Source organism: Balaenoptera acutorostrata, chromosome 14 (assembly GCF_949987535.1).
Source record: "Balaenoptera acutorostrata chromosome 14, mBalAcu1.1, whole genome shotgun sequence".
Lineage (NCBI taxonomy): Eukaryota > Metazoa > Chordata > Mammalia > Artiodactyla > Balaenopteridae > Balaenoptera > Balaenoptera acutorostrata.
Window position 1 is genome coordinate 60,553,950 of NC_080077.1, and position 288,358 is coordinate 60,842,307.

General features: G+C 42.5%; 1 protein-coding gene, 1 long non-coding RNA gene and 1 pseudogene across 3 annotated transcripts; 2 read left to right on the forward strand and 1 right to left on the reverse strand.

The window, feature by feature from the left end:
* Positions 1-11,476: 11,476 nt before the first annotated feature.
* On the forward strand, positions 11,477-129,825 carry FAXC (failed axon connections homolog, metaxin like GST domain containing). Of its 2 annotated transcripts, XR_009005186.1 has the most exons (8): positions 11,477-12,063; positions 14,254-14,424; positions 17,336-17,471; positions 33,504-33,700; positions 42,638-42,861; positions 77,075-77,191; positions 87,026-88,950; positions 129,472-129,825. XR_009005186.1 is itself a non-coding variant. In XM_007169659.2 (7 exons), the coding sequence occupies exons 1-7, from the start codon at positions 11,798-11,800 to the stop codon at positions 87,313-87,315; spliced, it is 1,401 nt and encodes a 466-aa protein (XP_007169721.1). In that variant the 5' UTR covers positions 11,477-11,797; the 3' UTR covers positions 87,316-93,260. The 2 variants fall into 2 exon arrangements, 1 of the variants encoding a protein (XP_007169721.1); XM_007169659.2 differs by lacking the exon at positions 129,472-129,825 and having other exon boundaries at positions 87,026-93,260.
* On the reverse strand, positions 61,119-61,531 carry LOC114236257 (40S ribosomal protein S12-like; annotated as a pseudogene).
* A 14,458-nt stretch (positions 129,826-144,283) lies between the features above and the next one.
* LOC103008104 (uncharacterized) lies at positions 144,284-195,546 on the forward strand. Its single transcript, XR_449949.2, has 4 exons — positions 144,284-144,361; positions 188,551-188,658; positions 191,284-191,419; positions 194,549-195,546. It is a non-coding gene; the product is annotated as an uncharacterized LOC103008104 (long non-coding RNA).
* The last annotated feature ends 92,812 nt before the right edge of the window (positions 195,547-288,358 follow it).

The following is a 288,358-nucleotide window of genomic DNA, read 5'->3' on the forward strand; positions in this document are numbered from 1 at the left end:
TGGATTGGGCTCACCAGGCAAACAATTCCCAACCATCTTAGCTTATCATTTGCTTGTTCTCAGTGGCATTCCAGGGAGGAAACTGAAATTTAAAGGGTTAAAAGAAATTTTAACTTCAGTTGCTAATGTCTAATTAGGACACTAAAAATCAGGAGTTCCCACTGGGTTTCATTTAAAAGTTTTATTCTTAGTCTGAATTCTAGTAGTTTTGTTACCAAAGCAAAGCTTCTTCATTCTATCTGTTGGAAAAAAAAAAAAAGTGTTGGTATTAGAAATTAATCTAAATGGAAAACCAGAAACCATAAAACTCTTAGAAGAAAACATAGGTGGAATACTCTTTGACATAAATTGTAGCAATGTTTTTTTTTTTTTTTTTTGGTCTCCTAAAGCAAAGGAAACAAAAGCAAAAATAAATGAATGGAACCCAATTAAACTTAAAAACTTTTGCACAGCAAAGAAAACCAACAACAAAACAAAAAGACAACCTACTGAATGGGAAAAAGTATTTGCAAATGATATGATTGATAAGGGGTTAATATCCAAAATATATAAACAGCTCATACAACTCAACATCAAAAAAACAACCAGATTAAAAGATAGACAGATGACCTGAATAGACATTTTTCCAAAGAAGATATACAGATGGCCAATAGGCACATGAAAAGATGCTCAACATCACTAACCATCAGGGAAATGCAAATCAAAACCACAATGAGGTATCAACTCCCATCTGTCAGAATGGCTATCATCAAAAAGTCTACAAATAACAAGTGTTGGCAAGGATGTGGACAAAAGAGAACCCTTGTACACTGTTGGTGGGAATGTGAATTGGTGCAGCCACTACAAAAAACAGTATGGAGATTCCTCAAAAAACTAAAAATAGAACTACCACATGACCCAGCAATTCCACTCCTGAGTATTTATCCAAAAAAAACAAAAACAAAAACACTAATTCAAAAAGATACGTGCACCACAATTTTACAATTGCCAAGATATGGAAGCAACCTAACTGTCCATCAACAGATGAATGGATAAAGAAGATGTTATTTATATATATATATTGGGTTGGGCAAAAAGTTCGTTCAGGTTTTTCCACCCGAACAGTTTTTTTTTTTGCCACCCTAACACACACACACACACACACACACACAATGGAATACTACTCAGCCATAAAAAAGAATGAAATTTTGCCACAATGAAAATTTGCAACAACATGGATATTGTTGGAGGATCTTAGATGCTAAGTGAAATAAGACAGAAAGATAAGGTGAAGGGGCAAGATACAAGAGATACAAACTACTATGAATAACATAAGCTACAAGGATATATTGTACAGGGACTTTCCTGGTGGCACAGTGGTTAAGAATCCTCCTGCCAATGCAGGGGAGGTGGGTTCGATCCCTGGTCCAGAAAGATCCCACAGGCCGTGGAACAACTAAGCCCGTGCGCCACAACTACTGAGCCTGCGCTCTAGAGCCCGTGCACCACAACTACAAAAGCCGGCAAACCTAGAGCCTGTGCTCCGCAACAAGAGAAGCCATTGAAATGAGAAGTTCTTCCCCAAAACGAAGAGTAGCCCCTGCTCACCGCAACTAGAGAAAGCCCGTGCGCAGCAACGAAAACCCAATGCAGCCAAAAATAAATTAAAAAGTTAAAAAAAAACGATTAATCTAAGGACTGTGTAATGAAATTGATTAAAAAGCAGCCCCCAAACAAAGGGCATTTATTTTAGAAAGAACACCCTAACTTTCAGTTATTAAAAATATACATTGTTAAGTGATAGAAATTCAGTATGATTCAGTAATAGCCCCATGAGGTAGGGACTACCGTCTACTCCATTTCACAGAGATGTTAAATGTATTCAGCCTCACACAAGTAGTAAGATGCAGACCCAGGCAGTCTGATTGCTGAGCTTGTGCACATCACCACTTTGATACTTGTACCTAGTATCTTTGCCATCATATGGTCATCGTGGTAGCATAACCACACACAACTGGATTATTATCACTTATTTGAATTGTCTGTATGCAAGGTAGCACCTTCAAAAGCATTTAAATCAAACAGCATCACAAAATCTAGAGTCTGGGCTATTTGCCTCAGTTCTCTTAGGGCTTCATTGCCTTTCTATGACTAAAACAATTACATGCTACTGATGGCAACTTAATAAAATGCTTTAAAGACCCCAAATAAAATTATAGCCTTACTTTCTATTATAGTTACAGGTTTTACTACTGTATTAATTATAAATTGAAGAGAAGTATTGAATTCAAGTACTACACTACAAAAGTATCTCAGTCAAGCAAAAAAGTAAAAAATTTTGACATCATTTGAAATGTCTTTTTGATGTATGCTAGGGACACTCACAAGGGCTTCTGTGCTACCGTTGACCTGGAATACACAATATTGAGAGGCATCAAGTAAAGATTTAGAGAGACTGCTCGGTAACGAGGCATAGGAGTAAGTCACGCTTACTGGAAATATTTTTTAAACCTGGATTGGCAAGGTCCCTGCAATTCTGTAAAACATATTTGTATAATTACAGGCTTACAGACATTGATCCAAAAGTCTACGAATCCTAAGAAAATGTCAATGGAGAAATAAAATCGGAAACGAAACCAAATGAAAGTGTTAGAACAGTCAACACATAATTGTTTTTATTAACTTACAATGTGACTCTATTAGAAGGGAGATTCTTACTTGACTATTACTAATGAGATGCAAAAGACATGCAAGTCTTCTCTGTATCAAAAAAAAAAGCCAAAAATCCTGACACTGATGGTTTGCATGAAAATCAAGCAAAAGAATTTATTGTGAGATCAATAAACCTCTTGTATCCCAGCAAGAAAAGGATGCAGCACATATAAATGAGCCACTGTCTAGGAACTAAAAGGCACCAGTTGGAGCCACAGGAAGAAAATATGTTCTCAAGATGATGTGAACAGAACTGAGAATGGGGTTGGAGAGTTACAAAGTAAATATGGACATGAGATGTTTCCACTCTGATAGATTTGAATCTTTGTTTCCTGTTGACAGGTGGGACCCAACGGACATAAAGTCACTGACATCATGTAAGATCTGCACTTGTCTTTCCGACTCTAAAACAGGCTCTGTATCTGGGGTCCTGATACAGGCTTCTGAGGTTCTAGGAGCCCCCTGAAATAGGGAACAAAATTTTGCGTGTGTGTGTATTTTTCTGCCGAGAATGTCCCATAGCTTTCCTCAGAGTCTCAAAAGTTTCATGACCCCCAAAAAAGGTTAAAGGTGACTATAGTTAAAATACTGCAGTAGGGAAATATAGTCTTTACTTGACAGAATATGTCAGGAAAAGAAAAATGTGGTCACTCTGTCTTCTGCTTATACTTTGTAAAAGTGAACATGAAGGCTGTCAATAGCTGTGAAAGGTGAAAACTGGATCATGATTTAAATTGCCTCTTTTTGGTCATTCTTTTGATATTAAATTGAAGAGACATTCTGGGATTCTGTTTTTAGACTTAGTTTTGTCAGGATGGGATGGTAGAAGGCCAGTCTAGATTAATTAACAATCAGATTTATGCAACGTTTAAAGAATTTCAACTCCTTAAAAAAAAAGGATTGATTTTATTATTTATGTATTTATTTATTTTTTGGTCACGCCCTTGGCAGTGAAAGCACAGAGTCCTAACCACTGGACCGCCAGGGAATTCCCAAAAGATTGATCTTAAATAGAGATAAACAGTTGGATTAGCCACCTAGGTAGCTGGCTAGGTGGATGGATGAATGAGAAATACGCAACCCAATGTTATCAAAGAGCCTAAGGGAGCTGCCTTATGCAGTGGGATATCCCAGCAGCTCTCCTCCTCATCCCCATCTGCCCCCATCCTCACACACACCACCAGGTAGCACCCAGACTCACCACATAGTAACGAGGGCTTTGCGCTCTCAGGCCTCTGCTTGTTTACCTGAGCACCCACAGACCTGGGAGTTTTGCTCTTGTTTTTCCCTGAGAACCAATCAAAGGATGCTGAACCTTAATTCTTCCAGAGGCAAATCTCTCTGTGCTCTTGAGATGACATCTTCCTCTGAGATCAATCAGTTCAGGCCCAGGTGACTGGTACTCCACAGACCTGCTGGGGCCAAATGTTTTTGACACTCTTGTAGCCTGATAAGGATCCCTGCAATCCCTAGTCGCTGCCCAAGATTCAGACACCCACACTGATTCTTTTCTATAATCTCTCCCTAAGACTGTTTCTTGAATTTGTCTTTCTTGACTCAACCTCCCACTTCTCACTTCTACACTTTTTCTGCTGTGACCTCTATAAGCACCAGTTCATGATTTATCAACTACCCTACTTCTCAAGTCTGCATTGAAGTTTCCTTTACTTTCTACCTTAACTGAAACCTGGCTTTCCTCTGAGGATATGGTTTCACCTGCAGCCATTCTGAGAGGAAGTTTCATATTGTCTATGAACCTCAGAGTTGCGAGATGGGATTTGAGTCCTTTTCGCTCACTGCCATTATTCTTTTTTTTTTTTTTTCTGCTTTTTAAAAATTCTTTTACAGAGGTGGACTCATACTACATATGAGGTTTTATAAATGTACTGTTTCAAATTTATTTATTTATTTTAGGCCCCGCCATGTGGCATGTGGCACCTGGTTCCCTGACCAGGGATTAAACCCGCACACCCTGCATTGGGAGTGCAGAGTCTTAACCACTGGACCACCAGGGAAGTCCCACTGCCACTACTCTTTTTTTTTTTTTTAATATTTATTCATTTATTTGGCTGTGCCAGGTCTTAGTTGCGGCATGTGGGATCTTTAGTTGCAGCATGCGAACTCTCAGTTGTGCATGTGGGGGTGTAGTTCCTTGACCAGGGATCGAACGTGGGCCCCCTGCATTGGGAGCGAGGAGTCTTAGCCACTGGACCACTGCCATTACTGCCATTCCTCTTGAATAAAAGCCCTCATGTCTCCAAGCCTCAAGTCTAGCTCTCCTATCCTCTACTCCCCGTTTATTGCCAAACTCCACTTCTGGCCACTCCCCTCAATCACAGTGTCTTTGTTCTTACCTAAGTCCTCCCAGCTTCCTGAGTAACTCCGACGTCTATGTGGATGGTTTGTGCACTACCTCATCAGCAACAGAACCTTGTCTCTAGAGGCTTCTACCGTACCTTTATGGTCAGCACTTGAGGTTACCTAAGAACATCTGAAGCCATAGATTGGAACATCCCACTCAGAGGAGAAGGCCTCCTTGAAACTATGATAGAAAACCAAGACGCCATAGAAGAAAAAATTGAAAAATAGCAAGCTGGGGAAAATATTTGCAAACTAATTTACAGAAAAAGAATTCTCTTTCTCAATTAGGACCTCATAAATCAATGAAAAATACTAATAACCCAGTGAAAAAAATGAACAGCTCATAGAAAAGTCAATACAAATGCATCTTTCAAAAAAATGTACTCAACCTCACATGTAATAAGAAACACAAATTTAAAACTACAATGAGATACTGCTTTCTCATTGACAATTAGGAAGGATCAAAATACTTAAGAATATGTGTGTAGGCTACGTATGAGAAAAGAGACACTTTCAAAACTACGGAGAGTGTATTGCTCTTTATGGAGAGCAATATGGCAACATCTATCACAATTACAATGCATGGCTCTTTTGACCCAGAAATTCCACTTCTATATATATATATGTATCTGTGGTATTCTATGAAGAAAGAAAGAAAGAAGGAAAAAAAAGAATCAAGAAGCTTGGAAGTTCTATGTTTAAGATAAAAAAGAAAGTAAGGTGCAGGACAGGCAGTTAAATGATATAATTTGTGTAAAAATAAATAGAAAATGCTTTTATAATGCATAGACTATCTCTGGGAATAAACACAGAAGCTGATGGTTGTATTTGTCTCTGGGGAGGGGTCTGGGGAACAGTTAGGAGGAGACTGTATCCTTTAGCGTCCCAGCAGGAAACTGAAGGCACATGCAAACTGGATATTTTGAGGACCATTTAATAAAAGGGCTGTTTACAAAAATGCAGAACCCCAGGCCTAGCAACAGCAGGAAGCCATTACCAGCCCTCCGGCTGAAGGAGAAACGAGTGGACTTAGTTCCTGAAACCCACAGAGGGAGCCACGTGAAGAGAGACACAGCATGGGGCAACTCTGCAGGAAAAGATACTAAGGGTTTGTCATCCCTTCCTTACTCCCCTCCGGTCCTCCGATCTCCATCACAGGCAAGCTCCACGACGGCAGCTTGGGTACCCACAACCACTGCTGTCCTTCATGAAGGTCAGCATCTGGGGCAAGGAGCAGGGTGCATCCGGAGGTGACATTGGTGTGTATGGGGGGATATCTGGGTAGAAATTGACTTTTCATTGTATTCTTCTCTGTAGCTTTTGAATTTTGTACTGTGTTTATGTATTAATATTAAAAATAATGCATGTGATCCCTTTTTAAAAAGAATGGAGAAATATTTATTCCCCTCTCTGACGATCAACCTTTGCTTCCTCCTTTCACAGCCGAATTCATTGTGGGTGTTTTCTGCACTTACTATCCCACCTTCATTTTTCAAGCCTGGCTTCTGACCCCCTGACACTTGAAAGTGCTCACCTGCCAAGGTCAGTAATGTCTACGCTGCTGGGCTAAATTTATTTTACTTGACTTGTTAGGAGCATATGATGCGATTGATCCCATCTCACACTTTCTTGAGACACCCTCTTCCCTTGGCTTCTGCGGCCCTACACCTGTCCGGCTTCCCTCCTGGCCTCTCTTTCCTTCTCAGTTTCCTGGATGGTCCTCTCTTCCTCTGGTCATCCTCTAACTGTGGTGTTCTCAGGGCTCTGTCCTTGGCCCCTGTCTCTTCTCACTTAGCATTCACCCTCACATTCTCATGTCTACCCTTTAATGACCCCCACCTATCTCATTCCCAGGCCCAAAGCTCTTTTCTAAACCCACACATTCTGTTGCCATTGGGCATCTCCACTTAGGCATTCAATAGGCTGTTAGGGGCTGAACTGTGTCTCCCTAAAATCCATATGTTGAAGTCCTAATGGTCCAGTACCTAAAAATGTGACTGTATTTGGAGGTAGTGCCTTCAAAGGGATAATTAAGGTAAAATGAGGTCATTAGGGTGGTTGTAATCCAATATGACTGATGCCCTTAGATAAAGAGGAGATTAGGACACAAACGTACAGAGCAAAGACCATATAAAGACACAGGGAGAAGATGGCCATTAACAACCTAAGGAGAGAGGCCTTAGAAGAAATCAACCCTGACAACAGCTTGATCTCAGACACCTAGCCTCCAGAACTGTGAGGAAATAAATTTCTGTTATTTAAGCCACCCAGTCTGTGGTAATTTGTTACAGCAGCCCTAGCACACTAATGCACTGCCCAAGCTAAAAATCTTCCAAACCCTTTCATGACCCACCTTCTTAATTGCCCCTCACTTATCTGAGCCTGGTTATTATTTGAATATCTTTTCTCAGCATCAAGTCAATCTTCAGGAAATGTTTTCTGAGTGTTGCATACTGATTAATAAAATGCCCAAGTCCAGTGGATCAGAAAGTAGATAGGCAAAGTCACCTTATGATGACAACAAGCTTCCAGCTATAATGTTGGATATCTGGGTAGGGGAGTATTAGATCTCTTCTCCACAAGTCAAGCCAAGAAAGCAGAAGCTTTACAGTAAAATTCAGGGTAACATTATCAAGTAAACTGTTTATTTTTTGAATGATACAGAGAAATTTTAATAAAATAACATTAAATTTCATTATATAAAACCAGCAATAATGCTAACATCACATCCACCTTTTTTATTTTTTTATAGTATTTATTTGTTTATTTGGTTGCTCTGGGTCTCAGTTATGGGAGGCAGGCTCCTTAGTTGCGGCAGGCAGGCTCCTTAGTTGCGGCTCCAGGGCTCCTTAGTTGCAGCACGTGGGCTCCTTAGTTGTGGCATGTATGTGGGATCTAGTTCCCTGACCAGGGATCGAACCCAGGCCCTCTGCATGGGGAGCGCAGAGTCTTATCCACTGTGCTACCAGTGAACCCCACATCCACTTATTACTACAAGAGCAGGATCTTAAATCTCTTAAGCTATATTTTGAAGCATGAAGTATAACATTCTTGTGAAAATGTTTTCCAGGATAAAAGAAACTTATAAAATATTTTATTCACTTGTTTATGCTCTTTGTGTTGGTTCGTGAAAAAAGGTGCCATGATATCACTACTCCCCCAGGACACTGTCTTCTCCCTCTTCTCCGTCTAACGCCCTACCCCCACCTCTCCTGCCCCGTGGCTTCCGCCCTCAGCTCCTATCACTTGAGCATCAGATCAACTTCTCATAAGGCATATGCATTATTCTCTGTTCTAATTGCTTTTCTTGAGTCTTGATTCATTTTCTTTCCATTTCTGATTCTACTGCTGCTCCAACCCTTTTATCTGTGTGTCTAGTGTCCAGACTCAGCAAGAATGGTGACTTAATTGGGTTGGTTAGGAACCATCCCACATGGGGTTCTGTCTCTTTGGGGCAGAGTTTTTGTTTTTATTTTCTTTTTTTTTTGTGCTTCATTTTTTTTTTTTCTCTTTTAAACATCTTTATTGGAGTATAATTGCTTTACAATAGTGTGTTAGTTTTTGCTTTATAACAAAGTGAATCAGCTATATGTATACATTTATCTCCTTCCTCCTGCATCTCCCTCCCACCCTCCCTATCCCACCCCTCTGGGTGGACACAGAGCACCGAGCTGAACTTCCTGTGCTATGCGGATGCTTCCCACTAACTAGCTATTTTACACTGGGTAGTGTATATATGTACATGCCACTCTGGGGCAGAGTTTTTGATACCCCTCATAAGCTAGTGTTCTAGACCACTGATAATCAAAGTGTGGTCTGGCTTCACCTGGAAGCTTGTTAGAAATGCAGAATCTCAGACCTCACCCCAGAACTCCTGAGTCAGAATTTGCATGTGAACAAGATCCCCAGTGATTCGCATACACAGTAATGTTTGAGAAACACTGATCTAATTGTCCCTTTTGATCATTGTGGCAGATTCCCAGATGATACGTATACAGTGTTTGGGAAGCACTGATTTATTTGTCCCTTGTCATATCATTATGGCCAGGCTGCAGAGTGACATGACACAGGCATAGCAATATCTGAGTAAGGAACGGTCTAAATCTACCTTTCTCAAAAGGTGATAGCATAACAGGCAGGCGTTTGAGGCTTTGTAGTCATTGGATTTAGACGTGGTTCAGAAGACTGAGCCACAGACTGATGGCCTAAAGAAGAAATACCATGAACAGCACTCCAGCACTGGTACCTGGGATGAGAGCCATTGTAGGTGGTGGAAAGCCCAAAGGGCTGCTGGTGTGGGACACATGGGGTTTGAATCCTGGCTCTATCATTACCTAGCTCTGGGACTTGAGCTTGTTAACTTACCTCTCTGAGCCTCAGTTTTCTCATTTGTGAAATAGGGATGCCAATAGTTATTTAACACAGATTGTTTTGGCGAGTTACTGAAAAATGTATCATCACTAGACAAACAAGTGTTCAATAAATATTAGCCCCTTCCTTTTTTTTTTTTCTCTTGTAATACCTCAATAGTTAGTAAAACAAGGTTCTTGAAAAAAAAAAATAACAAGATGCCTCTAGCTTGGAGCTAATGTCATGGTTATGACGCCGAGGCTCTCAGAATTGGTGGTGGTGGTGGCAGGGGTGGAGTAAAGATGCTCACTCTGGCTCCCCAGGTCTTTCATACCATCTCACTAGGTCCTCATGGCTGGACCTAGACACTCAGGCCAATAATTAGGTACAAACGGATATATTTTTTTTAATTATTAGCACCTTTAATTATTATTTATTTATTTGGCTGTGTTGGGTCTTCGTTTCTGTGCGAGGGCTTTCTCCAGTTGCGGCGAGTGGGGGCCGCTCTTCATCGCGGTGTGCGGGCCTCTCACTATCGCGGCCTCTCCCGTTGCGGAGCACAGGCTTCCAGACGCGCAGGCTCAGTAGTTGTGGCTCACGGGCCCAGTTGCTCCGCGGCATGCGGGATCCTCCCAGACCAGGGCTCGAACCCGTGTTCCCCGCATTGGCAGGCAGACTCTCAACCACTGCGCCACCAGGGAAGCCCCAAACGGATATTCTTTGAATACTGGCTTAACATTTAAAGAGAGCATAGGCTGATGCCATGGGGGAAGAACAATGGAGAATCCCTGGTGCCCTTTCTCCTTATCCCCTCTCTGCACAGGGCCTTTAGTTCTGATCCCAAACCTGTCCACTCCGCTTCCTGTGCGGCCTCCTGCTCCCTCTGTGTCTCCAGCAGGCCCTTGGGTTCCACTCCTTGCAACCTGCTCGTGGAAGGTTCACTTCCAACCGCACACTCTGCTTCTTGCTGAGAGGTCCCATAAACGTCTGCAGGGGTGTTTGAGACCCCGCACGTGCTGGTGCTTGGGCGCCAGCCTGGCTGGCCCCTGCCCTTATCTGGTGTGGGGCTGGCACCACGCCCCACATTATTAGCTGTAGGACCGCCCTCACTGCCTGTTCTAAGGGGCTGGGGCGGCAGGGGAAGTGGAAGGGCGTGACCCCCTTCACTCCAATGTCGGCTCTCTCACGCAAAAGCGTGGAGGCTTCTTATATCCATCCTTTCACCTTAAGAGTGATAACCGCCCCCCCCCCGCCACTTGAATGTTTTTTCAATTCCTTCAAACGATTTTAAACTATCCATGCTCTTGCTAAAATGTGTGTGTACATCATACACTTGTATGAAGCACAGCCCTATTCTTTGTACGTAGGAACTTTTAAAAATGAAGTTAAAGAGAAGAAAATTGATCACATACACACACACACATCCACGTTTGACAGATTTTCTGCACCGAAAAGGAAAGGAAAAACAACAACACCCCACATTCCCTGAGTTCCCTGATAATGATTTCCAAGGGGAAAGACTAGGACTTGGGCTGCGTCTGTCGGAGGGGCAATCGCTCTAGAGTATATTTTTGTTGTTATTTATCAAACCAGACATCTCTCCGTGGGCACACTGCCGAGACTTAGGTAACTGTGTAATGTGATAAGTGTTTTTATGAGTTATGCAAAGACACAGCGCTTTCCTGACGGCCGGAGCAACGTAATTCGCGACCTTGTCCGGGCCCCGATTCCCGGCTCGCGCGGGGCGGTGTCTCTGCCCGAGCTCCGCGCGGCCGCAGGTGAGTCCTGCGCGCGCCCCGCTCTCGCGCCTGCGGGAGGGGCTGGAGCGGAGGCGGAGGACGGGCCGGGGGTGGCGGTGGGGGACGGAGATCCGGGCCCGACTGCAGCTTCCTCCGGGGGGAGCCGCATTTCCAGCCACGTCCGCAGCCCTGCCCTCGCGCGCCGAGCCGTTCCCGGCCGTGCCGCCTGGAGGCGCGGAGCCCGCCCGGCTCGCCCAGCCCTGCAGCTCCGGCCGGGGCGGAGGCCGCCGGACCGCGGAGATGCGGGGCGGGGGCAGGGCGCGGGGTAGGTGACTTTATCCCGCCTCTGTTTCCCTGCCCCAGGGAGCAATGACATCACGCGGCCTTCTCCCGGCGCCGACACAAAGAGCGGCGCGGAGAGGCCGCTGCGGGGGGAGCCGGCGGCCGCCGCTGCCGCCCCGGGCCCCGGGGCCCCGCCGGCCAGGCCCGCCGCCCGCGGCCCGCGCCCTCCGTCTTCCTCCGCCGCCGCCTCGGTCGCCGCCGCCCGCGCCGCCCGCACCGCCAGCGCGCCGCTGAGCCCGCGCCCGGCCGCGCCAGCCCCTTCCCATGCGGGCGGCGCGGGCCCTGGGAGGGGCGCCCGCAGCCAGCCGCGCAGCATGCACTGGGGGGTTGGCTTTGCCTCGTCCAGGCCGTGCGTGGTGGATCTGAGCTGGAACCAGAGCGTCTCCTTCTTCGGCTGGTGGGCCGGGTCCGAGGAGCCCTTCTCCTTTTATGGGGACATCATCGCTTTCCCTTTGCAGGATTACGGTGGGATCATGGCAGGGCTGGGCTCCGATCCCTGGTGGAAGAAAACCCTTTACTTGACCGGGGGAGCTTTGCTGGCCGCAGCTGCGTATCTGCTCCACGAACTCCTGGTCATTAGGTGAGCCGGAGAGAGGGCCCCGCGCAGGGGCGCAGAGAGGGACACCTGGCCAGGGCAGGGTTGGCGCGAGGGGGGACCCGTGCCAGCCCCTCGGTCACAACGCCCAAACGCCCGAGTCCTGTCCTTCCCTTTCGCCAGAGGCAGTCCGTGGTCACCTGGCCGTGAGGGGCAGTTTGGAGTTGACAGGAGAATTAAACTGGTACTGGGAGGGAAAACACTTGTCTCCCTATCATTCGGTGCTAAAAGCAAAAATTCTCTGGGCTGTTATGGAGCATAATAGTCTGTTATGAAGATCTTAACTGCAGTGTGTTTGCAACAATAGAATTAGGTCCTGCAGAAATACTAAGTTACATTTTTATGCAATGCCCTATTTGTTTATAGATGATAATGCTGGGATATTAACCACTAACCTCATCTTTTACTTAAAGGTTAGTTCTCCACTGTCCATCCCCAAATGTCAACATCATCAAAAGGCTGAAATTGCAAAAGCTCCAGAGACCTCTGGGTCCCTGTTAGGGATGCACAGCGGCGTGTGCAATTTTGATGCAGCCTTAACCCGGTTATGTGCTAATCTGGTATCTAAAGCTAAGCACAAGCTTCAGGTTTAAATGCCATTGTTGTGCTAACAGGAGGAGATCCGAGGACTGAACTAGCACATGGGCCTGCATGGGAGTTGCCCCAGGCCCTAAACAGTTGCCTCTGCTGCCTGCCGCAGAATGTTTACAGGATTGACTTGGGAATACCAGAAAATGGAGGCCCCTGCTGTTGGTACATCCAGCCGGACATGAGATCTTTGTTTGAGTAGAATAATGCCATAGGCTGCCGGGACCAGTGGTTTGGCTAATTGATACGTCAATTTACGGTTAAAATTTCCATGCGTTTGAGCCCTCTGTCACTGGGGGGAGGACCAGGAAAGAGCAGTTTTCAATAGCTCAGAATGTCCCTCTTGGCCAATATTTTCTAAAGAGTGAGAAAATGTGTCTTCCTGTCTTCTTCCCGTGGGGGAATCCTACACAATAGGTTTATAAACAAAGACAGTGATAGGTGACCTTTAACAGGCCTGCAGGGATTCCAAGAGGACAGTGTAGCAGCCTAACAGGTATTTTGAATATTTTTAGTCTCAGAGAGTGGAAATCATTTAGGTCTGGGGAAATGTCTTTCATAATTGGAAAGTTTTATTTTAAGCTTATCATTGAATTCTCTCACTTAGCACAGTGTCTTGAATCTAGTTGAACCAAATTAAAAAAATTAAGTGAATTATTTCTTTAGATTATTTTATATATTTTCCAGTTTTAGAACTCTACTTCAAGCTAGGTTTCAAGCCATATGGAAAACGAAAACATTTGTGCAGTGCTTGAAATGGTAACCCAGTTGTTCTGAAATTCATATTCCAGTCCAAAGCCTTTGGAGGATTCTGAACCCATGTGGCTTCTCACCGGTCTTCCACTTTGAGGAGGGAGTGAGGCACAGCTTCACAGGACTGAGTCTCAAACTTGCTTAAATGACCTTGCAGAAATGGGGAGGCGGGTGGGGGAGCTCAGAGTTGACCTTGGGAGCAGGCCACGCCCTGGTAGGTGTGGTCTCTGCGCCCAGAATAGCCCGCTGCCCACTTGGACACTTATTTGAAAAAGTGTTTTTAATCCTTGGTTTATTCACTTTTGTTTCTTGACAGATGTTTACATTGAGTTGGGAAACCGTGTTGTAATGCAAATAATAAACAAATGGCTGCCTGTTTTTGAGCCCTTAATAGGGGGCTCTGCTTAGAAGTGCTTTACCTATGTGATTGCATTTAACCTTCGCAACTGCCAACTGCTGTTGAATGCTTGATCTCCATTTCTTAGATGAGGAAATTTAGGCTGATAGAGGTTAAGCAATTCACCCAAGATCCCGTAATAAGAGTAGTAGGATCCAGATTCAAATCTGAGAATGTGTGTCTGCGGAGCCCGCACTTCTACTACTTTCTCCTAACAAGTACCAATTCTGGAATAAGTTTTGATGGCGGAGAGGAAGAGAACTGGGGCATTGCTCAGGGAAGACAAGTCTGTGGCACAGACCTGAGTTTTTGACAACCGCTAGGGGCACAGAGGGAATAGGGGAAGAAGACCAAGGAAAATGCGGCACTGGGATTTGGAGGTTACGCGATAGAGACCTTCACTTGACGGGAAGTCTAAGTTTCAGTTGTCTGTGTAGTTTAGGCAAAACACAAAACAATCTGAAATATGTGGGATGGAAAATCCATCTTGAAATGGCTACGCTGTCTGAGTTCACTGGCAATCATATTCTTCACCACGGTACTTGGATTTCCTGCTGCGTAGACTTAATCTATGGGTACATCTCCAGAGTGGAAAGTAAAGTTGACAGGTAAGAATTATTTAGGAAGTTTAATTAATGAGTATAATAACCAAAGTAGGTATTTTGGATTTTACTCATATTTTTCCCATCACAGTATTTTTAAAGAAATGGAGTCCCAGCCCTTTACTTTATCCTCCCCTAGTGGAGAGAGCCTTGCAGCTCTCTTAAATTCAGTCCAGCATTTGGCAATGTGTTGTTTGTAAATTGAATGACCCAGGAATGGCTTGTTACCCATAGCTTGTTTGTACTTTAGGCACGTGGGCTCAGCCTGCCCTAGAAAACTTAGGGAATCAGAGCAGCCCATGGGTCATGTGATCTCTATAAACTAACAGCCCATCAGCCGTACACAGAGGCATGGTCATCTGTGATATCCTTCCTCATGGGAGTAGGGGCTAGTCTTGCTGCTTGACAGGTGTTCTCTTAGACAGTCCTCACTATAAGGGCACTTTATAAAATATAGCTGTCCAGATTACCTGCTCCTCTGGTCCTAAATTACAGAGAGAGCTTCCTGACCTGGAGTGAGGGCTCTGGAGCCAGATTGGGTTCAAATTCACTCTGCCTTTAACCAACCATGTAACCTTGGACCTGAGAGTAAGCTTGGTTACTCAGTTTTCTCATCTGTGAAATGGAAATAATAATAGTAGCCTTCCTCACAGAGGTGATTACATGAATTAACACATGTGAAATGCTTAGCCAGAGTTCGACGTTATAGTGAGCATTCAATAAAAGTTGGCCATCATTAATTATTACAGACTTTCATCAGAAAGTTCCAGGCTTGCGTGGTCTGAGTCAAACCAGCTACTTTAATAAAATTAACTGAGGTATTGCCCATTTTTGGCGTAGTCGAAGTGCTTAAGAGCTTGGGAACTAGCGTTATTAACGACTTGATCTTAAATTGGTATTCCTTGGGCAAGTTATTTAACCTCTCTGAGCTTCAGTTTCCTTGTCTACTGTAAAATATAAGTATGATATAATATTCTAAATTTAAACTATAGCAATATCCACTCTGTAGTGGTACTATCAGAATGAAATAATTTAATATGTATGATGTACACAAAGTCATTGGCATATGCTGGTCACATCCATTCTTATTATGACATGGCCCAAGTTAACCATCAGAATTAGATTGTTCTGGCCAGTGGAGCAGGGGATTTTACATTTATCTCCTCTCTTTCAGTTCTTAAATTTTTTGCCTGGCTAATTTACATGAAATTACCACTCTGAGTTGAATTACTTGACTGGACAAAGTCAGTTAATTGTCAAGTGTACAGTTTGCACTTTTTAGAAACATAGTCTAAGTGGCTTCTTAATTTTAGTATCTGACCTCCCAAACATTTCATCTAAGTGAAAACCTTTGTTTCATAGCACGTATTGTCAGAAGGCAGCAAATATTTTTATTCTTTTGACTAGTATTTTCAAAATTAGTCATTCTTAACTCTTTAAGTGGAAAGGGCGCTCCGGTGGTAAACTTCTCCAAGAGAGTTTGTTTAACTGAACGGGGTTTCTGCAGGAAGTGGGCATCGTTGTGATGATGATATGAAGAGCTTGCCCTTGCTTGCTTGGGTACAAGGAAGTACACGAGGATTACACGAGGAACAGTGTGAGGGAACCAGAGACTTAGGGAAGGCCAAGGGGGAAGAGGGAGGTTTATCTGACTGGGAAATGGTTGGGTAGAGTGAAAGATGGAAGTTGCAAAAGGTTCCCGAATGTGGTGTATGAGTGCCACTGTTTGGAATGAGATTTTGTAGTTTAAGGGGATAAGACCATGTCTCTTTGAATGAGAATAAAGTCCACCACTTAGTGCTTGATAGCTCACCAAATGTTTACAGATATTATCTTATTTAGTTCTCGAGATAACTGACGCAGAATTGGTACTGTCCTCACTTTCCAAATGAGAGAGGAGGAGAGGTCTTGGGTGATGTGGCCAATAGGAAGTAGGGCTTGCACTTGACCCCAGGTATCCAGAAGTGGAATCCAGCGTTTGATCTCCTACATGGTGGCTATTGAAAAACTCTACCAGGGAAGTCCTCACCACCCAGAAAAGTAGCCAAAGGAAAAGATAGATGTGTGGCTGAGACAGAAGAAAGGGAAAAGGCAGGGGTACTGGGATATATGCTGTGTGGTGAAAGTGGGGAACCTGTGAAGGTAGAGAGGAGGAGAGAGCACCAGAAGCCAGGTTCCTCGGCACCACAGGTGAAAGGTCAGGTGAGGGCATGGATAGTTTGGAAGAGGGACCAGAATATTCAGAGTCTCAGATTCCCTGCAGACTTGAGTCGTGGCAGAGCAAATCTGCACTGTTATTCCAAGGTCCTGTGGATGAATAGACTGTTTCATGGTACAGTCTCGTGGTCAAGAACATAGGCTCTGACTACATGGTTTAGTCCAAGTTCTGCCATTTACTAGTAATGGGACTTTGGGCAAGTTTATTCTCTGTGCCTCGGTTTCCTCATCTACAAAACATGGATAACGGTAGTACCTACCTCAAAAGGTTATTGTGAAGATTAAATGAGATAATACCTGTGAAGCCCTCAGAACAATGCCTGATGCACAGTAAGCACAGAATATCTTTTTTTATCCATCCAACTTGTCCCTGGCAGGTAGACATAGCCAGCTGGAGAAGAGGTGGACCTATACCAGAAAGAACACATCCTGCCCATAGGCCACAGGTACCAGAAAGAGGTTGACATGTAGTTACTCTCCTGAGCCCTTGCAGTTATGGTAATAGCAGAGTTTGTGAGGTTCTCTCGTGTTTTGACCAAGCTTTCCCCCTCTAAGTGCTTGTTGGTGAGGTAAGCCCCTGTGACAAACAGACCTGCTTGTTCATTGAGGAGCTACAGCCCAGCAGGGGCCTCTAAGGAACTAAGGGAACTGCATGTGTAACACGTGGATTGTTCTTTTTTTTCTGTTTTGGTTTTGACAGGAAACAGCAAGAGATTGACTCCAAAGATGCTATTATTTTGCATCAGTTTGCAAGACCTAACAATGGTGTCCCCAGTTTATCTCCTTTCTGTTTGAAAATGGAAACTTATTTAAGGATGGCTGACTTACCCTATCAGGTACTTTTGTGCAAATATGTTTTATCCTCGTGGCAGCAATATTGGCTAGGGGGGAAGTACTTAATCTCACAGGGTGGGAAGGGCTCGCTCTTGGTGCCAGAGGGGTGGGTATGAAAGCAGCAGTGCCCAGTCCTTAGTAGATACTTAGGAGACTTGATTCCAATCTGTTGATTTTTACATCCAATTTAACGAGTGATCACAAGGGTCTGGACTTTCGTAGCATTCAGGGCCATGTTATTTTTTCCTGACATAGAGTATTCTTTGGTTAATAGTTTGGCCTACTGGGAACCTATAAATAAAGGTGAGCCTGATGTGGTTCTTTCCTTTAGGTTTCTATTTGTTGGAAGCATTATATTTATCTCTTATGAATCCTGGGGACAAACGTCCAGCAGGCCACCAAAGAGATGTTTGTAGATTTTGTGAGAGTTTTTCCTACTGCTTCGTTCTGTTTGGGTGACTTTCAGGGAAGCACTTGCTCATTTCAGCCTGAGAGAGGGAACAGAGGAATGAATGTGTTTAAAATATAAATTTTTCTCTGAGTAGTGCTTGAGCTTTGTCTCACAAATTTGACAGGTTGCGTTTTCATTGTCATTCAATTATATTTTTTTAAAAAATTCCCTTATGTTTTTCTTTTCACCTACGTTCTAGTCATAGGCATTAAAAAAAACTTTGATTTTTGTTATTGTTTTTTAATTTTATGGTCAAAGCAGGTAGTCTTTGTGATATTAATTCCTTGGAATTTACTGACATTTTAGCCTTGTGTATGGCTACTTGTTTATAAATGTTGAAAATAGAGACATATTCCCTGGGAGTAGAGCTCTCGCTTTATCTACTTGTTTGAGCATGTTTATTGTATCGTTTAGACCTGTTATATCTCTGTTTTTTTAAATTTAGTTTTTTAAATTAAAAAAATTATTTTATTTTATTTATTTATTTTTGGCTGCATTGGGTCTTTGTTGCTGCACGCGGGCTTTCTCTAGTTGTGGCGAGCGGGGGCTACTCTTTGTTGTGGTGCGCGGGCTTCTCATTGCGGTTGGCTTCTCTTATTGCGGAGCACGGGCTCTAGGCACGCAGGCTCAGTAGTTGCGGCTTGCGGGCTCCAGAGTGCAGGCTCAGTTGTTGTGGTGCACGGGCTTAGCTGCTCCGCAGCATGGCATCTTCCTGAACCAGGGCTTGAACCCGTGTCCCCTGCATTGGCAGGCGGATTCTTAACCACTGCGCCACCAGGGAATCGCCTCTCTTTATTTTTTGTCTGCCTCTTCTAGCAGTTTCTGGAAGGATTGGGTTAAAATATTCAAGTGTATTTGTTGATTTCTCTCTTTTCCTGTCATTCTGTCAGTTCTTGGTTTAGGTAAGAGTATGTATCTATTCGAGGTTATATTGTTAGGTCCATATAATATGAAAGATCACATCTTTTACTGTTTTATTTCTTTTTCTGGTATATAGTACCCATCTTTGTCCCTTATGATTTTTTTAACCTTGAATTCTATATTATCAGATATTCAGATCGATTCTCCAGCTTTCTTTTGTTTCTTATTTGTTTGGGATATCTTTCTTCATCCTCTTTCTCTATTATTATTACTTTTTTTTGGTATTCGTCTCTTGTAGGCAATGTATTAGTTATAGCCAATCGGAGAGTCCTTAATTGGTGAGTTTAATCCATTTCACTTGCAATGATTATTTTATTCGGACATATTTCTAATGTGTTATTTAATATTTTTCTCCTTACTATACTTTCTTTTTATTTTTTCTCATTTCCTGCTTTCTGATAGGTAAAAATATTTTTCTTGTCATTTAAAAACAAATTCTATTTTTGTTGTTATGGCGGTTGCTCTTAAGATCCAAATTTGTGTTTATTTATCCCCACTCACTTCTTATATAGGTCAAAATCTGTGCTTTCCCTCTAATACTACAAGTCTGTTAGTAGGTTTGCGTGAACCTTGGGTCTCTTTCTTCCCAGGGCTTATCCCAGGTGTGCTGCTGTTATCTAATACTTTAATTCTGGAATTTTGGAAATCCTTTCTCTTTTTATGGTCCTTTTTTAGGCCAGAAAACTTACTAAGTTATTTGACTAACTTTATTTCCCATATATCTTATCCTACAGGATTTATTTATCTTTTTATATGAGTACATCCTTGATGAATATTTTGAATGACCCTTTATGGGGCAAACTTTCAGTGGCTTTGCATGCCCAAGAACATCTTTATTATGCCGCACATTTGATACTTCTATGTCCAAAGTTTGTTTCCTTCAGTGCTTTGAAAATATTACTCCATTGTCTTTTTGGTTTGCTGTTGCTATTGAAAAGTCTGATGTTAATCTGGCTCTTTTTCTTTCTCTCTGGAAGCTTTTAGAATTCACATTGAATCTCAACATTCTTTTTTTTTTTTTTTTTTAATCTCAACATTCTTAAATGTCATCATAACTGGCTTGGTGTGTGTCTTCATGTATCTTGTCTGGTCCTTTATAAACTCTTTTCACCTGAAGTCTTTAATCTCTTTTTAATTCTAAGAAATTATCAATGTTCTTCACATGTTTCCTTTTTTTAAAAAAAAATTTATTTCTTATTTATTTATTTTTGGCTGCATTGGGTCTTCATTGCTGCTCACGCGCTTTCTCTAGTTGCAGTGAGCAGGGGCTGCTCTTCGTCACGACAGGCAGGCTTCTCATTGCGGTGGCTTCTCTTGTTGCGGAGCACAGGCTCTAGGCATGCGGGCTTCAGTAGTTGTGGCATGCGGGCTCAGTAGTTGTGGCACACGGGCTCTAGAGCGCAGGCTCAGTAGTTGTGGCGCACGGGCTTAGTTGCTCCTCGGCATGTGGGATCTTCCCGGACCAGGGCTTGAACCCGTGTCCCCTGCATTGGCAGGTGGATTCTTAACCACTGCACCACCAGGGAAGCCCTCCTTTTCTTTTTTGTTTGTTTGTTTCCCCTTCTTCTTTTCTATTCCTGATTATCTGGATCCTGGAATCTCTGCTATTATTTTCTGTGTTTCTGAACCTATCTCTTTATTCTTTTCTTCTTCCTTCTTGGAGAATTCGTCTCTCTGAGCTTCCATTGCATCCCTCTGTTCTCTTCTTGTATCCATCCTATTATTTATCTCATCCATTGTGTTTAACTTCTACATTTTTCTTCTTAATATTTTCCCTTGGTTTGTATTACAATCTCTTTCTTTATCCCTTGGAGGATATTTCTTATGCTAATTAAATTTTTCGGTCTGTCCCAATCATTCTGCCTCATGTTGTATATATTATCTGTTGCCCTTCTCTTACAGTAACTGTACCCCTCAGGTGTCTAGTTATTTTGGTTTGAGGTCTCCTTTTACCAGGGGTGTCAGCTTCCCTGCCCAGGAGTTTGCACGGGGCAAAGGCTAAAGCTTAGGACACAGGTTGTGTACCTCTGAAGGAGTTTAAGAAAAGTAAGGAGGTGAGCCCCAGGCATCCCCACAGCACCGTGGTTCCTCCAGTTTGCTGCCACTCCTCCAAATGGCCCCCACTGGTCAGGGGTTCACCTTTAAGCTCTTACAAAGAAGCAGCATAGGGAGGGGGTGGTCTTCTTAGCAGGAAACAGTGCAGCTGGGAGGTTTGAGGGGGAAGGTTCCTCACCCAGCCAGGGTTTTGGCACCCTGCTAATGATATTACCCCCCAAGTCCCACCTCCCCATGGTCTGTGCTTTCTGAGCTGGTTTCTGTACAGAAGAGGGCATGGGGGTGGCAGTGAGGCTCCTAAGGCAGTGCTGGGACAGTTGAATGACATGCTTAGCTTGGTAAGTGGTCCTCTGGGAATATGGCACTGAATCTGGACTTCAGTTAGGGGATCTGACAGGCATGAGGTGTTTGGGGAACAGAAAAAGGGTCTTTATGATGGGGAACTGGAATGCAAGGGGTCAGTCTGGACAGAGAAGCAGGGAGATTATTCAGGACTTTCTAAGCCAGCAATGGAGGAGAAAGTAGCAAAAGACCAGACAAGGCTTGAATCATCTACATACACTGGATCGGATTTGAGAGATCCTTGTTCAGCTCGGCATTGGCTGTCAGCACTTGAAGGTGTGTGTCACTGAGGGACTCACATTGAAGGAAGAGACTGCTCCCTGCGGCTGCCTGCCTCTGGGCCGTTGTCACTCCCCACCAGATTGCTGCATTTAGCCAGGACAGCTTTGGGGCAATTAGGGCCCCAAACCTGAGTTTTGTGCGCTGCAGCCTCTGGTGGCTTTCTGGATCTCCTGTGCCCCCCACCCTTGATGAAGTCCTCTTGCCGTTGGCAACGGCTGCAACAGCTGCCAGGCTGTGCTGCCCTTTCCTTTCTTGCCTTCAAGCCATCAAGCACTGATTGCCCCAGCCTTGTCTCTGCCAGCAGCCTAACACCTCTGGTCATGTTTCAGAGCATGTTGCTGCACTGTTACGCAGTAACAGTGCATATACTGCTTTTAGTTAGTGTAACTGGAACAACTGGATACACGCCTTGCTATGAAGCCTGGAGAGGCTTTTGAGAAGGGGACTGCTTACCCCCTTCCAAAATTAGTATTGCTTGTTAAGTATATTTTTTAGGAAAGGAGTGTTTTTTCTTCTGTGAGGTCTCTATGGAAAAGAGATGAAGGGAGCATTCAGCAGGGTAGGTAACAGGAAAATGGTCCTATGGTTTAGAAAGGGATGCCCTGAGCCCCCGGGGAGGGGAGCGGGGGGTGGGTGGCGTTGGGGTGGGAGGAGGGACGGTGCCTTGAGACCCGTGTGCCGTCAGCGAGGGTTCGTGTGCATGCAGGTGGTTCCTGGGGAGTGCTGGTGGGGCTCATCGCTTGGAGGATCAGTAGAGAGGTATTCTGTCATAGACCCAGGGAGCTCTACCCTCTGCCCCTTCTGTGCCCTGTACCTTTTAAAAAAAAATTAAAATGTCATCCTCCTAAGAGCACGACTTTATATTTGAAGCTTTTTCATTTTTTAACAAAAATGAGACGGGGTAAGTATTTGATGACCATTAGTAGGAACTCACAAGGGTTTTCTTAAAAAGCCTGATGTGTTGGTTAAAATCAGAATATAAATATTGGTGGGTCAATTTTTAAAACTTTTCATTTTGTTATAATTATAGATTCATAGGAAGTTGCAAAAAAGAAGTCCTGCAGGAGTCCTGCAGATATGGCTAATTTTTTTTCAGACCAAAAACGGATTTACCGTTTTTTTGTTTTTTGTTTTTTCCTGATTACATATAGATGACATAAGGTCCTTATAAGAATTTCAAACACTACAGAAAAGTGTAAGGGGAAAATGAAAATCGCCTGACATCCTACTCGCTGGAGATTATCATCACTAATTCTTCCGACCATCTTTCCATACTTGTCTTTAGACATACATACATAAAGACATCGTTTGCCATAATTGGTTGTATAAGAAGCATGTATTTGACACAATCATTCTTTTTAAATATGAGAAAGAAAAAAGAAGGAAAATGGCTCCTTTGGAGCTCTCTGCTTTGGCTCTTAGCCCTAACTTCTTTTTTTAAAAATTTATTTATTTTATTTATGTATTTAATTTTTGAATTTTATTTTATTAATTTTGTTATACAGCAGGTTCTTATTAGTCATCCATTTTATACACATCAGTGTATACATGTCAATCCCAATCGCCCAATTCAGCACATCACCACCCCACCCCACCGCGGTTTTCCCCCCTTGGTGTCCATACGTTTGTTCTTTACATCTGTGTCTCAATTTCTGCCCTGCAAACCGGTTCATCTGTACCATTTTTCTAGGTTCCACATACATGCGTTAATATACGATATTTGTTTTCCTCTTCCTGACTTACTTCACTCTGTATGACAGTCTCTAGATCCATCCACGTCTCAATAAATGACCCAGTATTGTTCCTTCTTAGGGCTGAGTAGCATTCCATTGTATATATGTACCACAACTTCTTTATCCATTCGTCTGTCGATGGGCATTTAGGTTGCTTCCATGACCTGGCTATTGTAAATAGTGCTGCAATAAACATTGGGGTGCATGTGTATTTTTGAATTATGGTTTTCTCTGGGTATATGCCCAGTAGTGGGATTGCTGGATCATATGGTAATTCTATTTTTAGTTTTTTAAGGAACCTCCATACTGTTCTCCATAGTGGCTGTATCAGTTTACATTCCCACCAACAGTGCAAGAGGGTTCCCTTTTCTCCACACCCTCTCCAGCATTTGTTGTTTGTAGATTTTCTGATGATGCCCGTTCTAAATGGTGTGAGGTGATACCTCATTGTAGTTTTGATTTGCATTTCTCTAATAATGAGTGATGTTGAGCATCTTTTCATGTGCTTCTTGGCCATCTGTATGTCTTCTTTGGAGAAATGTCTATTTAGGTATTCTGCCCATTTTTGGATTGGGTTGTTTGTTTTTTTAATATTGAGCTGCACAAGCTGTTTATATATTTTGGAGATTAATCCTTTGTCCATTGATTCGTTTGCAAATATTTTCTCCCATTCTGAGGGTTGTCTTTTCGTCTTGTTTATGGTTTCCTTTGCTGTGCAAAAGCTTTGAAGTTTCATTAGGTCCCATTTGTTTATTTTTGTTTTTATTTCCATTACTCTAGGAGGTGGATCAAAAAAGATCTTGCTGTGGTTTATGTCAAAGAGTGTTCTTCCTATGTTTTCCTCTAAGAGTTTTATAGTGTCCAGTCTTCCATTTAGGTCTCTAATCCATTTTGAGTTTATTTTTGTGTATGGTGTTAGGGAGCATTCCAATTTCATTCTTTTACATGTAGCTGTCCAATTTTCCCAGCACCACTTATTGAAGAGACTGTCTTTTCTCCATTGTATATCCTTGCCTCCTTTGTCATAGATTAGTTGACCATAGGTGCGTGGGTTTATCTCTGGGCTTTCTATCTTGTTCCATTGATCTATGTTTCTGTTTTTGTGCCAGTACCATATTGTCTTGATTACTCTAGCTTTATAGTATAGTCTGAAGTCAGGGAGTCTGATTCCTCCAGCTCCGTTTTTTTCTCTCAAGACTGCTTTGGCTATTCGGGGTCTTTTGTGTCTCCATACAAATTTTAAGATTTTTTGTTCTAGTTCCATAAAAAATGCCATTGGTAATTTGATAAGGATTGCACTGAATCTGTAGATTGCTTTGGGTAGTATAGTCATTTTCACAATATTGATTCTTCCAATCCGGGAACATGGTATATCTCTCCATCTGTTGGTATCATCTTTAATTTCTTTCATCAGTGTCTTATAGTTTTCTGCATACAGGTCTTTTGTCTCCCTAGGTAGGTTTATTCCTAGGTATTTTATTCTTTTTGTTGCAGTGGTCAATGGGAGTGTTTCCTTAATTTCTCTTTCAGATTTTTCATCATTAGTGTATAGGAATGTAAGAGATTTCTGTGCATTAATTTTGTATCCTACAACGTTACCAGATTCATTGATTAGCTCTAGTAGTTTTCTGATGGCATCTTTAGGATGCTCTATGTATAGTATCATGTCATCTGCAAACAGTGACAGTTTTACTACTTCTTCTCCAATTTGTATTCCTTTTATTTCTTTTTCTTCTCTGATTGCCGTGGCTAGGACTTCCAAAACTATGTTGAATGATAGTGGCGAGAGTGGACATCCTTGTCTTGTTCCTGATCTTAGAGGAAATGCTTTCAGCTTTTCACCATTGAGAATGATGTTTGCTGTGGGTTTGTCATATATGGCCTTTATTATGTTGAGGTAGCTTCCCTCTATGCCCACTTTCTGGAGAGTTTTTATCATAAATGGGTGTTGAATTTTGTCAAAAACTTTTTCTGCATCTATTGAGATGATCGTGTGTTTTTTCTCCTTCAGTTTGTTAATATGGTATATCACATTGATTGATTTGAGTATATTGAAGAATCCTTGCATTGCTGGGATAAATCCCACTTGATCATGGTGTATGATCCTTTTAATGTGTTGTTGGATTCTGTTTGCTAGTATTTTGTTGAGGATTTTTGCATCTATATTCATCAGTGATATTGGTCTGTAGTTTTCTTTTTTTGTAGTATCTTTGTCTGGTTTTGATATCAGGGTGATGGTGGCCTCATAGAATGAGTTTGGGAGTGTGCCTTCCTCTGCAATTTTTTGGAAGAGTTTGAGAAGGATGGGTGTTATAGCTCTTCTCTAAATGTTTGATAGAATTCACCTGTGAAGCCATCTGGTCCTGGACTTTTGTTTGTTGGAAGAGTTTTAATCACAGTTTCAATTTCATTACTTGTGATTGGTCTGTTCATATTTTCTATTTCTTCCTGCTTCAGTCTTGGAAGGTTATACCTTTCTAAGAATTTGTCCATTTTTCCAGGTTGTCCATTTTATTGGCATAGAGTTGCTTGTAGTAGTCTCTTAGGATGCTTTGTATTTCTGCCGTGTCTGTTGTAACTTCTCCTTTTTCATTTCTCATTTTATTGATTTGAGTCCTCTCCCTCTTTTTCTTGATGAGTCTGGCTAATGGTTTATCAATTTTGTTTATCTTCTCAAAGAACCAGCTTTTAGTTTTATTGATCTTTGCTATTGTTTTCTTTGTTTCTATTTCGTTTATTTCTGCTCTGATCTTTATGATTTCTTTCCTTCTGCTAACTTTGGGTTTTGTTTGTTCTTCTTTTTCTAGTTCCTTTAGGTGTAAGGTTAGATTGATTATTTGAGATTTTTCTTGTTTCTTGAGGTAGGCTTGTATAGCTATAAACTTCCCTCTTAGAACTGCTTTTGCTGCATCCCATAGGTTTTGGATCGTCGTGTTTTCATTGTCATTTGTCTCTAGGTATTTTTTGGTTTCCTCTTTGATCTCTTCAGTGATCTCTTGGTTATTTAGCAATGTATTGTTTAGCCTCCATGTGTTTGTGTGTTTTATGTTATTTTCCCTGTAATTCATTTCTAATCTCATAGCATTGTGATCAGAAAAGATGCTTGATATTATTTCAATTTTCTTAAATTTACTGAGGCTTGATTTGTGACCCAGTATGTGATCTATCCTGGAGAATGTTCCGTGCGCACTTGAGAAGAAAGTGTAACCTTTTTTTGGATGGAATGTCCTATAGATATCAATTAAATCTATCTGGTCTATTGTGTCATTTAAAGCTTCTGTTTCCTTATTTATTTTCATTTTGGATGATCTGTCCATTGGTGTAAGTGAGGTGTTAACGTCCCCCACTATTATTGTGTTACTGTCAATTTCCTCTTTCACAGCTGTTAGCAGTTGCCTTATGTATTGAAGTGTTCCTATGTTGGGTGCATATATATTTACAGTTGTTATGTGTTCTTCTTGGGTTGATCCCTTGATCATTATGTAGTGTCCTTCCTTGTCTCTTGTAACATTCTTTATTTTAAAGTCTGTTTTATCTGATATGAGTATTGCTACTCCAGCTTTCTTTTGATTTCCATTTGCATGGAATATCTTTTTCCATCCCGTCACTTTCAGTCGTATGTGTCCCTAGGTCTGAAGTGGGTCTCTTGTAGACAGCATATATATGCGTCTTGTTTTTGTATCCATTCAGCAAGCCTGTGTTTTTTGGTTGGAGCATTTAATCCATTCACGTTTAAGGTAATTATTGATATTTATGTTCCTATGACCATTTTCTGAATTGTTTTGGGTTTCTTTTTGTACGTCCTTTTCTTCTCTTGTGTTTCCCACTTAGAGAAGTTCCTTTAGCATTTGTTGTAGAGCTGGTTTGGTGGTGCTGAATTCTCTTAGCTTTTGCTTGTCTGTACAGCTTTTGATTTCTCCATCGAATCTGAATGAGATCCTTGCTGGGTAGAGTAATCTTGGTTGTAGGTTCTTCCCTTTCATCACTTTAAGTATATCATGCCACTCCCTTCTAGCTTGTAGAGTTTCTGCTGAGAAATCAGCTGTTAACCTTATGGGAGTTCCCTTGTATGTTATTTGTCATTTTTCCCTTTCTGCTTTCAATAATTTTTCTTTGTCTTTAATTTTTGCCACTTTGATTACTATGTGTCTTGGTGTGTTTCTCTTTGGGTTTATCCTGTATGGGACTCGCTGCACTTCCTGGACTTGGGTGGCTATTTCGTTTCCCATGTTAGGGAAGTTTTCGACTATAATCTTTTCAAATATTTTCTCGGGTCCTTTCTCTCTTCTCCTTCTGGGACCCCTATAATGTGAATGTTGTTGTGTTTAATGTTGTCCCAGAGGTCTCTTAGGCTGTCTTCGTTTCTTTTCATTCTTTTTTCTTTATTCTGTTCCACAGCAGTGAATTCCACCATTGTGTCTTCCAGGTCACTTATCTGTTCTTCTGCCTCAGTTATTCTGCTGTTGATTCCTTCTAGTGTAGTTTTCATTTCAGTTATTGTATTGTTCATCTCTGTTTGTTTGTTCTTTAATTCTTCTAGTTCTTTGTTAAACATTTCTTGCATCTTCTCTATCTTTGCCTCCATTGTTTTTCCGAGGTCCTGGATCATCCTCTCTATCATTATTCTGAATTCTTTTTCTGGAAGGTTACCTATCTCCACTTCATTTAGTTGTTTTTCTGGGGTTTTATCTTGTTCCTTCATCTGGTACATAGCCCTCTGCCTTTTCATTTGTCTGTCTTTCTGTGAATGTGGTTTTTGTTTCACAGGCTGCAGGATTGTAGTTCTTCTTGCTTCTGCTGTCTGCCCTCTGGTGGATGAGGCTATCTAAGAGGCTTATGCAAGTTTGCTGATGGGAGGGACTGGTGGTGGGTAGAGCTCGTGTTGCTCTGGTGGGCAGAGCTCAGTAAAACTTTAATCCACTTGACTGCTGATGGGTGTGGTGGGTTCCCTCCCTGTTGGTTGTTTGGCCTGAGGCAACCCAACACTGCAGCCTACCTGGGCTCTTTGGTGGGGCTAATGGCAGACTCTGGGAGGGCTTACGCCAAGGAATACTTCCCAGAACTTCTGCTGCCAATATCCTTGTCCTCAGGGTGAGAAACAGCCACTCCCTGCCTCTGCAGGAGACCCTCCAACACTAGCAGGTAGGTCTGGTTCAGTCTCCTATGGGGTCACTGCTCCTTCCCCTGGGTCCCGATGCACACAGTACTTTGTGTGTGCACTCCAAGAGGGGAGTCTCTGTTTCCCCCAGTTCTGTCGAAGTCCTGCAACAAATCCCAGTAGCCTTCAACGTCTGATTCTCTAGGAATTCCTCCTCCCGTTGCCAGACCCCCAGGTTGGGAAGGCTGACGTGGGGCTCAGACCCTTCACTCCAGTGGGTGGGCTTCTGTGGTATAAGTGTTCTCCAGTTTGTGAGTCACCCACCCAGCGGTTATGGGATTTGATTTTACTGTGATTGTGCCCGTCCTACCATCTCATTGTGGCTTCTCCTTTGTCTTTGGATGTGGGGTATCTTTTTTGGTGAGTTCCAGTGTCTTCCTGTCGATGATTGTCCAGCAGCTAGTTGTGATTCTGGTGTTCTTGCAAGAGGGAGTGAGAGCACGTCCTTCTACTCTACCATCTTGCTTCCAATCTCGCAATCCTCCCTTTCTTGAGCAAGGATTAAATTAGGCTTTTACATGTTAAGACTGAACAATCGTGATTTATTTAACATTTTGAATATAGAAGCTAAAAATAGGTATTGTGAGGTTACGAGGTTAGGAAACAGAAGCTGGCCTTTCCCCTAACTTCTGATGTTCTATTTATTTGCTGTTTTTGTCTGTACACCACCCTCCCACACCACCTCCACCATCTTTTTGTTTCGGAATTTTTCTAAGCTACAGACAAGTTAAAAGAATAATACAACGAACATCCATATGCCCTTCACCTTGTTTCACCAATTGTTAACATGTTGCCTTCTTTCCTTCATTTCTCTTTATATATACTTTTATGAACAATTTTTTTGATGCAACATTTGAACATAAGCTGTAAGAATCATGACGCTTCACCCCTCAATTCTTCAGTGTGCATCTTCAAAAAAGAAGGACATTCTTCTACAAAACTACTTGTAAAGGGAAATACTCGGATTTTTCCTCCCTGTGTAGGGAAAACCAGTTCCTTCCTACTGCGTGTTTCTCCCCATGAGTATCCTTTACTACTCACATGAAACACTTCATTTCTGACACTTTCGGTCAGATGTGTGGAGGCTTTTCCCCGCACCAAGTGATTCACTGACACCAGCTGGACATCCTACAGTTTAATTCAATTCTGACGCTACCCAGAGATAGTGTCAGATCCCACAGCTTAAGGACTCAGTCCCACAAGACTGCCCCCCCAGACCCCCAGATGCTAGTTGCAAGCCCAGATTGTCACCTGTGCTTCTGACCAACCGACTGTAGATCAGAGGTTCTAAGACCCCTCCTTAGGTCTGATTAATTTGCTAGAGCAGCTCACAGAACTCAGGGAAACGATTACTTACATTTACCAGTTTATTAGAGGATATGATAAAAGATACAGATGAACAGCCAGATGAAGAGTGAGGTTTGGGAGGGTCCTGAGTGTAGGAGCTTCTGTCCCCGTGGAGTTGAGGGTGTCACCCTCCCAGTGTGAATGTGTTCACCAACCTGGAAGCTCTCCAAACCCGATACTTTGGGGGTTTTGTGGAGGCTTCCTCATGTAGACATGATCAGTTAATAACTCCATGTCCAACCCCTCTCTCCTCTCTGGAGGATGGGGGAGGGGTTTGAAAATGCTAAGCTTCTAATTGTGACTTGGTCTTTCTGGTGACCGGCTCATCCGGGAGCCCACTCAGAGTCACCTCCTTAGAGCAAAAGGCGCTCCTAGTGCTCTTGGCACTTAGGAATTTATAAGGGCTTTAGGAGCTCTGTGCTGGGAACCAGGGGCAGAGACTAATGCCTGTATTTCTTATTCACAATAGCGGTTGCATGAATTTTTTCAACGTGTTATAATCCACAAAAGTTGCTCAAATTATCTCAAATTTAGCCAGTGGGAGGCCTTTCAAGATGGTTCCAGAGGTGCAGTGAATGTAATGGATATAAATTTAGCTGAAAAGTTGGGGGCACTGTGGCCAGTGTAGCATGTCAGTTTCCCAAGACTCTGGGATTTCTTTTAAGGCCTCAAGTTCTCCATTTTGAAATGGTGATGGTGATGTTAATACTTCTGATGAAGGCACTCTGTCAAACACTTGGTGTGCATTTCCTCATTTAATTCAAGCAACTGTTATTATCCCCATTATATAGATGAGCCCAGGGGGGATTAAGGGAGACCAGGGAGGTCCAAGGTCACAGAGTGACTAAATGAGGGAGCCAGATTTTTAAACCCAAAGCCTATTGCTTTCACTGCTGTGCTAATAATGTAGTGTAAGTGTAGATGCATTCAACTCATCTAGGACACACTTGCAGGGGGAAGCATCAGCTTGGTAGAGAGATAAAGAGGATTTACCTCCTCATCTTTCTTCTCCAAATTACTTTCAGAAACTACTCTTGGTGGGCCAGACTCCAATTGCTTAGATAAAAATAGACCAGGAGTTCTTTAGTATATTTAAGGAAGTTAAGGAAAATTAAGTATTATTTTAAAATTATATATATTTATTTTAAAAGTAATATAACCACATTCAGAAAAATTGAAATTCATGGAAAAAGATCACCTGCCTCTCACACATAGTTTTGACAATTACTTTGGACATTATTGTGTTTCTTTTTAAAAATATTTTTTGAATTCATCTAATTTTTAGATATACTCATAGTATCTCTAAAATGTTGTCTCCTGCTTTTTTTATCCAGTAAACAAAAAAAAAATTTTGATGATGAAAACCTACTAGAACTTTCATTCCCATAAGAGTTCATCATTGATTTTTATTACCCCAATTAAAAAAAATGGTCTAGATAAAAATGTACCAAGTTCTCAGGGAAGGAATGGACTAGAGGGAAGGGCAGATGTATGAACAGTAATTCTGAAAGGGGAGGGGAATATACACTGCACCGTGGAAGCATGGAGGAACGGCAGATAATGGTTGTGCCTTGAGGAAATGGTTCACCAACAAGGTGAAATTTGAACTGAATTTTTTAGGATGGATAGGACTTGCAGAGGATGGGCAAAGGGATTCCTGTACAAGGTACAGGAGTGTACAAAGTCAGAGAGATGGCAGGACTTTGATTTGGTTAGGGGTGGGCAGTTGGAATTCAGGAAATCAGAGGCACTGGCAGCAGGGAGGCTGGGCAGGTGGGTGGCGACTATATGGTATGGGCCTAGACCACTTTGTGAAGGGGGTTAGACTAGACCTATTAAAGCCGTTGGGTAATTTTGAGCAGCAGAGGTCCTGCATCTCATTTGCACTACAGACAGTTCCCTCTGATGTCAGTGTGCAGGATGGAATCCATCTGTGAACGACAAGAGTCTAGAAGGGGATGTGGAAGGAGGATATGGGTGGTATCAAGAGCAATCTGAAGCAGATACTATGTTATATGGTAAATTCACATCTTTAGTGTACAAATTATAAAAATGTCAGATGTACTAGCAACTTTTAAAACTTGACATTTCTCAACATCAGGAGTAATGTCTAGGGCTGCCATGTATAGTTGTGCAGGTTGTTCACTGCACAACAGTGCCTGGACAAGGAGTGGGGGCAAAATCTGGACCCACCTCTTGCCAAGCTGTGAATCCTGGCATGGACTGTATCCACCCAGAGGAGGCTCTATTTTCCAAATTGCACAAAAACAATATGGCTAGCAGCAGCCCCAATAACTCCCTTTTCCAGGCTTAGGCCTAGAATGAATTTCTTTAGAATAATCAATGAGATAAGAGATCAAGACACCAAGAGTCAGAGAACAGTTAAAGTCCCCATTGTTCTCTACCAAATTCATTGTGTGTATCAATAGTTCATTCCTTTTTATGAACTATTGCTGAGTAGTATTCCATGGTAAGGTTATACCAGAATTTGTTTATTCATTTACCTCTTGATGAGCATTTGATTTTTTTTTCCTGTTTTTGACAATTGCAAATAAAGCTTCTGTGAACATTTGTGTACAAGTCTTTGCATGGACATATGCTTTCTTTTCTCTTGGGTAAATACCTAGGAGTGAAATGGCTGGATTGAGTGGCAGGTGTGTACTTCACTTTTTAAGAAACTGTCACATGGTTTCAAAGTGGCTGTGCCGTTTTACTTTCCCACCAGCAATATTTGAGAGTTCAGTTTCCTCCATGGGAACCAACACTTGCTATTAGCCCACAGTATCTGAACTATCGACTTGTATGAAGTATGAGGAAGAGTTGGTAATAATCTGATTAATTTAGTCTGTGTAGACCACCCAAAAATGGATTCAGATTTAAAAATCAACTTTGGGTTCTATACAATCCAAATTTACTGAGAAAAGGGATTGAGTAAATGCAAGCATTACCACAGAATCCCCTCCGTCAGTGTGGTTAAGATCTTTTAATATAGTGAGAAGATGTTACTCTGTCATTCTCAGTGTCCATGAAGTGTGTGACTCCACCTCCACCTCCCCACCCAACCCCATTCTGGGATCAGAATCCCCTCTGAGACACTGTGAGCTTCTAGTGTGGGTGTGAATCAAAGGGAGCTTGTCAAAAACACAGATTTCTGGGCACTTTTCCCTGGATTCTGACCCAGTGATCTGGGCGGGGGCCCAGCAATCTGCATTTTCACAGGCACTGGAGTTGAGTCTGTTGGACACACTTTGTTACACCTAACTTATAATTTCTGGGACCACTTGTTTGCAGTGTAATGGTATTAAGCATTTTCAAGTGTAAGCTACTGGGTTTCAAGTGAGGTTTTTGATCAGTAGCCTGGTCAGTACAAGCCTCCTCATGGCTTATTTTTACTTTTTGCATTTTTGGGTTGTTCACATATTATAACTAGACTGACTCTTACCAGGATCAGGGTCATTTCAACACTTCCCTTCCTCCCTGCTGTTTTTTTTTGTTTGTTTGTTTTTTAAACAGTAAGCCAGAACCCATGATAAAATCTATGGGAGTAAAGTAATATTTTCATGTGAGACAAATCTTTTTTTTTAAGAGTAACTACTTATTCCCTTAAGAGTTTATATGCTGAGTTCATTGACTTGAATAGTGCAGTCACTATCAAATATGCCATTGGAATATTTGTTTCTGTTAATCATACAGTGAAATTTAAATAAAACATTGCTTTTCTCTTTTTAAAATTTACTTTGCTTAGAACTATTTTGGTGGAAAGCTCTCTGCTCAAGGGAAAATGCCTTGGATTGAATATAATCATGAAAAAGTTTCTGGGACAGAATTCATAATTGACTTTCTGGAAGAGAAACTTGGAGTGAATTTAAACAAAAACCTTGGTCCTCATGAAAGAGCCATCTCCAGGGCAGTGACTAAGATGGTGGAGGAGCATTTCTATTGGTGAGTCCCCGCGGGCACCTGGGTGGGTGTCCAGGGCCTGTCCTTATCATTTGGAGTAAGCTAAGTTGTTTCACTTTTCAGACACTCCCCCACCGCCTTTTCCAAAGTGTTCTACATTCTGACTGACTTAGGGGTCAAAGTTACGACTGTTAAGTTTCTAGGTATCTAGAGCAGGGTTGACATTTTCTGTGGAGGCCCAGCTAGTGCATATTTTAGGCTTTTTGAGCCATATGTGTCTGTGGCAGCTACTTAACTCTGCAGTTTTAGTGCAAAAGCAGCCACAGATTGTACACACATGAATAAGTGTGACTGTGTTTCAGTAAAACAACAAAAGCACTGAAATTTGAATTTCATTTAATACGAAATCCTATTCTTTTGATTTTTTTTTTCCTCAACCATTTACAAATATGAAAACTTCTTAGCCCATGGGCTATATAGTTGGCTGACCCCTGATCTAAGTCACTGAGGTGAGGGAGATATTTCAGTAGACTGGGCTTTTTACCAGTACAAACTGCTGAATTAAAGTGATAGTACATCAGATACCCAGAGGAGGGAACAGAAGACTAAGGCAGGACAGAAGTCTCAGGTGACATAAATTAAGCAAGCTTTGGCAGGGTATTGTCAGTTTTCCTTGGATGACAAGAGCTTCTCTATGATCCAGAAGTAAAGCATACTACTATTTTCTGAGCAACCTTGCCTTGATTGGCTGACTGCTAGCCTGTACTTTGCTCTGATTGGCTGACTCCTATCCTGTGCCTTGCCTTGATTGGCTGACTCCTAGCCCGTATTCCCTGAGTCCGAAGCATAACACACACTGTGTGGATGAGGTAGGTGCCCCTGTGCTGCACCTGGCGTGCTGGCTGTGACATCGCCTGAGTTAAACAGACTTGGTTCTTCTTGCTTTACAAGCTCATTGATATGTGGGTTTTTTCTTTTTCTTTCATCCGTCTTCTGGAGTTTTAGCATCTTTCTATACACTCCAATAGATAAGAGATGTTTTCTCCCTGATTTCTGCACTTTATCTTGTTCCAAAGATTTAATAAATAATTGCTGAGCCTACTTTTTTTGGCATTAATTGTTACTCCTGGGTTATTGCTCACCAAGTAGCTTTTACCTCTTCCACCAAGAGATTCACTCACTGTGGGGTTGATTGTAGAAGGTTCTTTGCCATCACATTCCTATTTCATCCATTCAGCTCTCTTTCTAAATGGAAAACTTGTCTCTTGGATTTTGTGACCGTCTGTTTTTCTTTTTCTTTTTCTTTTTCCACTTTCAGTTCTTGCTCACTTTATTCCAGGGCTGACCTGAAGCACCACTTTCTTCCCCTTCTCACTGCAGAGGGTGGGAGGAAGGAGGGAACCAGACAGAGAGTGGAGTCAGGGGTGCAGATCAGCCTGGGAGTGATCACAGACTCCGTGTGCCCAGAATGAACTTGGGTCTGTTCCTTATAATACCTGTGGAGAACTGCTGACCCTTCCCTCTCAAAGAGTGCAGGGGTTGCAGTGTGGACCAAAATGCATGAGTACAGGTGACATGCTTAGTCTCAGGGAAAAGCCTTTGAGGAACAGAGTCGTCTCACCTGCTTGCCAGGTTCGAGTCCCCGCTTTGCAGCGATCAGGGAAATGAAGAACCAGCACAGGCACCCAAACCCTCGGTGCCTTCCCTTGCTGAGGCCCCCGTCAAAGTGCTGCATCATTTAATGGATGGGCCCATTAATGTGGAGAGCTAGCCCTTTGTCAGCTGCCTGAAAAGCTGAAAACCTTACATTTAAGTTGATATTTTTCTACACTCTTTGTTTTCTGTAGTAGTTCATAAAATTTATATTCCAGTTAGAAAGACTTTGATCCAGCTAGATTCCCAAGTACCACCCATCACTGCTTCTTGCTCTGGGTTTTAGTGACGTTTTATATATGTTTACTGTCTGGTAGAAGTTCATCTCCTGCTCTTCCCTTCCCTTCTCTTCCTAATGAGAGGATCCCTGCTAATGAAATGGGGTGTGGTGGGGAGGGGTGGGAGGGAGAGTTGGGAGGTGGTACCCTGGTGGGGAAGAATCTTAATTTTACAGACTACAAACCCCCAAGTGCTTGGGAAGTTGCTTAGGTCGTTTGTAGTTTCTTCTCTTTTTTTAATTAAAAAAATACTTTTTTTGGGTTAGCTACTGTTTCTCATTTGTGTCTCAAGGGTCAATTTGAGGAACAGATAGTGAAGGTGGGAGGTCAGGTCTTGACTGAGATATAAATATCCAGTGAACTTTCAAAAAAAAAAAATCCGAATTCCTCCAATTTCTTTAGTCTCTAGTAGCGGAAGGAAAAACAAACTTTCTCTGTTTCATAAACTTTCCAAACCTTTAGCCAACACCTTGCTTTGGGGAGATCCTGAACAGGCTTTCCTGAGAGCTCTAAATCCCAGGGGAGAAAAGACACTACCCCCACCCCCCCAGCCCCACACTGCCCATGCAACCCATGGTAAGAAAATGTGTACCTGTGGAAACCGGGGGCCAGCATAGGGAACTGACCACAATATGTAGGGAAACATTACAAGTATGAGCTTTCCATGAGAGCTTGTTAAATTCTGACCATCAGTGTGCTCTAAGGTTGTGTTTGTACTTACAGAAGTGGAAGAGATGGAATCAATTGACTCAGTTGATTCAATTATCTGGAGTTTTCAGATATGTTTATTTTGGTCTGAAACCTTAAAAATACTCCACTTCACATATGATTTTCTGAAAAGCAAAGACATTGGAAGGCTGTCATTATATAACATCACAGAATTCTGAAGCTCTGTTAGGTCTGTTCAAATAAGCACACTCAGCTATAAAGTGGTTTTTCCTGAACTTGAAATCCATACGCTTGCATTATACAGCTATTATTGAAGATGAGGGAGATGGGTTTTCATTCCCTTTGTTCCACTGGATGCTCAAGTTAGATCTAATGCAGGGAAGCCGGTGTAAAGCGAAGTCTGATTACTGGAACGAAATTGAGTTTTGGTAACAGAAGCTATAGCTGCTTCTGTGTGACATACTGCCCCCTTGTGGACACTACTGAGTGTCTTGAGCGTCTTCCAACCCCATAGGGAAGTGTGCAGAGCACCGTTGTCAAACTATCTATAGCCATAACAGTTTTACCCGTAAAAATATAGGGGTTAGAATAGAGGATTCAAATTCATTTTTAGGTTGGCCATAATTTTTAAATTTTGATTTTGGCTTTTGGTGAATGGGAGAGATGGGATGCTTTAATAAAATGACTTACCCAAGATCTCCTTCTCTAAAAGCCAAGGAGACACTCTCTCCCTGATTACAGCTCGATTGATGTGGTCCCTTCTCCTTTCTTTTTTTGTCCCCCTCCACCCCTACTTTCAGATGTAGTGAGGACCCCTGTTTGGAGAGGCTAATCTAATGCCTGTGAAACGTGGTGAAATTACAGAAGCATATCATATGCTCTCGCACCCTTGAGCATTTAGAGTACAAGTGAAAGATGGCAAGGATGTAGCATCACCCAGAAAAGGGCATTCTCATGGTTGGGAAGGCAATATGCTAAGACTCATTCGTCAAACAGTAGTTTGCCATGGTTTGCAGTTTCTCACATGTGTACTAGTAGTCATTTCTGCTATGGGCCAGGCCTCATGTTAGGTTATAATGAGGGATGTCTTCATTAAAACATCAGAGGTCTGCTTTTCTTTCCTGCCTTCCTAATCTGCTTTAAAAATGTTTGAGCAGGGTTTACTCTTCTGTTCTAAGATAATCAATATTGAAAAAGGAAAAAGCCTCTTTGACCTCATTTTGTAGGAGAGACCAGATACATCAGTTGCGATAACGAAAATGAGTATCAGCTTCCTGAGAGAGGCTCTCAGAATGAGAAATTATTTTAATTGCTCAGCCTGGTCTAGTTTCCAAATTGGCCTTCCCCGTCCTCTCCAGTTAATAATTCATGATTCCGTGTGCAGTGGGCCTCTTCCCAGTGGAGAGTGAAGAGGCAGATCCCAGAAGAGAATGGTGGCAGCCCCTTCTTCTTCATTCTCCATAGGCATCTCTCTTAACATTTCTCTGTGTAAATATTGTCAGCCCTTAGAAACACTAACTTAGCAGAGGCTGGCTCAGAAGTGAAGGCTTTTCATTCAACTGATAATTCATTCTTTCAGCAGACTTAGTGAATGGATGACTACCCGTAGCTGGCACTGTGCTGGATGGGGGCGGGGAAGCAAGGTGACGAGGTGCTGTCCCTGTCCTCAGATGGCTCACAGGGCAGGGAGGCGCCCAGCTTGCACAGTGGCCAGCGCCGGGGGAGCGTTTGAAGAACCAAGGCCAGGCAACCAGCACCTGCTGGAGCGATGCGGGGAAAGCTTCCTGAGGAGATGGTGGTACAGCAGAATCTAGGGCCAATCAGGGTGGCAGGCGAAGGGGCCAGGTGGGAGGGGAAGATGAGGATGTCCAGGCAGAGGGGCAGCAATCTGCCAAAGTTTAGAGGCAAGAAAGTGGTGTCCGGGGGGGGGGCATGTGTAATTCTGTGTGGCGGGTGCACGGGAGGTGATGCAGGTGTTGGGGTCAGGCTGTGGGGAGGGATGGGAAGCTGGCGTGCCAAGCTAAGCAGCTATGGGGAGTTAATGAATGACTCTGAGAAGCAGCGAGGTACCATTCGATTTGTGTTTTAGGAGGCTTCTTGTGGCTGCCTCGGGGGAAATGGATTTCCGGAGGGCCTTGAGGGGCTGTCAGGAGCCCTGCAAGGAGGCCACTGTCCTCAGGGTTGAGCAGTGATGCAGCCTGCACTGCAGTGTCAACTGAGTTGGAGAAAAGGGCAAAGCCACAGGGTGACGGGCTGTCAGGAGTGAGGCGTGGGGAGCAGTGAACAGGAACTCCTGGGGTTCTTTCTGGTTTGGGTGAAGAGTAGCAGAATTGAAGGGAAGGAAGAGGATGAATCCAACTTTGGAAATGTTGGTCTGAGCTCCCGAAGCTCCTTCACATGGATCCGTGGACCTCAGGGCAGAGGTCTCATGGGCAGTCCTCACTTTGAAATCATGGGTGTGAAAATTAGATCACCCCATGAGTGACGTGTAAGAAGGTGGAAGGAATAAAGAGAAAAATCTTGGCAACGTGGAAGAGGTGAGAGGAGAAGCAGTAGAGACGTAAGCTAAGGGAGAATCCTAAGAGGATGATAGTGTTGGCTGCTGCCGAGAGTTCAAGAAAGGTAAAGATGGAAAGAAAATGTATTTGAGCTTTGCAATAAGAAGGGATTGTTGACTCGGACGAGAGTGGTTTCGGTGGAGTGGTGGGGATGGAAGACCCACCACGTGGAGAGTTTTCAGGAAGCTTGGGTGTGGGAGGACGTGGATTAGTGGTTGTTATGATATGGAAGCATGCATGAGTGATGTCTTTGACCTGTAGAAATTGACTGGACCTTGTCGTTTATACACACCTTATGGGGCTTGACCCTGGAAGAGCCTGCCTGGCCCTCATTTGCTTCTCTTCCCTGATACTGGCCTGTAATTTGGGGCACAGGGAGTGAAAGAGAGGAAAGAAATAGAGAGCAGGGTGGGAAAGAGAAGGGAAGAAGGCCAGACAGTTTCTGAGGTTACTTTTAGCTGCAAAATTCTGAATCTACCCAGTGTTTCTTCTGTGCCCTGCATCCGACCTGCTAACGCAGGTGGAGAACCTTACACCATTGCATTGGGGCCGGGAGGTGTTTCTCTTCCCTGTTCAGCTGTGTGGCCCAGACAACAGCTGCCTCTTCCCTCCCCACCTGCTCCTCTAACCCGTCAGTCTTCTCAGACTCTCTTGCCAGTGCTGCGTCCTCGTCTTCTGCCTTTGCCCTCATTTCCTGCTCTCAGAGGAGACCAAGTTCATCAGACGGGAACCTGGAACCTCTCTGCAGCCCCTCACATCTCCATCTCACAGAGAGCGGTGTCCCTACTTCTCTCCAAGCTGGCCCTTCCAGCCTGGCCTTCTAGTCTTCTCACTTACCCTTGAACTAGGTTTCTCCCAAACCACTCCTTACCCTAGAGACTTTCTTAGGCGACCTCAGCTCCCCTCACAGCTTTGAAACTGCCACCGCCATGCCCCTGCCCGTAAATTCTTTATCTTGAGTCTAAACCTATCTTGTGAATTCTCAACCCTCGGGACATCCTCCCTTGGAGGTTCCATGGAACCTTCAAATGCAACAGGTTAATTCATCTTTCACCACCTAAATCTGTCCCGCCTCGTGTATGCTGGTACTGGCTACCATCCACTCCAGCCATCAGCCTGGGAGATGGCTTCTTCTGTGGTTTCTCCACCTCCAGGCCTTTCCTCACCTTGCCACACATCTGAGTATGTTTCTCGTCTGCTTAAAACCTTTTGGTGGTTAAACTCTGCTTTCTGAATAAATCTTAGCACCCTTTGCGTCAGACCCCTCCTGACCCAATCCTTGCCCACCCTTCTAGCTTCAACTCTTACAAGCTCCCTCAGGCATCCCGGACCCCACCCGCCCGTCCTGAAGTTCTTGCAGTTCATAGAGCAGCCAGGGCTCTTCATGCACATGCCTTCTGCCTCTGCTTCATGCCTGGTGAACTCCTGCTCATTCTTCAAGATCAGCTGTGCTTGTGATAAAGCCCGTGCAATTTGTCTACAAAGAATGTATTCTTTTTCACATCAACCTGTCCGTTTACAGCCACCATATTCCTCATTTTTATGCCTTAGATGCTTCCTGGATGCTATTATTACCTGGTCATACTTAACTTAGGATAATTTAGTTTTATTCTCAGATCACTGACTTCCAAAATAATCAAGGATGGTATAGGCCTTTTATTGTGAATTTAGATCTAGTACAGTTAGAATCAAAGTGCTGATTATTCTAAAGAAATGTGAAAATTGACACCCTCATTACTGCAGGTATAAAAAGAAGAGCAAATAGAAAAGCATTTTGTTTGCATGTTTATAAAGAATCTATTAGAATAAATGAAATCTTTTATATCAAAAGTGTTATTGACTCTCTACATATTAATTAGTCACCATTGCAATGTACTTTTTCCTCTTTTCAGTCAAAATTTCTTGCTTCCTCAATACTTTATTTTGAGATCCTTACAAAAAGAGGTACACAAATATTTCTAACAAGATTTGTAAGCATCTTTTAAAAAGCTAATAAAGAAGAGTTGTGGTTGTAGTACAGAGTATGTTGAAATTGGTTGTGGGACTTTTCAGTAAAAATCAGGAAGGCTTAAAAAAATGAGAGAAATCTTTTTTTTTTCTTCTTATTTTCATACTCAGGAAAGAGCACTGAAAAGAATCGAACTATATAAAATGATCAAAATTTCAGGGCCTTCTTTTCCGCTTTTGTTTCTTTTTCTTGAGGTGGAAAGTAGCTACAGTTGGCTATCAACCCTTGCATTCTCTCTGTAAAAAATATTTTCATTCCTCTGATGTTTTCCAAGTGACCATTACTGCTGTATCAACCAACAGTGGGAGTAGGGATGACTCCAGTACAGCTTTTATTGCTCACTGTGAGGAAAAGCTAAAACATCTTCTGCCTGTACGCCTACAGCTACGTTTTTCTTAGCCTTCAGTAGGAAAACCTTTTAATTTCTATCTACCAACACTATGAACCATAAAAACATTCCTGCGATTGCCCAGGTTCAGAGAACAAACTCAGCAAAGGCCTGGGTGTTGCAACCAGCATAGCACACGAGCAGGGAATAGCTGCTGAGCTGTCCACACATATACGCAGGAGCCCCTGGAGGGGTGGGTGTTTGCCACGAGCACCACTCAGATGGGAAGACTGATCCAACCACGTTCCTTTGGTGTTCATGCTCGCTCCAGGGTCCTGGAGAACAAACCGAAGCAGAGAGCTGCCTTTCTGGAGAATGAATCATTTATGTACTACTTATAATTTATATGGTTTATAGTAAACATAGACAGCTGTACCTATTCCCTGATCCTGTCAAAAAGGCAAAAAGATTTCTTTTTAAAAACTCCTTTTATATCAGGAAATATAAAGTGCATACACAAAGTGTACAAGACAAAAATGTGCAGCTTAATTAATTAACACAGAGCATAAAAAAGAATAATGCCATCTGCAGTAACATGGATGGACCTAGAGATTATCCCACCAAGTGAACTAAGCCAGACAGAGAAAGACAAGTATCATATGATATCGCTTATATGTGAAATCTAAAAAAAATGATACAAATGAACTTTTTACAAAACAGAAATAGACTCACGGACATAGAAAACAAACTTATGATTATCAAAGGGGAGGAGGGATAAATTAGGAGTTTGGGATTAAAATCACGCACTACTATATATAAAATAGATAACCAACAAGGACCTACTATATAGCACAGGGAACTATATTCAATATCTTGTAATAACCTATAATGGAAGAGAATGTAGAAAAAGAATATATGTATATAAGTATATATATATTTATAAAACTGAATCACTTTGCTGTACACCTGAAACTAACACAACATTGTAAATCAACTATATTTCAATAAAAATTAAACAAAAAACCCCACAGAGCGCAGACCTTTGTAACCGTTACTTTGATCAAGAAAGAATGAAGCCAGCACCCCAGTCCTTGCCGCCTCCTTCCCGATGCCCCCCACCCCGCCACGTAGGTACTCGCTGTCTAAAAGCCTTTTAAAGTAGGTTTCTACTTGTTTTCTGTGGGGCTGCCTGAGAGAAAGCAGAAGCATGGCCTTGTGGGCTGGGGGATCTGCAGGCAGCTGCAGTTTGGTGGGATGGTAGCATGGCAAGCTCTCTGCATTTGTCACTGTTTCTCCCTCAGGCCCTAAATCCAGGCATGGACTAGAGTCTGTTGTAATATCTGCCGTGCAGACTGCTCTTTGGAAAATCTGCAATGATTCAGTCCTCCAGAGTGTGCTAAATTCCCAACCCCTCACTGGAAATTGACTCTGTGGACCTGCTATGTATCTAACGCACAGTAGTAACTTGTTTCCACGCAATTGCAGGACCTTAGCTTATTGCCAGTGGGTGGACAATCTCAATGAGACCCGGAAGATGCTCTCTCTTAGTGGTGGCGGTCCCTTCAGTAACCTGCTGAGGTGGGTCGTGTGCCACATAACGAAAGGAATCGTGAAACGCGAGATGCACGGCCACGGCATTGGCCGCTTCTCAGAGGAAGAGATTTACATGCTGATGGAGAAGGACATGCGGTCTTTAGCAGGGCTTCTGGGTAACGTACCATGTCTTCTATTCTATATTTTCTATCCTTACTTTTTGCATGATTAGTAAAGCACTGTTAGTTTACTGACTTAAAGTTTTATTTTTGTTCATTTCTTTGCTTCCACATGTAGGCTGCAGTTGCACCATTTAACCAAGTCCCCTAATTTTCAGGAGCACATGTCTCTCTTTTTAATCACTAGAGCATGACTGTTTCTAGTGTGGCGAGGCCTCGTGTAAAGAGAACGTGGAACATGGTGTAGCATTACTAACTGGCTGTAAGTGATGCTGGCGTTTCTGAATGTGTTGTGAGCCAAGGGGGATTTTGAGCAAGGAAGCTCTTCTATTTATGAACAGGTCAGGGTAAAAGGCTGTTTATAAACACATCTGCTCAGAAGATTCGACTGGGTACTGTCAACATCAAGCTAAGAGAGATGCTGACCCAGCCCGAGTACACGTGCGACATTTGACATTTTCTCACCTCTTTCATTTCCCTTTGTAATCCGAGTCCTCCTCTTATTAGCATGTCTTAACTCTTCTGGTTTTGTATTTACTGCACCCAGTGGGTTTAGCTGTATTGGGAAGCCTCTCAAAGAGAAGCGCAGAGCGGCATCTGTTCATGGGTGGGTGAGGACGCTGAGCCGGGTGACACGCGCTTGCTCACCTGGTCGGCTGGAGGTGGCTGGGCTGATGTGACTTTGTACTGGACAGAGTTTGCGTCTCAGCTCTGACAGATCACAAGCAGATCATTTGAATTCAGGAGCTTCAGTGTGTGGAAGGACGGCCTCTCCTGGGAACAACTAACGTATACGGAGCCAAGGTCATAGGACCTAGTCCTTCGGGGCTGCTGATTTTGTCTGGGCACAGTGGGTTTTCACCGACCCGCTCTCAGTACCTTCATATCTATTCTGGAGCACACTAGGTACTTCACCTCCTCCAGGAAGTGGGGTTTGGGATTTGTTTTGTTGAAACCTACCTGGTGCCGAGGAACCTGGGGGCTGTGCTGGGTGTAACCACCCCTGTGCAGGGTGACCCACTCTGATGGGCTCCTTCATGCTCTTCGCTCCACCTACTGGACCTGGAGTCCTCCCCTGAGCCTGGCCTGCGGGGGGAGAGCCCAACAGGGCATGCAGCTCTTGGCCAGCTTTGTCATGTGGGGGGTTTGATGCCGCTGGGCTCCTGCTCTAAATAGACACTCAGGAGCCCTGCCTGGCTTGGAGGTTGACGCTGTCTGGACCTCCTGGTGCTTTGCGTCCCTGGGCCCAGGTGGGCCTGCCGGATGTAGGTATGAATGGAATTTGCCTTGAGTTTGCCTCGTTCCTTTGGAAACTCTCAGCCTCACACAGAGCAGGTGCACAGAGGGCCATTTCCTCCTAGCAGTGGCTCTGCCTGCTCCTGGCTTCCTTCCCAGCTCACGCTGTTGGGAGCCCCAGAAAGCCAGGAGTGGAGACCCTGAAGTGATGACAGCTCATTTCTAACAACAGTGCTCGTTCCTTAACCAGAGCGGGCTGATCCTCTCCCTTCTAGAGCATTTTTGGTTGGGAGAACCTGGGGGCAGGGTGGTAGCAATAATAACGATAACGCCAGTGTCTCTGTGGTATTTAATGACTCAGAAAAATGCTTCCACCCCAGTGATGGTGAGATGGGAGACAAATGAATCACTGGTAGCTAGGCTGTCAGTGGCAAGTATTCACAACAGCATCCCAAGTCCAGGTGGTTTTCTAGGATGAGAAACTGGGTGGGTTACTTGCAAAGCTGGATTTTACTAGAGTTATATTCTGTATGGGGGCCCAGGGAGCAGTCTAGCTTTGAACTCTATCACAGGAGAAGCACTTCTTCTGCATTTGGGGAGGGAGAGGCTCTGGGGCCGAACATCATAGTTTTTCTTACTAAATGAGGCAGAAAGCAGCTATTTCTCCCTTCACCCAGGGTTATAGCTTACTTTTAATGTCCAGCTGCCTAAGAGACTCAAAATGCAAAATGACTTTTTATTGAGCTATTTCAAGATTTGGGGAAATTGTCCAGGGATGTATTTGACTCATTAGGATAAATTAGTTATTGCTGTTTCAGTTCAACTGACTTCAGTGATTTGACACCTTCTATGTGCCAGGAGCTGGGAGATTGAGTACAAAGATGAGTTAGAGCTTGTTCCCGCTCTCAGGTGCCTATAGTCGAGTGGGAGGGATGAACCTATAAGCCAGGAGCACGCAAATTACAGCCCATAGCTGGTGGCCTATTGTTGTTGTTGTTTTGTTTTTTTAAATGGCCTGTGAGCTAAGAATCATTTTTGTTTTTTAAAGTGCTTCTATAGCACCTTGGTTTTTGGGGGTTTTTTTGTAATTTTATTTTATTTATTTATTTATTGCTGTGTTGGGTCTTCGTTTCTGTGCGAGGGCTTTCTCTAGTTGCGGCAAGTGGGGGCCACTCCTCATCGTGGTGCGCGGGCCTCTCACTATCGCGGCCTCTCTTGTTGTGGAGCACAGGCTCCAGACGTGCAGGCTCAGCAATTGTGGGTCACGGGCCCAGTTGCTCCGCGGCATGTGGGATCTTCCCAGACCAGGGCTTGAACCCGTGTCCCCTGCATTGGCAGGCAGATTCTCAACCACTGCACCACCAGGGAAGCCCCAAGAATCATTTTTACATTATTAAAATGTAAGGAAAAAATCCAACAGAGATCAAATGTGGCCTGGAAAACCTACAGTTTTTACCATCCGACCCTCCATTGAAGAAGTGGTTACCACGCACAAGTGCACAAGTCAGGCTGCGGTAGGGCCCGTGATAGAGGTCTGTGCTCCCAGAGGCAAAGAGGCAGGAGAACCGTGCAGGGCTGTAGGAGAGGTGGCAGCTGTGTTGGCTCAAGAAAGTAAACAGTTGTCCCCATGCAGAAAATAAGGAAGGATCTCCCAGGCAAATCATGAGAAAAGGAGTCCTGGGTGAGGGGCATTTTGGGATCATGGTTGAAATGAAGATCAAAAGGTAGTTGTGGCCATATTATAAAGGGTAATAATTATCATGCTCAGAGATGTATACTTTATCATACAGGAAACATGGAGGTGTTGCAGATTTCTGAGTATAAGAGAGAAAGAGCCATGTTTGTGATTTTAAAAAGTGGCTCTGTTGGTGTCTTAGAGGAGGGATTGGTCCAGAGGTGTAGCTGGTAAAGAGAGACTGAAGACAGGCAGCGAATATCTATGGATATAGTTTAAAAAATTCTAATTAAATTCAAATAAAATAAAAAATTAAATTTAAACTAAATAGAAATCAGTTAAACAAAATTAGTGAATTTTAATTTTAGTGTATTAAAAAAACTCTACAGCCAGATCAAGTAGAAACTGAATAGAAAATATGATTTGATGATATAAAATATATTAACAACATTAATTATGAATGGCTAGGAGGAAAATCATAATTTCTCAGTACTGAAATGGCATTTGAAAATGAAACTCAGGATCCATTCCCCATAAAAACTCTTAGTAAAAGACTAGTTCCCTAACTTGAAAAAAGAGTGTCAAGCCAATAGCAAATGTCATATTTAATGTTGAGCCACTAGGAGCATCTCCAGTAAAATAAAATACAGAACAAGGCTGCCCGCTTTCATGTTATTTAATGTACTTTTGGGAGAGCCTGACAACATAGTTGGACAACATGAAAAAATGATATCTTCATGTCGGAAAGGAGGAATCAAAATTATTATTTACTGAAATTAAGAGATTAAGTAGCTAAAATAATGTAGAATCAACTAAAGTTATAACAGATAATGGGAGTGTCCAGTAAGTTTGCAAAGGTTACTTACAAGTATGCAGACATCTATAGTTTTCTTGAGTATCGGAAATAAGCAATTAGAAAATATAATTTAAAAAATCCACTCACAATAGCAATAAAAATTAAAAATATTAGAAATAGAATTTGTCAGAAATATTTAGTACCTAGAGAAATAAAAAAAACAATCCTAATAAGAGAGAGAAGGATTTTTAGAAAATGGAGGGTGTACCTTGATTGATTGATTGATTGACTCATTCGAGAGTGATGACCCGAGAGCCAGAGGCAAACCCCAGCTTCCTCACTAACTAGCTCTGAGACCCTGGGCACATTTCTTAACTTCTCTAGGCCTCAGTTTCCTTATGTTTGAAATGGGGACAATCAACACGAGAAGACAAGTAATACATGTAAAGTGCTCAGAACGGTGCCTGGCATGTTGGAAGCAATCAAACAACAAGCAAATTAAAGTACAAGGAGAAGAGGAAATTCAGGAAGGAGAGGTTCAAGGTGCTGTGAGAGCTGATAAGGGGAGTCGCCTAGTGGTCAGTGCTAGTCCCTGTTTAGTTCTGCGTGGTCCCCTGACCCCTCTTTTTTTTTTTTAAATAAATTTATTTATTTATTTATTTATGGCTGAGTTGGATCTTTGTTGCTGTGTGTGGGCTTTCTCTAGTTGTGGTGAGCGCGGGCTACTCTTCGTTGCGGTGCGCAGGCTTCTCATTGCGGTGGCTTCTCTTGATTCAGAGCACGGGCTCTAGGCATGCGGGCTTCAGTAGTTGTGGCATGTGGGCTCAGTAGTTGTGGCTCATGGGCTCTGGAGCGCAGGCTCAGTAGTTGTGGCACACGGGCTTAGTTGCTCCGCAGCATGTGGGATCTTCCTGGACCAGGGCTCGAACCCGTGTCCCCCGCATTGGCAGGCAGATTCTTAACCACTGCACCACCAGGGAAGCCCGACCCCTCTGTTTAAAGAAGAGATACCCTCCATGTAGAAAGTGCTTGATTGTCACCTCAGGCAAGAAGGGCACACGTTGTCTATTTCCATCCTCCTCCCCAAAGGGTAAGAGTCCGAAGAGCATGAAAGATGTAAAAATTAAAAACAAATGGTTAGGTTTTGGGAAGCAGTGTGGGTGGAGGCAGGCAGCCTCGTGGCCGCACAGGAGGGAGTTCTGGAGTCAGATCCCTGGGCTCAGACCTTGGGCTCCACCACTTGCCAGCTGTGCAACTTCACATGAATAACTTAAGTTTTTTTCACCTGCAAAATGGGGGTCGGAACCTAGAGAGTGTGAGGACTAAAGGTGATAATTTATGCAATATACTTACTACGGTGTCTGGCACATAATAAATGCCAAATAAGTATTAGCTATGACCATTATCACTTTTACAGATTTTGTATGTAATACAAGTTCACTAGGAACATTGTTTTCTGGGGAAAAAATGTTTGTGAAGAAAACCTTTTTTCTGATTTTTAAATTTATTAGTAAATTATAGAAATTTGAGGGACTTCCCTGGTGGTGCAGTGGTTAAGAATCTGCCTGCCAATGCAGGGGACACAGGTTCGAGCCCTGGTCCAGGAAGATCCCACATGCCGCAGAGCAACTAAGTCTGTGCGCCACAACTACTGAGCCTGTGCTCTGGAGCCCACGAGCCACAACTACTGAAGCCCACGTGCTACAACTACTGAAGCCCACATGCCTAGAGCCTGTGCTCCACAGAAGAAGCCACCGCAATGAGAAGCCTGCGCACCGCAACGAAGAGTAGCCCACGTTCACAGCAACTAGAGAAAGCCCGTGCGTAGCAACGAAGACCCAATGCAGCCAAAAATAAATAAATAATAAATTTATAACAAAAAAATTAAAAAAATAAAAATATCAGAAAAGTATTTTAAGAAAAAGAAATTTGGTAAGGTTCAGAAAAGCATAGAGAAGGAAGATTAAGTCCTTAATCTTATAAAGTACTGCTAACCACAGTTACCATTTTGGTGTGTATCTTTCCAATATTTTTATGCATAATTTTGAATCTTATATATGATTACCTGTATTATATATGTATGTGTATTTGTGTACACACACATATATAATTTTCCAACCTGTCTTTTCCCTGTTTAATATATTGCACATATTTTCCTCTATTATTAAGTATTCTATACCATGCAATTCTGTGTGCCTGGTATCACATTTGATGCCATAAAAGCTGACTAAGATTCATCAGTAAAACTCTGTTTTGCCCTCTGCCTCGCTCATATTTCTGTCCTATTATTATTAATCCTGAGTCTATAGGTATGCACATGAAGTGGAAGGAAAATAAGACAGAATGAACATAAGAAATATGTAGCTGTATCCCTCATTAGCATAGAGATCCCCAGCTGTGGCCATTAGAGATGAGATTAAAGTAAGAATAGAGGATGGAATCTGGTATAAAGTAACAGCACCCATTTGGCTGATGAGGAAACCGAGGCACAGGAAGGTTGAGTGACTTGTCCACAGCCGCACCAGTCGTAAAAAGTAGAGGCAGGAATCAAATCCAGGCTGTCTGACTCTAATCCCCTGCTATTTTCTGGCCCAACAGCTACCCTGCAGTTCCTTGGGAGCTGAGACTTAAAGTGGAGTGTGTGTTATGTTATGTCAGGATGACTCCTTTAGAGCGTTGTCTGAAGTTGCCAGAACTTTAACTGGCAAGTTAAAATGTAATCTCCAAGGTAATTTTACAAGCTGTTTTATGGTGCTGATCTTGGAGGCTGAGAGCAGCACAAACTGTGGAGTCTCATCATTGATGTCGTTTCCTGGGCTTTGTGAGTTGAAGTCACCCCCATCCTGAGGATGCTGGCTCCCAACAGAGATGTGTTAAAACTCCAGGCTGAAGTGTACAAGTACTTGAGGAGAAAAGGTCTCTTTTTTAGGAGCTGTTATTGAAAGAGCCAAGTAATAAAGTGGAATTTGTAAATGAAAGTGAGAAAAACAAGCTGATTTCCAGCAAACTATACTTGACTAATATAAAGTGAAATGCACTTTCCCCTCCTGGTCTGAAGCCTTTTGTTGAGCCATGAAAATGGCTTGGGGAGTCTTTATTTTTCAGAGTCCTTGTTGCCATTGGGTTGGCACATGTCAAAGAGCCAAATCTATTGGTTATTTTAATAAACACCAATGTGTGATCTTGGCTATTTAATAAAGAGGAAAGGGATGCAAAGTAGTGCTTCCTTTCAAAGGCAGCAAAGTGAGTCACTTGCCACATGTGCTTCATGTCACCCTTTTCAGCACGTATAGTTATAGTGTGGTATAATTTTTCAGAATGACTGTATTTTGCTATTGAACTGAAAAATAAAATCATTTAAAATTTATTTATTTATTTGTTTATATTTCAGGTTGTAAATAATTTTATTTTTTAAATACATAGATATTCAACTGATCACTTAGTTCTTTAGTTAAATAATATATAGAAGATTAAAACTGGCTTTGTGATTAGTAATAGAAAATCTCTAGCCCATTTTTAATCAGAAATGCCTCTGGGGTTCCAACCCTCCAGACTGAAAAACCTTGCTATGGAGCAGAAGTGGTGATGTGGTATATTAATTTTGTATCCTGCAACTTTACCGAATTCACTGGTGAACTCTCGTGGTTTTCTGGTGGCATCTTTAGGATTTTCCATGTATAGTATCATGTCATCTGCAAACAGTGACAGTTTTACTTCTTCCTTTCCAATTTGGATTTCTTTTATTTCTTTTTCTTCTCTGATTGCCGTGGCTAGGACTTCCAAAACTATGTTGAATAATAGTGGTAAGAGTGGTCATCGTTGCCTTGTTCCTGATCTTAGGGGAAATGCTTTCAGCTTTTCACTGTTGAGTATGATGTTAGCAGTGGGTTTGTCATATATGGACTTTATTATAAGAGAGCTGGTCTCAGAGAGCTGGGACTCCAGAGCAGGAAGCCGGGCTCGGTAAGAAATAGATTGGGGGTCTTGTAGCTGCAGCACGGGAGCTGCTGTCTTTGGGGAGTGTGGCTTAGGTTGTTGCCAAACTTTTTCTGCATTTTTAAAAAATTTATTTATTTATTTATTTACTTTTGGCTGTGTTGGGTCTTCGTTGCTGCGCGCGGGCTTTCTCTAGTTGTGGCGAGCAGGGGCTACTCTTTGTTGCGGTGCATGGGCTTCTCGTTGTGGTGGCTTCTCTTGTTGCGGAGCACGGGCTTTAGGCACGCGGGCTTCAGCAGTTGTGGCATGCGGGCTCAGTAGTTGTGGCTCGCAGGCTCTAGAGTGCAGGCTCAGTAGTTGCGGCACACGGGCTTAGTTGCTCCACGGTATGTGGGATCTTCCGGGACCAGGGCTTGAACCCGTGTCCCCTGCGTTGGCAGGTGGATTCTTAACCACTGTGCCACCAGGGAAGTCCTTTTTCTGCAGTTTTATGCTCCATGTCTTGTGGTTCTCAAGCTTCTCCTAGTCACAATGCAAGATTGCAATATGATTATTTTGGAAAGCAGCTTTTGTCAGGTGGACCGGAACTAAGGGTTATTAAGGAAGGTTGAGGTGGCAGCTCCTTGTGTGTGGGCATTGGGGGTGGGTTGAGGCTGGACCTGAATTTCTTCTCGTCTCTAGCTCACCCTCGGGTTCAGGCTGGGGAAACAGGCTGCAGGATGGGGGTGTCGGTGGTATTGATAGTTCAGACTGTTACAAAGGGGTCTTAAAGAAGCCGTCCATTTACCTGATTGTGATGAAGCAGCACAGAGGACTGAACTCTAATGTTTGTTTGCTTTTGACTGGACTTTTATAGACCCTGCATGGTGACACAGCACTTATGTCATGGGAAAAGCAAATGAATAATTGGCAGCTAGAGTTGGTTTGGGAGACGTAATCATATGGGGGAGAATAATAAAGGTACAGTTTCAGTTATGAGGCTCAGCTGGGCACTGTTGGTGGGCAATAAATAACTGCTGGACAAATGAAGGAAAGAATGAATGAATGTCAGGACACGTTTAGCAGGTGGCCAATGTGGCAGTCCAGGATCTGTGGATCTGAGAGTACTTTCTGAGCAAAAAACTGAAATTTGTGAATGCTTTTAAGAGGTAGGATCAGAAATAGTGCTGGGCTCTCTAGGTGGAAACTGCAATTTCCTATCAAAGAATGTTCTTTTTAGCCATGGCTAGAGACCCTAGGAAGGAGAGTATACTTGTAATAATTAGAATGCAGACGGAAAGATAATGCCTTTGACTTAGGACTGTATGAGTCTGACTGTATGGGCACACACGCCTTCAGCTCTTTGAGAGGGGCTGTGAGCAAGTTGGGGACAGCCCTGGCTGCTAGAACTGCCGCCTGAGGGAGATCTTGTAATATTTATAATAGCAACACTTGTGAGAAGTGCCACCCTGGAGAAGTACCAGGTGCAATGAGGACGTTTTTTGCAGGGGAAACTGACATGGTCAAGGCTACTTTGAGGGGATGACATTTAAGCTGGGCTCTGAAGATAAACGGGGGTTAGGCAGGCATGTGTGTGGGGAAGAGGAATCGGATGTGGCAGGGAGGAGATGAGCATGGAACATGGAAGGAACTTTGCCCGTGAAGGCTCTGAGTGGAAGAGCAGCTGGGGGCCTTCAAGGAATGAGAAGATGGCCAGTGTGTCTGGAAACTGTGTGAGAGCAGAGGTGTGGCATGAGGTGGAGGTAGGCAGGGGCTAGATCATACAGGCCTTCCACGTCACGTAAAGAACGCAGGCTTTGTTCGAAGAGCAGTGAAAGCCATAGGAGGTTGAAAGTAGGGAAGAGGCGGGACCTTATTTACGCGTAACGCGCTGGAGGGGCCGAGGGTGGATTCGGGGCCCAGTGAGGAGGCTGGTGCAGTCCAGGAAAGGTAAGATGGCGTTTGGACTACGACCATGGCCATAGAGTTGGGCATAAAATTTAGTGATTTTAAATGTGTGTGTGGGCGTGGGAGGTGGTGATGGAGAGGGCAGGGGTGAGGAATAACCAAGTTCTCAACACAAAAATTGAGTAATAAGCAAAGTAGCCATTCCCAGAGCTGGGGATCACTGGAGAGAAGGGGAGGATCACGAATTTCACTTGTGGATATGCCGAGTTTCAGATCCTGGGAGACAGGTGCCTGAGTGGAGAGGAAGTATATGAAAAAGGCAGCCTTTTGAGTTAGTGGAGAAAAGATAAATTAATTCAGTAAAATGGTGTTGGGACAGCTGGCTAACCATCTGGAACAAAATAAGTATAATCCAGACTTTGTCATATACCTGAATAAATTCCAAATGGATTAAGCACTTCAGTGTAAAAAATAAAACCCTATAGATGCCAGGATAAAATACGGGAAACATTTATATAATGTTAACTTGGGAATATTTTTCTAATAATGGCACCAAAGGGAGAAACTATAAAAAGAAAGGTTGAATTGGTGGATTACGTGAGAAAAGGAAAACAAAAATCGCCATAAATAAAGTTAAAATTGAAATGGTAGGTTGAAAAATGTTTGTGACATGTGACAAAACAGTATTACTGAACTTGTGAAGAACTTCCGCAAGTCAGTAAGAAAAGTGAGTGCCTGAAAGGGAAAATTGGGCAAAAGACATAAAAAGGTAATTTGCAAAAATAATACGAATAATAAACACATGAAAAGTGTTCAACTTCTTTAGTGATCAAAGCAGTGCAAGTTAAAAAATCAGGCACCACTCTGTCAATCAAACTGGAAAAACCTTTTTTATTTTTTTAATAGTGTGAAGTAGCTGCAGGGGTGTGGAAGAGGCACTAACCTCTGTTGGTAGGAATAAAAACTAATACTTTCTGAAGTTGAGTTTCACAGTTTCAAAAGTCATAAAATTGTACATATTTATCAATACAGCCGGCTGTTTTTATCCGCCTGGGTTCCGCATCTGCAACTCAACCTAAGCGTGGATCCTGTACTATGTTTAGGATCCGAGATTGGCTGAATCTGCGGATGCGGAACCTGCGGATATGGAGCGTTGAGTAATGGACTTGAGCATCCGCGGATTTTGATATCTGCGGGAGTCCTGGAACCGATACCCCGAGGTACGACTATTTACTAGATAATTAAGCCTGTTGGGGTTTTTCCTAAGAAAAATATTACGAAGATTTTTATCTATAAAGAAGATTATAATACTGAAACATTGAAATCTTATGGTTGTTAATAGTATGGATTTTTTTTTTTTTTTTGTCCAGAGTGCTTGGTTTTTGTTTGAGATGGTAACAGGAAACTTAAGTTACTAGGCACTCACAACTCTCTCTTTCCCCACCCTCCTCTGCCCCCCTTATATTGTCAACTTTCCCTTCTTTTAGAGCAGCTCAAGGTTTAACCATGGCAGAACACATAAAAATTGGTATATCCTTAGGTGCCCACTTGTGGATCGTTTGTGAGTAATTTGCATTTTTCTCTAGAAAGAGTGATGCATTTCATCAGTTCTCTCTGGTCACAGGCATACCCAAAGAAATTATTATTACTGCCAAGGGTGCTCTATAGAGCTGAGCAGAAAGCTGTAATGTCAGGAGATTGAGGTTTGTGGTTTGTAAGAGAGCTCAGGACATTTAAAGGTTTTTTAAGGATACGAAGTTAAGTGACAGCAAGGATAAGGTCTTAACACTCAACTCATAATTTGCTTCTATATAGAAAGTTGAATTGAAATCTAAACTAGGTGAGAAGGTCGAAAGAGAGCATTTCAATATTTTTTAACAACTAAAGACTAACAAGCAAACTATTTGAACATGATTTTTGTATCGGTTATGCACCGGGTGCTATGTTAGTCTCTTGGGAAAAAAAGACGAATAAAAATGGTGTTTACTTTTAGGAAGCTTATAATATAGCAGAGCTCACGTTTCTAGGCTCAGACAATATCCTTGGATGTGAAGAATTTCCCATGTGATCTTGGAACTCTGATTGTAATCTTTCAGAAATGAGGAGGCCAGGAAAAATGTCAGAAGATAGAGATAGGAAATCATCCCTGTTTCCAAAAGGGGATGGAGAAAGTAGATTCTCATAATTAAATAAAACACTAGAATGAATTATTGAATAGATGGCTGGTTTTCTTGAAGGACTATTTTTGGTTCATTGTGAATAAATCATACCAAAAAGGACTGTAGTCCTCCCTCGGTATCCACTGGGAATTGGTTCCAGGACCTGCCGCTGATACCAAAATGCTCAGATGCTCAAGTCCCATGGTTGACCCTTTGTATCTGCGGGTTCCACATCACTGAATTCAACCAACCTCGGATCACATATGTATATAGTGTATTTATTGAAAAAAATCCGCGTATAAGTGGACCTGCAGCAGTTAAAACTCATGTTGTTCAAGGATCAACTGTACTGTGTTTTCGTGACTTGCTGGACCTACCAATTGGATAGACGATCCCTTGATTTCTTCAGATCACTGGAGACCGCCTCTCATGATATGCTTGTGCAAGATGGCTGGGTTTTGCAGGGGGCTTCGTGGATACATGTGGTGCCACCAAGGTTTCTTGAGAGGTCTGGTTGGGGGGTGGAGAGAGGGAGTCCTTGATGGCTGGATCTTTCCACCCTTTCTTCACCTAGAGCAGCTCCTGTGTTATCTGTTTATGTTTGGGGAATCTCTTTCATTTTGTTTGATAGAGAACTTCTACCAAAGAAAAAAGTTTGAAAGCCCCTGGAGTAATTGGTGGTGGGTGCATGCTTGGTTGAGTATCTGTAACCGCCACGGTACCCATTAATGGACTGATATCACCTGAATCTCCAGGGACGCTGCTCTTGACTTTTCTCCAAGACCTGTTGACAACTTCAAAGACAAGCTTAATGGTTTTTGAATGACTCCAGGGGGAAGGATAGCTAAAAGTTGGACAGAAAAATCAGGAATCAAAGCTGTCAGCCTTAACAAGAAGAAACCTAATAGGGATAAATGTCAAATTCTGTACTTAGGTCCCCAAATTGAATTGCACAGGGTGGGGAGAGGCATATGAAAAAAGATTTAAGGATTTTAGTTGATTTCGATCTCAGTGTGTCACCAGCATGATGGGCTTCCAGAGGTGCTAATAAAAACCTAGCCTGTTTAAACAAAGCATAATGTCTCGGCTTAAAAGTTGTTTCCTCAAGGAAGCCTTTCTGGAACTTTCTCCCAGAGTGTGTCAGGCAAACCTGTTCCATGCTCCCAGGCCCCTGGTACTTTCTTCCCCAGAGCACTCCCTGTACCTTCTCTGCATGGTAGGCTTGACTGTCTCCTCAGCTGGACGGGGCACCAGGCCTGGTGGGTTGGTTTCTGTCTCTAGGGCCTGAACAAACGCCTGGCACACGTTAGGCTTTCAGCAAGTGTTTGTTGAACAAAGGATGCAATTTTCAGTTCTGGGAGCCATCTTTTAAAAGGAATGTGGCCAAACCAGGGTATATTCAGAGAAGGGTAGTTAAGAAGGTGGTTAGTCTCAAAAAATTTTCCTATGAGGAATTTGAATATACTGGGCATGGATAATGTGGAAAAGTGCAGATATAAGGGTCATAAACTAGCTTTTTTCAAGTGTTGAAAGCGGGTCGTGACTTAGGCGTTGTTGCAGGTGTTGGGCATGTTTGGGCAGAGGAAAGGACAGAGGGGGACTGGGGTGTGTATGAGGTAAAATAACAGATTGCAACTCAGGGTGAGACCGCACTGTAGAGCAGACCCATCTAGAGTTGGGAGGGCTTGTCCTATGATGTGGTCAGAGCTGCCGGTTTTTGGAGTCACCCCCTGAGGGTGAGGATCACCATCAGGATAGCTGAGGAGTCTTTTTTACAGGCAATACAATGTTTAAGTAGAAATGGTCTCTGGGGGTCCTTTCAGTTCTGATGATTTGGTGATTTTATGTTCATTCTCTAGAGAGAAGAGCAGAGACAGTTTTCCAAGTTATAAAACGAGGCAGATTTATTCACTCGTGTTCTGGTTGATCTCTTGGATTGTGATTTATGTTTGGGCTGCCACTCATGCCTTCTGAAGGCACGGTGCTTTAAATGATCTATGTTTACTGTATGTCCCTTGTTGTTAAATCTACTTTTTGAACAATGGTTGATTTCCAATAAACCTCTCTTCTAATCTTCTACTTATTTTTTTTTTTTTTTAATTTATTTATTTATTTTTGGCTGTGTTGGGTCTTCGTTTCTGTGCGAGGGCTTTCTCTAGTTGCGGCAAGCGGGGGCCACTCTTCATCGCGGTGCGCGGGCCTCTCACTATCGCGGCCTCTCTTGTTGGGAGCACAGGCTCCAGACACGCAGGCTCAGTAGTTGTGGCTCACGGGCCCAGTTGCTCCGCGGCATGTGGGATCTTCCCAGACCAGGGCTCGAACCCGTGTCCCCTGCATTGGCAGGCAGATTCTCAACCACTGCGCCACCAGGGAAGCCCTTCTACTTCTTTTAAAGTGAGTTTTACTCAAAGGCTTTTGGACAGTAGGAAAAATTGTTTTTTATTTTTTAAGAGAGCTTGGGAATAGGCTATTTTAATAGCTGCTCTTCCTACCCTGTTTAATTACATCACGCAAACAGCACTGCATTCACATGAGGCATTCAGGCCGAGGCTGGGAGCCACCTGGCACGCAGTAGCCATGCCCCAGGCCTCCCAGTGTGAATGGCGGGGGGGGGGGGGGTAAGTCTTCAGAACTAGAAAAGGCTGAGAAACATTAGGTTATATCTATGTACATATTAGCACATTTAGCATATGTTGAGTAACTGAACAGAGGGCAGAGGAGGAGAATAAAGATAGGAGTAATTAAGCCTGTCAGTCTAACTAGAAAGAGAAAACCCACAGATAAAGAAGAAAATAATAGACACTAAAAGGAATGTTCTGGAACTGCAAAGCAGTGTTTCCTAACGCAGGTTCTAAGTCCTTTCCAAATTACAGGGGCCTGTCTAGCACAGTGGTTCTCAGCCCTGGTTGCTCGTTAGGATCAGGTCTGGGAAAGGTATTTTTAAAACCCAGGAGGTGGTTGGAACATGTTTGTCATTTACTATAGGGCAGACAGAAGGGCTGGTGTGGGTGCTGGAAGGAGGACAGGTGGGTAGAGAGCTATGGAAGGGGCCACATGAGGGGACTGTCCTGGTTAGGGTGACCCTGGGTGGGTCTGTCTTCATGGTTCTTTCCGTGTCACAGACCTATTACGCAGACTGCAGGGGTTTTCTTTTGTGTGTGGATAAATTTTAGACCCTGTTTTTAACAGCATCCTGAAGATGTTGTAGTCTTACAGCACCCCTGAGAGCTAGTTATTTCACAGAAGGGAAAGCCAAACGAGGGTCAGAGAGACGAGGGAACCGGTCTCGGGCTGTGCAGCTAATCACAACGCATTTCTTTTGCTGCAGGACAACTTCTGTATATTTGCATTGGTGGTTTGCTAAAACCACCTGCAAGAAGAGTAATAATTTGACCTGGAAACCATAAATTCTATTTTTACCTGTATTGATTGGGTCCCCGTGAGTGCTTAAGCTTTTTTTTACAACTTCATATCGGAATCCGATACTAACTGAAGTGAACTGATCTACTGTGAAAGATCCTTACATATTTATTCAATAACTCTAAATTGCTTGCAGTTGCTAATGGAGAGGACCATTAGATCAGATGCTCAGAGAGCAGCAACTCTTCTCTTCAGGCATCGCATCCATTCCAGACTTCCAGAAAGAGGGAGCAATGGAGGCCTGGGGGCCTGGCCATCTTAAAGAACCAGGGATTGGGGGGGCCAAGCCCTGCTCATCCCAAAGTGTTTGCAGGACTTCCCTGGAGGTCCAGTAGTTATGGCTCCGCGCTTCCACTGCAGGGGGCACGGGTTCCATCCCTGGTCTGGGAGCTAAGATCCCACATGCCGTGCGGTGCAGCCAAAATAAATAAATAAATAAATAAATAAATAAATAAATAAATAAATAAATAAATAAATAAATAAATAAATAAAGGGTTTGCATCCTTATGGGGACGAGGCAGTTGTGGCTCATTTCTTTTCCAGGTTCATTGTTGCTATCTCAGTTGGTAAAAATATGTTGATTATTCACGAAAACAAAAAAAAATTACTTTTAGCAGATCAAAATGAAATGCTAATCAGTGCTGAGTTCTTGGAAATCTTTGTGGATTATTTAGCAACACAAATTGGTTGATGTAATTCTGACAGAAGCAGTCTGGTTTTTGCTTTATCCTGGGGGTGTTCTAGCTGTTTCTTCCCTGAGAAAAGTGACTTTGTGTTTAAATTTTCAGGGTTCCAATTCCTGAATGATTAAAATAAAAGAAAAAAAAGAGGAAAAAGGTTCACAAGATAGTGCCATGTAGACAATAGATTTTTTTTTTTAATTTTATTTATTTATTTATTTATTTATGGCTGTGTTGTGTCTTCGTTTCTGTGCGAGGGCTTTCTCTAGTTGCGGCGAGCGGGGGCCACTCTTCATCGCGGTGCGCGGGCCTCTCACTATCGTGGCCTCTTTTTTTTTTTTTTTAAATTTTTTTTCTTTTAATTAATTAATTAATTAATTATTTTATTTTTGGCTGCATTGGGTCTTCGTTTCCGTGCGAGGGCTTCCTCCAGCTGCGGCGTGCGGGGGGCCACTCTTCATCGCGGTGTGCGGGTCTCTCAGTGTTGCGGCCTCTCTCGTTGCGGAGCACAAGCTTCAGACGCGCAGGCTCCAGACGCGCAGGCTCAGCAATTGTGGCTCACGGGCCTAGTTGCTTCACGGCATGTGGGATCTTCCCAGACCAGGGCTCAAACCCGTGTCCCCTGCACTGGCAGGCAGACTCCCAACCACTGCGCCACCAGGGAAGCCCTCGTGGCCTCTTTTGTTGCGGAGCACAGGCTCCAGACGCGCAGGCTCAGCAGTTGTGCCTCACGGGCCTAGTTGCTCCGTGGCACGTGGGATCTTCCCGGACCAGGGCATGAACCCGTGTCCCCTGCATTGGCAGGCAGACTCCCAACCACTGTGCCACCAGGGAAGCCCAGACAATAGATTCTTAAATCTTATGTAGGTATGTATGTGTTAGAGATGAGCACAGAATGAGAAGGCTCAGTGCTTTTCCTGTGTCACCAGATATGGAAACCCTCCCCATTTGTGTTGTGGGGTTGGGGAACCTTCCCTTTCCACTCCTCTCTAGTTCTTGTGGCTGGACTAACACACAAGACAGATTAACAGGAGAAAAAGAAATTTTCATTTGCGAACATGCAGGTCTCATAGAAATGGTACCTAAGAAGTGGCCAAGGAAGGGAGCTTTTATATTTTTTAGGCAAAGAAACAATATGCGAGGAATTGACAAGACAAAGAAACTTGGGTTTTGGGTGCTCAATTAGTGAAGAATCTAAACAGGGTTTGGGCTTGGGGTAGTCAATTAAAGACGTAAGGAGGTTTGTTTATACAGGCTTCTCAGCCCCGAATTCCCTGTCTCCGGGTGGTAAGGGTGTCCTTCTACTTCCAGAGGCAGGGAGTGCACCTTCCACGTTGGAGACTGACTGATTTCCTGTTTTCAGGGAGACAGAGAAGAGGGTCAGAGTGTCCTTTTTGCATTGGCCATTTCTTAAGTGACTTTAATTCAAAATAATCAATATGCCACTGTGACATATTTTGGGTGGCCTGCCCTGAGTCCCAACAGTGTTCTTTTGGGCTGATTTGACTGGATAAAATTCATTGACTAGACTGCCTAACTCCGAAGGAATTATAATTAAATGGTGACTCGATGTATCCTAGTACATTAAGTCAGTTGCTTGGTCCTTGGTGAACCAATCAACATATCTTAGCCCACCTCGCTCCCACACTTGAGCATTGATGCCTCCGGACCTCAGGCTTCTTCCTTCTTCCCCTTCCACCCACCCTATTATTTTATTTGCTCCTTCCCAAATTTACTTCCCTCCCACTCAGCCCAGCCTGAGATCCATCAGGGAAGCTACTATCTCCCCAGGGTCCTCCATCCCTCAGCCCAGCCCTCGTGGTCTGCACCCAGCAGCGCTCCGGGCAGCTGGGAGGCCTCCCTCTCCTCACTGCACTCAGTTCCACCCCCTCCACCCCTTCCCCTCGAATTCTTTCTTCCCTCTTTCAACCCTTATTTCTTTACAGCCTCTTTCTACTTACCATATAAGTCTTTCCTGTCTAAAAAAGATACCACTCCATACCTCATTATTTTGTAAAAACCTATAAGGGAAAAGAATCTGAAAAAGAATATATATATATATATATATATATATATATAAAACTGAATCACTTTGCTGTACACCTGAAACTAACACAACATTGTAAATCCATTATACTTCAATTTAAAAAAAGTTTAAAAAAAATACCACTCCACTTCTGTCCTGTCTCTTGCCTTCCCTTCACACAGAAGCTTTTTATGAAATGAATCAATAGTCATTCTCTTCACTTGTCTCCCATTTACATCATGAATCACTGTATCCTGACCCCTGGCCCCCAACCGACCTGTCTGCAGAGTGCTCTTGAAAGGGTAAATAACACCCTGCCTTATTGCCAGATCTTATTAAAGCCAGGTCTTATTGCCTGCCTTATTACAAGACTTATTTTTATTTTGGCCTTTTAGTTATTAATTATTATTATTTTTCAAGAGCCAAGTTTTTTATTTGTTCATTTCTTGCATTTGAAGTAGTCCTCAGTGACATCCTTGGCCTGACTGAGACTCTTTGCCTTAGTCCTTGGCCACCACGCAACTGCAGCGACCACTTTGCAGAGCTCCCCTCTCTTGTCAGCTTTACAGAGGCCCACTCATTCCCCTAGTTTCTTGTTGGCATCAACTTGAATTAGGTTGATTTGGTGCTCAGCACAAACGTCCTCCACCAGCTTGATCCACACAGGCTTGTCACACAAAGATGGCTGCAAGCACACAAAGGTGGGCTTGGCGCTGGTCTAAGGCTTTGGCAGCTTCCCGAATTCCACGTGCGAGGCCATTGGTGGATGAGGGTGGTCTTCGGTACCTCCGGTAAAGTGTTGTTAACGTCCACTACACCTTCCAGCAGCAAATCAATGCCTTCCTCAGCCATGGCTGTGGGTTACAGGTGGAGCCGAAACTGGAATACACCCTCCAGCTTGGTGGCAGCAGGGAAGGAGAACCTTTTATTTATTTTAGGTTTTTTTTTTTTTTTTAATTTTTTAAATTTATTATTTATTTATTATGTTTATTTACGGCTGTGTTGGGTCTTCGTTTCTGTGCGAGGGCTTTCTCTTGTTGCGGCAAGAGGGGGCCACTCTTCATCGCGGTGCGCGGGCCTCTCACTATCGCGGCCTCTCTTGTTGCGGAGCACAGGCTCCAGACGCGCAGGTAATTGTGGCTCACGGGCCCAGTTGCTCCGCGGCATGTGGGATCTTCCCAGACCGGGGCTCGAACCCGTGTCCCCTGCATTGGCAGGCAGACTCCCAACCACTGCGCCACCAGGGAAGCCCTATTTTAGTTTTTAATTTTGGATTTTTAGAAGTAGGAAACTTTTGCCTGAAGGAGAGACCTTGAGGCGTCTCTTCCCTGCTGTAAGGCTGATGGGAACGACATTTCTTGGGTGTGTTGAAGTACAGAGGATTCAGGCTTCCTCTTCCCCCGGAGGCTCCATCCTCCATTTCAACTCTACGGATTTCCGGGCACGAGGTGAGGAGGCATTCGTCTCCTGCTGTTTCAGGTGTCGCCCGATTGTTGGCTGGGGGGTGCAACCTTCTAACACACGCAGGTGCATACTTTTCACGTATTAAGTCATTTACTGCTCACAATGATCCTGTCCATGGGGAGATTTAGGCACAAAGAGCTAACTTGTCTGGGAACACCCAGCTATCATGGATTTGAACTGAAGTAGTCTAGGAGAAGCCAGAAATCATTGCCGAACACTTTTTAGCCTTTATCTTACTCATTGGCTCTCTCTGACCCTCTTTCCCTGCTCTCCTTTTTAGGTTCCTTAAATGTTGATTGGTCTCAGAAGTCAAGTCCCCCACCCTCTATTCATCTCCTGAATCCAGCTGTTTTCTGTATCTTCACTTAGATGTCCCACAACCATGTGAGATTCAGCACATTCCCAAACAGAACTCCTCACCCTCCCGCCAAACCAGCATCCCCTCCTGTGGCCTCTCTGTGAGTGACACCATCCTCCATTCAGTTATTCAAGTTGGGTGCCAAAAGTCGTTCTAGATTGCTCCTTCTCTGTTATCTTCCACCTGGCTTTCAAAGCCCTAGACTGCCCGGGCCCTGCCTTCGTTCCAATCTCATTTCTTAACCCTCACCCCTGTGCCAGCCATCCTTGTCTTCTGTCCACTTCACAAACACACCAAGCTTATCCTGACCCTGGGGCACTTGTCTTAGCTGTTTCCCTTGCCTGGAATTCCCAGTCTCCAGATCTGTGCATCGGTAGATCCTTCTCGACATTCATGTCTCTGGGTAAATATCAGCTCCACAGAGAGGCCTTCCCTGACCACCCAGTCTAACATAGCTGTCAGTCACCCTCTATCACATCACCTTACTTTAATTCTCTGCATTGCATTTATCACTGGCTGATGCTTTCTTATTTATTGATTGATTTGTTTATCATCTCTCCATGGGATGTAAACTCCATGAGAGCAGTGACCTTGTCTGTTCTGTTAGTCCCAGGATCCCAGCACCCAGAGCTGTGTCTTGCATATAGTCAAAATAATATTGATAAGAGCTGACATTTGTGGAGCATTTCCAGTGTGCTTAGGCAAATAGTAGTACAATATATAATACCCTCATGTGGTAATATGTACTTTCTTAATAATATACATAGTGTGTATTATATATTAATTATATAACATACAATATAATACATATAATATACATATGATATATGTATACTATGTAATATAAAATAACTACTATATACAATATATATCATATGTACATATATATGTGTGTGTGTATATATATCCTCATGGTAATATAATAACAATACCTATTCTCATATGGTTTGGTGAGAATTAAATGAGGCAGTATTAGTAACATCTTATTATGATTATGATTATCATTAGTATTATTATGCCTGGTTTGTAAATGAGGAAACTGCGGTACATAGTGGTTAACTAACTTCACAAGATCACGTGGCTGAGACGTGGTGGGGTCAGGCTTGGACCCAGGAGTCTGGCTGTAGAGCCAGATGCTCAGTAAGCTCACTGGGAGCTCACCGAACACCTTAACCTCTTAGCTCCTTTCTGCCCCACGGCCATAGGAGGAGTGCCCAATGTCTGTTGCCTGGATTTTGCCACAGATTTTTAGCTGATGTCCCAACCTCCAGGTCTGCTTTTGAATTCTACTAGCGTGGTCAATCTAAAATGTAAATCAGAACTGTTAGGCTCCCAGTTCTCTTAGACTAAGATCCAAACTCCTTTTCTTCATAAGCTGAATTCTCTTCACATCTCTGCCCATATTTCCTACTTCTTCCCCATGTGCACCTTTATTCCTAACGCAACAAATTACCCTTGGGTCCCTGAACACACTGTGCTGTTTTGCAGCTTCATGCAAAACAGAGGCTGTTTCCCTTGCCTTGCTTAATTTGACAGATTCTTAAAATTTGTTTCTATTACTTAGAAACTTTCTTAGTGTTCTCCCTAACCTACTCCAACCCCATGGGGCCGCCTACATTGGGTGTTCTCTTCTCTCCTGTTTCACTTTGTGCTCAGTTCGATCATGGAAGTACTGTGTTGTACTCTTCTGGGCTCCTCCTATGCTCCCCTACCTCCCAACCTCCAGCCTTCCCTCAGCCTTTCCTGTGGACGTTATCATTTTGACTGGCTTCCCTCCAACCCTGGTACCTAAGAGAAGGCCTGGTAAATATTAGGCACTCAGTAACTATTTGCTGAATGAATACTAACTTCCAAAAGGAATTTGAGGCAATCATATATAAGACAGAGCATTATAATATATTCAATATTAATACAAACATTTCAGAAACCAACTAGAAAAAAATTACGTTCTTGGAATGAGTTTATTCCTGGAATTGGGCACAATTTAACTTTGAGTTTTTTGGCTACCAAGATAAAAAGGGAGATGTGTGGGGGCAGTTTTATCTTTATTTTCTAGGAAAAGGAAAAGGTTCTTCAATTGAGACAAGTTTTTTCGTGGTCCTGAATTCTAGGAAGAGATTCTGCCATGGAAGGGAGATTGGATTTCCTTAAGGACAGTGTTTTTGAATGTAAACGTTTGTAAAAAATTTTTCTTAATAAAAGCTCAAGGTTTAACGTTGAATTGCAGCTCCAAAGGCATTTGTTTGGGGTCCTACTTTAATACAGTGCCTGTATTTTTTATTTGGATTTATTTATTATAGGGGTGGAGCTTAGGGAGCCTAGAGATTTTGATAACTTACCCAACAACCATAGCCCAGGCACCTCTTATCAATAGATCCACTTTCCAATGTAAGTTATTTTTGGGGAGGGGAAGTGTGTGGGTTTAGGGCAAGCTTTGGCAAGTCCTGAGTCAGCTATTTTACATTTGGGTCTTTGGTGACTACCAGGGGTTTAGCTTTTCCATGTTGTTCATTGAAGAGATTTTTTGCATTAGACACCAGGTGGTCCGTCCACCTTTGGAGGATCTCTCATCAGAACTTAAGGGCCTGCACAACTACTGAGCCCGCGTGCCACAACTACTGAAACCCACGCGCCTAGGACCTGTGCTCCACAAGAGTAGCCACTGCAATGAGAAGCCCATGCACCACAATGAAGAGTAGCCCCTGCTCGCCGCAACTAGAGAAAGCCCGCATGCAGCAACGAAGATGCAACACAGCCAAAAAAAAAAAGAAAAAAAAAAGAACTTACGGGCCTGACTTGTGCTGCCTGGTTCGAAGGCCATCTTGCCTTCATGAAACAGTGAGCTCCAGCAGTGTGGGGCAGGGCCACTGTGGTTCTTCACAGACTATTAGCTCAAGCACCTATATAAGCCCTGGCTGAGCCTCAGAGTTGTACATCCTAGAGTTCTGTGCCATCAAGTATTGGGAGGGATAATTTTGGTCTAAAAGATTTAAGGACAAAGTATTATAAAATAGTCTGCATTCACTGAAAAATATATTTACTGAGCACCTGTTGGGCGCCGGGCACTGGTGGGTACCGGGGGATACAGTCTTAGTGCCCAGGTAGAGCTCACCATCTAGTATGATTTCTGTCTTCACTGATTTTACAATTTAGACAGAATCATAAGAGAACATTCTGATGAGACTGTCAGGGCATCCATGTACCAAATAAACTCCTAGGTAGCTGAGTTCGTTCACCTATTAGATGAGGATGATTTAGGATTGTCCATTTAAACATTGGGGGGTGTCTGCCAAATGTTATCATATGAGATTTAGCATAGTCGATACAGTCTCTTCCCTTGGCCCCTTGTCAGTGAACAAGATCAGGTGTTTTATTTTGTTTTTTCATTTTGAAAATTTTCAAACACACAGAAAAGTAGAATAGTAGTCCAATGAACAGCTTTATAACCATCACCTCTATTCAATAGTTGTTAACATTTTGTCATATTTGCCTCAACTATGTTTTTTTCTTGATGTGGACGTATTTTAAAATTAGTTACAGATATCGTGACATTTAACCTCCAAACACTTTTGAATGCAGTGCTGATATTTTCCTCATGTGGTCAGCAGCCTCCAAGGTGGCCCCCAGTGATCCCTGCCTCCCGGGATTCACCCTCTTGGGTAATCCCCTCCCATTGAGTGTAGGCTGGACTTATTGATTTGCTTCTCAGACATAGAATATGGCAGAAGCAATGGGATGTCCCTTCCAAGATTAGGTTATGGAAAGATTGTAGCTTCTGTCTTGGGCATCCTCTCTCTCCTGTCCTTGATCTTTCACTTGCTCTGATGCAAGCCAGCACGGTTGTGAGCTGCTCTATGGAGAGGTTCACGTGGCAAGGAACTCATCTCTGGCCAGGAGCCAGCAAGGACCTGAGGCATGTTAACCATGTGAATGAGTTTGGAAACATCCTCCCCTAGTCAAGGCTTGAGATAACTGCAACCTGGCTGACATCTTTTTTTTTTTTTTTTTTTTTTTTTTTTTAATATTTGGGATTTTATTTTATTTTTTTAATTTTTAAAAATTGAAGTATAGTTTATTTACAGTGTTGTGTTAATTTCTGCTGTACAGCAAAGTGACTCAGTTATACACATATACAAATTCTTTTTTATATTCTTTTCCATTATAATTTATCCCAGGATATTAAATATAATTCCCTGTACTATATAGTAGGACCTTGTTGTTTATCCATTCTATATGTAATAGCTTGCATCTACTAACCCCAAACTCCCAGTCTATCCCTCTCCCTCCCCCCTCCCCCTTGGCAACCACAAGTCTGTTCTCTATGTGTGTGAGTCTGTTTCTGTTTCATAGATAGGTTCATTTGTGTCATATTTTAGATTCCACATGTAAGTGATATCATATGGTAGTTGTCTTTCTCTTTCTGACTTACTTCACTTAGTATGATAATCTCTAGTTGCATCCCTGGCTGACATCTTAATTACAGCCTGTGAGAGACCCTGAGCCAGAGGCACCCAGCTAAAGCTGCCTGGATTCTTGACTCACAGAAACTGTGAGGTAATAAATATTTGGCCTTTTTAAGCTGCTAAATTTTTGAGGACATTTATTATGCAGCTATCAATAACAAACACACCCACATAGCTCCAATCCCATTAATCCTAGTAGGAGCCTCTTTGAGCAGCTGCTGAGCTGTGAAGGGTACAGCCAGGTTGTCAAGAGGGAAGAGTGCTTATCCTGCTATGATGGGCGGCAGGCATCGAATTTCAGTTGCCTCAAGTTACATAGATAAAAGGTTTTACATCTTTTAGAAGTAGAATCTTATCTTTTAGTCTCTCACGAGACTGTTATTACTACCCATTCTGATTTTAGCAGTGTTCTTGTCTTGGCTGTGAAGAAACCTGGATCTATTCCAAGACTGTAGGGCTTGGCACACAGGAGGTTTCTGTCTCTGGATTCAATGATCTTTGAGAAAGTAGTGTGCATTGGGGAGAGAGTTATGTGGGGCATTCTTTTTTTTAAAAATTAATTTATTTATTTTTATTTATGGCTGTGTTGGGTCTTCGTTTCTGTGCGAGGGCTTTCTCTAGTTGTGGCAATCAGGAGCCATTCTTCATCGCGGTGCGCGGGCCTCTCACTGTCTTGGCCTCTCTTGTTGTGGAGCACAGGCTCCAGACGCGCAGGCTCAGTAATTGTGGCTCACGGGCCCAGTTGCTCTGTGGCATGTGGGATCTTCCCAGACCAGGGCTCGAACCCGTGTCCCCTGCATTGGCAGGCAGATTCTCAACCACTGCGCCACCAGGGAAGCCCCCTGTGGGACATTCTTAACCATCTAATGGCCAGGATACATGGACAAGAATGTTCAGTAGGGGAGTAATAAGGCCTCCCACAGAGCAGGAGCTAAAGACTCAGTCCTACACTCGGAAAGAAGCATCACACAGAATTCTGTGTGATATCCAGCATACGCATGGGTATATCATTTGAGAAGGTATCAGATTCCCAATTTTTTTTTTTTTTTTTGGCCATTCTCAGACCAGGGATCGAACCCAGGGCCCAGAAGTGAAAGCACTGAGTCCTAACCACTGGACCACCAGGGAATTCCCCAGATTCGCATTTTTAAAGATGAGGTCAATAGCAGTTTGATTTCCTCCAAAGGGATCTATGCCTATTGTGTGAATCTGAGTAAGATCCACCACTCTGGGCAGGTGCTAAACAGTTCTGGTGGTTAAAGGTTTGCACCAGTTTTTGGTGATTGCTCAGATGTTTGAAAATGGTTGAAGATCCTGGATTCCAGCTAAGGTGAAACCTGGGGTCCATAAAATGATGACAGATCCTCCAGAAATGTGGAGTCTGCTTGCAGGGCCCTGATGGCCAGACACAAAACCTGCCATTAGAATCTGCTACTATTCAACTTTCTTAAAAGAAGGATAAGTTCCTTATAAAAGGATTTGAATATAAATTTCAGCATGACATTGAATTCAGTCTGATGTGTTGTTTCATTAACTAAACCATATTTGGAGGCTACCAGATAGTCTTTATTGAATAAAGAGACAGAACAGCTGGTTCCTCTGATTGCCCAAATACAGAATAGCCAGGACAGAAATGAAATGAAGTGGAAAGCCTCTCTTGGGATGTAGTTTGAGTTGGGTGCTGTATATTCTTTACCCTCAGAAGGTGTACTTGGGAAAGTGAAACAGGGGAGACCCATAGAACTTTTATACCCCTCAAATCTCACTGTTTCAGTTGAATGTCTAGTCAGACTCAAAAGCAGCAATATTTCAGCAACTTCAAGAAGAGAGAGAAATAAGAAGGCCGATCATGAGTGAGTCAGTAATGCTGCGTCATCGTTAGAGATGTTAGCTATGGTTCTTGAAGACTTCCAGAAGCTGCTGTTTAATGTTATTAAATTATAATGCTAAGTGAGTCTGAGCAGGCATTTGCCTCCTCCTGAGAAATATTTTCCTAAACCGGATTTCCTGTGTGTGAAATTTTTCCACAACTGGTACAAATCCTTTATCCAAATTTCCTAAAATTACAGTGTATGTGCATGAATGCTTTGAGCGCATGGAGTTCAGAAGGTGCTCAGAAACATTAATAGGAGGACTGAAGTACAGAAGAGCAAGTGCAATCCCATCCTTATAGTGGGGAACGTATGTTCATCCTTGTCTCATCCATAGGGAGTTTTAAGAGCTGGGACATCAACAAAGAGAAGATTGGGAGGAAGAGGCGAGATGATTGGTACTGGTGGTCATTGGGGAAGGGGTCAAGATAGTTCATACTCTCTGGAAAAAATTTTCTTGTACGTTCTTCTAGAGAATTTTGTAGAAGATTGGAGGAGTATCTAGTTGCCTTCCAGAATGAAATCTGAGGAGGGATTAAATTTAGGGGCTTCTTCTGGCATCCCCCCACCCACCTTTATTTTTTCCCAGAGTGTGAGCCAGTTGGTGCAACTAGTAAATGTCAGAAAGTTGTCAAAGTTAATGGTTTTAATTCTGATATTTACTCATAAGGACCATTAATAACCTCATATATAAGATAGCACCACCCCCTTCATAGTTGAAAGAATCACATATTCAGTGATTTTAGAGTATGCTGGGAATATGAACAAGAGCTCTTTAAAGGAAGTAGCCTGTCATATGACTTCTGACAAAGAGAGGTCTGACCAAGAGTGTAAGAGAGACTAGAACATAGATTTCTTTCAGCTTTGCCCTCTGGGAGTCACATGCAGGAAAAAGAGCTTCAAGGATGTGTTCTTTGAAGGTTGGCTGGTAAGATTACTGTGACTTGTGCTATCCTTGGGGAAAGTACTCAAAGTCTTTGTCTCTCAATTGTTCTTAAAGTCCCAGTTAATTAAAGGTTGAGAGAGGGACAATTAGAAATAGGAATAATATCAACATTGACTTCACTGGAATTATCTGCTTATAAATCCCATCAGTGCTCAAGTATAGGGAACACTAAGTAGGTGAAACACGTAATTACTCTTAATTCTTAGATTAATAGAAAAATGAGTGCTTGAAAGTCTTTTGACTATTAATCTTTAATTTCTCTCTAGAATGATATTCTCCCCACAGCCAGTCTTTTCTCTTCTGCCACTTACAGCATTTGGAAATTTAGCTAAATGGCAAGAATGGAGCTGATAGTGGCCAGTAAAAGCTGGGAGCAGAATTAGTAAGGGAATAAGTGGATATAATTCAGAGGTTCATTTCTATAGCTACTTCCAGTGCTCTGAAACAAACATTCTACCCACTATCGCATAGTGATATATGTGAACACAAGTCATCGGTTTTTACTTAGAAGTATGTTAGTGGAGACTTACTTTCCTAGGGTGTTGTGCAAAATAAATATGGCCGTAAATCCTTTGTGTGATTCCAGAGGAAAGAACTGGGATCAATGGTAGATGTACCAAGGGGACATATTTTGTCTCAATGTAAGGAACTATCTAACCAGAGAATTGCCTGCCTTGCCCAGGAAATGAGGGAGAAGTCCCTAGAGGGGCTGCCGTTGGGGACTCTCTGGTAGGGAAATGGGAGAAGGGATTTCTACACTGCGCGGGAGGTTAGACTGTTCCGCCCACAGCTGTAGTACTTGTTCTATTATTGCCGATGAGTGTAAAATAATTCCTTATGTTAGAATAGCACCTTCTAGTTTGCAAAATGCTTTCACATTATTACGTTTTTCAATCCTTATAATAGTTCTCTAATCTAAGGAAAGACAGATCAAACATACTTAAGGCTATCAACATCTTAATTGATGATTTCTACTGTGATAGGTACCAGATGGACAGAAAAGTAAAACAGAGGGTTACCTGCCCTCAAGGAGATTAAAAACTACTTGAGGAGATGGACACACACATAAATAAGACTGTGAGATGACGTGTGAATTACCTAATGAGTGATCTAGACCAGTGGCTCTTAAAGTGTCGTCCCTCGACCAGCAGCATCAGCATTACCTGAGATCTTGTTAGAAAGGTAGATTCTTGGGTGCCACTCCATACCTACTGAATCAGAAACTCCTGGCCTGGGGATGCGTGGGGGATAAATCAGTATTTTTAAAAAGCCCTCTAGGTGATGATGATGTGTGCTCGAGTTTAAGACCACTGATCTACTCCAGTCTAGACCAGTGCTTCTCAAACTTTAGCGTGCATAAGAATCATCTGGAACAGCACTATTCAAAGTGTGGTCTAAGAACTGCAGGCTCTCCAGGGAATTTTTATGCCTCTAAAGTTTAAGAAACACTGACCTGGAAGCTTGTTGAAACACACATTCTCCCCCAGTCTCACTCCCAGTCATTCTGATTCAGTAGATGGGACCTGAGCATTTGTGGTGCTGATGCTGGCATCAGGCTATCCTTTGAGCAGCCCTGCTCTAAGCAGTTGTCCCTCTGGGGTTTGGCAGGGGAGTGGGCAATGAGAGGTGCTAGTGGACTGGACAGTGCAGGTAGCCTTCCTGGAGTGGAGGAGGGAGAACTTGATCTGAGTCATAAGGGAAGGGTTGGGTTAGACAAGTGGAGGTTATTTGAGACAGGAAGGATGGGATGAAGGATGGTGATGGGATGAGCTCCCGGCATATTTGGCTGAAGTAGAGCATTCACATGAGGCAGACCTTGACTTGTCCTGCCAGGGCCTGGAGAGACCTACTGCTGGCAGCTCTCATGCACCCTCCCCAAGGAAGAGGCTGAGAGGCAGGCAGCAGGCAAACAGCCAAGACCAGGAGTGCTTCCTCATTTGCGCTGTTTTGTGGTCTCTCCCTCTGGTGGGACTTTTAAGATCCATGTTGCTCTCTATTTGTCCTCTCCTCATCCCTCGGTTTCCTTGCTCACTAAGCCATCTTTTTTTTTTTGGCTAAGATTGGACAGATTTATTTATAAGGTTTATTTATTTATTTATTTATGGCTGTGTTGGGTCTTCGTTTCTGTGCGAGGGCTTTCTCTAGTTGTGGCGAGTGGGGGCCACTCTTCATCGCGGTGCGCGGGCCTCTCACTATCGCGGCCTCTCTTGTTGCGGAGCACAGGCTCCAGATGCGCAGGCTCAGTAGTTGTGGCTCACGGGCCTAGTTGCTCCGTGGCATGTGGGATCTTCCCAGACCAGGGCTCGAACCCGTGTCCCCTGCATTAGCAGGCAGATTCTCAACCACTGCGCCACCAGGGAAGCCCTCACTAAGCCATCTTGCTTCAACTCTGCAGCTTCCTTGTTCTCTCAGTTTGGTCTGAATCTTCAGGATTGGATTCCGGCCACTCTTCTCAGCCTCCGTGTTGATTTAGTTCTCCCTGGACAACTGTGTGGCTTTGCCCTCCATATGTGCCCTCCCCTCACTCAGCTAGCACCTCAGTCAGTTCTAATGGGGTGGGGGCAGGTAATGGGGTGAGGGACCTAGCTGACATGTGCAGTCTTCTTCCACATGTTCTCATCTCTGTTGCATCCTGCTGTCTCCTGGTCAGCCCTGTGTTGCTGCCTGTGACAGAACTGGAAGGCCATGTGGGAAGGGCCAGAGGTCAGGCTTGGAGGTCAAAATAAGCAGCCTTGAGTTCATGGGGCCACTTAAGGTCTTGACCAATGATCTATGATAAAGTCCGATCACAGCAAGCTCAAGTCTGGCGTACAAAGAGCAAATATCCTTCAGGGCCCTAGACCATTCTTGTTATTCATGACTTAGTGCTCCCCAGTCAATTTTTGGTCATCCATGGGTGCTTCAGTGGTTCCTCCATCTACAACATGATCTTCCTCACAGAGAAGAGTTGCTCAAACCACCCAGGAGAGGTAGGATCAGATTCTAGAAACACCCAGGACCAGCTATCATTCTCCAGCCCTCAGTGGAGCCAACCCCTGCCCCGCTGCCATGGGCTCTCCTCAGGTCCTTGTGGCCCCTCCCTCTGGCTGCTTGGTTGCCATCCTTGCATTTTCACTGGTCTCTGCTCCCTGGTGGCTGCTTGAAGACCCAGCCAGAGAGGTCTGTGAAATCAGCCTGGCCACCTGAAGTCACCCTGCCACTGCTGGGATGTGGGCTCACCCTCACAGTCAGGAGGGCCGAGCATCCTCAGAAAGGCTTCTGTAGTTTTGGAACCTGGCCTCTGGTGGACCATCCCTTAGGGAGTCCCATGTACCCTGGGTCCCTCACCTCCCAGTGTTTCTGATATTTTCAATCCTTATTTTCTCTCACCAGTGGTTCATGGTCCACACACCAAATCTGGGGGCTGGCAGGGAGTTACAGGTGCTCAGATATCCCTCAGCTCCCTCTGTCCATCTCTACAGAAACTGGTGGGGTGGTTTACCTACTGAAAATGAGGCTTGAGTTGCCTCGTCACCCAAGCCTGCTCCTTCAGTGCCCTTCAGAAGTGCCCTTAGTGTTTTGTTTTTGCTAACACCCTCCACTAATGAAAAATGGGCTCACTTGGTGAAGCCTGGGGGTGCTGAAGACTTGAGACTTTGGCTTGTCCTCTTCATCTCTAAGCAGAGTCTAATCTAAATTCAGTCTCCCTCTTAAAAATACTTCCTGCCAAGCTCAAAAGGCCAAATCTGGAACAATTTGAACAGCAAAAGGAATAATGAGAGTACTGGATTATAGGCCATAGAATAAAATAAATATCGACAAGTGCACACTTAAATAAATAATGGAATACGTCAGTAAATGGGGGATGAAGGGAACAGTAGTATTTGGATCAATACATGTAGAAGGATTGAGAGAAATAGAAAATCCTGATGAGGCAAACACCACAGTAATAATTGTTTCAGATGACATCTACTGATGGATGCTAAAATTAGTGGGCCAAAGTTTGAGGAGAAACAGGATATTTATACAGTCTCAAAGTTTCTCTCCCAAGGCTATTAATTGCAAAAGGAAAAATAGTAACATTACAGTGAAGAAACCTTATAGACACCACCTTCACCGCATGGTCAAGGTTAACATCCCCAGTGATATGGACATATGGACATTGTGGACCCCCAGATATGATGCCCCGAGAAGGGGTATTAGGGTTCTCCAGAGAAACAAGCCAATAGGAGATCTAGATATAGATATCTAGATCTATCCATGTCTATGTCTCTTATATAATAAAGTTATATTGACTCATACAACTATGGAGGCTGACAAGTCCCAAGATCTGCAGGGTGGGTTGGCAGGGTGGAGACCTGGGAGGGCTGATGGTGTCGTTCCAGTATGAACTGGCTCAAGACCAAGGAAGAGCCAATGTTTCCATTTAAGTCTGAAGGCAGGAAAAAGCCCATGTCCCAGCTCAGAGGCAGTCAGGCAGGAGGAATTCTTTCTTACTCCAGGGAGAGTCAGCCCTACTGTCCAATAAGGCCTTCATCTAATTGGAGGAGGCCCACCCACATTAGGGAGAGCATTCTGCTTTACCCACTCTACCACTTAAATGTTAATCTCATCCAAAACACCCTCATAGAAGCACCCAGAATAATGTTTGACCACATAACTTAGCACCCGTAGTCCAGTCAGGTTGACACATAAAATAACCATCACAGAAGCATTCATAAAAATGCATGACTACTCTAATTATTAACCACCTTAGACAAACGCAAGTTGATGAACATTTTACAGAATAACTGACCAGTATTCTTTAATAAAAGTGTCAAGGCTATGAAAGACAAGGCAAGACTGAGGAGATTGGAGGAGACTAAGGCAACCTGATAACTAAATGCAGTGTGGGATCCTAGCTGGGATCCTGGAACAGAAAAGGGTACTAGTTGAAAAACTAATAAAATTTGAGTGAAGCCTATAGTGCAGTTAATTGTTTTATATTGATGTTAATTCTTTAGTTTTGGTAAACGTACTGTGGTTACCTAAGATGTTAATCGTAGCAGAAGCTGGTTGAAGGGTATACAGAAACTCTGCTATTTTTGCAACTTTTCTATAAGTCTAAAATTAATTAACTAAAAAATTTAACTAAAAAAGTTTAAAACAAAAGTTTCCTGCCATTGGGTACTCTGAGGATTTCTTAGTAACAGAGGGTATTTTTATATTCTTTAAATTTATAACTGTCTTGTGTGTATATATACATATAATTGTGTATCTACCGTGAATGCTAAATTCTATCCTTTTTTTTTTTTTTTTTGGCAAGTTCCTTTAAAAACCCTTAGACTTTTGTTCTTTTTTTCCTTCTATATTCTGTGTTCCCTCCTGACTAAAGCATCCTTTTGTAAATGTTCACAGCTCAACCCTCTTGCTGTTCCACGGAGGGTCTTTATCTGAGGTGGTGCTCCTCATGGCATATTGTACAGAGCAGAGGGCATCAGGCTGGGAGTCAGGAGACCCGGGCGCCAGCATTTCTAGTCTGGGTCTGTCACTAACTCAGTATCCCTTCCAGTGTTAACATTCTGAGCCAAATGGCAAATTTGGGCTGAACGCTATAGGCATTAGTTGATGTATGGATTCAAATGATTATATTTAGTATTTTTTCCCTTTTATCAAGGTCTGAAGTGCTCTATTTTTAGATTTCCTAAGTTTTTATAAACTCATGTACATTTTTTCCTCTTGCCCCCCAAAGTCTTTGGAGTCTACAACAGAATTCACAATTTACTCTGGCATTTCCCTTAGACTCTTTCCTTTTAGCCATTTAAGGAAATCAACATTTTGGGGGGCCAGGAAGCCAGTGTAGCTCTCCTTTAACTTGTTTTCTCCTCTCTGAAACTGGGTCGTATGTGTAAAAGTGAGATTTGAAAAAGGGCTGTCTGAACTGAAAACTTCTATTGCCCTGAGACGGCTTTGAAAGGAGGCTTCTGGTGGAAAGATGGATGGAATCTACCAGATGGAGAGAAGTGGGGGGCACATATGGGTTTTGGGGGGCAGGGAAAGGGGTGGGCACAGCATGAGCAGAGGCGTGGCAGTGGGAAGCATGAAGCATGCTGGGGAGCGGGGCTGTTCTGGGTCTGCTAGGGTAAAGGAGGATGAGGGATAAAGCTGGAACGTGGGCGGGAACAGAGTGCAATGAGCCTTGGATTCCAGGTTGAGTTTGGACTGTATTTCATAGCCCATTTCATAAACCATCGAAGGTCTTTGTGAAAGGGAGTGCCACAGTGAAAAGAGTGTCTTAGAGATTTAAGTATGGGTGGGATATGAAATGGACTGGAGAAACAGAGGGTCTCTCCTCATGAGTGCTGGTGTTTGATGAGTTAACCAGATACGGCGCTAAGTGCTTTACATGTGTTATGTCATTTAATCCTCACAGCAGCCCTAAGAAATACCCTTAATATCATCCCCATTTTCCAGATGGGAAAACTGAAGCTTTGCGAGGTTAGTTAATGACCAGGCTTTCCGTAGTGAATAACAGTGGTGGCAGGATGTGAAGTAGGATGGATCCGTTTCCACTTGGGCTGCCTCTTTATCCTGCAACGCAGTGGCCTGGAGACAACCTGGGGCAATTGTAGTAGGTAAGATGTGATAAGTCCAGGTGACAAGGCCTGAACTAGGTCAGCCGTGGTGGAAAAGGAGAGATGGGAGCGGCTATGTGAGACATCCCTGTATGGGAGCCTGATCCCAGGGCTGGGTCTGCAATTTTAAAGCTTCTCTTTATGTTTGTTTCCTGTTGGTGCTCATTGGTGAGAACTTTGCCAAGACCATGGAGACCTCATGGAAAGCCTTGCCTCCAAACTTCCTAAGTAGCTTAGGCTTCTTGTTTTTCCCGAGGAAATGAATTAATTTAATAAAGTAAGTGCTGAGGCTGGGTGAGCTTGGCTGGGGTTACTAGAGATGGTTTAAGCAAACTTCCAGGTGTTCTCAAGCACCTCAAACTTTAATGGCTAGAGTTGGAGACAAGGAGGTGCCTCTGGAGGTCTGGGGGTGATCAGTTCTTCCTTTTTTCCATGAACCCCCTCTCTCATCCACTTATCTTGATATGTTTCCAGTTACTTCCCTGCTTTGCTGTTGTGTGGGTTGATATATCACAGAATTGTTTAATTTGCTTTACTTTTGTTTCTAGTTTTAAGTCAAAGGGGGTACATGCATTTGGTTTTGCAAAGCTTTTGATGCACACTTAAACGGGCGTATAATGGGCGCATGCTGAATGCTGTTGTGACGTAGTGGGACGGTGAGGGCCGGCCCAGTGACCTCTCTCTGCTCTCTCTGCTGCAGGTGATAAGAAGTACATCATGGGGCCCAAGCTTTCCACTCTTGACGCCACCGTCTTTGGACACTTGGCACAGGCAATGTGGACCTTACCAGGGACGAGACCTGAGCGGCTGATAAAAGGCAAGCCCTACGAAGCTCTTCAGGTTTCGGGAGTTGCTGGGGGGTGGACGGTAGGAGCAGCACAGTGGAGAATTCTAGGCCAATGCCCCTGAGCTCGGCTGTGCTTTATGGAGGTGCCAGGCCGTGGTGTCTGGGGCCAGGGTCGGTTTCCTGTGCTCAGGATATGTAGAGGCTGAGGAGAGACCCGGCTTCTCACCTGCCATCTTGCTCAGACCATGTTCCTAGCAAAGCTGACACAAATCCTGCTGTGTTCTACACCAGGGCTTTTCTTCCAGCTCCTAACGTAGTGGACTTAATACTTGTCGCTGAAACAGGGCTTGCATTCCCCCTAGTGCCCTTGTTTTGTTGGTCTTCCTTAATTTCCTTTGGACTGTGGTGGCTCACCAGTTTCTGGTTTACCCAGCACTGCGGCATCCGTGGTCGGGTGGGACTGATGAGCTCACTGCCCATCTCACATGCTCCTTTTGAGTCTGAACTGGTCTCAGATATTTAACACGTGGGTATAGGTACATATGATTCTGCGTCATTTGAGTTCAAAGCACTCCTTCTCCTATTCCAGCGGGGTGTCTGTAGATCATACGCTGAGAATAGTAGACCTAGAAAGTTCAAGATAGTGGGAAAATGGGGAAAGTGTCAACAAATGCTTTGTAAGTCTAGCGCTATGTGAGGTGTTATTATTGATATTATTGTACATGCATTTTGACCAAAGAAATGGTATCTTTGTTGTGTGATCTTGATGTAAGGCCCATGAGAATTACAATTCCAAACTGGAGGGGTCGAAGTGGGATGAGTGGGACTGGAGCTAGAGGATGCACGTATGTGTGGGGTAGGGATGGGGGTGGTTGCCAGGAGTAAAATTGGCAGTGGGGCAGGGGAAGTCAGCTCAACCTGGGTTGATGTCAAGGGACCAGATCTTCATGTGTGTATGTGTGTGTGTGTGTGTGTGTGTGCGTGCGTGTGCATTGGAGTGGGGTGGTGGGATATACATGGCAGCTGGGGCCTCTGGGAGAGGCTTCCTCTGCCTTGATGAATGGGAACCATTTTGAGTCATCTCTGGTTTTAAACAGAACCTAAGCAAGTGCCCGGAGCCTGGGAATGTGGGCATCAAGTTTCCATATTTCGATTTGGGGAAGGGGATTGACAAGAGTTAATCAGGATTTTTATACCCCAGCTGAGAGACTGGAGGTGTACATGAGATCACCAGTGAATAACATATAGAGTACTCTTAATTAATGTTGGATGGATGGATGGAACCAAGCAAGGCAGAACCATACAAGAAACTGAGGCAGGTGAGCAGTCATGTGTGGTAGTCATGGGTGGGTGGATGGGGAGGTTGGTGAAGGCTGTAGCCGTGTGTGTGTGTGTGTGTGTGTGTGTGTGTGTGTGTGTGTGTGTGTGTACTCATGTGCATGCCCAGAGATTCAGACCAGGCTAAAGGCAGCAGGAGTAACTCTCCAGATTGGTGGGGATGGGGCTCTAGGTACATTACCAGACTTGGTTGGAATGGATCAGGCATTGACTGAAGGTCTTTTAGAACGATAGCTAGGCGGGGATAGGGATAGTATGGACTTATATTTAATTTCCTGAGTGATCAACATGGAGGTGTTCCTTGTCTTGTGATATGTTGGAAGTTATCTAAATTGAATATGTTATCATATTGGTGATGTTTGTAGCACTTAAAGTAGTTTCCCTTTATTTTAATCAGATTTTCCATGGTGGTCTAAAAGATAGTGATTCCTTTTCGTTCATCTAGGGCTGTGTTTTGTATTTACTCTTTTTTTTTTTTTTTTTTCCACACACACACACTGTATTTTATTTTTACAAGAGATAGTGTATTTACTCTTGCTTCCTGTTTCTTCGTACTCCCTCCTTCCCTACCACACCACCTTTACACACCTATGCGTACACACACACTCACATCTACTCATATGTTTCTATACCCACATGCCCTGTACACACTCACGTGTACACATACATTTACACTTCTACCCAAGCACATACACACACACACCCTATGCATACACACTCACACACACACCCTATGTGCACACACTCACACACACACTACAGTTGACAAACAACACAGATTTGAACTGCATGGGTCACTTATACGTGGTTATTTTTCAGTAGTAATGACTACAGTATCACACAGTCCATGTTGGTTGAATCCACGAATGCGGAGGAACCTTGGATACAGGGGACAGACTATAAGTTCTATGCGAATTAACCCCCATGTTGTTCAAGGGTCAAGTGTATTGAGGCCATCTGTTATTTAGTCAGAAAGGTTTAGGTATCCAGTATCAGTAGAAATCTCAGATTGTACAGAATCCCTTCTCGAAGGAATGAAGCATCTTTTGTGAATTTATTTATGACTTGGCCCTTTCCTCTATTACTTCCTGGAGGGACTTGAGGCATTTAGTGTTCTTTTTAAAGAAATGATCAGTGTTTTTGGAGAATTGATTTTGAGTCCCATGCGGAGACGCCCACATTTGGGGGAATCTGATGCTGTCACCTGCAGGGCACTTTGGCACGTAGATGCAGATCCTTAAAATAAGCCGGTAGCTTCCAGCTCTCCGTGGGGATCGGAGGAGCACAAATCATTCAAGTCCACAGCAAGCCTCTAAAGCTCACTTCAGTCATTATTCTATGCCCCTTTCTAACCTTTTGATTGGAGCTGCTAATGCAGGCAGACTACTAATTTGATCTCAACTTCTCTGCCTTTGCTCTTTTTGTGGTGGAGACCTTCAGAGGAGAAGTAGAAACAAACAACTAAGAGTCTGGATAATTTAGAACTGGCTCACATCCAGGAGTGGAAGTGGCTTGGATTTGGCAGTTTTCTGCCTTAGCTTTGGAACAGCCAAGCCACTATTGTCCTTGCCATCTGTGTGAGTGTGTGTGTATCAAAATTAGCTTTTTGGTCCTAGATATTATTTAAAATAATCTAGCCACACAGGCTACTCCAGGAAACATCCAGAATCATGAGAACTTTTCCTTAATTTAGGTGAGTAGGAGGACAGACTTTGAATATTCAGCAATTCTTAAAATATGCATAATATGTTTGTGTATGATATGAAATGTCATTTCCTTACTAGAGAAAATTTAGAAAAGATAGAAAAGTTTAAAAAAAATAAAATTAACTTGTGACCCCATCACCCGCAGAGAAATTCTGTTAATATTGTGGTATGTTTCCTTATCTTTTATCAAGTACATGTATATATGTATGTTTAAAAATTGGGATCATTATGTTGATATAGTTAAAACCTCCAGTTTTTAAAAAAAATTAATTTATTTATATTTGGCTGCGTTGGGTCTTCATTGCTGCGCGTGGGCTTTCTCTAGTTGTGGCGAGCTGGGGCTGCTCCCCATTGCGGTGCGCGGGCTTCTCACTGCAGAGGCTTGTCTTGTTGCGGAGCACAGGCTCTAGGTGTGTGGGCTTCAGTAGTTGTGGCACGCGGGCTCTAGAGTGCAGGCTCAGTAGTTGTGGCTCACGGGCTCTAGAGCACAGGCTCAGTAGTTGTGGCGCACAGCCTTAGTTGATTCGCGGCAGGTGGGATCTTCCCAGACCAGGGCTCGAACCCGTGTCCCCTGTATTGGCAGGCGGATTCTTAACCACTGTGCCACCAGGGAAGTCCGTAACCTGCAGTTTTTAATTAACTATGTATTATGGCCATTTCCCTTGTCATTAAATATTTTTCAAAACAGTGTATTTAGTAGTTGCATAATATCCTATCCCATGGCTACATTGTAATTTATGTGATTAATCTTTTTCTGGACTTGTGGGTTGTTTCAAATAATTTTTACTAACATTCTATATTAACCACTGTGCCACCAGGGAAGTCCCGAATCTCAGTTTTATTATCAGCAAGTTTTTTTTATTAAAGTATAATTGACATACAGTATTATATTAATTTCAGGTGTACCACAGTCAATGTCTGTGTCCATTTTGAAATGATCACCACCATAAGTCTAGTTACTGTCATCATACAAAGTTAATACAATATTATTGACTATATTTCCCCATGGTGTACATTACATCCCCATGACCTATTCTCTTTATAACTGCAAGTTTGTACCTCTCAACCTCCCCCATTCATGTCCCCACCCTCTGACCTCCCCTCTTCTCTGACAACCACCAGTCTGTTCTCTGTATCTGTGAGTCTGGTTTTGTTTTGCTTTTTTTGTTTGTTTTTAATTAAAAATTTTATTTTTAGTAGCAAGGATACTTTACTTTATTAATTAATTTTTTTTATTGGAGTATAGTTGATTTACAATGCTGTGTTAGTTTCTGCTGTACAGCAAAGTGAGTCAGTTATACATACACTGCTTGTTTGTTTTTTAGATTCCACATGTAAGTGAAATCTTATGATATTTGTCTTTCTCTGTCTGACTTATTTCACCTAGCATAATACCCTCAAGTTACATCCATGTTGTCACAAATGGCAAGATTTCATTTTTTATGGCTATGTAATATTCCATACTATGTATGTTTATGTGTGTGTGTGTGTATTTTCTTTATCCATTCATCTATCAATGGACACTTTGGTTGCTTCCATATCCTGGCTATTATGCTGCAGTGAACATAGGGCTGCATGTATCTTTTTGAATTAGTGTTACTGTCTTCTTTAGTAAATACCCAGGAGTGGAATTGCTGGACCATATGGTAATTTTATTTTTAGTTTTTTGAGTAACCTCCATACTGTTTTCCATAGTGGCTGCACCAATTTACAATCCCACCAGCAGTGCACGAGGGTTCCCTTTTCTCCACATCCTCACCAACACTTGTTATTTCTTGTCGTTTTTAGCAACCCTCTTAATGTGGAGTCACATTTGATATTTTGATCAGAGTATCCTTATTAGAGAATTGCATGTGGATTTGGCACTCTTTAAAATAGACATGGAGAATTGAAGAGCCTAGAAAAGTGAAAGTAAAGCACAAAAGGGAACTGGTTCTGCCACATAGCTGCTTGCCCTGGAGAGCCGTATCAAACCCAAAGAACCTAACACTGTTTTTCTGAATTTGTAAGGAACACAACCTTCTGTGTTTTAAGAAAAACAAACACTGTTCAGCAGCTCTTTTAGCAACAGTTATTTATTGTACGTGGATTATTTTTTTCTTGGCTTATTATTTGATAGATTAAAAGGTGGAAAAAATGCTGGATATCTTTGAAAAACATACACATATATGCCCACCCCATACTCTTACTGTTCTCCATTCAAAGTCTTTAGGAAGAGGTTGTGGGAGAATTCGGGTCTCAGGGAAGGGCTGGCTCAAATGATCTTTGCTGGTCTTTGTATCCTGAGATCTGTGAATTAGCTTCAGGGAGACTGGGGAAGGGGGTTGTCCTCATTACCGCATTCAAGTTTGCTAAGAACTTTTTTTTTAATATTTTTAAAAAATTTTATTTATTTATTTATTTTTGGCTGCGTTGGGTCTTCATTGCTGCGCGCGGGCTTTCTCTAGTTGTGGCGAGCGGGGGCTACTCTTTGTTGCAGAGCACGGGCGCTAGGTTGGTGGGCTTCTGTAGTTGTGGCACATGGGCTCAGTAGTTGTGGCTCGCGGGCTCTAGAGCACAGGCTCAGTAGTTGTGGCGCACGGGCTTAGTTGCTCCGCGACACGTGGGATCTTCCCGGACCAGAGCTCGAACCTGCGTCCCCTGCATTGGCAGGCGGATTCTCAACCACTGCGCCACCAGGGAAGCCCTGCTAAGAACTTTCCTGAAAAGGAAATGTTCAGCGCCCTTGCTGCCTGTGTGACACAGCGTTATAGGCAGCAACCAAGGACACAGCCAGCACCTACCACAGGCGTGGAGCCAGGAGGTGCCGAGTAAATACCTGGAAATCAAAAGAGTGTGTGTGAGCGCCAGCCCTAGGTTTTCCGGATATTGGCTGGTTAAGAACCCGGGGCTGGCAGTGGTGCTGGGAGGAATTGGAGAAATATAGGAAAATAAAAGGAGTCACTTTTTTCAAAGAGCCGTGGGGAATGTTTCCATTTGAGAAACTCCAAGAGAAAAGCTCTTTATTCTGTCTGGGAGTGTCCTTGGGGTAGAGGGCCATTTGGCTTTCTGATAAATATCCTCTCAAGTTGTCTGAGAATATCAGTAATCACTCATTAGTCATTTTACTAATTCATTTTATTGGATTTTTAAATTAAAAAGGTAATACATATTGTCACAATAAGTTGAATTAAACAGGTGTATTTTAAAAGATTTATTACCTTCCCCTCACCCATGTCCAGTGTCACTCCCATAGAAAACTAATATTAAGGATTTGGAGTGAACCCTTCTGTGTCTTTTTTTTTTCATATACAAATTTACATACATGTATATAGCTGTTTTGGTTTGTTTTTATTGTTTTAAAACTAAACAGTGGAATTGCATTATACACATTACTTTATAACTTGTTTTTTTCACTTAATAGAATATTATGTCTTTTTAACAGTTGCCCAATATTCTATAGAATTGATACACCAGAATTTATTCAATCAATCCCTACTGATGGACATTCAGGTGTTTCCATCTTTCTTTTCTTTCTCTTTTTTTTATTGACATAATACTGCATTCGACATCCATGTTCATCTATCTTTACATACTGATGATTTTATTTTAGGTAGAATAGAGTACTAAAAGTGGAGTCCTGAGCCAACAGGTAACTGAATTTAAAATTTCAATAGATAACATCAGATTACTTTCCTAAAAAGCTTATAGCAATTTATACTTCCACTAGCCATGTAGTATAATGCCTGACCCTCCACACTGGATGGTATTAGACTTTTTTACCAGTCTGATAGGTGACATTGTCTGATTGTTGAGTACACTTTGAAAAAAACCCTGCAGTTTAAAAAAAATTATTTCACAAAGTTTACATCTTCAGTGTAGACATTTATGTTAACATGGGCATCTCTCTCTCTCTCTCTCTCTCTCTCTCTCTCTCACACACACACACACACACACACACACACACATTACACACAGGCTGTTTCTACTGCCGACTTTTTTCATTCTTTTTGGCTGGTAGCACATTGAGTGGGTCAGCTGGTGGAGAATCTAGGAACAAGCAAGGATTGGCAAAACCAGCTAAACGGAGAACTCAACTGTAAATTTTCACTCTTTGTTTCACTCTTTTTATCAGGGGCAGGATATGAGGATGGGCATGTGAGCTCGCAGCCCTTGCTTATCAAAAAGCACACCCTTTCTTCACTGTGTGATAGAGAGATCTCTTCTTCATGACAACCCATTATCTTTGAGTGACAACACCTGTCTCCTCAAAATTCTTGAGACTCCAGAAAGAATTACAGAAAAATATTCTGTAACAGGTAGTGGGAAGCTATTAATTCCCAGGCCAGGCTGTCAGCTCATCAGGAGAGAGGCAGAGTCCAGTCATGGTGAAGGGAATGGAGTCTGGAGACTGCTTGTGTCTGAATCCTGGCTCAGCTACTATATAGCTACGTGACCTTAGGCAAGTTAATTAACCTCTCTGTTGCTTCAGTTTTCCTATTACAGATGGAGATATTAATAGTTCCTGCCTCATAGGATTGTTGCCAGGACTAGGGATGGGAGTTAATATAATTCAACAATAAATAAAGCACTTCAAGTAGTGCCTGGTACACAGTAAGGCCTATATACATGTGTGCTATTATTAATTTTTATTATTGCAGACTGAGGGGGTTCTAATGTCACACAGTCATGAAGGGGGCAGCTCTCCTGGAAGAAAGGTAAAGAAACAGGCTGTAGAGAGAATGGCTACAAAAGAAGTAGAGACAGTCATATATTGTGTAGATCCCATGGACATTGTGACTAGATTCTTACTTTCTGGGAATGGACTTGATTGAAGCAAACAGGGTTGTCCCCAGGGACTGCTGTGAAGTGACCACAATTCATCTTTGATATTCCCTGCCCCCAAAGGCCCCTTGCTGCTGCTTCTGCGTCTTTATCTAATTCTTGGTTACCAGCAATACCTGGTGAGGCGTTTCGTAACTGCTTCCCTGAGGGAGAAAATAAGGGAAAGTTTTGCGTGCATCTGCCCAAAAAGGAGCAATGATGTTGGCTTCTTAGCTTCCGAGTGTGTACAGAAAGTCTTCGAGTTGGGGGCAATCAGAATGGACTCATATAAGTGTGAGTTGAACTGTTTTGATCTGAGAAGACTGAAAATGGTGACCTGGAACCAATACAAATCCACTGGTTTACAGGATCCATGAAGCAGGGGGATTTGCCTTATTATGTTTTGTAGCGGATGTATTTAAGCAGAACAGCAATCAAGTTCTGAAAAATTTTAGTGGGAAAATGCTTATAATGTTACAGGAAGTGACAGGTAATGATAATAATGACAATAAATAAATAGAAAAAAATACTGAAAGAAATCACACCAAAATGTTAATTGTGATTACCTTGGATTGGTGAGATTATAGGTGCTTTTGTTTTCTTCTTTATGTATATATATATGTATTATGTGTATTTATACCATTTCTATATACAGACTTCTAATTTTCCAAAATGAGCATATATTATTTTCTTTGATAGAAAATAAAATAAAGTAGTTACAGGCTGTAACCAGTAGAGCTGTTAATATAGAAACAGCCTAAATGGCTATAATAGGGGATTGGAAAAAACAAAATGAAACTATGGTACATCTGTATAATGAAGTACTATGCAATTATCAAGGTGGTCATGGAGTGAAATTAAAAGGTTTACATTATATGTTGCTAAGTGAAGAAAGTAGCATAGGAAACAGAATATATAGTAAATGCTGTATAGCAAATGTAAATATATGTAAATGTATATATAAATATGTAAATTTCAGGAAGAGCTTAAATGAAAATGTTATTATGGCAAATGGGATTATTGGTAATTCTTTTATTTTTTGCTTATCTGTATTTTCTAATTTCCTGCAATAAAACATGGATTACCTACACAATAAGTGAATGTTTATATAACTTTTAAAAAATAAACATCCAAAGAATATTCTTAGGGCAATAAAGTCCTATAAGAGACAGTGACAAATTATATACTTATGAGGAGTGTTGCCATCTGGTGGATCAAAAGCAAAAACTCACCCTCTTTCTACATTTTTCATTTGGAATTAGGAAATGAAAGCCATATACCGTGCCGTATTTCAGATGAATGCCTGGACAATTTTAGCAACTTAACAAAAATGTTCCTTTGATGCACAGGAAAAAGAAGTAGACCAATGACCAAGCCCAACGAACCCAATAGTGGGTGCAGTGTTGAATTTTATTTAAAAAATAAAAAAATCTCTGTTTTACTAAATATGTTTGCAGGCGTGCTCATCCATAAAGACAATTCTGAGTTACCTATTTTTTGGATGATTCAGGGCAAAATTTCCATCCTAACCTAATTTTTTTCAACTAGTTGGCATACTGACCAGCCTGTAATGACACTACAAATATTTGTGGAATGAAGGATCACTTCTGGCTGACTTAATCCAACTAACAGTTGGTGTGTTTTCATGGACTATAAATTAATTTAGATATGAACCAGTCGAAGCACTAGTTCTCTTGATATGCAAACATAAAATAATAAAATACTTCACAAAGCCAAATGATGGTAGTTTAGCTGCCATTTTGGATAAGCTACCCCCCTCACTTCTCACCACCATCGGACTCACTCCGAAATTTCATTCAGCCCATTCACTGAATTTAACTTTTCCCACTCACCTTTCTCCTTCTGTGTATAAAAATCTAAACATTTTGACAGTGCCTCTGTGGAAAAACATGGTTAATGCCTACTCTACCCCATCCTTCTAGTTTCCCAGAAAGCCAAGCGGCTGGTAGATTGTTGCCTTTGAGAACTAACCCTCGCTTTCCTCACCACCCTGCAGGTGAGCTGATCAATCTTGCCATGTACTGTGAGAGGATAAGGAGGAAATTCTGGCCTGAGTGGCACCATGATGATGACAACACCGTCTATGAGTCCGAGGAGAGCTGTGAAGACAGCAAAACGCATACGCCCCTGCTGGACTTCAGCTCTTACTCAAGGACAGAGACCTTTGAAGATGAGGGAGCAGAGAACAGTTTTTCCAGAACCCCAGACACGGATTTCACTGGACACTCGCTCTTTGATTCTGATGTGGACTTGGATGACTACACAGACCATGAACAGTGCAAGTGACGTTCAGCCCCGCCGACCCTCCTCTGTTGGAGCTGCCATTCCCTGGGGTCAGTCCAGTTTCCCGGGTGGAAATCCATCCGCGCTGGGAGGAGATCTTCGTGCTTGACACAGTTCTCACAAGCTAACGGGACTAGAGCAGCCTTATTTCTTTTTTGTACAAACAAGACACAGAACCATTCCGATGGCTCCATTTAAAAACAAACAGGCAAAAAAGAAAGTCAGCATGGTTCCTAAAATCCACTTTTGTTTTCATTAGAAAACTAAGATTGTGTGGTAGAGCAGGTGCAAGAGCAGGTTGTCCGCAGATGGTGTGTACATCGATCCCCTGCAACCCGAGGGCTTAGGTGCAAGATGGATTCTTGAACGTCCTTCATGCGGCAGGGTTCAAAGTCAGGAGAGATGTCATGAGAAGGAATGTAGGCGATAAATGTTCTATGGTGGCTGCTTGTATTTCCTGTGTGTATATTGTATGTTGAGATATAAGTCAAATAAAATCCATAGATATTCATTGAACACCTACTATGTGCAAAGCACTGTGCTTAGGTGCTAGCCAGTATGAGTTTTATCCTAAGCCCTGCCAGTGGCTAGCTGTGTGATTCTGGGCAAGTCCCTTAATTCTTGTGTGCCTCATTTCCCTCACCTGTAAAGTGGGGGTAACAATAGTCCCCGCCTACCTACCTCACAGGGGTGTTGTGAGGATTCATGTGGTAACATACGGCGCTTTAAACCTCTCGGAAGAGGTGTGACATAAACACATTTTATTCTTTAATGTGCTTCGTGTGTGTGGAGATTGGAGGGCAAAGGAATTCCACATCCAGGCAACAGCGGCCACAGTCACTCGCCCAAGCGGAGCCAATGGAACACACACCAAGGCACAGTTAAGACTCTGTCATCATCCTCTTTGTGATCTTGCTTGAATCGAAATCTTTTGTTCAAAGAACCTTGGAAATGTTTCTACAGATCATCAACAGCTACAAACAGTCTTGAATTCTACTGTACATTTGCAGAGAAGCCTTTCTTTCGTTGCCTGAACGCACACTGGAACGTTGTCCTTTGTTGATTCTGGAGTGTTAAGTTGCCTACGTTTGGTTTACTTGGGGGGAATAAAGCTCAGGAATAGGATGGATTTAATAGTGGTGAAGGGGAAAGGATTTGATTGATTTTTGTAAGCAGAAGCTCGCCAGCTTGTAATGTCTTTTTTGAAAACAAACCTTGCAAGATGTATTGGAAAGATGAAGTAGGAAGAGGATCGTTGTAACTGGTAGCAGAGCACTTTGTGCAGTGTAGACCCTATGCAGTTTTATTAACGCAACTTTTCTGGTGTTCTCAGCCATTGTCCGGTGAGGGGAAGGCAACGCTGAGGAAAGTCTTAATGTTTCTTATGGATTTTTCCTCCCCTCCCCGTCCTCTCTCTCCCTCCCCATAGAGCCCCTGAACTCTTGGGGTTACTGTGTTGACTGAGGCACTCCATCTCTGAAGATATAGTTTTGGTTGACTTAGAACATTTTCTAGTGAAATATAGGTTGAAGATCCTAGGGTGATGGCTGTGGATTTGGGCTTCTGACCACAACTGACTGGGGAAGGGTTATTCCTTATGGGGTTAAAGAGGAACTTCTTAAAAGACAGCGTCTTCTGGTAAGTTCACGTACTTTATTTGAAAAAGACTCTCTTTGAATATGGTTTTGACAAAATAGTCCTAAAATGCTGTGGATTCACAAAGAAGTAAAGGGGGAGAGTTTTTGAGGCTATTTACCATTTAAGCAACAGGGTAGGGCATATGTAACTGGGAAGAAATGCTGAAATACCCTAAGCTAGACACTTCTATTGCACAGAAAACTCAGTTGTTAATATCTTATTAAAGCCCTTCATCTTTTGAGAGGACTATTCGATGACTAAGAAGAATGTGTTGGAGGATGTATGAATGGATAAGCCTGTTTTGTTTCCAGCATCATTTGGACTGTTCGCCTCTCTTCTCTCTAGCTTAGTGTGTTCCAAGGCCAGCTGGTGGTAGTTCTGTGTGACAGGGAAACTCCTGGCCTGAAAATGTGAATGTAGTGAACAGGCAAACTGTGGACCAATCTCCACAAGGACTGAGTTCCCCTTTCCCCACCCTCAGCTGGAAAGAGTTGTGTTTGAAATTTTGTCTACAGTTTATTCTTCCTGTATAGCACCGAGTGTGCTGTATCTTCAAGCCAAGAACGATTAAGTTATGAGTATGTAGAAGTCACAGATATTTTTTATTGTGTGTTACTTGGAGGGCAAGTCCATGGAGAGCCAACATTCAAAGTGAAGTTGTAAGACCTTCCTTCATTCTCTTCAGGAGCCTCCCGCAGGGGCTTGAATGGACATTGCTGGAGTCCTGGGTACTCCCTGACAGCTCATGACTGGGTATTCAGCATTTTGTACGGGTAACTTGATTAGGAACCCTAGAGTAGACCGAGGTTTTACTTTCCCAAAGTTGGTTATGGAAACAAAATGACCAAGACAAAACCCACTGTGGAGTGGGTGACTGATGCACTCTTGATTGGGAAGGCTTTAATTTTATGTGCTTCTTTCTAAAGCTATCCAGGTTTGAAGTGTTCTCCAAGTTGATGAACAGGTGCTACTTATAAGAAAAATAAGAAATTAGGGGATATTTTGGTCATCTGGCTTACTTGTTCAAGTTCTGTATTTCTTTTTTACTGGAAGGTAACTTAAGGAAATGTGATCTTTAATGGTAGTAGATGCTTTTGGATGGACAGAAGACCCATGGGCTACCTGTTCTTTTTTTTTACCTCTCATTGTAAAATTAAATTCTGCCCTTCTCTCCACTTCCCTTTGCCTCACCCCACCCCTGCCTCCACTCATCAGGATGAAGGAACAGCAGCGTCACGCTGTGCCCTGCATACGCCAGAGTAGATACAAGGATGATTTAAATTTACGCAGGAGTAAACTATATTGTCGGAGGTTCCCATTTCTTGTTGTAACATCATGACTTGTGAATAGTGACACTACCAAGGCCACATGCTACCCAGCTGACTGATCACAGACTTAGAGCAACTGGACTTGAATCAGAACTGCAGTCTGGTCCTCACGTGAGCCCTGCCTGTGTGCACTGAGGTATGAGGATATGTGTTTGTGAAACAACTAGGGTTCAAGGAAAGGAAGCGTTAAGGATTATAGCCGTGGGGGTCTTACCCAGGTTATTTGAGAGAAAGTATAGACTCATAGAAATGGATAGCTGGGCCGTGGATTCGCTCTAGAAAGCCATATCTATTTGGAGGACAGGCCCGGAACGGAGGTCTTTCACCTTGCCTTTTACAGGGTTCTTCCCATTACATCATCTTGACTTGGATTCTTTTTAAAACCCACCCCCGCAAGAGGTCACTCCATGTTTGTAGAACTAGCACGTCCCTAGTCTCTCTCTGACAGTGCTTGGAATTCTCCACTCTTGTCCCCTGTATCTCTTCAGCCTGGTCTAGGCCAATTCAAAGGATCTTTCTTCAGTATCTACTCTGTGCAAGGCGCTGCTGGGCTCAGTGAATGATACCAAGAGGATATCCAAGTCACCAAGACTCTTCATTCTCGGATTATATCTTTTAAGGAATCCATGCCCATATGCTCTCTCACTGGATATTTACTCACTGGTGAGTTGATAGCCACCTACCCTGTGCCCGGCCCTGGGATCCACACTGGATATAGAGGGGTGAACAGAACAGACATGGCAGCCTGGTTTTAGGGTATTCTCTTTTACCTAAGCTTCTGTGTTAACCTCTTTTACGTGCTTAGCCACTTCCCTGATCCATTCCACTCATCACCACTAGATTAATATTTCTAAAAACCTCTAATAGGGCACCGTATTGTTGCAGGCCGAGGTATTCCTTAGGGCCTGGTGTTCTCACCTCTTTCTTCACCTTGTTTCCTGGGGCTCCTCCACAGGGTCTGTCCAGTGCATCCACGCTGGTCCATTTGCCATTGCCTAGACGTGCCTCACGTGCCTGCGCCGTGCCTGTGCTCATGCCAGCCTCTCCGGAAATGCCTGCCCTTCCCCTCCACTGGCGCAAGTCGTATGCACCTCGCAAGGCCCAACTTCGTCAGTTCTGCAGGAAGAGGTCTCATTATCATCTCCCCTTCCTCTAGAAACACAGCTCCCATCATTTCCTTCCCTGAAGGCTGCATGGGAAAGGTATGCCCAGAAACTGGGCCGTACACTAGAAAGTAATGGTTTTTAATTTTTTTGTCTCCATTGATAATCTAATTCAAGTCCTATGCCCTAGTCCAAGAAAAATACGTATCTGCAGATAATATGAAATTTTACATGTAAGTTCAGGAGATTTAGAGACATCTTGACATTATCCGTGGATTCCTTAGGGGGTTCATGGACTGCAGGTGAAGAAGCCTTCTAAAGAGTCTTTAAAAGTCACTGTTGTTAGTGTTTGTTCTTGCTTGCTTTTATCACAGCCAGACAGGAGACAAATTGGAATGGGATGTGCAAGCAAAAGTGGTCTCCGTCATTATCCCCGTGGAGAGTGTGCTGAGTGACAGGGGAGGAGGGTAAGGCCTCTCACATTAGTTGAGAAAATATCTTTGTTTTGACAAGTGTGGCATTTTGAAAGTGACAGGGTTTCGTTGTCATCGTCATTGTCATCTCCCTTCTGACCACCCAAAAAGTTGATTTCGCAAAATCAGTTCAGGGCCAGGGGAGCTTCCCTTCAGCCCTGAAACCCACCACTTCTGCATGGGTAGGCTGGCCGACCTGGGCTTAAGGTGGGAGAGAAGACGCTGGATTTTCCTTACAGGAAAAAGTTCTACACAGTCAGGTTTTTCTACATTAATTAAGCAATTAATTAATTCATAGAACAGTTGAGTGTATTTTCAATAAAAGGATGGTGCCTTTTGTTGATAGGGAACAACTCAGGTTCTTCCTCTTCTTGTCCTTCCTCTTCTCCTTTCTCCTCCCCCTCGCCCCCCCTTCTTCCTTTTTGTTTTCAGGGCAAAGCTCCTTTCGTATGACCCAGTATCCTTTGTTCTCCTTTATATGTACTGCTGTTTAAGATGAACACAGACTGATGAAAGTACATTCAATGACAAATACTTCTTGAGTCTAAATGCTGAACTCTGGCAACCCATTTCTAACAGGTCCGGGGTCGATGGCTTGACCTTCCTTCACTTGCTTCTGGTGGTCTGGATGCAACCTGCAAAGCTCAAAAGGACCCCTTGGTGGGTGGGACCCCTCATCTGGCTGCAGAACCCTTGCTAGTGCCAGGAGTAAATGCAAATGGATGTGAGGCTTTCCTCATTTAAATTTCTTACCAGAAATTTAGGTTTTTATTCTCTGACTTTAAAGAATATCTTAAAGATATTTAAGATTCTTTAGTCTTTAAGATAACTGGAACCAGCAACACATTGGCCTTGTGCCTTTGAGAAGGTTACAGAGAATATGAAAAATCGCGTAAAAGGAAGCAACTCACTGTTTTGGGGCTAACAGTGTGACCTTCTCAACCATTCTGGCTCTTGCCAAAGCAGGGAACTTGCCCCCAGACCAAAGCTTCTTTGAAGCTTCTGCTGCTGGCTAGACCATTAGGATGGTCTCAATGTTTAAGAGGATTATTGCCCCTAATTGTCAAATTTGTAGACAGTAAAGGGGACCATTGCAATACTAAGACAACTTATGAATGTGGTCCAGCCAGCATCAACACTCTTGATTATTTCCGTGTGGAAACGAGTTATCTAGAGCAAAAGATTGGTACAGTACTTTTGGTGTTCCGTACACAAATAATTTCAGCAATTAACTTGATGGCCTTCTTGAATATTTTTCAATTGCTGTTATCCCTAATTACAGCTTTAAATATTTTGAAACAATTCACTATAGAGCAATATATATTTATGATGATATTTCATTTTATGAAAAGTAGTATTACTAAATGTGACCAATTCACCTCCTTCCCCCCACCCATTGGCAAGCATCCCCCCCACCCCCCCACCCCCGCTTTTTTTTCTGTTTTACTTTTAGCTCTAGAATAGAGTAACTTTTATTTATCAGTAAAATTTAAACCTTCTTTAGCATTAAAAAAAAAAAAGTTACCCCATGGCTTTAAAAACAATAGGATTTAGCTCCTGAATTGTCAAGTTAATCAGCAGTGGCTAAACAGATAGCAGAGGGAATGTGATATAATTGGAGGCTAGAAAAGAGTAATGCTTTGGGTATTTACTATCTCCCTCCCTTAAAAAAATACAGCAATCTATGGACTTTTCTCTTTAATAGTTGTTCAGAATCGGAAGTGTTCCCTCATATTTGCTTCTAGCCCCCAACAAGAGATCACATTCGGCTTATTAAAACATCAACGATGTCCAAATGATTGTATTTTTACCTTTAACAAATTATATCTGAAATTTTTTGCAGCAATAAGACTAAAGATAATGCTCAACTTTCGGAGGGATCTCTGCTTCAGTAGGGGCAACATGTTTGTGTTACTTCTGTCAAAATGATTTTACCTCAAGTGATCAGTCTCACAGGATCATGCTTATTGTAAACATGATTTTTTCTCAGCGATCTGTATCCTGCTGAGTGTCTGACAGCTCCACCGTTGATGAGGGTGACGGTGGTTCCTCGATGATGGTGATTGAAAAAATGAGGGTCCGAGTCCTTCATCTGGTGGTATTTGAATTTCACTGAGTGGGAGGAGAGGAGGAATGATCAACAGATACTGGGGCTTCAAGGAACCACGAGGTGTGGCTGTGTTAGAGATGCGTCAGGCACACTGAAAGTTTTCTGGGTGGTAGCATCTTACTAACACCATCCAAGGGACTACGGGTTTAAATCAAAAACAAATGCAGTCTGTAGGGAAGGATTGTCTGTGAATATCCTGTTGATCTTTGTCCTGGTTTCTGGCTTGTTCTCCCGGTTTGCCCCGCCTGAGGCTGGGCCTGGGAACTGGAGGAATGGTCCCTGATTCTGGAACTTCCTTCTCGTCTCTCAAAAGTGTTCGTGGCATATAGTTTCCATTTTACGATAGAAAATGTACAGAGTATATTTGTATATTCGTTTTATAGAAGACCTTTAAATGTTTAGAGACACCCCAAAGCATTCCTATGTAGGCAGTGTTTTCCAAGCCTTTGTGCTCATTGACCTCATCAGTAAAACTATCTGAGCATGCCCCGAAGCTTAGTTATTTATAAACACACACACACTGCTCTACTGATATGTTATCTACATTAAAAACCATAGCAAACTTAGAAATTTACAAAGAATAGTCTCTACTCAATAGAGTTTAGAGTATGGGGCGAGGAAGGCTTAGGCGTACGTAGCACCCAGATTGTAGCAGTTGGTTAAAGAATGTGTAGGTAACGTTGGTGGGAAAATGGATGTAAAATAGGCATGGACGCATGATTTTAGGTCAAGGTTATTCATTTATTCATTCAATCTTTTTTCTTTTTTCTTTTTTTTTGGCCATGCCGCACAGCATGCGGGATCTTAGTTCCCTGACAGGGATGGAACCCGTGGCCCCTGCAGTGGAAGCGTGGAGTCCTAACCACTGGACCTCCAGGGAATTCCCCATTCATTCATTCTTAAAACAGGCATTTTTGGTTAGGAGAAGAAAAGAGTGAATAACTAGATATGACATTTACAAGAGCTCTTTTAAATTCTGTTTTTGGGACCACTTGATCTAGGACGTCTTGTCAATTCCTGCAAGATTTCCCAGTACAGTGATTTAAGCAAAACAAGAAAAGAAAGGAGGGGGAAAATCCCCATTAATGCAGATGCTGGCTCTAATGCCTGAGAATTTCTGAATCTGAAAAGCAAGTTTTGATAATTCCTGGTAATCATCATCTCACTGATTATGTATCTTTTTTTCTTTCCTTCTTTCTTTTAATAGATCTTTATTGGAGTATAATTGCTTCACAATACTTAGTTTCTGTTGTACAACAAAGTGAATCAGCCATATGCATACGTATATCCCCATATCCTGTCCCTCTTGTGTCTCCCTCCCACCCTCCCTATCCCACCCCTCTAGGTGGTCACAAAGCACCGAGCTGATCTCCCTGTGCTATGCGGCTGCTTCCCACTAGCTATCTATTTTACATTTGGTAGTGTATATATGTCCATGCAACTCTCTCATTTCAACCCAGTTTACCCTTCCCCCTCCCCGTGTCCTTTCTTCTATTTGTTTATTACCCTGTGTCTCCAAATGTGTGGAAGATGTACAGATTTATTTTCAGATGTCTGAGATAGGAAGGACCAATGTTGGTGTGATTCAAACCCACGTTTCAGCTGCTTGGGGGCTGATGGGTGGACACTGCCTGGAAAACATTTACCTGCACCATCTGTTTTGCAAACACAATGAATAGCATCTTGCTGAATGAGGGCCTCGACGTGGAGGTGGCATTCCAGTGTTTATTTCTGGACCTATGAGTTACTTTAGCAGTTATTGTTAGTAGTTTATAAAGCCATATTTAAACTTGTACACTTGACTGTAAGATAGATTTGAATTGTGCACTATGTTGATTACTGTATATAAATGTGGAAATTCTGTATATTTGGTCTTAATGCTGTATGTATTTGATGTGTAAATGATAACTAACAGATATGAAATAGCTGGCTGTGAATGTCTTTATTCCAGTTCACTTCTCTTTTGCAAATCTGAATGTTTAAACTTTACACCCATGGGGAAAATCTGAGATTTTTGCATCTAATATACTGTTAAGTGGCGGTCTCAGATGATTGGGAGAATATTTTAGTTGTAAGGCTCTTGTATAATTAGAACAGAGGTAATGAATTTTTTAGGCATATGACTTTCTGATAGAATTTTAAATGAACGTTTTTTAAGTGGAAAAACAGGTCTCTGGATTACGTTGTCTTTACTCTCCTGCCTTTGTTTCATGCCCAGTGTTCCCGTCGGAGCCCTGTAAGGACTGATGTCCACTGGCAGAGAGAAGAAAAGGAGGTAGAGAGACTGGAACACATGTGAACCTTTAGTGGCATCTGGGCCTGATGATAGACCAATTTTCCTTCTATATAAATTTGTCTCAATTAGTTTTCCCAACTGTTCAGTGAAGTAATTCTGATTCCCGTTTTGCAGATGAGGAAAGAGGCTTGGGGAGGTAAATTAGGACAACGTGGCTGAGATGCTCAAGTTACATATATTGGGATCAGAGATTCACAGCGAGGTTTTGGAAACACAAATCTTATTACTGTTTCATACACATGTGCCTGTCAAGGAACCGCGCAGGATAGCTGGGCCCGCGGGCATTTCAGGATGGGTAGAGACATTCGGGATGTTTGAAATCCGATCTACAAATTTGACCAACTATTATTCAAATGTTAGCTTCTTACCATTTAGAGCAAATTACATTAAAATCCCAAAATCCCAAACTCCCCCAAATATGGGGATATCTATTAAGTAACAAATGAGAGAACCCCCCTAATCCCACATTCTAGAGATAATAGTTTGGTTTTTATCCTTTTAGAACTCCTTCTCTCTTGACCTATAAATTCTAACTATTCAGCTCTGCTTATTTATTTATTTTTAATATTTATTTATTTATTTATTTATTTATTTAGGCTGTGCCGGGTCTTAGTTGCGGCATGTGGGATCCTCAGTTGCAGCATGCATGTGGGATCTAGTTCCCCGACCAGGGATGGAACCCGGGCCCCCTGCATTGGGAGTACGAGGTCTTACCCACTGGACCACCAGGGAAGCCCCTTCAGCTCTGCTTATTAATAACACAGACGCCGATTGGAAATGCTTTGGGGCAAATCTATTGTATATCTACTCCTAGAACATGTGTGGGGTCTTGCCCTCAAGCTTGGTGTCTGTCCCTTTACGGAAGCTTTATTCTCCTTGCTTTCAGGAGGAAGGGGGTTGTTTGCCTTTCCAACGTGCAGTGCTCTCAAAAGTGTTAAGAGAAATACTTTGTGAACAGTTGTACCGGATATTGCATGAAGCCATTTTTCACATTTTTGTCCTTCTTTCCTTTTAGGGCAGAGACAGCAGGGTCGGCCTCCTGTTCTCTCAGGGGCTGCCTGTGTTTTTTGTAGATGGTGCCACTGTCAGCACCCATTAAACGCTGCCCAGCTGGGCTGGTACCCATTAGCAACAGACTTTTAAAATCTGCCAAGGTTAAAGTAGCTTATCCTTCGGATGAAAGGGGACTTTGGAAAACAAAGAGGAAAGAGAACCAGATTCCTTCCTCACGGGAATGACTGCATTGCTGCCCCGTGTGCTTAAGAGGTACCTGGTCGGTTTCAGTGATGGTGTTCTTATTGTGGAGACATGGGGGTCATCTCCGGGTGAGGGACCATCAGGATTGGAGTTTACCTCCCTGGGTGTTTGTTTGGCCTGGGCAAGCACACTGGGTAACTCGTGCTCCGCACGGATCCAGGAAAACCCTGATTAAAACAGCATCCCAGGCAGCCTTGAAAGGGAGGAGACTTGAGGAAAGGTCTGAGTGTGGGAGACAGCGGCCCCAGGCCTCTTCCCAACCCTACTGTGTCCTCGGTTTATTGTGTGGAAGCCCAGCTGCTGCTTCTCCGCCCTCACAAGGCTCCTCTGGCTTTAGCTGGCGCATTCCAAGGAAAATAGCAGAAATTTTAAGGGCTGCTCAGGGGTGTCAATAGTCCCGATTCACCGGTGGCACAAAAATGGGAAGTGGGGGTAAGTGGGGAGGAAGGACTCGGGCCCAGACTGTTTGGAAAGTCATCCCTTTGTGGGTAAGGAGGGTTTCTGAGCAGGGGACTAATGTGAGGAAAGAATATTTAAATAAGATTCACTGATGACAGCCTGGATGCAGGACTAGTCAGAGAAGAGGCTGCAGCAGAGCAGCTGGACCTGATCTCAGTGGCTCAGAGAGAAGTTATAGGTGGGAAATGAGGACAGGGAGGGGAAATGTGGGTGTGGGGAGAGTAGACCTTGCACAAGGACACACTGAGACCCTCGGATGCGGGGAGCCCCGGGGGAAGGTAACGCCGGGAGATCGGGTTCGTGATGCTCCTGCCGCCAGATACGGGAAAGATGGGGGAGGAGGAACTGATTTGAGGGAAAAGCAGCGTTTGGTTTTAGCCGCCTTGAATTTGAGGAACCAGTAGGAGATGCAGGACTGGAACTTGTGAAGGGGTAAAAGTGAAAACACAGCCCCCGAAGGGATGGCTGAAGCAAATGGGCTGGAGAAGAGAATCAAAGTTATTGGCACCTTGCATTTGCATAATGTATATCTTTGAGATACTGTTTGAGTCAGTAACACCCGGACCAGACCGCATCACTTACTATCTTCGTTTACAAAATGAGAGTCTTACAGGTTGATCTTTAAGAGAGCTTCTGGCTCAAATCTCCTTTTATCCTTCCCTGAGGCTGAAAACCACTTCTCTGCCAACACTGATTCTACCTCCTGCTTTGCTGATTCTCAAGCGCTAAAGAGAGGAGTTTTTTGACCAAATCAAATAGTAATAGCTAATTAATTAATATTGATAATATCAACTCTAACAATATAAGTATAATGTAATATTATATATAATTATTATACTATATTAATATTAATAATAGCTAATTAATTAATTAACACCATATTAATTACTGTGTACCAAGCGCTGTGTTCTTAGAAGCCTACTTCTATTTACTCATCTGCTCCTCACCACAACCCTGTGAGGTTCTGTCATTCATCATCATCCTCATCACCACACCTTCATCCTCGTCATCACCATCATCACCATCTCTAGTTTACAGATGAGGAAACCAAGGCAGAGAGAGGTTAAGTAACTTTCTCTAGTCTCTGCCAAGTGATCAGCAGAGCTGTGGTTTAAATGCAGAGAGTCTGAGTTTGAGTCCAGCTTTAACCTAAGTGTGCATCGACAGATGAATGGATAAAGAAGATGTGGCACATATATACAATGGAATATTACTCAGCCATAAAAAGAAGGGAAATTGAGTTATTTGTCGTGAGGTGGATGGACCTAGAGTCTGTCATACAGAGTGAAGTCAGAAAGAGAAAAACAAATACCGTATGCTAACACATATATATGGAGTCTAAAAAAAAAAAATGGTTCTGAAGAGCCTAGGGGCAGGACAGGAATAAAGATGCAGACGTAGAGAATGGACTTGAGGACACGGGGAGGGGGAAGGGGAAGCTGGGACGAAGTGAGAGAGTGGCATGGACATATATACACTACCAAATGTAAAATAGATGGCTAGTGGGAAGCAGCTGCATAGCACAGGGAGATCAGCTCTGTGCTTTGTGACCATCTAGAGGGGTGGGATAGGGAGGGTGGGAGGGAGACGCAAGAGGGAGGGGATATGGGGTTATATGTATACATATAGCTGATTCACTTTGTTGTACAGCAGAAACTGACACAACAATGTAAAGCAATTACACTCCAATAAAGATGTTAAAAAAAAATCCATACTACAAAAAAAAAAAAAAAGAGCCCAGCTTTGGGGACTTCCCTGGTGGTCCAGTAGATAAGACTTCGCCTTCCAATACAGGGGATGCAGTTTCGATCCCTGGTCGGGGAGCTGGATCCCACATGCCTTGCGGCCAAAAAACCAAAACATAAAACGGGAGCAATATTGTAACAAATTCAATAAAGACCAAAAAAAAAAAAAAAAAAGTGTAAAAAAAAAAAAAAGAGTCCAGCTTTTATACTACCGTCTACCACTAGCTCTACAGCACTGAAGAGGAAAAGGAGGCAGAGGTATGGAAAATGGGCTAAAATGGACACAAGTGCCTCTGTGGTGGCAGCGAAAAGGTTTTGCTCAAGAGACACCATGCCAGGTGCTTGGAGGCAGGTGGTGTGGGCAGATTGGGTGTCTGTTCCTTACGTCTTAGCATCAGTGAAGTGAACCCCTTCTCCTTAAAAGCAGCCTCCCCAAGTCACTGGGCAGCTTTTCCCTGTGAGCGGAGCCCAGGTAACTACTTAGACAGAGCCCCGAGGATGGAGAACTTGGGGAACCCCACTCCCAAACACCTGTGGTTGTAGCTTCCTTAAACATTTGTTTTACTTCTTTGTTGCTGTTGATGGGTATTTACTCCCCAGGCAGGGCTCTGTAGCTGGCTGTAGGACGTCTTATTTCAGGTGTTGGATAACTTTAAGGGTTTAAGGCCTGCAGCAACTGGAGGCCCTCAGGGGAGAGGCACACTGCAGCTCTCCCCATAGCTCGGTGCGTGTAGGAAATGATCAGTAAAGGTTGGTTACAGGGACGGACAGATTCTCAGGTAAAAGACAAATCAAACTGCAAAGAAATATCCAAAGTTTGAGGTTTGACAAGACAGACTGTGCAAAGGCAGCCCGTAAATTACTCATAGGACAAACCGCAGGTGACTGAAATATAGGGTAGTGATTTCTGGAGGCTCAATTGGTTTATGCAGTCCTCAGGATCCCTAGATGGAATTATAGCCCCATAATTCAAACAGCTCCCATTTCCTTGACACACAGATACCACGCATCTGAATCCCAAATCCTGCCCATGGTTGGCACTGCCTTCTTCTCCACCCCTGCACTCTTTTTTTTTTTTTTTTTTTTAAATTTATTTTATTTATTTATTTATTTATTTATTTATTTTTGGCTGTGCTGGGTCTTCGGTTCGTGCGAGGGCTTTCTCTAGTTGCGGCAAGTGGGGGCCACTCTTCATCGCGGCGCGGGGACCGCTCTTCATCGCGGTGCGCGGGCCTTTCACTATCGCGGCCCCTCCCGTTGCGGGGCACAGGCTCCAGACGCGCAGGCTCAGCAGCCGTGGCTCACGGGCCCAGCCGCTCCGTGGCATGTGGGATCTTCCCAGACCAGGGCTCGAACCCGTGTCTCCTGCATTAGCAGGCAGATTCTCAACCACTGCGCCGCCAGGGAAGCCCCCACCCCTGCACTCTTATGTTGCCCAATAAATTCTTTTGTTAGAGCCTCTGGTGTTAGTACATTCACCTGCTCTTTGTCTTACATTGTTTCTGTGTATTATAGGATATTTAACTTATTAATGAGACTGCATACATTAAAACTCTGTGTATAGCTTTATTTTGGGGTTTTGGAAGCTTATGCCTTTTAGCTCTCACTTTTTGCATCCTATAGGAATCAGAGCGAGGTTAGTGATGCATTCTTTGGATGTAGCTTGAACTCTGCACATAAAGATAGAGGGAGAAGTTCCTGGTAGGTAGGAGATAAGTCTTCTTCTTTTACGTTTTTCTCCTCCTGCTCTAACTCTTTCTTTACATTAGGAATTTGAATTCATAGTAATATGCCATTGTTCTTAGTCCTGTTTCCTATACTGTCTGATGAATATGTAACTAGTACCTTAAAAGCAGACATGTCAGGTACAATTATAAATTATTATTTTTTAAAATAACTGCCCCTGCAAAGCCACTCCAAGGTGCTAGTTTTTCCCCTAATGTTGGATGAAATTTTAGGCGAGTCTCATTGTTTCTCTGCTCACTCTTAGACAATTGAAAGCTGGGGATCCCTCTAGTCTCTCAAAATAGTTGCAGTTCTGTTATTAATATGTACAGTTGGGCTTCCCTGGTGGCGCAGTGGTTGAGAATCTGCCTGCCAATGCAGGGGACACGGGTTCGAGCCCTGGTCTGGGAAGATCCCACATGCCGCGGAGCAACTAGGCCCGTGAGCCACAACTACTGAACCTGCGCGTCTGGAGCCTGTGCTCCGCAACAAGAGAGGCCGCGATAGTGAGAGGGCCACGCACCATGATGAAGAGTGGCCCCCGCTCGCCACAACTAGAGAAAGCCCTCGCACAGAAACAAAGACCCAACACAGCAAAAAATAAATTAATTAATTTAAAAAAATGTACAGTCAAGGGCAATAATACAAATTCTGAATTGCATTTAACGCTGAAGCTGCTCCTCTGCTTAGCTTGAGTCTCCATCAGAAGAGGGGCATGGTCTTTTTTTTTTAAATAGTTGCTGTTTTACACAGGGTCATCTGGGAAAGTTATTTTATTTTATTTATTTATTTACTTATTGGCTGCATTGGGTCTTCGTTGCTGCGCGTGGGCTTTCTCTAGTTGCGGCGAGCGGGGGCTACTCTTCGTTGCGGTGCGCGGACTCTAGGCACGGGGGCTTTGTGGGCTCAGTAGTCGTGGCTCGTGGGCTCTAGAGCACAGGCTCAGTAGTTGTGGCGCACGGGCTTAGTTGCTCCACGGTGTGTGGGATCTTCCCGGACCAGGGCTTGAACCCATGTCCCCTGCATTGGCAGGTGGATTCTTAACCACTGTACCACCAGGAAAGTCCGGGCATGGTTCTTTTATTTTCTTTATTCTATCAACTTCTTCTCCCTCTCTCCTCCTTTCCCACCCCGTACATGCATTGGCCAGCTGCAGCTTCTGACCCTTCTAGGGATAGACCAGAGAAAGGCAGAGGAGTTTAGAGAATTTAGAGGTCTAACTCGGCTGCCACCAAAATGGTTGTAGATATTTGCAGGTGTTTAAAGATGACTCTCTTGTGGGCACTTTCACGGGCCCTTTGGAGACCTCCCTAGTATCAGGAAATCTCTCACCTGGATGTTCCCATGATACAGGCAAATGCCTCTCCTCTGGCTGAGCCCTTATGACTCTGCCGTTGCCCCACGGCTGGGGTTGGAATTCTAGCACTCTTCCAGAAGGCCTCGTAAGCAAAGTCTCTTTTAGATGGTGCTATCATCTCTGTTTCTCTCTGTGCTAAAATGTAGACCTCTCCACCAAGCCCCACTCACAAAGCCTGAGGCAACTGGAAACTTCCCCTGCCCCCTTGCCCACCTCTGCTTATGTGTCTAAGACCCCACTGCAGAGTGGGATTAGTTTATGCCTACTGTCTTGGGGCCTCAGTGGAAGGTGAGGGTGCAGTCCTGTAAAATGTAGCGTATACGTGTGAATGAGAACCAGATAGTTATTTTTAGGTCATGAGTCTGTGAATGTCCTCCACTGACATCCTCACCTAAATGGGCGGCATTCTGGCATCTCTTCTCAGGCTGGTTATGGGAGGTTCTTATCACAAGGGCTCAGGGAAGTTATAATGATCTGTGTTTTTATTATGCCTGTGTATAAGATTAGGGTTAATCTAAGACTTGTCAAAAATAGTAGAAATCCATGCTTTTAAAGTCTGGGTGTTACGTGCCGTCGCGCCCCTGGTGACAGCAGGTACAACCAGGAACAAAAACCCACCTTAAGTGCTGAATTTGTTAAAAAAAAAAAAAAAGTTAAAACTTTCTGACATCTTAAAGTTATAAATGATGAATTATAATAATAAGATGAGTGGAAAAGATTATAAGTGCAGATGAGTTCCTAGTAAGTGAAGCCAGCATGGGCAAGAGAGATCACTGATGACCGTGGGGAAGATGTGGACTCGAGCTTCTTCTGGGTGAATGGGTAGGATTCAGGCAAAAAACAGTGGAATGGGTGCTCCATTGGATTGTGGGTCTTTCAAAGTAGCACTCTATTTTATGACCCTTTCATTTTCACATCTAGCACAGAGCTGGGCACAAAATGTGTGACCATATATGTTTGTTCATAATGAACTGTGCGTATGTTGGAAATAGAGAGCAGCATGTTGACAGTGGAAAGGTCTTGTTGTAAGTAAGTGGCAAATGAGTCTGTAGTAGATCTCTGCAAGGCCATAGAGCGTGGTGGGTACCAAGAGGAGGACTTTGGACTTTGTGTGGGATACAGCGAGGACTTTCCGGTGGAAGACTTGTAAGATCATAAAGGAGGATCAGCCCAGCAGTAGTGTGCATTAGAAGGGAAGAGCAGGACATCCTGTATATTTGTTCCTTCCTTTCTGTTCACATTGTTGCTCTCACCTTGAGTCCTTCTTGCTTCTTGTCAGAACTTCTTGCTCAGACACCTTTGGTGGCTCTTCCCCTTCTACAGAGTAGTCTCACCTCTTTAGCCTGCTTGTCAAGGACTTCCTGTACAGAGTTCCCCCACTCTCAGAAAGTACGAAAACTTTCATGAGCTGAAATGTTATAAAACAAAGAAGCAATTACCTTAGAATTCATCTTGCCAATGGACGCCAAAAATAAAATGAGATAAAGCCCAGATGCTCACAGACACAGTTCAGAGTTATGGCGGCTTGATGCTGTGATGCCAAGTGTAGTTCCCAGGGAGCAACTTGGGGGACCACTCCCCCTGCCTCTGTAACAGCTCACTGCAAAACAATCACTGGATGCTATTTTCTCTTTTCTCCTTTTTTTTTTTAAAAGTGAAAATCCTTTTTGGATTTCTTTTGGTTAGTGGAGATAGGTAGGTCTTTCTTAAAAGTTAAGTCACACAAAGCAAACGTTCAAAAAAGGGGGGATTCCTATATTTTGGTCCTAATGATTTCATTTTCCTACTCTTCAATGTGAACACCATCCTTTACCCAGAGAGCTGATTTACTCAAAATTGTGTCAAACCCTTGGCCACTTTCATGCCTTGGCTCGTGGGATTTCCATCCTGTCTGCTTGTCTGTGCCCTGAAACCCATGTATTATGGCCATATCAAGCTCATCCTTCTCTGCAAGTCTTCCTGCTCTGAGAAATGGCCCTTTCTTCTTCATTTCTGAAGCAATCCTTGTTCATCTGTTCACTGATCACCTAGCATACGCTCACATGATCTCCTAGTCACCTCTTGCCATATAACATGTCCCACTTTCTAGATTATAAACTTCCAGAAATGACACCTGAGTTCGTGTGTTTTGTAAAATTTCCTCTGAGGCTTCGTGTTGTCCAAAATGGGGACAGTGGAAATAGAGGGGAAGAGATAGAAACATGAATGATTTCAAAGGAAGAATTCACAGAATTTTGTGATTACTGCCTTATCTAAATCCTTCTTGGGGACTTATTTTTATTTGTATGCTGTTCAAACTCTTGAGATAATAGGTTCCATATACATCCATACTCCTGTGTAAAGAAATTCTTCCTTTTATTTGTCCTAAATTGCCCTTTATACTGATGATCCTATTTAAAGCATAAGGTCTATATGCCTTTTAAAGGTTAGGGCACTGTTTAGCCAGACGCCCAAATATTTATATACTGAGACCTACAGGAGTGTTGTCTGATTAATACCTGTCTTCTTGGGAAAGCTGTGAATAATGTCAACATGAACTACATTATTCCTGCTAAAAATTCATCCATTTAGTTTAACTTGCATGTAACTGACACCTGAAAGTCAGGAGTTGTTTGCTGAGCGCATTTGCAATACTGTTGTAGCTCATTCATAACAAATGGTGATGAAGTACCTTCAGCATACGAAATGGGAGCCTCAGCATAAATTGGAAATTTAGGGGCTCCTGGAAACCTTTAATATGTAATGAATGTAAACGGAAAATGCAATGGGTCTCAGAGAAATCCTTGTTTTGGGAAAAAAAGACGCCTTTAGTAATAAAATTGAATTGGGTATTAAGACGATGGTATTAACCACATGCTTTATGTTAATGCCAGTGGAAATTTATCAAGATAGCTGAACAATAAAGAAGGTGGAGATGGGGGTATTAAATAGAGCTAGGAAGGGCTGGGGAAGGCAGAACCTCTCCGTCTTTTCATCTTTCTCTTTCCTCTTTTTTGATTTCTTCTTTTCTCTCCTGTTACATGGTTCTGTTTATGCTTTTTCTTCCCTCTTGAAAGCTTTTACTTCCCTTGGTCTTTCATCAGCTTCTCCTCTTTCCTCTAACTGCAGATTCCTTTCTCCCCTCCCACTTCTTTCCTACTCTCTGTGAATCTACCCTCCCTCCACTTCAGATGATCTGTTGCCCCTCTGTTGTAAATTATGGAGGTTTGCAATGAGAGGGACCTTGAGACCATGTAGTTTAGTTTTCTCTTCTTACAGATGAGCCTGAAAAGCCCAAGAGAAATTAACTTGCTTGCTCAAGTCACATAGATAGTGAGTGACAGGATCTACACAAGAGGTACCACAGCTTAGTATTGAAAGGGACTGGAATGTCATCTATGCCATTCTTCCATCCGATGCAGAAGCACTTTCTAAACTGTGTGGAAATATTTAGCTTGTTTGTAAATATTTCCAGCAGGACTGAGAGCCCATCCCTAGGTAGATTGACCCTTGACTTGTCTCTAAGAATCTGGTGGCTTGACTGAGGTAATAGGCCTTGGAGTTATCCAGCTTGGTATGAGTGAGGGGAGAATAAGGAGAGGTTTACATTTAGTTTCCAGAAGCTTCATAATGGAGAGTGGGGTGTTCTGATCTCCCAATTTCATCACCCTGTGTTTCCACCATTCTCCCATTGGCTGCCTGCTTAGATGTAGGCCCTGGAAGAACTCAGACCGTTCTTAGGAATAATCAGACCCAAAGCTTCATTTGATAAATGAGAAAACAGAGAGGTTTTAACCTCTCACACAGCTAGTTAGGGCAGAGCCAAGGATTTGACTCCAGGTTTCCTGTTTCCCAGTTCAATTCTTTTTCTCCAGATCACCCTGACCCTGAAGCTAGAGGAAGTGTGTTTTTTTTGAGAACTGTATTTCAAACTAGGGTGGGATCAAAGCTCACATTTATTTTAAAAAATAATTATTTCATAAAATTTCCAAAGATACAATTACTGTTATTAAATAAGAAAATATTTTATAATCAAATATATTATGTATTAGTAAAGTATATTATTAAGAATAATTAATAAGTTACAAATATTTTATAAAAAATAAACAGCTATGGAATGACTCACAAGAGGCCAATTAACCGTCTAGTTGTGGGGTGGGGTAAAGTAGATCATGGAAAGCTGCAGGGAGGAGGTGACATTTACCCTGGGTTTTGAAGGATGAGTAGTAATTCACCAGGTAGTGGGGGTGGGAAGGACAGGGGAGACATCCCAGGGAGATCAGCATAAGTGATGAGTTAGGGGCCATGTAGTGGGATGTTTGGAGGAGTGGCCAGAGAGGAGAGTAAGAAGGTGGTGGGACCAGGCTGTAAAGGGCCTTGTTTGCCTTACCAAAAATTTTCAACAATATCTTATAGAAAAGTTCTGTTCAAGAGCCCCTTCTGATGGACAGGGCCACGTCAGGGGGTGTGTTTTGGGGTGTCTGTGAGCTTAGTACGACTTTAGACAGCCTGTCTGCTGGCAGGTGGGGCTGTGTTTCTGTCTTGCTCATTGTTTGGCCTGAGGCATTCAGCACTGGAGCTTGCAGGCAGTTGGGTGGAGCTGGGTCTTGGTGCCGAGATGGGGACCTTGCAGAGCTCAAGCCGATTAATATTCCCTGGGGCAGGGAATTCTCTGGTGGTCCAGCGTCCTGGAATTGGCGCTCCAACCCCAGGGCCGCAGGCCCGACACCCTGCTGGGGACCAAGACCCTGCAAGCCAAAAAAAAAAAAAAAAAAAAGGAAAAGAAAACACACAGTCAAACAAAACCCAAGACAAATAACAAAAACAAAAACTAACAAGCAAATAAACAAATAAGAAGGCCCCTTCTGTGATCTCGGAAATGTTTGACATTTGTATTGTCCAATATGGTAGCCACATGTGGCTACTGAGCACTTGAAATGTGGTTGGTACAATGGAGGGGCTTTAATTTTAATGGATTAAAATGTCAATTTAAATAGACACACGTGGCCAGTGGCTACCATATTGGACAGTGCAGCTCTACAATATGTGGGACCATAAGAGATGCTAGGTAGGTGAGATGTATGTTTAGGGATTCCTCCATCTGAGGAATCATGACTATGAAGCTGCATTTATGCGATGCTAGGACAGTCAATCAAGTAGGAAAAAAATAAATTCATTGATCAATTTCTGCACAGACCAGGCTCAGAATGAAAACAACAGTGATCTTGGGATAGAGGATGCTCATAAAACAGGCATGAATTCTCACGGGATCAGAATGGATGCTGCTTTAAAACCACAACTCCAGCAATGGTATCAGTAGCCTTTGTATTGTGATATACCAATAAGGAGATGATAGCAAATAAAACACTGTTTTATTAAGGTTCCCCTCTTTCCTTAGATTATTAGACTATGCGGCTGCATTTCTATAAGATTTCTGAAATTTCATGTATACATTAAGAATATAATAATTAAAAAAAATTCATTCCGGTTCATTTATCCGTCACTAGTTAAGTTGCAAGCAATGAGTCGGCAAGCGAGGGAATCTTCAATGTTTCATTAGCACAGGTAGTCTCCAGAGAGACAGCAACTTCAACACACATTCTGGATATATTCTAAGCTAGGGAGTATATCTTTCAACAATCCTAAAAACAAAAACAATTTTTTGAGCTCCTGATGGGCTAAGGTCTTGTTTGGCCCAGTGGGGATAGGACTGGGGCTGCAGTGGGTGTATAGCACCTGCTCCCCGCCCAGGCTGCCTTCAGTGTGGATTCACCTCCCCTCCAGCTCCCTGGAGCCTGGTTTGGTTTCATAGTTGATCTAGTCCAGGATTTCATAATGGGCCTAAGCCCCTGACTTTAGTAACCCTCAGGATTGGTCCTGGAATACCTCACCTTCCTAGCTCTTCCCCACCCTCCCCCCCCCCCCCCATTACCCTTGGCTGGATCCAGGTTGGGCCAAGAGCCCAAATCCAGATTGTAGCACAGGAAAATTATAAACACTGTAAATCAGACGTTTTATTGTTTCTCCTCCTTCACCTTTTCCTCCAAGGCTAAAGGTATACCCAGACTTCCCTTGAGTACACTGAGCCTTGGCTAGAACTAGACCGATTTCCGGACACACATGGGATGGTCGGGAGCAAGCAAAGGTACAGTTTTTCCAGGTGCTTTGCAGAGGTGAGCAGAGCTTTTGGACACCAAGTCTATGTCCCTCCTTTTTGCCTGTGTCTCATCTTGGAAACTGGAGGGACAGGATAACAAGTCACCCACAAGAGGGCAGCAAATGATTTCCATTCTAGTTTTGTTTCCCTTCCGCAGAGCTTCTATTTAGTCAAGAAATAAATATTTGATGCTGTTGGGAGGAGCGGGACCTGGGGCTCATTTCCCTTCGCAGCTTTTGCACATTTTCCCGGGTATCCTTGTTAGTACAGCTTATCGCTGGAGTGTGGCAAGTCCTGGCTGGAGGTCCCCCGGCCCAGGCACGCAGGATGGGAGGCCTGTGGGGATGGGGCCTTGTCTCCACTCAGCTTTCGAGGTCAGGGTTTATCCCTGAGGAAAGGAACATCACAGCCCTGCATTTAGTAGAGTATTTATACATTACCTTGTTTCAACTTCCCTTGTTCTGAAAGATACCTCAGATTGTGATAATTTGTGGACCAAGTTATCAGATGCTGCTCAGTTGCCAATTTACCTACACAGGAGACTGAACTCGGAGGGGGTGTCTGGAGGGCAGAGGTCTTTGCCTTGGTGGTCATCGTCAGGAATCCGCCCTGCTGGTGATGAAGTGTGATAATTCCTGTGTTCCCACCACGTGAGGCGCAGACAAGCCTAGGCTGAACTGTGAGAGTGGCCCTAACCTGGCATCGTTTGATTACCTCCTTCTCTACGCCCCTCTCTTGTGGGAGGGGTTTTCTATAGTCTCTAAATTCAAATCGAGGAATATTTATTAAGCACCTTCACTGGCAAGTCACTGGGTAGATGCTGAAATGGCCATCAAATGACACTAATAATAACTTAATTATTAAGTGTGTATGCTTAGCTCATTTCATGACTGCCCTAACAACCCTAGCAGGTAGGTATTGTTCCCAGTTTGCAGATGAAGAAATTGAGGCTGGGAGAAGTGAAGCAGTTTGTCACTTAGCTGGTCAAGGGGAGGAACAGGAATTGGAACCCAGGCTTGGCCAACTCCAGGACCCTAACTGCACTGCTATATTGGTTTTCTTCCTAGAAAGGCCTTTAGTCTCAAAGACCTTGTAATTTACTGCAATGGGTTTTTAAACTTGGGTCTACATCAGAATCACTTAGGGAGCTTTTAAAAATCCCAGTGCCAGGGTCTTATCCCAGGCCAGTTAAAGCAGAGTGTGTGTGTGTGTGTGTGTGTGTGTATGTGTGTGTGTGTGTGTGTCTTGGGTGGGGGGTGTACTAGGCATCAGCCTTTAGAAAATCTCCCCCAAGTGTCTCCCTGTGCAACCAGATTTGAGGAGCCCTAAACGGAGGGGGAGGGATGGGTGATATAAAGTCCAGGCACCAAAATAACGAGCAGAATATATTTGTTTTCGCTGGGATTGCCTGTCTGTGTTCCTGCAAAGATGGGTACCTGTGTCCAAAAGGAACTCCCAGTTAATAATGGTTACAATAACTAATATTGGTTTGAGTGCTTGCCCCTTGTGAGGCAGTTTTTAGATTGTCACCTATATTAACTCTTTTAATCCTCACAAAAACCTAATGCAGGAAGTCCTACATTTTCATCGAGTCTAAGAGGCCAGGGTTCCAAGATGCATCATCATCGTATGTACACTAAGAAATAAAGAAAAAACACTATCAGTTCATTGTAAGTCACCATAAATTATGATTGTTTTTTTCAGAGATGTTAAAATGTGGGAAAACATGCATCTTAAAATTAATGGAATAAAAAGAAACGAAATTGAGTTATTTGTAGTGAGGTGGATTGACCTAGAGTCTGTCATACAGAGTGAAGTAAGCCAGAAAGAGAAAAACAAATACAGTATGCTAACACATATATATGGAATCTAAAAAAAAAAAAAAAAAAATGGTCACGAAGAACCTAGGGGCAGGGCAGGAATAAAGACGCAGACCTACTAGAGAATGGACTTGAGGACACGGGGAGGGGGAAGGGGAAGCTGGGACGAAGTGAGAGAGTGGCATGGACATATATACACTACCAAATGTAAAACTGATAGCTAGTGGGAAGCAGCCGCATAGCACAGGGAGATCAGCTCGGTGCTTTGTGACCACCTAGAGGGGTGGGATAGGGAGGGTGGGAAGGAGGGAGACGCAAGAGGGAAGAGATATGTGGATATATGCATATGTATAACTGATTCACTTTGTTATAAAGCAGAAAACTAACACACCATTGTAAAGCAATTATACTCCAATAAAGATGTAAAAAGAAAAATTAATGGAATGTGGTTGTATTTCCACTTATATATGAGGAAACAGAGGCGCAGAAAACTTCAGTACAGTGTCCAGGGTTGCTCGGCTAGGAAGCATTGTAAGCATTTACCATGTCATTAGTATTCTTCCTAGACATTTTTTTTTTTTTGGCCACACCTTGGGGCATGCGGGATCCTAGTTTCCCGACAAGGGGTAGAACCCGTGTCCCCTTGCAGTGGAAGCGTGGAGCCCTAACCACTGGATTGCCAGGGAATTCCCTTCCTAGACATAATTTTTAATGGCAACAGTAAGTTTCATATAAATAAACCCTAATTACTTTAGTTACTCCCCTAATTTTAGTTGATTGTATCTCAATGTAGGTTTTTATATGTGTCTTTTCCCAGGGCATTGCCAACCATGCATTGGGTGCTGACTATTTTACAGCTGATAATTCAGTTAAGTCATCCCCACTGGTGTGAGATAGATGCTGGGACAGTACAGGCCTCCCGTAGAGCTTTCTCTTTTTCACCCGATTGGGTTGCTGATTGGCTACACATTGGCTGGTTTCATTATGCAGCATCTCTCGTCCTCTAGCTTCTGATTGGTCCTCCCCTCTGGACTGAGCCAGTTATTCGCTCTTTGAGACTGACTGATAATGATTATACGGTAAATCAGGTCTTGGGTGCATTGCTTTTCCTGCAGTTTTGGGAAGTGAGTGGAGGATTGCCACCTGAGGGTTGAGCACACTTGATGATCAGGAAAAAGCGTCTGGGGCTTTCTGACTGCGGGAGATCCAACCCTCTTTACTGCAAACCCCTGTAGACATTCCTCCTGTGTGATTCGTTAGGAGATGCTGGCACTTCTACGAGAAGCCTGACCCGTCTTTTGTCGAGTCTATCCTTTCCTTCAGCAGTGTGCTGCGGTTTGGAGTTCAGGCATTGATGAAAGCGACATAGTTCGTAGCTTATGGGAGAAGGTGGCAGGTTACCTCAGCTGGTTGAGGGTTTGGTTGGCGACACCTGAAAGCAGGTGTCTCACTCTGAAGAAAATCAGCCGGACGCCCACTTCCCTGTCCTTTCTCAATCGCCCTCTTTTAGCCAAGTGTTACAGTGTTTGGTCCCCACGCACTGGGATGCAGGTGATGTATCAACTGACCGCTGGTCGGTCATCTGGAAGTGTTGGTTATTTTCTTTCACCCCAGGTAGATTTCTGGTAGGTAGGGCTAGCTTCTTGAGATCCCAAGACTATTTCTGATTTACCAGAACTGTGTGGTATCAGTCATTTATTATTGTGTAACAAACTTCCCCAAAACTTAGGGGCTTAAAACAACCACCGTTTTATTATTTCTCATTTGGTTCTGTAGGTTGACTGGGCTCTGGGCTCAGCGGAGCAGCTCTGCTTGTGTCACTTGGAGTCTCTTTCAAGGAAGCACAGTCCGATGGTGCATAGACCTCGAGTCATGGGGAGGGCTACCCTAGCTACCCTCAGTGGGAGGGTTGAGCCTCCGTCCCTCTCCACAGAGTCTCAGGACCTCTTCTGTCCATGGGGTCTCCCCATCAGGAGAGTCAGATTACCTGCATGGTGACTCAGGGATCTCCAAAGAGCAAAGGTGGAAGTTGCCAGGCTTTCTTAAGGCTTAGGCCTGGAACTGGTGTAGTGTTACCTCAATTCGTTAGGGAGTCACATTGCCAGTCTAGATGCAAGGGGAGCGGTTCATAAATGACTTTTTAAATTTTTAATTTTTTTATTGAAGTATAGTTGATTTACAATGTTGTGGTAGTTTCAGGGGTACAGCAAAGTTATATATATATGTAATTTTTTCAGATCCTTGTCCCTTAAAGGTTGTTACAAAATATTCAGTAGAGTTCCCTGTGCTATACAGTAGGTCCTTGTTGTTGATCTATTTTATATACAGTAGTGTGTATATGTTAATCCCAAACTCCTAATTTATCCCTCCCCCTCTTTCCACTTTGGTAACCATAATAAATGACATTTTTATGGAGGGAGTTACAAAGAATTTGAGGCCATTGTTACTCTGCCACTTATGTTCACATGTGGTGGTGATACCGGCGAAAGTAGGCTAAGAGAGGGATCTGACCCCAAGGGTTTTAGGGTGTGCAGCTGCTTCCCTACTGTTGCTTTGATGAAGATGCCAAATGGGTCTTGTGTGCATTGGCAAATGTTTTATTAGGAAGAAACAGGAAAGTGTAGTGGACAGACAGGGTGCCTGGTGGTCTTTCTGCATTGGGCGTTGGCTGTCTCATCCAAGTACAGGAAGGAGAGCTGGGCACTTTTCCTAATTAAAACTGAATTCTTACCTCCAAGTTCAGCTATAGTTTGTTTGTTGTCATGTTTGCTCTGTTTTGGCCGGTGAAGCTCTTCTCTCAGTTGTTCATGGCCTTGGAGAGCCCCCAGCAGAGCTGCTGCTGGGCTGAATGACAAGAGAGAGTCTAGCTCTCCCCGTGTGGACGTATCTCCTGGAGGACAGGCCAGTGTCTTCGCTCCCTTTGTAACTATAGCGCCTGGCATAGGGTAGACAAGCAATTGATTGGTTTTAGTCAAGTCACAGGTGTTATGAAGGAGACAGGGCAAACCTAGGTAAGGTCAGATAATGAAAAGCACAAGAGACAAAATAAAAGTACTATCTTCCTACACTCAGCCTCCTATACGGGCGGAGATGGGACAGGGTAGCAATAGGGACTTGAGGCTGAAATCAGGACAGAATCACTGAGAAAACCTTCAGGGATGTTAATCAAAAGAGGGAGGACTCGGGAGGGCCAAGTGGGTTGAGGAATGGAGAGACTATGACGTAGCACAGGCTTTTCAGACTTTTACGTGCAAGGAAACCACATGGAGGTCTTGAAAAAAGAGAAATGCTTGTTTAGTGGTTGGCATGGGGTCTGAGAGTCTGAGTTCCTAACAAGTGCCCAGGTATTGCTGATGCTGCCCTGTCCAAGGAAGATGGGGTGGAAAGGAGAAAAACGAGGCAAGTTTTCAGGATGGAGAAAAGTAGGTGAAGCTCGGAGGTGATGCAGAGGGCCCTGCTAAAGGAGCCCTTTCCTCTGGACGGCTCTTACCTTGGAAATTTTCTCTGTGAAAGGACATGTCCTTCCAGAAGGCAGGTGCGTGGGAGGCAATGGGGGGAACCGTGTCAGGTTTTTGTCTATTTATTTTGTGCCAAATAGACCTCAGATATTTTCTTAAACATTCCTCACCTCACACTCCTCTCCCTCAGGGGTGCTGGGATTCCATCTTTCCAGGTTACCTGTAAAATGGTCTCAGAGATTCCTTCTGGGGGAAATAGGGAATTTGCTAATTTTGAAACTGCTTTGAGATGTGGACAGATGCCATGATAGCCCACAATACATTTGAAGATCAAAGTGATGTTTGAAAAACCTCAGATGGTCAACGAAGATGAGAAATACTCGAAAAATCTATATCTAAAGACTCTTCGCCATTTAAGGATATTATTTATTTTCATTCTTACCCGGCAAGACTTTCATTTTCCCAGTTCGATATGGTAAACATTTTAAGTAGTGTGGGGTTACTTCTAATTCTAAGAATATGCTTCTAGGCTCCCAGTAAAATCCTGTTCATCCTAGGAGCACTCAGTACTGACTGACTAAAGCGGAGATTATACCCAGGAAATGTCTGGCTTCTGCTGTAGCTGCACAGAGTTCAGTGTCTCCATTCCATCTGAGACACATGGGCCCAGGACCACCATGCCCTCCATGGTGAGAGCAGTTACGGACTGTAATGGGAAGTGAACACCTCTGCAGGTTTATGACCTCCAACCACCCCCCGTGACTATTCAGATAGACGATATCTCCTCTTATCACATCCGTTCTGTCATAACCTGGGAGGTAGTGGTCAGGGTCCAAATAAATGATACCACTGGAGTTCAATTGGTGATTTTTGTATCACAGTAGCGATTTCAGGTATATACTCCCAAGCTCTATGAAATGCAGCCTCATGTCTTTCCTGTAGAGGAACTGTTGATTTTTAACACTAATTTTCCAGATGATTGTTTTCCTTGGTCTTGTATTGCTTCAAACCACTCCCTAGAAAGCTAATATTGTATCTTCTTCTTCTTTTAAAGTGGTCCAGTTTAGATAAGGAAACATGCTTTCAGATTCTTATCCAAAGCCTATGCAAACCACTTAGGTTTAGAAAATTGGTCTGTAAATCTTACAGGGTCTGGGATATTCTTGGGCACTTATGTGGTTTCAGGTGGGTCAGAAATTGATGCAGTGTGTCCTTGGAACTACAGCATTGCCAGCCTGTAACTGCAAATACTGGGCAGTGTTACGAAAGGGATAGGAGAGGTACCTGGACGCTTTGAGCTCTGAAAAGGACTTCTGTTTCCTTTCCATTTCAGCTTAAAGGTCAGTTCTCTCCAATGGCAAAGCTTGTCCTCTGGGGCTCACCTCGCCTCGATAAGAACAGTTTGCCTGCTTTCCAGGGGTGCCAGCTGAAGGCAGTCAGATCGGAGTGACGCTGCCTCTGCCCTGTCTGCTGAGCTTGAGCTGTGTGTGGTACTTGTGGTAGCCAGTGACAGAGACAGTAACAATGATATGCAGGTTGCTGGTGTGCATGGCTTGTCCGGGGAGAAAGCAATGATACCTGCTACCGTTTATTGTATGCTTACTGCCTGCTGAGCTCTGCGGGTTCATTATATCATTAATTCCCTCAATAGCCCTGCGAGGTAGGCATTGTCATTCTCCAGTTTTCTGCCAGGATGACACGGAAGGGCCTGTCAATACAGCTAGCTCGCAGTATCTTAGTTCCCTGACCAGGGATCGAACACCCTGCAGTGGAAGCGTGGAGTCTTAACCACTGGACTGCCAGGGAAGTCCCCAACAGTGGTGAAAATTAATTGGGTTGGTCTCCACTTCCAACTTTATCCATCCCTTTAGTTTCTTTGTCCTGCCTCCCTAACCCTGCTTTGCTCCTTAGGGAATCCAAGAAGGGCGAGAGGGGAGGAGGAGGGGCAGAAAAAGAGGATGGTGTTAGTGGTTCAAGCTAGGACAAGCTCTCAAGGAAGTGGAAGTGAATGGAATAAAGTTGCTCTGTCTTGAGTTCTAGGCCCTGACACACATGAGAATTTTTTTCACGGGAAGGAGACATGAGTGGTCCAGCCAAATTCGTCTTTTTTAAAAAATTAATTAATTAATTAATTTATTTGTGGCTGTGTTGGGTCTTCGTTGCTGTGCGAGGGCTTTCTCTAGCTGTGGCAAGCGGGGGCCACTCTTCATCGCGGTGCGCGGGCCTCTCACTATCGCGGCCTCTCTTGTTGCGGAGCACAGGCTCCAGACGTGCAGGCTCAGTAATTGTGGCTCACGGGCCTAGCTGCTCCGCGGCATGTGGGATCCTCCCAGACCAGGGCTCGAACCCGTGTCCCCTGCATTGGCAGGCAGACTCTCAACCACTGCGCCACCAGGGAAGCCCTCCAAATTCTTCTTTGAAAGAGCATGGAGGGCAGGGCTGGAGGAGTGGTTCCCTGGGGTGAGATCTCCTTGGCATCATTGCCAGCACCAAGGGTGCTGTGGTGTGGAAGATACAGGCATCTTCCATTAGTATATGGGGGTACTCTCCTACTCTCTAACGACAGGCCAGTGACTGCCAGCTTATTAACATTCAGAATTCAGGCAGTTTTTTTTCACTTTTCTCAGTGCAGGGAGCCAGACTTTAGGGAAGCACTTCCTTTCCTTTGTTACCGACACTCCGCTCCAGGGGTAAGGATGCTGCCGGATGGTGCTTCACAGAGCTGTGGGATGAGGTCCCGCAGACCCTGGCTCTGGAAAGTCGAGTCTTCCTTCTGGAATCCTCCATTGCAGCTCTGGGTTTACAAGGCAGCTTGTCTCTCTTCTTTGAAACCAGGGTTATTTGCTAAGCAAAGGCAGCACTATCACATCTCACTGACGCTCCCAGCAAACCTCAGCAGCAAACGATCCCCTTAAGCAAGTGCGAGGGGCTGGAGGCAATGCTGGGGGCGCAATATATGGAATGGACTCCAATCAAAACGGCTGCTCAGCCTCAATGCCACCGCACGTCAGAGGACACCTTCAGAATGCTGATGTGGAGAAGGCTCCTCAGAACTGCAGGTGGGAGGATGGGAGAAGGGGCTGCCCTCCATGAGAGCAAGCTGCCTCCATCCCGGGGCACCGAGTCGGTGACCTCAGCTCTTTAGCTTTGCCTTTTTTGGTTGGAGAGAGGCTCAGCCACGGAGGCCAGCTTGGATGAGGGTGTAAGAGGCCTGGACCTGGGCTGGAAAGGGAAGTGCCTTCTGCACACTGTGGCGCTTTGATTGCAGCAAGTGGTATATCCGTGAGTCCAAATGGACCCTTCCCATCAATTTTATCTTTTAATTAAAAGAATTGTTTTTTGGCTGAGCGGCATGCAGGATCTCAGTTCCCCAACCAGGGATCGAACTCGTGCCCCCTGCAGTGGAAGCGCAGAGTCCTAACCACTGGACTACCAGGGAAGCCCCTCCCATCAATTTTAATAGGTGGCAGAAGTTCCTGCTACTCGAATGTATGGTCTCTGTTTTGATTTTGGAAGGAAAAATCCTTGGCTATTTTTCACATCATCTTTGCTCAGTCTTACCATTGCTGTCATCAGTTTATTCTAAATCAAAGGAATTCCCTTTCCTGATGGAAACCTGGGACAGGGCTCTTTGCACAGAAGAGAAGTCAAGGAATATTAGTGGCTGGTGGCGCTGGTGTTACCAGGTTACTAGTGTAATGGCGGCGCATAGAAGTGGGACCACATGAGGATTCAAGCTCTCAACCACAACGCTGTTGGTCTGCTTTCAGATGACTGTTGGAAAGGTCCGTGGAATTTGATGTTTGCATTTTTCTGGAACTTCACCTCAGTTCTCCTTTCTCTTCACTGGAGTTATTAGGGTCCTCTTTGCTCCCCAGCTTGTCTGATTTCCAGCCACAGTTGTCTCTTCGCCCCAAGGCTGGGTCTTCCTGAACACACCTGTAGTGTCAGCTCTGCCCCGGGCTCAAGGACTAATCCCACTTGCAAGCAAGAGGGATTTAAGGAGTTTCAGGTTTGAGCATCAAGTGGCCTTTGGTGCTGGTACAGCTTTGACCTCATGCGCTGATTCTGATAACTGAAGTTGTGTGCCAGTCCTGAGACATCCATCTTACCCTGTGCCTTACGTCTGATAACTGAGCTTCTGTCTAGTACTCAAGACCCAATTGTTGGCATTTTCATTGGAGAGTTTAGTTTTTTTATTATTTGCCTGTTATAAATTATTGTTTCAACAATCTGCCATTTATTTTTCTTTCTTCAGGGTGAGGATTCTCTTCATTCTCTCTCCCTGAATACCTTCTATCTGCAGATGGATATCTCTGATACTGCCTGCCTGTCAAGGCTGCTGGGTTTCTCCTGTGTCCCTTTTATCCCCCGATTAGCTGCCTTTTTAGGTAGCATGCTGTCTCTTTTTGGACTCTGAATCTGAATGCCCATTCGTCCATGCATTCATCCACCCATCAACCTCCTATCCACCCTTTCATTCACCCACCTACCCATCCTCCCACCCACTCATCCATCCATCCACCCATCCATCCATCCATCCATCCATCCATCTATCCAAGTGTACCTACTGTGTGTCAGGCATCATCTTCTCTGACTATACCCTTTAGAGACGATATTGCACCTGTTAGGCTGTGTTTCCTCCCAGCGCTTATAACTAGATCTCTCGTTCAACTCCATTGAGTGGATTTAGGTGTGGGGCATTCTTCCCTGATGTCAGACCCTTCCAGCTGCTCTGTCTAGTTGTACTTTACTGAGATTTCTCATTTGCCCACATAAGCCAGAGGCTTCAATTCAGTTTTTTATTCTTTCTTTTATGATTCTGATCACCATTATGAAAATATATAGTTTCACATTTTTAATCCAATTATTATTAACTCCATAGTATTCTTTGAACTTTATTAAGACTCTGGATCTGGTCAATGTAAACATAATTTTATTGTTTCAGATATGTTCAGATTCCTTCGAAGTTGTACAATTGGTTCATATTAATTCTACTCCTACTTTGGTCTTGATAAATTTTAATGTTGTATTCTTCTGAGAAATTTTGTGTCATTCTATCAAAATTTCTCATATTTTCAATACACTTATGGAAAACACTTGTGGAAAAAACAAGGTGCAAAAGAATAAATGTCTTGCCCAACTCAGGCAACCTCAGAGAGTGACAAGCCTAGAGAGAAAGCCATTCCGTGTTCTCTCTTCAGACTCCTCAATGGGCAATTATTGCTCAGCTTTGCAAATGAATTGTTTAAAATTATTTCCTTTAAAGTGGCAGATTTGTTCTGCAAAACAGTAAAGTGGTAGAAAGAGTTAAATTAAGAAGACATAATAAAATTATTAGGTTTAAAGGAGTATGAAAAGACATCTAATAATTTGAAAATATGGTGCAGGAAAAAATTTTTTAACTTAGAGATTAGTGGCCTACACAGATGTAGACAACAAATGTATGGGCACCAAGGAGGGAAGTGGGGGGGGGGGGTGGGATGAATTGGGAGATTGGGATTGACATATATACACTAATATGTATAAAATAGATAAGTAATAAGAACCTGCTGTATAGCACAGGGAACTCCACTTCGCTGTACAGTATAAACTAACACAACATTATAAAACAACTATACCTCAATTAAAAAAAAATCAGTGACATAGATAATAAGTGAGTCCAAAAGCAAGCGCTAAATGCAAATTAAGTGCTAAACTCAGCGAGTGGGTAGAATACATAAATCTCTCAGGGAGAGGAGATTGGGCCTTTTTGAGGAAGATTGTTGGAATCTGGGTGACATACTCAGGAAGGTCAGAGGTTCCAGGACAGGGGTGGAGACATTTAAAGACAAGCAGACCCCACCGGAATCCTGGACACTTTCATTTATGCTTCCAGACAGTGTTTTCTGAACGAGCACTTGAATAGTTCCTCTGGGCAAAGTCCTTAGATGTGGCGGCTGAAAGCCAGTCCTATTATCTCCACAGTCGTCCTTCTCGCTCTTAACTTTATAACAGTTCACTCGATTCCCAAATGAAATGTTTCTCACCCGTCAGAGTCTTTGATCTGGCATGTCAGCGTCACATCAGATTGCGTCACCTGCTCCCTTCTCTCCTTGCTATATCATCTTACTCTGTTTCTTCTGAACTGCATGTCCCTTCACATTTGGATGATTATGTTTGAAAACGTTGCCTCGACATTTTCCCTATTGTATCATGTGTCTCGTGCTCCCACTCTCTGTTGGAAATGAGAATGCACAGTTAAAGGAAACCCAAACATTTTAGTTAACAAGATGGGATGGAAACCTCCCTATGTGTACTACGCACTGGAATACATCTGAAGAGACACCCTTGAGAAAAAGCACTCTTCTTTAAAGCATTGCATATAATTCATTTAGAGTAGTTAAAGTTTAGCAATCTCTAAATTCTGCATAGACTCTGATTGGTCCATTCTCTTCTGCATTTTAGCAAATTAAGACCTACCTGCTGAGCTACTTGGTTCTCTCTGCTCTTTATACAGCATAGTATATATTATTTATCATAGAATAGTATTACAGTATGTTGTATTGTTACCTAAGCATGATCACAATCATCTGGATCCTTATCAAATTTATAATAGGTCCTACTTATTAAGCACATACTGTATGGAGTAGCGGTTTTCAAGCGTGGGTGCACCTCAGAATCACCTAGGAAGCTTTAAAAAATCTCAAGGCTGGAACTTCCCTGGCGGTCCAGTGGTGAAGACTCTGTGCTTCCACTGCAGGGGGCGTGGGTTCGATCCCTGGTCGGGGAACTAAGATCCTGCTAAGATCCTGCATGCCATGCAGCATGGCCAGAAAAAAAAAAAAAAAGAAAAAAATCTCAAGGCTCAGGCCACATCTCCAGATCAACTAAATGAGAATCTTGGGGGTGGGACCCAGTCATCAGTATTTTAAAAATTTCCTTGACAAGGTGTAGCCAGGTTTGAGAACCAGTGATGTAAAACCTCGCTCCTCAAAGCTTGGGCTGTGTACCAGCAGCATTGGTGTCACCTGGGAGCTTGTCGGAAACCTCATCCCAGACTTAATGAATCAGAATCTGCATTTTGTCAGGATCCCAAGAGGCTTCCTTATGCACTTTAACACTTGGGAAGCACTGATGGCCCCGGAAGGGCACTCTGCTAAGCATTTTAAGGCCGTTCATTCACAAACAATTTATTATATTTCCATAATGTGCTGGACACTGGACAGGGCTTAAATTCATCGCTACCTGGCAAAGTAGTACTTGAGCATTATTTTATGAGGAAATTGAGGCTTAGCCAGGCTAAATATCTCAAAAGACACTCAGCCAGGATTTGAATCCAGGCCTCTGTTACTCTAAGACACAATTTCCGCCCGCAACACCAAGCAGCTTCTTAGTTCTTGGATATTTTCTACAGTAAATCAAATAAACAACACTCCCTAAATCTTTACGCTATTAATAACATCTTTAATCTATTTATCAAGAACAGAATTAAAGGCAGTTTTGCCTGGCAAAACATGTATTTCCTCGCAGGGAAACAGGAAGGTGATTAGTCGTTTGTTAGGCACTGAAGTAGAAGGCAGGGGGCAGGACTAAAATATCCCGCTTTGGTTATGAGGGCGTCCCAGTGAGCCCCACTGAATACTCATTTTAAAGATGAAATATCCTCAATTTAGTTACATGGGGGCTCTAGTGTGCCAGACTTCGGGTAACAGGTCTGGAAGAACCAAAATTGCCTGTGGGGTAGCTTCGAGGAGTTCAACATACATTCTTGTCATCTCACTCAGTTGCTTGCCTCAAGGGGATCATTCTGGGGTTAGTTGTTCGAAGATTTTGTGTAAGCAATTCACGGGGACTCTGGCAGCTAGGATGTGAGGGATATTTGATATGACTGAAAATGTGCTCAGCGATGTATATTGTATGTATGGATATTATTTCTGCTAAATAATAATAATGATCTGCCACTGTCATTCTCTTCCACAAGTCTAATTCTTGGCTATCTTGTGTCAGTTTCCTTCCCAAATTAGAGATGGTTTTAGTGGGACATTTCTAAGTTATATGAGATGTAATAAAATGGAATAGGTAAAATAAACCCTACCTTTTCACTTAATCACAAGTATTTTTTTTCCTATCATTAAAAACCATAAACATACGACAGCTTTTCAAAATTACTGTTTAATATTCTAATCTGTGGATACATCTTAATTTACTTCACCATCATCATACTTTGGCTATCTCACTTTTTTTCTATTTTATATGAACATTTTTCTCCACAAACTTTTGCTCACCATTTAGATCTTTTCCTTAGGATGTGTTTCCTAAGTGGAGATAGTGAGTTAGAGAGCATAAACATTAAACTCAGAAAGGGAAGGTATTCATTTACAATGAAAAAGATAATTATCAAGAAGACCACTCATCGACACATTCTTTCCTTGTCATAGGAAAGTACAGATATTTTAAAGGCTCATGATCCATATTGTAAAGTTCCTTTCCAGAAGTTTATGCAAGTGTGCATCTGCACCAAAGAGGTGGCATTTGAACACCAGCTGCCCCTGCAGGGCTTCTGATGGTGATCAGCCTGGTGGAACAGTTGTCAGAATGGGAGCCAGTACAACAGGAAGCTAACCCAAGCTCTGCCACTGGAGATGCATTGGAGACTTAAAATGGGGGGTCAGACTTTGTCTAGAGAATTAATTAAGCTTAATTAAAAGGAAAGTGATAGTTCTACTGAAACCGAAAGGATCAGCTGCCTAGAGGAATGATGGTAGAGAATCTTTCAGGCAGAGGGAATAGCTTATGGGAGACATAGGAAGAGCTGGGGTTGAGAAGGATCACGTCCATATAAAGAAGTCCAAAGTGGCTGGAACAGAGAAAACAAGAGCGGTGCAGGCCGTGGCTGGACAGGTGGGTAAGGGCCAGATCATGTGGGTCTTGGAGGCCACGGTAGAGAGTCTGTGTCTTGTTCTAAGGACAGTGGGGAACCACCTTAAGGTTTAAGCAGCAGAGGGACATGATTATATTTGCATTTAAAAAGATCACTCTAGCTGAAGTGTAGCTAAGAGAGATGAGCAAGACTGGGGAGTGTGGAGTCCATCAGGAGGCTGCTGCAGTGGTCCAGGAAGGACAGGGTAGTGTCCGAACCAGGTGAGGATGGTGGAGGTAGAAGAAGGAGGAGAGGTCTCAGAGACGTAGGAGACAGAATCAGTAGGATTTGGATGCAGGGGAGGGGGAGGAGGAAAAGGGTACATTCGCTAGAGGGTCCGCCTAGATGATGTGCAGAGTCCTTTGTACCTCTGAGGTGATATTCCATGAGCAGGGGGCATATGCAGGGTCACATGAATTTGAAATTTTGTTTTTGTTAAGAAACACACTTGGGGCTTCCCTGGTGGCACAGTGGTTAAGAATCTGCCTGCCAATGCAGGGGACACGGGTTCGAGCCCTGGCCCGGGAAGATACCACGTGCCGTGGAGTGAATGAGCCCGTGTGCCGCAACTACTGAAGCCCGTGCACCTGGAGCCTGTGCTCCGCAACAAGAGAAGCCACCGCAATGAGAAGCCCGCGCACTTCATAGAAGAGCGGCCCCCGCTCGCCACAACTAGAGAATGCCCGCATGCAGCAACGAAGACTCACAGCAGCCAAAAATAAAAATAAATAAATAAATTTTAAAAAAAGAAAAAGGAAAAGAAACACACTTAGCTCTAGGGAGAAAATGACAATCCTCAAACCCAGGAGGAATCCTCAAAACCAGGATAAAAATAAGCATAACAATGATAATATTTTTTTAATATTTAAGGCTTATTTATTTCCTTCTAAATAGCTTTATTAAGAGATAAATGACATCCAGTAAACTGCACATATTTAAAGACTACAACTTCAGGGCTTCCCTTGTGGCACAGTGGTTAAGAATCCGCCTGCCAATGCAGGGGACACGGGTTCGAGCCCTGGTCCGGGAAGATCCCACATGCCACAGAGCAACTAAGCCCATGCACCACAACTACTGAGCCTGCGCTCTAGAGCCCGTGAGCCACAGCTACTGAGCCTGCGTGCCACAACTACTGAAGCCCGCATGCCTAGAGCCTGTGCTCCGCAACAAGAGAAGCCACTGCAATGAGAAGCCCGTGCACTGCAACGAAGAGTAACCCTGGCTCACCGCAACTAGAGAAAGCCCGCGCGCAGCAACGAAGACCCAATGCAGCCATAAAAAAAAAAAAAAAAAAAAAAAAAAAAGGACTACAATTTCATAAGTTTTGACATATGTACACGGCCATAACACCATCATCGCAATCAAGATAGTGAACATACCCATCACCCCAAAATGTCTCTGGGTGTCCCTGGTGGTCCCTCCCTGCCACCCCATCCCCAGTCAAACACTGATCTCCTTTGGTTACTATAGATTAGTTTGCATTTTTTAGAGTTTCATATAAATGGAATCATATAATGTTGTACTCTTTTGGGGGGAAGTTCTGGCTTCTTTTATTCATGAAACTCTTCTATATACCTTATCTGATTATTTAAAAAATGACCCTTTATCAAGGAACAGATATTCAGAGAGGCTAAGTCCCAAGTTCTCCCAGCTGAACAGTGGCAGCGTTGGTCTCGGAGGCCATGCTTTCCCTGTTGCCACATACAGCCTGGCTGGTGCACCCCTGCCCCCGTAGCACGCGTAGTCTCTGAGGTGCTTCATCTTCATGGCATGAGTCTAGGAGGAGGGGCCTAGCCCACGTCTCATGGGTTTGGAGGTTGGAATCAGGACCTGGTGAATCTGAAGATGAGCCCCTTACCTCCACGACAGTGTACCTGTGAAGAATTCCAGTAGCAGAGAAACAGACATGGGTGGCCTGAAGTTTTGTAGGATCTTCATTTGTGAAGGACACCAGAAGCCTGGGCTGGTGGAGACAGAAGGGATTAGAAGGGTGGGACAGATTGTCTGCTCCCTTGGTTTTGAAACAGAACCCAGTGCAGACCTGGGTTCAGCAAAAGGTAGTGGGAGGGCTCTGGATGCCCACCTCTGCCACAACCATAGCAGCTCTGTTCTACCTATTCCATACATTGTGCTTCTGGGAAAGATTTTTTTTTTTTCGGCCATGCCATGCAGCATGCGGGATCTTCGTTCCCTGACCAGGGATCGAACCTGTGCCCCCTGCAGTGGAAGCACGGAGTCTTAACCACTGGACTGCCAGGGAAGTTCCCAAGACATTTTTTTTTTTTGGACCGGAGACGTTCGTTCTTTAAAAAGTCTGAAAAATCACTGATCTAGTTTAATATTCCATCTAGAGATGAGGAAACTGAGGTCTCGATAGAGCTGCCAGATAAATAGCAGGATGCTCAATCAAATCTGAATTTCAAATGTACAAAGAAAAAAATTTTAGTATATCAAAAATATTTCATGGGAATACATATTAAAAATTATTCATTTTTGCTAAATCTGACGACCCTAAGCCTAGAGAGCGTAACTGCCCTGCCCAAGAGAAGGTCAGGGCTGGAGTGTAGGAGAGGCATATGTGGCTGATGCAAATGAGTAGCCTCCTGTCCGGATGTGGACCTTGGTCAGAACATGTTGTGTAGAAGTTCAGATCTTCCCATGCTGGAGGGCTGAAAGTTGTTTGCAGCAGAGCCACACCCCTTTCCGGGCTGGAGTGAGGGAGGTTAGTGGAGACAGAGCCCTGGATGAAGCCAGTGGCCCTGCTGGCATCCCCCGTGCCTGCTTCCTCCCTTCCCAGCTGTGCCCTGGGGTCTGGGGATAGAGCAGCCCACGACGCTTGGAGTGTTGGAGAGCCATGTACGGCTCCAGTACTGGTGCCTGCGGAAGGGGGCGCGCAGAGTCCTCGCCCTGAGAGCGCCCAGCTTTCTCTGGAGCAGGGAGAGAGGAGTGCTGGGGGAGAGAAGGGGCTGAAAGTTAACAAGCAAAGTCACTCAAATGATCTCCTGTCTTACTCTTCCCTGACTCGGCCTCATTAACACAAGGAGGCTAATATTTGGCTCCGGAGCGAAAGCAGGACTGAAGCTCTCTCCAGTGACTCTGTTAAATGTCATAAATTGCGAGAGCGCAGCTTGAGGAGTTTGTAAATGGCATCTGAGCCCGAGGCCATCTAGTAATATTTATACTGTGGAAGTTCAGCCTTTTCCCCCTTTAGAAAAAGTTTCCGATTTGTTTCAGAGGATGTCCATCTTAATCACTGTTTCGGGCGCTCTAATGGACAGGCTTCTCAGTTCCCGGCTGCCAGGGGAAGGGCGCGGAAGACGCAAGACTCCGCACTGCGGCTGGCTGCTCGGTGGCGCTCAGATTGCTGACCTTTATTCCGCCCGATGCCTTCTTTCTTTTTGGGGTACACTTAGGAAACAGATGTCTAGCTGTCGTGGGCCAAGATAATCATACTTATTTTTAGCCTATAAAATCCAAAGAATGAATTAAATATGCCTGTTTAGCCATGTCCAAAGAGTGTGAGACCCCTCAGGTGGGTTGATGAATCTCACCAAAAATAAGAAAATAATAACATACCTAAAACTTATTACTTGCCAGGCCCCCTGTTCTAAGCTATATAATATATCATATTATATTAGCAGTATATATACATATATACTGTATATATTAGCTTAGATATATAAGCTATATAAATGTATGTATTTTGATATACATATATATTATATATACATACATGTATATATACTACCATGAGTTAGGCACTGTTATTATGCCCATTTTAAAGGCTGAGAAACTGAGGCTGGGGTCGTAACTGCTAATCTCTGTTACACATCCAAGTAGAGGGTCATGCTAGCTGCTCACACTTAGGCTGGCTCCTGAACCCCATAGTCTGGCATTCTAGGCCCCTCACAGTTTGTCCCTAACCTGTCTTTTCAGTCTTATTTTGCACAACTCATCTCTGGGTACAACTCAGATGTGGCCCTACTGTCCCTGAGGTCACCAGGCATACTCCTCCTCTGAGACTCTGGGTCTACTGGGCATGTTGTGAATGTTGGCTGCCCATCTCTTCATAAAGAAAAAAAATTCCATCCACCCTTGGATCAGTTCCTACCTTCTACCCAGACATCCTCATGGCCACTCCAGACCATCGAGATTTCTCTCTTGCTCTGAATTATTGGAGAACTGCTCCTCAGTCGGTTAAGCCTGGGCAGCCTTGAAGTTGCTTTGTGCTGCCGCCCAAGTCTGATGCTGTTTCTTAATGACTCATCTCTTTGTCTTGTTCCCAAACTAGATTATAAGCTGCAGGAGGGAAGAGGCTTTGAATGAACATAATGGTCCCTTGGTCAGAGATACTGAAGGATAAGGGACTGAGTGCTTTGTGTTACACTTGCTGACTCTTAAAAGAACCACAAAAGAGGTAAGTGGTTCTCTTCATGGGCAGTTGGGATACTCCTGGTGTCTCTTGTAATGGGCAAGTTCCGAGATTTAATACTGGTTATAAGCAGACACTTATGCATTTCTGGTCTTACCCAAATTCTATTTTCCTCAAATAATTCTATAAAGCCACAGTAAGATTTTAGAGTCACAGAAAGATAGGGTTCTTGCAGGAACAAAGAGTCAACGGTCAGAAGCAGCAGCCGCTCTGAGCAGGGCTTTCCCTTTCTTTCTGGGATGATGTGGGTGACCACGGGACTCAGGAGGAGTTAGCCTGGGGTATGTCAGTGTTACCCGTGTCATTGTCCTGTCAGCTGCCATGAGTTCCCGTTGATCGCCTCACTAAGTGCAGAGCACCGACTCTGGAAAGGCTCGAGCTCTGACTGCAGACGTAAGGGTGAAATCCAGCGATGCGAGCACTCACTTTGTGCCTAGTCACCGATGGTTCAGTAGATTCAGCTCATGCTTATTTTTATAATGTGAAAGTGAGCTCCGATGGGGGATTGAAAGGAAGAAAAAATTATGCTGAAGTGTTTTTGACTTTCACAAAATTTGAGTTTTGCAGGACTTTTGCTAACTGAGCATTTGGGTGTCTTAGGGAGCATTTGTTATTTGTACATCTGGGTGAGATAAACCAAAGGTGAACTCTTTTTTATTTATTTATTTATTTATTTTATTTTTGACTCTCTTGGGTCTTCGTTGTTGCGCGCGGGCTTTCTCTAGTTGCGGCGAGCGGGGGCTACTGTTTGTTGTGGTGCGCGGGCTTCTCACTGCGGTGGCTTCTCTTGTTGCGGAGCACGGGCTCTAGGCGCACAGGCTTTGGTAGTTGTGGCTCGCAGGCTCTAGAGCACAGGCTCAGTAGTTGTGGCTCACAGGCTTAGAAGGTGAACTCTTTCTGGAAATGTGTAAGCATTTTGTGCCTGTGCCCTTTGCGAGGTCTCCAAGCTCACATCCCTGGTTCTTCTGGCCTCCAGGCTTTTCCTCAACTTTCCTTATTGCCCAGAGAGAGCTGTTTGTCCTCATGATAAGGGGAGGAGACCTGCTGGGGACAGAGAGTGATGACTGCTTTTCTTTTGTGTTCATCCTAAAGATCGATAATCTGCATATCATTTCCACATTGGGCGTAAGGAGGAGTAATTATGAAATAATTAAATGTGCTAAGGGTGGCCAGGACTGTTAAAAGAGCAATTATGTAGCTAACTCCTCTGGCTGCCTTCACTCTGAGTCAAAATGAAATAATTTGAAACATAACATCAGGTTTCAGAGTGAACATTTCAGAGTCCTCTTCTGTTACACACTGTTTACCTGTGTGTTTATCTGTTCATTTACTTAATGAACAGATACCAGTCTTAGGACGTCAAACCAGGGCAGAGACAAAGGGAATTCAAGACTGAGCCAAGGTAGGGCCATCCCTACTGCATTTGTTCATGCTGCTACTAGCAGCCTGCCAGCCTTTCAGCATCTAGTTCAAATACCACTTTGTCTTGAAAAAATTCTGTGATCTGAATTATCTTGAATCCCTCCCTGACCATAGTACCTCCACTTCTATAGTAGAACTCTGTAAAATCTGTCTTATTTTATGGCTTTTTGATAATAAACATAATAAAAACCTTTCTAAAGTGCTTTGTAATTTATAAAGCATTTTCACATATCTTATCTCATTTTTATCCTCATAATAACCTGTTAACTATACAGAGTATTGCAAATTTATAGCTGAAGAAACTAAAGCTGACATGACTTAAAACTTTTAAACTCAAATGCCCATAGGAGCTAAGCAAATACAAACACAAAATAATCTCTTCAGGTATGTATCAGTCAGCATAAGCTAAAATATGGGCAGTAACAAAGTGATCCCCCAATCTTGGTGGCTTGTATCAACGAAGGGTTATTTCTCAATCAGGTTTTATGTTCATTGCAGGTTGACTGTGGTCCTGCTCCATATATCTTCACTCTGGGATCCAGGCTGAGCAGCAGGGGCATTGCTGGGAGTGAGGCAAGAGGTAATATGGTACAGCCGTGTGATGGCGTCTAAAGATCCTACATGGAAGTGGTACACATCTCTTCTGCTCACTAATTAAAACATGTCCTTTTCCTCAGGCTTCTCTAGTAGATCTGTATGAACCAGACATTCATCCTGCATTGGGGTTGGCCAACTGATTAATGCTCATGGGCCGGATCTGGCCCACTACTTGTTTTTGTATGGCTTGTGAGCGAAGAATGGTGTTTAGATCTGTAAAAGATTGAAAAAAATCAAAAGAAGAATAATATTTTGTGAGATGTGAAACTTACATGAAATTGAGATTGTAGTGTCTTTGTAAATAAAGTTTTACTTAGACAAAACTACTCATTTGTGTATTGTCTATGGCTGCTGTCACGCTGCAATGGCAGAGATGAGTAGTGGTGGCAGACTGTACGGCTCACAAAGCCTAAACTATTTGCTGTCTGGCCCTTTACAGGAAAAGTTTGATGCATCCTGTCCTGTATCATCGGTCAGAAATCAACTTGGCCAGGTAGGAGCTCAGACTAAGTCTTAGTTGCTTTTTTTCCTTTACAATCTCTATGGACAATGTGTTTGGAATCCAGGACCACTGCATACCTGGTGGGTGCTGTTCAAATCACTTCCAACCTAACTAGAGCCTCTGAACTTGTGTGATGTGGTGCCTTGCTCCCATCAGTGGATGTTAGGGTCTATATGTAGAAAGTTTCTTACTTGGAGCACTTTCAAAATGGCATATAAATTATAACTAATGTAAATATCCTAAGTGATATTAAAAAGCAAATGTTAGCCTGTGGGAAATCCTGGCAACAAATATGGTAGACCAAAGATGGATATTTTTAATGCATAAAGAGCTCTTAAAAATAAATAGGAAAAGATAAATACCATAATATAAGCAATGAATAAAAGTTATAAATATTTAAGCAAATATCCAAACAGCATATGATAAAATGTCCAAGCTCACTAATAAACAAAGAAATGCCAATTAAAACAGTGTGCTCTCAATTTCACCTATTAAACTGGCAAAAATGTGGAAATGCCCCCTATTGGCAAAGGTACAAGGAATAGAGCATAGTCTACAAATATGTACAATTTTTGACGGGCAACTTGTTAATATAAACCAAAATCTTAAAAACATTCATACTCTCTGACTTTGTCTACTTCAAGGGATTTATCATAAGGAACTAATAAGTAGAGATGCACAAAGAGATTTATGCACGAGAACTTTTACTACTGATGTTATTGCTAATAGAGAAAATTAGAAACTACTTAAATATCCAACAGCAAATATTATACAACCATTAAAATTATGTTGTAGAAGAAAAATTAATGTCATGGGAAATTGTTTGAGATATTAAGTAAAATAAACAGAATACACACAGTCTATACAAAATGTTTCCATTTGTATAAAAAACCAAAAAACTAGGTGAGACAAATGTACATGCACAGAAAAAACACTGGGATATATTCACTAAAATGTTAATAGCAGTTATCTCTGAGTTAGTGGATAACGATTGATTTAAAGTTTTACCTTTGTGGTTTTCTGTACTTTTCTAATTTTCCACCATAAATATATACTTGGCAATCAGAAAAAAATGAAGCATGTTTGGACTGAGGAAACTTTGTACTTACAGGATTCTCATGACTATATTGAGGACCATATAATCCTCTTCATCACTTCCTTCAACTTGGAAGAAATCATTTTGGAATGACTTTTTAGGTGAATCATGAGCTTTGTCTTCCTTTTTTTTTTTTTTAAATATTTATTTATTTATTTATTTTTGGCTGTGTTGGGTCTTCGTTTCTGTGCGAGGGCTTTCTCTAGTTGCGGCGAGCGGGGGCCCCTCTTCATCGCGGTGCGCGGGCCTCTCACTATCGCGGCCTCTCTTGTTGCGGAGCACAGGCTCCAGACGCGCAGGCTCAGTAGTTGTGGCTCACGGGCCTAGTTGCTCCACGGCATGTGGGATCCTCCCAGACCAGGGCTCGAACCCGTGTCCCCTGCATTGGCAGGCAGACTCTCAACCACTGCGCCACCAGGGAAGCCCTTGTCTTCCTTGATACTAGAAAATGTGTGAGTCCTGAGCACGCTGGAAAAGGAACATCCTGATTCAGTCTCTCTTACCTGGGTATTAAGATGTATTAAAGAGGAAATATTTTGTTTGGATGCTCTGAGGTATTTAGAGAATTGCCTCAGCTCAACAGACTACTTTAGTACAACAGCTATGGCTTAAGACCGTTGGAAGCTAGGGTGCTTTCTGAGATGCAGTGATCCAGCTTTGAACAGAAATGCTCTTCTAAATTGGGGTAGGACCTTGCAGCCTGTGGTTTTCATCGAGAGTCAGCATGCTTCCCCACCCCCTGAGATGAGTGGGCACCTGCTCGCCCAGCCCAGGCACGCCTGAGCATCAGGGGGAGCGGCCTGATGGGGCCTCCCTTTGGAAAGGTTGCCGACTGCTACTCAAGAAAATTGCTTTTGTTCTCCAGCTCTTGTTACTGCTAGTCTGGCCCTGGGTGTCTGCGGTAAATGAAATTCTACGTAAAGTTTGGAGAAAGATGAATACTTTTCTTGGGTCTGAGGCTAGAAATCTAGAAAGTTCTGGGCAAAAGCCTGTTCATTTTTATTTTGGAAGTCAGCTTTTGCTCGACCTCTTGGACATGGTGCCGTCACAGAGTCGACTACCTGCCATCTCTGGTGTCCTGTCCTTTTTTGGGGATTCACACTGCCCTGGATCAGGGGCTCACAGGCAGATGGGGCAGATTGAGGGAAACTGGGAAGAGGCCAGGAATGGCTCTCGGTCTGCTTGCAGCAGCCGAGGGAGGCTTGGTTTGGCCAGAGCAGGAGAGATTCCAAGGCGCAGGGAAATAGCCTGGCAGAGTCACCCATGCAGCCAGCAATGGGAATCCAAGACAAGGTAGCTGGGGGCCCCAGCAGAGAGGCAAATCCCAGCAGAAGGAGTTAGTCAGTGATCCGAATACCCAGTAAGCAGCCGGTCAGTGGGTAGCAGGGCACCAGACACCAGGTGAGGGTTCAGAGACGCTGGACACTTAGCACAAGAGAGTGGTATGGTCCAGCATTGGCCATGTGGTACGGCTGAAGGGGCATGGGCTTTGGGGTCAGACAGACCTGGATTTAATCCTGGCTTCACCACTGACTCACCATTGGTAAAGACCTCAGGTGTCTTACCTTTGAGCTAATGCCAACTAGCTCTGGGGGGTGTTGGGAGAACTAAGTAAGTTGGGATATATTGTACAATGCATTCAGAGCAGACACACAGAGGGACCTTCTTAAGTTCTATTGCCCCAGCTCAGGATTAGAACTGGGAGGGTCCCTGGGCTTGCAAGTGGAGAACCAGTTGTCCCGGCCAGGAGACCCGTGGTGCTGAGGCTGAAAGCCAGCCTGGGTCTCACGCTTTTGATGGGAATTTTAGGAAAATATTCCCGCTGAATTTTTCTACTTTCTTTTCTAATGGCTTCTCTTTGGAAAGCCAAGGACTTTGATTTTATTTGATCATCATCTGAGATGATTAGAAGAAATGGGGGTGGTCTGAACAGCAACTGAAGTTGGACTTGTGGAGAGAATTCCAAGATGCAGCGAGAAATTCCTGCAAAGAAATAAAATTATGAATGTCTGTGGAAAGGGACAATAAAAATGTAAAGATTATTGTTTATCTGACACATTGCTTTCCAATTTCAGTGAAAGAAAATGAATATGGACCTATTCTTATGGTTTTAAACTCTTTGCAAATAATCTAAGAAGAGTTATTAAGGTCAATATTTTTTTTATTAGTTTGTAAAATTACTACCACTGTCACCCTTTCAGCACTGCATTAAGAAACTCCAGCTTTTCTATAGTCATGACATAATGCCCACTATGACATTCAGTGAAAATAAAATAAGGATGTTAACTCCTTGAACCTACAGGAATGCGCCACATTAACCTCTGCCTCACTGACTCATTAGCACAGTGCTTCTCGCTTCCTTGCAGGCTGTCAATAAAGGGTTGAGCTGAAATGAATGAAGAACAACATTTTATTTTATAGCTTTATTGAGGTATAATTGATTTACAAGAAGCTGCATCTATGTAATGTATACAATTTGATGAGTTTGGACATATGCCTACACCTGTGATGCCTTCACCACAATCAAGGTAATACACATACTCCCCACCTTCAAAAGTTTCCCAATAAACATCATTTTTAACTGAATGCTCCATTTATGCTCCATTCTAAGAAAACCCAAAGAACATTGAGATTACCAGACAGATACATAAGATGATGGTGGTTTGGATGTGAGGGAAGTTAAAATTCATACTACAAATGGTTTCTTATTTTACACAGTAAAAACAACTTTAAAGAGAAGGTTCCTGTGTCGAGTTAAAAATAAGATTCAGCTTTGGGAAATTCATCTTTGCATCCCATTTTGGGGATGTGTTTAGTTTCATGAACTAAGGAACATAGATACTTATTTTTCTATTAAAGTCATTTTTTAAAAAAGCTTGATTTGGACTTCCCTGGTGGTCCAGTGGTTAGGACTCCACACTTCCACTGCACGGGGCACGGGTTCGATCCCTGGCTGGGGAACTAAGATCCTGCATGCTGCATGGTCAAAAAAAAAAAAAAAGCAAGCTTGGGACTTCCCTGGTGGTGCAGTGGTTAAGAATCTGCCTGCCAATGCAGGGGACACGGGTTCGAGCCCTGGTCTGGGAAGATCCCACATGCTGCAGAGCATAAGCCCGTGCGCCACAATTACTGAGCCTGCACTCTGGAGCCCATGAGCCACAACTACTGAGCCTGTGTGCCACAGCTACTGAAGCCCGCGCGCCTAGAGCCCATGCTTCGCAACAAGAGAAGCCACCACAATGAGAAGCCCGCGCGCCACAACGGAGAGTAGCCCCTGCTCGCCACAACTAGAGAAAACCCACGCGCAGCAACAAAAACCCAACGCAGCCCCCCAAAAAAGGTTGATTTCCCTGAGGTGTCAGAGAATATGTAGTCTCTGACCCTGATGAGAAAAGGAACTTTCCCAATTCTGCTATGGACCTAAAACCTGAATTCCTAAGACCGAGATTCTAAACCCTTCTCTAATTCACCCGCTGAAGCCTCTACCCCAAATCTGCGTCCTTACACAAGTGGTGGAACAACAGTCCTGGGGACAGAAAGTCCCTGGACAGGACGTGTCTGTGTGTCAGAGTCTCTTGGCCTCCCAGCACTGGTCATTCTTGGCGTGGGAGTTCTCTGCAGAGAGCTGAATGACCCTGTGGGTGCTGGGCTGTGGGGAGAGATTCTAGTTCTAGAGTAGCCAAGGGGCAGAGGCAAGACCTCAGTATAATGGTGATGATACACTCAGAGAAGACGATGCCCAAACTATAAGGGAGGAAGTGGGTTATTTATGGTTCGGCTGTAAGATTCAGCCTTGTTTACATTGCCCTGATGTGTTTGTTTACCAATGCTGAGAGCCATGCCACTGACATATTTTGAAGCATCTTCGGTGGGTCATAACGATTAACTGTAGCTCACCAGCAAGAGCACTTCATAATCAATATTGGAGGCCACTCAAAGACACAATTTTAGCCACAAAGACAAGGTAGATTCAATCTGAGCCTGCCTCTTGGTCAAGCCAAATAGTTTGCCATTGAGATAGAGTAAGGTTCTTTATGCAGGGATTGAATTTTTTAAATGTCATCTATATTTCTAAAATTATTTCAAACTATCCACATTGCATATTGATCCTATAGCACGTTGATGTATAATCCAGCTCTCTCATACCTACCCTACTGCATTTCTCCCAGCCCCACTATGTGTATCCCGAGGTCCAGATTTGCTGAATTATTCACTGTTCCCTTTGTACAGCCTGTGGTTATTTGCCTCTGTGTCTTTGTTGAGGCTGTTCCTTCACCTGAAATATCCCTGCCCTCCGCAAGCCAAATACTGTCTTTCCATTAAGACCCTGAAATGGGACTGAATATTTGTGTCTCCCCAAAATTTGTATGTTGAAACCTAATGCCCAACGTGACGGCATTAAGAGGTGGGGCCTTTGGGAGGTGATTAGGTCATAGGGGTAGAGCCCTCATGGATGGGATTAGTGCCCTTATAAAAGAGGTCTGACAGAGCTCCCTAGTCATTCCCATGTGCGGTTGCAGCGAGAAGATGGCTGTTTAGGAGCCAAGAAGTGGGTTCTCACCGGATAACAAATCTGCTGAGAACCAGCCTTGATCTTGGACTTCCCAGCCTCCAGATCTGTGAGAAAAAATGTTTGTTGTTTACAAGCCACCCAGTTTATGGTATTTTTGTTATAGCAGCCCAAACGGACTAAGACAGACCCTGCTCAAGTACTGATTCTTCGTGAAGACTTTTGGAGCGCAGGCTAGATGCCCCACCCCATTCCCTTACCCCATCTGGAGGACCCGCAGATGGGTCCTGTAAACACTGGAACTTCCTCTGGAGAGTATTCTCCGGCCACAGGCTGGGGTTTGAGCTGCCAGCCAAAGAGAGTGAATGTCCTAGGAGCTACCTTCAACCCTGAGCGATGAGAGTTGAGGGAAGAACACTCCAGCTTCTTCCTCCCTCACTGCGATGATTCTGAGGTGTGTTCAGGCCTCCTCCAGTGGCTCCGCGTGGAGATGAGCCCCAGCTGCTCATAATGGTAACCTACTCCTTACGATACCTTGTTTTGGTCTTCCTCATTTTGCTGCCTTCTACTCCCTGTGCTTCCTGAGATCCTCTCCCCCACCAATAAACTACTTACACTCAGATCTTTGTCTCAGGGTCTGCTTTCGGGGAAATAAACTCCCAGACAACTTCCCCGATATTCCAAATGCCAGTAATGTCTTTCCATTCCCAGGACACATGCCACTCTACTTCTTCTTTTATCATTGCAACCATTATATTTTACCTTGTCTTTGAGAAATTATATCCGTGACTTATCTCCTCTATTAACCTTTTTGAGGGCAGGATCCTCTGGTGAGCTCTCCTTTCATTTTCCACACTGCCTCACACAGTACTTTTCACGGAATAGATATTCAATATCTATCTGTTGAATAAGTGAATAAGTGACTGATGAATGGATGAACGAATGAATGACAAAGCTCCTTGTGCTTGTCCGTATCGGTGGAGACAGAACACATTCCGGAGGCTCTGCCTCTCCACTCTTTGCACATGGGAAGGACTCAAAAGGTGTTAGTGGCAGGAAAGAAAAGCATATTTGGCGGAAACAAAGAGATCCTCAGGGGGGGCCAGAGTCGTTTACCAGGCCCGTGCCCAGCTCGTGGTAACTTGATCCAATGGTATTCGAGAAGCCTGCATGTTCTGCAGACTCTAGAGGCCATTGGCAGCCAAACCCAGTTTGCTGGGGCCTCACAGAAACAGCCAGAACGGTCTGTCAGTCTGGGCTCTGTCCCTGTCTCTGTGAATGAGCCTCAGGACTGGCCGTTGGCAAGAGGGAGGCTTGCCTCCCTGACAGCTGTCAGCTGCCCATGGATGGTAGGAAACCAACTCAAGTGGCAGCCTATAAAATTCAGACTACTCTGAACCACTGAAGGGAAGCCTTAAAACCCCTCACATAGCGCCCTAGGGCCTGATCTCAGCCTGAAGAAACCCCTGTGGGGCTGGAGCTTGGCCGGACTCCCCTGGGATGCATGGCAGAGGGAGCCCAGAAAATTCTTCGGCTTTTGGGAGTGTTGAGGAGACACTGAGGCCCCAATTCAGACTCTCAGCTGCTGAAGTTTTTCATGCTGGTGGACTGTGTTGATACCCAGGGTCCAGGGTGGTAGAAGAGGTGACACCTACTTCCTGTGTGAAGGGAATTGCTTAGCGTGTTAGGACAAGACCTCACCAAGGGCACTGAGTGACTGCCCAACGTCACCTCTTGGCAAGGAGTGGACTTTGGGAGTTGAAATCACGGAGGGACGGTAGAAAAAGACAGACCTAGCTCTGATGCTCGTAAGCCCCGGGCCATGTGCAAGTCACATAAAGACACTCGGCCACAGTTGCCTTCCCTGTTACTGGGAACAGTAATGATGACCTAGGACAGTTAGGAGGATTGTGAGGGACAGGTATGTAAAGCACCTGGTCCACAGTAGCTACTCAAAGCCTATGTCCTTTCTTTTCAAGCTCGCCTCTCCTCTCCCCTTTCCCCCATTTCTTTCTCATTTCTGTTGCACCTTGAAAGAATAATAAACTAGAAAGTATTCTTGAAGTATCTAGTATTTTATCCTTATCACTAACAAACTGTCAGCTGACTTGTGTGTTTTTTGAACACTGCAGAGACTCATGCAGGAACATGAACATTCCAGTCACTTGTCAAGGGCAGCCCCAGGCAGGGAGCCCCTTGTTTGAATTCTTCTCCCGGCCAGTCTAGATCCAGGGCTTTGGGTGCCACCCTCTCCTCCCACCCCTTGTGCCTTGGCTGGGCCGGTTCTGACCTGAGACCCCAAGCATCTACCTGAGAGATCTCCCAGGAAGCTGATGCTCCCAGGTACATCTGAGTCACCTGAGGCAGGAAGCTTCTGAAAGTGGAAGAATTCAAAAGCAATCTGGTTGATGGAGATGGTCTTGCATATTCCTGCCTCCTGAAAGGAAGCAGAGAGATATATTTAGTTAAAAAAAAAAAAAAAAAAAGAGACAAAATCCCCTGGGAGCATCCCACACAACTTAGAAAAGACCTTAAAGACGTCACAATTTCCCATGTTAAAAAAGCTTATAGGGCTTCCCTGGTGGCGCAGTGGTTGAGAATCTGCCTGCTAATGCAGGGGACACGGGTTCGAGCCCTGGCCTGGGAAGATCCCACATGCCGCAGAGCGGCTGGGCCCGTGAGCCACAACTGCTGAGCCTGCGCGTCTGGAGTCTGTGCTCCGCAACGAGAGAGGCCCGCGCATCGCGATGAAGAGTGGCCCCCGCTTGCCACAACTGGAGAAAGCCCTCGCACAGAAACGAAGACCCAACACAGCCAAAATCAATCAATCAATCAATCAATCAAACATACGCATCTGATTCAAGATCCTCATTAAAAAAAAAAAAAAAAAAAAAGCTTATAATTTAAATACCTACTTGATAACAGAGAAACAGAAATGTTACATAGATAATAAACTTTAACACTTTTACTTTTGTTGGGAGATTTGCAACAATGAGGGGAAAGTGAAAATTTGTAAGCCAAATCTGCTTTGTTAAGGAGAGAAAACAAGTTTAAAAAAATCTCTTTTACAGTACTTCCCTGGTAGCGCAGTGGTTAAGAACCCGCCTGCCAATGCAGGGCACACAGGTTCGAGCCCTGGTCCGGGAAGATCCCACGTGCTGCGGAGCAGCTAAGCCCGTGCGCCACAACTACTGCGCTCTAGAGCCCGCGAGCCACAGCTACTGAGCCTGCGCGCCTAGAGCCCGTGCTCCACAACAAGAGTAGCCACTGCAATGAGAAGCTCGTGCACCGCAACGAAGAGTAGCCCCCGCTCGCCGCGACTAGAGAAAAACCCCGTGCAGCAACAAAGATCCAACGCAACCAAAAATAATAAATAAAAAAATAAAAATCTCTTATTACAGGTAAGTGAGAACTCTCTTCTGTCACAGCGTTGTTTTTAATGTTGGTAGCTATACTTTCTATTACTTTATTAATTTCTCTATATCTTTTTAAAAGGATTCATATTTCAGTAGAGCAGCAAAAAGCTTTGTGTGTTTCTATAGATCTCTGTCAATTATGGTGAGGTAAAATACATTTTGATATAAAGATTGTGTTATAGCTCTATCTTGTTATACGCATCTACTAATCAAATGTTATGGGTTAGATTTGTGCATTTTACTGTCATAAAGTTCCAATGAAAATAATTATGTTGACATTCCAAATACTCTTTCTTACTTTGGACAGTGAAATGACCTTAAAATGTTTATGTAAAAGAAAGTGAGATGTCCAGAAAAAAATTATTCAATCTCTTCCAGTGTCATACATGTGAATTTAGTGATTGCTTAAATCTACCATCTTGAATGGGAGATGGATGTCTGTACCTGTGGTTGCCAAAGGGGCTTCGGGTGGTCTTGGGGGTAGGGCAGGAGGGGCTGGAGTGGGCATGCAGATAGATGGGCAGGGGCAGGGGGGATGTTTCCATGAAGATCATTAGAAGGTCAAGCCAAGATGAGGGAAGCTTATGTCTCCATTGTTGTACAGAACCAAAGATAAGTGCAGCCTCATGCAGGAGGAGCTGTAGGGGGACCAGGTTGGTCCAGTCTAATCACATGGATTCTTAAGAGTGGAGAATCTTTCCTGGCCAAGGTCAGAGGGCAATGTGACTACAGAGAGATGCAGCATTGCTGGTTTTGAAAGATGAAGGAAGGAAGGGGCCACAAGTTAAGGAATGCAGGTGGCCTCTAGAAGCTGGAAAAGGCAAGGAAATGGATTCTCCTCTAGAGTCTCCAAAAGGAATGCAACCTTGCAGACACCTTGATTTTAACCCAGCGAGACCTGTGTCAGACTTCTGACCTACAGCACTGTAAGAGAATAAATTGTGTTGTTTTAAGCCACCCAGTTTGCAGTAGTTTGTTACAGTAGCAATAGGAAACTAATACAGTAGTAGAGAACTAATAACTACAGATCTCTCAGAGTGGGTCCAGTTCTGGAATTCCTTAATCCAAACTCCTATATTATTAGACAGTTCCTCCTATATGAATACTTTCCCCGTTAGCCTCCCATATTTCCAGACAATGTGACAGCATAAAATATTTAAGTCAAAACAAATAGACTTAATGAGTTGACTTATCTTGATTTTATAAACATTTTCTCATTGATCAAAGATAGTCTTTTTTTTTTGGCTGCGTTGGGTCTTCGTTGCTGCGTGCGGGCTTTCTCTAGTTGGAGCGAGAGGGACCTACTCTTCATTTGGGTGCATGGGCTTCTCATTGCGTTGGCTTCTTTTGTTGTGGAGCACGGGCCCTAGGCGTGCAGACGCAGTAGTTGTGGCACACAGGCTTAGTTGCTATGCGGTATGTGGGATCTTCCCGGACCAGGGTTTGAACTCGTGTCCCTGCATTGGCAGGAGGATTCTTAACCACTGTGCCACCAGGGAAGTCCCTTTTTTTTTTTTTTTTCCAATTCCGTTCACTCAGAATAGTCCCATCCAAATACGCTTCTTCTGAAATGAGTTCACATGCATATCCCCTGCACATTCCCAGGGTTTTGTGCTCTAGGACTTTAGGAGATTAAGTCTTATGTGTTACCTTTTAGATGCCAAGATGGGTCACTGACACCTTAACAGACAAGGTTTAATTAAAGCTTAAGTGAAAATGTACCAATGTGCTACTGAGAGTAAACCAGTCTTGGCTGAAGACAGCTCAGGACAGCTCTGATTCTGAGAGTCAATTAGGGAGAGGAAAGAACTCAGGTACTGCAGAGCAGGGGGTCATACTGACTCCAGTCTCACTGTGCTGCAGACACCACAGGATTGCTCTAGGAAGGGATCTCCCTTTGAAAGCAGCCATTAGGCAAAAAATCCTAAAATAATTTTTAATTGAAGTGTAGTTGATTTACAATGATGTGTTAATTCTAGGTGTATAGCAAAGTGATTCAGATATATATATATATATATATATATATATATATATATATATATATATATATTCTTTTTCAGATTCTTTTCTAGTGTAGGTTATTACAAGGTATTGAATATAGTTCCCTGTGCTATCAGTAGGTCCTTGTTTTTTATCTATATAATTATTGGTTTTTAGGATTAAAATAAATATTTATATTCAAAAGACTAAAAGTTTTTTTTTATAAATTTATTTATTTTTGGCTGTGTTGGGTCTTTGTTTCTGTGCGAGGGCTTTTTCCAGCTGCGGCAAGTGGGGACCACTCTTCATCGCGGTGCGCAGGCCTCTCACTATCGCGGCCTCTCTTGTTGTGGAGCACAGGCTCCAGACGCGCAGGCTCAGTAGTTGTGGCTCACGGGCCTAGTTGCTCCGCGGCATGTGGGATCTTCCCAGACCAGGGCTCGGACCCGTGTCCCCTGCATTGGCAGGCAGATTCTCAACCACTGCGCCACCAGGGAAACCCAGACTAAAAGATGTTGAGCAGGTCACTGGGTCTGTCTTATTCCTTCCTGGAGTGTTCTTGCTGCTCCGTCTTGCAGCTCAGGAAGGAAGAGGAGGCACAGCCATGCAGAAGCATCCACTTTCCAAAGAGGAAAACAAATTAAATTTCCGCTTTTCTACAGGTGAGAGGATCACAGCCACTGAATCACAGACTTTTTCAAACCACTGTTCCCTGGACCCTTTTCTACCTCAAAGCTTTCTGGAATCTCTAGACAAGAAGATACGTGGAGGGCATACCATTCCATTCTGTTTTATTCCATTTCACTGAATTAAATTCATGTTTATTGAGCACCTGTTATCAGTCAAGCATTGTATCAAGAGTTGAGAAAACAAATCAGTAAGATACAATGTTTACCCTCAAAGGACTCACTGTTGAGCGGGTTGGGGGGGGTGTTGGACAGCAAACAAATTTCAGTTGAGAGGTTAGTGCTACAGTAGGGGTAAATATAAAGGGTAGAGGACGCAGAGGAGGTGCCAAGCTGGGCTGGCTTCGTGGGCGTGGGACCTATGGAGACGCACAGGGGCCCACGCTTGGTTTCTGCTGTCCAGTCTTGACATTCTTAACAGTTTTTAAACAGAGGACGCTGCGTTTTCATTTTGCATGAAACACTGCAATTGACGTAGTTGGTCTTGGTGGTGGGGTTGTCTTGGCGGCAGCCTGTCCCTTCTGTGCTGTACTCCCCTCTTGCTCAAGGACTATGGGATCACACCCCTTCTTGAGGCCCTTTCTGGGGGAAGGGCCAAGGCAGCACTTCCTATGTGTCCCCAAGATTCCTGGTGCAGTGCCGGCCAAAAGCCCCTCGTCCACCAGCTCATCTGACCCTATTCTGGGGTATTCACAAAGGTGGATTTGGCATATCCTCTGCCTCAGGGGAAGCTCACATGCTAGAAGGTGGAGACCGGTGTACATACATAATCAACTACAGACTGATATGGCCAGTGCTAGAAGCAGGGATGTAGATGTTCTGGGAGCCCAGGGAAGGATGAGCAGGGATCACAGTGTGTATTGAACATTTATGACCTTTGTGTGTGGTTTACTTCTCCTGCTTCTCTTGGCAGAAAGAGTACTTTTTTTTCTCATGATTTTATTTCCATGAATGAGGGTCCAGAGAAGGGAAGATTTGGTAGTGCAATTCTTAAAACTCAGAAAGGCACAAAACTTGGACTTGTTTGAGCAGAGGCCTTCTGTCCCTGAGATTGCACAGCGGGTCCTGGAAGCCCTACTCCACCAGACTGTGTGAATGGCTGTAGGTAACTCTATAGTCTGACAAACAGTCCTCTGTAGCCAACAGGGCCTTCATCATAAGGTCCTTCAACATATTTTCTAATAACTTTTCCCTGGGTAATCTTATCTTTTCCATAATATCTCCCTCCTCACTTGGAAATGTCTTGAGTGGTCCCTTTGCTAGAAGTGGAAGGATTTTAAAGAGGAATCTTCATCCAGTGCTGTCAGTTATAAAATGTTTTCGTTGGCCATCCAAAGAAACCATCTAGGGGAGATTTAGGTTTTTTTTCTCCCTCTCTGACAGAAGAATTGTAAACAAATGTCTAGATTAAAAGGTGGCTCCCAATAGAAAAACTGCTCTCTCTTGGTACTGAGCTCAGTAGAGGCGGGGCTCCTGTCCCGTTGATCTTTGCTGTGCCTAGCACAGTGCCAGACACCTGGTCAGGGGTCAATCAACAGCTGGTGAAATGAAACAATAACAACGGAGTGAGAGTGAATGCTCTCTGTAACATGAGTATCCAAAAGCAATTTTGAAAAGTATAAGGGAGCTTCCACAGCTTAAACTGCTGAAAAGTAGCCAACTATGGCAGGATCCTGGTCCACTCAGGATTCTGGACTGTATCTACCTTTAAATACCACGGTTATGCCTCCTCGATGCCGAGCAATTGGATTAATTAATTTCAGCTTTCCCTGAATTGGCCAGTTGTGTACCGTTCACGTCGAGAGAGCCGCAGAAAGCTCCTTTTTCTCTTCCGTGACAGTGTAACCTAGCAGGACCCTATGGGGGCCTTCCGGGACAGACCCCTCCCCCATATCCTCTGTTGTAGCTCCTCTCTCAAGTACCTAGATAATAGTATCTCATGTATATTTCCTGAGTTTTTCAGATGCTGAAAACCACCACCAAATGGAAGGCATTAACTGCTTGATGATTCCTAGCGTGTAATCACGCCCCCAGACCTTCTGGCGCCTAAGAGTTGATCATGTTAACCTCCCTGTTACCTCACCATCAGCCAATCAGAGATCTGTGCACGAGCTGATCGCATGTCCTGCAACCCCCCTCCCTCACCTGGCCTTTACAAATGCTTTGCTGAAAGCCTTTGGAGAGTTGGGGGTTTTGAGGGCAGGAGCTACTCGTTCTCCTGGCATGGCCCTGCAGTAAACCTTTCTCTGCTCCAGACTCTGACATTTCGGTATTGTTTGGCCTCACTGTGTGTCGGGCACACAAGCTTGCATTTGGTAACAACAGAAATGGAGGCCTGAGCCGCTTTCCAGAAGATTTCCCAGCTGAGTTGATTCACCACATCGCATTAGCTTATTTAACCAAGTGCCCTTTCCACGCAGAAGCACCAACCCTGGAGTCACTTACAGCCAAGGCATGGACACAGCACATCTCTAACGGAGCGCCGAGCTCTCTCAGAGCCAAATCCCACCGCGTCACCGGGAGCTGGAGCCCATCTCCACGCACATGGATCTGCGTTTTGATTCCAGTCATGTTCTCTACCAGCCGAGGAAAGCGTTCAAGGTGAGCAGGAGCTCTGGGGAGCTGAACTTCTGCTCCTTATTCCTTCTGAGAAGACCTAGGGTTTCTCATAAAATAACACCTAGCATTTGTTTTATTTGATGAGGAGGGAGAAAGAAAGCAAAACCAAGTAAAACAGAATACATTTAAAATAGAATATCTCTGTAGTTGAAAAGCTGAGATCAGACTCCTGCCCTGGGTGTCTTTCTCCTCCTCTGTGGGAGAGATAGCAACTCACTGTTGATCAGATGACCACCATAGCCATTATTAGTATGTGTCAGTCCCACAGCTCCAGAAATGTGTCAAGTGACTTACTCTCATGCTTTACAATTTATTAAAGAGAAAATAATTCTTTGAAGCGAATTGACTTTTCATCTGGGAAGTGTCTACTGATCTCTGGTTCACTTAACTCAAGCAGCCAAAATACATGGCTCATTTTCACTCCTGAATTTGAGCACGTTTGTACACAACCTCCAAGTTTCAGAATTTAACACTTCGGTGAAAAGTAGAAGCCAGATACAGTTTTTGTGAAAATTTTTTAGCCTTTTATAAAGACATCCCTTTGGCAGGACTTGTAATATTGGTAGTTAGAGTGAATTAAAATTAGAAAGAGAGGAAATAGGTTAGAAGGAAGAAGAGAATGATTTGAGTTGGAAGCAAATGTTGTCACCTGTACTACCGCGATCCTAATGCGGCGCTTAGATTACCTTGTGCTGTCTCCCCTCCGCCTGTCCATCCTCTACAACGATGGGCTCATAGAGGTGAGCATGTCTTCTCTTGCTTGAACTTGTTGATGGCTTTGCATTGCTACCCAGTGTCTGACACACAGTAGACAGAAAGCAAACACAAGTTGAATTTGTTTGTTGAGATTCCCATTTATGATACCCCTAGGCCTTAGGGAAGGAGGAGGGAAAGAGATTTTTGACTGATTACTAATAAGGTGGGATGTTTTCCCTATGCTTGTTGAACTTTTGTATTTGTGTGTGTGTGTGTGTGTGTGTGTGTGTGTGTGTGTGTGAATTTCCTGTATATTCCCTCATCTACTTTTATGATGTGGTGGGTATACTTTTGTTTCTTGATCTCAACATATATGTTTAAACAGTTTCTGGTAAAAATGTGATAGGCCAGCTCTTAGCTCTCTTGGCCATGAATGTGCACTCGTGAGCACACACACACACACACACACACACACACACACAGCTGTTCTGTGACCTCTGCACCATCATTTGGTAAATTGTGCTTAAACTGCTTCACTAAAGAAGTCCTAGACTCATATTCTTTTCTTTAAAACCTTGCCTTTTCTCCCTGTCCCAGACCTAAAGCACACATTAGCAGTACTAATATTGTCTAGGCGTTTAAGTCTCACCAATGTAGTCTTTTTTATTTTATTTTTAAAATTTATTTTATTGAAGTATAGTTGATTTACAATGTTGTGTTAATTTCTGCTGTACAGCAGAGTGATTCAGTTATACATATATATACATTCTCTTTCTTATTATTTTCCATTATGGTTTATCACAGGATATTGAATATAGCTCCCCATGCTAGACAGTAGGACCTTGTTGTTTATCCATCCTATATGTAACAGTTTGTCTCTGCTAATTTAAACTCCCAATCCATCCCTCTCTCACTCCACCCTCCTCTTGACAACCCCAAGTCTGTTCTCTGATAGAGAACGTAGTCTTAAGTACAGAGTTTAAATAAATTCCTTCACTAGGGAGGCCTAAGCTGTGTTCTGGCGTGAGCACTCTCCCCTTTGCTGGGGATCCTTTCCCAGGTCCCCGCTCTGCCCACTGGCCCGATCTGCAGTCTGTTCCTTTTCCCATCAGCCTTGAATGCAGCTGGGAATGAAGGATTAGGAAAGGAATTGATGTTCAGTGAATGCACTAAGGAGCACTTCCTGCACTCTCATCATTGGGCACCTGGTGCAGAAGACGCGTTCCCTCCCCATGCCCCCACCTCCACCCCTGAACTTGGCCAAGTTGGGTGGTTGTACCAAAGAGACAACATACACTTCAGTTATGAAAAAATACGAGGCCATAAGTGGTTAAGAATTTGAGGAACTGGTTTAGATAATAAGCGCCATAGGAATCAAAGAAAGGCGAGATCCATGGGAACTAAAAGGATGGGGAAATATTGCTAGAGAAAATGGGACTTGACTTGGAATTTGAAGCGTGGCTAGTTTGGATTGCAAAGATGCTCCAGGTGAGAAGAGAGAGTCTGAAATGGGGTTTCTATTGCAGAGAATGGGGAGGTAGGTGGATTCATTGGGTGGGTCTGGTTATCATGTGGCCTGGGGGTCAGGTAAAGCCTGAGCTCTGGGCTGAGGACCTGCTGGGAACTTCCGAGCAGGGCCTGTGGGATCAGAGTTTCAGGAAGATGACTGCTGGCAACAGGGGGTTAGCAACGAAGAGGAAAGAGCCTGGATGGTGGGAAAACCTTCTCCTGGGCCCAGTAGTCCAGCTGTGCTGTTGGAGGAGGGTTTCCTCTGAGGAGGGCAGCCAGAGCGGATAGGCTTGGCCAGATACGGGGTCTGAGAACTGATTGCACGTAGGTCAGAAGTTTAAAATGTGACTGTGTGGTGGGGTCCCTGACAGTGGCACGCAGAATGGGAGGGAACTCTGTGTCTGGTCTTTGGTGAAAGAACCAAAGAGCTGGTTCAATTCTAAAGCTTTGAGGGAGAGTGTGCACTGGTCCTCTGAGGGCCAGGGCCTCTGTCTCTCAGTCACTTCCCTGCTTTCATGATCACCCAGGATTGCCTGGCTGTTTTGGTGCCACCCTGGGCTGTAGGAGATTTCACGAGGCCATCAAAGGGCCTGGGACTTCCATGCCAATCCTGACACTGATTTGTCCTGCTGCTCCCATGCTTTCCTGGGAACTGGGTGTGTGTGATGAAGTACTTATCAGCCTAGACACAGCGTGTGGCTCTTTCCTCCTTGGGCATAGGGAAGTCTGCATCACTCTGCTGTTTCCTGGAGCTCTGTTCAGGAAGAGCCTAGGTTCCCTTTGCTCTCCATTTTTTCCAACCTGTCATCATACCTCATGTTCTTCCCCAGCACACACACACTCGCACACACACACACACACACACACACACACACACACGATATGAATACGCTCTTTACTTCTCTGCGTCTCCTTCACCTCTTCCTTGATCCAGGCAAGAAGGTCTTTATCTAACCCTGGGGTAGGGTATGTGGGTGGCTTTGCTCTTCTTCACATCTCATCTTTCCAATTATTTTGCCTAAGTCAGGGCAGAGCATTTGAATCAAGAACTGACTCCTGTGTTTTCCACTTTTTGCTGTCATCTCTTCCCTGTGGTAATTAATAACACATCAGGAAGAGTAGGAGCAATAAGAAATATTACGGAAAAATCCTGACTAATAATTCGATATGTGAAGCAAATTTGGGGATGGGAGTGTATCCTGCTATTTTACTTAAAATTGTATTTTCATTATTTTCCGGTCTTATCAAATATTTTTCTAAGACATAATTTTTTTTCATTCATAATTTGTTTTTAATTTGGCTTTTCAGCATTTACCCATCCCCCCATGCCATTGTTTTCTTTTTCTTTTTTCTCTATTTTTTTAACATCTTTTTTTTTTATACAGCAGGTTCTTATTAGTCATCGATTTTATACACATCAGTGTGTACATGTCAATCCCAATCGCCCAATTCATCACACCACCACCCCCACCCCCCCGCTGATTTCCCCCCTTGGTGTCCATACGTTTGTTCTCTACATCTGTGTCTCAATTTCTGTCTTGCAAACCGGTTCATCTGTACCATTTTTCTAGGTTCCACATATATGCGTTAATATACGATAGTTGTTTTTCTCTTTCTGACTTACTTCACTCTGAATGACAGTCTCTAGATCCATCCACATCTCAACAAATGACCCAATTTCGTTCCTTTATGGCTGAGTAATATTCCATTGTATATATGTACCACAACTTCTTTATCCATTCATCTGTCAATGGGCATTTAGGTTGCTTCCATGACCTGGCTGCTGTAAATAGTGCTGCAGTGAACATTGGGGTGCATGTATCTTTTTGAATTGTGGTTTTCTCTGGGTATATGCCCAGTAGTGGGATTGCTGGATCATATGGTAATTCTATTTTTAGTTTTTTAAGGAACCTCCATACTGTTCTCCATAGTGGCTGTATCAGTTTACATTCCCACCAACAGTGCAAGAGGGTTCCCTTTTCTCCACACCCTATCCAGCATTTGTTGTTTGTAGATTTTTTGATGAAGCCCATTCTAACTGGTGTGAGGTGATAGCTCATTGTAGTTTTGATTTGCATTTCTCTAATAATTAGTGATGATTGAGCAGCTTTTCATGTGCTTCTTGGCCATCTGTATGTCTTCTTTGGAGAAATGTCTATTTAGGTCTTCTGCCCATTTTTGGATTGGGTTGTTTGTACTTTTAATATTGAGCTGCATGAGCTGTTTATATATTTTGGAGATTAATCCTTTGTCCATTGATTTGTTTGCAAATATTTTCTCCCATTCTGAGGGTTGTCTTTTCATCTCCTTTAGGGTTTCCTTTGCTGTGCAAAAGCTTTGAAGTTTCATTAGATCCCATTTGTTTATTTTTGTTTTTATTTCCATTACTCTAGGAGATGGATCAAAAAAGATCTTGCTGTGATTTATGTCAAAGAGTGTTCTTCCTATGTTTTCCTCTAAGAGTTTTATAGTGTCCAGTCTTACATTTAGGTCTCTAATCCATTTTGAGTTTATTTTTGTGTATGGTGTTAGGGAGTATTCTAATTTATCTTTTACGTGTAGCTGTCCAGTTTTCCCAGCACCACTTATTGAAGAGACTGTCTTTTCTCCATTGTATATCCTTGCCTCCTTTGTCACAGATTAGTTGACAATAGGTGCGTGGGTTTACCTCTGGGCTTTCTATCTTGTTCCATTGATCTGTGTTTCTGTTTTTGTGCCAGTACCATATTGTCTTGATTACTGTAGCTTTATAGTATAGTCTGAAGTCAGGGAGTCTGATTCCTCCAACTCCGTTTTTTTCTCTCAAGACTGCTTTGGCTATTCGGGGTCTTTTGTGTCTCCATACAAATTTTAAGATTTTTTGTTCTAGTTCTGTAAAAAATGCCATTGGTAATTTGATAGGGATTGCATTGATTGAATCTGTAGATTGTTTTGGGTAGTATAGTCATTTTCACAATATTGATTCTTCCAATCCAAGAACATGATATATCTCTCCATCTGTTGGTATCATCTTTAATTTCTTTCATCAGTGTCTTATAGTTTTCTGCATACAGGTCTTTTGTCTCCCTAGGTAGGTTTATTCCTAGGTATTTTATTCTTTTTGTTGCAATGGTAAATGGGAGTGTTTCCTTAATTTCTCTTTCAGATTTTTCATCATTAGTATATAGGAATGCAAGAGATTTCTGTGCATTAATTTTGTATCTTGCAACTTTACCAGATTCATTGATTAGCTCTAGTAGTTTTCTGGTGGCATCTTTAGGATTCTCTGTGTATAGTATAATGTCATCTGCAGTGACAGTTTTACTTCTTCTTTTCCAATTTGTGTTCCTTTTATTTCTTTTTCTTCTCTGATTGCCGAGGCTAGGACTTCCAAAACTATGTTGAATAATAGCGGTGAGAGTGGACATCCTTGTCTTGTTCCTGATCTTAGAGGAAATGCTTTCAGTTTTTCACCATTGAGAATGATGTTTGCTGTGGGTTTGTCATATATGGCCTTTATTATGTTGAGGTAGGTTCCCTCTATGCCCACTTTCTGAGAGTTTTTATCATAAATGGGTGTTGAATTTTGTCAAAAACTTTTTCTGCATCTATTGAGATGATCATATGGTTTTTATTCTTCAATTTGTTAATATGGTGTATCACATGGATTGATTTGCGTAAATTGAAGAATCCTTGCATCCCTGGGATAAATCCCACTTGATCATGGTGTATGATCCTTTTAATGTGTTGTTGGATTCTGTTTGCTAGTATTTTGTTGAGGATTTTTGCATCTATATTCATCAGTGATATTGGTCTGTAGTTTTCTTTTTTTGTAATATCTTTTTCTGGTTTTGGTATCAGGGTGATGGTGGCCTCATAGAATGAGTTTGGGAGTGTTCCTTCCTCTGCAATGTTTTGGAAGAGTTTGAGAAGGATGGGTGTTAGCTCTTCTCTAAACGTTTGATAGAATTCACCTGTGAAGCCATCTGGTCCTGGACTTTTGTTTGTTGGAAGATTTTTAATCACAGTTTCAATTTCATTACTTGTGATTGGTCTGTTCATATTTTCTATTTCTTCCTGCTTCAGTCTTGGAAGGTAATACCTTTCTAAGAATTTGTCCATTTCTTCCAGGTTGTCCATTTTATTGGCATACAGTTGCTTGTAGTAGTCTCTTGGGATGCTTTGTATTTCTGTGGTGTCTGTTGTAACTTCTCCTTTTTCATTTCTGATTTTATTGATTTGAGTCCTCTCCCTCTTTTTCTTGATGAGTCTGGCTAATGGTTTATCAATTTTGTTTATCTTCTCAAAGAACCAGCTTTTAGTTTTATTGATCTTTGCTATTGTTTTCGTTGTTTCTATTTCATTTAGTTCTGCTCTGATCTTTATGATTTCTTTCCTTCTGCTAACTTTGGGTTTTGTTTGTTCTTCTTTCTCTAGTTCCTTTAGGTGTAAGGTTAGATTGTTTATTTGAGATTTTTCTTGTTTCTTGAGGTAGGCTTGTATAGGTATAAACTTCCCTCTTAGAACTGCTTTTGCTGCATCCCATAGGTTTTGGATCGTCGTGTTTTCATTGTCATTTGTCTCTAGGTATTTTTTGATTTCCTCTTTGATCTCTTCAGTGATCTCTTGGTTATTTAGTAACGTATTGTTTCGCCTCCATGTGTTTGTGTTTTTTACATTTTTTTCCCTGTAATTGATTTCTAATCTCATAGCGTTGTGGTCAGAAAAGATGCTTGATGTGATTTCAATTTTCTTAAATTTACTGAGACTTGATTTGTGACCCAAGATGTGATCTATCCTGGAGAATGTTCTGTGCACACTTGAGAAGAAAGTGTAATCTGCTGTTTTTGGATGGAATGTCCTATAAATATCAATTAAATCTCTCTGGTCTATTGTGTCATTTAAAGCTTCTGTTTCTTTATTTATTTTCATTTTTGGATGATCTGTCCATTGGTGTAAGTGAGGTGTTAAAGTCCTCCACTATTACTGTGTTACTGTCGATTTCCTGTTTTATAGCTGTTAGCAGTTGCCTTATGTATTGAGGTGCTCCTTTGTTGGGTGCATATATATTTATAATTGTTAGATCTTCTTCTAGGATTGATCCCTTGATCATTATGTAGTGTCCTTCCTTGTCTCTTGTAACATTCTTTATTTTAAAGTCTATTTTATCTGATATGAGTATTGCTACTCCAGCTTTCTTTTGATTTCCATTTGCATGGAATCTCTTTTTCCATCCCCTCGCTTTCAGTCTGTATGTGTCCCTAGGTCTGAAGTGGGTCTCTTGTAGACAGCATGTATATGGGTCTTGTTTTTGTATCCATCCAGCAAGCCTGTGTCTTTTGGTTGGAGCATTTAATCCATTCACGTTTAAGGTAATTATCGATATTTATGTTCTTATGACCATTTTCTGAATTGTTCTGGGTTTGTTTTTATAGGTCCTTTTCTTCTCTTGTGTTTCCCACTTAGAGAAGTTCCTTTAGCATTTGTTGTAGAGCTGGTTTGGTGGTGCTGAATTCTCTTAGCCTTTGCTTGTCTGTAAAGCTTTTGATTTCTCCATCAAATCTGAATGAGATCCTTGCCGGGTAGACTAATCTTGGTTGTAGGTTCTTCCCTTTCATCACTTTCAGTATATCATGCCACTCTCTTCTGGCTTGTAGAGTTTCTGCTGAGAAATCAGCTGTTAACCTTATGGGAGTTCCCTTGTATGTTATTTGTCGTTTTTCCCTTGCTGCTTTCAATAATTTTTCTTTGTCTTTAATTTTTGCCAGTTTGATTACTATGTGTCTCGGCATGTTTCTCCTTGGGTTTATCCTGTATGGGACTCGCTGTGCTTCCTGGACTTGGGTGGCTATTTCCTTTCCCATGTTAGGGAAGTTTTTGACTATAATCTTTTCAAATATTTTCTCGGGTCCTTTCTCTCTCTTCTCCTTCTGGGACCCCTATAATGCGAATGTTGTTGCATTTAATGTTGTCCCAGAGGTCTCTTAGGCTGTCTTCATTTCTTTTCATTCTTTTGTCTTTATTCTGTTCCACAGCAGTGAATTCCACCATTCTGTCTTCCAGGTCACTTATCCGTTCTTCTGCCTCAATTATTCTGCTGTTGATTCCTTCTAGTGTAGTTTTCATTTCAGTTATTGTATTGTTCATCTCTGTTTGTTTGTTCTTTAATTCTTCTAGGTCTTTGTTAAACATTTCTTGCATCTTCTTGATCTTTGCCTGCATTGTTTTTCCGAGGTTCTGGATCATCTTCACTATCCTTATTCTGAATTCTTTTTCTGGAAGGTTGCCTATCTCCACTTCATTTAGTTGTTTTTCTGGGGTTTTATCTTGTTCCTTCATCTGGTACATAGCCCTCTGCCTTTTCATCTTGTCTATCTTTCTGTGAATGTGGTTTTTGTTCCACAGGCTGCAGGATTGTAGTTCTTCTTGCTTCTGCTGTCTGCCCTCTGGTGGATGAGGCTATCTGAGAGGCTTATGCAAGTTTCCTGATGGGAGGGACTGGTGGTGGGTAGAACTGACTGTTGCTCTGGTGGGCAGAGCTTAGTAAAACTTTAATCCACTTTACTGCTGATGGGTGGGGTGGGTTCCCTCCCTGTTGGTTGTTTGGCCTGAGGCCACCCAACACTGGAGCCTACCTGGGCTCTTTGGTGGGGCTAATGGCAGACTCTGGGAGGGCCCACGCCAAGGAGTACTTCCCAGAACTTCTGCTGCCAGTGTCCTTGTCTCCATGGTGAGCCACAGCCACCCCCGCCTCTGCAGGAGACCCTCCAACACTAGCAGGTAGGTCTGGTTCAGTCTCCCCTGGGTTCACTGCTCCTTCCCCTGGGTCCCGATGTGCACATTACTTTGTGTGTGCCCTCCAAGAGTGGAGTCTCTGTTTCCCCCAGTCCTGTCGAAGTCCTTCAATCAAATCCCACTAGCCTTCAAAGTCTGATTCTCTAGGAATTCCTCCTTCTGTTGCTGGATCCCCAGGTTGGGAAGCCTGACGTGGGGCTCAGAAACTTCACTCCAGTGGGTGGACTTCTGTGCTATAAGTGTTCGCCAGTCTGTGAGTCACCCACCCAGCAGTTATGGGTTTTGATTTTGCTGAGATTGCGCCCCTCCTACCATCTCATTGTGGCTTCTCCTTTGTCTTTGGATGTGGGGTATCTTTTTTCGTGAGTTCCAGTGTCTTCCTGTCATTGATTGTCCAGCAGCTTGTTGTGATTCTGGTGTTCTCACAAGAGGGAGTGAGAGCACATCCTTCTACTTCCCCATCTTGGTTCCAATCCTTTTTAAGGTCCTTATTGGAGTATAATTGTTTTACAATGGTGTGTTAGTTTCTGCTTTATAACAAAGTGAATCAGCTATACATATACATATATCCCCATATCCCCTCCCTCTTGCGTCTCCTTCCCTCCCACCCTCCCTATCCCACCCCTCTAGGTGGTCACAAAGCACCGAGCTGATCTCCCTGTGCTATGCGGCTGCTTCCCACTAGCTATCGGTTTTACATTTGGTAGTGTATATATGTCCATGCCACTCTCTCACTTTGTCCCAGCTTCCCCTTCCCCCTCCCTGTGTCCTCAAGTCCATTCTCTACGTCTGCATCTTTATTCCTGTAAGACATAATTTTTAATGGCTGCATTATTTATTTAACTACCTTTCTGTTGTTAGGATTCATTGTGTCTTAGTCTGTTAAGGCTCCTGTAACAAAATACCATGGAATGGATGCCTTATATAGCAGAAATTTATTGTTCACAGTTCTGGAGGCTGGAGGTCTGAGGTCACGGTGCCAGCATGGTCAAGGAAGAGCCCTCTTCCAGATTGCAAACTTCTCTTTGTATCCTGACCTGGTGGAAGGAGGCTAGGGATCTCTCTGAGGCCTCTTTTATAAGAGCACTAATCCCATTCATGAGGGCTCCACCCTCATGACCTAATCACCTCCCAGAGGCCCCGCCTGCTAATACCATCACCTTTAGGGGTTAGGATTTCAGCATATGAATTTTAGGGAGACACAAACATTCAGATGATAGTACTTTTGTTTCCAAGGTTTTTTTCTTTTTTTCAATTTCAAGTAACTGAGTGATGAAAAACATTGAACATTAAGTCTTTGACTACATTTCTCTTTGTGTTCTTAACATGGATTCCTACAGAGGAATTGCAGAGTCAGAGCACATAAACATTTGAAGGACTCTGGATAATTGTGTCTAAATTGCCTTCCAGCTAAGTGGTTCCAAACCCTCCAAACCACAGCACCTATTTATTCACACTGTCAGCAGCCTTATTATACTGTGTCATCAGTTCTTAGAATCTTCTCTATTTTGAGATTCCATCTTTCTGTGTAGTTTTAAGTGGAATGTCTTTATTTGTAGTGAGGTTGGATATTCAAAAAGTATTGGGAAGCTCTCTGGAGAAGAGTGGGTTTGGGTTTGTAGGGGAAGAGGGCAAGCGCCTTGATAGACTCGGGAAGGGATTCCCGTGGGTACCCAGGGAGGCAGGTGAGAATGTGGGGTGAGAAATGGGAAAATGAGAGCTTGGGCATGGCGGTAGGGTGGGAGGTCTTCCTGGGATGAGGGGATGGAGTCAGGACACCCAAACCTTCAATTACTTGCGAATCTCAGCGTAGTCACACTCACTTTTATTTGCAGCCACCATATTAAAAAATAAAACCTCCCTGTTTTTTTTTCTAAGTAAACTAGAAGACAGGAAAACTGTGAGGCTGACATACAGCACATTCCAAGTGGGACCCATTTGCTGGGTAAGCAGTAGATCAGCACAAATTATGAGCATTTAGATGCGTTAACCTACTAATTGAGGGTAGGGTGAACACTAGATGATGCATTCTCCCTAGATGCCCTTGATCGTCCCCCTCCTGATTCCTGAAACACCAATTAACACTCTCAGTCAATACCAGAAAACATATGGTGAGGATAAACACTACCCCATAAAGAATCTCACCCCTGCTCTTCACAGGACATTAACCGACCCATACTGGCACCCCTAGGGGGAGGCAACTGCAAATTGTAATGGAAAAGTTACTCTCTTCCTATTTAACTTCCTATATGAGAAAAAGATCCTTTGGATGTCTAAGAACAATAAGAAAGTGGTGTGTGTGTGTGTGTGTGTGTTGGGTCTTTGTGTTCTATCCCTTTCTCATTCTCATGCACACGTGATGCTCTGACTGTTGTTGCTTTGGCATAAGTGCAGCCTAATTGCAAAGGTGGGGAGAGGAGTGAGTACATGGTGTATTTTTTTTTTTTTTTTATGGCTCTGTTGGGTCTTCGTTTCTGTGCGAGGGCTTTCTCCAGTTGCGGCAAGCAGGGGCCACTCTTCATCGCGGTGTGCAGGCCTCTCACTGTCACGGCCTCTCTTGTTGCGGAGCACAGGCTCCAGACGCGCAGGCTCAGTAATTGTGGCTCACGGGCCCAGTCACTCCGCGGCATGTGGGATCCTTCCAGACCAGGGCTCGAACCCGCGTCCCCTGCATTGGCAGGCAGACTCTCAACCACTGCGCCACCAGGGAAGCCCCTACATGGTGTATTTTGAGAATCATCCGAATAATTTCCCAAATGAAGTCTGAAATTTCACCATTGGTCAATCGTCTCCCTGTGTCAAGTGGCGCCCCTTCCTCAGGGAGTGCCTGTGTCACGGGAAGACTTGGGGAATCTCTTAGCATGGGTTAGTTCATCACTTCACACTCTTTCCTCAAAGAAGAAGCCACCTTAGAAGCTGGAGTGCTCTGATGACCTCCCGGGGATGGATGGCAGCACTGGCCCTTTGGCCGAGGGCTCTGTGTAGACAGTGTTCTCTAGTGCAGACCTTCCATTCTCCATCCTGAGCCGGTGGTTCCCAGGACTCGGGGACTTTGCTTTCCTGTTCTGCCTACCTGTGGTGGGCAGAATGATGGCTGCAAAGCCGTCCATGTCCTGAGCCCTGGAACCCATGAGTGTGTTAGATTACATGGCAAAGAGAATTAAGGTTGCAAATGGAATTAAGTTTGCTAATTAGCTGACCTTGAGTTGGGAAGAGTACACTCGATGATCCAGGCTCAATATAATCATAAGAGCTCTTACTAGTGGAAGAGGGAGACAGAAGAGAGAGGACCAGAGAGAAGGCTGAGTGAGAAGGGGTTGGCCTGATGTTGTTGGCTTTGAAGTTGCAGAAATGGGACCATGAGCCAAGGGATGCAGGTGGCCTCCGGGAACTGGGAAAATCAAGGAAGTGAATTCTCCCTGAGAGTCTCCAGAAGGAATGTACCCCGTGACGATACCTTGATTTTAGCCTAGTAAGACCCATTTTAAACCTCTGAGATCCAAAACTTTAAGACAATAAACTTGCGGTAATTTGTTACAGTAGCAAAAGGAAATGAATACAATGCCCAAGATATTTGTTCTCCGCCTGGGACCCCAGTAGGATCATTGACTGAGTTCCCAATGTCACAACCCATCTAAGGTTGTCCTTAGTCTCTTGGCTGGTATATGCTGGTTATTTGGTAGAAGCTTATAATTGCCAGGAATGGGACACCTGGGAAGATGCTGCAGAATATCTCTAAACCGGACAAGCTGGGTTAGTGAGGAGATGGGAAAGATACAGGATGATACTTTGAGACCCGATGCATTTTTAAACTCATAAATAGTATTTTTGTGGTCCCTGTTTAAATCATTCAGATCTACTGTCCACTTGAAATCCTCCTTGTGTTCTGTTCAGCCTAGGCAGTTACTCCAGGAGGTCTGTGCTATTCAGAATGTGAAGAATCATGAAAAGAAGGTTTTTGTCTTCAAAGCATTGGGCTGACTGGAAACATGTATTCATTTATTTATTCAATGCAAATTAACTTAAAGTTTTTGGTGTTTAAGCTGGCATAAGAATACATTTGTCTTGCTCAGGAAAGGCAAACTTGTGGGAATGTTCAGCTCAAGGACGTGGGATCTGCCCTTGAAGTACTTACCCTCTAGTTGAGGAACTGAGACAGATTTAAAAAAAAAAAAAACCCCTGACGCCGTTATAAGGAAGATTGTGACAACTCCCCAAGAAAGGTATTAGGAGGGGGCAATGTGAGTTCAGACGATCAAAGACAAATGGATATGTTGGGACATTGGAACCGGTCTTTAAAATGGGACAGATCATTTATTGCAAAGGTTCATCTTTCTTTGAAAGGAATTTAGTATTCAGGGCAAGTTCGGTTTGAGAGACAAAAGTCTCAGTGCAGCCACAGGAGCAAACCAGCATTTACCCTGGGGGCCAGAAGAGCTAAACACATTTTTAAAATGGGTTTACTTTTTTCAGGTTTCCTGATAATGATGCAAGTGTACAATAGCAGCGTACTGTTCTTGAACAAAGGATCGGGGCTTTAAATACAAATGGTCAAAGTGTAACAGTGTCCTAAGGATGTGGATCATAGGAGGGCAATTCCAGAGCACTTACAACTGAGTTGCTTTGTTGTCGAAGCTCAAGTAATGAGCCAAGCAAGTATCTGTGAGTCATCCTACTTCTGTTTCCAAAACAGACTCACTGACCTGATTTAAGAGGCATTAAAAGGGACGAAGTTGACATTTGCAAATATATTTAACTTATTTGTCTTGCAGGCAGAGAACATGTTGGGACAACTTTCAACTGCATTATGTGTGGTCCAGGAGCTTTGATCTCTTTATGCTTGCTTTATGTTGAAAAAAAGCTTTGAACTATTCTGCAATAATGAATATAATAGACGCTTGTTGTAATGGGTTGGTATGAAATTGATTTGACTCTACCAAGGGTCAACTCTTGTCTCCTGATGAATCCCTCACGTGCTGTAAAAGCCTTTTGCCTCCCAGTAACCTAAGAGAAGAGTGTTAGTCATACTTCCTATTTTCAGCTCACGGAGGGATATTTTCCATTTGTTTCTCCTTCAAGTCTTTGATTAGATAGGGTATCTGTGCCAGAATGGCTGTCGCATTGGCCAGTACAAGTGGAGGTGACGTGATTCCCATGCATCTACCTCTATGTGATGTTTTTCAGTTGTAAATGAGCTTTTTGAGCCACGCTGGTGATTCTGACATGATGCTTTTGCTTATGACTGTTCCATTGATCAGGGAAACTAAAGCGAAACCTAAAAATAACAGTCTCTTGGATTTGTATTATCCATGGATCCCAGATAGGTTTAGTTTGATTTCACTTGCCACTTCAGAGCACATAAAAAGTAAATCTTGTGTTTGATCAGCTGAGCATCCCTTGCTGAGCTCTTTGCCCAGGATTTCCAAATTGGCTCAAAGAATTGGGAGCTCTACAGCCCCTGAGATCCCACCTTTGCTGGGCCTTGCGACTCAGAGCCAAGAGTTCCTGAAGGGGGGGGGGTGGCATGCACCAGGGGTCACTGTGACCCCTTGCCATTCTTCAGGAGATGGAACAAGCCTGGAGAGCATAGGTGTGCTTCCACTAAGCAGGGAGAACTTTCCCTTTTCTCCTTCTTCCTTTCCTGCCTCCCTCCTCGTCCTGGTCCTTTCATATTCCCAGGCTTCTGGCCGGGGGGCATCACCCTCTCAGAAGTAGAGAGGGGTATTTGGGCACAGAGCGTTCGTGGTTCCAGGTTCCCGTCCCCATCTACACTGAGACGGCCCTGTGTGGCATACAGGACTCTGCCTTGGTTTTGCCAAACACTTGTCTCTCTTCTGAGAAACGCTTATCCAATGGGATGGGTCATGCACACCCACTGGATTTTACATCTTCTCAGTGAGACTAACTCTCTGTAGTTGGTGCTGTGTTGAGAAGGGGGTGAGGGCAAAGAGACGCGCCTGGGTAATAAGTGTCTCCCCTGTGCTGGGTGGGTGGCTGGGAATGTGTTTTTATGATTTAGGGAGTGTGGCTGTAGACGTAAATGGTGAAGACTGGAATTCCAGCAATGAGACACTGGTCTTCAATAAACTCCAAGCAATCTCCTCTCACTGGATTGACTTTCACATCAGGGAGATCTGTTTGTGGCCTGAAATCCATTCACAGTGCTCCTTTAATGAGAAGAAGAGTGACCTGGGATGAGGGAGGCCTGTTTCGAGCACAGATAGCTATTATTACAATTTTAGATAACCCAGTCTAACAGAAGGTCATGTGATTGAAAGGAAAGATGATAAAATCTAAATATGAGCAGAGCCTGAGAATGCCCTCTTTCTTCTGGTACTGACTGTCTAGTTGTGCTCGTTATCTAACCCTGTAATTAGGACGGCATTCAGAAAATATGAGGAAAGTTGGTATTCTTTTCATAACCCCCAAATCTTTGCCTTGCCGCATGAAACTTTTGGCTTCAGTTTCTCCCTGTTCATTAACCATGCCAAAATTTTTAATCTAACACCACTGTTAAAGAGTGGCAGGCTTCCAGGGAAATATATCAGCCAGGCTTATTAATTTCATGCCAAGTGCTGGAGGCGTGAATGTGGAGAACGCTGTTTGACTTTGGATAATAGGAATCAGGCAGCTTAAAGGCAAGGGATAAAGATCAGGAGCCCCGCGTCTCAGGAGGAGGAGCAGGTGCAGGCTTCAAGCAAGGCCTTCAGGCCCAAAGGGGCAGCCCGTGCTTAAAACAATCTGCAGTGCATTTTTTTTTTTTTTTTAATTTGGCGTGTGCCTCTCACAGCTTAACAGACCGCTGCTGCACAAAGAGGGGTAAACAGAGAAAGGGAAATTAAAAAGGGAAGTCCCAAGGTAGACAAAAACAAATTAGGGCAAACAAATTACACAGAGTCAACAAATAAACAAGGGAACATCTGTGAATATATTTCTTGGATTTTCTGATTCTGAATGCAACCTGAGACATGGTAGCGGGAGGTGAGGATTTTAATCTGGAGCAAAGTACTCTTTGGAGGCAACGAGCGAGCTGATCACAAAAAAGAGGGAGAGGTACCTGATTCCTGGCAGGATGCTGCTGGGGGAGATCAGGGATCCTCCAGGGGCGCCGAGCAGCCTAGAGCAGTGACCCCGAGTGAGCTGGTCTCCTGTCTCCCTGCTGACCCTCTCTCTCCCTTGGAGGACTGTTGATGCTGTAGTTTGTGCTGAGCTTCACATAGGAAAGGGCTGTAGAAGTAGAAAGAGGTGGTAAAGCAAGCCACATTCCAGTAGTGGATGTGTGCTCACCTAATCCATTTTCCACCTCTATTCCACAGTTACCTCTACTAACCACTAGACACTTGCCAGGTGTTGGCTGGATAGTGGGACGTATTTGAGCTGCTTCTTCGGGCAGTTTGGTTGCTACCGACACAATTTCCCTTTTACCCCGAGGCTGGTGAGATGGACTCAAGGTTATAAAGGAAGTTTAGCATATTGCACGCTGTTAACCAAAAGCGGAAACAGCGTTACTGAATTTAGAGACTTACATGTCTTTATCTAAAAAGTGGAAATTGGTTTACAACATTGACCATGGATCTTCTCACTGTGGAGAGCAGGCAGTTATAATACAGGAGTCAAGAAGTGATAAATATTTAATTTATTCATTGCATAAGCTCAAATGATGCTCATATAATTTCTAAAACTTCTCCGTTTAGATTTTTTAAGCTTCGTGAAGTTTGAGGTTGCATAGGATCTGAACTACTCTTTTTTAATCTTACTGTTCTAAAAGCCCTATTTACCTATCCCATCTTTTATCTTCATCATGCAGGTGATAGTAACCTACTAGAAACATTCAACAAGGTGGAAACTTTTTTTTGGTAAATGCAAGAAGGAAATGAGTGCCCAGTTCTCTCACTATTCCTCACTTACATAATTTTGCTATATTGCTTTTTCATAAATGGGACAAAATAGGTGTGAGCTGTGCATTAGAAGAATTATACCAGACGTTGTTAATTCACACACATAAGAACGGTACCACTATATTAGAAACAGTCTAGCGGTTAGGATTTGGTCTATGAAGTAAGCAGTGCAGGGAGTAACAGTAAGCAGAAAATCAACACTAATCAGTAACTCATTCGATGGGTAGTGGGGACACCCAGGCACTTGACCTAGCTGAGGTGGGCACCTTTGTGGAAATATTTGATTTCTGTGCTGTAAAATGGGCAGAGGCATATTTGTTTCTTCCTAGTCTTTCAAGAAAAGGTAAGAAGTCCAGCCAGTCTCTATGAGACACTTTCAATTCTGGTCAGAAATTGGCTATAAAAATGCCAGCCTCCATTTATTATTAATTCTCAAGTTACAGGGCTGCAAGGGGCCTTATGAGGGCAACCTATTCTCACCCAGCTTGTGGTGCTTGTTATTTAGAATCTTGGAGAAGCGTGATGATGGATTATTCCAAATTCCTTTGTGTCAAGGTATTAAGATGAGGTACCCAATTACTATCAAAGCCCCACTAAAAACTCATCCTAGGATGCAAGAAATCAATATCATCAAATATTTATTGTGTGTCTGTTGGGTGCTTTGTGTTTCATTTGTAACTATTTACTGTGATTTAGAGCTCAGGTCTACAAGCTCTTACTTGCTTATTTAGTAACTTTTCTCTGCATTCAGGTTTCTGGTTATTTTTAATCTTCAGATTTTTCTATAAGTTGAATATGCTTCTCTGGAAAGAATTTGTAAGAAATCCAGGTTTAATGCCAATTCTGGAGAGAAGGCATGGAAAAAACTGCAACTTCATAGGAAAAAATATCACTTCAAAGGCTACTGCTACAGTAAACCTGAAAGGATAAACAGAATATGGTTTGTAATATTGTCATGGCATCACTTACATGAGAAACCTGATTCTGAATTAAACTGCAGTATTTGTTGTCCTATAAATCTTATAGAAAATTATTTCACTGCAACAGACATACCTCGTTTCATTTTGCTTTGCTTTATTGCGCTTCACGGATATTGCGTTTTTTACAGATTGGAGGTTTGTGGCCACCCTAGATTGTCAGAGGGTGGTTAGAATTTTTTAACAATAAAGTATTTTTTAAGTTAAGCTGTGTACATTTTTAAAAGACATAATGCTATTGCACACAATAGACTACAGTGTATTGTAAACACAACTTTTATATGCACTGGGAAACCAAAAAAAATCATGTGATTCACTTTATTGTGATATTTGCTTTATTGTGATGATCTGGAACCAAACCAGCAATATCTCTCAGGTTTGCCTGTAATTATAGTTTTAAAAACATAATTTGAGTAGCCTTGATGCAACCTATATTTACTCTGCTTGATGAAGTATCCAAACCAGGACTTAGTACATGCTACATAAATTCCATATCCCTTTAGGTCACTAGAGGTTATGGGGAGTGACATGCTTAATATGAACCATGATGTACTTGAGGGGAATCTATTTGCTAGGATTTCAAAGCACTTCAATGATTTTGCCAATCAGCCTGTTAGTACTGTTTTTATCTAATTTCTCTGAATGGCTATGTACCTGGGAACTTGTTATTTTATCCATTATTCCATTTTAAAATTACAAATTAGAGCTGGAGGGAACTAGTAATGGTCCTTTTTTAATGTGTAGAAGTGCTTTGAAATCCTTGGAAGAACGGTGCTGTGGAAATTCAAGATGGTTATTAGTCTAATTAGCCAAATAATTGAATGAATCCAATTAGTTCTTAACTTTGTATTGCTTATAGCCTATTAAAAAGTAATTACCACTCCTGCTTTCGATTAAGATTGAGTAGCTAGTATCAGACTAATCTTCCTGCTAAAAGCAACTATAAAACAGATGTTTGAAGGCAACAAAGGGAAATCAAGGCAGCCAGGACTTGACAGGTCAAAGTTCCAAAGAGAAGGAAAACTCACTGAAGTGAGTCCTACATTCACTATCAATTTTTCCTTATAGAGCAATTGCCAATTGTAGGGCAGGGCACAGAGTCTGGACAGAAACTTTGCAGCAACTGTGCTCATTAGGCTGGGAGTCAAATATTAGAGTTCAAGATTCCCAGGGCAGCCAGGACATGAGGATCTTAGAGATCTTAGAGGAAAGAGTGCTGTAGGATATTGAGCCCAGTATCCTGCCTGTAATTTCTCCTTGGGTCATTTGTCACATCCTAAGAAGTACATGCTTGGAATGGAATGCTGGTAAACTAAGTAGAAAGTAGATGCAAGAGGCTAAAAAGCTAAGCAGAGAGGGTGGTGTCACAGTGCTAAGGAGACTGAAATTGGAATTCAGGAAGAGGGGGGCTGGTAATGAGCTGTAGCTTTCAGTTGGGACTCCAGGAGGGCCAAGCACTGAGACAAGGGGAAATCAGAAATAGACTCACCTTACCTGGATCAGGATGATCTCCCAGTTCTCTGTCTTCCAGGAAAAAAAAATTAAATCCTCTCTGTGGAATTATACACAGACAGGATTTCTCACATATTAAAATAAGAGATTACCAGGCATAATAGGAAACAGGACCAAAGGACTGAAAAAAACCCCCAAAAACAAAAAAACAAGGAAAAACTATAAAAGAAACAGACCCACAGGTGATTCAGATATTGGGGCTCTCAGACACAGGCATAGTTTAAAATAACTATGATTAATGTGCTCAACAAAATGGAGGAAACAATGGAAAATTTCACCAGAGAACAAGAACCTATACAAATGAATCAAATAGAAATTCTATAACTGCAATTACAATTAACTGAATTTAATAATTCAAAGGTGGGCTTAATAGCAGATTAGAACACATGTAAAAGAGGATTATTGAACTGGAAGATAGGTCAGTAGAAAATATCCAGATTGGTGCACAGAGGGAGAAAAAGGATGAAAAATATGCAATATGAGATATATATGGAAATGATGAAAAACTCTAAATGTATGTAATTGGAGTTCTAGAAAGCAAAAAGAGGGAAAATGGGTCTGAAGTAATATTTGAAAATATATTGGCTGACAATTTTCATAAATCCATGGGACATCAAACCACAGATACAGAAGTTCTATGTATTATAATTAGGATAAATGCAAAGAAAACCATACTTAGACATATCACAATAAACTGAAGAAAAGACAAAATCAGAAACAAAAATTTAAAAGGATTCAGAAAGAAAAGAATCATGCCCACGAGCAAAAATACGACTAACACCTGACTTTTATGAGAACTAATGGAAGCTAGATAAAAATAGAATGGCATCTGTTAAGTGGCAAAAGAAAGTAACTGTCAGCCTAGAATTTTCTACCAAGGAAACATTCTTTAAAATGAAAGTAAAATAAAAATGACACTTTGAGATAAACAAAAGCTGATGAAATTCATCTCTAGCATATGAACATCAAAAGAAATAATAACAGGAGTTCTTCAGGCAGAAGAAAAATGATCCCATGTGAATATTAATGAAATTAGTATCAGATAAAGTAGATTTTCAGGCAAGAAGTGTTACTATAGAACAGGGCTACTCAATTCGGCACTACTGGAAATTTGGACTGGATAATTCTTTGTTGGTGGTGCGGGGTGGCGGGAGGACTGTCCTGTGCACTGTAGGATGCTTATCAGCATCCCTGGTTCCTACTCACTAGACACAACAGCACCTGCCACCCCAAACTGTGACAACCAAAGTTGTCTCCAGACATTACCAGATGTCCCCAGCTGAGAAACACTGTTACAGATAAAAAGAGACACTTCATAATGGTAAAAGAGTCAACTTACAAGGAAGATAAAACAATCATAAATTTAAGCTGTACTCTTCTTCCAACGTAAGCATTAAGGTTATACATTTTTCTCTAAGCACAGTTTTACTTAAGTTTTATTGTGAACATTTCTTTGATTTGTGGATTAATTAGTATTATATTGCTTAATTTCCAAACGTTTGGTGATTTTCTAATTATTTTTCTGCTATGGATTTTCAGACAACAAAATTTAGTAAGCACATAAAAAATGGAAACAGCATGATCCACAAAATTTACCTAACTGCATGTATGGACTATCGTATTGAACGACTGCAGATATACACTTTCTTTTCAAGTGAATGTGCAACATTTACCAAAATAGAGTATATGCGGGGTCATAAAACATCTTGACAAATTTGAAAAAATCAAAATCATACAGAGTATGTTCTCTGACCATAGTGGAATTAAGCAGAAATTTTAACAGAGTGAAGGAGAAAAAAAATGATCACCTCAATGAATTAAGAAACCACATTTGATAAAATTTAATACCAACTTATGAAAAAGTCCTTAGCAAGCTAGGAATAAAAAGTAACCTTCTTAATTATAAAAGGAATCAGACTCCCCTCCCTGCCAAATCAACAGCAAACATCACTCTTAATGATTAAAGAATGAAAATATTTCCCCAGATATCAGGAGTGAGGCAAGGATGTCTACTACCACTACTTTTATTCATTATTGTACTGGAATTCCTAGCCAATGCAATGAGACAAAACAAAATATGTAAGTCTTATATAGGAAGAAATAAAACTTTTTGTTTGCAGATGACAGGATTGTGTACACAGAGGTTTCAAAATATCTACAAATGAATGATTAGAATCAATAATAGTTAATTTAGTAAGGCCACTGTATACAGTAAAGTCAACATATAGATATTAATTATATTTACATATATCAGCCACACCAAATTGGAAAGTAAAGTTTTAAAAAGATGCCATTTATACGAGCATCAAAAAATATTAAGTAGTCAGGGAATATGTAATAAATGCAAGGCCTCTACACAGAAAACTATAAAATATTATTGACAGAAATTAAAGAACTAAATAAATGGAAGACTATAACATGCTCACGGATCTGAGGCTCAATATGGAAAAGATGTCCGTTCTCCCCAGATTGATCTATAAATCTAATGACATGTTAATAAAAATTCCAGCAGGTTTTAAAAAATGGAAAATGACAAATTGATTCTAAAATTTATATGTAAATGCAAGAGTTAAGAATAGTGAAGACAATCTTGAAGAACAAAGTTGGAGGCTGTAGACTTTCAGATACCAAGACTTCTTATAAAGACACAGTAGTTAACACTACTGGACCAAGGACAGACAAATTGACTAAAGGAATAGAATAGAAAGTCCAAAAACAGACCCACATATATCCCTGGCCACTGGATTTATGACAAATGTGCCACAGCTGTACAGGGCCTGTTTTCTTTCTTAAATAAATGGTGCTAGATCAATTGCATATAAATATGGAAAAAAAAGGACTTTGGCCCCTATCTCAGACCATACACAAATATCAATTCTTGGTGGATCATAGACCTTAATGTGAAATAAATATTCTAGAAGACAACATTGGAGAATGTATTTAAGACCTGGGAATATGCAAAGATTCCTTAAGTAGGACACAAAAAGAACTAACTATAAAGTGAAAGTTTGATAAACTGACTTCATTAAAATCAAAAATCTCTTTCCTTACCATTAAAGAGAGTGAAATGAGAAGCAACAGAAGAAGATATTTACATTAGACAGGAGAAGATATTTACATCACAAATATCAAGGATTAGCACCTAGAATTTATTTTTAAAATTCTACAAATCAATAAGAAAAGAAGAAAATCCAATTAAAAATGGACAAAAGGCTCAAATCAGCCCTCTTCAAAAGGGAATATCTCACTAGTCAATATGCATACAAAAAGATCCTCATCATCAATAGCCATTAGAGAAATGCAAAATAATACCCTAATGAGTTATTCCCAACCACAATGAGAATGTTTAAAATTTTACAAATTAACAATACTAAGTGTTGTAGAGAATGTGGAGGACTGGAACTCATATATATTGTTGGGGGAAGTATGAATTGTTAAAATCAGTTTGGGAAACTGTTTGGCAATATCTTCTAAAGCTGAACATATGCATACCCTATGCTGCAGCAATTCTACTCTTAGGTATATACCCAACAGAAATTCATAAATGTGTGTGCCAAAAGGCATGTACAAGAATTTTTATAGCAGCATTATTCATAATTGCCCAAACTAGAAACAAACCATATGTCCATCAGCAGTGGAATGGATAAATAAATTGTGGTATATTCATAAAAAGGAATACTATACAGCAATGAAAAAGAATGACTTAACGATATCCACCACAACATAGATTCATCTCATGGACATAATATCTGAGCAAAAGAAGCCAGACATAAAAGAGCACATGTCGTATGACTGCATTTATATAAAGTTCAAAACCAGGCAAAGCTCATCTATGGTGAATAGAAGTCAGAATTGCAGTCACACTTGAATGAGTTAATGTCTGGGAGGAGCTACGTGGGAGGCTTCTGGGACACTAGTAACGTATTTTGCTCTGGGTGCTAGTAACACAGGCTGTTCAGTTTGTAAAACCTCACTAGGTGTACCCTTAAAATTTCTGCATGCTGATGTATATCAATTGAAAATTTACGAAAATAATTACTATCCAATAATCTGGATAGACCATGGGCTGCTTCTCCAGGGTAGTGGAAAAGTACCTTCAGAAGACTGAATCATGCCAGGTTTTTTTTTTTTTAATTTATTTATTATTTATTTTTTAAATTTATTTTTGGCTGTGTTGGGTCTTCGTTTCTGTGCGAGGGCTTTCTCTAGTTGCGGCAAGCGGGGGCCACTCTTCATCACGGTGCGCGGGCCTCTCACTATCGCAGCCTCTCTTGTTGCAGAGCACAGGCTCCAGACGCGCAGGCTCAGTAGTTGTGGCTCATGGGCCTAGTTGCTCCGCGGCATGTGGAATCTTCCCAGACCAGGGCTCGAACCCGTGTGCCCTGCATTGGCAGGCAGATTCTCAACCACTGCGCCACCAGGGAAACCCCCATGTCAGGTTTTTAACTGCAGCCTTCTAAGAGGGAAGATTGTCCTCAAGTCCCTCTGATCCCTTGTTTACTGAAATTTACCTGGTGATTAGATAGTTATGCTAAATACAAGGGAAGATTTTTTTTTCTTTTAACCGTTCAGACTGATCAGTTGAGTCTGGTTGTTCAAAGTGTTGTTTAAAGCTTCTTGAGACAAAAGACACACTTGGAAATAACAAACTCTTTTTACTACCTTCTCTCTAGAACTGGATGCTGAGACTGAATTGATAAAGCTTTTCTCATGCTTGGATTTTAAATCAAAGGAAAATTACTTCCAGTCTGGCATCTTTCAGGGCAAACAAAAGGAGACATGTGGGCAAGGCTAAGGGTGGTAAGCGTGGGACTGTGGATTGGGGATTGAGAAGGTCCAAGAGAGCAGGATTCAGAGCAGGGAGGAGAGAGAGAAAGGGAATGTCAGAGGCCGAGAGTTAAGAGGCAGCGAAGGAGCCTGGAGTGAATTGGCATTTGTTCATTTGGATATGTAAAGCACCTAAGGGAGAGGAAAACAGGTGCAATATGAATGCATTAATGAAATGAAAAATGAGGCTTGACCTATGAATAAATATTCAGAATAAAAGCATTTAAAAATGTATCTTGGTTTTAGGGCACTTACTCTGTCTGGCAGCTAATTCAAAGTTTTCATGGTCACACACACTCACATACATGGTTTGTTAGCTTCCTGTCTGCCTGAGACAAACTCACTGCGGTTCCCGGTGTCTGTGTGCCTCCTTCTCCCCGCTTTGCTGCTCGTTCTTGTTTCTCTTATGAACAGAGTCTGTCTAAATTGTATAAAACAAGATTCCTTATTATATAGACTCAGGTGGTCAAATTATGTCACCAAAAATCATGAGCTAGACCTAAAGCCCAACAGCAATCCTAATGGCTGGTTGGTTGGTCCATTTTCTCCAGAAGAGCCTTCAGTGTCAGCTGCATCAAAATCTCACCAGAAACCAATGAAAGAAAAGGATATTATAAGTTATTTCCCCCCTTAGAAATGTGGCTGGTGGCAGGTTGGGTGGAGACTCCCATTAGTTCGTATCTGTGGGGAGTATCTCTGAAACACGAGGAAATAGGCTTTCAGAATGCTTTCCTCATTCTGGAGATGCGCAGGGACACCAGGAAATTGAATTCCACCCACAGCTGTCCCTCTGGCCTGAGACATGAGCACAGAAATGGGCCTTTCCACAGCTTAAAGGGCTCTACCCCTCAGCCCAAACATTGAAAAGTTTTCTTCTGACTCAGCGGGGACCCTTCTGTTAGGGACGAACTAAAATCCCTTAGGGCAGCTAGGCTTCCATCGTCCCACCTGGAGGCAGTACTCAGCCTTCTCCATCTACAGGGATGCCCATAGCTGCCTCCCCTGTGCTTTGTCCCGTCTTATCCTACCTTCTCTGTGCTGGCCTTGAAGATGCTAGCCAGCCTCAGCCTCTTTAGAAGTTCAATCTCCTGAAGATTATAATAATTTTGATTTTTTCCTGCTGTTATTAGATAATATCTTTTTTTTTTTTTTTTTTCTGCACCACACGGCTTGCAGGATCTCAGTTCCCCGACCAGGGATTGAACCTGCGCCACGGCAGTGAAAGCCCGGAATCCTAACCACTAGGCCACCAGAGAACTCACTCTTTTCTTTCTTTTTTTTTTTTTTTTTATAAATTTATTTATTTTTGGCTGTGTTGGGTCTTCGTTTCTGTGCGAGGGCTTTCTCCAGTTGTGACAAGCGGGGGCCACTCTTCATCGTGGTGCGCGGGCCTCTCACTATCGCGGCCTCTCTTGTTGTGGAGCACAGGCTCCAGACGCGCAGGCTCAGTAGTTGTGGCTCACGGGCCTAGTTGCTCCGCGGCATGTGGGATCTTCCCAGACCAGGGCTCGAACCCGTGTCCCCTGCATTGGCAGGCAGATTCTCAACCACTGTGCCACCAGGGAAGCCCCACTCTTTTCTTAATAACAGTAATAGTGATAGCCAACACATGTATTAAGTCATTTATATTTACAACAGCTCTATGAAGTAGGAACTGTTATTAGCCCCATCTCATAAAAGAGGAAGCTGAATTACAGAGGTAAGTGACCTGCCCAGGGTCACCAGCTGGGAAGTGATGGAGCTGGCATTTGAACCGTTGCTCTTAACCACTATACTGCTTCTTTAAGAAGAGTCTTGAGCTTATCTTGATAAACTACAGGCCATAGAATCAGATAGGGCATAGATAATCTAGCCATAGAATTTGGAAAGCTTAACTGTCTCACTCCTGTATTGTTTGTTTGGTTGATTAATTCATTCATTCAATTAAACAATGAGAGTCCGCTATGTGCCAGACATTGTGCTGGGTGTGGGGAATTCAGAGATGAATGAAACAGGGAACCCATCTTGTAGGAGAAGATGTATGTTTACAATTATTTACTAAATAATAGTACACATGTGAATGTGGAGAAAAGTACAGCAGACTTTTGAATCATCCAGGAAAAGGCAAAGGAAATCAAGGGAAGATTACAGAGTTGACATTTGAGTAATGCGTAGTAAGAAAACAAAACAGAACAAAGACAATTATTCAAGAGATACATTTGCTGTATAAGAATGCAGACTGTACAGAGTGTATAGAATAAGAAGGGAAAAACTACCCCTCTTCCAGAGGGATCTTTTAAAAGTTTAATATGACATTTTTCTATATATTTACATAAATGTACACATATGCTAATACAGTTAGGACTAAAACAAAATGGGTGCATATTATACATACTGTCTGTATATTTCCCCCCACCCCAGCTTGATAATATCTTAGAGATTTTTCCATGTCATATCACATAGGTTCATCTCATTCTTTTAATTGTTGGCTAATAATTGATTAAATGGTTATAGCACAATTTATTTCCCATCATACTGCTAATGGGCATTTAGATTACAGTAGGACCCCCTTATCTGTGGTTTCACTTTCTGCAGTTTCAGTTACCTGCGGGCAACTGTGGTCCAAAAATATTAAATGTAAAATTCCAGAAATATACAATCGTAAGTTCTGAATTGTGTGCTGTTCTAAGTAGAGTGATGAAATCTCATTCCGTCTCATTGGGTCCTGCCTGGGATCCACAGCCACTGACGTTGTCTGCTCCTAACATCAACCATTGACATCATCATGACTCAGGGATTCAGGATCACTGGAGCCAGATGATCCTCCTTCCGACATATGGTCAGAAGATCGATAGTAGCTTAATGCTACATCTTGATGCCTACATCATTCACCTCACTTCATCTCATCAGGTAGGAATTTTATCATCTCATATTATCACAGAGGAAGGGTGAGTACAGTACAACAAGATGTTTAGAGAGAGAGACCACATTCACATCACTTTTATTACAGTATATTGTTACAATTGTTGTACTTTATTCTTAGCTCTTGTTGTTAATCTTTTACCATGCCTAATTTATAAATTAAACTTTATCGTAGGTGTGTATGTATAGCAAAAACCACATAGTATATATAGGGTTCTGTACTATCTGCGGTTTCAGGCATCCACTGGGGGTCTTGGAATGTATCCCCTGCAGATAAGGGGGGACTACTGTAGTATTCGAGACATCTACATGCCACACAGATCTCGGCAAGTAAGCTATCTGTAAGTTAAGTGATGGATGACATTATGTGTTTTGTCCTCTCCTCTCCTCTCTCCTCCCCTCCTCTCATCTCCTCTTCCATTCCCCTTCCCTCCCCTCTAGTTCTCTTTCTCTCTCTCCCTGTCTTTGTCACTTTCATGTTAGCTAATTTAATGGTAGCTTAAGAAGGGATAGTTAGCCAGACCCCATTTTAACAAATATATTTTGACTGCTTCAACTGTAAGACACCTTAGCTGTTTCCTTTGTGCCTTGGCATTTGGATAAAACAATTTTTTGGTTTTTATTTATTTATTTGCTGGTAAAGCCTCATGGCCCCAAATAAGCAGTGATCCCAGTGTTACTGGACTCTCAGTGTTGGCTGGACACTCTTGAGCCTCTCAGTTTCTCTTGCCTCCCAGTTTAGATTACCACTGAACTAGGTACTTAGAGTAGCAGTGTGAGAAGGGTGGAGTGATGTGGTACTGGGGTCAGTGGTGATGTGGCATTTTAAATAGAGGAAAAAAAAGTGTGCAATGGGGGTAAAGACAGGAGGAACACAGTGCATGTGGAGAGTGTTGAGTTGATGAGACTATCTTAGTCCTAAGAATCTGGGTTTTATTATTAGACCAGCTCCATTACCTATGCTACGTGTGAACTTTTACAGGTCACTGAGACACACTTCATTTTCCTCATCTGTAAAATGGGGACGCTAAGAGTAGCTAGTTCATATGATTGTTGTACAGATTAAATGATATAATACATGCATGCTAAGGACTTAGCACGGAGTAAATGTCAATACTGTAACTGTTAGGTTCTGTTACTGCTATTATTACCATTCATGTTTAATTGTGAACTAAAATGCAGTTGGAGCCATAGGTGTGGTCAGAGGATGGCCCATGGTCAGAGCCGTAGGTATGAGAAACCACCAAAAAGAGCAGGGACAGTGACATGACTGGATTTGTGTTGAAATGTCTGTCTGCTGTGCTTTGAAGAACAACTTGAGTGCAAGAGACAAGGGACCCGGCTGTGGTGTGTTGGAGAGGGTACGTATCAGATGTGAGAGCCAATTGTTAGGTTTTCAGGAATTTTCTGAGTGGGTTATTGAACATGGATGTTATTAAATATTAAATTATATAAAGTTACTATTAAGTTATTTTGAAAACAAAGATGATATATGCACAAAGCATATCACTTCCTAATTATCTTACCACATTTTACCATTACCTATGCTCTTGAGGTTATCTATGTGCACTGTATCTGTATGGTGGAAACACTATATAATGCTGTGCTGCTGGGCTTCTCTCCCCAGCACTGTCATTGTGGTGTCACACTGGTAGCTAGAAATGAGCCAGGTGGGAGTATTTATACTATAGAAATCAGCAAATTCTACAAATCAGGGCCTTTACTAACCTCCCACTGGGCCAGAGAGACCCATTTGAAAGCTATGGAGACAGTTCTGCAGAGAGATGTTGAGTGTTTGAATCTTAGCATTTGGAGTGGAGAGGAGACAGATTTGAGAGACACTTCAGTGTTAGAATGAGTAGGACGTACTGACTGACTTACTGAATGTGTGGGAAAAGAAGAAGAAGACTGAAGCCTGAGTGTGTGGCTTGAGCGACTCTTCCTTGCAGTCTGATGAATCGAGCTGCCCTATTGTGATCAGACTTATGGAAAGGCCCACATGGAACTGAAGGAGGCTCCTGACAGATAAGCCAGCAAGGAACTGAGGCTCTCAGTCCAACAGCCTGCAAGGTGCTAAATCTTGCCAACAACCATGTGAGCTTGGAAGTGGATCCTTCCCCAGTTGAGCCTTCAGATAAGCTTTGGCTGACATCTGATTGCAGCCTCTTGAGGTATAGGACCCAGCTAAGTTGTGCCCAAATTCCTGACACATCAAAACTATGTGATAATAAATGTGCGGTGCTTTGAGCTGCTAAGTTTGTGGTAATTTTGTTCTGCGGTGGTAGGTAACAAATTCAAGGTCTTTAACTACTTACCTCTGGGGAGCACCTTTCTGCCCTGGGAGTTGAATTGACTGGAGCCTGGCTTTCAAGTCCACTGAGCAGAGTTCCACAGTGGAACCTGCAGTGGGGTTTGTTCTGGGTGACAGGTGAGTCGGCTCAGAGCTTGTCATGCTGGACTCTGCTTTTCCTGTGTGCACCGAGTGAAGCCTTCAGGCTCTGGAAAGTGGTCAACGGTGCCCTATTGGGCAAAGCTGGGTAAGAGTGATAGCTGACGTGAGTCCTGCACTGGCACGCAGAGCCACTCACCGATCCAGCATCGGCCGTGAAGAATTCCTCTCTGGTGATGAAGCCATGATCCTCCCTGTGTGGATGACCTCTGGGCTGGCCAGAATTCATGCTGGAAGATCTGCTCAATTTCCAGAGGTGGGAAGGGCCCTTAAGAAACATGGGTAATTTTTAACATTAATTGTTTGACATGAGAAAGACCACATGCTACCAGATACTCTTTTTTTTTTTTCCTTTTCAGCAGAGAGGACTTAAAAAATTTTCATGAAGATTTTGTTTATTTAAATTGTGCAGCATAGAGGAAAACAGAGGGTATACATTTTGAGATGATGCTAGTCATAAAGGGATCTTTGAATGGGATTTGGAAACTAACTGGCAAAAGTGCGGGTCAGGATCTTACTCCTGACCCCTGAGGCTGAAGAGAAGTTGTGTTTTGACTTTGTGCCCCAGACATGAGGTTTAAGAAGGACCATTGTCAAAGCAGGAATCTACTAAAGAGACATCTTCCCAGACTCTCATTTTTAAAACAGCAGTCTAATTGCTTATGGGAATTTAAATAGCAAAAAATATAATTTATTTTAAAAACTAATTACCATCATTTAAAAGGCTCCTTCTGTAGGATGTCAAGCTGAACCCCTCATTTAAACGGACCCCTTAATAACACACCCATTGAATTTTTTTGCCTGAAACAGACTAATTTTAGATAAGTAGTTTTAAAAGTAAGATTCATTTATTTATTCACGAAATATTTACTCTATGGCTACTTGGTGCCAGGCACTATTCTAGGCACTGTCTTTATTTCAGTGAGAAAGAAAAACAATAAGTAGACAACATATTATATAATATGATAATATAATGATATATTATCAATAAAATGTAAGTAACATATACAATATGATATTAATTTTGAGTAAAATATGTTTATGACATATAGTAAAATTAATCAGTATATTGGCAACAACTTTAATGGATTAATTAACAATAAATATAATTATAGTAATTAAATAACATAATGTCAGGTAGTGATAGATACCACTAAATTCATAAGCACACAACTCTAAAAAATTTATTCCTTTGTGGTATCATGCTGAAATGGAAAAAAAGATAATTTACTCTTCAAGAAATTAAAGACTATTAAATAAAGCCTCTTTCTCAAAGTGGGAAAAGGATGAAGAAACTTTTAAAGGTAGCTCTGGCAAGACATTTGGTGGCCCTGTATGTTAAGTAGGAATGCTTTGGCCTGCATGTGACAGGAAACTCAGTTTACAGTGGCTCATGTAACAAAGGGTCAGGGAAGCAGGCAGCTGCTAGAGTTGGTTCAGCAGCTTGACAATGTCACGGTAAGCTTTCCATTGTACTTGTTGCCTCCTAGCCACAAAATGGCTGCTCCAACATCAGATATTGCACTTACCTTCAAAGCAGAAAGATGGGGGATTGGGCAAGGCCAGCTATATTTGCCTCTTATCAGGAAACCAAAAGCTTTCCCGGGACCATCCTCACCTCGGCAGACTTCTACTACATCTTATTGGGCAGATCTATGTTACGTGGTTAACCCTACTTGTAGAAAAGCCTGGAAAAGTGCATACTTACTCATTCCATGTTCTATAGTGGAAAGGACCAAAGGAGCAAGAAATTGGGTATGGATGTTGCATCAGCCAATCAGCAGGGTTTGCCACAGGAATCTCTGAGTTGGGGCCAAAAAATGCATTGACTTGTTCTCAAAGCTTTCCCTGCATCCCATTCTTATCTTTTTTTTTTTTTTAACTAATCTTTTTTTTTTTTTTTTTTTTTTAACGTTTTTACCATCCTTACCTTTTGATGTGGAGAAACGCAGGAGCAGTTGGGTAGCATCAGCCTCAGGATGAACTGTATACTTATTTTGGTGAAGGGGTTTTGGAGAATCCTAACGATGGCATAAAATGAGAGGTTTGGGTTTAAAATGATAAACATAGTGGGGAATTGACAATAATGGCCTGGCTCTGTGCTAGGGGTGAGGAAGACCGTGGATTAATGGGATTGTAAGAAACAAAACGAACTGCTACTCCTTGTCAGGAAAAGTGGAGGGAGGGATCATCTACTTTTAAGTCTGTATGATATGATACAGCAGAGGTGGTTCAAAGAAAACAGCCGGTTGTGGGCAATACAGAAAGATGTGATTTGGATAAGAGAACCCAGTGCGGGGGTAAACCAGGTTGAAAGAGTTTTAATGTTGGGTTGAAGCTGGGACTATGTGGATATTGAGGGCTGGTGGAAGTAAAGCAGGAGAGATGCCACCCTTTTTTAGGTCATGGGCAGAACACCTGCTTGAGTACTAGGCTAGGAAACAAATACAGAAAGACAAAAAGCAAAAGGCATCAGAGGATGTGTGGGTCACACCCTATATGCCTTTAGAAACAAAGTAAGTGGAACAAATCCCACTATTCTCAGTAGAGTTAGATTTATATTGGTTCACTACATGCTCATTGAACTAGTTTGAAACAAACTTGGGTCACTGGCAAGGTCTGGCATGTGGGGATGATTCCCTAGTGTTTGCATGCAGGATGATCTTCGTTATTCAGAGATAATCTTTACCAGTTAGCCGAGAAAGTGTTTGTCATGTTGAAGGAACCCCATCCAAACTCTAGAGAGAGGTTTACTGACTAACATATAAGAGTGGTGACCATCAATCTCTGACTGGTGGGCACAGATACCTTGGTTGGAAAGTAGGCTCTTTCTTTGGAGGGATTACAGGTGTTTCGGCTCAGTTGATGAAGGTTAAATATGATCACCATTAGGAAAGTTAATCTCCTAGGTTCAGAAGTAGAATTTTAGGGCACTTTTGTAGGGTTATTGAAAGAATAAGCATTTTGAAGTATTAGAACAACTAATATGACGGGAACCCATGTGGCTTGCCTCATACTTTAAGAAACAGTCCAGCAACCATAAGAAAAAGTAATTTCAATCTTTACTTGTATCTCTTTAAGGATTAAAGAGAGATTACATTTATAATTTAGAGTACTACTTATTAACATCTCCTTGAAAATTTCTAAATCTCTAAATCTCTAAGTTTCTAAATTTCTCTCTCTTTTTTAAAAAATTTATTTATTTTATTTATTTATTTTTGGCTGTGTTGGGTCTTTGTTGCTGCGTGCAGGCTTTCTCTAGTTGTGTCGAGCGGGGGCTACTCTTCATTGCGGTGCGCAGGCTTCTCATTGCAGTGGCTTCTCTTGTTGTAGAGCACGGGCTCTAGGTGCACAGGCTTCAGTAGTTGTGGCTCGGGGGCTCTAGAGTGCAGACTCAGTAGTTGTGGCGCACGGGCTTAGTTGCTCCGCAGCATGTGGGATCTTCCCGGACTGGGGCTCGAACCCGTGTCCCCTGCATTGGCAGGCAGATTCTCAACCACTGCGCCACCAGGGAAGCCCCCTCTCTCTCTCTTTATCATGACTTTCTCCAACATTCAGGACGCTTTGTTCTTCTGTCTTCCTCATTTCTTGAGTTCTTCAGCATATATCAGGCAGATAAACTTAGGCTTCTTGTTTCATTTTGTTTTCCTACTCCATGGACTCTTTCCCTAGATTTTCTACAACCTAGGAAAGACCAAGAACTGATCTAGCAAGTAAGTTTACATCCTCACCCCTTGAAATTTGGGATATTTGAATTTCTTTCAGCTTGTAAGCCATGAGGAAAGTAAGACACTCAGAAATATTGCCTTGAGGCAGTGCCTTTGGTGATTTTATATGTCAAGAAACTGTACAAGGGCCTTAAAAATAGATATTCTGGCTTTGTCTGAATCTCTTGGCAGAAGGAATAACATCTTATGCTGGTGGGGTAGGGAACCGGGGCAGGGGGAGGGGAGAAGAGTTCGGTAACTTATCAAGTTCAAGACAATAAAAAAAGTGCTTTATTTACTTAATTTGAACAGGAAAAGCTTAATATAAAGAATTATTGATTTCAGTAGGGGGTTGGAGCAATGAGGGATTAGCTAACAAGTGTAAAGAGAATCTGAAGAAATAGGAGTAGCAGATACCAGGAGCAGCTATCACCCCTCTTCTAGGGCTGAGAGAGAGCATCTCAGGAAGAACCCCGGCCCCCAACTCACCCCTCCGCAGGGGACCTGAGTTCAAGACTTGTTGGCGAGGGCTCAGCGGATGCAGGGCAGTTGCTGAAATGCTCTGTCGTCAGAGTGTGTTGGAAATCCTTCTTTCGGAATTCAGAAGAAAGCATCCACAGCAAGGTACAGCGTCTCAAAACTCACTGTGAAGCCACCTGAGGGGCTGCTGGGGGACTGGGCAGGAGCTCAGCACTGGAGAAGCCACGTGCGCTGCCCCTCGTTTTATTTTTCTGCCAAGAAAGTACACTAGGTCTGAACTTGATGGTTTGTGAATCTCAACTTCTCCCTTGTTGAATAATCAAGCAGCTGCTTTCTGCCAGGTAACTTTTGAGTCTGTGGAGAAACAGCAAAAAAACTCATTGCAAACTGTTTTCATATGTTCACATTCATAGGGGTTTCCCTTTGGCTTGAGGTTTTAGACTCTGTTAAAATGCAAATACCCTACAGAAGAAGTGGCATTTTAAAGCTGTCATTTATACCTTAGTGTTCATGAAGGTACTGTCTCCTTTCCAGAGAGCAAGGTTTGATGTGATAGTTGGGGGTGGAAGGGAGATGAGATGATCCTGGACTTTGGAAAGGGATGTTCCCAACTGGAATGGACCCTGGGGTACCAGCCATGACTGAGCCCACTTCACAGTGTTTGGGACTTCTGTCCTGACTGAGTTCCATCCACACATCAAATGCAAAATCCACTTCCTTTGTAGAACATTTCCCTTATGTTTCTTCTCTTTTCTTACTTGCTTCGGGGAGGTTTATGGTTTGAAAAATTAAAGTGCGGATCTATTTTCATTACCAAAGGATTTGCAAAACTGAGCTGGGCCTGTCTGAGCTCACATTTGCATTTGCCATCCCGTAAGCTGATTTTCAATGCTGAGCAGCTATTTTAAATGTTTTCAAGAGCCTCCTTTTTAACTCTTTTCCTTACTTATGTTATCTAGTTCTGCAGTTAAAAAAATTCCATTGCATGGAGATATATGTATACATATAGCTGATTCACTTTGTTATACAGCAGAAACTAACACAACAATGTAAAGCAATTATACTCCAATAAAGATGTTAAAAAAAAATTCCATTGCTGATTCCTGGTGGAAAATCCCCATACGAGATGCCAAGGAAATGACTGGGCAGTTGGAGCAAACATCCCAGGGGTGGCTTAGCCCGAAAGCCCTGCTGGGGGTGTGGCTGGCAGCAGATCTGGAGTCTCAGAGGATTTAGATGACTTCAAAGTTTCTTTATGGCTGGAGCAGTGATTGGCCCAGAGCTGGGACTCAATAAATATTTGCTGACATGAATGGGATAAAGGAGGAAAAAAAAACTGCTGGGGAAATGAGGAATTATCCATTGTTCAATAATGCTAGGTGAGTGGCTTATTGGCTTCCCATTTCCTACAGGATAGACCATGTGAAGTCCTCCATATGGCGTGACCCTTCCTAAGGTGGCTCTTGCTTGCCTATCCAGCCAAATCTTCCCCCTCCCTGCTTCATATTTTGTGCTTTCACCTGAAATGCTGCTGAAGCTTCTTTGTGAGGCCTTCCCTGACTCTTCTAGGGTGTGGTTCTTCTCAGCTTTCACCACACCTTGTACATCCCCCATTAAAATAATGGTCATCCTGTTTTCATATACCATAATTTAATTATAAAATTTGCTTATCTGTCTCCCCATTAGACTAAAAATTGGTTGCTTCTGGGCATCATGTCTTTGTCTTTGAGCCCTTCACTATGTGTTTGTTGAATGAATACGTGAACTTGGAACCATAAACTACAAGCAGATCAGCAGAGCTCTATCTAAGTAGCCAGGATGCCTATGGCTATGGAGTTGGCTCATGGGGCAGTTGGTGGCGAGCCCTGGTGCTTGGTAGTGAAAAGCCAGTCAAGGAGAATTATACAGCAGAAGGCCAACCCAGTGCTGATTCCAGGACCAATTGCTAGCCCCAGTCTAACTGTCTGTGAGAAAATGATTATGGTTGACTTTTTGTATTTTTTTTGTGCACCATTACTTGTGTAGGTTCATTTCCTTTTCAAATTTATTTTTCCTTTTTGGGTAGTAGCAGAAAACTTTATTTGTATGAACTCGTACTTGATAACCCAACCCTAAGAGAGAAAAAGGGGAAGGTCTCTGGTCAAAGCAGGGACAGAGCATGTAGAGCCTCCAAAACTGGTCCCCCTTCACTTCTGTGTGTGACAGACCCTCAGACTCCAAAGGAGCACAGTTTGAAAATCACTGATTTGGATTAAGGAATAAAGTGAGCACATGGGAATAAATCATTTCCTGGTATATTAAGTAGAAACCCTTTGGCAACCAGGTTATATATTTACCAAGCCTTTCATATGACTCAAAACTCTGTAACTCCAAATCAGTTTTTACAGCTTAAAAATTGGTATTGAAATTGTTACTTGGGTTTAATTTTAGAAAACTCAGGTCAATCAATATGTATGACTTTTAAGTTTAATCCTTCCTTTGGGGATCACGGAAGCGCCTTCCGGCCCCAGTGCTCTTTGATTTTCTGATTGTGAAGGGCAAGGTGGGAAAGAAATAAACAAGGTCACGAGGTTTCAAGGGCTAGCTTTCTTGGCATGAATGAGTAATTGGAAAGCCAGCATAATCAAAGTAATTTCATCCATCATGTACGGAAAGGGAAATAGAATTCAGGTTATTAAGGTTGCATGAAACTGCGTTTTGAATGTATGTACATATTTCTTCCTAGGGGCTAGGTAACGTTTCCCATTTTTATTTCTAAAAGGAGTTATGGAAAAAGACAACTGAAAATAAAACAGGAGCTGCAGTCTCAGAGCAAAACTAGAATAATTCATTAAAGAAAAGGGTTTTCACTTTCTCTTTTAAAAGAACAACCTCGCAAACCAGAATACCTGTTTTTAGTTCCTGAAGGTCCCCTAGGCCATGATTCAGCAATGTCATTTGTGACTCCTGCCCCGGGTGGGAACCGGTCTTGAGAGGCTAACAAGAACCTTAGTTCTTAGTTCCTCAGACCCTTGGTCTGGAGGAAGGAATCACGTAACTGACTTTTGGCTTTCACAATTGCCTAGGTGTATGACCTTTTGGAGTTTGGGGAAAACAAACAAAATGGGGGAATCGAGGAAAAGAAAACCTCTATTGCAGGTAAGAGAGATGGAGAAGAAGCCAAGGAAGGCCAGATCCAGAAAGCAGAAGAGTGATTGCTAACTAGAAGGGCAAGGAGGGGTCTTCCTGAAAAAGAACCAGCAGGCAAAGGCTACAGATCTAGACTCAGTGTCAGAGAGGTGGTGTAGGATAGATTAAAAAAAAAAATCTAGGTTGACTTTCACTAACCCATGGGGAATTGGACCTAAGTTATATCTGAAGCTTTGTTTATCTCATTCTTTTTTTTTTTTTTTAATTTTATTATTTATTTATTTATTTATTTTTTGGCTGTGCTGGGTCTTCGGTTCGTGCGAGGGCTTTCTCTAGTTGCGGCAAGTGGGGGCCACTCTTCATCGCGGTGCGGGGACCGCTCTTCATCGCGGTGCGCGGGCCTTTCACTATCGCGGCCCCTCCCGTTGCGGGGCACAGGCTCCAGACGCGCAGGCTCAGCAGCTGTGGCTCACGGGCCCAGCTGCTCCGTGGCATGTGGGATCTTCCCAGACCAGGGATCGAACCCGTGTCTCCTGCATTAGCAGGCAGATTCTCAACCACTGCGCCACCAGGGAAGCCCTCTCATTCTTTTTAAAAATCATAAGATGGAGAATTTTTTTTCCCCATTGGCACAAAAGCTCAAAACTGTAAGAAATTTGTTTCTTTTGTTCACAGCTGTGTCTCTAGTACTTAAAGCAGTTGTAGTTGCTCAACAAAAAAAATGCTTATGTAAACAAATAAATGAACTTTTTCCCTGTATTTCCCCCTCTTTCAATTTTTCTTCCTTTTTTTTTCTTTTTTAAAAAAGAGATTGGTATCGGTAGAGAAAGTGCATTCCAGGAGCTATGATGGTTGCATTCTGGGGCAATTCGGGGTGGGTGGATGAGAAGAGTATGGTTGTATTTTCTCAGTGTTAAATGGGCCCAGATTGTTGAGCCTTCAGGGTTCTGCTTCATCTGTTATTATTCTTAGTTGCTACTCTCTGGTATCAGCTGGTCTAATTACAGCAGCCTCCCCATTTTTCTCCTACTTACTGTTTAAGTTTGCTGCTTCTCCAAATCTAGGAAGAACTGAAGATTGTCTAAGAACATGTCACTAAATCTGTTAAATCGTCAACCTCATTTTATATACATTTCTAAGTCATGGCCAAGGGCAAAAAGTCTCCATCTTTTTTTAAATTAATAAAGAAAAATAAAAAGAGGGAAAAAGAAAACCGTAAAGTTTTTTACATACATGTAATTCCATGTATGAGTACCAATTCTTTCCCTTGCATATCCACTTGAGACTAGTTCTGGTAGCATCCTTCAAAGCCCAAGTGCATTAATTCCATGAAGTCTTTCCCAATTAGTCTCATTTTAGTTTGCCTTCTCTGAACAGCTATGACATTAATTTTTTACTTAATCATGAATTATGGCATACAATTCCCTAATTGATGTTTGCGGATTTTTTTTCCCCAGCTATATTTTAATTTCCTCGAGGACAGAATCCTGCCTCATACAGTGTTAAGATATCTATCTCCTCGGCTCCCAAAACAATGCTCTGTGTATAGAGGGTACACGTTGGTTTGCCAATTTGTTCATCACACCAAATGCCCAGGGAGAGCTTCTACAAAATTTTTACCAAGCCAGGAAAGGACAGACTAGATTCTCTGGCCTGCCAAAACCCAGCATATACACTGGTCACCACAGCTTCCTAGTCTGTTAAGTCTTTCAATTTGTTCCTGATAAGAAAGGAGAGTAGGGGAAACTTATCTTCTCCTTGAGAGAGGCAAAAATCATGTGTGGGACCATCTGACCCTCTAGCTTAGAAGTTAATGTTTGGTCCTAAGTCAAGTAACTTTCCCTTTACTTGTTCTTGGAGTTTTCCAAAGAATAGTAACTTATCCTTAAAAAAAAAACAACCCAAAAAACAAAAACAAACAAAAAAACCCCCAACTCTGGGATCTAATAGTACAAGAAGAACTTGTATTATTGTTATTTAACCGTTGCTATTAATAGTTATATATTTTGTATCTGTCCCCCGGGGACTGAAATGAACCCTAGACATCTTAATTACATATAATGTCACTCTCTCTAACCTGTTACGTTCCACAGGGTCCCTAAATTCTATGTAATGAGACTATTTCTGGCTTCTACATGTTTCTTCTTTCATCTCATATTATATCTGGGCTTGCAAAAGCAGGAAATTTAAACAGCACCAAAGTGAGAGAGAGAGAAAGAGAAAGAGAGACTTGGCATTGTTTCTAAAGACTGACAAGCTTTTTTTTAAAATTCTATTTTTCCAGCAAAAGTTTCAGATTCCCTTTGACTTTATTATTAATACCCTGAGGGTTCATGCATGATGATACAAAGATGATGTAGCCAAAATATAATTGTGTTTGAAACTTTTTAGCTTAATTCCTCACTTTTCTAATCTGTAAGCCTCAAAATTATGAAAAAAATACCATGAATTTAATTTCCCTTGTTAATGTTATTTTCTCTTTAGTTACAAGATTAAAATCTAATATAGTACATCTGGGATTTTCTTTTCATTGAATTTGGACTATAGTATTTATGGGGAAATTGTCTTTTATTTATTTGGTGTAAGATACATTGAAAACAGTAGAATATTAGAGCTATAAGCGGTTCTGGTTGCATGTTAGCATTACCTGCAGAGGTTTTAAAAAATATGGAGGTTCTGTCCCAGTAGATCTGTGATGGGGCCCAGAAGTTTGGAATTCTAATATAACTGGTCTACCTATAGTTTGGAAACACTGGTTTAGATTTTACTTTGTGGGATTCCAAAAACTGGTATAAGATACTGATCAGAGAGAGCCAGGTTTTTTTTTCCCCTGGATCTAAGTTACCTGTTGGTTTTAACTTCAGCACGTTTGGGGCTTATATTAATGACATAAAACAAATAGCATGCACTCTGAGTGCACAAAAGCACTCCTGCCTGACTATTGTTAAAAATCATTGCAGCTCCTGAAGGTGTTTTTTATATACAACCATAGCGTAGGTAGCTGTTGTACTGGGAGAATCATATTCAGATTTTCTTCTTGTTATTTTTCAGCAAAAGTAGTCAATTCATTCTAGATAAAATAGACCTGGTTTTGCCAATGAGGGAAGTGTGAATTGTTTAGATTTTTCAAAAACCTTGATATTTTATTTTTTTTCTTTATTTTTAAACCTTGATATTTTAATGAATGTTCGAAGGGCTCTGGACAGGACACCTTGCAGGGAATGATTTTCTCAGAATAGCTGAGCTTCCAGATAACTGAGAGTTACTCAACAGCCACCATCTCATTCTTTCTCCTTTATGTTTTGGTGCCAGGCACATAGCTGCTCCTCAAGAAATACCATTTAAAGAATAAGTGGATCAAGCCATAAGTCTCCTCTTATTGTTATTGTATGTTATGAATATCTCTGCCTTTTAGACTATAGCAAATGTAATTTAACTTTTTTTATGATGGCTTATGCCATCGTGCTGAGCTCTAGTGCCCTCGGGGGTCTGTTGTAGTATGCAGAATGTTTTTATTCTACACTAAATGATCCTAAACTGCTGTGATTTTTACTTCTTTTGTTTGCCTTCTATAGTTATTTTTCCCCGTTTCCATCCTTGCTGTTAAGCCATCAGCTGTCACTCGTTACTGTTATGCATGTGCCTCTTCTATCCTCTTTTTCTTTTAATTTGCTGCTCTTATTGGGCTGTTTATTTGGAAACCATATCACCAAGCCTATTAGAATTTCCAAAGAGGAAAAGTAGGCCTCGAATAAGAACCCTAGGAAATCCTTTCTGATAAAGCTCACTAATGAGGGTGTGTTCTGTGGTGTAGAAGGTGGCTGTTAGAGGTCTCTTTTGTTCGTTTCTTGGTTCTCAGCTGTTTTCCAATAAAGCAAGTGCTGAGTAAACAAAGTGACAATGTGTCTTTAAAGAGGAGTGAGGTTCCCTCTACTCAATACTCTGTAATGACCTATATGGGAAAAGAATCTAAAAAAGGGTGGATATATGTATATGTATAGCTGATTCACTTTGCTGGGCACCTGAAATTAACATGACATTGTAAATCAACTAATACTCCAATAAAAATTTAAAAAAAAATAAAGAGGAGTGAGGTTCTCTTCTTCAACATTTCAACTTCTTATACTTCTTGGCAATTAGAGACGGTTGGCAAGCATTTTTGTCTCCAAGCCTCTCCTTTCAGAAAGGAATCAGCTTGAACCCAACAAAGCAGTTCAGGGCAGTTTGAGGTTGAGACCCAGTCTTCTTAGGCCCAAGGTGGTGGAAAGGGCTGGCTCCTCTACCTTCAAGCCTTTATGAAGCAGAGTAGAAGGGAGGGGAGAATTTCTAACCCTGTGAGGAAAGCAGGGCGAGTATTTCACCCTCATTTATTACTCTCATTTTACAGATGAGGAAAGTAAAGCACTGGCCATAAAGTGGCCACTGGGACTCAACTTTAAACTTCTGCTAACGTTAAATTCCACTCGTTATAATTGCTTTACCTCCTGGGCATCTCGGCCCTCCCCTTATATGGTGGCTTTCAAGACTGGTGAGCATGTCCACTGGAAACTTCCCCTTTCCTGGGTTTTTCAGGAAAAACTGCCTCTCCTCCTTCTCCTCCTCCCTCTCAGGCCCCTCCTTCTCAGTCTTACGGCAAACTCCCCTTCCCCTTCCTGTCATCTGAACATGGATGCATCCGAGAGCTTCATCCTTAGTCGTCTTCTTTCCTTTCTCCTTACGTTTGCCCTGGTGATCACAACCGAACCATGGCCCTGCCTGATTTGATTTGCTTCTTAAAAACAATGACAATAACAACACAGAAGAAGACCCCCTGGAGCAGTTACCTAAGCACGTGGAGTCCCTGAGAGACCAGCAGGTGGCTTCCTCAGGCCCCTTTCCCACCTGCCTGCTTCCATCCTCCATGTTCGTTGGCTACCATGGTTACTCTGTCTCCTTTGGCTCCAGTCTTTGGCTCCCTCTTTCTGTCTGGGCCTTCAGATGTGGCCTGTTTACCAGGCTTCGCCCTTGGCTTTCCTTTGGCGTTAGGTCCTTATATCCAACAGAATTCTAGACCTGGCCACCTGAATGCCCTATAGCAAGTTATAGCAAACTCAACATGTCCAAAATAAAACTGGTTATCTACCATCTCAGCCAGTAACTTCTGAGTCATTCTTTCACTCACATCGGCTCAAACTCTACTTCCTGTCAGTGCTTTCTTCTGAATATACTACTTATTTGTCTCCTGCTATGTATATCTGTATTTTTTATATTGCTGCATGAAAAACTGCCACAAATTTAGAAGCTTAAGACAACACACATTTATTATCTCACAGTTTATATGGGTCAGGATGTCAGCTTGCTGCCTCCTACCTAGAGGAGCCTAGAGGCTCCTGCAGATCCTCGCCATGTCATCCTCTCATAGGCCTTCTCATAACAGAGTAGCTTGTTTCTTCAAGGCCAGCAGGAGGGTATCCCTGATGGTTCCAGTCTCTGACCTCTATATACTTTTTTTAAGGGCTCATCTGATTAGGTTGGGTCCATCCAGGATAATTTCCCCTTTGAGTAACTCACAGTCGACTGATTAGGGACTTCAATTACCTCTGCAAAATTCCTTCACCTTTGGTGTATCACAGAATGAAACCCATCATATTTTTAGTCCTCCCTCACACTCAAGGGAAGTGGGTTTCACAGGGAATGTGCACCTGTGGGTGGGAATTTTGGGGCCATCTCAGCATTCTGTCTGCCACAATATCTCATGACCTCTTGCCTGAAAATTGTAGCCCCTTCCATATAGATCTTCCCACCTCTTCCTATTCTAGTCTATCTAGCCTCAAATCCACCTTCTACACTATTAGCCCAGTGATCTTTCCAATGGGTAAATATGATCAAATAATTATCCAGCTCAACTCTTCAAATGTTTGCTAAAAAAAAAAACCCCAAATCCACAAAAAACCAAAATAGGATAAAACAGATTCTTTCAGGTAGCATATAAGACTTTTTATGATCAAACCCTTACTAGTTTCCAGGCTCATCTCTTACTTCTTTCCTCCTAACATCAAATATTGTGCTTCAGCAAGCAAGCAAGCACACAAGCAAGCATGTATTTCCCTGAACACACGGTACTTTTTTCATTCCTCTAAGTCTTTGAATTGGCTGTTCCTGTACTTTCCTGAGATTCCATCCTCCAACATGCACAATGATGGTCTGACTCACGAAGTGCAATGCATTTTTCAAATCTTACCACCTTAATGACGTTTTTCTGACTCACCTGCTTTTTCTGCGCTCCACTGTACTTCCTCCACAACTGCACTGGTGCTGTCCTCTCTGGAGCCCAAGAAGGAGTCACACTTGTCAAGGTGTGTCTGTGATCTGCTGGGAGAGACCCCATAGAAATGTGTTGCCATTGAGGCTAAGGAACCTCCTGGGAAAAGAAGTCAAGCTCTGTCCTTTTCCAAGATTCAGGCAGGTTTGGTGATATCTGCACAGCCAGTGGGGTGGCCTGGCTCAAGGCCTTGCCAAGGAGGTCAAGGAGCCTCTTGGAGGCTTGGATTTGTCTCCTGGCCAAACGCACATTGGCCTCATTCCGATGAATCTGAATCCTGCGGGTCTGCAGGTGCTACTTCACTAAATTCTGTAAAATTTCTTCAGGGTCTACAACATGGTGAAACACAAACAGGAGAGGGTTATATCCTCTTAATCTGCCACAGACGGTAGGCTGGTGTTGACTAAGGAGATTTTGGACAAGGGAAGATGGGCGAGGGTAATAGAGGTGTGGAGGAACAGTGTGCACTGCCTTGGTCACAGAAGCAGCTCTGGTAGGGTGGCAGGGGAGACTCTGTCCTACAGGAGGAGTGGCAGCGTGTGTCTGATGGGAGAGGAAATGTTTGGGCCTCAGTGTGGGGATCCTCAGTGATGAAGCACACAAGACGGTCAAACCGGGGGAAATTTTGTTGCATACCGATTCTCATTTTGAGCCGTAATTGTTATCACGTTTTGTCTCTTCACTAGACAGTATTCATTTTTGGGGATAGACACTGAGTTCCCACTGCTTGGTATACCTGAAATTTAACATGCAGTGGATGAATGAATGAATGACTCTTTTCACCGTATGGAACTGAGCTCTTTGCACTCTTAGGAACACTGTATGCATAGAACTTTGAAAACAGATTGGGCATGCGTATTTAGTGTTAGGTGAAAGCCTTTGGGAGGTCTACTGGATTGTCTATTGCAAACGTTAAAAATTGTCATACAGTAGTGTGTGTTCATGTGTTCCTGATAGAAAATAATAATTTTATCGGAAATAATAATAATAATATTTTATTATCTGTTTCAGAGATACTTAACCTCACTGGTCTGGCAGCTTATCCAAGGAAACTTCTTTTTCTCCTATTCGCTACGGAGTGCATATTAGGCCACTGGAGGGAGAAGAGTGGACAACGTGGTGAGTAGTTTCAAAGTGGTTCTAGATGATTTGAAAACTACAGGCACAGATGATCTCCAAGGCCCCCTTTCTGCTTCATATGTCCCCGGCAGCTGTATCAAATTGATCCTATTTGACCATGAAACATGGAGTACTTGAAATCACCAGACTCTTCTATTCCTAGCCAGGGGAAGAAAAAACAAAAAGGAAAAAGATTTCTCTTATTGGACTCAAAGTTTGGCAAGGTTACAGATGTGTTCAGGAGCTCGGGACTGGATGTACAGAGACATTGGTCAGCAAAATTGTCTATGATTGAATGGCTGGTTCCAATGTAATTCCATTAGCCTCATTTCTTTCTTTCTTTTTTTTTTTTGTAGAAACAATTAGAAAATTCAAATGCTGTATTCGTAAATTGCATTTGGGATTTAATGGTGGTATTCTCTCCCCAACTGGAATGCCTCTGTGAGTTGCCCTCTAATTCCCATTTATTTTTCCTTTATGCTTGAGCCTAATTCACATGTGGCTCAGAATAAAAGCACTTTGTGCAATCTTTTAACTGTTAAATTTGCCATCCATAGAGGTCTTGGGGTCCTGACAGAATGCCACTCTTTTGACTGCTAATGTTAAAACAGGAGCTCTCAGGAAATGTGGCAAAAGGGCTAACGTTTGAATGTAGCTGTTCTCTTAAAATATATATTTATATTTCAGTTATAGCCATCTTGCTATTGACTTAAGCTATTTATTTTTTGATCTTGAATGGAATCTCCCAGTGCTTATCTCGAAGCTAATAAACATATTTGTTATGTGCGTTTGTATTAAAATAGCATTATTTTCTAAATTATGTGAATTAGGTACAAAAACACAGGGAAATTTATTTACAAAGCACAAGATGCGGGAGATGCAGTTGGGAATTTGAATGTAGAATCATTTGCTCTTTATCCTCTTGTAGAGTCAATAAATAAAATGTTGTTGTTGTTGTTTGGTCAATTTATTGGAACTCTCCATATTTTACTTATTTGTTTTTACCGTATTTCTTTGTCAGAAGAATTGAGTTGGTTGTGGGTGTTTATTAGATTCTTGTTGACTTCATTTCAGGAATAGGTACTGATAGTTACTCTCACCTAGAATTGGTCCATGTGAACTTTGGTTGGCTGAATCCCTTTGGCCCAACCAGGGAAACTTTCCAGAAATTAGGTCTAGCCAGGGTAAACATCATGTGAAATGAGCATGAAGAAGTAGCAGGTAAAGCCTACGTGATTGAGACTAAGTGAACTATATAGCTATAAAGGAATACTCCAGTGAATAAGTATTTGTTGAGAATTCACAGCATGTCCAGTACTGAGGGTATACATATGCTCTTCCTTCAGGAATCCAAAATGTGCTGAAATTTGCATTCACTTTCACAATGAATGTGATATAGCACATATGTGACATACACATACATCAGTGCAAAGAATACGGCAGTTGGAATTAAATAGGGATTTCAAATTCTGACTTGGCTACTTATTCTGAGTTACCTTTGTTAAGTCATTCAATCAACATGAGACTCTTTTTCCATTTGAATTATATACTGACGACAATAAATACCTTCCCGGTTGTTGTCAGTGTTAGAGGTAATGTATATACAGTACATTGTATAGGGCCTGACCTCTAAGGAAACTTAATGACAGATGATAACACGTAAACATGTATGAAGTGGGGTTTCATGATTTCAAATAGGCTGAGAACACAGATCCACGTTGTTTGTGATTGCTGAAATTGTCAGAGCCCTTCTTCCAATCACACACCTTGATGAAAATTGTCAGCAACAGCGTTCTTACAAAAGCAATCACACCCTAGCAAGCCAGGGAAATTCTCCTTAGATGATCCTCCATGTCTCAAAAGACGAGTAGTTGTGGCTTCTTGAGGTGCCAAACATTAATTCATACTTTTTTTTCTGAGCATTTGTGCTTTGTACAACCAGAAATCTCTGCACACTTGCCTTGCCGGGGGAGAAAGCGGGGTGGCCGTTCTCTGGGAGGGTAAGCAGGCTGAATCTCACCAAAGGCACGTCTTTCTTGGGAAGGAGCAGAGGACGTTTCCCCAATCCTTTTTGTCAACACAGTGGGAGTTATCTGAATTTCATTTGGGTATTACGTGCTGTGTGAGTTGGGTTTCTCTCTGTTAGAAGAGCTGCTGTTATTGGATTAAAACCACAGTTGTTGGGAAGCACTTAAGACTCCATGGGGGATTTCTCTAGCAAATAGCAGGGTCAGAGTTTTGTTTTTTTCTCTTTTCTAGTAACCCCACTCACCAGAGATTCCTGTTTTCGAGGTACCTATATCACATAGCTGAAGACCAAGGGGATGCAGAATTTCTTTCTTACTACCAAGGTGCCAGACTAGTCAGCCCAGAAATTATCCAAAGCTTGATTTGGCTCTTGGCTATGGGATGGGACCACGGCCTATTTGGGGACACAGAATTCAACCGTAGGGGAGAATTTCGTAAGCAGCAACCTCCAGGTAAACCCACACATTCTTATGTTGGGTAAAAAGGCCACCTTATGAATATTAACTCACTCCCTGATTCTCCTGTGGTTTACATTCACTGTAGATTTTATCTTTCAAGACAGCCCCTGGCATTTACCAGAGTGATGTTCTCCTTTAGGTAAAAGCTGGAGGCCAATGCCAGAACCACTGGGATGTGCAGGGTGATACCCGCCTGCCCACTGGACCAAGAAACCGAAAGCCTGCGTTCTAGCCCCAAACCTCGTCTGCCAGCGCTCAGCCAACAAATCTACCCGGTAAGGAGAAGTGCATTCGGATGCCTTAAAAGTTTAGCATCTGCTTCTCTTTGGCCCCTGCTGCTTTAGAAAAACATTCGGAAGTTTCTACTGGATTTGGATGAGATAGAGAAGGTGTATTTTCCCCATCTCTAGAAACCTGCACCCCACTTGGGGAGCTTCATTTACATGCACATCGGGTGCCGTCTGACTGCCTCGGACTGTACCTTTGAGCGGATCCGATGGGATCACCACATGCATGTAAATGAACCTCCCTTAGCCTGAGCCTTGCTCCAAAGAGGCAAAGAGCAGGCTTTTCTTGAAACTTGTTACCGCGACATTCTCAAACCAGACTCCCCAATAAGGAATTTTTTTTTTCTTGCTTGTGTGTGTGTCAGGAGGATGCCACGTAACTTGGTTTTCCAGACCGAGGTAATTTATTTAAACATGGATTATTTGAAAAATGGGAAGGGTACAGGGCTTGATTTTAATCCCTGCTAACACAGAGAAAAGAATGCTCATGTCACAACTCAGTGAGTGTAAAAATTAAAAAAGGCTGAGACTATTGTTTGAAAACAGGCAAAATAATTAAAATTATTATGGAATAATCACATATCACACAACAACCTCCCACTCTTACGAGCAACAATCCAAAACAGCTCCTTCAAAACGGGCCCAAGGGCAGAGGTTCTGTATATCATTCAAAGACCATCTGTCGTGCAATTCCTGTAGCGCCTTTGCACTATTCTGAGGGCAGGCTGAAATTTAGTCCTGGCAGTTCTCTTTCCATTTACTAACAAACAGCAGTGATGGCAGATAAATACGGCAAACAATAGGCGTTTGTAATGAACTGGAAAAGGATGGGGAGTTCTGCATCCAGCACCAGAATCAGAAGTTTTGGGTCCTGTGCTGGGCTCCTGAGACCCCCAGGGCTTGTTCTTGCCATGTGGCAGCTCAGACAGACATCTGCGGGCTGAGCAAGGTTTTCACGCGTTCAGCCAACCTGCTCAGGGCCTGATTTAAATAAAGTTCTTTTTTCTTAAAAAAATTAATAATCACAAAGACTCAAAGTTTGGGTTTTTTTTTGTTTTTTCCATCATTGCTGTTGGTCCAGGAAAGTCAAACATGGCACATGGTTCCCAAAGTTGACTTTTAAAAAAAAAAAATTATTTATTTATGGCTGTGTTGGGTCTTCGTTCCTGTGCGAGGGCTTTCTCTAGTTGTGGCAAGTGGGGGCCACTCTTCATCGCGGTGCGCGGGCCTCTCACCATTGTGACCTCTCTTGTTGCGGAGCACAGGCTCCAGATGCCCAGGCTCAGTAATTGTGGCTCACGGGCCTAGTTGCTCCGCGGCATGTGGGATCTTCCCAGACCAGGGCTCGAACCCGTGTCCCCTGCATTGGCAGGCAGATTCTCAACCACTGCGCCACCAGGGAAGCCCGTGCCACTCTTGAGAGCCAGTTTTTGTCAGGAATTTTGCAAGTTAGTTGTTAAATGGCTGACAGCTTTAAAAGGACCGCGGCAGATTATTTACACCACAGAAATTGGCAAACATTACAAGTCAGGGCAACCCCTCCCCAGAGGGCTGGTTGTTCAACATTTCCCAGCACACGATGGCTCCTGGTCTTACTTTCCTATCTTTCCTAAGACCAACAGGTGAATTAAAAGTTAAAGCTCAGTACTTTAACTGCTGCTGGCTGTCCAGTGAGACAAAGGTAAACGACTCTACGTATAGCAAATCTGTACTAACCAAACAATAATCTGACAGCATTATTGTTTTCATTACTGGTACTTGTAGCGGTGACTTCATTGGAGACACATAGAAATACTTATTTCTAGATCTTTCTAGAACCGTCTCACTGCTCATATAGACAGTATTTCACAAGCCATATCCATGTACGCTGCCAGAAAGGAATTTGTTCAGACTACTGAATAAATTCAACACATCTCCATTTAATGTCTGTGGATTCTTACCCTCTCCTTGTTTCAGACGAGGAAATGAAGGCCCTGGGTTATGCTAGCTCTTACTGGGCTTCCAGGGCACGTGCAGGCTTTGTCTCTGCCAGGATAAGTCAAACTGGAACGCGTGCCGAAAGCAGATGCTGCTAAAAACCATACAGGGAATCGAGCTACTCCAGTACCTCCTGGATGGTAGAGTCAAAACAGCGAAGAGAGAGTTTCAAGCTCAATGCCAGGTCGACGCCTAAGTCACCAAACCTGGTTAATAAATTAGCCATTTTGTGAAAACCTATGTGTGCATCTCTGGATAGTATTTTTTCTGGTGAGGCTTCCTCTTCTGTCCTCCTGTTTGAACTTGAGTGACTACAGTGGGTTATCTGAGCACCACTTTTCCTTGAAAGGGATCAAGTGTGAAATTTCTTTCCCTGTCCAAAACAGTGACTATCCTAACTGCTGACAATGTTTTGCCCTGGAAAACATAGAATAGAGGAGAACTGAAATTTAGTTCTAGTCCGTTAGTGCTAGACCAGCCTTGTGACACTGGGCAAATGACCCAATCACTTAGAGCCTCGGTACACCCATCCCTAAATGAGATTAAAACTACTGGATCTGTATATATACATATGACAGCAGGCTGGTAATTTTCTAATAACAACCACTTGGGATCCCCTCTTCCCATCATCCACATTTTCTTCATATAACTCATTTATTTTTACATCTCCCACACCTCTTTTAATATTCTAAATAAAGTGCTTTATCTTTATAGCCGTGATTCTTAAAGAGTGGTCTCCAGATCAGCAAGGCCAACATCACTTAGGAATTTGTTAGAAGTGCAGTTCTCAGGCCTGACCCTGGATCGGCTGAATCAGAAACTCCTTACGTGGGGGCCTAGCAATCTGTGTTTTGAACAACTTTCCAGGTGATTCTGGTAGACAGTGTCAGGGAGTCAGATTGAGGGGTGAATGTGAGGAGTAGGATGACACGTGTGGGGAGAAGCCGTCTCAAAATCCCTCTGGTGATCAAGGCCAAAGTTTTCTCTAAAGCTGGGCACTTTTATCCAGTTTGCAAAAAGCATACCAGGTACCAGCTTGCAAAAGTGAAGAGTCTGAGATGACGATCGTTAATCGTAAAAGCAGTAATAATGTGTGTGTAGTGCTTTTTACGTTTCAGTATTTTTACCTCATTTTCTCAGTTGAGGCTTGGAGCTGGCAGCTAGAAGAGTGATGGTGAGAGGCTGTGATACTCCGCGTGGAGGCCTAGCATCTTAACAGGCTGATTTCCATTCAAGGAGCAATGTGGTCCCTGCTCCCAGGCCACGTTCCCTGGAGTGTGGTGATGGGCAAAACGCCACCGGTGCCACACACAGATTCTGCTGCTCTCTCGGATTTGGATCAACAAACTTTTCTGGGGAATTGTGGATCCAGCAGACCAATATTCACTTATCTCAACCAATGACAGATACCACAAGGGAAATGATTTTCAGATTTAAGTCACCCAAGTCCGTGACCAAACAAGTTACAGTGTAGATGGAAAAACTCTTGTTCCTGCAGCTCGTGGGTGAGAAGAGCCTGCTGACTGGGAATTATTTACACCGCAAGTCAGAAGGGGCAGCAGAATCAGGTGACATATGGCCCTCGGGCCTCTCACTCCTGTGATTGGCAGGTCACACTCTCTGGTTTTTTGACTAAGGCCTGTCACAGTTGAAAAGACAGCTAGAGAAATGGTTTTCACTTCACTGAGGGCGATGCCACAGGTCACCCAACGCTGCTACCCCAACAGTGAAATGCTGCAGTGCTTCTCCATTAAGGACCCTGCTCAGAGTAGTTTCACTCTGCTGTGTGTTCCTGCTGGATGAGAAGGTTGCCAGATGGACCAATGGAAAGAAGAGGAAACACCGTAACTTACATGTATTTGCCAAAGCTGACAAGACGGTGTATTATTTATTAACAGACTTACAGGGAATTTAGAATCACAACTGAGCAAATATGAGAAGGAAGTGTGTCCAAAATAGCTTGTTTTGGACAAGAATTAAGAAACAAACAAGAAAACACCACAGCAACATGCTGATGAAGTAGGAAATTTATAAGGAAGATCTAGAAACTCAAGAGTGTCTTTCAAGGGATAAATTTGATCTGATTTGATAGAATCTGAAGTACAGTTGGTGGCAAACCTCTGCAGAGTTTCCCTGGCTTGTACACATCACACAAAAGCATATATTCATTAATGCAAATACATATTTAATTGTCCTTAAAGTGAAGTTATGTAGCATTTAGAAATGAATAAATGCATAGCCTTTGGGATTGTTCATGGTGACATCTCTCATTCATTGTGTGTGTGTGTGTGTGTGTGTGTGTGTGTGAGAGAGAGAGAGAGAGAGAGACAGAGACAGAGACAGAGACAGAGAGAGAGAGAGGCCTCATTCTCATCAGTGATGGTCTTCTATGGTTTCAGAGAAGGATGTGGTTCATTCTGGACATTTGATAGAATTTGAAATGGTAGGGAGCCTGACCCTGTGTGCATTTTTCTAAGCAACACCTCCCTTCTCTCTTTCTGTTTTTTGCTTTCTTTAAAAAGTTTTTAAATCTTGAATTGGTGCTCAAACTCATCATGGGACGTGATTAGAAAAACAGAAAATAACGTCAAATCTGATAACACTGGTGAAACATATCTTTAAAGGGATTAAAAAATCTAAAACCGCATGAATGTATGTATCTAGCTTTCACATCTTTGCTGCACCCTATTTCAGAGAGCACATTGATTTTTGAGTGTCGTCCTTGGTGCAGCTGTCGAGATCAGGAGATACTGTGCAGTTTGTTCATCACAGGAAGGGCAGGTTCCCAGAATTGTTGAAGAGCAAATTGCACTGAGAGAAGTATATATTTGGTCAAAATAAAATAATTCTATGGAAATGAAGATTTCTCCTTTTGTCTCGCCTTGTCTGTCTGTGGTTTTTAAAAAAATTTTTCAACTCTTATTTTTCTTTCTCACAACTACTGACAGAAAAAAAATTAAACTTTGACTTCGACGTTTTAAACTTTCTGAGTGAGTTGATTGTACACATCATAATTAAAGACCAAACATTGGCTAATGTCCACCTGGTAAAAGCCGATGGCGAATTAATTAAACAGAGTGCTTTTTATTCTATATAATCAAAGCTAGTCATTTCTGCTATTATGTGAATAAATATGAAAACAGTTAATCTGAAATCCATAGGTAGGTTTAAATTTAATTCCTATTGTAGTTGACAATAGGGACCCAGGCTCAATCAGTGTTTTTTTTTACAGTGAGACTTTTTTTTCAACTTAAAGTAACAAGTGATCATCCTTTATGTTAAAAGTTTGAACTATATCCACAATTCATGAATGATTGTTTCCTGCCATGGATGTTATGATTAGATGTTATTATAGTGGTTTTATATATGCATGTTTGACGATACTTGGTGATTTATAGGGTTTATCACCATCTGAAATCCACCCCCCACCCCCTTTAGTCAGTTGATGGTCTTTATTCAGAATGTCCTTTGCTTGTTGTATACCCAGCCTGGTCCATTAGTAGCTGTTTTTTCTTGTGTTTGTCCTTTCTCAGACATTTTGGTTTTGGCTGTTTGCACGTGAGGTCAAATGACAAAGAAATTAAAAATCCTGCCATCAAGTAAGCAAATGCCCCAGTTGACTTAATGAGTAAATTTGTTTTTGTGTAGTTGTGCACAATACAGCCTGACTGTAAGACATTGGAGGGAAGATGTGTCTATACTTCTAAGAGATATATTTCACCTTGATCTTGAGTTCGAAGATCATTCAAGTTGTGGCTCGCTCTTTCCTTCAGCAAACCTGTGTGATCCAAAAGTAGGCAGACTGGGGTAGGTGGCGAATTCCATCACCTGCCCCTTTGGCTTTCATTCAATTAGCAACAAGGCCACTTTTGCCCATTTCTGCCATAGAGTTCAGAGGGCAGGTTAGATATTCACTTTGAAGGGTCTTAAAGAGTTGTGTACATGACACTCCAGTTTTTTCACCCTCTCAGGATATCTTTCATTCTGAATCTCTAAGCAAATTGGAATACGTTGAAATAGCTTTTGTCTAGTGAGTAGTGTTAAATAAAAATTATTAGCAATTCCTGACTTGTATTGATTTCAAATATTAAAAGCTCTGTAAGCCTTTGCTTTTTGGTTATATGTAACCACTCTGTCTGTTTTGGTGAATAGTATACCGGTCTTCCAAATTCTGACCTAGTTCCTGAGATAGCTGATGATGTCTTTTTTCTCCGCTGGAAGAACTTTTTGAATAACAGTACGTGCATCTTAAAATATTTTTCTTACTACAGAATTAAAGTTTATTGTAGAAAATATAGATTATCAAAAAGAAGACAATAAACATCACCTTTAATTTTACCTTCTACAGATAAGCACTCCATAATATGAGGAATTTACTTCTAGACATTTTCCTCTATGCATGTAAAAAAACGAATATTATTTCCTTATCAGGGCTTAAGGGGTTAAAAGGGAAAGAGGATTATTTCACTTCTTGCTTACATTTTCAGCTCCCTCAAGGTCCCCTCTTTAACAGACTGTCTCTGGAGTGATTCAGGATGCCGAAGCAGTTGATCACTGAATAAATCTTCCCTGACTCTGAAAATGTTACAGTATAATGCAGCACACACAACGCAGGTTGCAGCTGAACTGCTCTGTGGCCAGAGATGATCTCTGGGTAAAGAAACTGCTTGGAATTACCCAGGGGAGTTTGCATTTCTGTAGCGAAATAGTGAGCACAGAAATGGAATTGAGTGACTTGCTCAATATTTTGGCCGTATAAACACTAAACACTGGCTGGGGGAGCGGAAGATAAAAGAAATCTCGGTATCTTTTGATTCAGGGAAGAGAAGGATACCTTATAAATGTCACTCATTTGGAGAGCCCCAGAAATGGGCATTTCAAATACATCATCAGACGGCTGGCAGGATGGAATGTCCTGGGAGCCCCATTTCTCTTGGTGCCACCGTGAACAAGAGAGCCGTAGCCATGTAGCATGAGGTAACGTCTGCTTCACAGAGCCTTGGAGCTTCAGATGTCGGCCTGTCCTCTGTGTCGATATTGGGATGCGAGAGGCGGGGTGGGCAGTTGCTGGGGAGGAACACTTCAAATAGATTTTCTGAGAGATCGGTTTTCTCAGCCTTCGGACAGTGAGAAATCAGTTCTTGCACTTGGATTTCAAGGAATATTTTCATGCCATTCTGACCATCAGAATCATTTTGAAACCTATCCCTCCAAACTGGGAGCTACTGGTCTTATTCAATTTTTGTATTTCCTGTGCTGAGGCAGGTGCCTGAAACATACTAGACGCCCAGTAAAAACTTACTGAATGAAGAAATGAGTGAATGTGTGTTGTTAGCAGTGGGTTAGGATTAGCTACAGTGTGTGAAGGGCATGGCCATACACAGCAGAAGATCCTTTTGTGTACCGTCTCTGCTTCATGTACCAAGAAAAGTAAACCCTTAAGTACGGCCACTATGATCTAGTCCACGGAGGTTGCAAACTGTCAGTGTCGATTCAGTACAGAGACCCGTTTTCCAGGGGCGTGAGGTGGGGGAAGGGTGGCAGAGGTCGCTCAGAGTATTTAAAAATATTCTCAATGTAAATGCCTTTGGAAGAAATACTTACTTTCTTAGACACACACTTACTTGTGTTAAAAGACATTGTCCTATACCCGCATTTACTTGCCTTTCTTGTGAAGGCATGTGAACTTGACAGCCTTGGTGTGGTGCAAAGCTTCTCCGTAGACCAAAATGTACTGAATCTGACTCTCCAGTGGGAGGAGGATCAGGAATTTATAATTTCAAAAGCTCTCCAGATAACGTGGATACAGGTGGTCTGTGCACAGGCATTTGGGAACCAGTGGTATAGAGGAAGGGCTAATGTGGCTTTTCCATTTTTCTATAATTTATGGGAACCGTTTAGTCTTAATGTCCAATTACTATGCAGTGCCATAACAATTACCACATGTATGTTGTTAAATGTGTGCCTGATTAACTTTATTACAGGTTGTATCTGAAATAGCAGTAACCGTACCTACATGGGGTCTCGCTCTTCAGAGATTTTATGAGCAGAATATTAGAAACATAAAGGGAGCACAGTTTAGGGCCAAACTTTGTAAGTTTTTACATGTACCTCTGTGTGGAAAGTTAAGCTGTAAACACTTTGTCATCATTTTTTAAACATTATTTTTAATCTGTAGAATATCGTTATCTCTTTCATGGTACTTGGACTTTCATTTCCTTTGTGATGAATTTGGGAGAAAGGAAAAAGATGATCTAAAAGTATGCAGAACAAGCAAAATTTTGTTGTGATGGCAGTCTCCCTGTTGATCTAATATCAGACCATACACCGGTACCCATCCACCTGCCTGGTGACTGGGGGATAGGGCCAAGAAAGCTTGAACCAGAAGCCATATTGAATTCAAAGATCCATTCCAAGGAAAGAAAGAACATTTTGCTCAGGACAGACTCTATGAATGACCGATGTGTCCCTCATTCTACCACAGAACTTTAGCACACCAGAAATTGCTGGCCACGACTTGTTTATAGCACCCATGACACCAGATAGGACCTTTTCTGACAGTGGTCTTGAAGTCAAATTTCAGCCAGTTACCACCATCTTGTCCCCTTCCAGTAAAAAAAAGAGGGGGAAAAAAAGGCAAATTGAAAGGATTATATGGATGAAATAAGTACACAACAAAGCACATGTTTGGAGATGGGTCATTATTTTACCTAACTATTGAGGATGGTGGATGGACAAGAAAGGCCCCTTCCCGAGTGCCACAGGGGATGGAACAATGATGTGGTCCTCACCTTCAAGAGTTCACAGTTTGTCAGGCTTCCTCTGGGTCTAACCATCGCTGGAATCAGCAGGAACCTCACTTCCTGAGTCACTCGGCCACTCATTGACACCAGCCCCCTTCAGGTTTAGTGAAGAGCCGAGCTCTGACATAAAGGAGCTGCTCGAGCTCCATTTCCACCTTGAGTGACCCCCAGGGGGGCCACGATGATCATTCAAGCCTGGGCTTTGGTGCTCAGGACCACCTGACTTCACATTCCCGCCTTAATACTAACTTCTGGTGCCATGCGGGGCTGGTTACTGCAGCCCCGTGAGCCTTGTTTCTGTAGGTGGTAAACAAAGAGGGCGATATCCACCTTGCAGTGTTGCTTTGAGGATTAAGTGAGCTTGTGTAGGTACAGTGCCCGTCTCATGGTCATTACTGAGCAGTGCCATTTTCCTACGCGAGGGGCTGTGGAGCTGGCTTAGGGGGTCCGGACGCCACAGTGGAGGGTTCAGACTCTGTTCCAGCGTGGAGGGACCAATGTGCCTTTCCAGGGGAGGGGATCTTCTGCAAATCAACCCTCTCCCCCAAGCCCCGAGGGTAACTGGGCAGTTGTCTGTAACCAGGAGCACTAATTTGGATCTGGGGACCAGGTCTTCCCAGAAACATGTTACCAGTCTCACAGTTGCACTATCTGTTAAAGTGTCATACAGAGGCCTGGCTGGCGCCAAAAGGGGCCAAGAGTGCGCTGCTTTCTGCACATGCGAGGGAGAGGGGGCGTCAAAAGGGCCAGAGACCGCTATGGGTCAAGGTTAGGAGGTGCTTTATGATTCTTTTAAGAACCTGCAGTTGTTTACGGCAGTGAATTTAAGGGGTAAAACAGATTAGTCAGAGATATCTTACTGCACCGGGGCTGTCTTTTGAAAGACTGCTTTCCCCTCCCTTCCTCTTTCCTCCTCTCCTTGTGACCAAGGCTGTTGACCCAGAGCCATACCCCTGACCCTCCCTCTGGGGAAACGTTCAGCAAACCACCACCAGCCACATCTCTAGCTGTGCTCACAGCACAGGAATAATAGAGTCTAACCACGAGGAAGCTGGTGCAAGCTGGTTCAGCTCCAAAAGTGGGACCAACCTTGCCCTGCAGCCCATTACCGTCTCATTGTAATAGTAAGATCTCCGCCTGCCGTGCCGTGATGGTTTGACGGGCTCCTGACCAGATGCCAAAGGACCATACGAGGACAGAAAAGAGGTGGTATCCCAGTTCCTGGAAGAACCCTGCCTATTCCCAGAAAACCAATACTTTTGCCTCCTTTCCATTAACCTTGCCTTTAAACCTTGTCTCAATTGCACCCCGGCTGAGAAGTTGATTTTTGAACTAAGTTCCTGCTTCTCTATACTCTGGCCCTCGGATAAAGCTTGCCCTGCTCGATCTCAGCTTTGGTTTCGTTTTTTGGCTGCGTGATTCAGAAGGTTAAAAAGAAACTCCCTGGCCAAGACAGGGGGGTCTCCGCTCAGTCTAGGGCCCCAATGGGGGGGTTCATACCACCCAGTTGGTGGCACCTTCAGGGTTTAACAGAGCCTAATGCAAGCATCCCCTTGGCTGAAGGGCATCTCCTGATGCATCCCATCCACATTTGGTCTTGTTCTTTAGTTAATCCTCTGACACTTTGTCCTACCAGTGATTTGGTGTGATATTTGGCAATGTCTGCTAATTATTTAACACGTGTACTTCTTATCTCCTTTAAGGAGGAGTACACTTTAAGGATTGTAAGCTTCAGAAGGGCAGAGAAGACTTTTCCATTTCTTTTGTCATTCTTTCAGCTCCTAGTCAGGGGCCCTGTGCATACTGGTAAGTGTGGCAACAAATATCAGTTGCATAAACAAGTGCTCATGTTTCTTTTTTTTTTTTTTTTTTTTTCCACACACACACACTGTATTTTATTTTTACAAGAGATAAATAGACTGACACCAAGCATTGTACATGGATGACCACAACAAAAGCAACAATGATTGCAATTACCAAACATGAAACACACTCATACTATGTCATAATATTGACATTCAGTCCAGTAATCCTCCACTGTAACAGCTCCTTTACTTTGCAGTGAAAATTGATTTGTATATTCTTTGCCTCTGAGTGCTCATGTTTCTAAAAGGCTGTCGGATGCAGTCAGTGAATTCTTATCATACGACAGATTGGAATTCATTGGGAAGGGGATGTTCCTTTATTAACTGTCCCGGTCCCCTTAACTTAATGCAGAATATTCAACATGGTTGAACTTCACTTGCTAATCAAGGAAGGACGTCTGGAGTAATGAGTAGCACAGACCCAAAGTTATCCCTGGTTTTGTTTTCAAGAAGAGGTGTAACTTTTCAGACAATTCACTTCAGCGTTTACTGCTTCAGCTTCCTCATCTGAGTTGAGTGTTGAACAGATAATATCTAAGTTTCTGGTATTGTCTAAGACTTTGTTATCTTTAAGTGTTTTAAGGTTTCTCTTATGATTATGACTGCTCCGTGTATCTCCCATAGGTGTCTTGGAAGATGTAGAAGCTGAATTATTCATCTTTTAAAAAAATTACATTTCCAATGAACAATTTTTTGTTGGTTTTGCTTACTTTTGATAAAATTACAAACAATTATCTGATAAAATGAAGGTTTTACCCAAGATGAGGATTCTAAAAAGGTATTTTTAAAAAATCAAGAATAACTTTCTAGTAATTTTTATGAAAAATATTTTATAACATTTCTATAACTATATTTAAAAATTTTGTGTTTAATTTAAAAACTCAAAACTCAATGCTATAAAGCTGTGAAAAGTAGAGAGACTAAAAAAATCTAATATCTAAATAAATTTTTTTTTCTGGTAAAATTATAGGCAGTATTATGAATATTCTGCCTGATTAACTTCTGATTACAACATTCTAATTGGAAAAGTCCTTCAGGTAAAATAGGACAAGTGGTAGTATAATAATAGGCTGAGAAACATGGCTTCATGGACACAGTCAGGCATCAAGTATTTAGCTGCTCCTGGGGTGTTGAGTTCTGGGCTGGAGACTTAAAGGGAGACAATAAATTTTGGTAGATTCTGTCCTCAGGGCATACATTCTGATGTAGGACTTGTATTTCCTATACAGTATAATATCTATGTCTATATGTACCTATCTCTTTATTTATATCAACTGAGTAAATAAATCCACCCAACCAAACTCTTACTTTAAAAAAACAAAACAGGCACCCCCCCCAAAAACATAAAACAGTAGTTTTGCAGTTTCTTTTCTAACATAATTGTCAAAGTTCTACTTACTCTGAAAACTTTACATTGGCTGTCTGCACTTGAACCCCAGTGACTGACATTCTGATAACTCCTGGCCTGCCCAGATTCTTTTTCTTAGCTGAAAACACAGCATTTGCCTGAAGACAACATCTTTGAGTTATTCTACGAATGTGACTTCCGTTAAAAACCAATCAGAAGGAAAACACAAAAAAGACACAAATAAATTATCCTGATTTCTTTTAGGCCCTGGACCTAAGTTTATTTTCAGGCCCCTCTCAACATTTTGTATTTATTTATGCAGAGTCTGCTTTGTTTTAAAAAGGACTTAGGGTTACTCTGTGTTCTCTATTTTTAGTTCTCCAGCGGAACTAATTTGACCAAATCCACCAGATAGTACAAAGTGGGTCCTATGTTGGAGATGTGGCAAACGCCCAACTGTCACTGAGAAATTAGAAGGGTGCTGAAAAGCCTTATGAACCTAGACTATTTTCCCCCTTTGACTTTCTCATTATCAGATTTCATTAGAATCACTTCTTAGGAATCTTCTGTAGACAGGCATTTTAACTGGGTGAAGATGTTACCTGGGAGAGGCGCCAAATAAACTAATCTGTGTTAATGTGTTATATATCTGATTAATTCATGGTTGCAAACACAGTGCCTCAGGGGCCAGGCCAGTAGCTTGCGAGAGGGCTGCTGACTGCGGTGGCGCTGGACAGGAGTGGCGGGCCAGCTGCGGCCCGGCCCCTGCGAGTGTGTAGGACTGAGATCCAGGCAGCCGTTTGCCTTCCTTTTGAAAAGATTAATGCCTGAAATAGCCTGATTTTTAAAATGTTGATAATTAATTCAGAATTTCTGGAAACACTGCATGGTCTTACAAAACCTCTTTGGCTGCCCTGATTTGGGCCGGGCTCATGGGCCTCCAGTTTGCCACCTCTGGATTAGTGCATTAGTCGTGTTGTATCCTAATGGCAGGTCCAGAAGCAGGTGACTGTTCTAAATGTTCTGTGAGGGCATGAGTGGAGAAGGAGGTCTGGGGATAATACCCAATACCTGGGCATGGGATATGGGGGCACTGGGCAGGTCTCGGGTCCCGTAGACCTGACTGCAGTCAAGTCTGAAGGAGGGTGAGGGGCTGAGGAGGGTTGGATGGGGGCCATATCCTTGTCTCTTCTGCCTGGAGTGAGACCCTGAGTGCCTTGGAGGCTTTTGTCAGCTTCAGTAAATGACACTCATTTTCCTTCGATGTGGAAGCTGCCCTTGTCCGGTGTTCAGAGAGCTCTGCGTGTTCTTTGGTTCTCAAGGTGCTCCTGAGCAGAGCAGATAGCAGGGCCCTATCAGTGAGCAAACAACCCCCGCTGTGAGGCTTGCCGGCTGCTTCTCAGCCAGAGGATTAGCGATGATTTAGAGGAACGCAGGAAGACACTTAGAAGAGTGTCTTCTTGGCACTGGAGTCAGCCAACAGCTGGCCTTCAGGAGGAAGGCAGTCCTTTAATTCAGGACCAAAAACATAATTTTTCAAACGGCTCCCCTGAGTCCACTGTGACAGTCTGGCATTTATGACAAGGAGATGCCTTCAGAGCCAGGTTCATTGTGAAAGCTCTTCACTGCGCTCCAGGCATGAGCCTTACTTGGGGGACAGGGGCACCCCACCAGGTGGCCTTGACAAGTGGGATTCTAACACAGAACCTGCTGGCGATGGTATGGGAGTTTGTGGGTAGAGGTGAGAGGGTGCAAGGAGGGCAAGATTATCTTGAACAAGGTTAGCATTTGAGAAGTGGCTTGCTTTGTTTTACGTTTTTGGAAATACAGGACTGTATGAAACTTCCGGTTCTCCGTTTTATCCGCTTCCTGGGCCGGCCATTAGGGGGAGCGCTGCGCTTGATTAAGATGCATAGATGGCTTAGTTCAGCGGGCATCTGAGATTTTCAGAGAACTCAGTCCTCATTTTCTTTTCTTTTTCATGCTATGCCTTTGTCCTGCAGCAACAAGTGACGACTTTAGGGTATTATTTCAGGAATGGATGTGAGAAGGCACTGAGGGTGAACAAAAGAGAAGTAGTTGGTGTTGATTTTGGTATTTCAGAACCAGAGGAAGTTCTGTTGGAAAAGTAGTGTGTGTGTGTGTGTGAATACGAGAAAGAAAAAGAGAAGAAGGGAGGGAGGGAGGAGGAAGAGGGAGAAAGAGAGGAAGAGAAATTCTTAGTTATTATGAGACAGACTGTATGTGACTTAAGTGAGTCTTACAGGGGCTTTTGGTTTTCATTGATAGGACCACTGCATTTCCTTGTCATAGACACTGATTAGACTCCCGAGTTAATCATCACAGAGCAGTTGACCAGCTGACCCATAGATCAAATGGAGCTAAGAACAATCCACGATGGAGGGCACTGCTCAACAGCAGATAAGTGAGTGGTTGGAGCGTTTGCACCCACAGCTAAGATTTTACATGGTCCCTTTCGGTTTGTGCTGCTGGCTGCAGTGCATTGATTTAATTCCCAGTCAAGGTGAGGATCTGGAAGTACACGCAGGATCGGTAGCTGTTGTGCAGCTGCACACACAGAAACACCGTGCATGTTGCTTTTGTAATAAGGAGGAATCTAGTCTCCGACATTCTCTGCCTGGCTCCCTCCTTCCTCAGCGTCATCTTCCTGCGCTTGTTGTGGACTCGCTACTGTTTCATTCTCGCCAGTTAGCAGGGAATGGAAGAAAGAGGAAGTCCGTGAGGTCGACCATGTTAATTTACCAGCCTTTTTTCGTTAAGCAAATAACAGCAAACATCTTTGGCCAATATGAAATACAGATTTTGCGTATGGAATTTGATGATCCAGATAACCCTAGGCTTTCACTAACATCTATACGTATATTTCCTAAATGGCAATATCAGCAAAACATCACAGGCATTAAGGTGGGTAATAAGATTTCTTTAAAATGCTTAGGAGAGGGGCTTCCCTGGTGGCACAGTGGTTAAGAATCCATCTGCCAATGCAGTGACACGGGTTCGAGCCCTGGCCTGGGAAGATCCCACATGCCTCGGAGCAACTAAGCCCGTGAGCCACAACTACTGAGCCTGCGCTCTAGAGCCCGTGTGCCACAACTACTGAAGCCCGTGCACTTAGAGCCTGTGCTCCGCAACAAGAGAAGCCACTGCAATGAGAAGCCCGCGCACCCCAACGAAGAGTAGCCCCCTCTCGCCGCAACTAGAGAAAGCCCGTGCACAGCAACGAAGACCCAACACAGCCAAAAATAAAATAAATAAATAAAATGAATAGATTTATTTAAAAAAAGAACTTAAAGTCATTTCAAAGCACTTTAATTGCCATGAAGTGATTCCACTTCCCACTTAACTTCTTCTGCCTCAAGGTCCCCTTTACTCAGACTGTCTAAGGCATGATTTAGGTTTTTGGAAGCTGCTGATAGTGGCATAAATCTGGCCAGACAGGGAGGGTGCTATGGAACTGGCAGTACACTCTGCTGGCCAGTATGCCCTAATGTCACAGCAAACACTCCAGAATGAAGCAAGCAGGGACTGCTGGGCACCCTGACCAATGCAGACAGGTATATAGCTGCCCTGGTATCCACGAGGGACTGGTTCCAGGACTGCCCCAATACCGAAATCCTCGGATGCTCGGGATGCCTTATATAAAATGGCATAGCATTTACGTATAACCTACGCACATCCTCCGGTATACTTTAAATCATCTCTAGATTACTTATAATACCTAATACAATGTAAATGCTATGTAAATAGTTGTAAATACAATGTAAATGTTATATAAGTAGCTGTCTGTGTACATCAAATTCAAGTTTTGCTTTTTGGAACTTTCTGGAAATTTTCTTCCCCCGAATATTTTCGATCCATGGTTGATTGAATCTGTGGTTCTGGAACCTGCTGATAGGTAGCATCTACTGTATAAGGAAAGGAGAAAATGTTGGGTCACGTGTTTAATTTGGAGAGGTACAATTCGAGAGTAGTTTTGGCCCCAAGAGGGGCAATGCTAGAAAGGCCTTGGGCAGTGTTCCTCAAAGTGGGTTTTAGAAATTGACCAGTAGTGGGACTGCAGGCGTTTCAATCTCACCTCTGACCTACTGCACCAGAGCAAGGGAATGTTTGCTTGAAAAAGTGTCCTGGGTGATTCTTTGCACACCAGTGTTTGAGAACAACTGCTTTAGGGACCCTAGGGCCGCCATTCTGAGAGGAGAGAATAAGGAAGGGAGGGTGTAGGCCAACATACATCCCAGGCCCTTTCACCTGCATCCTCATGTATCCTCAAGCGAGAGTAATACCAGTGAAAGTATGGAAGCACAGAGAGGTTAAGCAAATTGTTCAAGGACACACAGCTGGTAAGAGGCTGAGCCAGCCCTTGGTTTGGAAGTTAGTGTTCTTTTCACTAAACTGTGAAACGTAGAAGATTTTTCATTTCCTTGTCAAAGAGTCCCCAGACATCACTCATTATAACCAGGCATGAAAAGAGTTTAATTCCCATTTCTTTACATTTGTTCAGTTACTTCTCAGTCTCCTGAGAGGGGAATCTTGACATCTGCCAGCTGTGGAACGAACCCAAGCTGTCCCTCACACTTCAGAGCAGCCACCCTTTTCCCTGGGGCCATTCTGGAAACTTGGGAGAGAGGAAAGATGCATGCCCTCTCTCCAGGGAGAATTCAGACCCAACACTCCTGAAATTTTGTATTCTTCTAGCCAATGTGATGTAGCGTGTCTCATACCAATCTTTGTTTTCAATCATTTGTTGAAATAGAGATAAAGGCTCTTCTTAGGTGAATTTTAGGTGAAACTACTCTCTTTGGAGGTTTGGCAGGATTCACTATTTTTCAGAAGATTTTAATTTACAAAAGAAAAGCTCACTTTGAAAGGGGTTTTTCCAGGAGAATCTACCACCAGTCAAGGACCTGGCCTCTTATTTTTTGAGATCCTGATTTTAAAGCACCTGAGAAATGTTTCTTAGTGAAATCTTACCTACAGACTTTGTCTTTCAGATCAAGAGTGGAATCAGCACAATTTAGTGAAAAGATTAGAGGCTCTGGAGGCAGACAGAAGCAAGCTATTGAACAGTTTTGGGCCCTTGTTTCCTCAACCATTAAATAGAGATAATAAAACCAACCTCACAGAGAGGCTGTGATGATTAAATGAGATAAAGGGTGTGAAGGGCCAATCCCAGCATCTGATGCACGGAAGGAAGGCGTCAAATGCCACTTCCTTCCTTGTTTCTGGAAGGTCGAAGAGACAAGTGATGACCATGGGCTGGGAGCCAGCAGCAAGGGAAGCTGAGGTCAAGCACAGGTGGGGCTGTAGTGAAGGGCACCAGCTGACAGAGACCAAAATGTAGGTATTTCACCTTTACAAGACAAGGGCTGTGCTCATCTCAGCTTCTTTGGCTCCAAGCTCTGCAGCCAGGCCGTGCAACTCTTGAAGAGTGCTTTGCAGTGTGTAAAGCTCTGTCAAACTCACAGTTGATTCCTCGGGCTCTTTTTTTTTTTTTTTTTAAGATTTATTGATTGATTGATTGATTGCTATGTTGGGTCTTCGTTTCTGTGCGAGGGCTTTCTCTAGTTGCGGCACGCGGGGGCCACTCTTCATCGCGGTGCGCGGACCTCTCACTGTCGTGGCCTCTCTTGTTGCGGAGCACAGGCTCCAGACGCGCAGGCTCAGTAGTTGTGGCTCACGGGCTTAGTTGCTCCGAGGCATGTGTGATCTTCCCAGACCAGGGCTCGAACCCGTGTCCCCTGCATTAGCAGGCAGATTCTCAACCACTGCGCCACCAGGGAAGCCCTCCTCGGGCTCTTATTCCAGCTTTGCCACTTATTCGTTGTGTGACTCTGGACAAGTTACTTTCTCAATTTCTTCCTCTGTAAAATGGAGGTAATAATGGTGCCTACTTTAAGGGTCATGGTCAGGATTAAAAGTGAAGTGCTTCCACAGTGCCTGGCATGCAGTAAGTGCTCCGTAAATGCTATCTCCTTGCTTCCCATGCTGTGCAATGTTTACTTTTATTATCCACAGAATGCAGTTGGAAAAACTGCTTTAACTCACTGAGGTCCTCTTTCTCTCCTTGGGGCTTCAAAGTTAAGTAGGGGCAAAAGGCATCACTTAGTGTTGAAAGGAGGAAAAGTGTGAAGAAGAAAGGTCACTTGCTGATTAATGGACTGCATTCTTCCAAGTCTTTTTTGTTAAGGCTAAATTTGCTTCTATGTCTATAAAAAGTCCCATCTTTAACTCTTTTTCATAACTGTCCTACTAAGAAAATTCAAATTTCTCCTTAGCCAAGTTTTGTATCCTCCTTTGTCCCCTTAATAATTATATTGACACATCCAACAATGGCAGACCATCTTATCTTAGCCCCACTCTCCTGGTGAGAATGACTAGAACAGGTGGACAAATGTCAACAATCATTTGTTTGCAGGCACTGGAAAACACTGAGGCAGCAAGGTCCTGAGGGACCAAGATCCTGGAGGGAGGGGAAGTCCAGAGAGGTGAACCTGACATTGAATGCAGGGCACTTGCTTACTGAGGTGGCAGCTAGGAGGCCGAGGGGCTGAGCAGAAAGTGGTGGCTGAGGGCTGAGTAAAACCACAGCAGTCTTTCACAAGTGTTGGGGAATAGTTTGGGGTTCAGGACCCACCAGGAGAAGGAGCTCTGGAAAACACCCCAGGACTTCAGCTGGGTCCCCTTAAAACTCATCTTTCTACCTGATTTTCTTCCTTTCACCACTCAAGCTGCAATGAATAGGTGTTTGTAATAGGTTAACCAAATCCCGCCATTCTTTAAAAAAAAATTTTTTTTAAATTGGAGTATAGCTGCTTTACACTGCTGTATCAGTTTCTGCTGTACAGCAAAGTGAATCAGCCATACATATGCATATGTCCCCTCTTTTCTGGATTTCCTTCCCATTTAGGTCACCACAGGGCACCAAGTAGAGTTCCCTGTGCTATATAGTAGGTTCTCATTAGTTATCTATTTTACACATAGTAGGGTATATACAAATCCCACCATTCTAAACAACTGATGGGGGCTGAAAAAAGCTACTATGTGGGTGAAGAGCAGGTGCTTCCTGGGGACAACAGCCCCTTCCTCTTAGCCTAATTGGCTGCAACTTTTGGTAAATCATAATCTCTTCATCAAATTGTGAGATCAGAAAGAGGTCAAATAGAAGTGCAAGATTTTTATTCAGGCACTATAACCAAGTAAAAGTTTAGATTGAGTTGCCAACTGCTTAGATATTTGTGGGCTGTTCGTAGAGAGATATTACAAACATTGTTAATTAAATAAAAGAGAAGTCATAATATAACTTACAATAATATGTTTCTGCAAACTGTGTTGTATATCTTAGGTTGAATATTTTCAGAATGCCATCTATTGGATACTTTCTTTCTGTGTTGGAATACTACAGGAAGATATATTTGAGCATAACTGGAAATTTCTAGATGTACAGTAGAATTGCTTTAGAATCCCAATGTTGAAAAGTATTTGGCTTAAGGTAGCATGCAGTTTTATTTTATTGTCTTTCGTTTATGCACGAAAATTTGTTAGGACAGTGCTTTATCGGTTAGTGATTGGGGAAGATTTCAAGTCCAGGATGTGTTGCTTCTGGTAGAACAGATAAACTGCAAGTAAGTAAAATGCACCAACACATCTCTGTGTAATTTCCTGTGATTTGAGCATCTATTCAAATGAAATAAGCAAGGAAGATGCAGTGCTGACTTGAAGGCTTAAACATTAAAACAAATCTTTTTATTTGGAAATAATTTCAAACTTACAGAAAACTTGCAAGAATTAGGATAGTATAAAGAACACCATAAAGTCTCTGGCCATATTTACCCATTGTTAACATTTTATCCCACTTGCTATGTTATTTGTGCTCTCTTTACATGTACTTATATTTATACTCTCCAATATGATATATGTAAATGTATATATGCTCAGACTAGTTTTTCTGGACCATTTAAGGGTAATTTACATATATTATGGTCCTTTATCCCTAAATACTTCTGAGTGTATTCTTAACACAGGGATATTTTCTTACATAACCACAGTACCACTATCAGCTTCAGGAAATTTAATGTTGTCACAATATTTTTGTCTAACCTAGCGTCCACATTTTAATTTTGTTAATTGGCCCAATAGAGGCCATTATAGCATTTTCCCCCTCAATACAAGATCCAGTCTAGGGTCAAATATTGCAATTAGTTGTCATATCTCCTTAGCCTCCTTTAATCTAGAACATTTCCAGAGCCTTTCTTTGCCCTTTTGACATTGGCATTTTTAAGGAATACAGGCCTCCATCTTTTTTTAATGGAACATTTCTCATTTTGTCAGATGCTTCCTCCTGGTTGGAAGCAGGCTACGCATTCTCGGCTGAAATGTTCCCTGGGGGAAGTTGTGGTACATCCAGAGGCAAACCATGGGCACCTTCCCTCCTTGGTGATGTTGCTTGTGGTCACTCAGTCAAGATACTTTCTGGTTTCTCCATTTTATAATTACCATATTTCCCCTTGCAACTAATAAGCAGTCTGTGGGTAGGCATTTTTTTTTTAACATCTTTATTGGAGTATAATTGCTTTACAGTGGTGTGTTAGTTTCTGCTGTATAACAAAGTGAATCAGCTATACGTATACATATATCCCCATATTCCCATATCCCCTCCCTCTTGCGTCTCCCTCCCACCCTCCCTATCCCACCCCTCTAGGTGGACACAAAGCACGGAGCTGATCTCCCTGTGCTATGTGGCTGCTTCCCACTAGCCATCTATTTTACATTTGGTAGTGTATATATGTCCATGCCACTCTCTCACTTCGTTGTGGGTAGGCATTTTAAGACCATGCAAATATCTTGCCCAGCATGGAAATTTCCTTTAGATTTCGCATCCATGGATGATTCTTGCCTGATCCGATCTTCACTCTAATGATAATACGCAGGGTTTTTAATGGTAAATATTAGGCAGTGAGCAGGTCATTAGTTTTAGAATGTGTGTAGCCAATAGCCAGCAACAGCTTTGAAAGAGTAAAATCCCTTTTTCTTTTCTTTTTTTTTTTTAACATCTTTATTGCAGTATAATTGCTTTACAATGGTGTGTTAGTTTCTGCTTTATAACAAAGTGAATCAGTTATACATATACATATGTTCCCATATCTCTTCCCTCTTGCATCTCCCTCCCTCCCACCCTCCCTATCCCACCCCTCTAGGTGGTCACAAAGCACCGAGCTGATCTCCCTGTGCTATGCGGTTGTTTCCCACTAGCTATCTATTTTACATTTGGTAGTGTATATATGTCCAGCCACTCTCTCACTTTGTCCCAGCTTACCCTTCCCCCTCCCCATATCCTCAAGTCCATTCTCTAGTGGGTCTGTGTCTTTGTTCCCGTCTTGCCACTAGGTTCTTCATGACCTTTTTTTTTTTCCCTTAGATTCCATATATATGTGTTAGCACACTGTATTTGATTTTCTCTTTCTGACTTACTTCACTCTGTATGACAGACTCTAGGTCCATCCACCTCACTACAAATAGCTCAATTTCGTTTCTTTTTATGGCTGAGTAATATTCCATTGTATATATGTGCCACATCTTCTTTATCCATGCATCCGATGATGGACACTTAGGTTGCTTCCATGTCCTGGCTATTGTAAATAGAGCTGCAATGAACATTTTCGTACATGACTCTTTTTGAATTATGGTTTTCTCAGGGTATATGCCCAGTAGTGGGATTGCTGGGTCGTATGGTAACTTGATTTTTTTTTTTAAACATCTTTATTGAAGTATAATTGCCTTACAATGGTGTAAGGCAATTATACTTCAATAAAGACAGGGTAAGAGAGTGTCATGGACATATATACACTACCAAATGTAAAATAGATAACTAGTGGGAAGCAGCCGCATAGCACAGGGAGATCAGCTCGGTGCTTTGTGACCACCTAGAGGGGTGGGATGGGGAGGGTGGGAGGGAGGGAGATGCAAGAGGGAAGAGAAATGGGAACATACTGTATATGTATAACTGATTCACTTTGTTATAAAGCAGAACCTTTTTCTTTTCTTTACAGTCCAGGACACCAGATTGTGTGGAAGTTAAACCCATTTTTCCTGGCCAGCTAACACCACTCTGAGATTTAGATGAATGGGCTACCTCTCTCCCCTTGCATTCAACCTGTCTTTCGCTGCCTGACCTCAGGCTTGGTGAGGGTGGCATTGATGATGACTCATTACAGAGCTCAGAAATGAGTTTATTACCTGTTTTGTCTCTTCCTAGTCCCATCACAACGGATTAATCCACACCTGGGATTCTCAGGGTTTCCTTTGCTTAACTTCTTAGCTGGTTTCTCCTCCCTTGACCCCTCACCCTTGGGAAGGGAATGGGGTGGGCAGGCAGAAACACTGACTTGGCAAGTATTGACAGAACTGCGTGTAGACAGGATAAATAAATACATAAATAAAAGGAGGCAGGCAGCCAGCTCGGAGGAGCTTGCAGTCCTGCCCCCTGCCGGGACTCTGCACTTTGGGGCCCCCAATTCGAACATTACAAGTAGATAAGCAGGGAGATAGCGATGCCACGCCTCTCTGCCTTGGGGGTGGTTGCTTTTCCTGTGGCAGAAACTATCTGTGCTCCCCAGTAAGTCCAGGAACAATCTCCACTTATTATACCAGCTCCAAACCCAGGACTGTTTACAGCCTCACACCGACCAGACACTAACCCTCACTCATTACTGTCACCGTGGGGATTGATCTGCACCATGCTCACCTTGCATGGGGCCCACATTTTCATCCAGTAAAATCACATGTTGTTAACTCAATATATACAGCGAAAACAGCATGAGTAATGGAATCTTTAATCCTTATTTCTCAAAATTAGATTTCCATTTTATCCTTCTCCCCTTTCCTCTCTTTTAAAACAATTTCTTCTCAGTGCCAAGCAGAATAGATGTTGTCCAAACCTTAGCTCTAAGCAGCTTCTGTGGTATTTCCATTCCACTACCAATTTTGGGGTGGATTGATTGTGTTTCTTCCCCTGGTCACTTCACACGTGACTCGGGAGAAATTAACATCATCCCTGTCACAGGGAAAGAGATGGGCCCGTTGACACTGAGTACGGAAATGGAGTGAAAACTTCATGTCTGATTAAACTCCTATCTGTAATATCAGAGCATGAAGACACACTCACAGCCTGGCCCTTTTTCTCAGTCTTCCTCTCTAAACAGATTTATTGGGTTGGAATTATATTTGGTATTAAATCAGAAACCAGCAATATTAAATCAGCTTCAAGGATGGAGTTTGTCGAAGACTGGTGTGGGGCATTAAGAAGCCTTTGTTAATATACGTAGTTTTTTTTTTTTTTCTTTTCTTGAGATTTAATTTATAAACATTAAAACACAGAGATCTTAAGTGTACATGATGTATTTTGACAAATGTATGCAACTATGAAACCAACATTTAAATAATTATAAAGAATATTCACATTATCCCACAGTGTTCTCTCTTCATCTTTTGTCAATCTCCTTGTGGAGGAAACTAACTACTTCTCTGATGTCTTTCATTATATGTTACCTTTGCTTGTTCTTGAAAACACTTGTTAACTTATGGTGCAAGTCAATAAAATAGAAAACAAAGCCAAATTTGATTCCTTAAAACGTACAGCAAAATTCTCAAGCCAAGGTTGAGGAAAGATGACAAAGCATAAGAGTTCAAGAGGGAACATTACTACAGATCCTACACATATCAAATGAGTAATAAGAGAACATTATGAACCCCTTTATGCCAATAAATTCGATAAGCTAAATGAAAAATATACGTAGTTTTATACAGCATGCAGACAAATACACCTAAGGGTCGTACCAAGGAGCTTCAGCTTGTTAAATGTTCATTATTCCAGATGTAGGTAAGTAAAACCAAATGGACCGGACCTGCGTTGGCTGTTAGGATGGTCAGCCTGCATACATTGACTGTCCCTTCTTCCTGAAGGTTTAGAAATGGTCACCCACATTTCTAAAGTACCACAGCTCTGAATACCTGAATACACACACATACACACTTTTGCGTACTATGGATAACTGGATTCCATGTGCAAATCCAGTCCTGACTCTGCCCCTATGTGCTAGGTAGCCCTGGCCAAGTTCCTCATTTCATCATCTGTAAACTAGGGACAATCATGAACCCTACCTTGCAAGGCTGTCCTAGGCACTGAATGTGTCAATGCATGTAAAGTGCTAGCATGCTGCCTGGCACATATACTAAACATGCAATAAATGTTAGTTGTTGTTATCAGAGAGGGAGTTTAGTAAAGAGTGGATGAATTCAGCTGTGGCTCAGATGATCCTGATCTGAAACCACAGTCTTAAAAAACAAAACAAAACCCAATTAAAAGCTCTAGCTAAAACCAGATTGATCTATATCAATTGTCAAGGTGGCCAAGATAATAGATTGGTTAGCCTGTGATCTATTCATTTCATGAATTTAAATCTATCTTAAGAATTTCTATAGAAATACCTTAACAATGTATCTCTTTACTGTCACCCCCCCCCCCCAGATCTTAAAGAGATAGATGCAATATTTTCTCTTCCAGATGCTTCTTTCTTTGGATGGCTTATTTTTTAACAAATGAAAGCCTTGATTAATGTGTTTGGAGAGATGAAAGCCTTCATTAATGAAAAGTTCTTAGTGGGAAATAAGTTGCAGCTCGCTACCGTGTGTGCCTTTCCATCGTACCAAGCAGGCCTTCCGAGTCCTGTGTGTGAGGCTGCCTGTGCACTGCGGCGGCCCTGGTCCTCCTGGCTGCAGCATTTGCTCCTGGCACACACCGTCACCTGTGTCTCTTCCTCATTTTAGTGATAGATTATTTCTGTAGAAGGGAGAAGGGCATGTGAGCAGGTCTGGTGCCCGGGGCCAAGCAGAGCCCCCGAGGGCACCACTTCCGGGGGAGTGGGAGGCCGGCCATGGCCAGGCTTGTCTGTTCCTGCAACACGTTGTCACTCCAGCAACATCTATCACTTTGCACCGTCCAGGCATTTTTCAAGCACGAGCAAAATACCTTTGTCAGAAAAGCAGATGTTCCTATTCTCACTTTGTACAGAAGGAGATAAAGGTGGAAGAAAGGAAAAGATTCACCTCATCCCCAACCCTACCTGTGCTAGCACTGGCAGAGGAGCCAATTTCTGGATGTGGAAGGGGTCCATTTCTGCATTTTCCGCACCTGGTTGCCTAAGCCTTCCTCTGTGAGTTTATTACCTGTCAATCAGTTTACAACCAAGTGACAAAATGACCATGTCCAAAAAAATACCTTTACATGCGTATGGAGTCTTCTGAGTTGCAGTTTCAAAATCTCCTATGTGGCTCTGTTAGAGGAACAGGATCACTGAAGCATTCGGGACACGCACAAGTGTGTGCCCATGACCTTAGAGAGCTGGGTCCATCCATGAAGGTCCAAACAAGAGGAGATCCAAGAGCGGCCAGCACAAGATGGAGACAGCTGCCCATCCTGAGGTTCTGAATTCCCCGAAGTTTGATAGTGTTACAGCATGATTGGTCACCTGTGGTGACTTCTCTGGTCTTTAGAGAGACGATGACTGTAAGGTCAGCCTTGGTCTCCTCATTTGCCTTATTATTATCACGTGCGCTCTCCCCTCCCCCTCTCGCCCTCCCTCCTTCCGGGAGCACAGGCCCCGCCCAGATGAGGTAAGTTGCCTCCCAGGACAGTGTGGAGCTCAGGGCTGCAGGGGCGCATTAGCAGACGGGCGGCCTCACGAGTGGCGCAGGACTTCAGTCCTAGCCCGTCCCGTTCAGACCCTGCAGCAGATTTAATGGCTGGGCACGTGATGTGTCATTGTCTAGCACTGTGTCATCTTCTCAGAAACTAAATTTGGTTTAAATGAGGGTAAAGCTTCTGTAGTTGTTGTCTAGGGTCTTGTCAAAGTGTCACTGTCCTGAAGTCAAGGAAGATGAATAAAATGGGAAATTCATCCAGTTTTTATTAATTGGAGATACGTCCTCTCTGTATCCAGACCACCGCTCTCTCTCCCTCAGTGTAGCTTGTCCCTATCCCTAGGGTCAGTGCCATCTGGCTTATAACTTCAAGGCCAGGGGCGAGGTCCATTGAAATGGAGCTGAATAGCACCTTACATGCGGATGTGATTATTCTGATGAAGTCCTAGTAGTGGCTCCTCTATGGTAAGGATGTAATAAGGTGAATTCTCCCTAACTTAAGTGAGTTTATATTTAATTCTGTATCTTAACTCCATTTTGGAAGTGGGAAAAATAGGTCCAGAAAATGTCAAAATTCTAAAAAATAGAAGACAGTAGTTAAATAAGGGTTAAGTAGTTTAAAAAGTTAAATTCAGTGCTTGTTTCTGAGTTTGTAACGAATTTAGTGCATGTCATGACTCTGTAGGTCAGAGGTGTGCTGAAATTCAGTTGGTCTTACTTTGGACTTCAAGAAACACCTTTTGAACAAAGGAAATTTGTCCTTTAACTATGCCTTAACAGCAAAGCATTTGTATTGATATTGCAAACATGGGTTAGTGCCAAATAGTCCCAGTAACGGCATTTGTGGCATGGTTTGGTGGACTGAAGAGTGTTATGTCAGGTGGTTAGTCAACTGATGCCCATGGGTTGAATTGATTTCTTGTGTGTGTGGGGTGTGTGAGCTGCATTAATTTAAACTCCCCTACGGTTTGTCCAGCTTTGATTTTCCATAAAACATGTGCTATTCCCTCATAAATTCAGTGAACCCTGTAAGGAAGGGTAAGCCGCTCAAAAGGTACAGAAGAGAGTCCAAGTTTACCCTTGGTGGGGTCACCTCTGTGGTGTTGTGTTGCCTCAAGATCTGGAATAAATGAAAGGATGCGACCAAGGCCAGTGCCTTGTAATTTTATCCAAACTGCTCATAGTGACAAGTCTCCGGAACCGTGAGTAAAATACAGCACTCATGTAGGAAATAGGAGATGGCAGTCCTTTTTTAAGGTACCTAATTTTAAATTCCTTCTTTGCCCAGCAGGGGACAGTCTGACACCAGAGTTGTTTATAAAAGGAGCGGAAAAAGAGCTCTCAATCTGTAGTCACTTAGCTGTCTTCACTGGAGGGAGATCCCTCCAAACCCAGACAGATCTTGCTACCTTGGTGAATCAGACCTGTCACTCAAACATAGTGTTAAGTGATATTAGCACAAAGGCAACCACTCGGCTGTTTTAAACTGTCTTAACTGCAGGTAAAAGAAAGATAACCTTCAGTCTCATGCATGAGCATCTCATACTTTGACGGATCCACGTGTCTCTACTTTCCAAGTGTGTGTACACTGCTTTATTTCCTCTCTTGGGAGTCTGTCCTTTAAGGTTAGGATGTTGGCCCCAGAGCCTTCACTGTTCAATCATTGCTCTGATGGGGGCTGTCACCATGGCAATGGAAAGTTTCCCCACTCCTGCTGTCTTCTTGGTGGCTGAACCCAAGATTGGACCCCTTTTCTAGTTAAAGACAAGATGGTTTCCAATGTGCAAAACTGTTTTTAGTTGTTAGAAACTTGAACATGTGCAGCATCTACTGATTCCTAGAAAACAAAATGGTCTATGTATAAACTTGAGTGTCTAGATTTGTATTGTCCAACACGGTAGCCACTAGCCACATGCGACTTTTAATTTAAATTCATTAAAACTAAATATGATTAAACATTCCCTTCCTTAGTCACACTAGAATATTTTATTTTATTTATTTATTTTTACACTAGACACATTTTTTTAAACTTTTAATTTTATTTCATTATTTTTTATTAATTTAATTTATTTATCTATTTATTTATTGGCTGCACTGGGTCTTCGTTGCTGTGAGCGGGCTTTCTCTAGTTGTGGTGAGCAGGGGCTACTCTTCCTTGTGGTGCCCGGGCTTCTCATTGCAGTAGCTTCTCTTGTTGCGGACCGCGGGCTCTAGAGCGCAGACTCAGTAGTTGTGGCACATGGGCTTAGTTGCTCTGCAGCATGTGGATCTGGATCCCTTCCCGGACCAGGGATCAAACCCGTGTCCCCTGCATTGGCAGGCGGATTCTTAAGCACTGCGCCACCAGGGAAGTCCCCTAGACACATTTTAATGTTCAATAGCTATGGGTAGTGAGTGGCTATCGGATCGGACTGTGCAGATATAGAACGTTTCCATCATCTCAGAAAGTACTGTTGAACTGAACTGGTCTAGAGGAAGTATGTGGGTTCTTATTCTGGGTCCTGAAATAGAACAAAACAAAAGATCCCCCCTCCACGCTACTATTTCCATTAGCCACCTCACCAGGGTAAGGGCTGGAAGGGGACTTTTCCTTTGTAGGGGGATCTAGTCCAGCTCTCTCTATATGGACTTAAACTATTGATAGTGTGGTGAAAAATGTCTGTGTCTACGGGGAGGGACAGTCCCTAAAATGCCACCTTCTTTGTGACTGCTTTAGTGCAGTCAGCTAAAGATGGGCAGCAGAGAACACTGGGCTTTTTTATTAAAAAATAATTGGAAAGAAGAGAGAAATTAGATTGTAAGTGAGCCTCGTGCAGTCTGTTCTCAGGCAGCATTTCTTCCACCTGAAGTGTTAGAAAAGGAGACTGATCTTGGGAAAGAAAAAGGCCGTCAACCTGGTATACATTTTTGTAGTTCCTACAAACTCTTCGCCATGCTCATTTTTTTTTTTTTTTTTTTACTTCTCTCCTAGTTCCTAATCAAAAACTAAGGTTTTTGTAACACTTGGACAGTGTTTAAATGAGAACACTTATTTAAAAGACCGGAAAACTGATTTCTAGGCTAACTGAAAAGAACTGAGAGAAGTACAATTAGTGTAATGATTAATGGCACTGCCTTTCTCTCTCAAAAATGTCCCAATTGGGGTGATAAATTATACGGTCATGTGTATGTTGTGTAACAAATCCTAAATGTTTACAAATTGACTAAATTTAGGAATATCGTTCTTTATATTTTAGTTTGAATTTTCCTCTGAACTGCCATGAAGCTGACTTTCAGTATCTCCAGGTCTGTTTTCCCCTCTCTGCTCTGATCAAAAATTTATCACCCCAGGAAGTCTCCCATCTCCTTTTAGACCCCATTCTTATTCCTTTTTCTTTTCCTGGGGCATCATTGTAAAACTCCAAGAGAGGATTCCGTGATTCTGTTTGGATTTACATACTTCTGAAAGAACATCAGTCTTGTCACCATAAAACCGTGCTTTTGTTGTGATATGGATTTTTTTTTTTTTTTTACCCACTTTAACCAGTTCTGTGCTTTTGTGCCACAGTTTTTCCATGTGTTAAGCCGGGATGTCGATGCTTGAAAACACCTCATAGGAATGTGATGGGGAGAAACATGGTCCGTGTTTTCAAAAAAAAGTGCTTTGAAGTTGCTAGATGAAAGATATTGCCAGCATTCAAAGCATTACTTAAGAAAGACACCAAATTGTTTTACATATGTATATCGTTTAACATCTTGAAAACACAACTGTTCTGAAAATAATTTGCCCTTCCTGCCTTATTATGAGCCTCCACACTAGTGACTGAGGAGAATATCCGTGGACACGCATGCCCTCATGAAGAGCTAGCTGTGCTGGTTATAGGGTCTTCCCTTTCCTCTCAAATACCTGCAGATAGAGAAAGAGGGGCAGATTTTGTCAGGGTACCCCAAGTCAGCAGCCTCTGATAGAAAGACAGCTGCCGAAAGCCTTGACTGGGGTGTGCTTGATTTCATTTGCATTTTGATTTCTGTGATTTCACTGAAGGCACAGATTGTGTCTGCCAAATATCCCTGGCCTACCAAGGGATGCCAGGTAGAACTGCCCAGAGCAGCTTGCCTTATGAGGACCGCCACGGCAGCACAACCAGTGCATCCCTAAACATTCAGTAATAAAAAAATCTGTTGTTCTTTGGTCGCCAGGATTTAACAAGCCTAATCCCTAGGAGAGGCGATAAAAATTCATTAATCTAATTAAATACTTCTTATTGCCAAAGTGACTTTGTTGAGTAGCTTTGCTGAAGGATAAGTGCAAAGTAAAATGGGGTCCCAGCAGAGAAACAAACGTTAGACTTGAGCAAGCTGGTGCACGCTTCATTAAACTCATAATTATCCTTTGGTTCTAAGTAGCTGCTAATATTTAATGAGTATCCAAGATAATTTAAAGAAAATGTTTGCTAATGAGGTACAAACAGTGCCATGGAACACGGATACCTAGGGTACCATAACCATGTATCTTCCTGCTGAATCTTGTTCATTGGCTATTGGGAGGGAGACCGCAGGCATTGTGACAGGCGTTTGAACCCAGTGAAGTGCATTTGATGGGAAAAACACATTGCTAGAAGCCAAACGTGTCAAAAGTTCTAGAGACAGAGAGAATGCTGAAGAGATTTATTATTGGAATAAAGAGTTGGGGAAATAAGATTATCAAGAAAGGATCAAATGCCACACTATATGAGAAATAGTTGAAGGGCTTGGGTGTTTCTGATCTTTGTGGAGCTGCCCCATGGAAAACAACTAAATTTGTCCTCATGGACAAAGCACAAAATGAGGACCAATGGGTGGAAACCCCAAGGAGATAGATTTGTAACCATCTTAAGGAACAATTTTCTAATACTTATAACTGACTGAAAGTAGAATAGTCTTCTTTAAGGGGTGTTGGGGTCCTAAGCATTGGTTGGATGGCCATTTTGGGAAAATGATGAAGGGAATCTTCGGAAGTTTGCTAAATATTGCAATCCCCTCTCTCTATAGGAGAATTATATATCTCTTGACCCACTCAAGAGTGATCATGTGACTTGTTTCAGCCATTGAGATGTGAGTAGATGTGACATCTGCCAGTTCCAGGAAGAAGTTCTAAGCGAAAGGGCATGGTTTGCTATGTCTCTTTTCTGTTTGCCATACAACTGTCAAGGTGTGGTCAGCCTGGGCCCTGAATGAACACGGTGCTGAGCAGAACCACAGCTGACCTACAGTAGACATGTAGCATGAGCAGAGACAAACCCTGGATGTGTTTTTTAAACTTTGGGATTTCGGGGATGTATATTACTATAGCATAATAGCCTATCCTGACTGATACAGATTATATTCTGGATGAAATGACCTTTAAAACTACTTCTGCAGCTGAGGTGTTATAAAGATTTTCATAAAAAACACTTAACTGTGTGATACCATCTATGTTATCTTTTACTTCTAGCTATTTAGTTCCTTTACTTCTTTTGTCGCAGTTGAAGTGTAACTATCAGAGGTTATAAAGCCAGTGAAAAGTTATGAATTGTCAAAATTACCCTTGAATAATGAAAACGTCCATAAACAGCAATATATATATGTATCATCTTCTAAGTGTTAGGTATGCATTTATATAAAGTGGTTGGGTTGCCTTTAAGGATCATGTTGCATGACAGTACGTACCTTTCAGTTCTAGAATTTTGCACAGTGTAGCAGGATGCTTATATTTTGAGAGGTACCAGGAAACCAAGGCCAAACTAACTGAGGAAATAGAAATTAACATCTCCCATGTCATGCTGATTGGAACATATGCTGACTGAGTGGAATGGCAGGTGGAAACATCCCCATGACTGAATGTTCTCTCTTTGTCTGTACCCTCAGCTCCGTGCATTAAGTTGAGTTCAGGTAAGTTACACGTGCTCACGCTGCCGGGCTGTTGTACTGCACTTCCTGTCTTTTTATTGCAGTGTGGGTGTTAGAAAGCAAGGCTAGACCCTGAATTCAAATTTCAGGTGGTCACAGGTTTTGGGAGATGACCAAATGTGGACACTATCCTTTAGTGTTTATTCCCTACCGGGGATTTTCTGGGGGGAGATGTAGCCTTAAATTGTCTCCTGGCCCCAATATGTACCAGTCCTCACCTTGGCCGGGAGCTGGCAGAGCAATGGGCTCAAATAGCAGGGCAGCAACATTTTGTTAGCCAAGTTCATCTGAGAATAAAGAAGAAAGGAGACAAAGAGGGAACAAGACTATGGCACACAAAAAAACCTTTTTTGTTCCTGAAGGCAGTGGATTGAGAGTAAAGCTAAATCATTGCGGCCTAAGGATTCTGTGAACCATGCTTCCTCTTCTTGCCTACTCACTTTAAAAGGAGACAAGTGAAATAAAGAGATGAAGCACTGTACACATTCCCCTTCTTGGTAACAGAGCAAAGTCAGTGTTGGGCAAAGAGAAGGTGATGGGAGAGAGGATAAAAGTGAGTGGCAGGATTAAAGGGAAGACAGGGAAGGCCAGATGTCTTCACGTCTTCTAGCACCAATGCGCCAAAAAAGCCCAAACTTTTTGGCACAGATTAGACGAAAATGTTAAATAAACCAACAGCCTTGTGTCAATCAGCAGTTGTACCAATTGCACTTTCAAAACCTGTGGCTACTCAAGGATTAAGGCATCGGGTATTGCTGTCAAATTCGAATCCCTGGAATTTGTACCTTATTTGGAAAAAGGGTCTTTGCAGATGTTTGTGGTAAGAATCTTGAGATAAGGAGATTATCCTGGATTATCTAAGTTAGTGCTACAATGCCACCACAAATGTCCTTATAGGAGAGAGGCAAAGGGAGATAGGACAGACAGAAGAAGGGCTGTGACCATGGAGGCAGAGATTAGAAAGATGTGGCCACAAGTCAAGGAATGCTGGAAGCCACCGGAAGCTGGGAGATGCAAAGAACAAATTCTCCTTGGAGACTTGATTTCTGACTTCTGTCCTCTGGAACTTTCTGGAAACTTCTGTTGTTTTAAGCCACCCAATGCATGGCAATTTGTTACAGCAGCCCCAGAAAACAAATCCGGATTTCAAATAAAAATGTGAGAGAATTCTTGGACCACCATTTCATGAATGTGGCTTTCTGGGCATCCAGCCTCGTAGGAAACAGGCAGAGATTTCCACGAAGGTTTTGCTGAATCCTTGCTCTTAATCAAGGACTCTGGTTTCATTACAGAGACACTCCTGCTCTGAAAGTTCATCCTCTGGGAAAAAGTGAGGTGCCCAGTTCCTGAGGGTAATATTAAGCATAATTCGGATGGACCCTCATGATTCTGGTGGGCTGCTGGGTAGTGGGCTAGGGAGACCGACTTTGTACAAGAGGCAAATGGGTTGGGAATGGAAAACTTTTGATTTTTGCCACCTTGAGATGTCCTCTTCTACTGAAATGAATGTTTCTGGTTAAACTCTGTATGCATGCAAATTTCAGCCTTTTCCAACCCCACGGGAGACTGGTTGCCTAATGTGGGAATTAGGGGGTCTATAAGCTGTAATGGTTTGGTTTCTGTTGCTTCACAAGAGGTGGAATCCTTGCTAATAATAGAAGCCTGGCAACACGAGTTGATGATATTTTCAGAAGACTACATGTATATATATAAAGCTCATCAACAGGGATCAGGTAAGATGACTTCTTAACGGTACTCGCAAGGCTCACGACTGGGGGTGGTTTTAATGCAGGAAGAGTGTAATTTTAACAGCTGCCTTTCCTGCTTCTGGGAGCAGTTTTGCAGATGTGTTACCTATTGTGTGGCGCAAAAGGTGCCAACATAGTAACCCGTCATCAGTACGGAGTCAGGAGCTGCCTGTTCATATCCTGGAAATATAAGCACATGATAACGGCCTGACTACTTCATCTTGTAGACACAGTGAGATTCATAAAACTGTCTTTTAGCCATTTTAGAGTTGAATCTTCCTGACCCTCCAAAGCACTCCTTCAAAAACTAGCAGGCATTTTACAGTTGAGCAGAGAGGCTGATACTTTTAAAACTGCTTTAAGGGGCATAGTAAATGGAAATAGCTGTCTTAACTTCAGACCAGCTGGGAATGCAATCTCCATTTTATATAAAATGAAATGATACCTGGTTAGCTTTATTTTTTTATACTCACCTTTATTATTTTTTTCCTGAATTTTACGGATGCTATTGAAATATTCCACTTACAAAATTATACCCCCAACGTTAAGTTATGCAGAATGATTGTTTAAAGCTGTTAGAAACTTTCACATTCTCAGTTCACTCTTAATTCACTTGTCTCCCTCCCTCTCCCCCACCCCTATCAGTAAATAGCTTTGCCCGTATCTATATTTGTAGCATGAAATGGAAATTTAAGGCAATTTTCTGGGTAATTGAAAATGTAAAACCTCATTCTACTCAGGAAATACTTTGTTTGGGCTACTTATCCAAATACTAGTTCCTTAAGTTCTCACTTTTTCAGTGATGACCATTTCAGTGCTACACACCCAAATTTCTTTCCACCTGCCTTCCATCCTGCAAATCAAAAAGTACCTGTGCTATATCTCATTCTCTTCAGCTCTTGCTCTCCATCTTCCAATGTGACACCTAGGATTTTTTTTGCTGGAAGAGATACTGCATTTTGTACTTAGTTTCCTGTGTTTGTTTAGAGAGAAAAGTCTTCACCTCTGAGCTTTTATTTTTAAAAATATACTCTATTTGGAGAAACTGTGTTATACATATATCCTGATATGGAGTAAAAAGCATGGGCAATCTACTCTCTGTTGTTTTAGATTAAAAAAAAAGTTTGGAAGCTTGGTTCTGAGCTTCCCCAATCTTTATATGTAATATATTTCTTAAGAAGCACATCTTGGCTGGGAACATGTACATGAAAAAGGTAGGTTTCAATCCCAGGCAAAGCAAGTGCTTTCCTTGGAAGCTGTCCAATGGTGAGGGATGGGGGAAGAAGCATTGTACACATTTCCTCTACCTTGAGTGAGAGAGTTCAGTGATCCAAGCGGTAAAGAGTAAGATAAGATGAATTTCTCCAACATCTGTGGGCTGCAGAGACAAACTCACACCATTTGGAAGGAGGAAGTAGTTCGGGGTGCCTATGAGAAGAGCTTACCTATATTTACTCAAAAAGGACTACCATTCCTGAGTATGGATCTACTGGCTTTTGTTTTCTGGACATTCAGTTCTCCTGCATTACTTGAATTTTTACATTGACATATCCTTTCCCCACTGTTCTTGGAGAGTCATTTGATTTCCAGCAGATCCTATAACAATTCCACCCTGTGCCATCAGCATGGACTGAAACGCATGCCTCATACACACCATACTATGCTTTCAGCTTTTGACTTTTTTTTTTTTTTTTTTTTAATTTATGGCTGTGTTGGGTCTTCGTTTCTGTGCGTAGTTGTGGCAAGCGGGGGCCACTCTTCATCGCGGTGCGCGGGCCTCTTACTATCGCGGCCTCTCTTGTTGCGGAGCACAGGCTCCAGACGCGCAGGCTCAGTAATTGTGGCTCACGGGCCCAGCCGCTCCGCGGCATGTGGGATCTTCCCAGACCAGGGCTCGAACCCGTGTCCCCTGCATTGGCAGGCAGACTCTCAACCACTGCGCCACCAGGGAAGCCCCATCAGCTTTTGACTTTTTGATGTGGTTTTGTATTTCTTTTTTCTGATATGGAGAAAGCTTATTCTTTTTTATTCTTTAACAGCTTTATTGAGATACAATGAACATATCACATGATTCACCTATCTAAAATGTACAACTCAGTGTTTTTTAGTATGTTCCCAGGATTGTGTAACTGTCACCACAGTCAATTTTAGAATATTTTCATCTTCCCAAAAGAAGCCACATATCCATTGGCAGTCACTTCCCATTTCCCCTCAACACTTCAGCCCTAGGCAACTACCAATCTACTTTTTGTCTGTATGGATTTGCCTATTCTGGACATTTTGTATAAATGGAATCATAAAATATGTGGTCTTTTGTGACTGGATTCTTTCACTTAGTATAATGTTATCAAGGTTCATCCATGTTGTAGCATGTATCAGCAAGTTATTCCCTGTTGTAACTGAGTAATATTCCATTGTATGGATATAGATGTGGTTTTCTACTTATATGATTCCACATTTTGCGTGTTGTATGCCATACCCAGCAGAGTTTGGCACTTTGGGCAGAATTTTTCGGTATAGATTAAATCTCATCTTAGAAAGGTCGTTTTTTTAACCTGATTGACTTGGATTCATAAGTTTTTGCACCTAGTCTTGCAGAGCATAGTTTTTGGTGAATAGTTTAAGTTAGTCAACATCTTGAGTCTATGATGCTTCTAGACTTCCAGATTATAGAATTCCCAGAAAAGCGAGAAATGCTATTCCCTGTCAGTTCTTTTCAAGCTACCTTAGGCAGGGCCGCATCAAGCAGAACAACCAGGTATAGCTAGATTTCACTATTACATTTAGATCGGAACTTTTTTGGGTCACTGACTTATTTGACAAGCTGATTAAAGCTACGGATTCTTTCTCAGTTGGTATAATTTGCACATATAAACAACATTTTGTGTATTAAGCCATCTATGTACTTCCATGAATAACCCAGGTATTAGAGATATTGCATTACAAAATGTGAAATGAAAAGAACAATCTATATTCTACACCTGCATTCTATATCTACATCTAGTGGCTCAAAAATTATGACCAGAGAGTGATTCATTATCTAAGAGTTATCTTAGCTTAACAGACTGGGGGTGATAGGGATGGACCAAGGATTCCTGACCCTCTTTGTTTCACTTAAAGCAAAGGAAATGGCTATGCTACATTTAGTGAACATACAAATGTAATGTCCTAACCAACTGGACCTTTGGTGAACCATTTTCTGTTTCTCTTGTTTTAAGAAAGATATTGATGGAAATTTCTACTTCCTTTGCTGTGGTTGATATTTTTATCTAATACTGGATACCAGGGGTGTTTGTGCCATAGAATATAAAGGCTGAGAAGAACAATCTGGAACATGGTATATAGAAATTTAAGATTGATTATTTCTATTATTTACCAATTCAACAAGTACTTTTGAGGACCCCTATGTGCCAGGCCCAGCTTGTTGCTAGGGATACAGTAATGAACAAGACCGAGATGACTTGGAATAAACTTTGTTATGTCTTTAAATAAATGGAGTGAGCTCTCCATGGGTAAGAAAAGTTGATTATGAGGAGCAAATATGTATTTTTAATTTTTTTTTCTTTAAAAAAGGTCAGCAGCTGATTTCTGAATTAGATGAAATGTGCTCTAGAAGAGCACTTGGGGAAACCGGGAGAGGGAGGCCCATGTGATGAATTTAATTGCCAAAGTGGTAATGAGTGACGGCAGGAGTGGAGATTCCATGGTGCAGGTTATTAGTTAAGAGAAGCCAGCATAAAAAAGTGAGAGAAGGGAAGCTTTCCCCAAGTCTGGAAAATTACCCTACTGCTTGAATTGCGAGAGAAGCTTACAATCGTAATAAGTGATAAGGTGAGAAGCTTTTTGAAAGACCCGAGGAAAGTCTAGTGAATCAATTATCCCCACAGCCATAAAAGAGCCTCCTCCTTTGTAGACAAAGATGAGAAGAGCAATAAACGCGTGCAAGGGGCCGCCGCACCAGCTTCCAATAACATGCCTGCCTGGCTTATGGAAAAGGCTGACTGCAGGTGATAAAGCTGTCAAGGTGTAAAGGACACTTGCCAGGACTACAGAGGGGACACATGTGGTGCCAGGGCCTCTGGTCTGATGTACTTAGTGAAAAAAATAAGGAAAAGAAGATTTAAAAATTGCAAGGTGAGCAAAATGACATCAGTTGTTTTTCTGTATATAGTAAAAGTATGACTGGGAAGGCTCTTGTTATTAATGTTGTTATTAAAATTAGTTATATTTTCCCGGATTTCCTCTACCACTTGGTGTATGGGAGAGCTATTTTTAGAAGTGGGATGAAAATAAAGTAATGAATTACAAGTAAAAATCAGTGATAAAATTAGGTTTTAAGCCATATATTTATTATGTGTTTCAACAGCTGCTCACACGTTAGGTTGGCATCCTGAGAAGTTTAAAAATAACCAATTATGTCAAAGTAAAATATTTTTCCTTATTTTAGAAGTGAAACGTCTACATCACCTATAAATTACCTTACTCAGCAGTTTGGTACAAAAACAGGGTCGCCAATTTTACAGGGGAAGAAATTCAGACTGGGAGGTATAGAGAACTTCTATCAGCCAGGGTTGCCCAGCATCTTTTGTGCACGAGTTTTAAATTTTGATGGTTTCCTACATTGTGAGAATTGTTTTCTCAAGAGAGAATCCAAAACCTATATTTCCCAGCTGTTCTCTTCAGCTGGGGAACAGATATGTCACTTAGACTTTGTTATTCAGATGCATAAGAGTGAGACTTGAACGCAGAAGTGAGCAACACGAGGTGGTGTCCGGGTGAGGGATCCACTGCTCAGCATGGTGGTGAAGGCATCTGGTTCTCTAGATGTCTGTGATGGAGCCCCTAGATCCTTGGTTATCATGTTGATCCTGCTGTGTGGTTCATGAGTTTGAGCCTGAAACTAGCCAGAGTGGATTCTGTTGTTTGCAACCAAGAACACTAACCAATAGAACAAGGTAAACAATTGTCTTGAAATTACCTGGTAAATTAGAGAAAGAGTCAGAATTGGCACTAAGCTGTCTCATTTCCAAGTTTCAACCCCTAGATGGAGTTAATATAATACAGTGATTGCAAGTTTGTGTCCCCACCCTTATCACTTGGCAGAGATGCAGGCTTGGACCTTTCTCCATTCAGTGCTCTAGGCTGGGAGTCAGCAGACCAAACCTAGCCCACTACCTGTTTTTGTAAATTAAGTTTTATTGAGACACAATTGTGCCCATTTGTTTGTGTATTATCTGTGGTTGCTTTCACACTATAACAGCAGAGTTGAATAGCTGCCATAGAGACTGTGTGGCAGGTAAAGTCTAAAATATCCACTGTCTTGCTCTTGGTAGGCAGTCACTACCAATCAGCAGGATCTGGCAGGTGAAATGAAGCCTGTTTGGCATCCCTGGTTTAATGCGTACTGTTAGTCATCCACTGCTACTTTCGTTAGCAACGTTAGCTTTCAACACGGGCTCTGACCAGAGGCTGGTGGAGATGAGGACTGTACAGAGATAATAAGGGAATGCACCCACACAAAGGTTAGAGGGTACGTACACTATTCATTCTTTTGCCTCTACATGTCTTTTTATTAAAATGGATAATTTAGGAAGCTGTGCTTTTTCACTAAGTAGGTTTTATCTCTGGAGATGTTTAGACTGATAGATTTCAACTAGAAAAAAAAAAAAAAGAGAGATCTGATCAAGATTGCTTCCTTTTCTAAGCTGGCATTTAGTAAATGTCTTCCATCAACCTGGACATTGGCCACCCTTAAAAATGATTGATTCAAGTCCAAGGGGGCCTTGGGGAAAGTCCATAGGTCATAGCTTCGGATCCGGAAGATCGATATTGTCTTGATGCCAATGCCTCCACTTTTGACGCAGATTGATCCAGGTAACAGACATTTGGCTTCTCAGAACCTTAGGAGGAAGTTACTGAGTTGGTCACATCTCCGGTGGATAACCCCTTTTGTTGCCCCAGCTGTGTAGAATGACGGGCAGGTCCTGAATCTGCCTGTCTGTCTAGTGCTGAGGTTTTGCTCATGCTGCTGGGTCTTCTCTGTGGCATGTGCATTCTTCATGGTCTAACTAGGTTCTCGCAGTCCTTTGAGACTCAAGCCCAGTGCCATCCGCCCCCCCCCCCCGCCCCCGGGAAGATTTTCTGATCCCTGCGCTCTGGGCTCACTCCTGTCATGGGCTTTTCATACTGTGTTATCCATTTACTTCTCTGCCTCCCGAGGGTGAGACTGTGCTGGCACTGAGTGGTTTACCTCTGTTCCCTGCACACAGCCCAGTGCTTAGCACACAAAAGGTGCTCAAAATATGTTCATTAGAAGAGATGGCATCCTTTTTGTGGTCCAGAGGCAGGGCCTGGTGAGTGAAGCTGAGCTTTCCTCTGTGGCTTCTTTTTCAGCAAAGGATTACAGTGCAGCAGGGGTTTTAACTGGATTCTGAGCCAATTTGTTTATTTACTCTAAAATAAATGGAGAGAGAAAAGGAAGAAAATGCATCAGAATGCAATGCTATGCAATTCGAGATGGTGGGATTCTCGGTGATTTTTTTTTTATTTTGTTTTTATGCTTTTCTGTATTTTCTAAACTTTGTATATGGGTGTGTGTGTTTAGTTTTACAAATAGAAGAATAGACATTAAAGGAATTAAAAAATAAAATAACCAGAGTAAGATGTCCAATAGATTAGTTATTGTTTATGATAAAATTAAAAATTTTTACCAGGCATGTTAGCCAATTTAAAAATTCTAAATAAAATATTGTAACCAGGAAATAAAAATAACCTCGGTCTTTTTTTTTTTTTTTTATAAAAGCTATATCATATGTTGAAACATTAAGATGGTTAGAATGAATAACTAGGATTACAAGCTTTGGTTTGGCCCTGGGTTAACTCTAGAGTGGGATCCTATGTTCACCTTGCCTTTTCCTCATTTATCCCAATGAGCACAGATGGACATTTTTTGTGAAACGTCTTTATTAACAGGGCTTCTCTATCCTATAGAAAAAATATAAATGAAAAGGTTAGGTTTCCAGGACCAGAAGGGGAAAAAGTCATCGTCACACAGACTCAGGGAAAGCACACACTCAGGCAAGGGTTGTGGGTTGTAGCATTTGTAGGTCCAGCCGTCAGCTCCAGGGCTCGGGAGTGAAAATACCCAGGGCAATCGACCAAGGGTTGGTTAGTCAAGTGTTAAAGTTACTTACAGGCAACCCTAAAACAAAATACTCAAATGCAAAGCCTGTTATGAGCCTGAGTGTAGCACATTGAGGGAAATCTTAAAGGAAAAGTGCTGGTGAGTCTGATGAAGGCCAAGTGCAAGCTTGCAGGCACCCACTGAGATAGCTTGGGGTGCTGAACCAGGGGGTCATGATTAGGGGCACGATACTGAATTCACTTATAAAACCCCCGCATCAGAGCACTCAGACAATAGCCAAATTGGTAATGGTTTATGGTTACCCCAGAATATCTTTCAAATTGTATATAAACTCAGAAGTTTATAATACTGTCATACAATGACTTTAACATGTATCTAAACCTCAGTTCTCAACTAAGCTTCTAGACTGAGATTTTTGAAATTTTAGCACATCTGAAAGCACAGATGAAAAATATACCCACATCAGGAATTCCTCTAGGTACACATAAGTAAATGAAGGATATGGCAAAATTTTGGGGAAAAGATATTATTCCATTTCCCATTATTCAAATTTAAGAGCTAAATTTTAAGTGTGTTGGAAAAGCCATTGACTCACTAATAATATCTCCTATATTAGAGATAATTCAGTTGATAATTCTATGATCAAATCAAAAAATCCCTTTTATACCTGAGCAAAACTACATCGTAGAATTCATGTGCTGTTTGCAGTAACTATCACCACCATGCCACTCTGAACCTTGGAGCATTTGTCACTGTGGTATGGAAATTATAATTATGATGATATTAAAGGTAGAATTTGAGGGAGTATTTCAGACAGCACCCTTTAAAAGCAAGTATATAGAAATCAGTTGAGTAAATTGGATAGTTGAAACCCCCTGCCTTTCCTGACCCCCAATTTCATAGCTTTACGATGATTCATCCTGAAAATGTAGGCTGGGCGAAGCGTCCTTAACTCCCGTTCAGTTGACGCTAACCCCAGTTCTGTTACTCAGCTTTGCCAAGGTGTCATAACTTTAATATTTTCTTCCGTAAAATTGTGACAAAAGATAGAATACTCTTGTACTGATGTGTGGTTACATTGTTTCTCCTTCTTAGAAAAATTTCACATTTTAAAACCTACTGCTTTTTCATCTCCAGGGGACAGGTGAGATGACCTCTTCTCATCACTGTAGCGTTTTCCCCTCCTAGGCTGGAAGGCGTCTTGGTGTAATTTCATGGATAGCTGCATTTGTCTTTGGAAGTTTTCTGCATCATCACCAAACTACACTGCTTGTTAGTGTTCCAAGCCCTCTTCATCTGCAAAGCGCTCACTCTTCACAGTAGCTGGGGAGGTAACTCCCTATTACCGCATTCCAGATGAGAAAATGAAAACTTGGGGATTAAGTAACTTCCTCAGATTCAGACAGTGTCTGTTCATGCGTTGTGGAGTGGAGGATGGATGGGGCAGCAGATGTGTTCAGAATAGACCACAGACCTGATGATTCATTCAGACATTGGTCTAGTCATCCCTCCCAGCCTCCTTAAGTCCCTCTTCCTGTGCCCCCTTTCCTCAATAAGTCTTTTTTTTTTTTTTTTTTTGGCTGCGGCTTGCGGGATCTTATTTCCTGGACCAGAATTGAACCCGTGCCTTTGGCAGTGCAAGTGCAGGGTCCTAACCACTGGACTGCCAGAGAATTCCCAGTAAGTCTTTTTCCATGAGTTCCCTGGTAGTGTCCCAGCCTTCTCCTCCCTAATATTTCACTTTGCTCTTGTGAACAGAGGCTTAGAGAGCTGGAGATGGTGGACAAATTTTTCTGGGCTCTGTGTGATTTCTAATCCATGGTCAGAGCATCTTGGGAAGAAGTTGGACACTCTTTCACTCTCGTCATCGGGCTTATGCAGGGTATCTGGCAAGGAGCTCCTTCAGTCCTGCTATTTCTTATTTGCTCAGGGTTTTTTGACTCCATGAGGATGAGATTGACAAGGTAGCTTTGGGGCAACTGTCCCTCACTGGGGATCATTGTGCCCAATCCCCTGTAAACACCATCCATCCATCCATCTATTTCCTCACTCAATAAATACCATGTTCCAGGCATTGCCACAATGATATAATGGCTAAGAAGAATAAGAGCTATTGGGACTTCCCTGGTGGTGCAGTGGTTAAGAATCCGCCTGCCAGTGCAGGGGACATGGGTTCGAGCCCTGGTCCGGGAAGATCCCACATGCCACGGAGCAACTAAGCCTGTGCGCCACAACTACTGAGCCTGTGCTCTAGAGCCCGTGAGCCACAACTACTGAGCCCACGAGCCACAACTACTGAAGCCCGAGCACCTAGAGCCCGTGTTCTGTAACAAGAGAAGCCACCACAGTGAGAAGCCCACACACCACAACAAAGAGTAGCCCCCGCTCACTGCAACTAGAGAAAGCCTGCGCACAGCAACGAAGACCCAATGCAGCCAAAAAAATAAATAAAATAAAATAAATAAATAAATTTATAAAAAAAAAAGAATAAGAGCTACTGTGCTCATGGAGTTTGTTCTAGAGGGAGAGACAAACAATAAGGAAGGAAACGAACAAACAAGACAGTTCCACCTTGTGACATATAATGAGGGAAATAAATGGGGGGCTTGACAGACAATATCTCAGGAGGATGATTCCTTTAAATAGAGCTGTCCGGAAGACCACTTTAAGGGGCTGCCTTCTGCACTGATGCCTGGCAGAAGGGAAGGGCTGAGCCATTCTGGGACCTGGAGAAAGACCATACCAGGCACTGGGGACAGGAAGATGCTCAGAGGTGCAGCTGAGTCTGGCTTGTTCCAGGGGTTGGAAAGGGGCCGGTGTAGCTGGAGCATAGTGAGTGAGGGGGTGTGTAAGCAGTGGGGTGGGGTCAGACCTTGTTGGGCTTTGCCCGTAGCAGTGATTCCCAGATGGAACGCACAGCACGGTCAGGTCGCACTGGCTGTTTCCAGCGAGCGTCCACTTGGGCTATGCCTTGTGTTAGATATTTAGACTCCTGCCCCAGAGACAGGCCATGGCGAGGACCACTGGACTGTGAAAGCATGTGTTTCACTATTTCCTGTTACTCTTCCCAGGCTGTCAACATTAGGGGAGCTGTTGAGAACTTAGGAGCTCAGCCCCCAGAGAGGCGACCGTGTCACCCCCTGAGGACATGAGCGGGAGCAGAGCACAGGTTGCCCTTGTTCCTGTTCTGACCTTCCTGTTTATCCAGAATCATTCTGAGACACTTGCATTTCCTTTGGCAGCCCGCATAGCACTTAACCTTCACCATGCAAATCAGTATTAATCTATCAAGCATTCTAGGCTAGCCTGTTTTTGTCCCCATTAACCTCTGGCTAGCCCTACACTTCTCCAATAAAAGAACTCCATTTCCTAATCAGTGGTCACTTCCCGATGGAAATCATAATTATGGTGATGCAGCATTCGCTTAGCATACACAGCTTTTATGAGCGTGATTCATAGAAGTGAGGCAATGGGACTGAGTAGATTGCGTGCCCAGTTGTTTTGCCCATCTTATTTTCCAGTTCTGTAGGGTGGCCATATACTTTACTGTCCAAGTAAGGGTGCTTTGGGGGATGAAAGGGGGCTCTATTAATAATTACATCATGAAAGTAGACGTAAACTGGGGTGTGTTGCCACCCTAGTTTTTCAGTATTTGGATACCACACACTGCTGTTATATTTTCTAGGTTTTTCACGTAACAATGAATGACAGTCAGTCTTTCTTGCCCTGATATGATAATCAAGTACATTAAGTCCATCCATTTTATGGGTTCAAAGAGGAAGTCATAAAATGACTCTCTTACCTGTGGCTGATGCCAAGATTATGAAGGAAATAGCTGAGCCTAAGCTTGTAACCTCAGTTCTGCCCTGAGGCTCTGGATGGTTAGGAAAATGGCAGAGAGGTCTGAAAGCTTTTTGCTTCCCTCTCTTCCTATCTACGTCCCTGCATGAGGACAGCGCCTCTTGAAAGGGAAGGGGTGGAGGTGGCAGGAAGATCATTTGCCTGATGGTCTCCGGTCAGACCACCTGCTAGTGACAGCGAAGGTGGAAAAGGAGTGATTCCCAAAACAACCAATCATTTACCACAGTGAGAACCTGTTGTGTGTGCCAATAAGCAAGGAACTGTCTCAAGGGGAAGGAATGATTGGGGTGAATCCAATTGATTACTCATGGCAAAATAGATAATTCTGCGTATCCTCAGTTGGCAGTAATAATTTTTTATTATTCTTTAATTTATTAGAAAATCTTTAAAAAGAGTCTTGGCTGAATGTTTGCTAATTTGCTTAAAGAGCACAAAACCGTGGGATCAATTTAACACTGTATCCTGTCCTCCCTCCTCAACCCGCACGTAAGCCAAAGTCTCTCAGTCAAGTTAAAGGTTCTCTTCAGATACTGAGTCACAGTGAATCTGCTGTTAAGAGAGTCTTTTGACTGGGAGGACATTCTTGAAAATGCAAATTATTCCTGAACAGGACCTGATGGTTTGTTTTTTCCAAGGACAACTTTTCTTCTTTAATATAAGAACTGACTGAGGTCTGCTGTGAAGAGTATTTAGTTCAGTAATTTAGACTAAGTATTTATACCACAATTCCCCAAGAGGGTTTTATAGTAAGTCAGGTCAACCCGCTGAGATGTTGACATTTACAGGGAAGCTCACCTAATCCTCCAAAGACCCATCTCCTCCTCTTCCTCCTGCCCACTCGTGTTCCTACCCTTTCCCACTGTAGTTCTGGAGCCTGCAAAACCTGAGCCTTCTTCTGTACTGGGAGAGCTATTCCCTCAAACCCGTTTGTGCTCCGTTCAGTGCAGCTCAGCCTGGAAGCAAATATTTTTGCGAAACAACTGGGATATAATTACATGACTAAGAAATAAGACAGGGATGGGGTTGTGGTTTGATTCTATGGAAAAATAACAAATTGCTGGTGTGAATCCATGGATGCAGGTTTAAGGATGCTTGACCCTTGAAGTGTTTTGCCATCTAGACCAGTGTCCACAAAGATATAATGTGAGCCACATATGCAATGTAAAATTTTCTGGTAGCCACATAAAAACAGGTGAAATTAATTTTAATAATTTATTTTGTTTAACCCAATATGGATAAAATATTATCATCCTAACATGTAATCAACTTGAAAAGTATTAATGAGATATTTGACATTCTTTTTCATGCTAAGCCTTTGATATCGGGAACACGTTTCAATCCAGACTAACCACATTTCACATGCTCAAGAGCTACACGTGGCTAGTGGTTACTGTATTGGAAAGGACAGTACAGATGCAGATCATTGCTACTCAAAATGTGGTCCATGCCAAAGAAGACATACAGATGGCCAACAGGCACATGAAAAGACGCTCAACATCACTAATCGTCAGGGCGATGCAAATCAAAATCACAATGAGATATCACCTCATACCTGTCAGAATGGCCATTGTCAAAAAGACAAATAAGTGTTTGTGAGTCTGTGGAGAAAAGGGAACCCTAGTACACTGCTGGTGGGAATGCAAATTGGTACAGCCACTATGGAAAGCAGTATGAAAAATCTTCAAAACATTAAAAATAAAACTACTATATGATCCAACAATTCTACTCCTGGGTATTTATCCAAAGAAAATGAAAACACTCATTTGAAAAGCTATAAGCACCACAAAGTTTAGCAGCATTATTTACAGTAGCCAAGATATGGAAGCAACCTAAGTACCCATCAACAGATGAATGGATAAAGATGTAGTATACTCACACACACACACACACACACACACACACACAATGGAATATTGCTCAGCCATAAAAAAAAGAATGAGATCCTGCCATTTGCGACAACATGGATAGACCTGGAGGGTATTATGCTTAGTGAAATAAGTTAGGCAGAGAAAGACAGATACTGTATGATTTCAATTATATGTGGAATCTAAAAAACAAAACAAACAAATGAATATAACAAAACAGAAATAGACTCACAGAGAACAAACTAGTGGCTACCACAGGGGAGAGGGTGGGGGAGAGGGGCAAAATAGGTGAAGGGGATTAAGAGGTACAAACTGCCAGTTATAAAACAAACAAGTCACAGAGATGTAACGTTACAGCACAGGGAATATAGTCAATATTTTATAATAACTTTGTATGATGTGTAATGTATAAAAATATCAAATCGTTATGTTATATACCTTGAAACTAATATAATATTTTAAGTCAACTATACTTCAGCTGAAAAAAATGTGATCCATGGACAGATGTGAGCTGTTTGCTACAGGTCCACAATGAGATAAATTCAGGAACTGAAAGGAAGTGTTTAAGAACTTTGATAGCAATGTGAAATTGCCATGACATCCAAGCATGAGATCATTTAAAAAGTAATCCACCCTTATTGTATTTTAAAGAATATTAGTCTGCAATTGATTGGGGGTGAGAACGGAGGAGCAGCTTGAATCTTCCTCACAGAGAGCTTGAGAAGCCTTGTTCTGGGTCTTTCACTATTCCTACTCTGCGTTTCTCAACCTCAGGTTAGCCCAGCAAGTTGCAGAAATGGATCCCTCAAGGGTCACTAGTACGGCTCACTGTGGAACTGTGGTGTCATTCTGGTTCTCATTATCCTCGATGTTTCGTGATATTTAACTGTTGATCATCTCTTTTTTTCTCTCCCTAAGATTAGTGGTTCTCTTATCTGATTTCTTCATCACCCTCCTACCTTCTAAATCCAGGTTCATTAGGGAGTAGCATGGTTGGAAGTGAGCTAACTTAGAAAGAGTAATTTGTCCATTGAGCCTAATATGGTGAGAGTGGGAAGCTGAGAGATGGGTCAGCAGGGAGAGAAAGAGTACATGTGTTAGGATTCTCCAGAGACAGAGAACCAAAAGGATATATTTCTCTGTATAGATATATCTCTGTTGATCTAGTATCTATCTATCTATCTATCTATCTATCTATCTATCTATCTATCTATCTATCTGAGAAAGAGAATATAAAAAATTGGCTCATGAGATTCTGGAGGCTGAGAAGTCCCCAGACAGGCAGTCGGCACGGTGGAGACCCAGGAGAGCTGGTGTGTAGTTTCATTCTGAGTCTGAAGGGCTGAGAACCAGAAGAGCCAATGGTGTAAGTTCCAATCCCCAAATCTACAGAGTCGAGACCCAAGAAGAGCCAAAGTTCAGTCTGAGTCTGAAGGCCAGACTCAAATGTCTCAGCTCAGAGCAGTCAGGCAGGAGGAGTTCCTGCTTATTCTCGGAAGGGTCAGCCTTTTGTTCCAGTCAGACCTTCAACTGATTGGACGAGGCCCACCCACATTGGAGACAGCAATCTGCTTTATTCAGTTTACTGATTCAAATGTTAATCTCATTCAAAACACCTCACAGACATACTCAGGATAATGTTTGACAAATATCTGGGTACCTTATGGCCCAGTGATGTTGACACATAAATTAACCATCACAGTGCATATGGAATTCAGATGAGAGGTGGTAGAGCCTGCATACAGGCAGTAGTCAGGTGGTAGAGAGGAGAGGAAAGGACCAAGTTGGGAGACCATCAGGAGAGGGACAGTGGCACGGTGGAGACTCACGGTGTGAGAGAGGTAGCAGGTGAGGCTGACTCCAGGCCTGGTAAAGGGATTCCAGGGAGGGCCAAATCCACTTTCCCCTGAAAGTCAAAGTATCCACAGTGGAACCCCTTTCCTCCTCCTCTCACAGTCCCTTCCTCTCAGCTGCGTCTCCTAAAGGCCATTCTGTGAGTGACATCACCAGTCTTCCAATCACATGGGCTCAAAACCTGGAGTCACCTTTGCCCCCCTTATCCTTTTCTGTCCCATCACTTGTGGCGTCCTATAGACTATTTCCACAGACCCTCTCTCTTCCAGCCTCTCGTTTCCATTCACATGCCTTAGCAACCAGCTAGACCAAACTCATTACCTCTAGCCAAGCACCTGCAATATTCTCCTAACGCGTTGTCTTGTTACCAGCCTCTCTGTGCTCCAAACCACCTCGCATGTCACTGCCAAGCAATCTTAAGAAACAGCTTCAAGGCTGCCTTCCCTTCCCTCAGTGTCCACTCACTGGCTGCTAATGATGTCGAGTCTCCCTCCTCAGGGATCCCCCATGCCCTGGCGCTAGCAGGTGTTTCAAGGCTCATCCTCCCTGTGTCACGGAGCTCCCTGGGCATTGGGCACTGTGTTCCTGAGGGTGCAGCCCTAATGCGGTGAGAGGTTGTGGAGGGAAAAGCAGGGCTCACTGGGAGCACAGGTAAGGGACTTTAACCTGACTCAGCGTTCTCAATAAGCTGCAGCTTAAAGAATTTTTTGGAATTAGCCAGGAAGAGGAAACCATACATGCTAAGGCCTGGACATTAGAAAGAATGTGATGCATTCGAGGGCCTAGAAGAACAGCACATGGCTGAATCCACAGAGGGAAAGGACAAGCTTAAAATGATGCCAGGGAAGGTCATAAGACAACTCTCTTAAGCATGTGGGCTTAATTCTAAGAGTAGTGGAAAACCATGGAAGGATTGTAAGTGGGGGTGTGAAATGATCAGATTTGCCTTCTTAAAAGTTCACTCTAACTACTGTAGATTTTAACTATTGGTCACCTCTTTTTCTCCCCCTAAAACTTTCTCTAACATTTTTAACCCTAGGTTAATATCTCCACGTAAGTTGGGAATTCCAAAATGTATTTGTCAAAAAAGCTATTTCATGTAACATCTCTCTTACACTCCCCGTGCGCTTTGGAACACCGTCTGAGAAATGCTGACTTAGATAACTTCCTCTGCCCAGGATGCCTCCTTGCCCTATTGCCCTATTGAAAACCCAGTGCAGCTTGCCAGACCCAGATTCCACCCATCTTTCCAGTCCTGGCACCAATGGCTGGAGGCTCTCCCAGATCCCACTGTCAAGTGTCAAGTCAGTTGTCTTCATCCCTTAAGTCAAGGCTCCTCTCGGATCTTAAAAGGCTGCAATTCTAGGGTATAAGAGAGCTCGATCTTTCCTGAAATCCCGCAGTGCATTGTTACAGTATCTCTTGGGCACTCGTCAGTCGACTGTGCATTAGTGCAGAATGTGTGTCTGTCTTAATTCCCCATGAAGGCAAGGGTTGGGGGTTATTAGTTTCTGTATCTCTCTCATACCACTACTACCTTGTCCAGGGGAGGAACTTAATTGCTATTTCATTAATTCTCTGTCCTCGAGAAGCCACGATCCCACTATTCTAGGCCACATGTAAGTACAGCTTCCTTGTGTCTTGGGCAGCACAGCAAGCCTCCCCACCTCATCCGGGAGTCAGTCTGTCAGCACCTGTGTCTGCAGGCGTGCTGCCGGGGAGAGATTTCCCCACGCGCAGTCCACTGGGAGCCTGAAAGTCTTGGCAAACTCCTGCTACCTCCCCTCTATTTTTATCCTCAAATTGAGGCTCTGGAACGCTTTCCAGAGATCCCCAAGGACACCTGGAAAGCACAGACCAGGACAGGCATGCGAAGGGCTTGCTCATCTCTCCACCAAGTGCTTTCTCAGCTTCCCAGTCCAGGAACCAGAGAGGAAAGGTCTGCTTCCTGTCGTGTCTTTGGGTGTTTCTCAGCTTGCGCCTCAGAGCAGGCATCCTTTGGTCCAAAGGGTATCACAGCTGCGTTTCCCCTTTTGTGATGGCATGTGTGTGGCGAAGGCAAGTGGGGAGTAATCGCTTTTGTCAAAGAGTCCGTCCTCCCCCGCGTCAGTGTCGGTTCCCCTTACCCGGGCTTGTTCCTCTTGCTTTTTGTGGGAAGGACTGTCAAAGGATGTCAGGATAAATTCTCTGCTCCTGCTTGTGCCTTTTCTTCCTCTCTCCCTCTCTCTCCCTCCTCTCTTTTGATTCTGTCTTGATGTCATCTCTTCAAAGTATACTACCTGTAAAATATTGATTCACAGCAGGCTGCATCTGCCAGGATCAGATTTCTCTTCTGCTGGCAGCAGTAATAAACTACCACAGACACTGCAGACCCAGTGCCAGCTTCACCGCTGCTTCACACACATCCGTCTGTCTTCTGCCTGACTCTACATAATGAAACAGCATCCGGAGACATTTCAGAAGTAGAGAAACCAAGTAACAACCAGTGGGGACATAAAAGAGCCAGAGGAGCCTGCAGACGGAAGGTGTAACAGGCATCACCCCAAGCAGCAGATGAAGCACAAGCTCCCTGGTTTCCTGACAGCAACTGGAAGAACAGCAGTGGAAAACAAAGTTGCCCAGTTTACTGCCCATGGGAGCATAACGGCAATGGTCCCCCACCTCCTTCTGACCTTCTCCCTTTCCCCCAGCATCTTGGGCCAGCTCGTGGAATTGCACCTTCAAACACGGATAGCTTATGAGCCCTGCTGGGAATGTCAAACCTAGAGGAAGCTCTTATGTAACAGAGACATGAATTTAGTTTGTGTAGAAAGAGAATGGCGTGGCAGCGGGCTTGGACTTGAAGAGCTTGGACTCTGGAGCCCAAGCCTGGGTTGGGTGCCTGACTCTGCCACTTACCGTCCGTGTGACGTGGGGCAAATTACTACATTTACATCCCAGTTTCCTTGTTTGTATTATAATGGGATTGTCATTGTGACAAGTTGCAAGGCATTTAGAATAGTGCCTGGCCTATAGCACTATTGAAATGTTCATAAAACACTCACAAATTTCCCTGCTGGGGAGTCAAAAGTCCCAGTTGATGGGAACAGTGTGGGCATTCCTCTTCCCTCTTGGGGATGTAGGTCATCATCCAGAAAGGCTTCCAGAGCAGATAGGCAACTGGAGGTTGAGCAAGCCCCATCCCCCCAGGGTGGAGGGGGGAGCCTGAATATTCTCCTCTTGCTTTGCCTGCAAATGTGCACTTGTTCCAAGGTGTCCCAGTCTCTGAGAAGGTGACTCTTTGTTCCAAAGCACAGCAACTGTGGGAAGAGTTTTCTGAATCTCAGTGGCGTGTGTCTGTGTCATTCGCATCCTGGCTGGGGAGGAAAGTATTAAAAAGAGAAGCGGCCATCCGAAGTCAGTAAATCCGTCATCAGAGATGACAGCTGCGTGTTTGCATTCTTGTTTTACTGCGACTTTGAGCAAGTTGGTGAAGGTGGCAATGGCATCCAGCTCTGGCCTGTGAAGAGTTACGATTTTCTACTGTATTAGCTACTGAAGGGACCCTACCACTTAGCACCCTCTGGGGGGCCTTCCCTTTTGCAGTACGGGGAAATTTACCCCTTGTGACCAACTGTTAAGCTTCCTTTGAAGCCTCTTTTAATTCAGATTTGGTTCAGCTCACGACGGCTTCAGAGTCAGTGGGGAAAACGTTTACGATATGACAAACTAGCAACCTGTATTTTTTACGTACCGTTAGAGAAATCATGGGTCTTTTATTCTTGCGTCCTTCTGCTTTTTTGGGGAGAGATGTCCTCTGAGAGCCCTCAGTTCCTCGCTTTATATTCTTTCTCCTCTTCAAGCCTCAAAGCCTCTGTGCACAGTAGCAGGCTTCCCTTTGATGAGGCAGGCTGGAGAAAGTTTCATCTGAAGCCCGCCAGAGCCAAAGGTCTGCGGGTCAAAAGGGAGACTGCCGAGTCAAGTGAAGCATCCATCCCATCCCTGGGAGTTTAGTTCCTCAGACCAAGGGGGTTTACTTCCCTTCCCCAAAGGCCTCGAAGGGCACTGTGATCTCATGGGCTACGTGTGGTCCCAGTGTGCCCAAGCTGTCACCCTCACCATGGCGTGCTCCCAGAACCGTGCTGTTCTTCATTATGTCAGGATCCTGAATTACCGTGTGTGTCCCTTTTCGGAGATAGAGCAGGGGATTTAGCACTGTGCAAAGCATCCAAAGGTGGAGCTGTGGGAGAAAGAATGACTGAGCAAAGGGTGGCAAGCGAGGGGCCAGCAGCAAGACACGGGCCCTCAGTCTTGACCTTGAGCCAGGGTTTGCTGAATATATGATGTGGAGGCTGAATATCCCCTATGAAAAAGGGAGGGAGGTCAAACCACAAGGAGGGGTACAGTGGTGTGATTCGTGGCCTGGGTGTGGAGATCACTTCTGCAGTCGTGTGGCCTTGGGGAGAATGACTACACCTCTCTGTCTCCAGCTCATCTTCAAAATGGATTGTTAGGAGGATTGGATATGATAAGCCATGTAAAGTGCTTAGCGCAGAGACTGATACATAGTAAGGCTCAGAGGAATGTTAAAACATATTGATATAAAGAAGTATTGAGAGTAAGGGGCTCCTCAGGATATAACCCCTTGGGAACACAATGGGAAAACCATGGAAAAGGGATTTTTTAAAGGCTATTCAATAAAGAACTTAAAAGTCACCCTTGGCTTTATCCATACTCTTCCTCCTATTTACAGCCTCTGGTAAGCAGTAGGCACTCAATAAATATTTGTTCAATATATGAACAAATATTCAGTCATATTTCTATCTGTGAGTTCAGCAATCATCAGTAGTCTAAAAAATTTCACCTTTGGCTCCACTCACCTGATTGCAGTTGTATTGTTCCTGTCAATTAGAAAGAAATCTTCCTGTTATCTATTTTGTGCTTTTTCTGGTCTGAAGCTTAGGAGTCTGTATTAATTTGTATATCTGGGTTAACCTAATGTTAATGGTTTCCTATGCATTTACTTAGCCAGTATTTATTGAGAATCTTCCATATTTCACTAGGTGCTACAGTTTAGTTTCCACCGCAACATCTGAAGTATATACCTTGATAAGTATTAAGACAGATATAAATAGAAACTGCTATGGAAATGCAAAGGGAGAGAGTTTACCCACCTTGTGGGTGTGTGTGCATGCAGGGATGGGGGAGCTCAGGAAGGTTTTCTGGAGACGGTGGCTTCTCATACTCTAATAGTGATGCATTACATTTCAGTGAATAGGTGGATACCATGTTGAGAAAAAAATGGTTGGAGACTGACTAAATATTTAGTGAAATATACTCTGGTACAATGGGATGAAAATCTTTGGATGTGGAAATGTGACTCTCAACATCCAGCCTTGCAAAATATAAAAGAAAAAAAATACCCGGACTAAACTTCCCTAGTATGAGTCTCTTAAACACTTACTTGTTTGTTTGTTTGTTTTCCAGCTTTATTGAGATATCATTGATATCTTTAACCTTTAAAGGCATTTGGCCCTGTGATTGTCCTACTGGAAGGTCAGTGAGAATGTGGAGCAGATTGATGGGGAGAAATGAGTCATTTATGATGAACTAAATTACAATTCCAGCTTCTGGTGGCAGGAACTAACCAAAAAAGGCAAGGGTGTTGTGTAGGACATTTCTTTCATAGTTTCTGTTCCTGAAGGGAGAGAACAAGAGAGCTTTATTTTATATTGACTAATGTCTGTCAAAGAAGAACAATGCCAAGAGTTAAATAGAAATATCAGTAGATCACTTTTACTAATAACATTGAAATGAGATACAGACTGCCTGCCATATTACTTAGGAAATTGCTTGGATAACAGAAGCCCTTTTACTTCATGAGTAAACACAGACAAGGGTATAGGAGTCACAGGGAAGCTAGTTCAGGTAATGGCCTGGCATTCACAATAGTAAAAAGAAGTGATGAAGGGTTGAAAAGCAAAGGGAAAACTCATTTGAAGAGTGAGAATCAATAATGTTTGCTAGCATATTTGCTCATCTGTAAAATGAGGAGTTTGGGACTGGATCAAGTCCAAGGTTCTTGCCATCTTTGACACATTATGGACCTATGGCTACAATAAGGAGCAGACAGACAGCAGAGGGAAATGACTGGCTTATTAATTGGAACTTAGTATACTTTTCTTCTCAAGAATTAAGGTTCTATAAACAATGTTCAAATTCAGGGCATTTTTAAAGATAAAAATGAAACTATAACAATATGCAGGCAAAAATTACAGAACACAAATAAGTGTCATACTGTCAAACTGATGCTACAATCGTGCAATTTTCTCTGTGAGTGAGGTATATGGAAAGTTCATTAAACCTTTGGGATACTGAATAACTTTTAGTACACCATTTCTTTGTTGTGCTAAAGAGTATCCCCAAAACCTCAAAGAGTGGAGAATTTTAGAAAAATTAAGTAACTTATAATCATGGTGTATTGATATGGAGAGAATCTGCTTCAAAATAGCATATGAGATCAGTGCATGTCATGAGTTCATGAAAATTTCTATGTTCAGTTGAGCATTTTGGAAGAGCGAGATGTTCACCAAAATAAGTGCTCCCCAGTCACAGAATCGTCACTGGAAAGTGTCTGCCCAATCGTGGACATCTTTGCCAAACTCCTTGCTTCTTGGTAGGATCGCATGACTATTCTTGTTGGTGGGCTATTAGTGGAAATGATATACATTTCTTGGCCCAGGGTATGGAGAATAGAGAGTGCCTTCATCAAAGTCTGTTTGTCCTTGTGATTGGATGTAGGGAACTCTGTAATCCCAGGGAATGTCAGAACCACAGGATGGAGGAAGCCCAGTTCTCTTACTCACTGAATGCAAGAAATCTGCCCATCTACCAGAAATACTGCATAGTGCTGTTAAGTGAACAGGAAATAAACTTCTATTGAACTTTTGGGGTTTATTTGTTATAGCAATTACCTGATTGATATAGGCACCAAATCCCTTGGTCTTCTCCAGGATGGTAAATTAGTTCATTGGAGAGAAACACACACACTCTGATTTATGAGTAATGGAGCCTATTGGAAATCCTGACACGTTCTGTGGTCTAAAGCTATGAGGAAAGAGAAATCAGTAATCCTTTTTCTTTTTTTCTTTTTTTTTGGTGATGTTAAGATCTTGTAAAACAACTGGAGTTCTCTGGCTTTTTTCTTGCCTAAGTCAAGGTGGGATATTTTGCTTCAGCCATTCAAAAGCATCAAAGAGTTGCTTCTTGATAATTTGCCACCTTGATTTCAGAGAGAAACACAAATGTTTGACTTTTCTTTGGCCATACTTGATGAAAGGCGACAAGTATAATCAGTATGAGGTAGGCAAAAAAAATATGGTTGAGACTTGGGAAATAGCAGAAAATGCCATTTATTTTTATACTTAGTCCATGAGCAGAGAAAACGAATCATAGAATCTTCAACTGTCAATAGCCACATTGCATTTTTAATGTTATTGCTAGCATTAAAAAACACAGTGGACCAAATAACATGTGTGATAAATATATCTGCTAGTCAAAGGAATTTCCTATTAAGACTCAATCTTCCCTCTTTTAATCAGTACTCACTGTTCTTTGTAGCAGCTAGTGGTCAGTACTCTTTAAGTACTGAGCTAACGGAAACCCAAGAGTGAGATAAACAGTCTCATACAGTCTTAAAGACAACACTCTATATTCTGGTAAAGTTTAAGAATTGGCACCATTGTAAAAATTGGTAGAAATTGATCATATCTAAAACCTGGGCAAGGGAAAATGGATCACTGTAAAAAAATGTGTGGTAAAACAGTTTAATTGGTATGATGACAAGATGAAAGAAAAAGGGAATTGCAGTCAAATTATTGTATTCACATCAATGTATTAAATAAACCAGCTAGTTTGGGCAAAACTAATAGGAACCTATCTCCTAGGACAGAGATGAATGTTTCCAGACACCTCTGTGTTTTGAACACCTCAAAGAGTCCTGCTCTCTCTGGGATGACTATTTTTGTGTGTAATCACAGAAAGGCTTTATCAGTCAATGTCTGCTTCACTCAACTCCCTGTTTGTGTGAAGATTAAATATTTAATCATTGCTCTTTGAAAGTTTCCAAAACAACTCAGTACACATTTTGGTAGACTATTAAAAATTTATTTTCATTTTCTTTTTTAATGATTAGGGATTACTTAGAAATAACAAGTTCCACCAGGGCCAGGACTAGGTTGAGGGAGGGAGGCAAGCAGGGTATACAGTTTAAGGAGGCACTCATCCTCACCCTTTACTTGCATGACTCTGAGAGTGAGTTCTTCCTTAAATGTTGTGCCCTAGGCACTTCACTTGCCCCACCCTAATCCCATCCCTGAATGCCACAGATAAACTATCGTGAACACGGTATATCTGAGGTGTGCAAGGCAATCTGGGACTGCTTAAACATAGTTTATGTCTGAGTTTGGGTATCTGGTAGTAATTTCTTAATGAGAAATGCAGGAAAATCAGCTCCAATGTCAAGGTGAGTTCCTGCTGAGCAAATGACACCAGGAAAGAAAAGCTCCTCTTTTGGTCTTCGCTTGAATAATAATAATAATAAAAAAGACCTATAATTGGATTTTCTTAAAGACATGGAGAACTCACATCTTTATAACTTTTCAGATTGAAAGGTAGTCCTTTTGAATTCTATTAACTTTGCAGCCTACATTTTTTTAGAAAGTAAGATTATGTAGCTTCTGAAGGAAAGCAGGAACAATGAAGGGAGCAGTATTTGCATTCACAAGTTATTCTGTGTTGGCAGATTGTCATCTTTTGTAGAAATATCACAATTTTTCAAAAGGACCACTTTGAAGATAAAGAATTATATTTAATCATTTTGTTGTTGTTGTTGTTAATAAAAAGCCATTTTGGATGCTCACTTTGCAATCAAAGATCCCATTGCCCTTTAGCATGGTGCAGCCCACTTCAGGTAACCACACTGCAGTCAAGGGCACCATCCCCCTCGTCTTCAACTCTGAGAGAATAATAGCCCACATGCACACCTCTGCCACTTAAGTTTCTAAAGATTCCTGTTAGCAGAGGGATGAGAACCCGGTCATCTAGGAAATTTTAGTAGTACAACATCTAAAGAAATGGCAGCTAATAGCTACAGTAGGAAAGAGTAGCTAGCAAATTTCATGCATGGGTCAGAATTCTGTGTTTTTATATTCCCATCCTAGTTTAAATTCCTAAGCCTCCGAAACCTGTAACATGTGAGAAAGAGTTGGCTACACTTGGGTCACTGATGAGAAAACAAGGTCTCCAAAAAGGTTGCCCTCTTATTACTTACAGAAGTTTCAAGGGATCAAGATTGGTAGATTGAATCTCCTCTCTTAGGAAACTAGACTTTCACATCACATAAAAGATGGTGGCCGTTTTCCTATATGTGATGTCACAGTCAGGGCTCAGGAGGTGATCACAAATGTTACTGCTGTGCTGAATGCATGGCTTCTAGGATATGATGAAACCCTACTCTGCATTTGCTTCTACTGCTCCTTTAAAATTTAGGCAGGGAGGAGACTCTTTCTCTGCCCCTGGAGAGATGATCCCATGATTTTTATGATTATTCTTAGATAAAAGATTGGTATAGGATCCCTTTAAGCTGAAAACAAAGTCTCAACTCAGAAATTAGATTTTCTGGCCCAAGTGGTAAACTCTTGCTTTCATCCTCTTGCAAAGGGAAGACTTCAGCGCTGAAGCCCCACCCCCATGTTAAGGCCTGTGTCGACGTCTTTCATTTCCTGCTTGTTTCCTGCTTCTCATCTCCACGAGGGGGAGGGAGGAGAAGTGAGGGGCTCTTCCCTGGAGGGCGCTTTCCTGGTTCTTCAGAGAGTCCCATCAGCGGGGCCTCTCACCTGCGGTTCCCGCGTTGTAGGCGGGGTTCACTGCCCAGCCTCTTCCTGGGCTCCTGGGCAGTGGTGGATCGGCTGCGGGCTCCTCCTGTTGGCGTCTAGGACCCAACAGAATCTCGCTCCATCGTGGCCTCCTTCGGGTGCAGGGGAAACACGGGCGCTGCAGGTGCAGGCTGACCGGGCACCTGCTCACCCGGCCATCGTGGTCCTCGGCGTGTTGGGCGCGGCTCTCCGGGGCTGCATCCCAGAGGATGCCCTCACTTAGGGGCCAAGTAAAGGAGTCACACCCCTGCTGAGGATCCTCACGTACGAGTAGGTAACAGGTAATGGCTAATGGCTCCCTCCAGATAAATCTCTTCACCAAGTCCCTTTGCTCTTCCTTCCAGCCCTGGTCCTTGTGTGTAGCAGCTCTCATGCTGGGGCCTGTTGTATTAATGCCTCAGCCAAAACTGCAGCTGGAGGATTCCCATTTTAGCACCGTGCTACATAAATGAAACAGAATGATCAAGAGATTTTCTATTAAACATCATTTATAGAATGTCTAATGATTGATTTTTATCTGCTTAATACGATCTATCTGGTAAAAATCCTTCGCTGAAGCCTGCTCTGTACTGGTACAGTTAGATGATGTGGAATGTCATGATCTTGCTAATGTGCTTTCACCCAAACGCTCTCGAGCGCAGAGATATGTGCTCCTTATTCACCAGGGCCAGCCAGGACGTGGGTCCTCCGCACCTCGGTCGTTCACGCTCTGGCTGATTTTAGACAACCATGCCCACTTTCTCCAAAAATGGAGGTGTTTTCTAAGTGTCTCTTTCTTTTAAAAGGCAGTAAATATTTCCCCCATCTAGACACTATATTAAGTCTATAACTCACCAAGAATAATTTCATAACCTATTGGCCTAACACCCTTTACCTGCAATTTAGCCTCAGGAAGGGTTCTTGTCAAGCGTCAGTGACATAAATACACTTGCTGGATCACCAAAAGCTGCCATACCCATGTTTAGAAAAGTAAACCCTGGCTGTCTAGGGGGCGGGAGATGCAGGCTTCTTTCCCTCGTGGGGATCTGGGGCCCACTGATGTTTGAGAACGCGGCACTTCTGGACAAAAGAATTATCTAGGAAACCTGAAGGAGCTACTTAAATAGCTGACACCTAAAGAACTTTCCCTCTTCATACTTTCCTTCTTTCTTTCCTCTTAGTTTTGGAGCTTGGGCGATAGCACTCAGAGAGTGTGTCAGGGCTGTGGGGAGAAGCTGAAGCTGACTATTTGAAAGTGCTCCTGGCTGGAGGTTTTCAGCAGGCAGTTGTTTCTGTCTAAGTTGTTCCCCTCAGCTCAGCAGGGTGGGAAGTTGACAGGTACTGCAAAAAACACACAGAGAGAAGGGAGCCTAGCATAGAATACAGTTTTAAGGAAAATGGTAATTCACCTCCATCAGTATTCAAACCACATACTTTCTGCTCGTGAAATCTTTCATGCAGGGAAAAATCTTACGTAAGCAAAATATTTGCCTTGAAAGAAAAATATGAACAACCCAAATGAAGTCATTTCCTATAATTTTCTATTCTTTGCAGTAGACCATGCAACACATTTTAGTGAATATCTTCTCATGCTCACAATGGAGACATAAGTTTGAATAGGTTGCAAGCCCTGCCTTCCAGGAGCTTACAATGAGAAGAATATTAACTGGTATTTGATAGTTAACCATCTACTGCTTTAAATCAAAATTGATTTTCAGAGCAGCAATGAAACTACCGGTTTTCTACTATGTGACAATCATGACCAGGAAGATATTTCTAATGTTAATAATTTCTCCTACCCAAGGAACTCAGGGGATGTTAACAGCACAATGGCGTCTAAAACCAAAAGCCATGTAGCCCGTTCTTTAATTCATGAGAAAAGACTGAAAATTTTCCTGAGACTATGCGTGTCCCCTCTTTCCAGGGACCTTTTATTATTATCTTCTAATTCCGAAAGGATACTTCCTGTCTCTGTGATTTAAGCAAAAAGTTATCCCTTAGAGCTCATCCTCAGGGCTTATTCTTTCATTTACTTGGTGAACCTCATTTAGTGGCCTGTCATGCAACCCCATTATCCATTCTATAACTTAGCATATCATTTTACTCTTAGCTTATCCAGCTTACATGTTTGGTGTAGAGCAAATCCATCTTTTTCTCCAGCATAATGAAAAAAACATGAACCTTGTGTTCCAATCAAGTGAGACTCTTCCTTATCACATTGTTTGGAGCTTTTTTATCTCCATGCTTTTTTCTCTCTTCTCTTTTCTCTCCATCTCCATTCATTTAACTCCTTCCCACCTTTTTTTTTTTTTAAATTAATTAATTAATTAATTTTATTTTTGGCTGTGTTGGGTCTTCGTTTCTGTGCGAGGGCTTTCTCTAGTTGCAGCAAGCGGGGGCCACTCTTCATCGCGGTGCGCGGGCCTCCCACCATCGCGGCCTCTCCCGTTGAGGAGCACAGGCTCCAGACGTGCAGGCTCAGCAGTTGTGGCGCACAGGCCCAGCTGCTCCACGGCATGTGGGATCCTCCCAGACCAGGGCTTGAACCCGTGTCCTCCGCATTGGCAGGCAGACTCTCAACCACTGCGCCACCAGGGAAGCCCCCACCTTTTATGTATAACCCAAATGCTATCTTTCCTGGTTAAACCCAGTAGGTCTCCCCTGACCTTCCCACCAAAACCAAACGTTTTTGTTGCGAACGCCCCTTGTGTAAGTCATTAATGCTGTCCACTGCATTTGTTTCTCTCATTTAGGGCTTGTTAGAAGATTGTTCCTCTCTACCCTGAGCTCACGTGTGGTTGTGGCACATTTTCAGCCAACAAAATGTGAATGGAAGTGATTGTGTCACCTCCACGTGGAAGCTTTACGAGCCAGTATGTGCTTTGTCACGTTCTCTTTTCCCTCTGCCGTGGCGACCAGTGATAATCCACGTGGTGCCGCATCAGCCTGGATCGTAGATTGACAGTGATCTTGATGTGGAATAACGTTTGTTGTTTAAGCCGTCGAGATGGTGAGGTCGTTTGTTACTGCAGCAAAACCTAGTGTATTCTGACTGATAATGTGAATACATAATGCTGATGTCTCTTCATTCAGTTCACTTCACAAATGTATGCTTGATATTCAGTCCAGTTGAGACTTCAGATGATGGCAGCTCCAAGCCAGTATCTAATTGCAACCATAGGAGGGACTCCAAGGAAGAGCTAAGAAGGAAAGCAGGGTTTCTGGTCACCTATTTTCTCAGTGGCTATGGAATTTCTTTCCAAAGGAGTCCTTAATACATAAGGAGTGTGTACAAGTAGGAAGTGTGTAAGACAGACCTTCCTTGGCTGACCCTGTGAAGGCTGGTGTTCCCAAGATTCTGCCCTTGACCCTCTCTTTTCTCTGCACATTCTCTCTGAAAAATCTTATATTCCACCATGATTTCAATCATAAATTTTATGTCTATGACTTCCATATCTGTATTTCTAGCCCTAGAAAGACCTGCCCAACTGAGCCCTTTCTAAGTTTCTACGATATCATGAGCAACATAAAAATTTTTTTTTCACCACTAATTTTAGAATCATTTGTTATGCAGCAAAGTAACCAGAATAGTGAATTACCTTCATTGCTCTTGCCCCTTCCCTCAGTAGTGCCACTCCTGCAGCCTAGGGATGGGGCAGGCATCCTCCTTGACCTTATCCCTCAGCCCCTTACCCATGGCCCCATCCTGACCTTGACCCATCCTGACCCCCCCCACACTTGCTGAGATTCTGATTCTGAATAAGCTGAATGACATCTCAAATGTGGATGAATCTAATGAGTCCTTGTGTTCTCAAAGCTCTTCAGAGTGGTGATGTGCAATTTTGCTTTCTTTCAGTGTATTAGTATGAAAAGAGGAGAGGTTTGGCATAGGGAAGAACCTATATAGTCTCTGATTTTCCCTTGATTCTGATGGTAAAAAACTTTAGGAAAAGTTTCTGAGAATCCATGTTCTGGACTGAATATCAGCATTTAGGAACATGGCAGCATGCCATTGCTCTGGATAAGGAGCTTGCCTTGGCAAAGTATCAATGCTGGTGGATAGTGGGAAATGTTGTCAGGATAGGCTGTGGTCAGGATGGGAGGGACCTTGAAGACCAGGCTAAAACATTTCAACTTCATCCTGTGGGCATTTGGGAGACATCAACATTTTTTAGGCATAGAAGCCATGATTATAAGAAAGCAGAACTGGAGTTAGTGTGCAGGGTGGGGTGGATTCTAAGGGTATCAAGACTGGGGTCAGGAGACTATTGCAATAGTCCAGGTACCAACGTGAAGGGAATCTGTAGTAAGACTGGTGACAGGATGAAGAGGAAGACAAAGATGTTAGAGACTCTGAAAAGGACTGAGAAGACCTGGTGGCCACCTACATTAATATATGGGACAGGCAGTGGCGGAGAAGAGATCCAGCATTAAACCTCCTCAATGTATATAACTCTTCCTACAATTAAGCATTTGTACAGTGTGGACTATGTGCTGAGAACTTTATGTAGATACTTATATTAATTGTTACAATAACCTTGGAGGCAGGTACTCTCAAGATCACCATTTTACAGAAGTAATTCAATCACAGAAGTCAATGCCCAAAGTTTTATAGCTTTGGGTAGAAAGCTGGTAAGTGGTAGAGTCAGGATTTGAACCCAGGCAGTTCACCTTCACAGCTGGTGCTATTCACCATTATTCTTTATCCCCTCTATTTATTTTCAGAACTCCCAGTCTTCTTTCTTTTAGTCTGATCACACTTGGAGGGCTTAATAAAATGTTATTTGATGCTGAACCTCGTTTTTCAATTGCTAATAAATGACCATCCTTCCCTGACCGAGGAAATAAATCAATTATGTTCTGGGTCTGTGGAAGCATTTTCTGAAATAGGGTCTGTGTGGGTCAGCCAAGAACATATTAAGCGGTATAACAATATCATTACCAACTCTTTCACCAGTCTGATTCTGTATTGCTAGATATTTGCAACAATAATTGCTCTATAAATCCACATGTGAAATTTGCTAAAGAGAGAGAGAGAGAAAGAGAGAGAGAGAATGTCAAAAAATGTGACTTCCATAGAGTTATTTATACGTAGTAAACACTTACGTTTCAAGGTGACCTACCCCAATAATAGAAATATCATTCATGGAAAAGATGATCAAAAGCACAACTACAGACAGAAACAACCTGAAAACTGCATTGTTAAATATAGTATAATGAAATACATTTCTATTGTTCCCTGAAATTTGTGAGATGTAATCCAATAAACCAAAGAACTTTAATGATGAAAATGTATGTGTTTTTTGGAGGTGGAAACAGGCAAGAAGTGAATTTTGAAAATGATTTGTATAACTGCTTTACATATACCTGGTACCTTTGCTGCCAGGACTTTCACATACTTCAAGAACGACTTCTCAAATACACATTAATCATCCCAGGGTCCTCAGAGAATATGTGAGAAGTAAACAGTGTTTATCAATAAGTTTTGTTCTCTTGCAAAAAAGAAACCCAACCTTGGTAACAGAAAGGTGATAGCTCATTAACTGTGGACACAGCTGGAACATCTGGACTGAACCTGCCAGGTTCGATAGACATTTGAATGAAATGGGGGGAGGGGAGTCTCCTCCCTCCCTTCCTCCCTCCCTTCCTGCCTTCCTACTTTTCCCTTTTAGGACATTTTCTGAAATGGCTCAGATTCTGACTAAGCACTGGAAAAAAATTAGTTCTTGCTTTTTCTCTTTTTTCTTCCTTTATACTTAATATGAAAACACAATTTCATCATAGTAGTTCCTGATTTACATTTCTGCTCCATTGGTGGATTTTTCCCTCTGTGTTCAGCAACATCTCACTCCTAATGACTATTTATAGCCTCCCAGGGTCTCTGTGGCCCTAAGTATCACCGTTGAATTTATCAGAGTTCTTGCCTATCCTGATTGCCTAGGTGCACCTGCTGTGGGATTTATAGCCTTGAAAATAAGTACCAAACACCTAGTGACTTCTAAACTTTTTTAAAATCAGTCTTCAAGATAGGTTGTTTCCCACCCTTTGCCTCCTTAGGAGGTCCACAGTAGCTGTTTCTACATGATGTTGAATCATCCAGATGAAAAGTGAAAATTTTGCCAATCTCCTGTTCTCAGTTGTAGTTTAATGTAAGAGGCATTTGTGTCATTTTTGCAATGAAAACAAGGTTTCGAGGAGGGGAAGGAGCAAGATCTCTGCCTCCAGGCCCTTGTGTCTCTCATCCTGAATTACTCGGTCCCTTCATCCCACTACCATCACCTGGTGATCGCCTCAAAGAGGCGCTGTCTGCTTTCAAGACCAAATTCTGGGTACCAATGTCTTCTGTCCCCAAACCTGCTGTCCTGTGCCATGCACCTTGTCCTGCCACACAATCCTTCTGTAGTCCTTTGCAGAAAGGCTGAATATTTGTTACATGAATCTACTCCCTTTCCATTCACAAAGAATGAGGATCATCTCAGCTAAAGACCATCTGCATGTATATGTTCTCCTCCATCTGTCAGTTCAGAGCAGGGCACATATGAAGAATGAGGGACTTCTGATGAGAGATGGTGGATATGTTGTTTAATCTAAGATTGTCTGCTCCATTTCTGATGTGGAGATGTGGGAGATTAAATGCATAAACGCTCAGACCAAGCTGGTGAAGGGGCTAATGTGGCAACTTGATGGTTTAAGAGATGCCAATGAGATCAACTCTGCTTTTCCATGTAGCCCCAGGACCAGTAATTCTGGGCATGGTCAGGCAGTGTGGCTAGAAGCATTTGAGAAGAACTCACTTCCATGCATCACCTGTGTTTCTTTTCAAAGCAGCCACAAGTCTGCAATCATATTCCAAGGACCGAGGGGCAGGCTCTACCATTTTTCCTGTTGGGCTGATCTTTGGGGCCACATTATGAGCTGAGGGGTCAAGAATGCTTGATTTGATGGCCCCTGCCTATGGAAGGGGGACCCTAAAGCAGCATGACTGTTAAAATCTGAAGGTCCCCTCCTTCTGTAACTCAGACCTAATGGGAGCCTCCTGTTACATTCAAGTTGACATGACTTAGTCTATAACCAAGTTCATCCCACCTGTTTTTGTCTTAAATAGGCAAATCTTGAGGTCCTTTCTGTCCCCATTGGCTTCTCAGTCCTTTGGAGCCCCTATCATATTTCTCAGAGCAAGTTCTTGCCATCTTGGGTATAGGCTTATTCCTTTGGCTTTAGGTCACTGCATTCCCTACTGGAAGTACAGCCTGGCTCCCGGCACTTGGAGAAGAAGAAGGCTTGTCAGTGTCTCATGGCTCAGCAGTGGCAGTGCCTTAACTCTATAGTCTGGGATTTCTTTGCCTCTAGTATTTAGGGACATTTTGTTCTCCCCACTGTCTATGTTCCCCTGGCCCAATATAAGCTTTGCAGTCTCCCTTAATGCTTCCTGTGAGTTCTGCTTTGCTTTATGTATTATGTCTATTTGAGCTTTTCTACAATACTCAGTGTAACTTACATCTGACTCTCGCTACCCAAGCTAATCCCTTTCACCATCCCCAAGCTCTTTCCTTCCACTTTGCTCTGCCTGAGCAGTCCTGGCTTATTGCATTGATCCTGTGTTCTGTATCCAGGTAAGTGTCATCATTAACAAAGACAATCACCTTTACATGAACCATAAATAATTGTGTGTGGAGAATTGGAGTTTCTTCACAAGTCTTGTAAAATGCATAAGCACCAACACAGGCCTAAGCAACCACTGAGGACCATCATACCAGAGGAAAACATCTGGCATATGGGCTGTTGGCTGTTTTTTTTTTTTTTTTTACTGTTTGAAAATTTTTTATTGAAGTATAGTTGATTTACAATGTTGTGTTAGTTTCTGGTGTACAGCAAAGTGATTCATATATATATTATTTTTCATATTTATTTTTGGTATTTTAACTGCAAATTGGGTGCTGTAAAGTCATAGACACAGTAAACAAGAGCCTGTCCAAAGCTGCCTACCTGGTTTGCTTTTGCCTTGTGGGCCAGACAATGACCGCAAATGACACCGAGGAGAAGGACATGTTGTGCTTTGGACTCTTTAAGTAAGCTGTTCACAGTGATTTCACTTCTTACTTTCATTCTAATTACAGCAATATTTCTGAAATGACCATTCCTGGTGGTTTATTCTCTTAGGGTGCAACCTCCTCTACTCTGGCTTTGTCTCCCCATCTTTCATTCTTTTCCTGAAAGATCTGAGATCTAGGAGTAAGCAGTCATCACATGCTTCTCACTCATCTTGAAAGAGGTTGGGAGCGCTGACATGGAGGGCTTTCTGCATTTCAGTTAATCTCTTCACCATTTCCCCTGCCATTTCAGCCAGAGTAGAAGGCTGGTGGATGTCTCAACACCCTTGAGGATGTCAACATGTGGTCTTGAAGTTGGCCAGACCTCCCCATACAGTCTGCACACTTTGTTTATTGATAACATTCCCAGAAAAGGCCCAGCAAAAGGGCTTCTAGTCCAGTTTCTTTTGGTAAGATACACCCAAACAATGGCATTAAATCTGTCAACAGATAAGTATTGAATACTACCATGTGCCAGGCACTGTGCTAGGAGCTTGTCTTGAAGTTGATTCTTCTTAGAAATGCTTTTGCTGCATCCCATAGATTATGGAGTGTTGTATTTCCATTTTCATTTGTCTCAAGGTATTTTCTGATTTCCTCTTTGATTTCTTCATGGACCTATTGGTTTTTCTAGTAGCATGTTGTTTAGTCTCCACATGTTTGTTCTTTTCCCATTTTTCTTTCTGTAATTGATTTCTAGTTTCATACTGTTGTGGTCGGAAAAAATGCTGGATATAATTTCTATATTCTTAAACTTGTTGAGACTTGTTTTGTGGCCTACCATGTGATCTATCCTGGAGAATGCTCCATGTGAACTTGAAAAGAATGTGTATTCTGCTGTTTTTGGATGGAATGCCATGTAGATAGCTATTAAGTCCAACTGGTCTATTTTGTCATTTAAGACTACTAGCTCCAGGCAAGACCAACAGACTTTGGATTTGGGGATCTCTCTGTGGAGCTGTTCATTCCACATGTGACTAAGTTAACTAGTTCACTGAAACTACTAATTTGGATAATTTTATTGGTTATTTGGATGAATTGATCAAATGCCCATTTTGGCTTCAGATAACCAGAGTAAACCTTAACCAGTTTCAGGTACCAACTAATATTCTGTGCAATAGTTAAAGTTCTTCTGACTTTTTAGTTTTTCAGCAAAGTAGTGTAAGTCCTAGATACATGAAAAATGCTTTGGGCCTCCTGGGATATTTCAACAGAATGATTAGGCTATTTGGAATTAATCTCTCACCCTTCACCTCCATTTTGTTTTATAAAGTCAGGCAGGTGGGAATGTTGGGTTATATTTTGATTTGTGTTGAAGATGGGTAACATGACACTTTGAACTTTCTGGATGGAGAACTTTCTGTATGGAGCAGTTCACTTTTTGTGCTGTTTCTCCCTTTCACTGAACCTTTCTGCCAAACACTCATCCTTCCCTTTTGCAATGCCTGATTCCTGCTCTGTCCTTGAAAGCATTCTTTGATCTTTCTTCTTTTTGTCAACATTTCATTTTGATAGAGTTGCTCAATGAATTACTGCATAAATGCTCTTATAGGAGTCTGAAATTATATCCCTGGAGATCTTTGTAGTTTTCTGGTTTCAATTAATATTCAAGTACTTGTCCAGGAAGTCTCTTTCCTACTGCTGAGTAGTTTACATTTTTGCCATATGTAACTCAATTCCAATTATGCACACACACACACACACACACACACACACACACACAGTGTCATTGTTAGTGAGAGGGACACTATCCTGCTCTTAGCTATTGGCTTCACTCACTCATTGACAGACTCTTAATTCATATACTCACATTCCAATATAGTGGATGAGCTACTTCAAAAGGTGATTATAGCACCATATTCATTCAATAGGTAATTACTAAACATTCCTTAAATGTCATGCCTTTGTTAGTCACTGGGGGTAAAATGTTGATCAGATATGATAAATGCCCACATTATTAGAAAAGATAGAATTTAATCCAATAGTTACACTAATAAATATAAAATTATACCAATAGCTGGAAAGTAGCAGTAGGTGTGATAGCCGGAAAGCCTATAAGAGACGATATGATCTAGCAAGGATGTAAGAGAAGGCTTCTCTGTAGAAACATTGGTTGAGGTAATACCTGAAAGAAGAGTGGTTACCACACAGGTGGACAAGGTAGGAATATGTTGTAAGAGGGGAGAAGAGTATGTGCAAAGGCCGGGGGTTACAAGGAAGGGTGGCACGTTTGAAGCCCGAAGAACTGGATTAGATAAAACAAAATGTGTTTGAATGCATCAGAGAGCCATCAAGGAAGCCCAGGTTTGCAGGACCGAGGTCCAAGAGCGAAGGGAGGCACATTCAGATAAGCCTCACTTGTGCATCTATTTTTACCTTCCAGCATTTGCTGATCCAAGAAATGGAGAAAAGAAACTAGGCAGATAGGGGCAGCCTGAAGCTTTCTGCAGTTTCACTAGACTGAAAGATAGAAGTTGGAGTTTAAAGTTGCCAAGGTAGCCAAGACTTGAAGAGCTAGGAGAGGAGGCAATTACAGAGAAGTGGTCCAGAAATTCTCTTTGAGGCATTTGCTGAGTTAGAAGCTATGAAAATGTAAGGAGAGATGCCAAGACACCTGACGAATAGCAGCATCCAGGAAGATAAAGAGCTGAGCAAGATGTAGAAGCAGTTTCCTGGGTCTGGGAAAGCAGAGGGGCCCACCAAAATAGAGGGGCACTGGGAAAGAACCCAAGTTTTCAGTTGAGACTCTAAGAGGACTACACTCTAGAGTAAGTATATGATAAGAGCAGGACTAAGTCAGAAACATATCAGCCCTAACAAAGCTTGGCACTCCCCTTTGACTGGATCAAGGTGGTCTGTCTCTATTCTGCTTGCCAAAAGGAAATTAAAACTTTCCTGAAAAAAAGATACCATCTAGAACCACTATGATAATTACCAGGCATGCCAAGAAACTAGATCAAATGTCCAAAAACAAAAAGAAAAAAACATTAGAAACAGACCTACAGCTGATCCAGATATTAGAATTATCAAGTAGGGACTTAAAAATAGCTATGGCTAATACGTTCAAGAAAGAAGATGTAGGGAATTTCACAAGAGGACTGGAATACATTTTAAAAAATCAAATGGAAATTTACAACTTAATAATAGAAGAAATTAAGAACTCAGTAGATGGGTGTGTTAGTTTAGGTCCTCCTAGAAGATGACACCAACACAGTGATAGATGTGCAGGAGATTTATTGGGAGGAACACTTATGCAAGAAGGAGGAGGGAGCAGGAGAAGGTGGAAAGAGGCTTCCAATCACAATGCAGGTCTGATTCCTATGGAAGGAGAGGTTGATCAATATAGATAAAGTCTCAGGGTTCAGAACAGTTCCAAGAAAGTTTCAGTCAGGTTGATGAGGAGTCCTCAGGTCAAAGTTGCTCTTTTGAAGAGTCCTGCATTTCGCTGGAATGGACCTGATTTAGTAGCCCTCTGTGCTGGTCATTGGCTGGGACTTGCCCACGGAAAGTGTTGCCTCTGTGTAGACACAGCGGTGGATTCAGAGGGCAGCAGCTGGGGGGAGCGGTCAATTACGGTCCGCACAACAGGAAATCTGACTGGTATATTTTCAGTGCCATTGCATTCTACCCATCGGACCCACACAGCTCTACTTCTCCATGCAGGTTCAAGGAGCAGCTCCTTCATGGTTCCTTGGGCTTCTTTTCCTTCTTCACCTCAGCAAGTCCTTGTGGCTATGTAGCCTCTATCTCTGTCACTAAGACCAGTTCATTTGTGTTCCCACCATGCCAGTTTGGGGTTAGCTGATGATGAAGGCTGACCAGTGTCGTTTTGTCTACTTGGTTGTTCAGTGCCTCTTATGTGGTGGATTCTTTCTGGGGGGCATTAATATGTGATAAAAAAAATTCTCACTTTTTGGGACTTCCTCGGTGGTGCAGTGGTTAAGAATCCGCCTGCCAATGCAGGGGACACGGGTTCAAGCCCTGGTCTGGGAAGATCCCACATGCCGCGGAGCAACTAAGCCCGTGTGCCACAGCTACTGAGCCTGCACTCTAGAGCCCGCGAGCCACAACTACTGAGCCTGCATGCCACAACTACTGAAGCTCGTGCTCCTAGAGCCTGTACTCTGCAACAGGAGAAGCCCATGCACCACAACGAAGAGTAGCCCCCTCTTGCCGCAACTAGAGGAAGCCCGCACACAGCAATGAAGACCCAACGCAGCCAAAAGTAAATAAATAAATAAATTTATAAAAAAAGAAAATTCTCACTTTTCATGTTCATGCCCCTATATCCACCCATATGCCTTTACCTCAGACTTGTCTGTCTCTAAACTTTCAGGCATATTCCTTCCAAGCCCCTAACCAGCATCCAGGCCGCTAGTCATTGCCTTAAACTTATACAATGTCATATGTCAACTATATCTCAATAAAGCTGGAAAAAAGTAATAAGAAAATTTTAAATAATGGAAAGGATATATCATGCAAAGTTAAACCAAAGAAAGCTGGTATAGTTTTACTCATATCAAAGTTGGAATTTGACCTATCCTGTGCTGACTTCAACACTCAAAGAAAACCAAGTTTTCTAACACTGAGCTGCCAAAATAAGTAAATGCGTGTTTTTCAAAAATATCTTGAAAATTGTTTTGATGGATTGTCTAAATAAAAGATCAAATAAAATAATTTGAAGCATATTAACTATTTGAAATGCACATGGAGTAAATGCTGATAATGTTATTAATGATGTTCACCTTCGAATGGGATATTTTTAAGTAGGGAAGATTTGTGAAAGTTTTTTTTTTTTTTAAATTTTATTTTATTTATTTATTTATTTATTTTTGGCTGCGTTAGGTCTTCGTTGCTGCTCACGGGCTTTCTCTAGTTGCGGTGAGCGGGGGCTACTCTTCGCTGAGGTGCGCAGGCTTCTCATAGCGGTGGCTTCTCATGTTGCAGAGCACGGGCTCTAGGCGCGTGGGCTTCAGTAGTTGTGGCACGCGGGCTCAGTAGTTGTGGCGCACGGGCTTAGTTGCTCCGTGGCATGTGGGATCTTCCCGGACCAGGGCTCGAACCCATATCCTCTGCATTGGCAGGCGGATTCTTAACCACTGCACCACCAGGGAAGTCCCGATTTGTGAAAGTTTAATGATTTAATGTCCAAGTGTGCAAATAAAGGTAAAATTATAAAGCATGCTATATGTTTCCCAAAGCACTTTTCAAGTTTTAATGATAATGCTGTATATAGTGAAACCTCACATTAATTTGGAAAGGAGCACAAAGCTTTGGAAAGCTCTGAATGAATTAGATTTAGACTATCTAACACTTTAGTAAAGAGCAATAGTCCATTTACTTGGATAGGAAATAGCAATTGCTTCAACTTTATCCTGTGTTTTAACAAACCATTATCAGACTAACAAGGTGTAACTTACCTTAAGTAGTGATTAAACAATCAGTACTAGTATTTCAGAATCTGCCTGCCAATGCAGGGGACACGGGTTCAAGCCCTGGTCTGGGAAGATCCCACATGCCGCAGAGCAACTAAGCCCGTGCGCCACAGCTACTGAGCCTGCGCTATAGAGCTGGAGATCCACAACTACTGAAGCCCATGCGCCTACAGCCCGTGCTCCACAATAAGAGAAGCCACCGCAATGAGAAGCCCGCGCACAGCAACGAACAGTAACCCCCACTCGCCGCAGCTAGAGAAAGCCTGTGTGCAGCAACGAGGACCCAACGCAGCCAAAAAAAAAGAAAAAGTTAAAGAAGGTTAATGAATATGACAAAGGAGATCAGGTCAGCGTTAGCTTGAGATGATCCTCAACTTGAAAGTGTTTTATCAGGCACAAGGATATTGGTACATTTTATACATTTGTTAATCTTGTGTGAAGGCTATATTCTGTCATAAAATAGTCTTCATTTGAGTAAAATGGGCAAGAGGCACAAACTCTTATGTCGGGTTTTCACAAAGAGAAACACAAATAAGTCAGAAATGGAGCTGTGTCACCAATGCTTTAGAATTTATTAATTAGATGAGACCACATGTATAAAGTGGCCAAGAGTATGGGCTGTGGAGTCAGACTGCCTGGCTTCCCATCCTGTTCTGCTACTTGCTGTGTGGCCTTGAGTAAGTTACCTAACCCCTACCTTCATTTTCTTACTGTAAAACAGGGCTGATAAAAGTAACCAATAAAACTTTCCCTGATCAAGTTCTAGGACAAGATTTTAAAAACACAGTGCCTGGCATTTAATAAGTGTTCAATAAGTATTAGTTCACTGTTATTAGAAATACCTGGCATGGGACTTCCCTGGTGGTCCAGTGGGTAAGGCTCCGCACTCCCAATGCAGGGGGCCCGAGTTCGATCCCTGGTCGGGGAACTAGATCTTACATGCATGCTGCAACTAAGAGGTCACATGCCCCAACTAAGACCCACAGCAGCCAAAATAAATTAAAAAAAACAATACTTGGCATATGGTAGACCACTAAACATGCATCTATACACACAATCATATATATATGTATATCAGTTAGTTTATTAATCAATATATTAATATATGTATTAAGATATATTAATATATTAAATCACATTGTATTGTATTATGCAATATCTAATATTATATTATATTTACATGGTATTTTTATATACATTAGATATATATTAGACTAGAATGGAAGGGGAGAAGATGGCGGAAGAGTAAGACGTGGAGATCACCTTCCTCCCCACAAATACATCAGAAATACATCTACACGTGGAACTGCTCCTATAGACTAGATTAGCTCTCCAGATGTCTTTAATTCACAGCAAAAATATGAAAGTCAAAGGATATCCGTATCTGACAGCCCCATAACATGCCCAGCTTGAGGAAAGATTTATCCCAATAGTTTCTTATACTATTTACTGCAAATCCCTGGAAATCTCTACTAAGGAAGACTCAATTTTATTAGGAAATTCAAGAATCTAGATGTGCAAATGTTACCTTTTCTTGTAACTATTCACATTGTTAAAGCTTCTCTATGTTGGGAAAAGAAGAGTAAGCAACTCCGCTCATATAAAACTGTAACCCACAGGCTATGTTTACCCTCATGAAAATCTCTGGATAGTTCAAGGGGAAAAATGAGGTGGTCTCAAGTACACATAACAAGAATTACATAGGTAACTGCTTCAATTTTCTATCAAATGTTTACTAAAGGCACTTTCTAAAGCCTTTCATTATTCCTTAATAGATGGCCCTTTGAATAGTGCTTTTGTTATAGATTCTCCTGCAATGAAGTTTATAAATGTAATATGGCCTCACTCCCCAGTTAATAGGACAATAGCACATTTTATTAACCTATTCTTTGGATGTTCCCTTGGAGAATCTTCTCATTCAATTTGCTCTCCGACTCTTGGTGATACTAGTACAAAGGAGAAAAAACGGTTACCCACTTCTATGGGTAATTAAGATTTTATTTTAAAGCTTAAGTAAGTAATACATCTTTTGTAGTATATATATATGGAAAAGAGGGTTTTCCTGGCAGAAAATGAAACTGGCCTGGTAAAGATAGATACAGAGAACCATATATCTCTAGTTAATACTTTACAAAATGCCTGGTACACAATAAGTGCTAAATAAGTCAGAGCTCTGAGATTGAAGTTTTCAGAAACATTCTCTTCAAACCTTTCAATTCTCTCTCTTCAGGGTCCAGCTCAATGTCTGGCTAATTTAACTGAGGAATCAATTTTTAAGATATGCTAATGATTGACAATTCTTTTTTTCTTTCTTTTTAGAAAGATATTTGTACCGTTGTGGACTTTTAGTAATAGTGTAGGAGGTATAATAGAATGGTACTCAAAAACCCAAGCTCGAGTCAATACAGATCCTTTCCAGAGCTGTAAACTTGAATAAATCACTTACCTCAGGTTCTTTAACCCTAAAATGGGGAGAGCACTATTGCCTCAGCATGAGATAACCCATTTAGAGCACTTAGCTACATCATCATGACCAGTGAAAAATCTATGAATTGCTGAGATTCAGAAATCCAGAAATTTAGAGATATTTTAGAGCAATGGAACACTTCTAGAGCCCACAAATCATGCCTCCTAAGAAGTTATCTGGGCAGCCACTGTTCATGCTGGCCTCAAAACTACTATAATCCATGGCTTCCCACCTGGTTCCCTACTGTGATTACACTGGAGATGAAAGAGTCTGACATTCATTCACCAACATTTATTCAGCACTTACTGTGTGTCCAGCATTTTGTAAGGTACTAACTAGAGATATAAAAATGAATAAGACAAGGAGTAGATAATTTGCAATTCAGTGTGATTAATGCTTTGGGATCCTACTTCCTCTCTTCCTGCTGGACCAGATTTATTCACTGAGAGAGTCCCCTGGAACAATTTACTTGGTTTAATGCAGACATTTTTCTGTAGTTCCTTTAGGGCTGAATTTACCTTAAAAAAATCTAGATGCATTTCTTTTCATTTTTCCAAAGTGGCAAAAGCTTTTTCTCATTTATTCCCAAGTTGCTGCTGGGGTATGACCCCTCACCGCCCAGCAGAGACCCCTAATGAGGGCTGAATTGGGCATGTCTCATTCTGATGAATAATGGGACTCGTCACCCTTCAGTGCCCTCCAGATTTACTCACAGGTCGCTGGGGACATTGCCAGCAAATAAATCCCCTGATCTGCTATAGGATCTTTTTCTCCCGCTGAGGCCCTTCCTGGGGCTTTTCACTGACTCCTTAGCTGGGTTACCTCAGGCTTATCCAATCCGGATGTCAAACCCAGAATACCCTCAGTCCCCCAGATGCATGTCTGCACCAGGCAGATTTCTAGACTCTTTGGTCTGCTGTAGGCAGAGCCATGACCCTGTGAGTTGCCCCTTTTCTCATCAGTGTCTCCTCAGTCTGTGATGTACTTGTTTGTTAACCTGCAAGAACAAGTTCAATACCTACACGGGCTGGCTCTTCACTTTGACTTATGCTCAACGAAGTCAACTATGTCTCCATACATGCAGTACGGTGGATTGAGCCCTCCTGGCCCTTCTGAAAGTATCCCTGGTCAACTTTGACCTTGAGTGTTGCTGTTTCCAGACACAGCCTTGGGTCGGGTGTGAAATGGGAGAAAACCGAATAAATCATGGCAGCAGGGCTGATGAGTGGCTTTTTCATTGCTTATGGTTGTCTCAGGAGCTCTGCGAAAATCTGTTGGTGCCAAACTCTGCCACTGCTACTGTCAGGCCCTTTGCAAGTAAATATTTTATCCTATTACTTTGGAAGATTACTTTTGCATTCAGAGTAGAAGTCTACTGAATAAACCAGAGGTACCCTAAAGAAATCACAGAAGGTTGCTTCTTAGGTTTCTTAGTTGTTCTGTGGCGTACCATCCCACGCCCCCTTACAGATGATCTGAGAGCGATTTTTGCCTTTCAGTGCAGTAAGATCAAAGAAACGCCTATCAACTGTTGCCTCTAATCGCTTTAGACAGTTCAAGCTTCTGGAATGCCCCAGTGTATCAGTTGAACATTTACTGTTGTGTGCCTTGTGCAAACAGATGCAGTTGAAATTTAAGCCTGTTATAATGGGGGGGTTGACCACGTGGAGCAGGGGGAGGAAAATTTCTACCCAAATTTGAAATGGCCAAATGCCAGCTCCATATTTTGCCCAGGTCCTCCTGGCTAAACTCAGGGTACCAGCTCCCATTCATTTCCTTCCGCTGCAAGCCTGGAAGCCCCCGTTTGCAGTGACTACAGACTGGATATTATCTAAACTCTCAGTGAATCACAGCTGACAGCGCTGCTATTTCTAAGCCACAGAATCACTCTTTGAACAAAATGCAAGCGCTGTGTCTTTTCAACCTGTTCTTCAACGGCGGAAGCAGCAGGATTCCAGCACTGTATAATAACTGTCAGAAACAATTTCTGCTCTGTAAGTGAGGTGAAGCAAAATGTCAAAATATTTGAATACATTTCATTGAGGATATCTTCTTTTAAATTAGTGAAGGCTAGAGAAGAAGCATCCCATTCTCTCGCATAATAAATATGCATGGAACCGGGGAGGCACGTGCATTCTAATAAAGCCGAGTCCTGTCTGGTTAATACGTTATAGGTCCACAACAATAAAACACAATAATTACTCGTTAAAGGGATGCCGGTGTTGGCCTTTTACCAACAGCCCTGAACATATAATTCATGATAAATTTAGTAAGGCTGAAGTCGGCCTGTTAATTAACCTATTTTCTGCAATGACTGGGACGGAGGACGCCATCGTGTCATCCAGCACGGCGCCCTCCCAAATGCGCGCATCTCGTTGCTGGTTGGCCTCTGCAGTTTGGACTCATCAACCTCACCACAGGATCCTGGCTTGTGTTCATACAGGTGAGAACGCTGTGGGAGAAGTGCTAAGGGAATACCTTACTCTGTAATTACCATATTCGAAAAAAGAAATTGCAGGACGGTATACACACGGACTGGTGGGTTTAGGGGACTTTTTTTGGGAGCCAACAGTTTAGGTAGGAAAACCTGAGGGGAGGGGCTTAGTGACCCAGGGGACTGCAGTAAGATGATGCACTGAGGACATACATTTTTCCTTTTTTTTTTTTTTTAATAAATTTATTTATTTATTTATTTATTTATTTATTTTTGGCTGTGTTGGGTCTTCATTTCTGTGCGAGGGCTTTCTCTAGTCACGGCGAGCGGGGGCCACTCTTCATCGCGGTGCGCGGGCCTCTCCCTGTCGCGGCCTCTCTTGTTGCGGATCACAGGCTCCAGACGCGCAGGCTCAGTAATTGTGGCTCACAGGCCCAGTTGCTATGCGGCATGTGGGATCTTCCCAGACCAGGGCTCGAACCCGTGTCCCCTGCATTGGCAGGCAGATTCTCAACCACTGCGCCACCAGGGAAGCCCTACATTTTTCAATTTTTACTCAAAACCATTAACATGACAGAAAAAATATAAACATATCATAGTGGGAGTAAACAGGAAAGGGTATCATTTTCTGCCAGAAATTAAGAAATTTCTGGACTATAGAAAATAGAAGGGCTAAAACTGGCCAGAGCGGAGAGTGCCACAGTCTAACATAAACCAAGAAGAAAACCACCCTGAACTTACAGTTTTCTGAATCTGCTATGACTCCCTAGTAAATGAATAGGAAGAGGAAAGACAGGTCCTGGGAAATTATCGGGATTTTTTTTTTTTCTTTCTTAAAACCCTGCTTTAGAACATTCCCCCTCCTTGCTCTCTCATACTGAACGGTACATAGCAGAGGTGCTTGCCACCAGCCTCCAAGTCAATAACTATTCTCTAAGGAAAGTGCTGGAATTGGGTGTAGACCTGAGGGAACAGTAAACTCCATGACAGATGTCGGGTGGGAGGCAAAGACATTCATGTCCTCGAATGAATAATATATTTCTTATTTTACCAATGGAGAGGAGGGCTTTGGAGTATGTGGGCATAAACAGGCAGGCTGATGGAAACTCCTCCTCCCCTTCCAGGCAGGAGAGAGGCATGAGGGAGAAACAGAGGAAACCTAGTTCCATACATTCATCAACCTCACTCATTATTCATAAAAATGATTGGGCAAATAAGGATAACCAGACATTGGCTAAAAACTAACAGTATAAAAGAGAAGAACCAAGTGAACCAGAAGAATGACTGGAAACAGATAATTCAGAGTGACAACATTATTAAATCAGAAGAAACATTAAATCAGTCCTAATTAGTATCGTCAGTGAAATTCTAAAGTTTATTTATCCATAAAAGTGGAACACACTGCTATGAAAAAGGAACAATCAGAAAATGAAGAATTCTTGGAAATTAAAATTTTCATCGCTGGAATTTAAAAATTAACAGAGGGCGGGGCTTCCCTGGTGGCGCAGTGGTTGAGAATCTGCCTGCCAATTCAGGGGACACGGTTTCGAGCCCTGGTCTCGGAAGAGTGCCGCAGAGCAGCTGGGCCTGTGAGCCACAATTACTGAGCCTGCGCGTCTGGAGCCTGTGCTCCGCCCGCAACAAGAGAGGCCGCGATAGTGAGAGGCCCGCGCACCGCGATGAAGAGTGGCCCCCGCTTGCCACAACTAGAGAAAGCCCTCGCACAGAAACGAAGGCCCAACACAGCCATAAATAAATAAATAAACAAATACTTAAAAAAAAAAAATTAACAGAGGGCTAAATAATAGAAAGAACTTAGATAAAAATATATTACTAATCTGGAAAATAAAGTTGAGGAAATGTCTTAGAACATAAAGGGCGTTAGAGACAAACATATTGTAAGAACTGAGTTTAGGCACTTGTAAGATCAATATCTAAGTTCCAACATCCATCTAATTGGTATATTTTTGTAAGAGTCAGAGAGAAGTGAAGAAATAATAGAAAAAAATTTCCCCCAATGTAAGTCACAAACTTCAAACTGAAAGAGTCTATTGAATGGTAAAGAAATTGAATGGGAAAACGAAATATCTGAGCTAAGATATTTCAACAGTAAGAAATTTGTTAATAAAATTTACTACTTTAATAGTTTAAAAGCTAAAAGCTGTGTTAATAGTCAAAATAATATGCTTGTACATATTCATCATTACTATTCACATTATGTTGAGTGGCTAAGACTAGAAAAGTAATTAGTAGATATAAATATTGGTGAGTAAACTTAAGGTTTCAACCTACTGTCAATAGGAAAAAGCAAATGAAAAACCACTCAGTATGAACATGTGTTCTTCCAATGAGCATTTAAAAGTTTGAAAATGGGGAAACAGGCAGTCTCAAACATTGTTGCTGGGAGTGTAAAATGGGAAAGCTTTGAGAAGGCGGAACTTGGTATATTTACTGAAACTTAAAATTCAGAGATTTTTAGAGAGAAGGTATTTTTCTAGGTATTTACTGCAGAGAAATATTTGTGGGTGTGCATGAAATTTCACTTGAAGGAGTTTCATTGCCATATTGTTTATCCAAAGAAGAGGAGGGCAGCAACCCAAATGTTAAAAATAGAGAAATGGGTCAAAGAAATGAAGATTGTAACTACTGAGACATAGGATGTAGTTGTAAAAAAAATTGAAATGTGGTTCTTTGAAATCCCCAGAGGAACCAACAGCATGATGTTTGGAAAGGAGCGAGAGAAACACTGGGGTTATGGTCTCCTTCCCCAGCCTGTCTGGTCTGTAAGTTGCTGCTGCCTGTGGTGGGCAACAGTGGCAATCTTCTGTATTCAGAATTGCCCCAAATTCAGAATTCCAAGGGAAATTCCCCTGGGTACCTCCCGCTTCAAACATCACCCCCCCCCCACCTCCCCAACTACAAAGCTCCCTTGAAGAAGGGACAACAAAAGTTGTTCTTACCTTCCTTCTCACATTTTGTCTCCATGTTCTTCTGTCCCCCTTCAGCTCTCTCACCACTGTGAAGCCCGGGGGGCTGTGAATGGTACTTGAGAGTGTGCTTCCTTGAGCCTAGAGTCTAAAGAATTCTGTTTTCGTCCGTTCCCCTCCCCCACCCCTCAACTATGAACTCCCTCCACAGTAATCGATGCTCCTCCTGTTTAAAAATCAGATGGAGGAAGGTCCACAGGACAGAGCATCTTTAGTTATTTATTTATATCATCTCTTCCAGGAAGCAGGACTTAAAAGAATTCAGGGAATGAGAAATGAAGGAAAAAATTGAGATGTATAATGAGCAGCTTGCATTGTTAAAGTGTTTTTCTTAAATAAAAATCTGCAGGGATCTGTGTTTTGGCAAGTTCCCTAGGTGAGTCCCTTGATGACCACGTTAGGAACGGCTCTCCTGTTGAACGAGTTCTCCTTGGTAGCAGAGCAATAGTGATGGATCAATGAGATGGACACTCCTGATTTCAGAGCATTTGTGGACATCTGGCATCTGGGTGGCTGCTTGCTTAGAGTAAGAGAAGCAGAAAGGGAAAGATGGGCAGAGGAAGCTCAGACAAGAGATGATGGAGCCAGCTGTTGGCTGAACTCCTTTGCAGTTCTTTTGAAGCCTGGCTGCACTCACTGTCACTGTGGGAGGTTCTCCAGGGTCTTTATGATGATCCCACTTTCCTCATCTTGCTTTGTTAGAATGGGTATCTCAGCCTTAATCTCACCGAAGGGGTGAAAGTTGGTTCTTGGGAGGGGAGTTAAAAGAGTCTTAGATATAATAAAATCTTATTCCTTAATATTTAATTGCTCTCATTAGGGAGAAATTTAATCTAAATTTTAATTAATTAATCAGAATGATTTAATTTAAATTCATTGATTAAAATAAGGTTTTCTCCTTAGGGGAATGATAGAGAAAAAGAAGGTTGAGAAATATGCAACACGACCTGACTGGGACAAGTACACTTTTCCCTAAATATTTAAACAAACAAACAAACACAAAGGAGAAAAGAAAAGCAATTCTTTCCCTCAAAGTTCCTAAGGTTCTTTTGTAATATCCACAAAAGTGAATTTTAAATTCTATGATTCCGGTCCATTCTTAGAGCAGCAGGAAGAAATCCACATTCATATCATCCTGTCAGAGAAAGAGAACTTAAAATTGTCTTATGTCCAATAATCAATGAGCCATCTAGCATAGGTTCAAGTTATCCAATCGTTGATTGCCACTTCTCTGTTTTGCACTGAAAATATCGTAAGATCAGCAAGCTGATATGACAAGAAATAAAAATTGACTATAAAAATAATAAGCCAATCCCATAACTATTTTATAGCTTTTGGGGGGGTTAGGAAAATAATGTTCTTACTCCCAATATTGATAAAGCTTTAGAAAAAGGGACTTATTTCTCCCTGTGTTACCATAATTTTACATGTCATTCTCATCTGACTATGAAAAAATTATCTGTAGGAGTTTGAAGGTTCTGTTAATGTGTGTGTTGATTTAAGGTAATATAGCCTTTTATAAAACCAAACTAAAGAATATACTACCTATGGAAGAAAACAAAAAGAAATTGTTTTGTTTGGACAAAACAATAGGACAACTCTCTTCTTTACATTATAATAATGTCCACAAGAATCGTTTGAATTGGAAAATAAACCAGGTAATGAAAGCCATTCTTCTGCTTCATTAAAGATCTCCGCCACTTGAAGGGATATTGGTCCTACCTACTTCTACATAATCTTAATCATTTTATTGTTGTTCCATTAGAACTGTTACCCTCTTATGCATTTGCAGAACCTCTTTAATGATATAAATGAGACTCTACTTGGATCCTCTCACATGTCTGGGTAACTTTAATTCTAAAGTATATTGTGGTCTCTTGGTTAACTGGTTAAGAGGCTCTTTTCCCTTCCATTCACCTCTTTTAAAATTACCTTGAATTCTGAAAGCAGTAAAAGTGATCTTTCAAGTTGCCTTGTTCACTCCTCTTGAAATAAACTATAAATACTTACCTAAAACAACCCTGAAATATGAGATATTTTGAATTCAGTAGGAGACACGACAGGAGTGCTAATGGTAGGTAGACTTCTTGATTCATTGGCTTATCTCATTTATCCAAAATAAAAATATATCTAACTTTTCTTTAAAACTTTCACTTCATTATTGGGTAAAGTCTGAGTCCTATGTGTACTTATCAGTATTAGGTAGCAAAAATGTCACAGATATTTATTTATAAATCAATAGGAAATATTGCCAGCTTATGACAAAAAAAATAAAAGAAAAAAGGAAAGTTTGATTCAAGAACAGAAGAGATAAGAATATTGAATATTTAGGGTCTTTCTCTGACATTACACATCAGGAATTGCAATTATTATCGATCACCCATGCCATAGGTAGGCATCATTTTTGTTCATAATAAGATTCCTTCCTCAGTAATGACAAGATTAGGATGGAGAGCCTATGTCATACCCATCTGAATGAAAAGGGTCTCTTTCAGCAGCAAGTAACAGAAAATCCCAAAGTGTAAGGAAATTTATTGGCTCCTGTAAAGCCCAGGGGTGGAACTGGCTTCCAGGTGCTTTGGGTGGAAATTTCCCTTTGTCTCTTAGCTGGGCTCTGCTCTCCTTTGTGAGTTGGCCTTGTCTTCTTCAGGCTCTATTCTGTGGCAAGAAGACTGGAGAAAAGATTCTGAACCATGCCTGCCTGGACCCACAGCACTTGTTCCCTGTTCCCCTGGACATGCCTTGACCCCTAGCAATGTGACTTTACACTATGTCTGTTCAGACTTGTGGTACCTTCCGGTCCCGCTTAGCTGGAATCCTAGACTCTTTCTTATTGACTAACTTATTTTTTTGCTTTCTAGACATCAGTGTGACATTCTATGAGCACCAAACACATGGTTGTTTTATTCTTTAAAGATCCATGATTCTTGATCCTGGTTGTATGACTAAACACCCAAGGTGTATTTAAAAAATACTGTTGCCCAGGGCACACTCCAAGGCAAATAAATTAGGACATCTTGGAATGGGGCTCGGGCATGGTTATATTTAAAAAGTGCCCCCGACCGTGATTCTAATATATGTCCTTAGTGAGTGTTATGTTGGTAAGTATTTAACAGCCAGCTCTCTGGAGTGGAGGGGTGGGGAGGAAGAGGCCCTGATTTGTAGGGTTTGCTGATTTCCATGATGTAAATACTCCCACCATGGCCAATTCAAGCTATGAACACGTGAAGAGGGGAAGAGATGTGCACATCTGGCTCTGGTGAGTTGTGACCCGTCTCCAGCACACAATACACACTGATAGAATAGGTTAGTTGATTAGCAGCTAATTCTTTGCAGCACTTAACACTGTTGACTAATTCCTTTTTCCTGAAAAGCTGTCTCCCCTTGGTTTCTGAGATACAACATTTCCTAGTTCTCTTCCTGTCGCCCTGGATGTTCTTTCAATTCCCATTTCAGACCTGCCATCTTTTAACTGAACTTTACATGTTGGATCTCCTCAGTACTTGATCCTGGGCTCTATTCTCCTTACCCTAAGTTCTCTCTTACCCTTAAGGTCTCATTCCTGCCCTTGCTCCAATTCCTATCCATGTAATTCATGACTGAGTATTAAGCCTTCAACAGTGACCTTTCTCCTGGGCAGGACCCCAATATCCAACTGCCTACTCCTCATCTCCACATGGATGGCTCAGGTCCCCCTGAAATTCAACATTATAAAAATGGTGCCTGTGGTTCTTCCTTCATCTTCCTAAATCCCACAGCTCTCTAGTTTTCTCTAGCAGGTGAACGGCACCACCATTCACACCATTGGACAAGCCAGCATCCAGGGAGTCACTGTTGACACCTGCTCCCCTTCATATCAAACGATCACTACGTCCTGCCGATCTTTATTTCCTTAAATTGTTCTTGAAACCATTCACTTCTCCCCATGTTCAGTGCTGAAATAAACCTTAGAGGAGGGAGAGGCTAACTTCCAGAGAGGTGCATTTGAATGAACATGAAGGGTGAGTAGGAAATTGATGAAGAAGAGGAGGAAGGTATTCTGGGCAGAGAAAGCCACATACTTACCTTCACCACGACAGACCCCTCAATGCCATTTTCCATCTCTACCCGCCTGTCTACTAGGCATCTCAAGTCTTTGTTTTTTTTTTAAAGGAATTCCTTTATTTTTATTATTTATTTATTTTTAGCTGTGTTGGGTCTTCGTTTCTGTGCGAGGGCTTTCTCCAGTTGTGGCAAGCGGGGGCCGCTCTTCATCGCGGTGCGCGGGCCTCTCTCTATCGCGGCCTCTCTTGTTGCGGAGCACAGGCTCCAGACGCGCAGAGCTCAGTAGTTGTGGCTCACGGATCTAGTTGCTCCGCGGCATGTGGGATCTTCCCAGACCAGGGCTCGAACCCGTGTCCCCTGCATTGGCAAGCTGACGCTCAACCACTGCGCCACCAGGGAAGCCCGCATCTCAAGTTTAACTCCAGTAAAGCAGAAACTTGATTCTGCCCACATCTCTATATTTTGAACTATTCTTCCCTGTCTCGGGAAATGGCCCAACTCTCCATCCACCAGTTGCTAAATGCAAACACTTAGGAATCATCATGTTTTCACCCCCACATCCAGTTCCTCAGCAAGATTTATTTGCTCTTCCTAAAACTATGCCCCGAATAGGTCTACTTTTCCCAACCTCCACTGCTACTACCCTTGTCTAAGCAACTGCATATACTGCTAGAATCATAGCAATACCCTTCTAAGCAGTCTCCCTCAAATCCTTTTTCAACATAGTCCGATCGCTTTTATAAAAATAATCAGATCATATTTCCCCTTAAAGTCTTCCAATTGCTTTCCATCATACTTAGAATAAATTGCAACTCCTAGCCCAGCCTATAAGTCTCTGCACAACCTAGACCCAGACCACCTTTCGTGCCGTGTCCACTGCCAACCTCACTCCAATCTCCACTGGCACTGGCTTTCTTTCTGTTTTACAAACACACAAAGCTCCCTTCCCCCTCCACAGTTCCCCTTCTCTCCAGTCTGAGGAACCTTCATTCTTGCTGCTCCTCTCCTAGAATGATCTGATCTCAACTCTTCATCTCCAGGAAGGCCTTCCTGGGCCATACAGACCTAATTAGTCACCAGCTTACCCACCCATCTTACTGGCCATCATATCACTCTGTTCTGTTTTCTTTACAGCACTCCTCATTACCTGAACACTTATTCATTTATCTGTGTACTCCCCATTCTCTACGAGAATATGTTCCCCCTTCCATCTATAATAATGGTCTCCGTGGGTGCAGGGATCTTATCTGTCTTATTTATCCCTCTTTTCTCTAGAAATGTGCCTGGAATGTAGTAAGTCCTCAGTAAATACTTATGGTTGACACATATTTACTGTTGAAAATGTTTTCAAAGACAGGGACAAGAAAAAAGTAACCATTTACCCTAAATGTGTCTTGTTCAAATGACTTGTGTGACCTCAGGCAATCAGTTACATCCCTTCTTTATTTGGTTCCTTACTCTGTAAAATGCAAATAATAATATTTCCTATATATTTGCTAATATAAAGAATTTAACTATGAGAATACAAAGTACTTTTGTAGCATAAATGTATGGTAACTAAGTATGTGGTAGGGACACCAACTATTAAATCATGGTTGTCCACAGCCCACATCCCCTCCAGCTTCTAAGGAGCCCAAGTCTTGGCCTGATCCTGTAAATCAGGGTAAGGAGTGAGGAGGAAATTGAAGAGGAAAGGAGGTTAATGGGATTTATATTGCAGATGGAGAGGATTACTCATTGAAAAGGGGGAAAAAAGAGAAAGAAGGCCAGAGAGAGTGGAAAAAAAAAAAAAAAAGAGCTAGAAAGATGCTCTGGCTGAATTGGAGGGTGGGTTTTGGAGAGATGAGAAGAAGGAAAGGGCATTAGGATCAGCTCTGGCACAAGTAGCTCTCCATGGGAAGGCAGGGGTGTGGAGAGGGAAAGAGGATTTCACAAAGATTTGCTGTGGTTTATGAGTCCTTTTGTTGGCACTTCCAGATGACGGTAAAGACTTAATTTGATTTCCAATTAATTTTTTGGCCACCAGTTTGTTTTCTTTACTGTAAACCCACAGCCCCTTTCTGGGGCCGACCTTGGGGAGAGAACAAGCAGGCCTGGCTTTGTGAGGATTGTAGAGGGAAATGTAAGTGTCACCAGCTGGCCGCTGGTCATCTTCCATATGATACATCCCATAGACTTAGCTGGGAAATTGTGTCTCAAATGCAGCAACTTGCATGTGGAAGAATGGGAAGATAGAGACAAAGAACTCAAATAAATGAACTTCTTCAATGTGGAAGGCACTGGGCTAGGAGCATAGGGATGGTTATTAACTTGCCACAAGGTTATACAGCCAAGCCAGGATTTTACTGGGCTCAATCTGACTCCAGAAAAGCCTTATGACACAGTGCCTTCCAGCCGCTGATGTTAAGAAACTTTAGTCTTGGCACTGGAAAGCTGGGTGATGAATCTGGCTTTGGCTTTTACCAGCCATGCAACTTTAGGAACAACATAGAAACCATATCCTCATTTCTAAAATAAAATGTTGAGCCAGGTCAGTGCCTTCCAGACACTAGTGTGAGAGGCAGCGTCAGTCTGTAAAGAAATTTTCATTGGTCAGTGAGTGTCGAATTAAAAAAAAAAAAAGATAATGTTACATCTGCATCATTATATATTTGTAACTGGAAGATTGCTAAGCACCTTTTCTTGGAAATGAATGTTCTATTTTTTATTATAAAGATAATTGTATTTTATGATAACATGGTGATATAGACAGTATTTTTGAAGAAAACAATTGTCTTGGCTTAACAATATAAAAAGTTCCAACCTTTTTGTTGGTCCATCAACAGCTGTGAATTCATTGAATTAGATTATTTCTTTAAAAAATTTTTTTAAATTTTATATTGGACTATAGTTGATTTATAATGTTGTGTTACTTGCAGGTATACAGCAAAGTGATTCAGTTATACATATGCATATATCTATTTTTTTCAAAGAATTAGATTATTTCTAAAGTGCCTTCTAGCTTTGAAAATCTTGACTAGGGAGGAGAGTTTCAAACTCAAATGCTTGAAGAGTTTATTCAGGTAGTTAAATATTGAGTTAAGCAAGGTGTAGGGCAACAGGTACTAAGCTGTTTATAGCAATCCCACTGTAAGATTTACTAGTTACACTGCCTTTTAGAAAGCATTGTCCATCTCAAGCAAATAATAACCAAATAAGTGTGTCAGTGGCTAGTACGTGACTGCTGGCTGCCAGTTTGCAAACCCTGCTTAGTTAATTTCTAACAGTTTTCTTGCAGTTCTAATAGTCTAAATTCCTGGTTTCAATCCCCCACCAAAATATTTAAGCACATAATTATTTAAAAAATTTTATTCATTAGTTAACTTGGCAATAAAATTACATTATATTGTGGTCTATAAGTGCTTCGTATCATTCTGGAGATTGTTTGACAACAAGAGCATGTCTTTATAAGCTATTATATGCAGGCTTTTTGCTTGGGCAAAGATGTGGAGTCGGGGCCTATTGAGAGTGTTTGAAAAAACATAAGTTGAATTTCTGTATTGACTATATCACAGCATCTGATTGAACAGCAGAACTGCTAGGTCTCATTCTTTATATTCTTATTTTACAGTTTCTTTATGAATATGATAATATCATCCCCCCAAAATTAATGAAATAAGCAGTCGGGCTACCGTCTGCATTATGAAATCTCAAAAGCAAGAATTGAAGCTCCTCTAACAATTTTCTAATTTCAGGAAGAGCAATGCAAGCTTTTTACCATTTTCCAAAAGTTTTCGCTTTGTGGATTTTCAACTGTATGAACTATTGGAAAGTATCCTGTCCTGTAATGTAACTTTAATCCATCTTCCTTTCTCAGGGGGGAGAAAAAAAAGAATCAGCTACAAAAGAAATGATATCATGGAGGTATGTAGAACGAGAAGATGCCATCAACCTACTTAAGTCTTTGTTTTGATATATGATTGTAGACTAAGGGGAGCTTCCAGACACGGTAAGCATCCAGCTCCTTTGGTGTTGGTTCCCACAAAAGTCCAATAAGGGGAAAAAAAAACGTGATGAATTTGAGCATGATTTGAGTAACACTGAGAGACAAGAATAGGAAGCTTTGAGAGATAAGTGACCCTGAGTCTCTTGTTTAACGGCGAGGTCCTCCTAGCATAGGGGGGGTCTCTGGAGGTCCCCAGGGGGCTAGTGGCAGAGCAAATATGAGAGCACTCATCTCTCTGCCTTGTTAGTGTTCTCTCTACTACACCAGATTCATCACTAGACAATAGTTGTCCTTAACTATTTTGGCAGGTTTCAGCCCCTTCTAGTCTTTAGTCTCCGCTGTGATTATCTTTAAAGTTTTATCCTTGGTCCTATGCCCTTCGATCCATCTTTTAGATTTGAGCGTCTAGGAGAAGCCCTCTCTAGCCATGCTGACTCCCCATCCTTGCCTTTGTATTGCTACAATTTGCAGAGCTATCCATTGATTTATGTGTATTTGGGTATTCTCAGTTCTGAACCAGCTTTCCTTTTGTAGTCTCGAGGCATGGCAATCTTTCCTGATTTTTCTCTGAGTGTCCAGAAGCAAAACATATTGACACTTAAGGTCACATTTCCCAAAGTGGGGTCCACAGAAAAATGAAGTTCCATGGGGTAATTCCATGAGCTTCTATTGTTGTGGGGACTGAGTAGAAGAAGTATTCCCTGATTGAATACATCTAAGGAACACTGGATTCAAATATTTTCAGACACTTTTTCCTGAATGATTGATTGCCTAAGACATGAATTTCCAAGGGGGTAATATAGTAGGGCTGCTGGTATCTATTAATATTTTACTTTGGAAACCTTTTTTTTTTTAATTCTAGGAATTTATTTATGAAAATTCTAGATTTATGGCAATGGTAGCCAAATACTAGTGCATAGGGTATAACCTGGGGAGCTTAGCAAACATTCAGATTTGTAGGCCTCATCTTCTCAGTGAGTGATTCAATAGTTCTTCCAGGGAACTCAGGAATCTGCATTCTATGAAGTATCCCAGGACAGTGCTTCTCAAACTTTAACTTGAATGGGAATTACCTGGGATTTTGTTAAATGCAGATTCTGATTCCATAGACCTGTGCTGGGGCTTTAGATCCTGCATTTCTAATAGTTTCCAGGCGAAGCTATTGTTTACTGGTCCAAAGTCCACACTTAGAATAGCAAGGCTGCAATGATTCTGTCCATCCAGTGTTCTCCACTTCTGTTATTATCACAAATGTCACTGTCTTCTAAGATTTCTGTCACTTTCAATTCATGAAGTGTTGCCTTATTGGTCATTATTAAGTTCAGAATTGTAGTTTCCTTCATTGCTTATTCTACCATCTGAGAGGTAGAACAGTTAGCAAACACATCAAGATTTATCAGATGCTCTTGTTCTAACCTAATGTGACGTGCAGATAGCTGCAGTCTTCGTAACTCACTATTCTATCACTAATCTGTGTCAGGATTTTGGTCTGACTCAGGTATTGCCATGCAGTCCTCCAGTCCTACTGATGCTGGGAGGAAAAAATTTTCCTCTACCCTTCTAGGTTCTTCTGGCTGGTCTAAGAATTAAAATGACATGAGAGAGATTAACGGGAGAAAATCAAATGAGTGTAATAACATATATAAATGGGAGAGACCCAGGGAAACTGAATAACTCTCCAAAACTGCTGAAACCCTCACTTTAAATAATATCTTCAGCTAAAGATAAAAGAGGTTGTTGGGGGTAGTGGTTTGGGACTTCAAGGGGGAGGAAGTCAATTCATGTGGAGATGGAAGAGCAAATGTTTGGTAAACAAACACTTGCTGGGCCATGCAGAGACAATGGGACACAGAGTGGGCTCTGATTTCTAGGCCCTGCCAAATTTCCCCCATCACACCTAGCCCTTGTTCTTTACACGTATCTCTGGTGATAGCTCTATTTTGGGGACAGGATCTCTGTCTAAATTATTTTAGGCAGTTAGGGGGATAGTCAAAGTTTCTTCCTGAGTCTTTTGGGCCTTGATCGTTTTGAGTTCAAAATAATCCTCATGCCAGAGAGACATTTTGGGGTGGCATATTTACTACTACCTTTTTTGCTATTGTTGTCATATATTTGCCTTCTACATATGTTATTAACTCCATAATCATTATTAATGTTTGTGTTTGTAACAGTAAGTTGCTTTTTAAAGAAATTAAGAAATTCAGAAAAGAGAAAAATAATCTTTTATATGTGTTCATATATTTACTGTTTCTGGCCTTCTTTCTTCCTTTGTGTATATTCATATTTCCATGGTATTATTTCCTTTTACCCTGAAGAACTTTCTCTGCATTTCTCGTAGTGTGGATGTGCTGCTGCAAAATTTTCTTGGCTTTTGTTTATCTGAAAATGTCTTTATTTCACCTTCATTTCATCCCTTTTTTTCCTTTTCCTTTTGAAGTAATTATAGATTTACAGGATGTTCCAAAAAATATATACAAGGCAGTCCCATGTATCCTCCCCCAAAATCTACCTTCATTTTTTAATATTATGTATGTGAATACATCCAGAACTTGAAGTCATGTGTGTTAGTCCATTTGGTGTCCTAGAAGTGACTGGTGCTCTGTTGATTCTTCTTTAAGCCTTTTACTTTTTCTGACTCAGTTTGAATAGTTTCTATTGACTCGTCTTCAAGATCATGGATGTTTTCTTCTGCAGTGTCTGATCTGCTGTAAAGTCTGTCCAATGGCTTTTTTTTTTTTTTTTTTTTTTGAATTTTTCGAGTTTTTTTTTTTTTTTTTATAGCTACTTTTTATTTATTTATTTATTTCTTTATTTTTGGCTGTGTTGGGTCTTCGGTTCGTGCGAGGGCTTTCTCTAGTTACGGCAAGTGGGGGCCACTCTTCATCGCGGTGCAGGGACCGCTCTTCATCGCGGTGCGCGGGCCTCTCACTATCGCGGCCCCTCCCGTTGCGGGGCACAGGCTCCAGACGCGCAGGCTCAGTAGTTGTGGCTCACGGGCCCAGTTGCTCCGTGGCATGTGGGATCTTCCCAGACCAGGGCTCGAACCCGTGTCCCCTGCATTAGCAGGCAGATTCTCAACCACTGCGCCACCAGGGAAGCCCTGTCCAATGGCTTTTTAAAAAATTTCAGATATTGCATTTTTCAATTCTAGCATTTTCCTTTGGTGTTTAAAAAAATAGTTTTATTGTTCTCCTGCAATAATGCTTATCATTCTCCATTATATCCATATTTTTCTGCAAATTCCTGGTATATTTTATGTTGTTTTAAAGTCTTCTTCTGGAGACTTCCCTGGTGGCACAGTGGTTAAGAATCCGCCTGCCGATGCAGGGGACACGGGTTCGAGCCCTGGTCTGGGAAGATCCCACATGCCGCAGAGCAACTAAGCCTGTGCGCCACAACTACTGAGCCTGCGTTCTAGAGCCCTCGAACCACAACTACTGAAGCCCGTGCACCTAGAGCCCGTGCTCTGCAACAAGAGAAGCCACCGCACTGAGAAGCCTGTGCACTGCAATAGAGTAGCCCCCACTTGCCGCAACTAGAGCAAGCCCGCATGCAGCAATGAAGACCCAATGCAGCCAAAAATAAATAAATAAATTTATTTTAAAAAAATCTATAAAGTCTTCTTCTGCAAATTCCCATATCTGTTTTTTAAAAAAATTATTTATTTATTTATTTATTTATTTTTGGCTGTGTTGAGTCTCTGTTTCTGGGCTAGGGCTTTCTCTAGTTGCGGCGAGCAGGGGCCACTCTTCATCGCAGTGCGCGGGCCTGTCACTATCGTGGCCTCTCTTGTTGTGGAGCATGGGCTCCAGATGCGCAGGCTCAGTAGTTGTGGCTCACGGGCCTAGCTGCTCCGCGGCATGTGGGATCTTCCCAGACAGGGCTCGAACCCGTGTCCCCTGCATTGGCAGGCAGACTCTCAACCATTGCGCCACCAGGGAAGCCCCCCGTATCTGTTTTTATTGAATGTTTTTCCTTTTAATATAGTTCACATTTTCTTATTTATTCTCAAGTCTTATAAGTTTGTATTGTACTCTAAACATTGTATATAATAAACAGTGGGAACCGAGGAAAAGTTTTTTTGTTTGTTTTACTCATTTCCCAGAACACTGAAACCTTTCCTCCACCTGGTCCTTAGGCTGAGGCCAATTCATTCAGATTTCTCCCAGAGCGGAGTTGAGCAGGAGCCAGGCTGCAACTTTTAATTAGATTGAGATCACCTGTGATTAGCCCAACCCCCAGACTCCTGTGCCACCACTGCGTTTTACATCTTGTCAGTATTTAAGCAGGGAGGGAGTTGGGCAGCAGTTTCAGATATTTTTAGTTGACCTTTGGGTTCATCTCTGGTGGGGCAAGTGCAAGACTATGTGATTTCTCTGGTTTCAAGCCCTTCTTCATTACATTTCTTTGCATAATTCAGAGTAGGGTTAGGTAGGGATGGGAAGAGAAGAATTGTCAGGCAGTTTGCATTTGAGTCTTTTTGAGATTCGAATCCTTTCTGCCAGCCCAGACTGGCAGAATGTCCCTGCGAAGTCTCCTCATCTATGGTGAATCTATGACAACTTCTCCATCTATCGTCTACAGATCAGGCATCTGCCCCCAGAGGTGGAAGCATCTACCATTCTCTTCTCACCCTTGTAGTGCTCGTTTCTCTCTGGAGTTCAACTAATCCAGGCTTCCTTGCTTCCTCTGTTCTTTGCTAGCCCCATTAGCAAGTGTAATTTTTAAATTTTCAGGTTGTGTTGTTGTTGTTTTTACAATGAGAACAGAGGTCTTTTGCTTCCTTCTTTATCCTAACCATTTTAAGTAATCACAAAGCAAGCAAATACTCCCCCCACTTTTTATTTGAAGTAGGTAAACCTAGAGTACATTTAATTGCTACGTAAATAATTCTTACTAGCAAACTTTTTGAATAAACTCCATGACTATGCACTGGATAATGGTTACCATTCAATTTTCCTTGATTTCTAGGTAACAGCTGAAGTCCATCTTGAGGCATATGAAGTCCTTGCTGGCTACATTGGGTGTCTAGGGCCATTGTTGATTCCGTGTGGGGTGGCTGGGTACTTTAGCTGGGATAATTTCTGTTACTACTTCCTTAAGAGCTCTCCAAGGAAAGAATTCCCTCGAGTATTTTCCCCTTTACCATTCTTCCTTTGCTTTTTCTATGTAACTAAAGCAAAAAGACAAATTACCTAAGATAGAATCTCACCCCAAATCCACTTCCCATGACTATCAGAAGCCTTTAATATCTTCTTGACTTTTGGAGAAAAAGGTAAATAGCTCTCTTCCTGTAAGTTTCCCAGCTGGAAATGACTACCATTAATGTCATTAAAATTCATTGATAATTGCTCTGTTGGCAGATCTTTAGTAATAATTCTTCTAGCCTCAAATTCAAAACTTCCATAGGTGTTTTCTGAAAGAATTTGTAACTCTATTAAAAAGTATACACTGAATGAAATTTAAATCTATGTTTAAAAAATTAATTTAAAATGGCTTTGTGACATTGCTGTTTGAATTATAGTCATCATTGTTATCTTACATTTAAATTGACTATTTATGTTAATATCATTCAATTTCTGCATACTACGAAAAGCGATTTCAAATGGAAATCACACCCAAGGATATATATTAATGATAGTTGTTGCAAACAGCAAACCCCACTGTTCTCTGTGACCATGAGAAGATGATTTAGGGATCCTCTTCCTTTCCCTTCTATCTTGAGTCTTCTTCTGGTGGTTGAGCAATGCATACAATCATGGCCCCATATATTTTTCCACAGTCTATGTCTCACTGTGGGCCAAGGAAGAGGCAAAAAAAAGGAGGACCATGACAGAGGGGAACGAAGGTTTTGTGACTGCCTCGTACCTGGAGTCATGGGATAATTGGCAAGATTCTCTTTTGTTTTCTCCTCCATACTATCTCCATCCAAATCTTTCTTTTTGCATGTGTGTTTATACTCATTGCCTTCTAAGAAATAGTCATACATTACACAGACTAATGAGACCATGGGCATCAGCCCATTTCTTCTTTCAGCTTGTCTCTTTGACATTCACTTCAGCCTCTGTCTTTGTTACAACCAAATCATCCTTCTTCTGACAATTACAGAGAGGATTAAAAAGAATTTGTTAGTTTCCAAGTAGACTATCAAATGTATGATCAACTCTGAATGTTTGGTATATACCAGGCGAGGGTGTTAGCTGAATACAAGGTTATGTGGATTATCACAAAAATCAAGAAATTTATCTCCAAAACAATTGATTATATATACTTTGATTATATGTACTTTATATGGGTTTTTTTTGTTGACAGGGTCATTCTTTTTGTCTGTTAAGAGTTTGTCATATATTCAGGCAAGATCCTGGTAGGGCAGGAATAACTAATAATTATTCTCTATTAGCACTAGTGGGTATGACCCCTGTATCTCTTAGGAATTGCATTAAGCAATTAGTAAAGAAGTAAAACTATTAAAGAAAAACAACAGCAGAAATAACAGTGGCTTACATAAAACATAAATTTACTTCTCTCACACCTGAAAGAAGTCTGGAAATTAGGCAGCTCAGCCCAGGTATGGAAGGTTCATGGTTATTAGACACTAGACTCCTTTTAGCTTTCAGTTTTGCTATTCTCAGACATGATTTCCAACCACAAGATTACCTCATAGTCCAAGAGGGCTGGTGAGGTCCCAGCCATCGTGTGTTGGAAATAAGAAAGGGAAAGAACAAAAAGGATGTTCATGCCAGCTGAGTCAACTCCCATTAAGCTGGAATTCCACAGAACACTTCCAGTTACATCCTATTGGCCAGAATGTCGGTAATTCCCACAACTAGCTGCAAAGGAGGTTGGGAAATGTAATTTTGAATTTGGTCATAACGCTGTCTTCTGTCACTAAGGGAGAAGAGAATGGATAGTGGGGAAAAACTAGCAATCTCTGCCACATCCACCCAAGCCTAAAAATAGAAGATGGCCTTTTGGATCATTTTGAACATCATTTGAAATTACGCAACATTTGAAACCTATGAAAATGTACAACATCTATGTAACTCTACCTTATACTTTAAAATGTCTAAAGAGAGAAGGAACTATCAGGGAATACCCAGAGAAGGGTCAACAGGAAGTGGGAAATGTAAGAAGCATATTTTTTGAGAAATTATAATTTTTAGCTGTTATCAACTACGTGAAAAGCTCTAGCCCCAAAGTGGAATTAGACTTATTCCATGAGAATAAGAAATAGCTTTTATTTGAATTGGACCTGTCCAACAATGAAAAAGTTTGTCTTGGGATATACAAAACTTCCCACCACTAGAAAAGTTCAAAATGAAGCTGGGCAACCAGAAATTTTTTCAAAGAAATAACTGGAAAGGTTTGCAAAGATGTGTGATCATAATTCCAGTGTTTGAAATGTCAGGAATATGGAATAATATATTTACTTAACAATAAAGGATTTGGCTGAATACATTATGGTGTTATGGTAGATCCACACACTATACAGGCTTTAAAGTGACTACATAAATACTTATTGGAAGAGAAAGAGGTTCATGATATGTAGTAGATTAAACAAATGAATTACAGAACAAACCTTATAGTATGGTTTTATATGTGTCTATAAATAGATAGCTATGCACCCAAGGTTAATCCAGATGGTGAGATTGTGGGGACATTTTTTTGTTCTTTAAGAACATATTGTATGAAAAACAGTTATTTGGATATTTGGCAGTGAATATGGATAGTAATATCTAATGTATTTAAGAAGAAAAAGCTAAATAATTATTTGTCAGGGACAAGGAAGAAGAGATTGTGTAGAAGTTTAGGCTGGCTGTCCTTTACGGTTTCTTCCAACTCTAAGATTAGATGACACAAAATCCATGTTTATGACTCAAGTGCATTGGATGATTGCCAGAATGAATAATTCACTTACCCACAGGTAATCAAAGAGACATCCTGTGGGTATTGCTGGTAAACTCAGAAGGGCTGATCTCTGAGCCCATTACAGCCCACGATCTTGGTGGCATGCTTTTACACATTCTTTATTTTCACCCTAAATTCTTCAACACAGCGACTTCTTCAACAACTGACAGCTGTCGTTTTCTAAGAAAACAATCTACCTAAACCTGTTTTATTTGCACATCGTTTCCTTTCTTCCTTCAAAAGCTACAACCCAACACCTAAAAACATACTGGCTAGAAACTGACATCTTAGAATAGCTCTCATAGCACAGCTGAAGGGAGCCTTGGCAAGAAAGATGGCTGTCTAAAACCCGGTTACACTGAGAGGGGGCAAAACAGCAATAACAAACAAACCAAAAACCTGAAAAACTTCTGGAGGATGGACCAAAAGGGTGATTTTGGGAAATTTAATATTCTCTTTAGAAAAGTTAGTAGTTTGGGATGATAAAGAATGTACTACTTACTTCCTTCTTAGAACTGTGAACCAGTAAATGCGCCCATCCTTATGCACCCTGAGGTTCTTTCCCCAGGGATGCTGATGTGTTTCTGCATATCAATTCACCCATACTCTCTGACCTACTTCTGTTCTTGATATGCGAGCAAAATGACTAGCTGGGTTTACGCATATATACATACATACATAATTAACGAGAAAGATTTGTGCTAATTCCATTTCAGTATCTCACCCACAATCTTGGGTAATAAATCAGATTCTTGATGGCAAATAAGATTGTGCTTTGAATCAACACACACACATATACAAAGCAGCTAAAATTGGTAAACATCTAAGAAAATATAGGAAAAGCCTAATGAGAATATTTTACCAAGAGTTATTTTAAATGTAAGCTTACTAGAGTAAGTTGCTCTGAAGTCAAAACATGGACATCATATAGGACTATTTTGAGATGGAAACAGTTGTATTATTGAGGAATTTTAATGAATAGTGAGCCCATTTGTTATTTATTTTCTTCCAAATGTTAATAAACAACTCCAGTTATAATTGCTGATTTTCTATATTTATGGAAAACTGGCATTTCATAAATATCAAATTGTGATATCATCTACTTGTATGCTGGTTTTTCTATGAATATATAAATTTAGTAATTACCTCTAGAAGTGTGAGTTAATTTTTTGTGTGTGGATAAATCAAGAAGGAGAATGACAAATCTGTTAAAATGGTAGAATATTAAACATCCTTTTCATTGTTCTTTTTAAGGATTTATCTAAAATGATGTCATGGAGTGGCAGAGAAAAATCTGGGATACAAGATTTTTCTATTAAAGCCACCAAGATGTTCATCAAAACTAGGTCAACATGCAGGCATTTGACAGGGACAGTGCATAGAGCTTTCTCAAAAGACCAAAAGGTTAGGAAGACTTTATAGGTCCCAAATAATCAATGTTTAAAGGAAAACAATTGTACAGAGGTTATATTAATTCAAACTAGCAAAGGATTTCTTCTTAAAGGAAGTTTTAGCTTATTTTAATTCCAGGGAAAAGAAATTCTCACTTGATATGTTTACTATTATAATGTATTCTGTTGGATAGTATTGGCAGAA

Coding starts and splice junctions, on each gene's coding strand:
- FAXC (XM_007169659.2), top strand. CDS start 11,798: ATGCACTGGGGGGTTGGCTTTGCCTCGTCCAGGCCGTGCGTGGTGGAT. Junction 33,701..42,637: donor GTGGAGGAGCATTTCTATTG/GTGAGTCCCCGC, acceptor ACGCAATTGCAG/GACCTTAGCTTATTGCCAGT. Junction 42,862..77,074: donor GTCTTTAGCAGGGCTTCTGG/GTAACGTACCAT, acceptor TCTCTGCTGCAG/GTGATAAGAAGTACATCATG.